General features: G+C 35.5%; 8 protein-coding genes across 8 annotated transcripts; 5 read left to right on the forward strand and 3 right to left on the reverse strand.

Annotated features, from left to right (window-relative positions):
• Positions 1-70849: 70849 nt before the first annotated feature.
• On the reverse strand, positions 70850-80007 carry LOC137926170 (zinc finger imprinted 3-like). Its single transcript, XM_068769731.1, has 6 exons — positions 79822-80007; positions 77960-78101; positions 77191-77196; positions 76575-76643; positions 74213-74347; positions 70850-72110 (listed from the first exon to the last, which is right to left on the reverse strand). Exons 1-6 carry the CDS (start codon positions 79948-79950, stop codon positions 70927-70929), a joined length of 1665 nt encoding a protein of 554 aa, XP_068625832.1. The 5' UTR covers positions 79951-80007; the 3' UTR covers positions 70850-70926.
• Positions 80008-81420: 1413 nt separating this feature from the next.
• On the forward strand, positions 81421-121489 carry LOC137926438 (uncharacterized). Its single transcript, XM_068770037.1, has 14 exons — positions 81421-81684; positions 84320-84458; positions 88014-88097; positions 88668-88787; positions 93614-94134; positions 94619-94694; positions 100405-101632; positions 106001-106026; positions 107950-109025; positions 109759-109765; positions 111397-112553; positions 114492-114516; positions 115755-116894; positions 120284-121489. Exons 1-14 carry the CDS (start codon positions 81544-81546, stop codon positions 121486-121488), a joined length of 6945 nt encoding a protein of 2314 aa, XP_068626138.1. The 5' UTR covers positions 81421-81543; the 3' UTR covers position 121489.
• A 1308-nt stretch (positions 121490-122797) lies between these two features.
• Positions 122798-124169, forward strand: LOC137926439 (zinc finger protein 501-like). Its single transcript, XM_068770038.1, has 2 exons — positions 122798-122807; positions 123028-124169. Exons 1-2 carry the CDS (start codon positions 122798-122800, stop codon positions 124167-124169), a joined length of 1152 nt encoding a protein of 383 aa, XP_068626139.1.
• Positions 124170-125359: 1190 nt separating this feature from the next.
• Positions 125360-126436, forward strand: LOC137926440 (zinc finger protein OZF-like). The gene has a single exon (XM_068770039.1). The coding sequence runs from the start codon at positions 125360-125362 to the stop codon at positions 126434-126436; it is 1077 nt and encodes a 358-aa protein (XP_068626140.1).
• A 1024-nt stretch (positions 126437-127460) lies between these two features.
• LOC137926441 (oocyte zinc finger protein XlCOF22-like) lies at positions 127461-132887 on the forward strand. The gene is made up of 3 exons (XM_068770040.1): positions 127461-127497; positions 128005-128607; positions 131971-132887. Exons 1-3 carry the CDS (start codon positions 127461-127463, stop codon positions 132885-132887), a joined length of 1557 nt encoding a protein of 518 aa, XP_068626141.1.
• An 8003-nt stretch (positions 132888-140890) lies between these two features.
• On the reverse strand, positions 140891-176432 carry Ranbp16 (Ran-binding protein 16). The gene is made up of 24 exons (XM_068769730.1): positions 176399-176432; positions 170513-170608; positions 166530-166633; positions 165118-165217; positions 164793-164900; positions 163669-163796; positions 162836-163031; positions 160157-160372; positions 159044-159190; positions 158213-158385; positions 157255-157433; positions 156262-156410; positions 154916-155082; positions 153744-153888; positions 153224-153374; positions 150522-150681; positions 148633-148823; positions 147592-147721; positions 146242-146323; positions 145016-145154; positions 143877-143954; positions 142664-142770; positions 141972-142186; positions 140891-141071 (listed from the first exon to the last, which is right to left on the reverse strand). Exons 1-24 carry the CDS (start codon positions 176411-176413, stop codon positions 140969-140971), a joined length of 3279 nt encoding a protein of 1092 aa, XP_068625831.1. The 5' UTR covers positions 176414-176432; the 3' UTR covers positions 140891-140968.
• A 3854-nt stretch (positions 176433-180286) lies between these two features.
• LOC137926442 (uncharacterized) lies at positions 180287-189360 on the forward strand. Its single transcript, XM_068770041.1, has 5 exons — positions 180287-180344; positions 181637-181915; positions 182172-182263; positions 182547-182787; positions 187436-189360. The coding sequence occupies exons 1-5, from the start codon at positions 180287-180289 to the stop codon at positions 189298-189300; spliced, it is 2535 nt and encodes an 844-aa protein (XP_068626142.1). The 3' UTR covers positions 189301-189360.
• A 2584-nt stretch (positions 189361-191944) lies between these two features.
• LOC137926158 (hemolin-like) lies at positions 191945-198207 on the reverse strand. Its single transcript, XM_068769713.1, has 4 exons — positions 198062-198207; positions 196756-197358; positions 193344-193546; positions 191945-192325 (listed from the first exon to the last, which is right to left on the reverse strand). The coding sequence occupies exons 1-4, from the start codon at positions 198199-198201 to the stop codon at positions 192030-192032; spliced, it is 1242 nt and encodes a 413-aa protein (XP_068625814.1). The 5' UTR covers positions 198202-198207; the 3' UTR covers positions 191945-192029.
• Between the last annotated feature and the right edge of the window lie 6711 nt (positions 198208-204918).

The following is a 204918-nucleotide window of genomic DNA, read 5'->3' on the forward strand; positions in this document are numbered from 1 at the left end:
TAGTTTTAATTTAAATTCAATTAATAAATGTATAAATTAACATGTTTTTTTTTACTTTAAGTTTTTAACACTAAACTTCACTACAGTTAGGAATTTACAGGAAATCAATATCAGGTAAGTAGGGGGTCTATCCAACACGGAAAAACATGGCAAGGGGTCTACGACACAAAAAAGTTTGGGAACTCTGATTTAGAGTCTAAATAACCATCGACTTTTACAAAAACATGTTTTGCATTTCTTACATTGCGTGGCTATCTAGTAGCAGTCTTTATATATAATATATGGACAACCTTTGGCTGAGACAGTGCTGATGATGATAATAAAAAGCTGTTTAGCTTTAACTTTAATAACAAAAATTATTGGATGTGGAAGAACGTACATAGAAACATTGACAAATTATAACCAGTTGTACATTGTTAAATAAATACGTAATAAATAATGAAAAAAAAATAGATTAAAAGAAGTTCTTTAACTTGGGTAGGAGCCAATACCTCCCGTGAGGCGAGTGTACATAAATGATTGCTCCAATTTCAAGGTCGCTTTTAAATTACAGAAGCAATCGACGATCACATCAAGGAAATGATGTCATATTCAAAATGTATATATACATGTTGATTCTTCATTAGTGTAATACCTTTAACACGTTCACTGCGGGTCCAATTTTGAAGAACTTTCAGCTGGTGCGGCTGAGGTCGAATCAGCCTCAAGCTGAACTTCCTAGTAGTGCGGTTGAGGCCTTTTCTGCCTCATGTTCATCAATATTTTTTTACAATATTCAGTCAATGCTTCGCAGACATAAAGAAAGCTATATTTGTCTTTGTCATACCTCATACGGTTGAGTGTAAACAGCCGCCGCACTAGAGAGAAAACACGAGTTTTACGCGCCGCACCAGTGCAAAGTCTACCATGAGGCTGAATCGACCTCAAGCCGCAGTGAACGTGTTAAAGGGGTGAATACATACTTAATGCTGTATGTTAAAGTGTAGTACACATAATCCAAAAAAATGTGATAGACAGACATCATAAAAACTGTAACAAATAAGTCAGTAAATGAATGCTCTCAATCCGGCATACGTCGAACTACATGACTCTGTGTTTGACACTAATTGGTGTAACATAACTCCTGAAGATGCCCCGTGGAGGAGTAAAACACGTGTTGAGTGATTTGACGGTGGCAGTTGTGTAATTCACATTGTTACCCGCATACGCATTTATCAGCGGGCTGACGGGCGGTGCACTTTGTTGCACAACTACCACTGCATGTGCGGAAGTGGCTAAATATTGGTCCTTTTCTTACTTAGGATGGACTTCCGTAAGGTAACGCCTGATTCCATTAAATACATGGCCACGCATAGCGGAACCAGAACCTACCAGGGCATGACCACGACCACTTTGACGGGCACGAATGAGAAGATCTCTCCCTGCAGATTTCATACTGCCAAAAGTTAATAGCCTGTCGCAATCCAATAGAAAATATAAATTAATGTAACATATTTCATAGCGATCACTTTAAACATGATAATTGGAAATATGTGAAAAAAATATTTTGAATCACCTTTTATATTGCAAAGGAATTGCCTCAAATCACTAACATTATTATGATAATTATAATCAACTAACAATAAAATAGTTTCGGAGAAATACGTTCGATTAACAACATAACAATGTATCTGCTAGCTGAAAGAAGAAGAAGTAAGAATGAAGAGCATCGCCAGATCATTCTGGATTACTGTAAAAAGTTTGTGAGAACAATCGTAAAAGGTAATAAATAAAAGTGATATTTTTTTTAACCTGTGATAAAATATAAAAATCGTTACAAACTTAATGTGTAAACATATTGTAATGGACGAAAGAAAAGCACAAAAGAATTTGTGACGCCAAAAAGGAAATTTAAAAATAAAAGTTTTTACTAAAAAAAAAATAACCTGAATATGTAACGTCCTAGCCCCGCACGGTAGGAGGTATTAAAATATAAACGGCTGCAGATGAACGTCTTAAAGATGGACGAAAGTCACCATGCAAATTTCATTTCACAAAGAACAGACTGTTCAGAGAATTAGCTGCCAGAATTCTAGATTAAATACACACTCAAAGAAGGTCTTATATTATTTTATTTCAAACACCAAAGCGGTCATTTATATAAACAATTAACATGCATACGTTTTGACGTTGGTAACACTTAAAGAACTGGCCAGTATAAAAATGATATTAAAAAATATTTAAAATTTTAAACGTAGAACTCCACTAATCTTTCCGCCTGTATTACATCATTCTGTCATTTATTTTCACAAAATGGCGGCTATTCACAAATTACGTTTCGAAAATATTATTGTACGGTTTTTTTTACAGTTTTATTTAACAACAAAGTTATGACAGACTTGGTGTCTGTTTATGTTTTTACAATAGGATCTTAAACATCTAAATTCTTCTGTAGTAGATTTAAAAATATATCAAAAATCGTTTATGTGCCATAGGTTAATATTCTAGAAATAACTATAGAAAATCTAGGCTATTTCAATGTATCAAATATGTGCTTTTAAATGTTTTAATAAATACATAGTACTACGAAAAATGCAGGCTGCTTTTAACCCTTTTATTTGAAAATCAATGAAGGAGACTTATCTAGAAGACATCATATCGCTGGAATGATGACGATTTTAATGTGCATTTTCTGGTATTAGTAAAGTCTAGCGAATTCACTGTTACTTAAGTGCCATTTGATTCTACTGGTTCAAAGTGGCAGCGCACATAGCGTGTCTACAACTTCTTTAAGGTAGCAAAGCTAGAGGTCCCTGCAAAGCCTTGGTTAGGGCCGCTATACACTACTATTTCACAGGAATGCCACCGTGTTGTCAGCTAAACCCATGTCACTTGAGTCTTGGGTAATCACTCGTCACCTTTTAGCATTCCAAGAATGCGCCCGAGATATCTTAACCTCTTGTTCCGTTGCTATTGTATGGTTAATAACATTATTGGAGGTCTTGTCTTGGGATAAAAAGTGGGGAAAGACCCTCCAATACACTTGTATCTAGTACGATCAGGGGTCATTTATTCCTATGTCCCCAAGATAGGGCAGAGGGTGTCCACAATACATCACCATCCCGAGCGGTCTTGAGCCTCGCGCTTTACTTCGCTCCGCGTCATTCCAACTGCCTTCTCTTCTGCAGTGATCGTCCGCCACCAGGTTTGCTTTGGGCGGCCACGTCTTCGCTTTTCTTGAGGGAACAATCAGGGGTAGACTTCCCTTAACGGATATCGTATATATAATGTGGCTTCGTACTTTCTATATGTTGGCTACGGTTCAGGACAGATATTGGCACATTTTTGTTTGTCGTATCATGTAGACAAGGTTTTTGCACCCAAAAGTATCAAGACGAGCAAATATTCTATTAAATTAACATACAAATCGCATCCTTATTTGCATAGAAAATGTTTTTAGGAATCCGGGTCATGGTTTCCTACATAAACATAACTGGAATACATTTAACTTAGAGATATGATTACGTAGTTTTGTTTGTTTTATTTAATTCGTTTTAATTTAAACTTTTCTTATTATATATGTAAGATTATTTGTTTGGAATAATTGATACCGTTTATACAAAGTTTTTTTTTTGTGTAAATTCTTCATTAATTATTTTAATTATATTGTTTCTGTTAGTCCAGATGCTTTTATAGCTTCATCGATTCTAAGTTCACGGAACGGAAGGGTTCGTGAACTTTTAACACGTTCACTGCGGCTTGAGGTCGATTCAGCCTCATGGTAAACTTTGCACTGGTGCGGCGCGTAAAACTCGTGTTTTCTTTCTAGTGCGGCGGCTGTTTACACTCAACCGTATGAGGTATGACAAAGACAAATATAGCTTTCTTTATGTCTGCGAAGCATTGACTCAATATTGTAAAAAAATATTGATGAACATGAGGCAGAAAAGGCCTCAACCGCACTACTAGGAAGTTCAGCTTGAGGCTGATTCGACCTCAGCCGCACCAGCTGAAAGTTCTTCAAAATTGGGCCCGCAGTGAACGTGTTAAAAAATAAAATTTACTAACCTCTCGCATTCTAGTAGCATGATGATGTTCGCACGTAGGAAACAGCTCTACCAGAGTAGAGGTGAGTGATGTGAAAGGTGAACCAAGGAAGAACGCTGATCCCGATATGGGGACGGAAGGCTGCCTCCCAATACGGATCGTGTGGTGTGATGAGTAATGATTTGTACTGTTATGAAGAACGCCGTGTCATGTGCGGTGTGTTACAGGTACAGTAAATATTGACGCTGTGTGATTTTTTTTTATGGCCCCGCTATTGGGAGCCTCTCGTACCCCCTATCTGGTGTGGGACAGGGACTTTTGTTTTCATTTATTTAATTTTTCACAATTTTTTTTTTATTTACGCTCTCTTTATTTATGCATCCTATGTTCTTTCATTCGGTGTTCATTCCACATTTCTTCTTTCATTCTCTTTCGCTCTGTAACCTTCCATTCCTCTCTCATTATACAATAGTAATTTATTTATTTTATTTCTGTTATTTACATACTTTTGTTTTGCATTTATTTCACTTAAACTGTATAATCCTATTTATTTACAATTTACTAAAAGTTGTTACCATTATTACTTATTTTCTATCTACATTTTTATTAATGTTATTTAGCTTTGGTTTTTTTTGAGTTGCTTTTTTAATTATTTCTCTACAGTAAGAGAGGAAGTCATATTTTGTCAATTTTTCTTTTATCAGGGAGGCTATGGTTTCCTCCGACGCTGTGTGATTAGCGCTAGCACTGTTATAGGAGCCCTAAGATTGGAACCGAAAGAAATTCTTTGGAGCGTCTCTTTCTGGTTTGGTCTATAAGGAGGCGTGGGGGAGTAATGAGAAGCACTCGTTATGAGGAGATTTGAGTGGAAAGCAGACTCAAAGTAAGTCTCTGAACAAGCCTTGATTAATTCTTGGACCGCAGGTAGGTTGAGATCGCTGTGTAGGTCGCCGTTGGAGCCATTCCACGCCGTTCCCTGAGTGTATTTTTATTACAATACACTTTAAGACATTAGTGATCGCTTAAGTAAGAAAAGGACCAATATTTAGCCACTTCCGCACATGCAGTGGTAGCTATGCAACAAAGTGCACCGCCCACCAGCCCGCTGATAAATGCGTATGCGGCAAACAATGCGAATTACACAACTGCCACCGTCAAATCACTCAACACGTGTTTCACCTCTCCACGGGGCATCTTCAGGAGTTATGTTACACCGATTAGTGCCAAACACAGAAGCACGGCTAAATATTGGTCCTTTTCTTACTTAGGATGGACTTCCGCAAGGTAACGCCTGATTCCATTAAATATTAGTGATCGGTTGTTTACGTCATTTTTACTATTACTAAAGTTATATTATTCTTGTCTTTCAGTGTAAATAATTAAACTAATTTTCGAATAATCGCCTTTTGTTTTTAAATCATATAATCAGTATATTAAATCCATCTGTAATGCGTTTTTAAGGCGTAGGATATGTCAAGCGAATTATTTTTCACGGTACAAAGTACAATTATTAAAAAAAAATCAGTTGGCATTTATTAACAAACGTAATAAACAGATTATAAAAATCGATTTAATTTTTATTTCGAAGAGTACAGATTACGCAAAGAAAAATCTAATGTCGAAAAAGAAATAAAAATTATTTTCTAAGTGTTCAATTTTATCACTCAAAATTAATTATCGTCGCTTCAGAAAAAATATCTATAGCAGGATGTACCATAATTGCCACGCTTGGCAGACGGGTTGGCTATGGTGCTGCCTAATCTATGAAACTTGTTTGTGAGCGGTGCCAATAATATACAATTAATGCACAAAGTGTTAATGATATAAGATTGTATCCTGAAATCGAAGCCGCGACATGCAATTGCAAATCTTAGTCCTCTACTGCTAAGCTATCGATGCTCAAAATTAATAAAATAAAAACTAAAAAGAAACAAAAGTTCTTTGTTCATTCTTAATTGTTGATTTCGACTTAAATAGACAACTGAATTCCCGCCATTCGTGACGCAGTTTTTTTTTCCTGAATATAATTAAAAATGGCCGCTGCGTAGTCGGCCGCTTTTAAAATGCAAATTGCTTCCACTCTTTATTCCACTGTTATTGTATTAACTGTATTAAATAAACTTAATTGATACTGTTATTTATGTTAATAAATGTGACAGTTTGAATTAAAATTGACAAATGAATTGTTTTTATCACACACGCACGTTCGCCCTCACGCAAGCACGCACGCGCACACATACATATATATACACATATAGTTCTGACCTCATCGGCTCACAACTCAAATCCATAGATTCTGAAAGAGCCATGGAAGAAGCCTGTGTTCGGGAATATTCTACAACATAACTAACATTCGAAATTGGAATTAGGAATATTTTTAGGCATATAAAGGTTGAGTGGATATACTTCCAAAGCAGCGTGTTTAAATAAATACATAATTTTTGATAGCGGTTGTAAAATATTTTTTCAGCGATAACAAAATATTTTTTTAATAAATATTCTCCGACGTAGCTCGAAGAATTGCTCGTCTGAATTGATAATGGGCGTGGCAAGTTGCTTCGTGCATCTTACGGCAGTGATATCTGATAGGTTCTGAAATGATGACCATGAACCGGCAGACGCTCCGCGGGTTGGCCAACGACAGTCAAGATCATGGGAAGTCGAAAGCAGCGCAAGACTGGACTGGTGGTCATCGTGACATTCTGAGTAGTTTGATTTCAGTTAGAATAGAAAATCAGTTCAAATCAGGTAAACGTAAGTTTCAATTAGGTTATATAGAACATTACATAAAAATCCGCAACAATTTATTTCTGAAATTATTATTATTTTAATTATTTACATCAATTGTTCAATAATATTTAAAAAAAAACGTTATGTATTAATTTTAAAATCTATTTTGCTTCATGTGCAGTATGCCTTTGCCTTAAAAAAACTATAAACTATTGTCAACGTATGCATTTTAATCTGTGGTACTCCCGCGTAAATGTGCGCCAAAACCGTATTCTGACAGCCAACCGCCATTTATGTAAAGCCACAACATATTTTGTAATTTTATTGTCAATACTACTAATTGAATTTATTATTTCTTTCTTTACATATTTTTATTATATAACATATACAAAAAAGAGATTTACATATGTACTGACTCATCATTATATCTTTAGAACTATACGGCTTATAGATTTCAAATTTGGTACGAATTTTCCTTTCGCTGAAAGAAAAAGGTTAGTTAAGATTAGGTTATGTTACTATCCCTGGAGTTTAGGGTAGGGGCCCTAAACTCCGACTAGCTTCGATGACTCTCAGGCGGACGATGGTTCGACGTGGTCTCCAACCAACGTGATAGCACCACGAGGGTTCCAGGAGTAGCGTGAATCATTCACACATACCCTGAAACGGTTATCTAGAATAGCACAGCGCGAGTGAAGACCGCGTGGCGATCTCTGACCGGGAAGATACAGCGCTCCCCTTATAGCGCAGAGGGCGATCACCGGGGGGGTTTTAGTGGGTAGGAATCCAACAAACCCCTGTGCTCCCCCCAGTTGCGGGGCATCTTGAACGTCCGGAAGATCCCCCCGAAACAAAAAAAGGGTTATGTTATTATATATAGGATATATAGAATTTCTGTTTACGTAGGGTGAATATAGATGAAGCTGAACAAAGCAATCGGCTAGCAGCGTGACTTTAAACTTTTCGATGTGGGCAGTTGATACCTTATATGTATATGGTAGCCTTGTAGTAGAGGATTGAGACTTGCGATTGTTGGTAGCGGATTCGGTCCCCGGAATAGTCTTATATGATTCACACTGTTTGAATTTAGTACACAGGATTGATTCAACTCTCACAATGAATTTTTTCAGACGACGGGCAGCGGCATTCTTTGAAAACCATAAAACCACACCGCGATCTTCAACCCGTCTGCCAAGTGTGGTGTTCGTATATCCTACCATAGATATCTTTGGAGAAGGCTTGCAGAAAAATGCCTTGCAAAAAGCATGTATGGGATGAAACGATAATTTACATATGTTGGCAATGCATAGATACGATGGATCAGCATATTTTTAAGCCGTATTCTCAACGTTTATTATGTTTAAATTTGTTCCTTTTTTCCAAATTCAAAATTTAAATATGTACATTTACGAAAAGCGTAAACTCGACTCTTCCCTTATTTAAGGAGTCAAGGACATCAAATTAATTTTCTTTACAGGCCATTTATATCCTGTGAGCATATATATTCGCATATCAACTGTATAAAACGCACAATGAGATAAATATATATATATATATATATATATATATATATATTTATATACATATATATAAATATATATATAAATATTTATATTTATATATATATATATATATATACATATACCCAAACCGAGTAGACCGTCCGAAAACAGGGGTAATATTTCTCTTAATTAAGATATAAAGTTAACAAATTCTCCAAAATCTGGACTTTGGACCAGAGTACAAGATTTTCAACTTTATTAAAATGCACAAAAGTCTATTCTTGCTTGATTCAAGTTTCGCTAAGTTAAATTCTATGCAAATAGTTTGTACAACGAATTTGTGTACCCACGGGTCTGTTGTAGCACGCTTAAAAATTTTGAATTCTATTCCAATGCGATAAGATTGATAATCGAGAAAACATTTTTATGATGGATTTATTTTCATACAATTTAAAACCTTATCCCTCACAAAACACAGTCAAATATTTATTAAGACAATTGTGATTTTAAAACTGCCGAAATGTTTAAGCAATTTTAAATCTTAAATTAAAGGTTATACGTCTTATTTCAGGAGGTTCCTGGAAGAGGAAACGTAAATAAAAATGAAAACCCTTTTCATACAATAGCACGAACAAATATTTGCTGACCATAAATTTTGAAAGCCAAATAATATATTTTCATCTTTTATAATTATGTTGTTTTATATTAACTTTTTTTGAAAACAGATATAGAGATATAATAGGAAGTGACTTCTTAGTGGACAACACATCGAAGAAAAAAAAATTAAATACGTAATAAATATAATCAACATCGTCTTGTCAGGTGATGGACGGTCTCCCACTGCAAGGCCTGCTATAAAGATTGCTGCAATGACCGGCCCTGTGCTGCCTGTATCCAGTGGATTCCCTAAACCTTATATATGTAGACCAGTGATTCCCAAAGTGGTCTATATTGTCCCCCAGTGGTCTATGACAACCTGCAAGGGGTCTACGTCAGCGAAAAAAAATTGGGGGTCCATGATATGAAAATCGGGGTCCACGATAGTGAATCTCAACACATACACTGATAGTACCTATTTACTTACATCATACTATCTTATAATATCAAAACATTTACATTATTTATAAAAGTACCTATGAAGAAAAAAAGAAACAGACTGGACATCATTAGCCGAGGAGATTTAAGATTAACCCTTACAAAATTGACGCCAAATGTTGATAATTTATTATTAAAGCATCAGGTTCATCCTTCTCACTAAAAATATTGACTTATTGCTTATGTTATTTTATTTATAGATTATTTTATGTTTATTTAATGTTACGTATATTTTACATAACAGATACAAAATTTTATTTTAAGTAGTTTTAATTTAAATTCAATTGATAAATGTATAAATTAACATGTGTTTTTACTTTAAGTTTTTAACACTAAACTTCACTACAGTTAGAAATTTACAGGATATCAATATCAGGTAAGTAGGGGGTCTACCCAACACGGAAAAACATGGCAAGGGGTCTACGACACAAAAAAGTTTGGGGAACTCTGGTGTAGACGGTCCACAAGCGTCTTACGTGGCCGCCACTTTAAAACGTTGCGGGCACATCAGCCATGGGCAGCACGAGTGATGTGCCACACGCACTGCCACTTGAGACAGTTCTTAGACCTACGTCGAACATCTATCCCTAAACAATAGAAATTCACATCAGTTACATCTAATATATAAAATTCTCGTGACAAGGTGTTCGAACTTGAACTCCTCTGAAACGGCTTGACCGATTTTTACCAAATTTTATATGCGTATTTAGTAGGTCTGAGAATCGGCTACTATCTATTTTTCATACCCCTAAGTGATAAGGGTGGTCCACCCCTAAATTTTATTTTTAATTTTTTAGACAATTTTTTTGGTTTTTATTTTATTATGATACAGCATTCAAAAATACACACAAACCTAAATTTTCACCCCTCTACGATCAACCCTTATCTTACATTTGTTAATTAAAAACTTTAATTTTTTTTGCAAAACAACGTTTGCGGGATCAGCTAGTTTAAATATAATATTTGTGATGTGATTGATTTTACCTAGTTCTTTTACCACGTAATGTCGCGTTGCATTGTAAGATTAGCGTTACGATGGGAAATCGCTGGCGGTATCCATCGGCGGTCGAGTGTGAATAATTTATTTACTATCGATCAACTTGCATATGTCGCTAACGAACTAGGCTTCGTAACGCGATATCCACGTTTATGGAGGCGCTTAATTAGTTGTAAATGTCACATGGTAACAGAATATCTTTTATATGTTTATTACGCAACTATTCGTACACAAACGCATGTAATTAAAACATTCCAGCAGATTGGTAAAGTCCAGGGCTTAAGGAGACCAGTGTTTGGCAACTGTTTCTCTATATTCCGAATGAAGTTGGTGTTGGTAGCAGTGTAAGGCTGTAACAACTACTTCTCTCTGAGTACCTTCACAAGTTCAAGCTCAAGGAGGAACCCTCGTGCTTCTGTGAACCGGGCGTGGGCTAGACCGTGGTCCACCATGTGGCCCACTGTCCGGCGTTCGGAAGACTGCGCGCAGATTCCGAATGCCGGATGGGCAAAAAGATAGAGGAAAGGAATATCTCGGCCATCATGCAAGACGAAGGGGAGAGAGAATGCTTCCTCAGCTACTGCAGAAAGGTGGTAATAAATGCAATAGGTAAAAATAAAACGAACACTAAAATATAGAAATAAAAGGAATATAGTAGTAGCAAAAATAGTGTAATAAATAGTATAATAAAAGATGATAAGTACAAAGAAAATACGTGTTAAATATTTAAACAATAAATAATGTTGCAAAACAAAATAGTAAGGAAACCTAGAATGTAGTGGTTGAGGATGGATGTATGGCTAATGGAATGAAAGAGAAAGACTGGGAAAATTGTAGAATGAAAGAAGAAACAGTACGACAGATAAGATGATATATGAAAGAGAAGAATGATAATAATAAAAAATGTCCCTGTCCCACACGAGATAGGGGAACGAGAGGTCCCCAACAGCGAGGACCATGAAAAGAAAAAAAAAGAAACAACTACTTCGAATTCATATATCTTATAATAATTATATATGATTGCCACTGCCCACATGAAAGTTTCTAGAAGATGCGAACAAGCGTCAAGTTTCTAGAAGATGTACAGCAGCGTTCTCTGCGTACCATAATACCACACGGCGATCGCTAACACGTCTGCCAAGCGTGGCGATTATGGTATATCTCCCCATAGATATCTCTGGAAGTCAATGCCTTGCAGGCTTCAATGGTAAAACGGCACATAATCTAAATTAAATGTGTTGCGCAACATTGCGTGGCGGTGTGGTGCGGTGTTCTTGTGCGACGCCTGTCTTCTTCACGAGCACTTCTTGTTTTTTCTCCTTCATTGTCTTCTGGGTTGTGAATATTTTTTCACTGCGGACCGTCAAGCCGTCAAGGAGGACCTTCGTCCACAATAGGTTGACAAATGACCTTGTTAAGGTAAATAGGGTAGAGGTCGGGCCTTCGGAGTCGCGGGAGTTTGGGGGGGGGGGGCTAAACTCCCACTAGCTTCGACGACTCTGAGGCGGACGATGGTTCGACGTGGTCTTGAAGCATCGTGATAGCACCACGAGGGTTTCGGGGGTAGAGTATACACGCATACCCCGGGACAGGCTATCAAAAAAATAGCACGGCGCGAGGGAAGACCGCGTGGCGATCCCTGACCGGGATATACCGCGGTCCCCCGTATAGCGCAAAGGGCGACCACCGGGGGGGTTTTAGTGGGTAGGAATCCCACATATCTCTGTCCTCCCCCCAGAGGCGGGGCATCTTAAACGTCCGGAAGATTCCCCCCCCCCCGCGAAACCAAAAAAAAAAGATAAGGTAGAGGTCAGAAGATGTAATACTACTGTATATTTGGGATTTATATACCCAGTAGTGGACTTTCTGTGGCTGGAATGATAATTATAATAGAAAACTTTAAACTAATATATATTTACAAGTAAAAGTTAGCATTTTGGTTTTGATGATAACGTGCTTTTTTACTTACAAAAAGCCACATTTTAATTTATACGTAATGGATAGTATGCTACATATTTTTAGTTCGATGTTACAACATGATTTCTGTACAAGTATAGAAACATAAAACATCTATATCTATATAAAGTTTCCAATTTGAACATGGAATATTGATAAATATTCAAACACGTTCGTTAATAACTGATTGGAAACCAATTCAGTTCATCCAGGTAAAATCAAATTTAATAGATTAGGCAGAGGGTAAAATGGCGCGTTTGACGGGCCACGGGTCAAGGCCCTTGTTATACATTTATAATATATTTATCACTTAATTATTTCCTTTTTTTTAGCCCACTGCAAGGCATATATCTTTACCAATATTTTAAACGGTTTTATTTAGTTCGACCCGTACGGAATTTATTTGGATCAAAATTAGAAATTGAAATTTAAGCACCTTCCCGTTGTCAGATTGATCTGAAATTTTGTACACACATTTAATTTAGATGAAAATACAATATAATAAAATCAATAACATTATAAATCTAAGATGGCCGCCGATACAAAATGGCGGATTACATATTTCTCCTTAACCTCCTCAATATGGGTATCAAATGAAAGGGCTACACTAGTAAAACACGATGATTATGTCAAAATTTAAAATTTAAGATGGACGCCGTTCCAATATGGCGGACTAGGTACATATTTTTTCACAACCACCACAATATGGGTATCAAAAAACCGTTTAACTTAAAAGTTTTTTAATTGTATTTATTTTTTATCTGTATCCGTTTCGCGGCAATTTAGATTGTAAATGACGACAGATAATGTAAAGAAGTAGTAATGGTTGTCAAAAAAGCGCGCGAACATTAAAAAAAAAACATTACGGTGAATAATAGAGGAAAAATTTAAAATATTGAATTTTACAAGAATTATACAGATTAATTTGTGTAAAAGCTTTAAAGGCGTCAATGTATAGCTTATGTGCAATTAGTCAATGTATGGTACACCCAGACTAAAAATTATTTGTTTATGAAATAATAAAAAACGTAATAACGATATAGTAACAAAAGCGTTTTCAAAATTCGTATTGATACATATAATAATTATTTTTATTTATTTAATTCATATTCTTTATTGAACACGTTAAGATAGATTTAATAAGTTTTACAATCATATACAAAAAAGTACAATGGGCGGTCTTATCACACAAGGCAATCTCTTACAGACAACCATAGTATGGAAAAGGTAAAACTACTAATAATGGGTAGTTTACGTGTACAAAAAATACATATTTACAAACAAACGAACATAAACATACATAGACATACAAAGACATACATACCTAGGTATATAACATATATACTTATAAAAAATATGGTTTAATACATATTATAAATATAAGACAATAATAAATAAAAACATCTATCTGACTTCGATCAGTATTGGTTCGATCTAACTTGCCTCAGAAAGAAACAGAAGAAGAAAAAGAAATGAATTTACAGATAGATAGTTATAGGTCTAGTAAATGGTTCTTGACCATTTTCTTGAAAATAGATAGTGAGTTAGCACGTCTTATATTCAGCGGTAAATCATTCCACAATCGAACGGCCTGCGTGGTGAAAGATTTGGCCAAGAACAAAGAAGAATGCGCTGGTATTTTTAATTTCAGATTCTCTAATGATCTCAAAGACCTTTCGTGTATATCGGGAAGCAATAGAAATCTTTAAGACGGAGTTAGTAGATTAAAAAGAATACAATAGAGTATATAAATGATGAAAGTCCTATGTGAACATTAATATGAATAAGTCATGCCCCGATTGGTTCTGGCGCCTCCGTCTTGGGATGCGTTTCTATGTAGCTCCGTGTTCGACGAAGTGGAGGAAGATTGCGCCGGTATTTTTAATTCCACATTCTCTGATGATCTCAAAGACCTCTCATGTGTATCCTGAAGAAATTGAAACCTTGATTTGAGATGAGAAGGAGTGAGTGGATTGAAAAGAATATTATAGAGTAGATAGTATGTGAGCATTCCGGCGAAACCTTATGGGTGACCAATTGAGCTTAGCGCGAAATTCCGAAACATGATCATATTTTCGGAGGCCAAATATGAAGCGAATATAAAAGTTTTGAAGGCGCTCAAGTTTATTTGGTAGGTTTTCAGTGAGGTCTAGATAACTGACATCTGCGTAATCAAGGTAAATAAATTATTGTATACTATCTGTTCCTTTAAGTTTTTTTTTTTATAAATGGTCCCCGCTGTTGGGGACCTCTCGTTCCTCTATCTCGTGTGGGACAGGGACTTTTTAATTCTAGTAATTTATTTTATTTTGCAACAGTATTTATTGTTCAAAGTGTTCGTTTTATTTTTACTTATTGCATTTATTACCACCTTCCTGCAGTAGCTGAGGAAGCATTCTCTCTCCCCTTCGTCTTGCATGATGGCCGAGACATTCCTTTCCTCTATCTTTCTGCCCATCCGGCATTCGGAATCTGCGCGCAGTCTTCCGAACGCCGGACAGTGGGCCACAAGGTGGACCACGGTCTGGCCCACGCCCGGTTCACAGAAGCACGAGGGGTCCTCCTTGAGCTTGAACCTGTGAAGGTACTCAGAGAACCACCCGTGACCCGTGATGTTCCTTTAGGTTATGTACAGGTAGAAGTTACTGGCTTGACGCATTACAAGTAAAAAAAAACTAATTATGGTAATATACTTCAAAGTGATATTTATACAAGATGGTTGTAAAATTTTATAGCTTTTTGCAGTCAAAAGAACTACACATTTATGGTGTATTGTAAACCATGGCTCTATAAACTAGGATTAGTAGGCTTTTGTAAATAATTTCATTCATTAACACCATACAACCACACTGGTGTAGTACCTATTAATGCGAACTCCATCGTGAAATAGGAACACGATCGCCCAGCTATTTTTATTTAATTCCCAGACCTCAGTTCCGTGAGTTCAATTTCGATGTTGCCCAACTTCCATAGAATCAATGCAATATAATAAGTGAACACGAGGAGAGTTAGAAATAATATAAATAAATTAAAAAAATACTATAAAAGACTGTCTGATTGACTGACTCTTTAATTCCGAGAAGGCAGAAGAACCAAGGTGATGGAGTACGAAGAATTGTTTTTTCAGACGACTGATGGTGCTCGTAGCTGGTGGTGCTCGTGAAACCGATGGCTCATGGGGCTGGAAGGTTCTGGAGTGGCGACTACTAGATGGTAGTCGCAGCTCGGGAGAAACCCACAATAGATGGACTGATGACGTAATTAAACCACCGGATTCTGGTCTAATACAAGGAGAATCACAAATGTCATCAATGGTGTCAGACGGAACATAGACATTTATTACTCTACATTGGTCGAAACCACAAGGGTCATTTACAAAGTCTGTAGTGCAAGTCAATGATATGAAATGCCTACACATATATCTATTTATTTTTAATTCCTTAAATGAAAATTGTAAATATAATCTTATTGGATTCAACACGTGTATAATCATATTTTAAATAATAAATATATAAATAAACCTTAAATATAAACATGGCAATAATTGAATATTTTTATATATACATTATAGGAGTGCGATCAGATATAAGGATATCCACAGAGGAGTTGGTTGGTTCTCCAGTGATGTGGGTAGCGCATACCGATCATTGTGGTGATCTTTGTGAAAGGCCTATGCGTTGTAATGGACGTCGATCGGCTGGTATGATGATCATATCATCATCATTATCATCAACTACTAGACATAGACTTCCCCTATAGATATCCATCCAGACAGAATGGAATTATACTGTATCTATTTTTTTTCAATGACCTTAAAAGAGAAGAAATATTCAAATCTAATAATACTAATGAAAACGTGTTTAACTTTATAAACAAATGTTTTATAATAAAGGTTTTATACGAATGTTATAATTTTAATTTAATGCTACATATTGTACACGCTAGATAATAATATTTACATAGTTACATAAGTTAAGAAAAAGTACAATGGGCGGTCTTATCACACGTGGCAATTTCTTACAGACAACCACGGAAATAGAAGACAAGTAATGAGTAGTCAACTTGTACATGTAGACCAGAGTTCCCTAAACTTTTTTGTGTCGTAGACCCCTTGCCATGTTTATCCGTGTTGGGTAGACCCCCTACTTACAAATATTGAATTCCTGTAAATTTCTAACTGTAGTGAAGTTTAGTGTTAAAAACTTAAAGTAAAAACATATGTTAATTTATACATTTATTAATTGAATTTAAATTAAAACTACTCAAAATAAAATTTTGTATCTGTTATGTAAAATATACGTAACATATTAATAATTTTTTACTTCATAGGTACTTTTATAAAGAATGTAAATGTTTTGATATTATAAGATAGTATGATGTAAGTAAATGGGTACTATTAGTGTATGTGTTGAGATCCACTATCGTGGACCCCCAAATTTTTTTTCGCTGACGTAGACCCCTTGCAGGTTGTCATAGACCCCTAGGGGTCGATATAGACCACTTTGGGAATCACTGATGTAGACGAAATATACTTATTCAAACATACTTACATAAACATATATATATGTATATATACATATGTAAGTACTTGTATATATACGTGTATATGTAATAATAAAAGAACAAAATGCTGAAAATGTCGTCTTTATTTTTGTTTTAATTTCCGTTTCTAAATTTCCAGTAGAGCACACAGAGAATCGAACACGATCGGAAACATTTGGAGCGTTTCCAATCGAGCTTTCATTCGATTATTTACTTGAAATAAAATGTTGGCGATGCCCGGACGAAATGTAACTCGTTCACCGAGAAATTTGATATTCACCCAAAAAGATAATCTACCTTTTTATAAGTAATACAACACTTTTAACTTGTACAAAGAAATATTAAATACAATATAAGATTTCTCTTGTTACGATTTGTCTCTAGGCGACTGATAAATCCCATTATAAGCGACCTCGATTCAAATCCACAATTCATCACCGGCAATATACACTCCTCAAAGGCCTTCGTCATCAGACATATTTTGGACGAGATATTACAAAACTTCCTGAACCCTGCCCATCCGCCAGCTGCCCTGCATTTGGACGATCCAGGATAACAGTAAGATCCCAGAAGATCGTTCCAAATTCTTGGTGCACTAAACTATATGTTCCATACCATGTGAAGCTATGGGCTGGTGTAGCAAGACTAATAGGATTATAATAAAACGTATATATTGGCAACACCAATAGTTTTATTTTTAATTTTGATCATGTAATTGGCACAACTGTAATTCCGACGATATATAATATTGCAATACCTGTACATGTGTGAAAAAAAAAACAGATTAATATGTAGTGCAAATACGTATGTTATTTAATCAGGAGTCCTAGATTAAATATTTATAGTATCTCTCTCTTCTCTTTTTTCAGCTTATCGGCCCCCTGTAAGGGATAGGCCTTCAAAGATATCTATGAGGGATATACCATCATCGCCACGTTTGGCAACTTTGTTGGCGATCGCAGTGTGGGATTATGGTACGCAGATAACGCTGCTGCCCATCCTCTGGAAACTTATCAGTGAGCAGTGGCAGTTCTTTGTAGTAAATGCACAATGTATAAATGAAAATTTTATCCCGGAAATTGAACCCACGACCTAAGATCGCAAATCTCAGTCCTCTACCACTGAGCAGCCACTACTCAACATTTACAGTGTTCGTGTAAACATTATCATCTCCTTGAATGACTGTGGGCGTGCCAATAAGGCTTGAGGAGAGAGACCATATTTATAAGGTAAATTCACCCATTATCTATATTCGATAACTAGCTGTGACTGTCTTTGCCCGCGTGGAATTTAATAAAAAAAAAATTGTTGGTTTAGTCTTTTTTACGTTTAAGATTTTTCTGAAATAAAACTAGCCAAGTTACAAGTTTCAGTATAAATTCTGTCAAAATCCGTCCAGTCTTTCAGGGAGGGAACAAACAGACGGACGAAAATCCGTACCGTTTCCAACTGGTTCTATTGGATATACCTGTATTAGGCCTATGTCCAGCTGTGGACATCTCACGGCTGAAATGATATTTTCTCTTAAAGAGAAAATACAAAAGAATTAAAAATTCTCCGAAATGTATTATAATTACGTTACGATCATCAAAACTATGTCGGTGATTTCATAAAAGTTGCAACGTACACTTATTCTTAAACTGTGGGGCTATATATTCGACATAGTTTGTTTTTTTTTTATTTCGATTTTTAAATATATTTTTTTTGTACAGATCTCTTAGAATGTATCACTGTAACAGTAAACAAATACTGGCCACTAACATTCTAATATAGTTTTGTAGCGCGTAAGTAATATACTTAACCAATTTGCGGGTGCTCTTGTGAGGTTTCTTCACGTCATAATTGGTGACTTCACGCAAGAGTGTAGATTACTTCGCGTCTGATGCTGAGAAGGTAATCAGGTTTTTAATATCTTAACCTCGTAGATGGACGCTTCATGATACGTCAACCCAGTGATTCCAAAAGTGGTCTATATCGACCCCTAGGGGTCTATGACAACCTGCAAGGGGTCTACGTCAACGAAAAAAATTTGGGGGTCTATGAAATGAAAATAGGAGTCCACGATAGTGGATCTCAACACATACACTGATAGTACCTATTTACTTACATCATACTATCTTATAATATCAAAACATTTACATTATTTATAAAAATAACTATGATGTAAAAATTTTATTATAAATGTTTATAAAATTGTGTAAGTTGTAGGATGTTGGTATTCGCTTTGTGGTCGCAATACATTTTGACCTTGTAAAAACCTGAGAGTCGCAGTCTCGTGTTTATTTAATGTTACGTATATTTTACATAACACATACAAAATTTTATTTTGTGTAGTTAATTAAAATTCAATTAATAAATGTATAAATTAACATGTGTTTTTACTTTAAGTTTTTAACACTAAACTTCACTACAGTTAGAAATTTACAGGAAATCAATATCAGGTAAGTGTAGGGGATCTTCCCAACACGGAAAAACATGGCAAGGGGTCTAAGACACAAAAAAGTTTGGGGATCTCTGCGTCAACCCATGATGATGATAATGGAATACATGTTTTTTAATGGCCTCGTATTCGGGACCTCACATTCGACCTCTATCATAGGTGGACAGGGTCTTTATTTACATAATATTTTTTCAAATAATTTTAATTAATTTCTATGCTCATTTTTCGTCCTTCTCCAATAATATCTCTCATAATTTTCCATGTTTTCCTTCCATACATGGCCTCACTCACATGGTTTAACAATCTATTAATTCTTAATTTCTGTTTACTTTCTTATCATCTATGGTATAAAGCACTTAAATATATTTTTAATATCACATTTTTCTCTCTTTTTAATTTGTTTATTTATTTATTGCTTTTTTATTACGTTTTGTAGAACTCTATAAAATACCTTTTGTAGCACTACACTGTTACGTGAGTTATCTTATTTTAGAATACAAATTTATTTGTAATACCATCTAACTGTAAAATTGACGGTAAAAATTTTAATGGGTAAATTCATCAATTATCTCCGCAATAAATCAAACTTATATCATAGCAGCAAAGGGTGTGTAACTACAAAGTGAAGAGACTTTATTATGGTCTTTTTTTTCTAGCCCCCGCTATTGGGGGCCTCTCGTACCCCCACTCTTTTGTGGGACAGGGACTTTACGGGCTAATTTATTTAATTATTCACATCTTTTTTATTTTCTTTCTCTTCATGTATACTTCTTAAAATCTTTCATTCAGTTTTCTTACACATTTCTCCTTTCATTCTCTTTCGCTCTGTGACCTTTCATTCCTCTCTCGTTTATTATGGTCTTTGGAAGACGCTGATACAGACCGTTTTCAATCGGTTCTATTTGGAAATGCTCTGGATGTCCAAGATAGTTTGCCTCTGGGGGGTGAATCCTACCCACTATACCCTAGACACTAGACCGCGGTATCTCAGAGATTACCACGCGATCTCCCCACACGCTTTGCTATTTTAGATAACACGTATGCCCAGGGTATGCGTAGTCAAAACTTCTCCCGAAACCCTCGTGCTATCACGATGGTTAGAGACCAGATCGATCCATCATGGGCCTCAGAGTCGATAAAGCTAAGCCAAGCAAGGTATGGAACAACCTACAAGCGTCGTTTTTACCAGCTGACTGTAACTTGGAAATCTTCAAGTCAAAAACGAGTAGGTCATCATATAAAATCAGGCAAAAGATGTGTTAAATCAGTGATTCCCAAAGTGGTCTTTATCAACCCCAAGGGGTCTATGACAACCTGCAAGGGGTCTACGTCAACGAAAAAAAAATTGGGGGTCCATGAAATGAAAATGGGGGTCCACGATAGTGGATCTCAACACATACATTGATAGTACCTATTTACTTACATCATACTATCTTATAACATCAAAACAGATTGAATTGACGCCAAATGTTGATAATTTAATATTAAAGCTTCAGGTTCATCCTTCTCACTAAAAATATTGACTTATTGCTTATGCTATTTTATTTATAGTTTATTTTATGTTTATTTAATGTTACGTATACGTTACGTAACAGATACAAAATTATATTTTGAGCAGTTTTAATTTAAATTCAATGAATAAATGTATAAATTAACATGTGTTTTTACTTTAAGTTTTTAACACTAAACTTCAGTACAGTTAGAAATTTACAGGAAATCAATATCAGGTAAGTAGGGGGTATACCCAACACGGAAAAACGTGGCTAGGGGTCTACGACACAAAAAAGTTTAGGGAACTCTGGTTTAAATTCTTTACGTATAGTCGATAAATAAAAATGATGACATGACATAAAAAAGAATTGACAGTAGTTTTTTTTTTTTTTTAATCGAACAAAGGTTATCTGTGCGGGCGTTGAGGCGTTCCCATATAAAAGACAAAGCATTTCGAAACAATTTCGCGCGGTTTTAATATCAACAGAGGTTTTGTGGCTTAAAGTGAAAATGTAACAACACGTATTCTTTTTTTTTTACTTTTTATTTACACACATACCGACTCAATGTTGCCTGTTGCAATTTTGTGACACGATGAAACAATAACATATTTTCGTTATTAACACTGTATTTTTTTACGTATGTTAATATTTGCAGAAATTGGTAGCATTTTGATTTTCATTCCAAATATTAAATCCAAATAGGATCCTATATAATCATCACAAATCCAAGAATCCAAATTGATTGAAACTAGAATCAGAATCCTCTAATGTAATGGCATCTTTTAAGTTAAATGTATCAGGGTTCCATACCCACCCTGATCTGTGGAAAGTTCCCCCAAAGATATCTATAGGGAGATATAGCATGATCGCCATGCTTGTCAGACGCGTTGGCGATCACACTGTGGTATTATAATACATAGGAGATAATGATGGGCGACGACAACCTTCGCCCATCATTCCTATCGTTTGCTCGTAGGGTGGTGAGTGACACTGTTAATAGAAACAAAACAGTGTAGATAAGTAGGTACCTAATAAACTGCACATAAAATAACTAGTCAATTAATAATAGGAAAAGTAGAATAAGAAAAGTGTAGTAATGTATTAAGAAAGCACAACCCAAAGAAACTGTGATAAAATAGAATATGTAAATAATAAAATAAAGAATCAAAAAATGTACCTAGCCACCTAAGAGTAATAAGATGATGGAAGGAAGGCGATGAAAGCAAGAAGGAATGAAAGAACAAAATGAAAGATATTGTGATGGAAATAAGGTAAGAATAAAAGAAATTGAGAAGTATAACAGTGAGTGAAGAATAAAGATGAAAATTCTGAAAAATTTATTTGTAAACAAAGACCCTGATCCCAATTAATTAGGGGTACGAGAGGCCTCCAATAGCGGGGGGCCATAAAAAAAATACATAGGGGACGCTGCTGTCCATCCTCTGGAAACTTCATACAAGTATAATAGGATTATTTAGTTTTTGTTTAATGAACTTCTCAAATATATTACATTATAATTTAGAAACATTATATAGGAATGTGTTATAACTGTACACAGATAATCAATTCTAAAATCAAAAGAAGTATTTTTTTTATTCAGTCGATTTTAAAAAGAAGAGTATATATAAACGTCAAGCGGTAATTTTATAGAAAAAAAAATTTCGAAATAAACAAAAGATTCTAAAAAAAATTTGGAGCGAAATTTAAATTTGGAACAAAAATTATTTGACTTCCATACGATTTTAAAATAAATTATATTTCGCCAGCAAACTATTCTCTTTCAACTTTTTTCACAAGATTTACGGATTATACTTCGTATTTTGTATCACTATCTACTGTTCTCCTAGCAGCTTTGCAAAATGACTTGAAGAATATAAACCAAAATGGCAGCCAAAGAGACAGGGTAATGCATACCAAGAACCATAGAAAATTAAAACTTTTGTTACCAGAAATTCAGCATCCGTTTTATATCAAAATCAGGGAAACGGTGAGAGTAAAAGGTATATTGTCGAAGCAAAAAATAGTAAGATATACTATAGTGACATTATACAGGGTGATCGGTTATGGATATAAATGCTTTGAATTACTGGATTTATAGCTCATTTCATGTCAATTAAAGCGTGGTTTACATTTACAAAAATCAGTGGTTTTAGAAAAAACTGCGTAATGATAATGCGTTTACAAAATTCGGATTATTAAGAAATAATTGCATGTTGCATTTCAATAAAAAATATAACATATATCACGTAACTCGAAGAATTGTTTGTTTCCAGTGACGGTGGTCATGGCGCATTCGGAGGCCGTTACGGTTGCAAGATTCTCGTGTGGTGATGATCACGAGACTGTAGATGCAGCGTGGGTACATCCCCCTTAAGGTGGACCGAAGATATGTGGTGGTGGCGACATCCTGACGATCTTTGGGCCCTTCGTATACCCTTCAGGGGGTGATTAGCTAATTTGATAAAGAACAGACTTCAAAAGTCAAAAGTTAAACGTCAAACATGACATTTCGAAATTGGGTTGCCATGTTTTATGCACACTTAAAAAAATAATTTCAATGCATTATAAAGTTGAATGCAAATTAAAAAAATGTAATCAGTGAGGTATTCACATTTTTTTAATGCGACCATCTTTTGGACAAAAGCGTACACGGCGCGGAGTCTATTCATGTGTTTTTTAAATTTTTAGCTCTGTTAACATTTGTTGCTTGTACTTTAAAGTGTAGCTTTTGTATCTGTGGCGCTCGTATATATATCTAGATTCAAACAATACTGTAGACACAACACTCGGAATATATTTTTATTTATAATGTTGAATACGTAATTTATACAGGTTGATTGATAGTAGATATATAACCTTCAAAATGGTGAATATATAGCTCATTTGACAGCACACATATTTTCAATCATCATATGTAAAATAATCACCCGATAGACGCCCACAGTAAAACAGATACCTCCCCTAAAAATCGCCACTTTTCTATCAGTCCACTAAAAACAGATCTACCCACGTTACCTCTCGTGAACCCTTCAGCCAAAACAGCCACTGGATGAACGAGCGATCTCCTTTCGCCACTGCCACCCCTGATGGGCAATTCTCGATTTATGGTGATTTTACTCTAAAATATGTTACAATAATATATTTTGTTTATTACAATGCGATAAGCCCATAACTTCTGGTAGTACAAAGTCTGTAGAGACATATAATACACCACAATCCGTAATATATCTAATTTTAAAACGATTTTTTAATATAGAAACATTACGTCTTTTACTATGTGGCGTGCATATCGCGCGCCACTCAAACGCCAAGCTCTTACCCACGTGACCGTCAATCGCATCGCGGCGGCGGCAGTGAAACAGATACATGACAGATGGCGCCACAGTAGACGCAACGAAAATCTGCATCGCGCTGTTGAGAGTCTCCGCGCTCATTATAAGGGCTAGCGGAGGTGCGGTCAACGCAGGAAGAAGCAACTGAAGATCAAGAAGCAACCGACGAACAAGAAGCAATCGACGAACGAAATACAACCGACGAACTACCGAAGCACAAGAAGCTACCGAAGAACAAGAAGCTACCGTACCACGACCACTCCTACACTGGTGACCCCGAGTAAGGACAACGAGAAGCACCTTCCGGACCCAGCTGATACCACACTCGGAAGACGCGCAGATAAACCACAATATGAGTCAGCCTAGTAACGACGACCGCAAAATCGCCGAAGTGTTACGCGTTGGCGTAAGAGTACCCCCATTTTGGCCTGAAGAGCCGGCCCTATGGTTTTCACAGCTGGAGTGCCAGTTCAGCCTGTCTGGCATCAGTACCGACGAAACCAAATTTAATTACTTGGTAGCACAACTAGACCACCAAGTCGCCGTCGAAGTGAAAGACGTAATTATTCGTCCTCCAGACAGAGAAAAATATGAAAAACTAAAAACGGAACTTATACGACGCCTGTCAGCTTCACAAGAGAAACGCGTGAAGCAATTACTAATGTTCGAAGAGCTCGGAGATAGGACACCCTCACGATTCCTACGCTACTTGGAGGATTTAGCAGGCCCATCAGTACCTTCGCATATAGTAAAATCAATATGGTCTAACGGTCTACCTCAAAACATACAAACAGTGATTGCTTCACAGACAGACCTTTCTTTAGAAAAGCTGGGGGAGCTGGCGGACAAAGTGTACGAAATCGTCCCTACCACACCGCAGATCTCCATGGCGACTACTTCTTCTGGCAGCGCTTCGTCTTCAACGCTGGAGGAGCTTACCAGACAAGTCAGTGAGCTAACTAGACAAGTAGCCGCCCTTACATCTCGAAACGGCAGAAATGGTGCTCGCTCAGAATCTAAATACGAGAGGAACCGCTTCCGAAGTCGTTCGACGCCACGACAACCACGGCCAGACCACCCATACTGTTTTTACCACTACACTTATGGCTCCAAAGCGATTAAATGCAAACAACCCTGCACATTCCAGGCGGGAAACGAACAGGGCGGTCGGAAGTAGCGGCCAACGACTGCCCGCCATCCGCAGGCCGCCTTTTCATTACCGATCGTGTGTCAAAAATGCAGTTCCTGGTAGACACTGGCTCAGACTTGTGTTTTTCCACGTTCAGCCGTCAAGACGCCCTGCACTCAATCCAAGTACGATCTCATCGCAGCCAACGGCAGTATTATTCACACTTACGGCCCTATTCACCTGCATCTCAACCTCGGTCTTCGTCGCGATTTTTCATGGAGTTTTACGGTAGCTGATGTGTCTAAGCCCATCATTGGCGTAGATTTTCTTAGCTACTACAACTTGCTAGTCGACTGCAGAAACCAGCGTCTGGTTGATGGTATCACTACTCTACATGTAGCCGCAATTTCAGAAAACGCAGAAACTATCGACGACATCTCTTCCGTCAAAGCCTTTAGCGGAGATACAGAGTTCCACGAGATTCTACGCGAGTTCCCCAAAATACGAGGCCTGCAGGCATGCGTGGTGCCTCGAAACATTCCACGATGCACTACATTAGAACCACTCCAGGTCAGCCGGTTTCTTGTAAGCCACGACGTCTAGATCCAGCTCGTTCTCAGGCAGCCAAGAAGGAGTTCGAGGAAATGTTGGCAGCTGGTACAGCTCGACGCTCAGAGAGTCCATGGTCTTCTGCTCTTCACCTGGTAAAAAAGAAAGATGACAGCTGGAGACCTTGCGGTGACTACAGAGCACTTAACGCCAGGACTATACCTGATCGATACCCTATCCGACATATTCAAGATTTTGCCCACCAGCTGTCAGGATGCTCCATCTTCTCTACGGTTGAAAAAAGTCTCGTGAAAGCGTACAATCAGATCGCTGTAAATCCCGAGGATATTCCAAAAACGGCGATCACGACGCCATTCGGAATGTTTGAGTTCCCGTTCATGACTTTCGGACTTCGAAACGCGGCTCAAACATTCCAACGCTTCATCGACGAAGTACTATCAGGCCTGGATTTCTGCTACGGATATGTTGATGACATTATCCTGTTCTCTCCTGACAGAGAAACACACAAACAGCACCTACCCCAGCTCTTCGATCGACTTAAACAATATGGCGTACTCATCAACACGTCAAAATGCGTATTTGGACAGGAGGTCGTCAAATTTTTGGGTTGAGGTATCTGGTGCTGGAAGTAAACCTTTGGATGAGAAAATACAAGCCATAAGAGAGTTCCCCGTTCCCCAAACTGTAAAAGAGCTGCGTCGTTTTCTAGGGACGCTAAATTTCTACCGCAGATTTATCCCTAAGGCTGCCCAACACCAAGCGCCTCTCAATTCAGTTCTACAGGGACCTAAAATTAAAGGCTCTCATCCAGTAGACATGACACCGGAGCTTCTAAAAGCTTTTGAAGACTGCAAAACTTCGCTTTCCAACGCTGCACTTCTTGCTCACCCAGATTACTTGGCAAAGTTAGCAATTGTCACCGACGCTTCAGACACGGCTATTGGAGCAGTGTTACAACAACTAAAAAACAACATCTGGCAGCCTCTAGCGTTCTTCTCCCGTAAACTATCGCCTACGCAGAAAAAGTACAGCCCTTACGACAGAGAACTTCTAGCGGTCTACGAGGCCATAAAATACTTCAGACACATGGTGGAAACCGCGTCATTCACGGATCTATACGGATCATAAACCGCTAACTTTTGCCTTTACTACCAGCAAACAGTATTGTTCGCCAAGACAGTTTCGATACTTAGATTTTATATCCCAATTCACGACAGACATTAAGTACATTCCCCCACCAGACAACGTAGTAGCGGACGCTCTTTCACGTGTGGAGTAACTCGCGGTGGCACTTGACTACGACAAACTTGCAATATCTCAGGACGATGATCCAGAACTGCAAAATATGCTTCTGCGTGGCTCGGCCTTGCAACTCGAAAAAAGGTCTACAGTACACAGCAACTTACCTATCTTCTGCGATACTTCCGTCCATTCACCGCGACCATACATCACGCCAAACTTCAGACGCCAAGCCTTCGACAAAGTCCACAACTGGAATCATCCTGGAATTTCAGCTACAGCACGGCTGGTCGCACAAAAATTTGTGTGGCCAGGGATACGCAAAGACTGTAGAGAGTGGTCTCGGCAATGCATGAAATGCCAAACAAGTAAAGTTACCCGTCACACCCGTGCTCCGCTCTCCTCCTTCCTTACCCCATCTGCAAGGTTCTCCCACATCCACATCGACCTCGTAGGACCCTTACCGCTATCTTCATCTTACAGATATTGCCTCACTGTCATTGACAGATTTACAAGATGGCCTGAGGCAATTCCACTACAAGACATCACTGCAGAAACCTGCGCAGCTGCACTCGTGTCCGGATGGATAGCCCGATTTGGGTGTCCCGCGCGAGTGACTACCGACCGTGGTCGCCAATTTGAGGGCCACCTCTTCAAGGCTCTTACTACCATGATTGGCGCCCGACATCTTCACACCACTGCTTATCACCCAGCTGCTAACGGCATGGTGGAGCGCCTGCACCGACAGCTGAAGGCAGCCATAATGTGCCACGACACATCGAGTTGGACTGAATCACTTCCACTCGTACTCATGGGGATCCGGAGTTCCTGGAAAGAAGATCTGCAAGCCAGCCCAGCAGAGCTCGTCTACGGCGAGCCACTTCAACTGCCTGGCCAGTTCCTCGCTCCGGTGGACGACTACACTACAGCTGACGTTACCCAGTACGCAACAAGACTTCGAGCACACATGGCGAACTTGTCCCCGAAACCCTCGTCTTGGCACACCAAAGTGCCATTTTACATACCACGTGATCTTAATACAACTTCTCACGTCTTTCTCCGTCAAGATCATGTACGTGGTGCTCTCGAACCCCCATATGCCGGTCCTTTCAAGGTCTTAGAAAGACACCCAAAATTCTTCACAATAGAATTACGGGGCAAGCCCTCTACTGTCTCAGTCGACAGACTGAAACCTGCCTATCTGGCTAGGGAAGTTCAAGTCCCTAATCAGGTCATCCCTCTAATCCCCAAGTCGACTAATTTAACCACTACCAATACTTCAACCGCTACAGCCACTTCAACCACTTCAACTGCTACTACCTCAGACGGAGACAAGAGGACCCGGAGCGGCAGAAGAGTAAGATTACCAAATTGTTATCGACCATAGTTACGGTCTGGGCGGGGGAGTGATGAGGCGTGCATATCGTGCGCCACTCAAACACCAAGCTCTTACCCACGTGACCGTCAATCGCATGGCGGCGGCGGCAGTGAAACAGATACATGACAGATGGTGCCACAGTAGACGCAACGAAAATCTGCATCGCGCTGTTGAGAGTCTCCGCGCTCATTATAAGGGCTAGCGGAGGTGCGGTCAACGCAGGAAGAAGCAACTGAAGATCAAGAAGCGACCGACGAACAAGAAGCAATCGACGAACGAAATACAACCGACGAACTACCGAAGCACAAGAAGCTACCGAAGAACAAGAAGCTACCGTACCACGACCACTCCTACAATTATTTTTTAAATCAATGATTTTTGGATATGTATACCATATTTGAATTAACAACAAATGCCCTATAAATCCACCGCTTTAAATCTTATATATCTATAACGGATCACCTGTATAAAGTGTTACTGTAGCATATTTTTAGTTATTTAAGCTTCGACAATATACCTGGAATATTTAACCGCAATGTATTTTTGATCAAAACCAATGTAGAAACAAGGCATCGCTTTTTCTTGTGTAGAATTGTAATGAAAGAATTTCTGATAAGATCTTGAATCTCCGGATTTGCTGAATAATTTAAACACGGACAGATTCGTTCTTTATTATGTATGTTCTAACAAAATTCATTCCCACAACAGTACTACTAGAAAATGCAACTAGGATGAACATCTAAATCAGTGATTCCCAAAGTGGTCTATATCGACCCCTAGGGGTCTATAACAACCTGCAAGAAGTCTACGTCCGCGAAAAAAAATTCGGAGGTTCATGAAATTAAATTTTATGTTTATTTAATGTTACGTATATTTTACATAACAGATACAAAATTTTATTTTGAGTAGTTTTAATTTAAATTCAATTAATAAATGTATAAATTAACATATGTTTTTACTTTAAGTTTTTAACACTAAACTTCACTACAGTTAGAAATTTAAAGGAAATCAATATCAGGTAAGTAGGGGGTCTATCCAACACGGAAAAACATGGCAAGGGGTCTACGACACAAAAAAGTTTTGGGAACTCTGATCTAACCAGTATTTTTAGATATAAATACTAGTTGTAATTTAAAAAGTACACTTAAAGTATTTATTTTAAAATTAAATCACAGACTATATACTAGTGTTTTTCATTTTATTATAATTATTGAAGAGTTCTTTATTGAAGTGAACATATATACGGGTGATGAAACTGGTTAAAACTAAAGTGTACCACTGAAGTGATCATTGACACATACATCTACGAATATTTCGAAGTGATCATTGACACATACATCTACGAATATTTCATCATCGTTTTAGCTCATAGACGCCGTCGACAACGCATATGGGGGATTCCCCGAAGATATCTACTGGGGGATATATCATCACAGCCATGCTTGGCAAGAAGGTTGGCGATTGCAGAGTGTTATTATGGTACGCAGATGACACTGCTATCCATCGTCTGAAAATTTATTTGTGAATAGTGGTATTCCTATATAATTAATTTATAAATTGTGAAATATATAAAACAATCTTGAGAATCGAATCCGCGACCAACTATCGCAAATCTCAGTACTCTAACGACTACCAGTGCATATAAGTACAAAGAGTAAAATATTACATATGTATTAGATAAGCCATTTATAACTCAAGAACGGTTATAGAAATTTTATTTCTTTTTTGGATTTATTTTCCTCTGGTATAGGATGTTAAGATTTAAAATAAGAATGTTTTACGCGTCATTTACAATTTAGATTCATATTCTTCTTAAAATGCCATCTTCTTACTGAGGTCTGTGAGCATTAGGGCAATTTTAATAACATCTATATAACCTTCTTTCATATCGCATCTAAAGAACGAACGGATGTTCTTTCTATACGACTGGCGTAAATTTTCAGCCAGAATATTTGTGTTCTACCAACACTTCGGTTTTCGTGAATCTAACCCTGTGTGTTATAAAATATAAAAGTATATATACGAAAAAAATATTAATATATTAATAAATTGACCAGGGGTGACCACTCTTGCGAGCTATATACGGCTCTTTGAAGAAATATTTGCAGCTTTTGGTACATTTTCTTCCAATTTTTGTGTTATATTTTCAATAAATCTTATTATAAAATTGAAACATAAAACATTATTAACTAACCAGCACGTGAAAAAATTATTGAGATGCAGAAAGAATTATAAGAGTGTTATTAAATGTGTTTATCATTTAAAATTTAATTTTAATATATATACTTTGTATTTTTTATTATAATAATATTTTTTCTGAAATAAAATAAATATCTTTTTGTGTATCTGTTGACTATTTATACTTTTTTTTATTGCGGCCCGCGAAAAATGATAAAATTTGAAAAATGACACAGACTATCAAAGAGTTTTACTTTTCCAAGTATATACACAGTATCACCGATTTTTCTAGAAACTGTAACATACACAATAAAAAATACTAGAAAAAAAAATATTATTGTTACCTATGTCTCGACTACACTGAGTTCGCAAAAATTTAAATAGGCGATGTGGCTTTTATTGAATTCCAGAAATTGTTCAGAAAGCTTCCATTTCTGGACTTAACCCTTAAATGCATGACTTTTATTTATATTTTAAATATACATATATCCTATAATGATAAGTACACTACAATGCAGGCAAAATTAAAAAAAAATACATACGAATAATATTTTTTATACTTATTAAAAAAAACCTTATGTTGCAGATATACAACACTATGCATTTACTGCTACTTATGGCGTTTAGGTAGTATAGTTGCAGTTTTTTATCATTATGCATTTAAGGGTTAAAATAAAATGTTAAAGAACACTTCTGTTCTTCGACCACGATGCTTGCTCACGTGACGCCACAGTACAGACTTTTCAAAACTTACTCAGACACTGTTCCCGATTTGAATCCAAAAGACGTAACCACGTGACCATGTGCAAAAATCTTGTTATACCGCCAGAAAGTGTTTAAAACTGAACATTGTTTGAACGTTGTGAACAAACGTACATACACCAATGATCAAAAATATAAAAAATAACTTTACTTCAATGTAGTTTTAGCAAAATAGTTTAAGATACTTAGTAAACAATATACATGCAGAAACGTGAGCAAAAAAAATTGAAAATTTTAAATATAATTGGAAAATAAAGGCACAGACAACAACGAAAAGCAACTGTTTTAAAAATATTCTAGAAGTTACGATAAAAAAAAAAAATATTTAATGGAATCAGGCGTTACCTCGCGGAAGTCCATCCTAAGTAAGAAAAGGACCAATATTTAGCCACTTCCGCACATGCAGTAATAGTCGTGCAACAAAGTGCACCGCCCGCTAGCCCGCTGATAAATGCGTATTCTGATAAGTGCGTTTCTGTCTTTGTTTTGGACTCCACTCAGATCAGGGCTTTAAGAATCCTCGTATATTTATGTTGAAGGATCCAATTACTTATAGGATCCAATCTGGCTCCAGTTTCTATACAAGTGTTCTCTCCTCGCGTTCCCTTAAAACTGTAAATTAGAGGTCTCGCACAAAACCTGATTTCAGGCTCCTATAAGTACCTTCAAAGACCTCAAACAAGCTTGTTTCATGGTCAATCTATTCAGTAAATCCTTTTAATGAAACAATATTAGCTTCACTGCCAACTTCCTCGTCTATAGTGTTCACTTTTAATGATATACGTATAGTAATGAAATTAAAAAAATTAACACTTTTTAAAATTAAATTTAAAATCTATTTACCCTCATTAATGAGAAAGGACCTCTCTTATCGGTCATCGGGGATCATTTACAATGTCCCGGCCGTGCCACACGACCCTCTGAATAAGGGGAAATCCCGAATTTCGAACACGTAGATAAGTATTAAAAATGTATATAAGTACTAGCTGATCCCGCAAACGTTGTTTTGCAAAAAAAAATTGATATTTTAATTTACAAATAAAAAATAAGGGTTGATCGTAGAGGGGTGAAAATTTATGGTTGCATGTATTCTTGTATGCTGTATCATAAAAAAATAAAAACAAAAAATTTCGTTAAAAAAATAAAAAACTTTTTTTAAGTGTGAACAACCTTTATCACTTAGGGGTATAGAAAATAGATAGTAGCCGATTCTCAGACCTACTGAATACGCATATTAAATTTGGTAAAACCAATCAAGCCGTTTCAGAGGAGTTCAAGTTCGAACACCGTGACACGAGAATTTTATATATTAGATATACATGGAGTTTGTTATAAAGGATGTTTGGTTACAGATGTAAAAGATATGAAGGGGTTAATTTATATCTCTCTTTCAACAAAAATCTTTATCGATTTTACATATATTTATAATCATCCTGTATAAAGCGATCACATTAAAATATGTTACTTTAATTTATTATTTTTGCAAGAATGCGAGGGGCCAATAACTTATGACAATACAAAGACGTCAAATTTGTAATAACAAAAATTTTGAAAACACTTTTTTTTTACTAAGTTATCATTATTTATTTATTATCAAGATGGATTGACGGCATTGTAAAAGGTCATCTGAAGACATTGGATATAAGCGTCTTACCAGTTCTATTGGAAATCTATAGTGGAGACCTATGTCCAACAGAGGGTGTCCTGTTGAAATAATGATCATTTATTATTCCCAAAACCATTGATTAAATAGGGTGTACATTTTTTTTATGGCCCCCGCTATTGGGGGCCTCTCGTACCCCTAACTTTTTGGGATCAGGGACTTGATTGTTTAATAATTTTTTCAGTCTTTTCTTTATTTATCACTCTCTTTCACGCGTCACAATATCTTACATTCTTTACTTTCGTCCTTCACAATATCTTTCGTTTTGCTCTTTTATACCTTCTTTCTTTCCTCGCCTTTCTTCTATCATCTTCTTACTCTAAGGTTGCTTGGTACATTTTATTTATTTTTATTCTTTAATTTTATCTTACATTTATTTTATCTTTATTTACACATTTATTTAACTTTCTTAATTCTTTATTACACATTTTTTTTCTATTTCTTATTATTAGTTAACAATTTATTTTGAGCGGAGTTTATTAAGTACCTTATTTTATACAGTTTTATTTCTTTCTAAGGGTGTACATTTTTTTATTTGTTCCCCTATTTATGGCGGGACAGGGACTTTATTTGCAATTTATTTTTTCTCATAGTTTTTTTATTTTCTTTCTCTTCTTTCGTACTTTATTGTCTCTTTCGGTCTATTATCTATATTTCATGCTACAGTTCTTCTATCTTTCTCTTTTGCTCTGTTCAATCTTTCATTCTTTCCTCTTTTGTTATTACATTTTTCATTTTACATTTTTTTTATTGTACATTTTTATTTTTCATTATTATTACTTATCCTATAATTATTCTCTATCACAGTTTTATGTATCACATGTAGGGTATACATTAACAGCAAATTAGTTATACATTCACCTCTTTAAATTCGACACATTTAAAAGATCATACTGTATAAGAAATACCACAACTTGGATTAGCATCTTTATACATGTGACGTGAGTAATAAAAAAAAATATTAGAAATAATGCTAGACTTGTAGAGTCAACATTTCAAATCTGACAGTAATATATTTAAAAAACAGCGGTAAAAATACTTTGTATATATCTATATATATAAGAATTTTGTATATATGTATGTGTGTATCTGATATATAAAATTCTCGTGTCACGGTGTTCGAACTTGAACTACTCTGAAACGGCTTGACTGATTTTTACCAAATTTAATATGCGTATTCAGTAGGTCTGAGAATCGGCTACTATCTATTTTTATACCCCTAAGTGTTAAAGGTTATTCACACTTAAAAAAAAAAATTTTTAACGAAATTTTTTGTTTTTATTTTTTTTATGATACAGCATACAAGAATACATACAACCATAAATTTTCACCCCTCTACGATCAACCCTTATTTTTTATTAGTAAATTAAAATATCAATTTTTTTTGCAAAACAACGTTTGCGGGATCAGCTAGTAGTAATATGTACTTGTATGTATGTACACCCTAAACTGCCATATCCTTCATGTCTCTCATTTCCATCCAAAGGTTATCTGGTAGAGATCGCATGGAGCCATAACACTATCTTGTATCTCTATATAAATTGTTTCTTCTTTTAGTTATTATCTATGGTGTACAATAAAGTGTAAATAAATAAATACTTTCCTTCTACTTGCGCCGTGTTTCTCCCTGTTGAGTTTAGTACTTTTTTGCAGTTCATCGTTCTATGTTACACCATCTGTGCAGTGTTGGTGGTGATCTAGATTCGACTTAATGGAGTAAATAAATCTTTCTTTTTACATTGTATACGCTTTTACAATGGGATCCCAGATAATTGTCAGAAAGCTATATGTAAAAGTAATAACGAAGAAGAGAGTAATATGCCACGGGAAGCTACATTGTAATGAAGTCATAGGACAGGGGTGGTTAACCTACGGGCCGCTTAAATATGTAAAAAATAGAAAGTAACGGATACTGTGGTAGTACGGATACGGTACTGTCTAAAATAACAAATCATGATAATCAAATAAAATGTGATAACGTAATAGCTGAAGAAACAGAAGCAGATGAAAATCAGAATCTTAACCTAATTTTTCGGAGGGAAAGAGAAGGAAGTGAGAAGATCTATGGAAGGAAATAAAGGATGAAAAGGAAGGGAATAGTTTGTGATGGATAAACGAGGAAGAATGTGTGACATTGGAGCACATAAAATATGTGAGTGAGAATTAAAATCTTATCTGAAAATTGTCAAAAAAAAAATTCCTTAACACCTCTGATTATGGAAGTATAAGAGGTCCCTATAAAAACAAAAAAAAACCTAAAACTCTCGAGTCACATGCGGCTCTTCGAAAGATTATTTATGGCTATATTAAATGTACTTGACTTCCCATTAATTTTATGTTTATATATCATGAACATTTGTTTATTTATCATATATGTATATATATAAAATCAAACACTGGCCAGTATTATTTACCCAAGGTTGGAAATAATCACTGACAAGTATATTCACCAATTATTCGTGAAATAAATATAAATATATACACTAGTTTTGCATCACCTAGTATACTTATCCAATAAATTGAATTTATGTAATATTTAAAATACTATTTTGAATACCTTAAGTATTTAAAATGTATGTAATTGCGAATCGATAAAATTATAATTTATAAAAAAATGGACCTCCCTATCAAGAAGCTTGGCCACCCTTGTCATGGAAGATAACACAGGACAATGATGAGAAAGCCTCCAGGCTTTTACATTATTTAAACCATGGTTGCACAGACTTATTAAGACTAGGGGCCACTCGGGCAAATCATGAACTGATGGCTGCCAGAAGTATAGGTAATTAAATTTTTTTGGTTTTATTCTGGAATAGAATTCAATATGTTTTCGAATGTACGAGAGTATTATTTTTGCTGTCGGCGGGCCACCAGTATTCGACCGGCGGGCCGCGGTCTGTGCATCCATGATTTAAACTACATATCTTAAGTACTTCATCTGAACATGAACACTTAACTTGACATCAACAAGACATGTGATCCTATGTTGATTTTTTTTAATTTATATTGTTTAGGCTTCTGTGGTATGGAGTGTGCTTCGAATCTGTCAAAACAGCGCATGGGTTTACGTCCGGGTTTTTTTTCTAATGGCGCCCGCTATGGGGACCCCTCGTACCCCTATTTATTTTGGGACAGGGACTTTGTTTTTATTTACTATTTTTTATTATGTAATATTTTTATTTTCGCGCTCTTCTATCGTTGCTCCTGTGATCTTTCATTCCTTTATTTTCTTTCTTTCTGCAATCCTTCTTTCTTTTCCTTTCATATTCATTTTTCCTTTTATTCGATACCATCGTTTCTTCTCCTATAGTCGAGGTATGACTATTACAATTTGTTTGTTTTTATTCTATATGACATATTTGATCTATTCTAGGTATACATTTTTATATGTATTATTTTATTTACTTATTTAATTGCCTATTCGTCACGTGGTTGCTGTTCGTCTACCTTTCCTGCAGTGAAAAGATTTTTTTTCGTGATATTTTATATAATTCACAGCATGTGCATTAATTATATAGGATTGCCATTACTTACAAAACTAGATTCCAAAGGATAGGCGGCAGCTTCTTCTGCGTACTATAGTACTTGCTAAGCGTGGCGATTAGGGTATATCAGCCTATGTATTATATCTTTATTGTAGGCCTATCAGTCATTGTCTTTCACAAAGCAAAGCCGATTGAAAAGCCTATTTGAAAGAATACATATTGGCTTGTTTTTTCGACTATTTTGATATTGTCCACACTTTGAAATCGTATATAGATAAGTTAACAATTAGGTTTAAATAGTTTTAATATATATATATATATATATATATATATATATATATATATATATATATATATATATATATATATATAATTCAAATACCAGAAGCAAGCAATGTTGTTAAGGGAGTAAGTTGTAAAATCTGACATAATTACGAAATAAACAATCTGGAGAAAGGTATAACAATATACGTGTATATACATACATATACATAAATATATATATGTATATATATATATATATACATATATATATATATATATATATATATAAATCTTTCATGGATGTTTAAAGGATATCAAGGAATTAATATGCTGACTAAGGTTTTACTTAAAATGGGCAGTCGGGAAGAAACGACGTACGAAACTAAAATTTAAATAATAATTACATGTTTACAATTATAATAAAACATTTCTCAACTGTCAGTCGTGCAGAATATATGGGAGGTCGACAAGCTGCTGTCAATTTCTATCTGTGCATATATTACACTGTAACTAACAATTATTCAAATTTTCTTTAGTCACGTCATAATTTGAGAACGACTTCATCGATTTCAATCATTTTCTTCAGGTTCTTACGTGAAAAACTTACAATTTCCATTGAGACTTTCTTTTGTAATGTATGAAGTCATTGCTTCTGGCATCAATTTAAATATATATGTTTTTTAATAACTTATTGTACACCGCCGCAACTTTATCTACTTCACATCAAAAATAGAAGCAATCATGTTCGATATCAAAAAGTATGTGCTTAATCTTGTCATAAATATTGTTACAAAGAAAAACAACCTTCTTTTATTGTTTAACATTTATTATTACAACGTATTAGTTCAATACATTAATATAAAACCATTAAAATATATAAAGTTTATTCGACATGGTCTCCATTGGCTGCAATAGCAGCGTGCACTCTTTCTATGGGAAAGTTCATTGCCAATCTTATGGGTTATTTTAGGGATTCCGAATTATCATGGCGTTTAGAGCAAGCCATATTCTATGAAACTGACCATAAATCATAATCCAGTGGATTAAGGTCAATACTAGATGTAAGACAGTCTTCAGTCCTGATGAAGTTCAGAGCAATAGTTTCTAATCAAGATTGGGTGGACCGAGGTTTATGACCCGGCGATTCTTGCTGAAAAAACCATTCTTGGTTATTAAACATGGTGTCGATGAGGCGCTTAACTAACTTCTCAAGAACTCCAAATCACGATGGAGTTTGAAGCAAGCCTTTACCCATTAAAAGAGCACAAATCATAATCTTATCTCTAGCTCTGATGAAGTATGGAACTTGAAAACCATTATTGGTTGGACGCTTTATCACCTTATGTTGAGTCTTGCTGGAAGAACCATTCTTGGTTATTGAACTATGTGTTGTCTATCTTAATACACTTGTGGCGATGTTTTGATACCTTTTTCACTCACTCCTTCATAGCTAACACCTCACCAAACCATCATCGAAATCGGATAAAGCCCACGTTGTACTCTTTTGACTAATTGGAAAGCTTTTTTAGAACTTTTAGCACAAACACAATCATTTTGTTTGTTAAAATATCGCTCGATTGTTAAAATTTTCTCCTACGTAAACAAAATTTTTCCACGACCTCTCTTTGCGTACTTAAGTAGTTGTTTTTAATTAGTAGTTGTGAAAAATGACCGGTGCGTCTCTTAAAGGCTGTTTCTCATCATCGCCCGAGAAATATCTTTTGCTTACGAACAGGATTTTCTTCATAATCTTTCACCTACAGCTTTGATCTCATTTTTCGCACGATCATATTTTCTAACACAAACAGAGAAAGTTTCATTGCACCTATCAATAGTCCGATACACAAACATTTGACTAATATCAAGCGTATGGAGAAATTTAAAAATTTAATTTGGCACTGTACCTTCCTTATGTAATGCAATAGCAATTTGGTTCTCTTTATCAGCACACTCCATTTTAAAGTCACAATTTTTTTTAAAATATATTTTCGCGAAAAATATATGCATACAGGCATACTTTAAAAATATTTATATATATACTTAGTCCGGCCATGAATACTGATACAATTAAAAATAAAGAAAACATTACTTTTGAATTTGGAATCTGTCATTGTTATGTGACACTTCATTGCGTTTTCATATTTACGCGCCAATATATTGTAAAATGTTTCGTGATATTAAAACGGAGTTGGGTAAAAAAGAGAACTAAATCGCTGTGGTTGTATTACACAAAGTAAGTATGGTGCCAAAACAATTTTTAAAATCCATACGCTTGGTGTTAGTCGAATGTATAATATATATATACACCTATCCCCCGATTTACACGGTAGATACGTTCCTGAGAAAAACGTGTAAATCGAAAATTATAAATCTTCAAGTCAAAACCGTGTTAATCGAAAAGCTTGCAGAAAATGCATAATTTTGCTATTTAACAGTTGTGATTTTTTTTTTCAATATTTTTAGGTGTACACAGAAATAAAAATAAAATGCATTGACAAGTTAAAATATTTAATATATTACGGAAACACTGTTTTTTTTTATTAATTTACAATACATTAAACGGGAGAACAAAAAATAAAACCAAAGGTGTTTTATTATCCTTTATCACTGTCAGAAATTACTCAAATTCTTTTTTTCGGAATCGGAAGTTCAAATTCACTTTCATCACTCGAACTTATTTGTGCCGATTCGATGTTTTAAGCAGAAATATTTACATTATGAGAGATGGGAACAAAATCGGTAATTAACAATTGCTTCAATTTTTTGTGAAAACCGTGTAAAAGCGAAAACGTGTAAAACAAGTACCGTGTAAATCGGGGGATAGGTGTATATATGAGGCTGAATTTTACTAGTTTCAACCAATTTTAATTCAATAGCTAAGAAAACGTCTGTCATGAATAATATATATATATACTCGTATATACATAATCATGTCAATGATCACATGTTACGAAGGGGAGAGAGAATGCTTCCTCAGCTACTGCAGGAAGGTGGTAATAAATGCAATAAAATAAAACAAACACTAAAATATAGAAATAAAAGGAATAATACGTGTTAAATATTTGAACAATAAATAATGTTGCAAAATAAAATAGTACTGAAACCTAAAATGTAGTGGTTGAGGATGAATGTATGGCTAATGGAATGAAAGAGAAAGACTGGGAAAATTGTAGAATGGAAGAAACAGTACGACAGATAAGATGATATATGAAAGAGAAGAATGATAATAATAATAAAAAAATAAAATGAATAAATTACTAGAATTAAAAAGTCCCTGTCCCACACGAGATAGGGGAACGAGAGGTCCCCAACAGCGGGGACCATTTAAAAAAAAATAAAAAAAAATGATCACATGTTTTTGTAATAACATCACGTTTTTAATAGCAATCGTTTACTAAACAAACGAAATAATGCCATTGAACTAACTCCTCGTTAAATCTTGTTAACTGTAATATCTACGGATTCTCTGTGTCACAAGAAATCTAAGGATATCTTACATCCATTCGTTCACTAAGTACGCTATATTCAGTACGCTATATATTTTTAGAGTAACAGAAGCTAAAATGTATCATTTATATAATCTGTTCATAAATAAGATGAAATTATAAATATAGCGGTTTTAAAATTTAACCACCACACAACTCTTATTTAAACATATTCCAAAAAAATCCTGCCTAAAATACAAGAGATATAGTAAATTTAGAGACAAATTTGACAATATTAAAAATCGTGTAAGATCTACCAAAAATATTTTTCCTAAAAACCTTGCAGAAGAGATTATAACGTAATGTTATATAAGTATTCATAAAACGAAAAATTAATTTTTATTACGAAAATCAATCTATACAAATATATTTTTGAAAATATTCATCGCTATGTAATAACAAGGGTGTTTTTTACAGGCTGGACCAAAAACATTGACTATGGTATTCCCCCAATTGTATTTTGGTGTAGCCAGCATGTCAAAAATTAAAATAATATTTTGTTTCTTATATTCTTATTGGTGAAGCGAGTTATTTCAAAATTGTGTAAAAGCAGGCCGTTTAAAAGATGGTTCGGTATGTTTACAATATTTAATTAAATAATATAGATATTATTAATTTTACGTTTTAATTTTTAATATATAACTACTGATGCAAGCTGAAAATAGTTTAAATAAAAATATTTATAAATGACTTACGCAATATATTTTTTTTAATTTAACACACAGTCCAAGTTAAATATGGCTTCCATAATGTAAAATGTATATCATAGAATGATTGCAATATTTTTTGAGTTGAATTATAAAAAAATAAATGATTTACTTACAGGCGTTACAGGCAGCTGTGTTGAATAAATAACAATTGAATTTACACTTGTCACATTTTCATATTAACTTTTTTTTAAATAGAAGAGGCAATATTAACTTCACTGTGAGGAATTTATATATTTTAATTAGGAATTTATTACTACAAGAGAAACGTTCAGACTATCCTTTTTACGCGCACCTTTCTCCCTCTAATAAGATCCTTGATGTAGTCCGGGATTTTGAACACACATATATCACTTTAAATTGCATTTATATAACAGGAATGGCGTATTCGAATGATGTTTATTCATGATGATGTTGAAGGAGACATTTTATGTGTCTCGCGTCGTTATATATTTGTTTAGAAACGGTGGCGGGGCGGATAATCAATAACTAAAACAACGCACAACCAACTCTGCCCAGGCACGGGCGGGCACTGAAAATATGTCTTCACGCGTTGGCCAAATACACGCCAACTGCGTTCTATATATGAATATCTGTTATTGGCGCATTTCGTCCAATGTTGGCGTATCCCGAATTCTTATTTTAAATTTAACGTATACACGGCATTTTTTAAAAAGAATAACAGATAATATAATACATTATAATTGTTATAATAAATATTTATATTTTATCTTTCGTACTGTTCTTATTTTACGACAAGTGTTGGTTTATTTATCAAATATTTGCAGTGGCGGCGATAAATTTGGAGACAGTGCTGCCGCCTGAATCCCTTTATCGACGACCGGGCTGTGACAACTAAACAAATGTTGCTACTAATAGGTTACATCCTCTTTAAAATGGGACTTTTTTAAAGTTCTCATTTGGTTACTCAGTCTTCTTCTTTTCAGCGGATGGTCACTGCAAGGCATAGGTGTACCCAAAACCAACATCCAGCGACATCCCGTGATCATAACCATGTCGTCGGTCGACCTAGTGGGAACCTATTCATGCCGCGTATACCGTCTCTCGGTCCAAATGGCCATCGGTTACACGAGCGATATGCCACTTTAGACAAGCAATTCTAGAAGCTACGTCGGTGATCTTAGTTCTTCTGCGGGACTCCACGTTTCTCATTCGATCTTCCAGTGAAACTTCGAGCATATCCCTATCCATTGCTTACTAATATATATGTAAATTGATCAATTTTACGCTTGAAGGAAATATTACAAATATATGAACCTTTCTAACACATAGTTTAACAAAATTTTAGGCTAAGTTTTTCATACTGTAAGAGGTGTTGTTTGAAAAATAAAATTTCAATGAACGCCACGCTTGCTAGTTGAATTTCTTAAATTTCTCTGAGCTTTTTGATTTGAAACAATAATGATCTATCGTATTGAGTGAGTACACACGTGGAATTTATATATATATATATATATTTAAATGTATACATATATTCTCCCAGCAGCAGCTTGTCGACCTCCCATATAGTCTGCACGACTAACAATTGAGAAATATCTTATTATAATTGTAAACATGATTCCAAACATATCGTGAGTAAGTACACACGTGAAACATATATATATATATATATATATATATATATATATATATATGTGTTTGTTCGGATTTTACGCGTTTCGAAAATCTGTAAATGCAGTTATGTTGCTTTTTAAAAATAAAAGAATATTTCCTTTGAGTAAAACTGCCCATCTCCAGTATGTACAATACTTTCCCTCCAGGTGGCGTTAAAAAAATCCACCTTGTATGTATGTGTCTCTAAATTATTTTGTAATAAATTTAGGAAGATATCATATTAAATAATCATATTTAATCCGATTATTGTGCAGGGAATGTTTTAATTGATAATAACACTTGCGAATGAATTGATCTACCACTGTATTAAATATATTCTAAAAGTGCCCACAACTAAAAAACCCGCCAGAGTTTGTTGTGGTCACTTCTATCAGTGCTCATTTGGAACTCACGTAGCACAATCTGATTCTAGTTTCCATCAAGTTGAACTCTATTGACATTCTTCTCACGACATATTATCTCTTTATTTATTCTTTTTGACACCCACTGTCATAGTTGCAAAGGGACTAAAAGATAAAAAAGATAAAATTGTTTTATTATATATTGGAACAGAACTCTTACTGATCGTCAACAATTTTTTTATTATTTTGACTCTAGTCTTTTGCAAGGTGTTACAGTGGAGACGAAGAAACGGGAAGAAACTCCACAACAACACATATTTTAATAAATTTTAACACAGATTTACAAATATACACTTTTTAGAGATAGCCTAAATGAAATCAAAATACTCGTAATTAGGCGACATCACTCCCAATAATTTTTGTCATTTAAATATTCGTTTATAATAAGCTTTTTCCTCGATTTATTTTCAATATGCATTTATGATTTTACAAAATATTTTCTCACAGATATCATTATTTGCGTATTATATTTTTAACTTCTTAATATCATTTATTTATTCAACTTTTATTTTTAAAAATTCTTTCGTTCATCACTTCACTTCCTTTAGACAACTACAGGTTTACATTTTGTTATATTTTTGATATATTTTCTAATAATATATTCAAGCGGTTACTGTAAAATGAAACCATGTACATAATAATGCGAATGAATTAATAACTTTACACGAAACCTACAAATGTTACGGGGTCCTTATAAATATTTTCAAAGCCCTCACCCAAGCCTATTTCGTATTCAATCTATTCAGTAGATCTTTAGAATTGAACAATACTTTACCCACGTCTATGTTGTATGTTATTTAAACTTAAAAAAATATATGTATAAATCGCACTTTGGTTGGAAATATTTTGTATTTTAAAGCTTGGGTAATATTATATTACATCATCATCATTACGTAAGCCAATAGATGATCTCTGTTAAAGATAGGCCACCAGCAAAGATTGCCAAGATGATCAGTCTCACGCTGCCTTCAAACACAAGCGCCCTGATCTTAACTATGTAGGTGCAAGATATTAAAATAAACAAAAAGTACATTGTACACTAAATTTAGTGTGGATAATGAGAGATTTAAAAAAACTGATATTGTAATGGTTGCTTCTCAATAATTAACTTTGTAATAAATTATACATACAGCCTTTCTTTAAAAACTTAACAGTATAGAACAATTACGAATCAGATTAATTATCTTGTGAACAAAAAGTTAAAATTAAAGTGTTATTCGAACTAAAATCAATTGTTTAATATGTGTGAAATACTTCCAATGATAGCCAAAGATGAATATAATGACATTAGCTCATAAGACATGATTATTTATCCAGATAGGACAAACAAGGAAAGTGTATGGCACCATCCGTAAGGAACCATGAGAGAACTCTAAAACATTTGACCCCTGTGATATTTAACAAAACAGATTCTTTATGAAATGTCACCAATTAGTGATACTTACATATATATATATATATATATATATATGTATGTATTATACTAATTGCGCGTGTGTGTGTGCGTGCGTGTGTGCGTTTGTGTGTGTGTGCGTGTGTGCGTGCGTGCCGGCGTTCGTGTGTGTGTGCGCGCGTGTGCGTGCGTGTTTACGTACGTGTGTGTGTGTGCGTTTGTGCGTGCGTGTGTGCGTGCGTTCGTGTGTGTGTGTGTGTGTGTTTTTTTTTTAATAGAGGTTTAAAAATACTTTTACGTATCATAGGGCCTGATGTTGGTGCCCCGTATGTCGGACTCGATCTAGATCAATACCGACTAAAAACAATCCTCTCTCTTCGGTATCCCTGATCCCCACGGCATGGCCGTTAGGCATTACTTCGCGGGGGGGATTTAGCCGCAGCTTTCTCTGATAGAGTGGCTGTTCAGGCCAACTTCCTCCGCCCCTGCTCTATTTTTCGCAACTCCTTCAGCACCGTCGTACAGTACGCGCTCGTAAGTTCCCAGGCCGAAGGCGAGGATAGCATTGTAGCTATCAGAGTTTCAGGATAGATTTTGCATCCTACACCTTCTTCCCAAGACCTCCTGGCTTCGTTAAATCGGGGGCAGACGAAAAAGACATGCTCTGCATCTTCAATCATTCCGACATAATTAGGACAGTCAGAGGAATCTTCGTATTTGAACCTATGGAGATACGCTCGGTAATAGCCGTGGCCGGGTATCATCTGAGTCAGGTAGTAGTTCAACTCTCCATGATCTCGGTTCACCCATGGCTCTAGGTTTGGTATTAGCTTACGCGTCCATTTTCCTTTCGTCGACTTATCCCAGGACGATTGCCACTGTTGCAAGCTTTTCAGTCTTCCCCGAATTCTAAGTTCAGCTGAAGTTGGGTCTGATTTGCTTTTTTTGCTACGGTACAGATCAGTTCTTTCGTCTGCAAGAAGCGCAACAGGAACCATACCTGCTATCACGCATGCCGCATCCTCCGATACTGTACGAAAGGCGCTAGCTACCCGTAGAGTGCTGACTCTATAAACAGTGGCGATTTTCCGTCGGGACTCCTGTTTGCTCAGTGCATCGGACCATATGGGTACTCCGTACATAAGCACTGACGTAGTCACCGACGCTAATAACTTCCTTCTGTTTTGCTTGGGACCTCCGACATTAGGCATGAGTCGGCAGAGTTTAGCTGTCACCAGAGACGCTTTCGCTGCTGCTCTCTCAGCCTGATCTTTAAAGTTTAGCCTATGGTCGATCATTACTCCAAGGTACCGTATAGCTGGTTGAGTTGCGATTTCACAGCTGCCGACATTGAGTGTGATGGTCTCCGCAACTCTCCTGCCAGTAATGAGCACTGCTTCCGTCTTCTGCTCAGCCAGTTCTAGTCCGACTGACCTCATCCATAGGGTGATTATTTGGAAGGATCTTTCAAATGCCCACTTCACTTCCTCCACGTGTTTCGCTACTATAACGACTGCTAGATCATCAGCGAATGCGACGAGTTTAGTTTCGCTGGGTAGATGTTTCTTTAGGAGTCCATCGTACATAGCGTTCCACAAAAGTGGCCCTAGTACTGACCCCTGTGGGACGCCTCCGGTGACTTTGTACTCCTCCGTCCCGATTTCCGTAGTGTATATGAGGACCCTATCAGAGAAGTAACTAGCGACTATTTTACGTAGGTATAGAGGTACATTCAGTGAGCTAAGTGCCCCCATGATGACCTCCCATTTTGCTGAGTTAAAGGCGTTTTTAATGTCCAAGGTGGCAACCAGGCAGTATTTTATCGAGCCTCTCTTCCATCTTTTCCCAGACACTGCTAGTTTTGCTATATTGACTACTTGCTCTATAGCGTCTAGCGTAGACCGGCCTTTTCTGAACCCATACTGTGAGTTAGCTAGGTGGGGTTCAACTGCTGCTTCGATCCTGCTGTGGATAATACGTTCTAGTATTTTCCCCGCAGTATCCAGCATACAGAGGGGCCGGTATGACGATGGCTCGTCTGGTGGCTTCTTACCTTTAGGGAGAAGTACCAGTCTCTGTCGTTTCCACGCAGTAGGAAAGGTGCCTTCCAGTAAGCAGCTATTGTAGGCCTCCACGAAGACTCCTGGTGTTGCTACAATAGCTTGCTTAAGAGCTACGTTGGGGATCTTATCCGGTCCCGGAGCTTTGTTGTTTCCAACCCTACCGCATGCTACCATTAGCTCCTTCTCGGTAATAGGGGGGATTTCATTCGGATCCACAATCCCTAGTTGAAAGGAGGATTTTGGTTGCGTGGGGAACAGAGCTCTTACAATTCTTCCTAGTAGAATAGGACAAGTGGGCGTTGTATTCTCATGTCTCAGTTGTTTAACCACAACCTGGTACGGCTTGCCCCATGGATTCTTTTCAACCTCTTCCAACAATATTTTCCACGCATTTCCCTTGCTCTCTTTAATGGATTTATTTAATTTTAATCGCGCTTCCTTATATTTGTCGTAGAGCTGCTCGAATTGTGGTGTTTTCCGAGCCCGTTGGGAGGTTCTACGCGCCTTAACACATATTTTCCTAAGCTCAGCAATGTTATCATTCCACCAGTACACCGGTGGGGTTCGGTTGTTGTTGCGTCGCCTTGGCATTGTTGCGTCGCAGGCCTCAGTCAGCCTCCTTATGATTTCAACCGCCTTTTCACTGGCACAAAGCAGTGGTCGATCCTCGAGTGCTATCTTGAACAGGCCGGGGTCATACATGCTAGTCCTCCAACCCACTAAACCAGTTCTTGTGTGTGGTACTCTATTTGTATTTGGCTTACATGATACCTCCCAGTATATGGCACAGTGGTCGCTAGCGGTGTAAGTATCCGAGATCTCCCAACTGCTATTTCCTCTAGCTAGTGTACTGCTGACGAAAGTGAGATCCACAATTGAGCTCGCCTCGCCTCTTGTGAACGTGGGTTTATCGCCTGTATTAAGTAAGGCGACGTCCAACAGTGACATCGCTTCCAGAAGCTGGCAACCTCTAGTATTAGTAGCTTTACTACCCCAGTCCACTGCCCAAGCGTTAAAATCTCCAGCTATAGCTACGGGGGAGTACATTCGGGCATCCTCCACTAATTTGGCCAGGAACCGGACGCACTCATCGTGTGTTAGGCTAGGTGGTGCATAGCAACTGTAGAAATGTATTCCATTAAATTTGGCTCTTACAAATCCAGAACAATTATTTTGATTACTCTGGAGAGGTTTTGTGCCACATGCCCAGATGACAGCTTTTCCTTCCTTATCGGTGATCCAGTTTAGGTCACTGATGTGCTTATAGGGTTCCGAAATTAGTACTATGTCTAATTTTAGCTCCCGTACAGTCTGCATGAGTAGGTCTTGGGCAACCTCACAATGATTAAGATTAATTTGTAGTACCTTGATCATTTTTGAGGCTGTCTTAACATCTGAAGTGCTTTTTTAAATACAGGGCAATGACCACATCCTGCAATGTGAGCACAGTCTTCGGAATTTCCATTATCAACACAGAGGATACATCGGGCTTCCTTACCGCACTCTTTGGCTTTGTGGCCTATTTCCCCACATTTGATGCAGCTCTTCGATCTGTCATGTTTGTTGCTGCATTTTTTTGCAACGTGACCATAGTGCCAGCACCTGAAGCATTTTATAGGCCTTTGAGTAGCTCTTATTCTACAATTGACCCAACCTATCTTGATGTTTTGCCGCTCTGTTAAGGTTCTGGCCAATTCTGCTGCTACTCTAATAGAAGCCGTAAGTGTTCCTCCGTATGCTTTGCGAAGGGACTTGACGCAGTGTTCAGAAATATGGCTTCCTCCGCCAGTTATTTTCTGCAGGGCTTCTACGATTTCAGGCACCGTCGTCGTTTCGTCTAGGTCCTTAATCTCTAATTCCTGTTCAGGTACTTTGCATACTACCGTAGCATCTTTTCCAAGAACTGTGGAAATGGTGTTTCTTATCTCCTGCGTTTTATCTTTTTGATTTTTCGCTAGGATAAGAAGCATATCGCCCGTAGCCGTCCTTCTAATTTTATCAACGCATTTGCCTATATGATCCGCGGAAGCATCTTTTTTGACCCGCTTAAGGATCTCGGCGTACTGATCCTTCTAGCTTGGGCGAATGATAAGAGCACTCGGACGCGTTACTACTTTTTTCTTGGGTTGCTTCTTCTTTTTTACCTCTTTCCACTCCGAGTGATCGTGTGGAAGTGGCGGCTTTGGCTTCAGCTCTGGCCTTACCGTAACTGCTAAGTTCGTTGTATTAGCTTTTCGCAGTTTCGGTGCCTGGCTGATCTCCAAGGGTGAAGAGCGTTCCGTCCTTTTGACTTTTCGCGTTTTTCGGCTCTTCGGTGTTGCCGATTTGCTTTCTTCTTCGGTTTCTTTTACAGTCGTGTCCGAATACATTCTGTAAAGAGACGGTGACGTTTGCACTTCTCCTACAGATGTGGTGGCGTTTGATTTTCCGACGCTTCGAATTTCCCTGGTGATCTTTGCAAACGATGTACCTAGCGCGGCCACATCTTTGCGGATCTCTTCATAAACGTTTAGTTTGCCCTTTATGTACTCCGCCAGGGCAGTGATTGTATTTTCGTGGAGCTGTAATGCCTTCTTCAGCTCCATATTACTTTCATTTTCGTTTGTTTTTTTGATTAATTTATCCATACTGTTCCCACGAGAACCTAGGGAAATATACAGTCCGCTTCGGCAGAGCCCTGGTTACCGAAGTAAGGCCACTTAAGTACGCCTGAGGTGGGACCTGGTACCCTCAGGGGAGCGCTTGCGACGACCATTCCCTGTCGCCTTCCAGTCCTGGGCACGCTAGACCACTGACATCGGGTTGTGTTTTGTCCGCGAGGGCTATTTTATTTCACCCCTACCCTGTTTCGCAAATTGCGACTCTCGGGCTTTCCCCTATCCGCAACCTTGGGGACGCGCCACGTAGCAGTACACCTCAGCCCGTGGTGTGTGTGTGTGTGTGTGTGTGTGCGCGCGTGTGCGTGTGCGTGTGTGCGCGCGCGTGTGTGTGTATAATAGGATTATAATTTTAAATGTACTGAATATTTATAGATGATGCTATCTTTCTTAACAACAATTTCTAATAAAAGTATCTTTTTTATTACGTACACTGCAAAACAACGAATGATATCTGGAAACAGATATTTTAATTCAATCCGCGATTTTGAAGGAAAAAGATAAATATTGTTTTTTTTACTGTTCCCACAATTTTTCCCATTTATTCCTCAAGCTTCGACTTACAGCCGTTACGAAAATATGAAACAAAAAATTAGAATATTCAAAAAAGCCATTTTATTTCTACACTACTAAATACAATTTAGATTTAACCTTTTGGGATGTGCACGATAATTAAAATTCCTTTAAATAAATAATAGGTAATGATAAGAAATAAAAAAAACATAAAGATATCATAAAAATAATCTGATATGTACTTACGCACTATATATACTTAACAATAATATAAACATATACAATATACAGGTTACTGGAAATATAAGTAAAGCTTTGAATTGGTTATTGTGTAGGTAATTTATTCATAAAAAGGCTATTCCTTTTATTTACACCCTGTGTAAAGTGATCACTTTGAAATATGTTACATTAATTTAGTGGTATAATTTAGCGGATACACTAATATATAACTTTATATATTAATTATAATGAATTGTTCTGTATAATGAATTGTCACTGTTCACAAACAAGTTTCCTGTACACTGGCAGCAGAGTCTTCTGCGTACCATAATACCACACTGCAATCGCCAACCAGCCTGCAAAGCATGGCGATTATGGTACATCCCCCCATAGATATCTCTGAAGAAGGTTTATACCATGCGATGGTAACAGGCCAATCACTTCTGACAGTATATCCTGCAAGGACAGACTGTAAAAAATAATTATATTCATTATCAATAGTCATCATTAATTATATAAGTTTCGTCGTAAAATTCTCGTAGTAATAATTATATTATTGATTAATAATAATCCACCATATAAAGCTTTTATACCTATTTCAAATCACCCTATATGTAACAAAAGTAAGAAACATAAGAATGCTTGTACTCTCGATATGATGCGGCTTTGAATCGTGGTGAATTAGCACAGGAGGATCGGGAAAGAATTGAAGTCTGTGAAATATAAATGTTAGAGGAAATAGCTCCGATGCACCAGCAGAATTCTCGACAAACTCAATATTAAGACTAAAGTTTCTACAATATATTACCTAAGTGTCATTTTGATGATATAGCCCGCACAATTTTAATGGCTTCCGCTATTTGGGACCACTCGTACAACTCCTCCCGTATGTATGCAGGGACATTATTTTTAATAAATTTCATCACAGACTATTTTATTTTCTTCATATTTTATCTTTCATGGCGTCTTTCACACATTTTTCTTTCATACGCCAAATTTTCTATAATTCCCTTTCCATATTTTATTTTACTCTCTTACGTAACCTTCTTTACTTCGCCAATGCCTTCAGAGTAGTACTTTAGCTTTTGTTTATGAAACTATTACATAATCCAATTTTAGGTTTACATTTCTCTCTTCCTTTATTAAATTTACTCTTCCTTTTTTTTGGTTTCGGGGGGCGGGGTAATCTTCTGGAAGTTCAAGATGCCCCTGCCTCTGGGGGAAGGACTGGGGTATGTGGGATTCCTACTCACTAAAAACCCCCCCGGTGATCGCCGTCTGCGCTATACGGGGGCCGCGGTATCTCCCGGTCAGGGATCGCCACGCGGTCTTCCCTCGCGCTATGTTCTAGATAATCCGTCTCAGGGTATGCGTTACTATTATACTACGCTACCCCCGAAACTCTCGTGACGCTATCACGATGGTTCGAGACCACGTCGAACAATCGTCCGCCTCAGAGTCGCCGAAGCTTCTTCTTCCTCTTACAGCCTGGCAATGTTTCCCCCCTCTATACTCTCCTGCAACCGAAACTGGTAGTCAAATATGGGACAGTCAGTGATCAGGTGCGTCGCGGTCTGGTTCACTGCAAGGTCATAAAGACTAAGGGTCTGTTCAAGTCAAATTAATAACTGGAATTAGTAAACAGTAGTAACTGCCCTGGAAAAAAGCAGAGGATATGATGGTATGGAAAAAGTACTTTTGTCGATTAAATTAAAACGCGTCTAGACGTGCAGGAACTTTATAAATAAATAGAGACTATTTAAAAGAAATAATATAAACCAATTTTTGCTATAATACGCATAAAAACCATCGTATTAAATATACAAAGATTTAAGGTCACATTGCATATTTAAAACAGATTCAAAATAACTTTATTCATGTAAGAATTCATGCACTTTTGAATCATCTACAAGCTCGGCAATGCTGCTGAGAGCCGGCCAAAAACTAAAAAAATGTTTTTTTTTAAACGAAATTTAAGAATGTTTGATGTTTGTATGAAAAATTATTAAGTGTAAGGATTTTATAAATAGTAGTAACACTGCCAAATAGTAAAGTAACAAAAGAAATGTAAATAAATAAAATAAATACACCAATACCTCGCTTTGCGTCTTTCGTTTTTTTTCAAATTTGCGTCGCTGCTTAATTAGTACTAATTTTCACTGTGCGTCGTTAGATTTTCGAGGTTGCGTTGTTTTGGGCTCGACTCTAATTTTCTTTCTAAATCTTCTTTTTTCCCAGAAGATTCCCTTTCTAACTAAAAATCAACGCAATTTTAATAGTTTTATTTCCACTTTGTTTTGCTAAGTTTGAGTTCAATTTCAATTACGTAGTGTGTTGTGCTTTTTTTTAAAAGAGAATAATAAATTTATATAAATTTTTACGTGTTGTTTCTGGTTACAAAAAGGTATATAATTTTCCAATTTATCTATTGGCAGAGTTATATTATTTTTGTTTTTTAAATGTTTACTTTGTCCAATTTTCTTTTTAATAAGTTGTATTTTCATAACTCTGGTACTTATCTTCGATCTTTACATGGTTTGCTATAGAAAATCTTAATTCACTTTGCGGTGTTTCAATTTGCGCCGTGTTTTTTTGGAACGTAAAAACGATGCAAAGTGAGGTATTGGTGTATAAAGATTTGGTAATAAAAAAAGAAAATAATCTGTGATAATTAATATAAAAAAAACTGTGAACTAGAAACGTAGACAAAGGAAGGAAGGAGATGCAAGAAAGAATATCTGCAATCGAAGAATGACAACTGAAGAAGGAAGGAATGATTAGAAGATAATTTGAAGAAAGAAAGAGAATATAGAATAGATCATGAAAAACTTATTTTAGTTCTTCTGGATCTTTATTACGTATGTGTACACACAGAACTATATCGGATTTGTTATTTCGAAGACGAAATTCAGGATTTACGGGCTTATTTTCATTTCTTACTAGCTGTGCTCGCGACTTCTTCCGCGAGAAATTTAACAAAAAAAATATTAAATTTGATTCATTTTTTCTTTTCTTTTACGAGTTTTTCTTAAATAAAAATAGCCTTAGTTAATCCTTATTTTAATAGTGCAAACAGACAAAACAATTTTATTTATTTTTATAGGTATTTATTATAAATCTGTCAATATTTTTATATAAATATTTCGAATTATGCGCATAAATTACATATAAAAAATATATAAAGAGAAGCAACCATCAAAATACCAATTTATTTAAAAACATCTCTATAGAATTGTCTTGTTTTTCAGTTATAGCCCGCACAGCTCTTTTTTGGAAGATAAATATAGAATTAATGCCGGCGGCACAGTCCCATAATAAAATACCATAAGACAAAATGCTGTGGAAACTAAAATATTGGTTTTTCATAATAAATTCAGTAGTAAGTCTAGTCAGGATATAGACATATACTGTATATTTCTAGAAGGGTCTGTTGGAAGCGGCTTCTTCCAGCGGTTTCCGATGATAACGGCGTCTGTCCACATTTTTCATGAAAATGCTACGATGCGTGTTTCAATAATAAATAGCGATTACTTAAAAAAAATGAGCAGCGGTAACCTATCTGTAGAGGACTAGAACTTGCGATCCTAGGTCGCGGGTTCAATTCCCGGGACACAGTATTATGTAAGTTATAATTTGTGCATTAATTATCTATACTTGCCACTGCTCACCAACAAATTTCAAGAGTATTTAATGGAATCAAGCTTTACCTTGCGGAAGTCCATCCTAAGTAAGAAAAGGACCAATATTTACCCCCTTCCGCACATGCAGTGGTAGTCGTGCAACAAAGTGCACCGCCGGCCAGCACGCTGATAAATGCGTAGCGGCAAACAATGCGAATTACACAACTGCCACCGTTAAATCACTCAACACTTGTTTTACCCTTCCACGGGGCATCTTTAGGAGTTATGTTACACCGATTAGTGCCAAACACAGAGTGATCTGTAATGAGTGTAACGGTTGGAGTGTGGATTTCGGAGAGTGTGTGGAGACAACACTTGCGTAAAATAAAACGGGTCTCAATTATTCCTACCTTCTTACTTTGAGATAACATTAAAAAAACCTATATCTTTAAGTGTATTATAAAGTTTACACATACGCCACATTGGCGAGTAATAACTATAGTAAATTCTCCGTGTTCTCATTTTGTTATTCAGAAGACAATTGGAACGGAACGCAGCAAAGTTAAGTTTCATTAGCAAATCAAAGCTGCCAATGTTAACTAACTTTTGTAGATATTTACGAAAGAATTAATTTGAAAACTATTATTTAGAAGTTATTTATTAATATCTCATTCATGCCAGTTGGTTGACTCCCACTGCAAGACAGGTCTTCCCCAAAGATCGCCACAAAAACCTGTCTTGGCATGCCCACGTTCAGCGACGCCTGGCAGGCGGTACTAGAGAACCATTCAGCCCCCACTGTCACTTCAGACAAACAAGTCAAAGTCTACTTCTACTTTAATAATATAACATCATAACAATCACATATAATTCAGCTTAATATTAACTTTATCTTAGTTTATAGCGCCATCTATTGAAAAGAACTAGCAACAAAATAAGTGTGGCTTTTTGTGTTGTGTTCGATGATTGTATTAACAATAAAAATGTTTTTCTTATAATTAAACTAATTAATTTCCAAACATAACTATCTTGAATATAGTAATATGCTTTTCGGCAGTGACTGTGCTTAAATTTCTTGAATAATAAGCTAAATTTACCGAGCTGTTTCCATTTTTAAATAAATCTCATAGAAGCTCCTAGCGTAGCTCTTCCCATTGATCTCTGGATGAAATTAAGCCTTCAAATTCCGTAGTCCACGTACCGAATTCGTATGTCATCACCCGCAACACATATTAGTCAAAGACCTTCGCCTTCAGAGCTTCCCCAACGCTGCCCATCCGGTTCATAATTTATCATATAATGTAACTATTGCGATAATTTCTTCAGTTATTATGTAACTCATATAACAATTATCAAATCACAAAAGTCTTTAACGTATATATATGTACAATTGTTGTACAATTAAGTTTTATAAAGACAAATTGTTTTTAATATAACATTATTTGACGATTATGCTTTAAAATTTTTTTATCACGTAGCACGGAATCTAAAGAATTCAGCGAGCCATTGTGCTCGCGAACTCATCCCCCCTCAAAAGTAGGGGGCATCGTAACTCCCCTTCGCGAGAGTAGGGGACAGCGTCCAACCCCCTCGGTCCTTGGACAATGACAACGTTACGTAAACAAGGGTAAGTGTGAGATAACAGGTGAATACAATGTGTTAGGTTAGATGGTGTGTATAAAGAAAAATTTTTCTGCAAATGCTTTGCAACAAGCCAATAACATATGCTAGTACAAACTCTGTACGAACAGATAGTAAATAATAATCAATTTTAACCCTTTTCTTGATAATATATCTGTAGAGATACATCAGAATTAAAAAAAAATAGTTGCATCAATTTTGAACGCAAAGTTATCATTTGTATGTGAATGTTTTGGTAATTTCTTAATTTTCGAACGCTTGTTCAGTTTTTTTCTGTTGGCATCCTTAGGTCTTAAAAGTCAAGTAGTATAAATATTAATGTAACATTAAATAAAATCTGACAAGTTAAGGGTTAATATGTTAATAAACTAATTTTAAAAACGACTTTTCTTGTTTTTAGTATTACTATTATGTTCTTAATTATTTTTTAACTAATATCTTCTAACCGTGTACCATACATGAATTGTCAGCAAATTAGCTATATATTCACCTTTCTAAACCTTTTACATCTATTACCAATCATCCTGTATAAAGACTATTATAAACAAAATAATTCTTAATTATTTATTACAGAAAACTAAAAGGAATATGCGTGTTTATAAAACAAAGCAATTTAACAAAACTTTATAAAAGTCTAAAGAAATTTTTTCTCTTATCGATACGTGTAAGACGTGAATTTATATAACCATAGATTTTATTCATATTTACGCATTTCTTCGTGACCTCCTCGCAGTATTGTAAGAATTTGTCACTGCATCCTGCAAGCCTTTTCGGAGCCCATTATTATTGTAATAATTGTAATTAAATGTAAATACTTCCATTATTGTAAATATTAGTAACATGTACATAAATAAATACCTGAGAAATGAGGTGGTGGATGAAAGGGATCGAAAAAGAGAGAAAATGTAATAAAAGGGTAAGACAGATGAAATGTAGGAAGTAAGTAAAAGAATGTAAGATCTTAAGACGCATGGTAGAAGAGCGCGAAAATAAAATAATACATGTGAAAAAATTAATTAAAAGAAAAATAAAAGTCCCTGTACCAAACTAGTTAGGGGTACAAAGACGTTACCAATCGGAGAGGCGATACTGCCACTCTCTACCTTCCTATCTCGATCTCTATATCTGTTTTGATAACACAGAATAAGGTGATCCTATCGCAGGGTTCCCACAATCCACTCACCACACACCGCACGCTTCAGACACTCTCTACACTGCAAGCGATAACTCACCAACTACAGCAACCACTCCACTGGCGACCGCTCACCGCACGAAAATACGCGTGCGATGCTCAAAGATCAATCACCACACTTCCTACCGTCCGTTACGTAAACGGCGTCGGCCTCCCAACGCCGCCGCTGCGAACAGCGTAGGCGATCCGAGGTAGGATCAGTATCCTTCCTTAGATTGCCGAGTGGTCCACGCTGCCGTCCAAACTTAACTCCTCACTCAGTACACTTTCAGTAACACTGACCAGACAGGCGCGCTAGCCGCAAGTTCTGCCGGCCGACTGGGTCGCGCTGGGTTTGTGTCCTCGAGGGCTGGCTGGGTGAGCCCCGCTGCTACTATCTCGCGGCCACTACCTGTGTGACTTCCTCGTGTCCCCGCCGAGTACTGATACGAGTTCGGAAACTCGAATCCTGTAATTTTATATAGTTCACGGACCCCTCCGTTCCGTGAACTCGTTTCCGATGAAGCTGTAAAAGCCGCAAGGCTAACAGCAAAACTTCACATGAGACAATAGACAATAGAATAAGGGACAGAAGTCAATTACGTGCACACGCAATTTCTGTTACAGCCTTAAAGAAAACATCGTTCACTAGTTAGGAGCTATCCTACGATCACTTCTGCAGGGAGTGGTACGAAATACCGTGACCAGATACCTAGTGCGTCTGACGGTATGGTCAGCATGCAGCCATTTTAATTTTTAAAAAATAAAATCCGAGTAAATATTACTTTTATTTTTTACTAATATAAATTTTTGTTGTAGTAGTTTACTTTTTATTTGAATTTAAAATTCGAATTCTGCTACCGGACACACATAATATAATTATATTACTTATATTATACATGCACGTTATAAGTTCTAACGAGTGGAGAGCCTGCGATAAGGCTTCTATGAAACGTAGCTCAGAACTATTCACAGCACTGTATTCATTAATTAATATATATATATATATATATATATATATATATATATATATATATATATATATATATATGTATATATATATGTATATACATATATAAATATATATATATACATATTGCAATCCGACACTGCTCACACACCAGTTTCCAGAGGATGGACAGCAGTGTGCTCTGTATACCATAATACCACACTGCTATCGCCAACCCGGCTGCCAAGCGTGGCGATTATGGTATATCTGGTCTATGCCTTGCAGTGGGCGTCTGTGGGCCTTAATGACCAGCCATATATTCACCCTATTTATGCTTTTACACCTATTTCCAATCAACCTATATAGAGATTAACACGTTCACTGCGGCTTGAGGCCGATTCAGCCTCATGGTAGACTTTGCACTGGTGCGGCGCGTAAAACTCGTGTTTTCTCTCTAGTGCGGCGGCTGTTTACACTCAACCGAAACATGAGGCAGAAAAGGCCTCAACCGCACTACTAGGAAGTTCAGCTTGAGGTTGATTCGACCTCAGCCGCACCAGCTGAAAGTTCTTCAAAATTGGGGCCGCAGTGAACGTGTTAAAAAACAAAACAAACCTCAAAAGTCATCGATCGCGCGAAAAACGTTTAGTGTTCTGCATTCAACCCTTCAACCAACTCGGGCAGCGTTTAAAACGAAATTCCTTAAAGTAAACTTTAAAATATCATTTCGCTAGGACTTTGAACGCTTATCGGGTTTTTAGTTTCAGCTGCTCGCGGCTTGAGGTATTTCACATTCAGATGTAGGGTGACAATGATTTCGTAGAAAATTTAATATCTTATTTTAGTCTTACCTTTTTTTGCTTAATATAATATAGTGAAATATTAGAATCCAAATCAGCTGGGCGGGATTCCGGAAATAACAAAACACCTTGTCCAATATCTCACTATGCCTCTAGACCAGTCTACGTCGAATATGTCTCTCATTTTGTGCCGTAATAGCAAGCTTGTTGCAATTCAACAAGCCATGGGGAGATTTATGTGAGATCGAATCCAGAATGAGATTCGTAGATGAACAAAAGTAAATGATATAGCCCAACGGAGCAAGTAAAATGCTAGAGGGAATATCACACAGCGCGCAGAACAGTTGATCACAGGGGCTTCAAGTTTTTGGAGTGAAGACAATGGTCCAGGGAGCACAGAGTAAGATGACAAACATCGAGATGGACAGACGAACCAGTCAAGGTTGTCTTCAATAGGCTGGCTTGCGACAGTGGTCGTCCTATAGCTAAAATGACAATGATCATGCCATAAATGTCATAAACTACTAAAAAGAGGATTACCCAATGTGGGGCATGGGAAGGTCAATTCAAAAATATTTTACTACACGAGTTTAACCCTTTCACTTTAATACGTTACACATAATCGCTTTAGAATTTAAAAAAATCCTGTCACCTTTTTAATCCTCATCTTTTGTCTTTTATATTCTCTTCCATTCCTTTTCATACTTTATTTTCTTTTCTTACGTCACCTTCCTTACTTCGCCTTGACGTCAAGAGTACTATTTTTACATTTTTTATTTTCATTTTATTTATCTACTTATGTTTATTAACATCATTTACATACCAGTCTTATCCGACCAGGATTTGTTGCTTTTAATTATTTAAATTGTTATCTTTTTACAATACTCCAAAAAGATGTAGCGCTTTTTTTCTTCTTCTAACAGCTTGGCAATGTTTTCCTCTCTCTATCCTCTGTATTCTCTCCTGCAACTGAAACTGGCTGTCCTTACGCTCCGTGCTAAGTGCGGGACTTCCGGTGATCAGTTCAATTTAATATCTCAAAATATTTTACAACATATTGGCGCGAAAGCTGCCCAGTTCCACTTTATGTGAAGTGAAGCTGGGCAGATCACGTGGCGAGGTTCGCTGATAACAAATGGACATAAAGGGTTTTAAAATGGACAGGACCACGAGGTACCAGAGCGAGAGGCAGACCTAATGCCAGATAGGCTGACGAGATCGTGGCTACAGCAGGTCACGGGTGGCTCCAAGTTGCCAAAGATAGAGAAAAATGGAAAACTTTGTAGGAGGCTTTTACCCTGAAGGAGTCCTTACAAATTTACTACAATATTATTTAAAATTATTTATTTTAAGTCATTTGTATGGAATGAAATAAAACTCTATTATTTTTACATAGGCACGAAAATAATAAAACATAATGAACATTCGTATTTAAAAATGAAAGATTCTAAATTTAAAAAAGTAATATTTTGTTTATCAGATTGAATATTAAAACAAACACCCCTAATAATATAAATGGCGATGTTCTAAATCAGTGATTCCCAAAGTGGTCTATATCGACCCCTAAGGGTCTATGTCTACCTGCAAGGGGTCTACGTCAGCGAAAAAAAATTTGGGGGTCCATGAAATGAAAATGGGGGTCCACGATAGTCGATCTCAACACATACACTGATAGTACCTATTTACTTACATCATACTATCTTATAATATCAAAAACATTTACATTATTTATACAAGAAGAAGAAAGGGGATTCAGCGCTGTTACCAATCTCCTAACGAAAAAAAGAAACAGACTGGACATCATTAGCCGAGGAGATTTAAGATTAACTCTTACAAAATTGACGCCAAATGTTGATAATTTATTATTAAAGCATCCGGTTCATCCTTCTCACTAAAAATATTGACTTATTGCTTATGTTATTTTATTTATAGTTTATTGTATGTTTATTTAATGTTACGTACGAGTATATTTTACATAACAGATACAAAATTTTATTTTGAGTAGTTTTAATTTAAATTCAATTAATAAATGTATAAATTAACATGTGTTTTTACTTTAAGTTTTTAACACTAAACTTCACTACAGTTAGAAATTTACAGGAAACCAATGTCAGGTAAGTAGGGGGTCTACCTAACATGGAAAAACATGGCAAGGGGTCTACGACACAAAAAAGTTTTGGGAACTCTGTTCTAAATTACGTAGACTACTGTTTTCTCGGGTGTCACAATCGATTGTAAGCTTCAATGGAGGCTTTATATCGAGTCTCTTGCGGTCAGGCTTATTGCTGCAGCTTATGCCGTTAAGAAGACAAAACACTACTTTGTTATTGATACTTCTATGATAGTATATTTTAGATATTTCAAGAGGCATATTGAAAACATATATGTTTTGCAAAAGAGAGCCATCAGAACAATTCACGGCGAAAATATCTCCTTGTGAAAATAATTTCATGAAGTCAGTATCCTTACAGTGGCTTTATAATATTTTTTACATTTACAACAATTAAAATAAATATGGAACGTCCATAGTTTATTTACAATGCACCGGAAAAAACTGTCTCTACCAAACTTCCAACTGCTAAAAACAGCTTATTTCTAATAAACGAAATAGAATTTTTTATTATTGGACTATCATTGATAAAATTCAAAAAGCATATTTAAAGTAAATTGACGAAAAAGCTTATTATTCAAAAAACAAATATTTAAATGACAACAATCCTAGACGATGATGTCGCTTTATTGTTTTGTTTTTATTAAACGGTTTTATTTAGTTCGTCCCGTACGGAATTTGTTTATTTGGGTCAAAATTAGAAATTGAAATTTAAGCACCTTCCCGTTGTCAGATTGATCTGAAATTTGGTACACACATTTGATTTAGATGACAATACAATAAAATAAAATCAATAACATTATAAATCTAAGATGGCCGCCGATACAAAATGGCGGATTACATATTTTCCCTTAACCACCTCAATATGGGTATCAAATGAAAAGGCTACACTAGCAAAACACGACGATTATGTCAAAATTTAAAATTCAAGAAGGACGCCGTTCCAATATGGCGGACTAGGTACATATTTTTCCACAACCACCACAATATGGGTATCAAAAAACCGTTTAACTTAAAAGTTTTTTAAATGTATTTATTATTTAGGCTGTATCAGATAGAAATTCTATGTGCATAAACCTGTATTGTTAAACTTTATTTAAAAATGTGTAATAGAGTTTCTTCTTGGTTCTTCTCCACAACTATAACACATTGCAAAGCAGAGAGTCAATAATAAAATAGATTTTAAAAAATACGTTGAAGATCAACAAGAATTCTATTAACAATTTTAATGTTGAATAAATGATTTTTATCTTTCACATTTATAACGCCACGAACTCTATCTCCTTCATATCTCCTCGCTGATAAGGACTTCGAAACGCACCATAAACTGCCGGCTTTTTCAGGACTCCTTATTAAATACCGCTGTCAGGAAATCTTTATAAATATTAATGAGGTTGGGGAGGTAAAGAAACAAAAAATCAACTGAAGAACGAGCTTCTATTGTAGCTTCCACTTTGTTTTTAAATAGTCTGCCAGCTGCAGTGAATGATGCAATATAGCAAGGGACGTGAAATAAAAAAAAATGACATTATTGCCTGCTCCTTATTGAAGTCGCATCGTTTTGGTATTTAGCTTATAAATACAAACAGAAAGAAGTTTTGTTTTACCTGATATAAACAAAAATGTTGTTTGCATCTATTAATATCGTAGTCAAGTTTCATTAACACGTTCACTGCGGCTTGAGGTCGATTCAGCCTCATTTCAGACTTTGCACTGGTGCGGCGCGTAAAACTCGTGTTTTCTCTCCAGTGCGGCGGTTGTTTACACTCAACCGAATGAGGTATGACAAAGACAAATATAGCTTTCTTTATGTCTGCGAAGCATTGACTCAATATTGTAAAAAAATATTGATGAACATGAGGCAGAAAAGGCCTCAACCGCACTACTAGGAAGTTCAGCTTGAGGCTGATTCGACCTCAGCCGCACCAGCTGAAAGTTCTTCAAAATTGGGCCCGCAGTGAACGTGTTAATCGCAGACTTGTTTTTTAAAAACTAAATTAAACACAAAGTGTTGAACTTATTAAGAGACAAGTATTAGATTTCATTTCTAATGGAGAACGATTCCGCTTGTGTTGAATTTGTGACTCTCCGAGTCTAAGCTAGAACTCTGGTGAACAGTGATTCCTTCGCGTCCTAAGTTATTATTGATTCTATGATCATCAGCCGATTCTGTCTAAGATAGTCCCGAACTCCTGACGCTGGTCGGAAGAGGAGTAGCTCCTGGTATACGTCCAGTCGCTCTGTTTTAACTACCTCACTTAGAGTTTGTGGAAGTCTTGAGCAGTGGACCCCTAATCCATCCGGATTTCTCTACCAAAACATCATTCCGTAGGAACTTTTCTTATCTGAACCTGGCACGTCTCACTCTTGTTAAAATATTTAAAAGTTTGTCTGTGTCTGATAGATATTCACATTAATGTAGACCAGTGATTCCCAAAGTGGTCTATATCGACCCCTTGGGGTCTATGACAGCAGTGGGTCTTTGTCAGCGAAAAAAAATTTGGGGATCCATGAAATGAAATTTTGTGTTTATTTAATGTTACGTATTTTTTACATAACAGATACAAAATTTTATTTTGAGTAGTTTTAATTTAAATTCAATTAATGAATGTATAAATAAACATGTGTTTTAACTTTAAGTTTTTAACACTAAACTTCACTACAGTTAGAAATTTACAGGAAATCAATATCAGATAAGTAGGGGGTCTACCCAACACGGAAAAACATGGCAAGGGGACTACGACACAAAAAAGTTTGGGGAACTCTGATGTAGACAATTCTCCAATTATAATAATACCATGCAGACATGCTCGCACATGATTTAATTTCTTCAAATCCGGCATCCTAGTCGCCATTTAATTATGTAATGAACTTGTTAAAGTAAAATGTATGTTGTTTACATTTTAATAATTTTTATTAGAATCAATAATCAATAGGACATACCGTTTCAAATTAATAATTAAATTATTATTAATTGAAAGGAAAAGAATAAAACACAAAAAAATACATAGCAGAAGTCATTTAACGCATTCTTTTATCTTTAGTGACAATTGCAATTCACGGGTTCAAAGTAACAGGATGCAGATGTCACTTGACATAAACCTCTTTTATAAGTTACAAAGTTCAAGCACGTAACCTTGACTTTGATCACTATATTCTACGGTATTACTGGAATGGGAAGCTGTCGAGTTATCAGAAAACTTAGGTGGACGCTACATGTTCTTGCGCAAGCGCCCCTAACTGCGCTGGCCTAGACTTAGTCGATTGTTATTGCCTGGCTAAGCCACTTCTGAAAGCTTTCATTTAGTCATATTAGACACTAGACGTCCCCTGTGGCCTATTGTCCCGCACATGCAAGGATGCGCAGTGCCCTGGAAACGAAGGTAAATTTCTTCTTCTTCTTCCTTCCCTTTTCCCGTTATTTGGGGTCGGGTCTCCTTATCAATTTGGGCCAGGCGACTCTATCCTGGGTTGTCTCTGCATCAAGTTGAAGGGTTTCCAGTTCCTTTCTGATATTAGACCACCACGTAGCTTTTGGACGCCCTCTCCCTCTTGGGAATTCGGGGAGGCTTAAGGCAGTTTTTACCACGTGGTCATCTGGTTTTCGTTGAATGTGGCCATACCATCGCAATCTATTTTCCTGTAATTTGCTGGGGATCGGAGCTACCTTAAACGAACCTCTGATATAGTCGTTCCGTATTTTGTCCATTCTGGTGACGCCACCCGACCATCTAAGTAACTCATCTAAGTAACGGAAGTAAAGATAGATTTAGAGAGCATCGCCTTAATGATGGGCGACGACAACCTTCGCCCATCATTCCTATCGTTTGCTCGTAGGGTGGTGAGTGACACTGTTAATAGAAACAAAACAGTAAAGATAAGTAGGTACCTAATAAACTGCACATAAAATAACTAGTCAATTAATAATAGGAAAAATAGAATAAGAAAAGTGTAGTAATGTATGTTATTAAGAAAGCACAACCCAAAGAAAACTGTGATAAAAATAATAGAATATGTAAATAATAAAATAAAGAATTAACAAATGTACCTAGCCACCTAAGAGTAATAAGATGATGGAAGGAAGGCGATGAAAGCAAGAAGGAATAAAAGATATTGTGATGGAAATAAGGTAAGAATAAAAGAAATTGTGAAGTATGCCAGTGAGTTAAGAATAAAGATGAAAAATCTGAAAAACTTATTTGTAAACAAAGACCCTGATCCCAACTAATGAGAGGTACGAGAGGCCTTTTTTTAAAAAAAAAAGACGTCCCCTGCAAGGCAAAGGCCTCTTCTTCAAATCACCATTATAACCTTCTAGCCCCAAAGACTGTGCAAGATCGATAAATGAAACGCGTTAGCTTTCGTAAGAAAACTGTCGGATGAAACTCCAGCAAGTCTTCTTACTTGATCGAGGGTTGGCGACCCCTGACTCCACCTCGTCTCCGTCAATACCCATAGATTTTAGAATTGCTACTAATTATTTTATTAATTAATTTAGGTACACCAGCAGTATACATAACTTAAAATTACATAAAAAATATTGTGTTATCGGTGACACAATATTAAAAATTTACTTCATACGACGTTACAAAAAGATCGTACCACGTCAAATCAAAATAAACTGATTGAAAAAAGATTGAAGAGAAAAGGTGATCGCACGTAAGAGAAAATATCTGCCTTATGATTTAAACACCAACAGAGTTCACAATTTGAAAATGTTTCCCATGGCGCGCAACCTTCCAGGCTATGTTGTTAAAAATACTGTTTTAAAAAAATAATTATTAAGGTTGTTTCTAAAGACTGTTAGAGTCTCTATAAGGTCAGCAAAAAAGATTAGGAAATCCACTATTATCAGGAGTTTCTTTATCAAATATCAATATGTAAAAACTATTTTCCTTTACGCTTACATCTTATAAATCGCCAAAATGTTTTAACACTCTTGCGCATATTTAATTGTAGGCTACATTCGGAATGTAGCTTGTTTCAATATAGTCAGGTTATTCAGAAGGTGTGGCCTTTAAAATTACCGTAACGGATAAACTATATCCTTATTAAACAAAGAATATATTCGTTAAATATTAATAATGAATAGGAATGTCCGGGGATATACATGGTCACCCTACAAGAAGTAGTCACGCAAGCTGACCGCAGTGAAAATGTTATCTTACATCTGGTAATGTATAGCGAGTTAGAACCAAGTTCAAGCGTGTTTACTCAGTTTAAAATCAAAAGTACTCTATTAAGTTTAACTTGAAAGTCATGTTGTGTTTAGGGGATAACGCCGAGGTAATTAATTGAACGGTGTTATTGCATGCAATGTTTTCGGTAAAATTATAATCACGAAAATTAATTGAAAAAATTTGTCATACGAAATTAGTTTTAAACTTTTTACTCGTGCATATAGTAATGACTTATATATCTTTATTTAAAAACTGGTGTAATGAAAAACAAAAGTAAAGTAATTAAATTTGGGATTTCTTTTAAATTTCGAAATAAAAAAAAACATTCAATTGAACATTTACATGCAATTATGAATCGTCAATTACTTTAACATTACAAGAAGTAAGATACCACCGGCTCAGAATGCCGATCTGCTAAGTAGAGCCGTTTCTAAAAGATTTTTAACCATGTATATAGGCTGTTATGTGTAAAATTTTGATAATAGAATAAAGACGAAAGAAGAAACAAGATGATATCCTTGATATAGAAGAAGATTTGCAAATGAAGAAAGATAGAACATGTGAAGGACAAAGAAAGTCATAAAAGATGCTGTGAAGGAAGGAGTATGTAAATAATAATTATAAAACCCAGCCTCAAAGCCTCACATATGGTAGAGGGAATGAGAGGTCTACAAAAACAGTGACCATTAAAAAAAAACATGTACACCAATACCTCACTTTGCGTCATATCGTTTTGCGTTTTCTTCGAAGTTGCGTCGCTGCAAAATTAGTACTAATTTTCACTGTGCGTCGTTACATTTTCGAAGTTGCGTTGTTTTGGGTTCGAGTCTTTAATTTTTTTTCCAAAAAATGGCAACACTTGTTTCTAATTGCACCGTGCCATCAAAACTGGGGGATTCCCTTTCTAACTAGATACAACGCAACTTGAACAGTTTCTTACAGTTTTATTTTCACTTTGTTTTACTAATTTTAGAGTAGTTTCAATTACGTAGTGTATTGTAATGAAGTGTGTTGTGCTTTTTTTAAAAGAGAATAATAAATTTATATAAATTTTTACGTGTTGTTTTTGATTACAAAAAAGGTATATATTTTTCCAATTTATTTATTAGCAGAGTAATATTACTTTTGTTTTTTAAATGTTTTAAAAATGTTGAAACGGCTATGTAAGCAGTCCGGTTTCAAACTAGGCTAATTTCTGTTTTGTTTCACGCAACAGAACTATATCGATGTTTCTCTTTCGCACTAATTGAATGTAGTGCTGAGAATGGTTCTGAACTATGTTTCATATCAGCACAACCGCTGCCTCTCCGCTGGTTAGAACTTATAAATATATATACGTGCAGATATAGATAATATTATTATACTACTTATGGCGGCAGAAGTTACAAAAATCATATTTATTGAAATTATTTAAACAAAAATTCTAAATACGTGTATTGAAGTTAGATATAATGGCACGCGTATGTAACAACACTTCCAATAATACTTAAGGTTCCGGTTAGTTAATCACGATTGGTGTTTGGATTTCGCTAACGTGATGGTGGAATAATAATAATTCTCACAGGTAATTTCTTTCGATATCCCAGGAGCTGACATAGGTTATATTATATATTTAAATATTGTAATAATTCGACAATCAATCGGAGCCAATAACAAACGTTCAAAGAGTCGCAGTTTGGCCACCCCTGATATATAATTATATAGGCATAGTAAAAGGCTGTCCGGTGGCAGAATTTTGATTTTAAAATCAACTAAAAAAGAAACTATTATTAATAAACGTATATTCCAGTAAAAAGAATACTTGTGAGGATTTTAATTTTTAAAAATTATATTGTTTAGTTGCTGATCATCACGTCGGAAACACTCTTGGAAACTGGCCTCCCGTATTTCGTGCCACTCGCTGCAACTTATCGAAGGATAGAACTAACCGCGGTAGCGATGCTTTCTTTAAACCAGAATCTTAAGGCCCCACATACTATTTATTCTATGCGCTACAATACATGCCAACTGCCACCAATTTCACTACCAACTCACTGGATTCGTTCGTCTACGAATAATTCCAAGTTCGATCTCGTAGAGAAATTCCGAGCAGCCAATGAGCATCTAAATATAGAACCACGTTTCATTATAAATTCAAGTGTGAGAAAATAAAAAACAAACATTTTTTAAAACATTTATTCATAACAAAAACATTTATTATACATTCCCTCAAAGAGATTCGACTACTCTGCAGTCGGCCACTCTTAGATTATATTTACTTCCCACTTGACACTTTATTACATACATACATTAGAAAACTTTATTCCCATTTAATCTAAAAATAAACAGTTCAAATCACACCAAAACTAGGTTACGGAATAATGTTCTTTTTATTGGACAGGATTTTCCCTTCCACAGGCACAGAGGGTGCCTAAGGCCTTTTCAATTTCGAGAGGAAATCCTAGATATTCAAGACACCCTGCCTCTGGGGGGTGGGGTTATGTAGGATTCCTACCCACTAAAATCTCTCCGGTGATCGCCTTTTGCGCTTTGGGAAAAACCACGATATGTCCCATGTATGCGTTGTTCACGCTACTCAAAAAACCCAACGCCATTTTGTTGGTTCAATACCACGTCACCAAACATTAGGCCAAGCTTAAGACCTCTTTTAAGTTAGCGAAGCTCGAGGGCTCCAAGCCTTGGAGGCTCCACGGAGTGACTACCCTCAACGACCTCAACCTCAACTTGAGCTGTCACTTGTCGAGTAATTATATCACGGCAAAATATTTTCAGACACAGAAGTACCGGAAAGTATATTCTCCTATTACCTCACATCGATTGCCCATCTAAAATTTTTCTTGTCAATTTACATTTTCCATAACTATTTATTAATTATATTCAGACATTTCGTTTTGGACTGGATCTGCACCCTGAAAGTGTTCTAAATTTGGAAACACAAAACAATTGACGGTACATCTCAATGTTTTTTGTATAAAATACTTCTGTTTTGTAAAAATATTGAAACGTAAATTATCAGCTATAACATATAGAAAAATGTTATATACATAGCTGGACTGTTGAACTAAAGGAAGACGCCGATATGGAGATACTTATCCTCTCTTGTGTTTAAACTCTACCTGCAAATGGCTAAGATCTATTAGAGTACAGTACCCGGCAATAAATATTGCACATCGACCTTTGGAAAGAGACAATCGGCTAAAAATTAAAAAATTATTACGTACACATAATGTGAACATATTTTTTTCGTTTTATTTTATCCCGATCTAAATCCGCAACTAATAGAAAAATTGGTGTATTTAATACAAAAAAAAAAATAATTATCAATAGAAGCAAATAATGGTTTTAACAGCTCCTAATAGATACCGGACTGTTTGTATTTCGTGCGACAGAGATAACGCTCTACGAAGCCGAAATTAGCCGATTGCCTCTTTCCAAGGTCGATGTGTAATATGTATCGCCGAGTACTGTAAATAACTCATCTCAAATCATCAACTGTCACCCCAACCCACCAAAATTATAATTTCACTCATAAAATTATTAAACATTAACAAAAATCATCAGGATGCAAGTTTATGTGTTAGCTAATTATGGAAACGACTTTTATATCTTAAATAAAAATGCATGTTTTCGGCTTTTTGTGAGTGAGAAAACAGTCTTATACACAGGGTGATTGATTAAAAATGTAAAAGCTCTAAGAAGGTAAACGCATAGCTCATAAGCTAACATACTATGGTATACTTTATCCTAAAATCAATGGTTTCAGAAATATTAATTTATGTAATGATTTATTATCTGTCCCTGCAAACTACTGCCAGAAATTATTAATCTGTCGCATTCTAATAGAAAAAAAAATTAACGTAAAATATTTCAGAGTATAAAATTACAAAATATACAGTAACAGATGTTAATACAGAAATAGAAGTTAAGCATTTTTAAAACTTTTATACCTAAAATAATAATATAAACCCCGTGTGTATAGATTTATAAGCTGTGAAAACATCACATGAAATGTTATCAAACAGTAACAAGTAAATTTAAAATTAAACAATAAATACTTCAATTACATCTTAAAATAATTATTATTTACTCTCTCTCCACATTAAATCTGTACTGCTAGAAGTAATAAGCCTGTCTAATTACAATAGACAAAAATAAATTAATGTAACATATTTCAGGTGATCACTTTATACACTAATAACTAAGGGTCTATACTATCACTCCCTTAAAACTTTTACACCTATATTCAATCACCCTGTATTAGTATTTTATTGAAAATTCTTTCAAAATCTTCGGCACAAAATATTACTTTCATATGAATATGCACCGTAAAACTGTGATTATATTAATAATAACTCAGTACCCACATATAAAATCACACCAGATTAATATATCGTTATGAAGAAGTTTTTAATCCAAAATATAATATGGAAGAACTTATGGCTATATATATACAACCCAAATTTGTATAAAATTTATATAAAAATTCAGTTCAAATTGAAAATATACATAGTACATCCTCTTTCATGATTATATCAGCTGATAGATGCCCACTGCTGGGCATAGGCCTGTCCCAAATCGACACGGTGACCGGTCATGAGCTGCCCGCATACAACGACTTCCTGTGATCTTAATTATGCTTTAGTCCACCTAGTGGGAGGCTTGCCCACGCCAGCCACAACAGCCATCGGTTGCACAAGCGATATGCCCAACCTACTGCCACTTCCAACGGGCAATTTTTCAAGCCACGTCGGTGATTTACGAAACTCTTCATTTCTTAGTTTTCTCTTTAGCTAACTTATTTTTGAATAATTGTTATTTAAACATACATTGCTAAAATGGGTCTTATTGTGTAAGCCATAAATTTCAAATTCCATTTAAATTCACTTCAACAAAAGTATGTCCATGTTAAAACCTTTTTTTAAGTTCTCTAAAAGTAAGGTAGTTAAAAAATATGTTATATATTTATTCATATACACTGACATATTTTTAGTCTGTGCAAAATTGTTTGTGTTTTTTTTTTATTAAGGAACTCCTTTTATAATCTGTTAGGAGCATTGGAACATTCCAAAACATCTGGACATACTATAATACAATATATGTGCGTATATTGTGATATGTATATTAAAACATACGCTAATACAAACATATATTCGTTGTACAACTGTTAAAGCTTTAAAACAATTTTTTGTTTAATCTGTTTTGAAATTTACAAATATTTGTATCGTATTTGTGTGTATTTTTATATCAACATACATATACGAACTTCTCATATGAAATCTCTTGTTAATAGGACGTGAATTGGCAATTATAATACTGTTTATTTAAATAGATTATATACAAGATGATTGGTTATAAGTGTAAAAGATTTAAGAAGAGTGAATGTTAAACATTTTTGTCAGCAACAAGCTTTAAAAGCCCATTTCTAATCATAATAACTTATGGCAGCCATACATACATATATATTCATACATACATATATATATATATATATATATATATGTTGTATAGTATACCATACAATAATTGACACAGAATGAGCTATACAACCACGCCTTTAAGGCTTTTACGCCTATAACCAATCACTCAATATTCACTATATTATTAATCACTTCTGTTATTTTCAAACTCTGTCAAAGTCACACCATGGTTGGATAACATATGGCCTTTCAAACTGCACTTCTGGACAAACGCCATACTACAAACTCCACATTTAAACCGCCTATCGTTATTATGTATCCGCATATGTTCTCGCAGTGTCTTCTTCCTCGCATAAGCTTTATTACAAACTGTACACTTAAACACTCTTTCACCTTTATGTTTCACCATATGCTCATCCAGACTCTGTTTGATGAAGAAACCTTGTCCGCATTCCTCACATATATGATTTCGTTCCATTAAATGCACCTTTTTGATATGAGACGTTAACTTTGACTTAAGTATGAACGATTTATCACATATATTACACTTATATGACGCTGCCACTGTATTATGGTCCTTAAACATATGACGGTTGCGTTGATAATAGCTTGTGAATGACTGGTCACACTGCGGACAGTTTGTTGTGTATCTGGCACTTGTATTATGTGTGTACTTCTCATGACACATCTTTCTAACACGTGTGCTGAAGATCTTCTCGCAGTAACTACACTTGAAGGTACCAACTTCATGTGTCCGTTTATGACTTTTCAATCTGTGCTGGTTTATGAAGCCCATATCGCATATATCACAAATATAGTTTCTGTAATGTCCATTCATGTGCTGTAGAAGCATTTTAAATGTTTCATACGTTGAATTACACAATGCACAGTTTAGTATTTGCGATGAGGTGAGTTTGAATTCCAATATATAATCTTTGACGTCCGAATAAAATTTAATATTGTGTTCGCTTGTAAGGTGTTTCTTTAAATTTGATATGAAATCCACAGTCGTGTTGCAAATTGTGCATTTAAGATCTGTTATATCCAATTTTATTGATAGATTGTTTTTATCCATCCGTTTATTGTCATTAAGATCACCATCTCTATGTACCTCCTGATTGTGGATTCTTAGATCCTGTGGGTCCTGGTAGACTTCCTTGCAATACGCACATGCGATCCCAGCGATGGTCTTATTAGAGAATGGGGTACAGTTTGAATACTTCAGAATATTCTCCAGGTTTATCTTATGTTTGTTGTTATCGCTAACAAATCTTACTCGAGAAGTTTTGACAGATTTCAATTTATCTATCTGCGAGAGAGTCCTGAAGGAGAGTTTTAGTGGGAGATTCTTCTGGGATGACTTTCGATCTGAAATTACAAAAAAAAAATTTAGTAACAATTTGTTGGAGATTTATACAAGTCATTTGTTACATCTCAATTAATCTTCCTTGCGCTGGAACTCACCACAGATACCACCATAATAATTATCCACATATATACAAGGACTATAGTACCATTTGATTTTAACCACCCGCTACATATCCCTCTAGTGTTTCTATGTTGTCTATACTATGCTTGTCTGAAAGAAATTGCCTCGTATGATAAGACCGCCTATTGTACTTTTGTCTTCACTATTATGCAACTATGTATATATTTTCTAGCGTGTACAAGAGAAATTATATTATTTGAAGCAAATAAATAAAACTTCTTTCTACTGACTGACTTGATAGACTTTGTTATGTTTTCATCATCATATCAGCTGATAGATGTATAATCCTCCCTCAAAGATCGCCATCCGAACCGTCTTATGCTCCCAGTATCCAGCCACATACCAGTTAGGTCATCTGGGAGTCATAAATCCAAAAGATAATTTTTATGTACATATCTCAACTAATACACGGAACTTTATTTAAAAAAAAAGTTATTGCCAAAACTGTATTAATTTACATATTTTAATTACACTTTATTGCAAAACCATAATGACAATGAAAAAATATATCTTATAGGATAAGCAACACAAAAAAGAAATAGATAATAGACAAAAGATAATTGATTTATATAGAGGTGATACAACTGGTGGTCTTGCCGCTCGAGGCTATCTCTACCAGACAACTTCTTAATGGAGATGAGAGACATGAAGTATTTAGCGTGTACGTCATAAATACACATATATTTGTATATATAAAGTTAAAGAGTATTTTTAATATTACCATAACCACTTTTACAAGCATGAATATATATGCGGTACATATACCAAAATCATATTTTTTTATTTTTGTCTACCTGTCAGCTAATCTCTGAAATGACTGGATCTGAAGGAGTAACTTAGGCTACTTTTCTATTAGAAAATTCATAAACAAAAAACACTAAATACCACAAAAAAATCTTTTTTTAATTGATGACATGAGATAAGCATTATATAAATAATAAATGTTACACAACATTGTTAGTTCCGGTGTTGTGGTACTATTAGGGCATTATTAATCTTGACGCTTTTCCAATAAGGGAAATGCCAATATACAATTGGCCATGTGAAAAAACAAGGATTTTCTAGATTAACAACACAAACACTGGTCACAAACAAGTGCTAGCCTTGCTGGAAATTATCTTCTTCAAGTATAATTTCTTTAAAGAAAAAAAAAACATTAATGAAACTGGTAAAGTTCGGTTAAGGTGACCACTCATGCATTTCATAAGAAATTTAACAGAAGAGCTCTCAATTTGCTAGAAACTCGAATTAGACTGATCTCCTCTGTAATGGTATATTTAAACTTAAACCTAAGATGGTTCCCAATGTACCCTTAGCCAACAACAAACTCAGACGGGTTTTTTGAGGTCACTTTCACAATATTTTCAATATGTTATGGTATAAACATGTAAAATTAGATATTCATTTTCACATACAGGGCGGTTGGTTAAAAATATTAAAGCATTAAGAAAGTGAATATATACCACATTTGCTGTAAATTAATGTACAACATACCTTATATAATACAATGATAAAAGAAATAATAATTAATAAAGTAAAAAAAGCACTTTCAAATTTTGAATTGCTACATATTAAAATGACTTATTATTTACTTTCGGTCGAATTCTTATAGGATAAATAAATTAATGTAACATTTTTCACTGTGATCACAGGATGATACGAAATAGGTGTACCCATCGACCTTTGGAAAGAGACAATCGGCTAATTTCGATTTCGTAGAGCGTTATCTCTGTCGCACGAAATACAACAACTGACAAAACGTCATGTAAGTAGTGTGAATGTATTATAGCTTTTACTGACAATTGTGCTATACATTCACTCCTTTAAAACTTCTACATCTATATAACCAATCATCCTGTATATAGATTTTAAAACTTGGAAAAACCAAATTAAATTTACCACACACTTAGTAACATAATCAAACAGTAAAAAGTAATGAAGTCATAATTGAAATAAAACAATCAAATGAGAACCAGCTTACCTTCTATAAGCATTTTCTTTCCATTTCTCTTTTCCATTTTCTTCTGTATCGACACGTCATCGAGACCAAGCATAGCAGCTAAGTCCGCATCCTCTTTGACCTTCAGTTCTTCATCCGAGAGTTCTTCTTTTAGTTCTGGAATTCAACATGTTTGTGCATGAGTTAAGAAGATACTTTTTAATAGCCCTTGCACTATTTACTTAAACGATTTAAGATATGTTTGAACGCTGTTACTTCACACAACGTCGCTAGATGGCGCTGTCAGTAGATTGTCACGCGGTATCGTTCATCATAGTCGTCGTTTCAGACCATAGACGCCCACTGCTAGGAATATGCCTCCACCAATGATATTTGTGGCGGGATATACCATAATCGCCACACTTGGAAGGTAGGTTGCCAATCCCAGTGTGGTATCAATGTACGCAGATGACGCTGCTGCCCATCCTATGAAACTTGTTCGTGGGCAGTGTTCATCTTATATAATTAATGCAAAAAGTGTGAATTATATAATATTATATCCCGGGAATTGAACCCTCGACCTACGATCGCGAGTCATAGTGCTCCACCGGTGGGTTACCATTGCTCGTTCGACGTTGGGTAGTCGAAAATAATGGCACCGTTCAATTGTGGTTCCCTCCCAACTCTGAAATATATTCAGCTGAAGGTCTACCGATATCAAATAGTTAATTAGTTTTGTAACTTCGACGAAGGTGTATAACCCAGAAAGGCTAGCAGCGTCCAATACAAATAAAACAACGTTGATCCAGGGGATGCTGAACGATCACAGTATGATATAACTTGCGAAAAAGTAATGTTACAGAAGGATGCTACGGAGAGGAGATCAGGTCTTTCTGGAATGGACTGTCAGAGTAGCATTGCGAGGATCCAGAGAGAATCCAAAGAGGCCTCTATAAACCTGCCACTCGGGTCGTGATACCTGGCTCTTTACCCATGGACGATGCACCTAATACCCACACTGTCAATCATAAAACATTATTAACACGTTGAATGCCCTGCCAATTCAGAGGAATTGTCCGCAGCGCCACGATGAATTTTCCAATATGCGATATATATCGAAATAATATTTGCATTTGGATAAGTTACAGTATACAACCATGTTTGGCATGTTAATTGCGACTGAGGTCACCGGTGACCCCCGTGGCGCTGGGGTGCAATTTCGCGCGACTTAAAAATTTATCTCAAAAATTGACAATTGAAAATATGCAATCGACATTAATCTCATATTGTTTCTTCGCGCTGTTGAGAAATAGTTTCACTGTTTTATTCTTTTCGAAAGTGTTAACAATCAGGCGTTTCGTATCTCCTATTTATTTTTTTAGTTAGCCCATAAAATAATGATTTCAAATGAAGATTCCACGTCAAGCAATTAACTGACGATATATGCGAATAAGAATAATAATAATAAGATAATACGAACGTGCGCGCATAATAAAACTATATTGCATTATACATTCATATTGCATTAATTTCTACACCACTACATCAACCATGATAATAATAAAAAAATATAAGTATTGTCATTTGTTTGTATAATATATATATATATATATATATATATATATATCAATCCGAGCGCACCGGTCACCGGTGACCCCCATGGCATTCAACGTATTAAAGAATGCTATATTAACTTTATTTCGCAAATAAAATATAAGAGGAGCCTATAAAACTTTATGAAAATTTACCAAAATTTACAATATTTTCTGTGACAAAAACTCCAAAACACTACTGAGAATATTTCTCCAAAAATACAGGATGATTGGTTATAGGTGTAAACGCTTCAAAGAGGTGAATGTATAGCTCATTTGCCAGCTTGTCAATTAATGTATAATACACCCCGTACAATACAATGATATTATAAATAATAAAAAAATGTAAAAAAACAATTTCCAAAATCAGCATTACTGAATATTAAAATTAATTATTGTTTACTATCCGTACCTGCAAACTGTACTGCTAGAATTTATTATAATTCAAATTAAAAAGTAAATTAATGAACCAAATTTCAGTGATGATTCTATACAGTGATCGGAAATAGGTGCTAAAGGTGTATAAACTACAAAAATGTGTAAAAAGCTTATGCCGCCAATTGAGTTATACATTTACTAAAAATCAAATTAGCCTCTTGTGGGTGTGGGCCCCACCTTGGGGAACATCGCATTAACCAATTTAAAGGTTTTACTTATGTAACCAATCATCCTGTATAATCGTCTCGATTGATCTCAAAGTACCCCCTATTTTGGCAACTGTGATATTTCACAACCATGACATAACTGTCTATTCATTAAGCAGTGGGAATCAAAAACCTTATAAACAAATAACAAATATAAAACCTTTTTACCAATAAAATAAACTCCGCTTTCGTCCTCTCCTTCCGATACCTCCAGTTTTACTTTAGTTGACAGTTCACCTGTAAAAGTAATTATTATTTTTAACTAGCTGTGCCTGTGACTTTGGCTGCATGAAATTTAACCAAAAAATATTTAGTTTATTCAGTTTGTTTTTTCATTTAATAATAACGCATAGTGAATTAACATTTTCTATAGCAAGCTATGTAAAGATGGGAAATAGGTTTCAGAGTTACTAAATATATGCACCCTACCAGAAATTTATTATACTACAAGCTGTACTTGCGACTATGTCCGCGTGAAATGAAAGAATGAAAAATTTATTTAGTTTTTTTTTTTTAATTCAATAATTTTTAAAATTTAGCCTTAGATACTCCTTATTACATCAGCTAGCTCCCTGTCAGTATAAACCCTGTCAAAATCGGTACAGCCATTTCAGAGACAAACCAAAAAAAAAATTAAAACTTGTAATTTTGATATATGTATCGTATACAAATTCATTTATTGTTACACACTTAAATTTATTTATATAAGTTAAATAAATCAATTAAGAATTACTAAAATTATATTTTTCTTTTCTCTTTAATAGCAAATCAATAATATGATTACTTTTCCCTTTTAGTTTAAATAATTTTTACATTATGAATTGAGTTGCTCTATTCTTTAGTTCATCTTTGTTCTGTGGATGTGGAACTAGCTTGAAAGATCTTCTTGTATTTATATAAATATATGTATGATAAAGTCAGGTACCTTCGACTTCACCTTGACCATGGCTAACATGACATCGTGTTACAACAAAGATGTAGGCTTTAAATAAAAAAGTATACTCTGGTTACAGATAAATAATAGCGAGATAGGTAAAAAGTTGCTAATATTAAAATTGTTACCAATGTCAGTATGGATGACCGGGATCTCTAGGGAATAGCCAGCAAGTCCAATAACTACATTATCCAATGCCTACCTCCCCTAACATCCCTTGGTACAACTCAGAGATCCATGTACACCTTATGATGAAATCTGAATCTCTATTTACTAAATCTTTCAAAAATGGGTAGCTGACAATCCACACCTATTATGCTGTTTAAATTCTCACTTTGACAAATTATACCAAACACCTTCTTTTCTTCAGGTGTTAAGGTCATATTTTTTGTATTTAGCTTGCACCTTACCACTAGAACTCACTAATGTGCTAAACTATGTCAGTTCATTAGTCTCCTCATTCCTGATTCAATCTAGAGAGATCTGAGTGTCCCTTTCCGTGTCTTGTCAAGTAACTGTGAGTTTGCCAATTATTTGTATATTTACCACATTTCTTACTATGTCCATTTGTGTTGTTAGTAAATATATTTAGCAAACTACACCAAAGTACCTTACTCACCTTTCACACTGAACCCTGAAAGAAGTTGTAGTTGAAATTCTTTCTGACAGCGGACAACCTGTTCTTTAAAGTCTGCCGCATCACGGAGTCTTGTCACACATGTATCACATACACCACCTTGCCCTTCTGCACCGAGTGTCAGCTGGAAGAATATTATATGTTCATTGAAACTACTAATTAGCATGTAAACATATTAAAATTAACATTTAAATGCATCTCAACATGAGGGTGTAGGCAGAAATATCTTGCAGGTCGGACATTACTTTTATAACAAATTTTTGGTTTTTGAATATGCCAGATTCATCACTTTATATTTATCATCATCATATCTGCTGATAAATGATCAATGCAAAGTTTAGTCCTCCTCCAAAGATTGCCACAATAACCTGCCCACATCCATTGACTTCCCGCAACTTTCACTATCAACAGTCCACCTAGTGGAAAACCAAGAACCTCTTCCCAATAACCAATGGTTGCACAAGTAATGTGTCCCACCCACTGGCACTTTTGACAAACAATTCTTTGAGTTACACTGGAGACCTTGGTTCTATTGTGGCGCTTCTCATTTCTGATTCAATCTCACAGCAAAACTAAACATAACCATCTGCATTGCTGATATCATTCATATCTGGGTGACCTTAAGTCAAAAGGCCTATTGTAAGCTACCACTTAATATATCATCACAGGCAACACACACTTATCATAAACTTTCCTTTTCAGATATTGCAGTATTTTGGTTGAGGAGATATATATTTAAAAATATATACATTTGTGTATATATATGTGTATATATATATATATATATACACATATATATACACAAAATAGTAAAAATAGTAAAAAATAAGTCTTAACACTATTATTTGGTATGGTGCCGATAGATGGCGCTAGTAGAGAATTGCCTAAAATTTTATACAAGTACTTGCATTTAAAGGTATGGAATGGAATCAATGAACACCTGACCTATTTAAGATAAGAAAAAAAAAGCTTCAGTATTGTTTTTAAGAATTATATCAGCATTGCCGACACAAAACTTCCAAAACAACTGTTGTGGGACAATCTTCTTATACAGAACTGACAACAATGTCTTGTGTGATTTGAATACGCTATTGGTTTAAGCCTCAACTCTCTTTTTTTCCACCACAAATTATTATCACATCAAGAACATATTTTTAACTATACATGGTAAGTAAATATGAAATTTAACCAACAATAATTATTTTTTATCAATCAAGTAATTTTACAACACCGTCGCAGAAATATATATGGGGATGATTGATAATTGATGTAAAAGCTTCATACAATTAAAAGTAGCTCATTTGTTTTTTAATTAATACACTTTACACAAAAATCAATTATTTAAATAATTCATAATATAGTAAGAATAAGCATTTTCAAAATTTGCATTATTTTATTTTAAAATTAATTATTGTTTACTATCAGTTCTACTGACTTTGTACTGCCAGAAGTTAGTGTCCAGTTGCATTCCAATAGAAAAAAATGTAACAATGTAATGTAAAATAATGTAATAATGTAACATATTTCAGAGTATGTACTTTATACATTTGCACAAATTTTAATTTTTTTTTAATCACCCTGTATACATTAAGTAGCGTCTGTTAAACAAGTCATACAAATTGTGCACGTGATAATAAAAGTAATACACGTCCAATGAGTTTAATATCATATGCTTTTTAATAATAATACTTGCTAAGAACCTCATTAATATCAAAATATTCATAATGTAACCATTATTAATACGTACTACATAATAATAGCTACTAGGTTACGTTCAGAACATATTATATTTTTAATGAAAGCAATTGAAATAATTATAAAAAAAAACAAATGACAATATTTACGTGAATTTCGAAGCACTCTTTTAGCATATCTCCGTATATTTCTGTTTTACCAAGACGCGTGTAAACCGTCTTTAGATCTTTATCAGGTGGTCTAGCGAGACAACACCGACAGAGATCGACAACGTCCATTATTAAATACAAATATTTAAAAACAATTAAAACAATTACAACTTCAATAACAACCAAGAAATTCTATCCAATGTCAAGTCATTTTGACAGACGGTGAGGACGTAGTGATGTTACTTAACAAACTTAATTATAACTAACACTAAATTATATTTACCTGAAATAGTAGATATAAAGGTTTTGCAAAAGCTGTATTAAAGACGGTCTTCAGTTGGAATTAAATGTCGCTATTTAATAAATTCATACAATAGAGGTGTAATCAGGCCAGTTTTTTCATACTTAAGCCTGTGCTTCATGCATACAAACTTGTGTGTCATTCATAGTCTCCAAGTCATATAAAAAAGGTTCATGCGCGCAGGTTATGTGCATAATTGAGACTTTTACGTAGATTTGGATCTGCCATAGATTGCCCCGATCTTAAAACGGGCATTGATCCTTTAATTTGACTCAATTATTTAAAAATGACAATAAACTCTTTGATTGTAGTTGTCGCCAAGTATAAAACAATTACACCCAGTATGTCCAGACTCCGTCCTTTCTTGAGACCGAGAATTGTGCTCAAACTTCGGATAACGCGACTACCTTAAGATAGGCATCATACAAAATAATTCACAATCTTTCGTAAACCAATCAATCTCAATGTAATCGTGGGTTGCTTTGTGTATCACAAGATACCCACACCCCTGATCATTCTAGATAGAAACATAGCTGGAGTTTCTTTAGCCACTTATTCTCTGTGCGTTCTTTCCGAAGTGGCAGTAATGTTATTCATCTAATGGCAACCGACCATATCGGGGTTCGGCCTTCTTGGGTGCACTTTAATTGGAATGCTTAACGGGCTTTTATCCACGAGTGACAGACCATACCTCTCGTGGGGCCCTGAGCTTTATCATTCCGTGTAGAGTCCATATAAGCGATCAATGAGCTTGACGGCATTCTAATCCGTTAAAATTGTTCTTTGTAGCCGTGGGTCCCTAAGGAGCTCACTAACTTCGCTATCTTAACGAAAGTTTTAGAATAAGCGCCTTGTGCCAACCCTCGCACCCCTAAATTCTGCAAATGTTTCTTGGGCAGCAGTGCAAGCCAGTTCGAAAAAATTAAAATAATTTTCGACAACAATCAAAAATAAATATAAAGATGCATTTACAAACGGTTACTTTCATAAAAGTTACGTAAGTATTAATTTATTTCTTAAAATTGTATTTACAAAGGAGTTTGAAATTAAGACAAAGATGATTATGGTATTAAACTAAAAATTTAAATAAATTGTCTTGAGCTGAGATTATTTCCATTTGTCTAATTTCACACATTTATTCTTAAAATTAATATTAATTTATAAGAAAAAACTACCCGCACTTACTTTCAGTAATTAAATGTAAAAACCATTTACGTCTTTTACATAATTCTCAATAATAATTAAAAATAAAAACGTTTAATGCTTTTTGAGCCGTGAAATATTTGTTTCAGAACGCCATGTTAGCTACGTTAGAAAATGGCCGAGTGCAGGTCGAAAAGCGTCGGTCCTTTAGTTTTGTAGTTTTAATGGAGAAAGTATTAGATTTAATTTAGTGTAAATGTTGACATAGTGCAATAAAAATGATGGAGACTGCAGTGAGCAGCGGCATGTGCCGGTGCTGTGCGTCCGAGGGTCTCTTTAAAGACGTGAACACAACATATCGATGGATGGGCAATGATGAAGTATATGCGGATATGTTACAATTTTGTTTTGATATAACAGTAAGTAAATATACATTAATTTATCCATAATTTGTTAAATATAATACTATCAGGTTGTTCTTACTTAAAAATATTGAAACTTTTAAAGTTCTTGCTGCGATTTGTAATTGATTAGTGTTTATTTTGTAATAGTTCCTTACGATTTATTATTTTTCATTTGTATGCAGACATTTGTGTATTGGTGTTATTTGTCGCAATATTTACCTTAAGTTTATCAATAAATAATTCTATTCTTCATAGCAATATGAAATTTTAGGAAAATTACTATAATTAGTCATAAAAATAAAAACATTGTTTTGAAATCCTGAAATCTTAGTTATTTGAAACATTAAATTAAATACAACTATCTTAAATTTAATTTACGGCAGTAGGCATAATACGCCTATCCCTCGATTTACACGGTACTTGTTTTACACGTTTTCGCTTTTACACTGTTGTCCAAATAAGTTTTTTTTTGTTTTTATTGCACTCTACTAAATGCTACTGTGATTGAACACGTGTGCTGTGTACACATTTCACGGAGAATCCCGAGCTTATGTGCTGACTTGCTGCACACTCATTCTGTGTCTGTATTTCTTCACATAAAATTAAAATTTTATCTACGGAAAAGTGTGTTTGAGTGAAAGTTTCAAAAAGATTATATTATCCATATTCGTAAATTACAAGTGAGTGCATAATTTAGATTATTATAAATTAACAGCTGTAATTAAAGTAAAATTCATAGGGAAATGAAATTCAATGCAGGAAATTTTGCAGAGAAATGATGGCAATTTACCAAAAAGGCATAATTCACATAAAATATATATATTCTTTGTTTTTTTTTTGTTTAATGTATTGTAATTAAATAAAAAAAACAGTGTTTCGGTAATATATTAAATATTTTAACTTGTCAATGCATTTTTTTTTATTTCTGTGTACACCTAAAAATATTGAAGAAAATCGCAACTGTTAAATAGCAATATTATGCATTTTCTGCAAGTTTTTCGATTTACACAGTTATGACTTGAAAATTTTTAATTTTCAGTTTACACGTTTTCCTTGGGAACGTATCTACCGTGTAAATCGGGGGATAAGTGTATTAATAAACAACTGTCTAACTGTATTTATTCAGTCTTCAGTAGTAACAGATGAACTAAAGTTTTGGCTCTTGGGTACACCTATGAATAAATGATTTTTAAGTGACAGGTATCACACTGTAGGATGTCTAACCATAAGGTGGATAGACAAACTAAGATGGTTGGAAATATTTGTATGCAAGCCCCTTCCAGCTGGTCCTTGTAGAAATCTATGGTGGACGCTTATGTCCAGCTGTGGACATCTTATGGCTGTAATGATGATGATGGTGCCACCAAGGAGTTCTTTTCAGTGGTCTAATAGCTTGGCATTGTAGAGATCCTGGAGGGCATAGTTTTATTTTATATCTCACATATCTCAACATTATTTATCTTTATTTTATAGTTTTTTAATTTAAAATTTTAGCTTAATTATCATAATATGCCCTATAAGTAAAATTGTACTGTTTGGTTACAATACATTTTCAAAGAGTCCATTATGAAATTTTACTAATAAACAGTATTAATTGAAATGGTGTATCCATCTTTGTCATATGATCCCGTTTATTCATTTATTCCTAGGATTATTTACAGTGAACACAAGAGTTTGTTATAACAAGAATGCTAGAAGCATAATTTGAAATATTCTAAAAACAGAACAAACTTCCCTATAATGACATCCTTCAATTTACAGCTACAAGTTTTCTAAATATACTCTTATTTATGTAGAGCCCAAAGCTAACTCAAGTAGGTTTTATTTGTGGGCACTTTTACAATATCCTCGATATAGTAGAGGTGATCAATTCCTTATTTATATTTTTTATTATCATTTGAACCATAGGATGTCTACCACTAGACATAGGCTTCCTCCATAGATTTCCAATAGGACTATTTAGAAGCAGTTAACATTCAGCATTTTATAACAACCTCAACAAGGTTCTAGGTATAGAAACATATAACATAGCACTTGCCAATCTATGGTTTCCCCTCCGGAACCTTAAGGCAGATGGCCAGTCAATTGTTCTGCATGCTATATAGTCTGCATACTGCCACTTAAACTTGCCAAACTGCAGGTCTGTCCCTGACTTTTATTCGCTCTATTACTACTAAAAAATCGTTTAGACAATAATAGGATTTTTTAATAAGTGTGAAGAGGTGCCATGGTCTTAGGTGCACAGCCGCTTTTACCATCTCATACTATAAATCCCTGATCCGGTGTTGCTCTGCCTGCATCCAGTGACATTCTGTAATTTAGGCTATGTGCTTGGTCCACCGAGTGGTTGTCACTTGATAACCTTACAACCCCAACAGCCTTCAATTGCATGACCGAGTTGGTTCGCACACTGCCACTTCAGACATGCTATTCTTCAAGCTATGACAATGACCTTAATTTTTCTGTGTTCCTTATTTTTAATTCAGTTTTTTAGCAAAACTCGCAGCTCTGCCCTCCATTGCTCACTGTCTGCCTTGATTCTTATATGAGGCTCATCATAAACAGCCATACTTCAGAGCTATAAATGATCACCAATGCCATGCAATTACACTATTATCAAATTCTATTTTTTACATGTGTACCTTTCCAGCTGTCAACAGCGGAAGAGGACAATGGTGGGATCTGCGAAGTTTGCATCACACAGCTGCGAAATGCTGCAAATTTTAAGAAACAAGTGCAGCATACAGAAGAACAATTTAAAAAGATCCAGGAAGAAAGGGCTTTCAAACGTAAGTATCTTTATTATATAAACAATGATTGATTAAAGATGTCATAGCTTAAAAGGTTGAAATGCTACAGGACTATAATTTCTCGCAGTCCAAAGTTCTCAAGAACAGATAGTAGATAATAATTAATTTATATTAGTAGTAATCTGAATTCTGAAAATGCATTTTCTCTCTATGTTATTGAGTAGTGATAGCTCATTGGTAGAGGATTGAGACTTGCGAATGTATGTCGCTGGTTCAAATCCTGCCGCCCTACAAGCTTAGATAATTCACACTTTGTGCATTAATTATATAGGATGGCCACTGCTCACAAACTGGTTTCCAGAGAATGGGCAGCCGCTTCTTCTGTGTGCCATAATACCAGACTGCAACTGCCAACCTGTGTATTCCCCTATAGATATCTTTGGGAGAGGTCTACGCCTAGCAGTGGGTGTCTGTTGGCTGTTATTATTAATTCTGAAGCCATTGATTTTTAGATAAGATCTACAATAGATTGATTGACAGTGTATATACTATATATTCACCCTTTTAAACCTATAACCAGTCAGTCCAAATTTAGTCTGGATCTGTTTGAAGGCTCTAAGAATTCTACACAATAGAAAACTTTTATGCAAGATATTTCAGTTCATTTTAAATGCTTTAAAAATAATAAAATTTAAAATACGTAAGAACTTTAGGTGCTTTTTCATGTTGGTTTCTGCAAAGGTTTACAAAATAAATTCTAAATTATTTTAGGGTAATGAGAAAGATAAATAATCCGTAAAAGGCTAGATTTCTGTGACTGCAAAAAGTATTTGTCCTTGACAAAAAAAAACTATGAGCTTTGAGTGTAACTTAATATGTTTAGTATTCCAAGTCATAGTTACCTGAAAGCGCACATTTTTATTAGTTGTTATGGTCATATTAGTTAATGTTTGTAATTAACAGTATATAACTTAGATTGGAATTTGGAACAATCAATGGGCAAATACAATAAATACTGACCCCTGCCAGTTGCAAGATTTCGTTCACTTATAAAATGTCCATATCCCACACAACTGAACTTTTTATTCTTATCATCTGGGGAATTTAAATAGGTTTATACTGTAAATGACAGTCATGGATTCATCACAATAATTGGATTTTATTACATTATACTTCAGCTCTCCGCATAAACTATATTGGCAGAAGTCACTGGCCTGGTGTATATCAATGGAAAAAATAAATTAATTTAAATATCACAGTGATCAACTTATTTATTGATTAAATGTCAGTATCATTTTTGATAAACGTATTTTGCGGTTGATAAATAATGACTGATTACCATTAAGGGTAAGAGTAAGCGCGCGAAGTTTAAGACGAAGTTCAAATTGAAATGTCAAACATGCGAAAGTCACAGCGAGCTGTCAAACATCCGAAATTCAAAGAACTGTCAATCGCGCGAAGTTTATACCGAACTGTCAAATGTTTAGTTTCAATGGTTATCACATTTTCTGAAATTGCTAGATTTTATAAATTATTTTTTGCATAATTGTCTAACCTTCTACAGAATATTAGGACAGTTAAAAACTAATGACTTGAGCAAAGTCCTTTTAAATTATGGCGCAAACAAGGGATGCCCACCATGAGCATTTTTGTGACCCAGACAATATATCCGACACAAAGTAAAAATGAAATGTAAAATAGAAACGAAACCAGCTAATTAAATAAATTTCTCTGTGAATAAAGTTTCTCACAAAATAACATTATATATGTTATTAAAGTATACTAGTTAAAATAAAAGTATTATTATTATATATATTGTTTATTTGGCCGATGTTAGCTTTTGAGTTTAAAACCCCTGTATTACAGTATAGTCCATTTTGTAAGCTCATTTGTTTCAGGTATTTTATCTGTATTATTTTTCGCTTTTGTTAAATGATTTGTCATTTATTTCACTTTATGTTATCTCTGCATCTCTGAAGGTTAACTGGAATGTCTTCGTAATTGAGTTTGTCTTTGCTTCAGTGTAATAAATGTGTAAATCAATAATCAAAAGATGGGTTAAATGGCGCCCACCCAGTATAGTGAATACTGTACACTCTGTTAAGCGGATTTAAAAAAATCATAAAAAAGATACTACAAAGCTGGGAAAGAATATTTTTTATTTATAATAAAGTAAATAGATAGGCACTGGTAGTACAGCGGTAAAGGACTGACATTTGTGATCATAAGTCACAGGTTCGAATCTCATGATGCAATCTTATAAATTCAGTTTATTTATTAACTATATATGATTGCTACTGCTCACAAAAAAGTTTTCAGAAGATGAGCAGTAGCGTCCTCTGCATACCATAATACCACACTACATTAGTCAATCCGTCTACCAAGCGTGGTGATTATGGTATATACCCCCATAGATATCATTAGACCTTTGCCTTGCAGTGCGCGTCTATGGGCTGAAATGACTGCGACTAACTATATGGATTTTTTTTAGTTACATCACTAAGATGTATGCCATCTTTGCGTTTCATCACTTCGTTCGTGGAATACCGAGCATTTAATCGCCAATGTTGTTTTCGTACTAGATAATCTTCGTTGGTTTATTGGTGTAAACATGAATCTTGAGGTACTGTTTGAAAAATAATTCAGTGATGTGAGATCTGGGCTCTGGGGAAGCCACAGAATGTCTCCTTGACGCGCCCTAGTTTTCCGCTAAACATTTTGTTTACAACTGTTAAAAAAAATTTGATGTATGTTATGTCAAACCATCCATCCTATTGGGACAAGGACTTGCTGGTGAATGCCTCAAAATTATGTAATTGTGAAAAGAAAATGTTATTTTGAAATTCTCATATTTTTCTGGCCCTACACTATATAAATAAGTAATTAAAATTCCTATAGTGTATAGACCTCTCCAAAGATATATATGATAACAATATGAAGATGTATAACAAAATCGCTATTTAATGGAATCAGGCGTTACCCCTCGGAAGTCCATCTTAAGTAAGAAAAACCACTATTTAGCCACTTCTGCACATGCAGTGGTAGTCGTGCAATGAAATGCACCGCCCGCCAGCCCGCTGATACATGCGTATGCGGCAAACAATGCGAATCATACAACCGCCACCGCTAAATTAGTCAACACGTGTTTCACTCCTTCACGGGGCATCCTCAGGAGTTATGTTACACCGATTAGTGCCAAACAAGGAGTCAAAAAAGGCACTAAAACACAGAGTCAAAAAGACTACCACTGCATGTGCAGAAGTGGCTAAATATTGGTCCTTTTCTAACTCAAAATCGCTATGCTTGGCAGACAGGTTGGTAATTGCATTGTGGTATTATGGTACTCGGATGACACTGCTGCCCATCCTATATAAACTTGTTTAAGAGCAATGGTAATCCTGTACAATTCATTCAGGAAGTACTAATTATATAAGATTGCATGCTGGGAATGGAATCCGTGATCTGTTTTGCAAGCAGCACTCTTCTACCGCTTGGCTACCACTGCTCTAAAAAAAATCTATGTATACAACAAGATATAATTTTATTTAAACCTAAATAGTATTTTCAATAAAATTTATTTTCTTTTTTTTTCAGCGGAACTTGTAAAAGTTGAAATGTCAATAGATGATGGACTAAACTCAGACAACAATTTATCAGAGGATTACCATTCTGGGGCAGGTGAGTGTCATTTAAATTTATGGGAGGTGGAAATGATGGAAAAGATAGGTTTGTTCTTGAGAGGCCTAAATAAAGCAAGTTATTATACAGGTGTTTGCTGATGTAAATCTCACTACTACCTTTATCAAACACAATTTCAGTATGAATTTATTCTCATATAATTATATCATTGATTAAGTTGTTGTACCTATTTTGTGTCACCTTCATCGTGTGGTATGCCATTACATGGGTTTTTGAACGAACCGTGAATTTATCAAGCGGCGGAGTTATGTTTAGTCTAGACAATCCAACTCTTCAAGAAATCCCAGCAGACCCTTGATGTCGCCTGTGATCTAGGTCACCCAGTGGACGGAAGTGGATGGCCTTGTAGGATGCTACCTTTGGACACTGGAGTAGTACCTGATCACCAGTCTTCTCTTTTAGAAATGTCCTGTACAGGATTGTCTGTAACACTTTAAGTAAACAGATGTTAACAAGAACATGGCCATGGTCTCTGCGACTAAAAAATGTTTGTATAAATGATAACTACTTTTGTATAAAAATTTTGAATATGCCTATAATTTCTTACAGAATTTGAAGTGCCTATCAAAGAAGAGAGCCCCGAGCCGAAGCCCAGGAAGAGGGCGGCTAAAGCCACCACCTCCAGGGCCAAGAAGACAAAGCTGGACTCTGGCGAGACTTCAACAAAACGTAAGTGGATAGTTTTGTTTGTTAAGTGACAGTGATTGTGTGTTCATACCATGGTGGGGTGAGAAAGGAAAGGGGGCGCGAGGAGATAATTGTTTTGTATTTTATTTAGGACTATATCCTGTGGGTATAGTACAACATAATGTTTCATCCCTCTCATTATCAGGTTTATTTCCAGACAAAGTTATTTTTTGTTAATATATTTCAAATATTTTATATTTGATGTATTATAAACAATCTCAATTATCTGGTACCATAAAAAATAAAATGAAAGGAAAACGTTTTTTGACAAAATTAAGTAAGATAATTGGGTATTTAGTTGACAAACCAGATGCCAAAAAGGCCAAAAAGTTTGGGAAACTTTTTTGGCCTTTTTGATTTGAAAATGACAATCAATCAATTAGCTACTCATAAAATCTAATATTAAAGTGGTCTTGACTAAGCTTCCTTCAAGCTCGGACACCACAAATACATTAGTTGAACATATAAATCCTAACATGCTTACAGTGCCCATAAATAACTTAGAAATATATTTTTAGTTAGAAATTTAATTATATAGCTAGGTATTGTTTGGTAGATTTTATAAATGATATATATTTTTTGTAATAGCTCTTGGTAAAACTACTATTGGCTATACTTTATACTATGAGGTACAAATGGTTTAGTACACTGAGAATTAAGTTGTAAACAAAGTTGTTTTACTGAAAACCATAGTCTGGAACACAATCATTGTTTCACTTTAGAAGTTATTAGAGAAGCTGCTGTTTATTTATAAACATGTTTAGGATTAAATTTTTATATTATTTATGCAGTTGATTTGATGCAATATAAATGAGAGTATTCCAACAATGATAATATACAATCTTTAATATTGCAGGATATCCCTGAAATATAGGGATACTCAATTATACATGTTAACCTTTTGGTTGAGATTTTTCATATGTTTATTATTATCATAAAATAAAACAATGACTAGCATAATAGGTCCAGTTCCGACAAGAAATACTTTGGTTTACTCTCTATTATACATTGTAGTACACTGAATTTTCTTTTTTTTTCCTGGAGTTTGATAGGCCATGCTTCAGAAGTTCAACTCTATCACACAGAGCATTGAGACCATAATCAATTAATACCAAAGGGATGAATTTTAATTAATTTATATTATGAATTTGAATTGAATGTAACTTATACATGTTTATGTGATGTTTGAGTTTAAGGATTGAATCAAATATATGTATATATATTATGATAAGACTAATGTTAATAATTCTTAAATATATCAAAAGGACTGCAAATAATTATAAATACATTTGTAATGTCATCCATAAAATAGTTTAAAATAGTCATTTTGTTAAGTAAGGAATAGTTAACTTAAAAAAAATTATTGACACGGTCTTGCCAGAACCGATTTCGATCAGCCGCGTACGATTTTTGCCTGTTCAGACCTGTTCATGTGTTTTATGTTTGTTGAGTAGTAAAGTGGGTGTTTATTTAATGTTTATTACAGTTTAAGATATTCGTACCACGGCTGGTACGTGTCGGTGTGAACGTGTTTATTATTACATACACATATGCATGTACATATATATATATACATGAATGTATTTGTGTATATATATGTATATGTATATACATATATATATATATATATACACACATATATATACACATATATATATATCGCTCTGAAATATGTAACACTAATATTTTTTATTATTTAATGCGATAGGCCAATAGCTTCTAGCAGTACAAAGTCTGCAGGGACAGATAGTAAACAATAATTAAATAATATTTATTTATACGAATATTTAGACGCTTTTTGAATTTCATTTTAAAAACGTACTAGTCTTAGTCAATACGTCTTTTTACCAACTGGTAGATTAAGTCAACAATCAACATATTTACTAGTTCATTAGAAAATCTAAATGTACAATGTACCATAACATAACGGCAGCTTTTCTAATAACTTTCAATTTGAATATTATCTTGTTGTTTACTTGTGTTTAAGCGATGGTGTTGCCAAATTAACGCAATTTTTATTTAATGTGTCAAATAATTTTAGTGTATTTAGGGATATATCCATGATTAGGTGATTTCTTTAGGATAAACACCATTATTACTAAATGTCTTACTATTGTGTGTAAATAGTTTGTTAAAGCCACTTTGGGTCATATAATGATCACCCGTGTAAAATAATTCCAATAGTGCCTAAATAAAGAACCTAGAATTAAATTGACCTCAATAAAGTAACTTTCATCTGAGAAGAACCTACAATAAATTAGGATGAATTTTATTTTAGTAATTACTTTTAGAATATCATTGCGGCTCCGTTGTCGTTTTACAGTGGCGCTTTTCACGTTGACATTTAGTGGACTGTAGCACGTGACACGCGGAAATGCAGGACGATGAAGTAAACCAATACGTTTATTGATAAGAAATTCACATACATGAAATAATATAACAACTAAGTATTTACACTACACGCATTACTACACCTAATTATTACAATCTAACTATACTTTTTTTTTTATTTCGGGGAGGAAATCTGATGCCCCTCCGATGCCCCGCCTCTGGGGAAGGACAGGGGGATGAGGTATTCCTACCCCCTCCCCATGATCGCTCTATGCGCTATACGGGGGACCGCGGTATCTCCCGGTCAGGGATCGCCTCGCGGTCTTTCTTCGCGCCGTGCTATTTTAGAAACTAACTATACTATGTCAAGAGGTACCGTGCACGAGAGAGAGTGTGGTTGCTTACAGTACCCCGGTGCTACTTTCATTTACTCTGGCCTGCGCGCTGGTGGGAGAGATATCGGAGCGTGGGAAAGGGGGTGGGGTTCCGCATATGCACGCTCGGCCCAGGCCCTCAAGGTGCGGGGCGCGGGGGAAGGGCTTTGCATATGTTCGCTCTGGGGAATGCCAGCCGTCCGCAACAAATATCTTTAACCACTTTGGCACGGCGCTTGTCTGCCACAAAACCATACACATTGCCGAGCGCCGACTATAGTCGTGAACTAAGAAATCTTAATCTATCCCTGCAATTTCAATTTATTATAATAACATTAGGTGAACGTAATGTGTATCTGTATCAGCTTGTAATGTGAAACACTTTCATCACAAGTGTTTCAAAGAGCAAGATGCGCTCAGGCCATGGGCCTTCACCTGTGCCCGTCGAATATAGACGACGGTCCGTGGTACCAAAGTGGTTAATATGGTAGAGAGATTCAACCCCAAGATTTATTATCATCTAAAAAATCCTTTGTATTATTATAGGATTTGTTTAGAATTATTGTGTAATAAACTTTTCGCATTGCACAGAAGTGTATTATATTACAATACACAGCTGCCCACCAAAAGGGTTACTAATTTTATAAAACCATGAATGGTATAAGGTTATATGTGTCACATATTATTTATACTGAATAACTTAAAGATTTAATGATTTTTTATATATATATATAGACATGGATGGGTAATATGGCGTTGTAAACGTTTCAAAATAAAAGCAGAAAAAAATTGTATGGAGCAGTTTGAAGTATTGTGGTTCTTGGGGAAAATCAGGATGAAGGTAGACTGCTCTTCGAAATTCAGACAAACAGAAACATAATTTTTGTGATATATGGCTATTTATTTTTTTAAGCATGTATTACAAGCAATACAGGGTGGTTTTAAAGATGACAAAACGTCGGTAAAACAGCACTTCGTCTATGAGGCTTACTAGCGCCATCTAGTTAGTTTTTAGAGAAAATATGATAAAACAGTTCTATATATTTATAAAATTCAAATTAGGAACATAGAATTCCGTCAACCGTCTTGTCTATTTTAACCGAAATGGAACAATTGACATGCATATACATAGCCAGTGTAACAGTAGGCTGTTTTAGCGGTAAGAGATATCTCCAGCCATAGGAAGGAATGGCTACAGCTTGAAGGTGGAAGAATAGATTCATTCCCGTTTTTATTTTATTTATGTGACAATCAGTTATCTAATGGTTGATTGTACATTTGGGAGTTTCCCTGTTCATGTAGCATCTAGATTTATATCAGTATCTACATCATAATTAAACAATCAACATCTTGTAATTACATATATCAAAACTAGACAGACAAATATATCGTATCAATTTGTCACATTTTGCAGGTTACATATTTTATGGATCTCTAAACACTTCATTGTTGATTAGAAAGTGGCATTTTATTATTGTCGCTAATTATGTTGCTATACAGATAAGTAATTTTTACAATAAGTTTTGGAGTGCACATGTTTTGTTTAATCACTCCTTTTAAAACTTTGATATCCATAATCAATCATCCTGTATAAAATTCGAAAAAAAGGAGGTATTATAAATTAATTTCTATATATATATACTTATTTATCGTAAAACGTGTCGAGAATGAAAGTAATTAAAATAATAATATATAATATATATATATATATATATATATATATATATATATATATATATATATATATATATATATATATAATAAAATAAACAAATTTAGCAACACCCTCGCTTATAATACAATTTTTATTTATTGGTTAACATTTTTTTCATATTTTATAGCTTGTATGTTAATCCCTCCTATAACGCCGTACGTTCAAAATCAGATTTCACATTTCTCAATGTGACGTTCCTCGTGTAACACGTGTTTTTGACGGGGATTTCCCGTGATGTATATACATTTAAATTTAAAATGAATCTTACAGTTGACTGTATTATCAGTTTAGTTCATTGTGTTGTGTTGTTAAATCAAATTTGTGTTTCTAGTTATTGAGTACGTAAGAAAATTACATATTTTATATGAAATAAAATATTTATTTCTCAGCTATGGCAAGAGAAAAGGAAAGAAAGCCAAAGTTAAAAAGAAAATATATATCACTGCAACAAAAAATGGATATTTTAGATCAGCTAAATGACGGTAAGAGATTAACTGTATTAGCTAAGGATATGGGACTCAACGAGTCCACGATACGTACAATTAAACAAAACGAAAGTAAAATAAGAAGCGCAGTGAAGACGAGATCGTATCAAACTCTAAGTAAATCTTCACGCATAAAAGATTCTTTAATAGGAAAAACAGAGAAATGTTTAATAAATTGGATAGAGAAATGCAACCAGAACATGATACCAGTAAATAGTTGTTCAATAAAAGAGAGAGCCCAAAAAATTTTTACTCTACTAAAGGAGTCGGAGAATGTATCTCCAGAAGAACCGAAATCAAAATTTGTCTGTAGCAATGGATGGTTTGAAAGGTTCCGTAAAAGGTTTTCATTGCGCGGTGTTCAAGTTCAAGGTGCAAATTCAGCTTATTATGAAACAACACGGACATTTAAAGAAGAACCACTTGAAGACTAACCAATAAACCATAGGTTAACAGGTTATAGGATTAACTGGTATGGGAAAAAAAAATGTAACCGAAGAACATGAGATCTGTGAAGTACAAGAAATATATGCATTCGGTGACAATATATCTGAAGCCAATGGAAGGAAAAGTTTACCTGAAAATTATTAATATCGATTCAAAGGCTTTAATAAAAGTGGAGCTCGAGGATTTGTAATATATGTTGATCATAAAAACTACATGTCATATAAAGTATACAAGTATCAAGAATTTATATCATGTGTCAAATCCAGGTATGAATATAAGATGTGAAATCTATCAATTTTAAAGTGACTTGAATTTAAATTAAAAATTACCCTGAAATCCATTTGGAAGAATTTTTTTAGGTTCTATAGTCATGGCCAGAGTTCTTGATCCTTTAGCATGAAGTTTGTCAAGTATCAAGTTGATTTGATCCAATTCTAGAATGAAACTTTAATACTCAAGTAGAAAGAAAGCTTGGTTTTGAGGAATGCAATCCACATGTCCAAGGATCCAGTGGAATACCAGAGATGGATGAGTCCAGGTAATTAAATCAATTTTGGGTTTGACGGGTATTAAAGATATTTCTGAAACAATGGGTAGAGGTATTGCTGTTATAGAAGGAGATACTTACATATTAATGTAATTAAATTTATTTATGCGGTAGAAGTAAAATATAAAAACAAACATTGCATTGAAATTGACCACTAAAACTGTGAACTGATCTGAACTTTAAGAAAGATTACTTATAAGCTGTTACAATGTTTTTTTTTTTAAATCAACAAGTGTATAATAGATGATGTTTTCTCTGATATCTATAATTTGTGTGGATTCTGTTTTGAATAAGAAAGAGTTCTCGGCTATTACACCGCACATTATAAATCAAAAGGAAAAGAAAGAAATTCCATCAAAGAGACACATATATATTATATACATACACGATGTACAACTTGTCTATATAGTTTATGTTATATACACACACATTGTAAATAACCTCAAAGATTTAGGTGAGGAAGAAATAGTACAAGAACCCATATATTACAAATAGTGGTGGAGAAAGCTAAGAGTAGATCAACGAAATATAAACAGAAAAACTGAATAAACTAAATATGGACAAACAGTTGGAACTTTTGAATTGAGATTCTTCTCTGGAATGATAGGTAAACATGATCATAATATGGAATAAATAAAGGAACAAGGAGTTACTCACTTAAATTAAAAAAAAAAATTGAAACTGACACATTTTATTGAAAAAGAAAAATATGACAGTGGAATGTTATTTCTAATGTGATAAAACTGTTTAAACAAGTAATTTATTTCAAATTATCTATTTTTTACTTAAATATAAGTTTTTTTATTCAAAACATTTGTTTCATTTCGATAAAAAAACACAATTTGTCATTAACATAAGTTAAGAACCTTTATAGATAAGAAATAAAAATGAAGGTATTTTATATATCGCTTTACACGAGCGTGTTATACGAGTATGCCGCGTTATAGAGGGGATTAAAATACAGCGAAATTGAAAAAAATCCTTTCAACTCTATTGAAACCATAGGTTCGTTCATTGGACCAAATTTCATTGAGTAATCTGAAAATTTTTTAAGAAATAAAATTTATCGCAACACCCTACATTTATGTAGAAAGATCAAATTCATTTCACAATTTATTACTGCACGTAAGATATATTACGAATTATAGATTCCTAATCTCAAACGGAAAATGAAACTAATTAAAACATGCAAAGTTATTGACTTTTAAAACATATACAGGGTGATTGTTTATCTATTGTGAATGTAATTTTTTCAATCATTTGAAGTGATCAATCTAAATTATGTTACATTAATTTGTTTTTGTATTTTAATTGGACATATGTAATTTCAAATACAGAGTCAACAATATAGATGGGTAGCTTGCGTGCTAAAGACAAGAAAGATATATATCTTTGTAAAAGATATATATCTTTGTAAAAGATATATATCTTTGTAAAAGATATAATCACTCTCTACCTGGCGTGTGTTGCAATTGTATCTCTATATCTTTGTACTTAAGACTCAATTTTCGTCATGAGTTACGACTCGTTCAGAGTAAGAGAGAAAGAGATGGGCTTATATAGCAATTTAGATGTAAAAGACAGAGACGGATAGCTGTTGCATGTTTATATTAAAAAGGTAAACTACGGCTTTTTTTTTGGGCTTTATGAGAGTGATATAAAATGCTTAATAGGAATATTACACACGTTTTATTTCGCCTTACTGAGTTCTAAGTCTGAGCAGGAGCCGAAGATATAAAAGATATATTTTTAGTGTTAGCTGCCTTATTCTCTCTCTGAACCGTGCTGAGCAAAATGAGTTAAAGATATAAAAAAGTGATATATATCCCATGATCGAAAATATATAAATAACTCTTTTTAAGGGATACATTTTGCTCATATCTAGTCAACAAGGACAGATAGTAAACAATAATGAACGAATTTATTAATCCTTTTCTTATTTTTTCTTAACCAATTGCTTTTGTATCGTCGTCGTCGTTGTCGTTTTTTCAACCTATAGACGCTCATTGTAATGTATAGGCCCTCGAAGATATCCATTTGGGATACATACCAGAATCGCCACCCTTAGTAGGCGGGTTGGCGATCGCAGTGTGGTATTATGTAAGGGTGTTCCGTATAATCATTGACAACAAAAGAGCTATACTTTCATTCTATAAAACTCTTTACTTCTATAAACAATCACTCTATATATGTTATAAACAAGTGTACAAAATATATTACCTTGGGATACCCCGCAATATATAAGCAAATTTTGGTTCCGAAAATAAATGTTTACATAGTTCGTGTGGGGTGTCTTGTGTTTTACAATTAGATATTACGAAGTTATAATTCAATGTATTAATTACTATTTATATAAGTTTGAAATAATTACGGATACAGTATACCATTGATTCTATTAAATAAGACAAGTAGATGACAGTTTAAGGAATTTAGTGTGGAAGTTCCTTGACAATAAGTGGAACGAGCTGGACTGGTGATCGACCAAGAGCTATGTGACTAGGTTCTGAATTCTTTTGATCTAGAAACCATCAGAGAAACTGTAATTCTGATGTTACCCAACAGCATCCAACGTGCAATGCTTTTTTTCCGGAATTGTCATTTGGGGATATTTATGCAAACATCTGGTTAGCATTCCTCCTGTCATCATCATTTATTCACGTCTACTGCTGAACATTCCAGAACAAGTGTATCAGCGTCCTTTGCGTACCATAATACCACACTGCGATAGCAAATTCACCTGCCAAGCGTGGCGATTATGGTATATTCTCCAATAGATAGATATCTTTGAGGGAGGTCCGTCTTTCAGGGAGCGTCTATGGGCTGAAACGACAAATTGTCTTCTGGACCTAGACCAGAGTTCCCCAAACTTTTTTGTGTCGTAGACCCCTTGCTATGTTTTTCCGTGTTGGGTAGACCCCCTACTTACCTGATATCGATTTCCTGTAAATTTCTAACTGTAGTGAAGTTTAGTGTATGTTCAAAACGTATTGCGACCACAAAGCGAATACCAACATCCTACAACTTACACAATTTTATAAACATATATAACAATTTTTTTACTTCATAGGTACTTTTATAAATAATGTAAATGTTTTGATATTATAAGGAGGTATGATGTAAGTAAATAGGTACTATCAGAGTATGTGTTGAGATCCACTATCGTGGACCCACATTTTCATTTCATGGACCCCCAAATTTTTTTTCGCTGACGTAGACCCCTTGCAGCTTGTCATAGATCCCCATCACTTTGGGAATCACTGAACTAGACCTTCCTAGAGAAGGAGCTGTCTGTTCTCGAATGTCTTGCGTGTGGCTTGTTAGTCTCGCTGGTGCCTTGACTGAACTCTCATTGCTGGCCGAAATGGCATTTGCGGATTGCGCGGGGATATGCGGATAGCTTTGGTGGACGCTCCAAGGCGTGACTTGGCTCAATGGCCCCACGAGTGGACGTGGGCTTGAGCTCGATGATATACATTAAATATAAGTACTATGTACTTTAACATTTTTAGGATAATACCTTTGTATATACACCAATACCTCGCTTTGCGTCGTTTCGTTTTGCGTTTTTTTCGAAGTTGCGTCGCTGCTTACTTAGTACTAATTTTCGCTGCTTTTCTTTAACTTTTTTAATAATTTCTTTTTTTTTTTAAGATGGCAACACTTGTTTCTAATTGCGCCATGCCATCAAAACTCGGGGATTCTCTTTCTAACTAAAAATCAACACAATTTGAATACATTTTGCTAATTTTAAGAGTTCAGTTTCAATTACGTAGTGTGTTGAAATGTAATGTGTTGTGCTTTTTTTAAAAAGAGAATAATAAATTTATATACATTTTTACGTGTTGTTTCTGGTTACAAAAAAGGTAAAACTTATTCCAATTTATTTATTATGAGTTATGTTATTTAAATGTTTAAATGTTTATTAGTTAGTTTTTTAAATGTTTACTCTGTTCAATTTTCTTTTCAAAAAGCAGTGTTTTCGTGACTCTTGAACCTATTTTCGATCTTTACATGATTTGCTATAGAAAATCTTAACTCACTGTGCGGCGTTTCAATTTGCGTCGTGTTTTTTTGGAACATAACCACGATGCAAAGTGAGCGAGTTTTATATATTGATTATCAAGCAAGCACATATAACTAACAGAAGTAATATAGTATTTCACTTAAATATATTTATACTTTACAACAATATCATAGACGATTTGTTTTTTATTTGTTCACGCTATGGTAAGTTCCATGCAAACACATATGTAAAGAGATATGAAGGAATCTGTATGATATGCAAGAGATATATGAGGTGAAACTTTCTTTTCAAATCTCCGAGTATGAACGAAAAGAGATTCATGGATTCTCCGTTCGAGCGTGGAAAGAGAGGCCGGGTACGGTGCTCGGAGTTGATGTCTCACACGACAGGTTTAAGGAGGCCTTCATGCAATTCGAAATTTAAAATATCTATATACAAGTAGGAAGGTCGAAGGTAGGTAGGTCGATTACTTAAACATTATAAGTAGTAAGCTACCACCGCCTAAAAATGCTGATCTGTTGAGAAGTCATAAACTTTGATATATACATTACAGTTTCAACCATGTAAATCAGTCAACAAAAGATCCACACGTTTCGATCAACTAAAAGCTTTTGGATGATATAATAAGATTTATTTGATAATACATTTTAAATATTAGGTTTAAAACTTCGTAACGTAAGATCCGAGATATCTTAAATTTTATTATATACGCTTACACCTAAACCCAGGAAGGGTTTTTTAACTTTTTGGAGGCGAAATTTATCATTTCTGTCACTGTTTTAAAATATGATTTTAAATTATGGCCGATAAATGTGTTTTCCGAAGAAACATCTTAAATATGCATTGAGTTTTACCTTTACCGATAAGACTACTCTTCCTAACCTAACCTAACCAAATTTTAAATGATCGTACCTATGCTGCTTTGGAAGCCCGTTTCAGAAATTACCAGTTCGCTCTTGGCAGGCCTAAGTTTTAAGCAAGATGTAAAGAGATTTGGATGTTACCTTGCCGAGAACTTTTCGCTCATACCTCCACCACAATATTGACTTTAAATTGATTACCTACTAGGTGTATTCGTTCACGCGTTGCTGTGATGCGTCTAATTAAAAACCTTAAAAAAATCTAGAACCTTCCCGGGGATATGTTTAATAATTTAGCTTATTATCGAATACAGGCAGACAGACAGACACACATTCATTTTTATATAGATGTGCAGGTATCATTAATTAGATCGTAATAAGAGTTCACATTCGTTATGTGGTCTTTGGGTTGGGTATATATGTTTTCTAGGGAACAGTAACGTTCTATTAGTATGTTTCAATGTTCTGGAGAAAGCCGGCATAGAAAAAGGCACCGTCATATCCTCGAGGGGTTCCATATTGTTACTTATCTTCTGCTACCTTGTATAATTATAGAATGAAATTTTGTTTAAGCGAAGAAGAAATAAAATTTAAATGAAATGGCAACGGTCTTTATTTCGTCATGTAAACACAAACCAATCCCTGAGGCAGTCTCGCATGAGATGAAAGAGCTTTCCGCAAGTTCAACGACGCTTTGGAAAGAATCGAAAGCGCTGTCGTCCGAAACGCCTACAAATCCCGACGAAGACAGATCCTAAAGATAAGAAGAGAATGAGAATGGATGGAGATAATTGAGATGTGCTCGTTTCTGTTATAGGAACGGATGGCGAGCTCCCCAAGCGCAGGAAAAGGAGAAAGAAATCCACGGAAAGCGCGACGCCAGAGCGCATAGAGCATAGAGTTAATTTAACGGCCATCCTACAGTACTCCAACGCGAGCCCGTTCAGAGACAAGACGATGCGAGGCTTCTCGTGTCTCTACTGCGCGAAGTACTTCCAGCACATCGACGAGCTGCGCCGCCACACCGCCCAGCAGTCGGAGAAGGATAAGATCAACACCATGATCGACTACAAGCTCAGCTACAACCCAATCAAGCTGGACATTACGAATCTCTGCTGCATCGTGTGCAACGCCCACATGCGGGACCTGAACGATCTCAAAGATCACCTCATCAATGTTCACAATAAGACCATTTACAAAAACATTAAAGACATTATATTGCCATTTCGGTTGGAAAACGGGCAAAACTTTACATGTGTAGTATGTTCAGTCGTTCACATATCTTTCAAGAATCTCTACCATCACATGAGCAGTCACTACAGGAACTATTGCTGTAAGAAATGCGGTGCGGGGTACATAACCATTGCAGCGTTGCGGAAACACGGCAAGACACATTACCAAGGAAATTTCCCGTGCGACTACTGCGACAAAACTTACACGTCACTCACGAAGAAGAGAAACCACGAAAAAGGCGTCCACACCGGAGGCTGGTTGAGGAACAAATGCCCTCACTGTCCCGAGATATTCGTAAGTTACTACGACAGAAGCGAACACCTTGTCAAAGTCCACAACGAGGCACCAGTCGTTTACCCGTGCAACGCCTGCAATAGGACCTATAAAAAGAAGTTTGAACTAAACCGGCACATAAAACACCATCATCTTCAGCAGAAGAACTACTTATGTGATAAATGCAATGCGAAGTTCTTCTCTAAGAGAGGACTGGTGGATCACATGCTTCGGCACACTGGTGCAGAGCTATGCGCATGCGATGTATGCGGTAGATCTTTCTCCCGTGCACGAACCTTAAGAGAACACATGCGAACGCATGACGACGACAAGAAGTTTCAGTGTGAGGTGTGCAAAAAGACATTTATGCAGAAATGCAGCTTGAAGAGCCACGTGCGACTCCACCAAGATGACCTGGACATCTTCAAGGAGTTCGATGACGTCAAACACCTGATAGACAACAGAGAGTTGACGTTGAAGCAAATAGCGGCTGAGAATAAGAAGAAAGCGGAACAGCAAAAGTTGCATGAGATGTCCTAGTTCTAGATTAGTAGGCTTTTAAGGTCTAAAGCTTTACGGTTACTTTCTAAGACGAAATGCTAGAGGGATAAATGAGTGAAAATTGATATTTGCACCGAAAGTCTTAACATGGATATGACGCATAGAACTTTAAAACATAACGTGAAATTTAAAAGTAAATATATTTCAGTTAATTTTAATTCTGGCTGGAAGTCAATCTTTATAATATTTTAAAACCAATTTTCAAGCTAATAAGAACATAGGTCAAATTTTACTTGAAATTGCGATGTTCCGGAGGCATGTCCATGTTTATATATACGTTTGACATTATTTTCTATACATCGCTTTTAACTTGTTCTGATTACTAATTCCTGGTTGAAAGTTAAAAATTGATTTTTAATTTATTTGAAATAAACCTTTTCGATTCCTCAAACATGAACATTTTAAATTGTTCGGAATATGAACGTTTATTCAAAAATACACATTCTTTTAAGTATTAATTTGTGTACAAAAAATGTGTAGAAAAATATGGCATTTATAAATATACTAAGTACCTGTATAAATCAGTGATAACTAATCTTTTTAGCATTACAAACGACTTAATATTAATAAAATTATATTTTTATATCGAAAACGTGGTAACAATAAATACAGAATATGAATTTAATAGTTGAGCCAGTTTTAAAAAGGTTTACGATCACTGATTTTGGGATGAAAGATTGAATTTTACATTTTGGTTTTGGAAAGTAACCGTCAAGTAGAAATTAGTGTTGGGTAATTGTTAATAGTTTGCGTCAAGTGAAATATATTTAGTAGATGACTTATAGATAGGTTTTCTATTCTAATTGAATGAAAAGAGGTGTGTTGAATTACATGAATGTTCCTTACGGAGTGTTTTTGAATATTTAATATATTTATTTGTCTTTTGGAACTTCAAGATCTTCAAGATCCATATGGATGATAAACAACGTTCATGTTGTAAACCTGTATAAAGAAATGTCTAATTATTATTAGGACTAGGTACAATGTGTGATATTTATATTACTTTTCCGAAACATCACAAAATGATACTCAAAATATTGAATATAGTTAATATTTAAGTAGTTGTAAGTTTGGTTGTTATTTTTAGTGTTGCCGATTTTGAATTTCGAATCAGAAATTACATTCGCAGAGGAAATAAACCGTCGACGTAGCTCGAAAGAAATATTAGCTACTTGCTTGTCAATCATCCTGTATAATTGATTATTGTATGTGTGTGAATTTTATTCTAATTTAGGGTGTCGGTCGGTGTGATAGCTTCTACTGTACAATAATCGGCGATAAGTATTGCACATCGACCTTTGGAAAGAGACAATCGTCTAATTTCGGCTTCGTAGAGCGTTATCTCTGTCGCACGACTGACAAAACGTCACAATGGTAGTGGTAGTGGTAGGTGGTAGTTTCACCTTCGTTTTCAAAAACCTTTTGCCATCTAGTATACAAATATTCAATGCCGGAGCGGTAAAAAACAACCGGGTTTTCTGTAAAATATGTCGACAGAATCGACCTTACTTTCCGGTTCCCCTAATATATTAGAAGTTATATCCGGCACTAATGACATCCTACGTTCATCGGAGAAAAGAAAACATTGTTTTATTCCTGACCATTAAAAAAGGTCTTCGAGATCTCTTAAGTAACGGTTGCCCGTAGAAATTGCAGGCAAGTTCCATAGAAATATAACTTCCAACCTCTGACAATAATAGATAAACATGATCGTCATTTTTTCATAAATAATCCTGCCTCCCTCCCCCTCTTACCTACTAAACACACCCCTACCTCCAAAAAAATCTGAAACGCACAATGATATACTTTTCAGACGATAATTTTTACTAATCTTAATTATTTTTATTGAACTATTACTTAAATCTATAGGTACATCACTAAAATATAATGATGTAAGTACGAACAACTGCCCAACACTTGTTTCGGATGATCTAGCCACTTAGATGTGATACTGTGATGGATAATAGTTATGTTCACCGGTGTATATCGCCATGTTAACTGACAGATGTACAAACTGTGATAAAGTATTTGTTATATACCAGGGGTGGTCAAACTGCGGCCCGCGAGTCACATGCGGCTCTGAATTTTTGGCTCTAATCAATTGTCGAATTATTTCAATATTTAAATTTATATTACCTATGTCAGATTGTGTGAAATCGAAACGAATTACTGGTGTGAATAATAATAATTATTTTTATTCCACCATAAAATTAGCGAAATCCAAACACCGATCATAATTAACTAACCGGCATTTTAAGTATTATTAGGAGTGCTGTTATACGTGTGCCATTATATCTAACTTCAATACAGATGTTTTGTGCTTTTGTTGAAATAATTTCAATAAATTTGTTTTTGCAAAAAAAAAAAACATTCTTTTGCGTGTTCAATTGCGGCTCGCAAAAAAATTCAATTTTTGAAAAATGGCTCACACTAGAACTTGACTTCCCCTGATATATACATATAAGATTAGTACACATGCGATCCACGAAAATTTACAATCCATTTCAAAATCATATGTAAATTAATTAGACGCATGTTTAAATGTAACAGTACCCCGTCCGCTTTGCAAAAAAAAAAATCTACATAAATAAATAAAATTGGAGTGTCTGTTTGTAATATTAAAATAATCGATTCTTTATAATAACCATCAAGACTTACAAATATCACCCTCTATATTTAGTTTTCAACAATCAATCAGATACATGTGTGTCGCTTTGAACAATATGATTCTATGGGTACCCGACGAGAAACAGCTCGTTGAAGCCATCTCCATAGTTTCTTAACCATAAAAATCTATCAATCTATACATTTGTTGATTTTTAGTTATACTTAGATCTCAGATAAAGTGATGGATACTTGCCTTAACTTATTTTTATGGTTTAGAAATTATGGAGGTACTTTCAACGCGTTACTATGTTTGGTTTAGTTTTTCGTCTCACTCGCACAAGAATATGTACTTATTCTCAAGTCGTTTTTACTTGAATTGCTTTTTTTTGAAGTCACCTAATTTTGGCAAGTTGCAAGTCAATATTTATTTTTGTACCCTCAAAACGCAGGGGGATAATTTTTTTTGGTTTAAAATACATGTTAAGCTATTAACAAGATAATATTTTTTTTGGATATTTAATTTTTTTGCAAGATTTGAAATTTTTCCGATGTTCTTGATATTTTCTTTGGTACAAGCAAGCTTATTCATATGTTTAATCAAAGCGCGAAATACTTTTCTGACAGAAAAATACTGATACAAAATTTGTTTCCATAGTAAGCCAACGCAAGTACAGGTGAAAATTGCACCCGAATATTTGGTCTGTAATTGTTAAATATGTTTTTGATTTTACACTATCTGTCGTTCCATTATATTGTTTCTTTTATAAAACCTCATGTAGGTTTTAATCGATATTTTGTATTTTGGTTTATCTGTGTGTGTATTATAAAAAAAACACGTGTCATCTGTCAGTTGATATGGCATAGAGCATTCTAGTTTTAGAGATATTTTCGGAGAGTTTAGTGAAAAGATGGACATTGTTGAAGTTTGGAAGGTGAGGTGTATGAAGTGGAATCGTGATTGTTTATTACAATACATTTTTACCACTGACATATGCATTTATTATTTCGAACCTTTTGACTGCGGGTAAAGTGAATGATTTAAAATGTATGGTTTTTTATGTGTTTTTTGGGCTGGTGACTAAAAATAGCCGTGCAACGTATACTTCATCGCTTAAGGTCAGGCGAGATAGAGGTCAAATGCTTCATCTATATAGGATAAAAAGAGGCCTTACCGGATCAACAACGCAATGCCACCAATGACGAGGATCTTGATGTAAGGAAATTGGGCAGGACTATTTTTGGCCAGTAACAGAAGTGCACTGGCAAAGTAAAGCGGATTGAAAATGCTGGTCTTCTGTGAGATCGTCATGGTGCAGAAGTAAGCCACCTAGATCGGAAGGTCACTGATCTTTTTTGTTTAATATTGGAGACGAGGCCGTAGCCGTACCAGACGCTTTAAATTGAAAATGTTTAGTCACGCAATTATTTGAACTTTATATATATATATATATATATATATATATATATATATATATATATATATATATATATATATATATATATATATATATATATATATATATATATATATAAATATATATTTATATTAAAATATAAAATTATTGATTAAATTATAAAAATATATTTATATATATAAATGATAATGAATTGTTCTATCCAAGAATACTATACTGATGTTAATGCGTGGAATCAAATGTTGATGCTCACTCAGGAACTAAATTATCAAGCATTCGTTATAAACTATATTTGTAAAAAGCAACTGTTGAGTTTCTCGACAGCTTGCAGCAGGACCTTCGAGCCGGTGGTATTTTCCTGTAGGAATAACAATGCTGTCATTTTATGTCGACTCGAAAGTGCTTGTAATTAATATATAATAATATAATAAGCTTATTCGAACAAAGAATGTTTTAATATATGCGAATATTATGTTACTGCTTACACGAAAATAAGGAATTTTTTTGATAGTCGGAGACATTTATCAAAATTTACATTTACATTCATTCAAAATTTACAGATATTATATTTATTAAAAACATGTAAATAAAAGTACAAAACATATGTACTAAAAATTCAAAATTAAATTTATTCGTTTTACTTAACTCACAATTTGTTATGAAATTTTGATGAGTTTTTTTTATCAGTAACAAAAATGTAATAATAGAAAAATAAAAAGCGAATTTATGTGGCTCGCGAGCCGCAAGTTGGTCACCTCTGTCAAAATGTGAATTCTCTTAAAGATGCACAGAGCTAGTGATATGGTAAAACAATGATAGACTTCACGTAAATAGTCTCTTTCGTCGCTTCCCAATAAGACCGGTTGGAAGTGGTCTCCGTCCAGTGTCTTCAGACTACATACGCCCTGGTCTGGTCCGTGGTCCCCACTCCAGAGCCTTATCTATTGTTTCTGAAGATGTTAGTGCTGTTAGCCCCAAGGCTTTTACAGCTTCATCGGCACTGAGTTCACGGAGCGGAAGGGTCCGTGAACTAGATTTAAAACTAGAAACTAAAAGCTGGTGGGGTGCCTTATCAGTTGCACGGGGACGCTCGCACGTTGTTAAGGCTCTTCGCGGTAGAGCTTTGATGGGGTGTGTTGCTGTAGTGTGCTTCCGGTTTAGGACGACAGCGTGGACCACAGGCGAGCCGAAGAGGGATCCGGATCCAACCACGGTTCGCTCACGATTTCAGAGCCTTATGGCCCAACGGCGATCTTTTATGTATTTTTATAATCTTTAATATTTATTCAATTTATTCTGCTAATTTTAACATTAGCTGCCTAGGATAAACCAAAGCGTCTATCTTTAATTAAATAATTAAACGTTGTTACATCAATGAACATAAATGAACATTAATGTCCTTTTTTATAATTCGAAACTAGTATCACAGGGAAAAAGCCGGATATCTTTTGCGGGAGTTTGGTCATCTTTAAAGCATCTAGATCTTCGCCAATGCAGCTTTAAAAGGTGTTCCGATTTTAATCCAAGTCTGATTTATTGGAATATTTGGAATTATCCGGCGTTTATATTGTATATTAGTATTCACTTCATATTTAATATACAAAAATTGAATTATTTTCATTTGCTTTTATTTATATATTCTAGACATAAAAATTCTTACGCCTTCCCTGTGTAACATTTAATTTTTATATTAAAAAGAAGGGGTTAAACTCGTGTCTAGTGCATTTTGAAAATGGGCAGTCTTAACAGTCGAATTGCCCGCGTGTGGGGCGTAGGCTCCATGTTGGGAAACACTGTCTTAGACACTAGCTATAGCGTTTTTAGTAAAAAGACAATTTTCTTGGGAACGGATAAAAAATAATGTCATATTCATTCTATAAAATATAATTTCAATTCACAATATGAATCATGCCAATTTGACAAAGTGTAATTTCGTAGTAGTATTTATTCAAAGGTTAGATGATGCGCATAATCATTGCGAAGTTTTCGATTCTTGACACAGCTAATTGTAAGTTTTAATCTCGTCAATAAGTAGATTAAGGTGTAAGAGAGATAATTTTGTGTTTAAATGCGGATTATTGTTAAAAACAACCAATCTATCAAGCGAAGAGACTAATGTGACTTCTATTATTTTGATGAAAGAAGTAATGCTTACATCAACAAGAGTGACGAACAGTCCCGCTGTTAAAGAAGCGTTGTCCCCGAAAAGTGTGATATTTTTTTGTAGATGATGTTAATGGCCGGCCTGTGAAAACTTGATTTTTCTTTTATAGGCCATACCGGAGCGAAAAGGACTCGAAGACAGTCCGTAAAGGAGGAAATCGAAGACGGGAACCTTCTTGATAACACGGTATACCGCGAAAAGCATCTGCCCGAGATGCAGAAGCAGTGGCACAACTTGACCACACTGCTAAAGTACTCCAACGCGACGCCGTTCAAAGACAGGAACGACGCCGGGTACATTTGCGCGTATTGTTTCAAAACCTACCCCGATCCTGGCGTATTGAGAAATCACACGCAGTACGACCACGTTAAAGAGAAACCCACGTACAAGGCGGGCTCAGGAATGAGCAGCTTCGTCGCATTCCTCGACGTCGTAGATCTCAAATGCACCGTCTGCGACCAGCCCATGGATAACCTCAAAACATTAATGGAGCATCTAGTCAACGTACACGAAAAGAAATACTACCTGGGCCTCACAGATTACTTCCAGCCGTTCAAGCTCACAAACGAACAACAAATCAACTGCTGTCTCTGTGACGATAGTTTTCACAACATGAAACTTCTGATGCAACACATGAACGTCCACTACAGGAACTTCATCTGCACTACCTGCGGTGCCGGCTTCGTCAATAGCTTCCGGTTGAACCGGCACGAGACAACCCATGGAAAGAAAAAGTCAAGCTTTCCCTGCCGACAGTGCGGACAAGTTTTCGCCGCCGAATCCAAAAAGAAAGCTCACGTCAACACCGAGCACAAGGGCATAGCCGGCGACAGCGTGTGTCAAATCTGCAAGGCGAGGTTCAAGAACTATTATCAGAAAACTCGACACATGATGCAGGTGCATAACGTCGAAGGTATAAAGTGCGACAAGTGTGAGAAGAAGTTCAACCTTAAATCAAACCTGATGCTTCACATGCGCAGCGTGCACTTGAAGGAGCGGCCGTACGAGTGCTCCGTGTGTAACATGGGTTTCTTCATAAAACGTCACATGCTGGGACACTACCTTGCGACGCATACCAACGAGAGGAAGTTCAAATGCGAGGTCTGCGGGAAGGCATACGCCACGCAGAACAGTAGGCGGAAACACATGAAGAAGAATCACGGCATCACAAAGAACTCTCTTATAGTCACGAATTTATCTAAGTGAACTTTGTATATAATCGTCGTATCGTGACTTTAGTAATATAATAATTGAAATGGTTACCGACTTTTGATTTATACCCACATTTAGGGAAGATGAATTAATTAAAGAAGATTTAATACATCTATGCCATGTATGACAAGGAAAATTAGCTAAAGAACTAATATTTTTATGTTATATTAGATTTAAAAACAGAGTTCCATTAGGCAAATTATTAACTGCGTATACGTACACGTTTTAAACTTATTTGTTATCTATATATAATAATTACAGACCTTGAAAAGTGCGAATTTACGCCCTCTGTGAATTTTAAAATTACTCGTACGTCATAAAAAACGCCTCAAAAGTGGACCATTCCTTGACAAATGCTTCCTAAATCAAAACGAACTGCGCTGATTTTTAAGAGGGTCCGCGTGACAAATCGATGCCTACAACAATCCGTTACAGAGGTCCATAAAATGGTATAGAAAACAAGCCTTGTTATTATATACTACGGTTATTAATAGTTAACATTCTACATAAAAAATATTACGAAGTAGAAAATTGGTGTTACCGAATTTCGGGAAAAAATTAGCAGTCCATCTAAGGAAATTGCAAGATAAGAAAAAAAACAAAACAAACTCCAAAGAAAATTGGGAAAAATCTGAAGTTCGAAAGCACTGAAAATATGTTATGACAGATGATGAAACTAAAAAGACTCGGTGCTTGGTGCCTTTAGGTGCCTGGTCGGTCTAACATCTCCTGAGGATGCCCGTGGAGGGGTGAAACACGTGTAGACTAGATTAACGTTGGTAGTTGTGTTTCGCATTGTTCACCGCACGTGCATTTATCAGCGGGCTGGCGGGCGGTGCCCTTCATTGCACGACTACTACTGCATAGCGGAAGTAGCTATATATTAGTCCCTTTCTTAGTTAAGATGAAGAAAAGATGGTAGAGTGATGGCAAGGAAAAAGACCGAGCGTGTTGTATCATTTCGTGATACTTTTGTATGGCAACCATTATAAATTAAGCGAATTTTTAATAAATTTCCTGAAATTACTTAAAATAGTGTTAATTATAAAGTTCTCATGTTACACGCTGCCAGCCACAAACGGCTGACGTGGCTTAAACGGAAAGTTTTTTAATAGCTGAAAAATGGATGTGATTTTTTGTTCAAGTTAGGTGTAGTATATTTTTTCGTGAAATTCCTTTTAAATAAACGTGGAATTTTTCACAAATTAACTTTTTATTTCTTTATAGGTGACGTTAAAAAATCAACCCGGACAAAAATACCACTGGGTATAAGCAAATTGTACAAGGATAATATTAAATATGTGATAATGATAAACAAATAAAATAACAGATATAGAACCGGATAAAAAATTTGATCGCAATAAAGAAAATCAAATAAACAAGTACACAAAAAAGTAGATAACTAATCAGATAAAGAAATACAGAAGTAGGTGAAAAATAGTATGAAGAAGAAGAAGTAGTAGTTGTTTTGTACCGGTTTAATAGAACCGGTACAAAAATTAAATTTAGAATATGTGTTGTTTCCTATTGGAAACTACTTCTACATTTAATTTTGCAAAGAAATGAAATTCATGTATATTTATTAAAATCGTTATCCAGAAAAATAGGTTTTACCCAATAGTACCAATACCCAACAGTGGTGCCACAATCTTTGCATAATTCACATTTTGTGCATTAATTACATAGAATCGTTGACCGCGGGTTCAATTTCCGGGTCAGTCTTTTTATTTATTTTCTTTTCTTGTTGCATATTCGTTTGATTATAAATCGTTTCAAAACTACTGTATGAATTATAAAAATAAAAGCAACATTTTGATGCTGTAAGATTACACTTTTGGAAAATATACTTTTTTATATACATATTCCGAGCTAATTCAGAAAAAATACTTTGTTTGTGTCTTTTGTAGGCTTGAGTCGATTTAGTTGCACGCGAATGTAGTAATTAGCCTAAGTTTCGTCATATAACTTTGTTCTTCCTTTTCTGAGTTTTTAATCTAAAATTAAAACTCAAAATGTCAATACATTTTTAAAACAAAATTTCATGTGCTTGTTGCACCGCTATGAATTGGTACAATGCAGCGAGCCTTCTTTAAACAAAACATCCAAAGAATTATTGACAAAACAAACAATAACATAAAAAAGTTTTATTGCTTTGTTATAGATTCACGTTTAGGTACACGGTTATGTTTTTCCAAACGTGGATCCACACACGGCACAATATATGTCTGTTAAAAGGCTTCACTTTCATCACTAAGTAACGAAATAACTTATATCGCGTGAACTATAAGTGCACCTAGATCCGGGGTTAACCGCAAATGTGAATAACCTGTACTTTTCTTTGTAGGTATACGTCGTACGATTAGCCTCAAAATCGAAAAAGAGCCGTCCGACTTAGATATAGAGCAGGGAGAGTTCGTAGCCGAAATGAAAACCCAAAAGGATAGGTACAGAGGTCGAGAGCTAGAGAAACATCGGGCTAATATCAGGGAGATACTGATCTGCTCCAACGCTACCCCGATCCGTTGTCACGCCGGCATCGGCTACGCCTGTTGCTTTTGTCCAAAACAGTTCCCGGACCCAAAGGATTTGAAGAAACACACCCTGGAAGACCACGACAGTAAAGCAAAGCGCAACTTCATGGAGGGTAAAATGATGTTCTCTTACATCGTGAAGCTGGACGTAACGTCTTTGGAGTGCAATTTGTGCGAATCTGAAATTTCAACCCTGGAGCTTTTAATCGGACATTTGATCAGTGTTCACGATCGGAAATTTTACTCCGATATCAACAATCATATCGTGCCTTTCAAGTTTGACAATGACACGCTACTGAAATGCGTTTATTGCACGAATACGTTCAACAAGTTCAAAGCATTACAGGAGCACATGAACGTCCACTACAGAAACTACGTCTGTGATGTCTGCGACGCTGGTTTTGTCAATAGGAACATACTGCTCAATCACGCGGAAGGTCACAAGAAGGGAACTTTCAAGTGCGATTTTTGCGACAAGATCTTCGACACGTACAGAAAGAAGAAGTCACACGAAAAATCAGTCCACATACATCTGAACATGCTTAACAGATGCGGCTACTGCAGCGAGAAGTTCAAAGACTATAGGAAGAAACTTGATCACCTGGTCAAAGTACACAACGTTAGACCCGCCACGTTGAAATGCAAGGCCTGCGACAAATCGTTCGAGACCCAAACTTCGCTAACGACCCATATTAAACGCGATCATCTTCTGGAAAGGAGGCACGAGTGTAAAATATGTGACATGAAGTTCTTCGTGACGCATGAGTTGAAGGAGCATATGGTGAAGCACACGGGCGTCAGGAATTTCGAGTGCGAGGTGTGTCACAAGGCGTACGCGCGAAGGAAAACTCTAAGGGAGCACATGCGGATCCACGCGGACGACAGGCGCTTCAAGTGCGAGCACTGCGGCCAGGGCTTCGTGCAGAAGTGCAGCTGGCGGGGACACATGCGAGCCAAGCACGGCGAACAAGTCTGAACTTTTCAAATTTGGAACGTTGGCCCATTAACATCCCAAGCAGTGAAACAGCGGTTCGGAGACGATTCCCGTCCACGTGTATAAATGCAAAATGTGGCAATAATTAATGTGAGATTTTATATTATTTATACTAATAAATTATTAACAATAACAGTTGATCAGTTCTTTTTTCAATTTTTCACAATTCCGTCTCTGAAGCTCTAAACTTCTTTCAGGACGAATAATATATGTATAGTGTTTCCACACGTGGGATCCCACACTCCATAGAATGGCAATATGATTGTTAAGGGGGCAATTAGAAAGTGGAATCTGAGACGAGTTTAATCTTTTCGCATTAATATAAAAGTTATGTAAGCCATGGCCCAAATAAGGTTGGAAAATACCGGTATAGAGTATTCAACATTTACTGCATAATTCCTGGCCCCCACCGAATAAACCCGTATTATACTATTCCGGGCTTGTTCCGTTTCTGTCAAATTCGGCATCTACAGGTAGTATTACACCTTGTGTTTTTTTTTTGAGATTTTCAAATGTTCGATAAGTTTCGAGTAATGGAAATTACTTGCTAACTTTGTCGTTTTTTACGAATATATTTACGGTCATCACCGTTACCGTTACACCGCTTATTATCATAATCTTTTTAAGGAATCGATCACAAACTAAGCAAATGCGACACCAGAAAAAAATCTGTAAAAACCTGTTGCGGTGAAGGAGTTGGTAGAAATGTACACATAAATAATATCGTATTGCAACCTTTTTTCAACCCAAATTTAATTCCAGAAATATATATTTTCGTAATAATTCAGATAATTTCCAGAATATATATACAGAAATTAACTCGTTCGCTACCAATCGTCACATATATGTGTCACCGCGTTTCTTTACCACAGCCCGGCGACACATATATGTGACAGATATTTTTGTATAATTTACAAAAGCATGTTTGAACATGTTGAGTATTGAACTAAATTGTTAAGTTCTAAAACTATAAAATGCATCAAATCTGTAGTTGGTCTGCTCTCGTATTAGATTATTTACAGTTTTTATAGTAGTTGAATAGGTCGGTTAAGCAAGGTTAGTGAAATTAGTAGGCAATAAATTAAAATTAAAAAGAAAAAGAATTTGTGAAGCCAAATTAATAAGATTTTTAACAGAAACATATCCCTCAACAAAATGTATAATTTTCGTAAGAAACCCCAAATGAAGAACAGATGCATAATATATTCCAGTGATGACATGGAATCTAATAAGAATATACCAGTACCAGATCCAACTGATAATTTTTCTATTACGGATTGTGAAGAAATGAGCAGCTCGTCAAATTCAATAATTAGAGTTAGATGCCATGTATGTGCCAAAAACAAACAGCGCAAAGCTACTTTCTACGCCTGTGAGATTTGCAAAACAAACAATGGACAACCGATTGGATTGTGCGTTGACAAATGTTTTAAAATTTATCATACAAAATAAAATGAATTTCATATCGATAAATTGTATTTATAATTTTTTTTTGTCTTATAATCAATTTCTTATAATTTAATGTGTCATATATATGTGACACGTGGGCTACAGGGTTTAGTTTTTATCTATAGCCCAGCGTCACATATTTCGGTCAGTTTAAAAGAATACTTATTTTACTTTTTTAGACTGTTCTAAATATACATACGTAAAATCTATTTCAATTCATTTAATATAACCACCAAAAAAATGTTGGGCTATTGTGGACGTTTTTCCCAGAAGACCCTGGTAGCGAACGAGTTAAATACGTGGATGCAGAAAAAAAAGCTTGCTTGCTTTGATTTGGTTATAAATTACCCTTGTAGGTTGAATATAATGAAAGTTATTTTAAAAAATCAGTTGTTTGTTTCTCCTGTTAAATTTGAATTTTGCAATTACGGGTTTATTCGGTGTTGATTGGTTTTGGAATTTTAGGTCTACAAGAGCTTGATGCAATCGAGTATTTTCAATATCTTCTTTATTTTTAGATGAAGATGTTTTAATTTTAATGGTTGGGACTCTGTATTTGTTCAATGTGGTCCCTGTTGGCTTTCACGTACTCACAAACTATACATTTTTCTCTACAAACTGTTCCATGTATAAAATATCAGATTTCCACTGACTCATCACGATATCTCCAGAACCATAATTCTTAGCGACTTGATATTTTGTAGAAATATTCCTTTCACCGAGTAGAAGTCAACTAAGAACAGATTTAAGAATTTTTTTTTTTTTGGAAAGCTAAAATTGATTTTACAAGTAAAAATGGATTTTATGAAATTACACCTGTAGTAGTTAGTGCTGGTTAGGTGAAGCGAGCTGGCAGTAGTAGTTACATAAAATAAACACTAAACATAAACACGTTCCGTGCCATGGCAATTTTTGGAAAATTTCCATTCTGTCCACGTGGGGCGTATACGACCCACACATAAAAAAATAAAAAAGTCGTTCAAGACGTATGCTTCACTCTTTTAATGCTGCAAAACTATAATAAGCGGGAAAAGTTATAAATTTCAATATGCATCACGTACGCGCATGCGTGATGTGAAATTATCTATATTCATCCCTACAATTCAATTGTTTAAGAATTTGTTTTCCAATGAGAACTGCAAATGGCCTGAACGGAAAGTGCAGCGGGGGTCGTATGCGCCCCACATGGCATGGGATGTGTAACGCAAATAAATGGAACTCTAAGAAACAAATGTTTAGTATAAACAAGACCGGGAAATTCCATTTTATTAGAAGGGCTATTAGATCACGCATATTAAAAAGAAGCGTGTAAGGAGTGATTATGAAATGTATTGGGAAGAAAAATTATTTCTCTAAAAGAAAAAGCGTTTGTGGATTAGTCGTTTTACGAGTAGACTGAATAAATGAATTTATTAAAGTGAGCCGATTAAATGATTGATTAATATTTCCTATACGATCGTTTTCAGCCATTAAAAACAACCTTTATCCACAATATAAACCTTGACATTAAATTTAGGATTTATGACAGTAAAAGTTTTTTTTTAATCTGACCAAGGCAGTTTTCAGCTAAAGATTGTTTTAAAAACAAAGCAAAGTTTATTAAAACAGGATTGGAAAAAATGCACGATGTTTGGAAGAAAATCGTCTCAAAATATATCAGATCCGAATATATTAAGAAAAGAAGAGCCGAATATATTAAAAATCACTAAAATGACCTTTTGTTTGTAGGTACTGCCCGTACCACGAAATCCGAAAGGAAATTTGAAAGAAATAACACAGATGAAATCGCACAAGATTCAGACGTGGAAAGAAACTCTAAACCTAGAAGAGGGCAAGAATTGTCCAAACATCGTAAGAATATGCGCGAAATTCTCGCAAATTCTAATGCCACTCCGATACGGTGTCATGGGGGAAAGGGATACGCTTGCAGTTTCTGCGACGAGCAATACCCAGACCCCGCCGACTTGAAACAGCACACCATAACCTCCCATCATAAAAACATCATCAAATTTATGAAAGGAAAAGACTTGTACAGGTTTCACGTGAAACTGGACATCACAGACTTGCGATGTCGTGTTTGTGACGTGAACATCGCCAGCTTAGAACAACTCATGGATCACCTTCGAAATGCCCACAAGAAAACCATATACATGGACATAAAGAACCAAATATTACCGTTTAAATTCGACAGCGATACATTACGTTGCTTCATGTGCTTGAATAAGTTCAACAAGTTTAAGACATTGCAAGAACATATGAACATCCACTACAGGAACTATATCTGTGAGGTCTGTGACGCCGGTTTCGTGAACCGCGGTATTATGATCCAGCACTCCGAGAGCCACAAGTATGGTACATTCACCTGCCAGCACTGTCCGAAAGTTTTCAACACTCTCCGCAAGAAGAAATCTCATGAGAAGTGCATTCATACACACTCCAACATGCTCAACAAATGCAACTACTGCACTGAGAAGTTCAAAGACTACCGCAAAAAGCAGATACACATGACAGAGGCTCATGGAGTACCATCTCAGACCCTCAAGTGTGAAGCCTGCGAGAAAACCTTCGTAGGACAGAAGCATCTGAATGTACACATAAAGAGGGTACACCTATTGGAAAGACGACACAAGTGTCCAGACTGCGAGATGACATTCTTCTCAGTATCGGAGATGAAAATACACATGCTAAAGCATACAGGAGCCAGAGACTTTAAGTGTTCGGTTTGCGGCAAGTGTTACGGAAGGAGGAGGACCTTGCAAGAGCACATGCGGATTCATGCGAACGACAGACGGTACAAGTGCGAGTTCTGCGGGCAGGCCTTCGTACAGAAGTTAACACTTCGTCTGCACATGAGAGGAAAACACCGGGAATAGATCATATTAGCGTACTGAATTAAATTGAACAAAGCTAATGAAATCTGTTATACACCTTTTGTATAAGTTAATAAAAATTATGCTAATGTTTAATGCCTTCAATTTATATATGAATATAATGCTGTACATATAGCACACCTTGCCTCTTATCCGTCACCGTTTCTCCTGGATGGCCACTTTACAATTTTGATTTATTTATTTATTTACGTAAGAAAAGGACCAATATTTAGCCACTTCCGTACATACAGTGGTAGTCGTGCAACAAAGAGCACCGCCCAAGAGACCGTGCAAAAGTCTGTGAGACTCTGTGTTTGGCACTAATCGGTATGACATAACTCCTGAAGATGCCCCGTGGAGGGGTGAAACACGTGTTAAGTGATTTGACGGTTACAGTTGTGTAGTTCGTATTGTTTGTCGCATGCGCATTTGTCAGCGGGCTGGCGGGCGGTGCACTTTGTTGCACGACTATCATTGCATGTGCGGAAGTGGCTAAATATTGGTCCTTTTCTTACTTAGGATGGACTTCCGCAAGGTAATGTCTGATTCCATTAAATAACTTAGACTACACTCCACAACCTTAAGACTAGCATCTGCAACAGCTTATCATCATCATCATCATTACTTTATCCATTAGAAGTTCAGTGTTGGACATAGTCCTCCCTCATAGATTTTGCAATAGAACCATTCGGAAGAGCTCTGCATTTAACGTCATCTAGGCATCCTAACTAGAAGGTGGACACTATATAAGTGGACTTTTGTTTGTCGATCGTTTAATAACCTTATTGCCTTACCGGACACTTGTAAAGTTTTTATAATTCGAAAATGATGAAACGGAATGATGGACTTTTTAAATCTTTATTTATTAGGTTTTAATTTTATTATGGCATTCTCATAGGACCATAACAAAGCATAAAATCGTAATATTTACATCTTGTTTTTGGATTGATGTTGCGTATAAATGCACTCCAATGGTATCCTTCTAATTCCAAATTCAAAATATCTCCAAGTACAAATTTATACATTTTTGAACATTTAATAATTTAAAACACTATAAAAAGGATAGTGGTCTGTGAGTTCAGAAATGTAAAATTTAGAACAGACGTATGTTTACTGTCTCGAAAATTAAATTAATTTTGATTTTATTACACGGCATCGCTGTTTCTTATGTTATTAAAACTATTTAAAGATTGACTTTGGATAGGTTTGGTTAGGTTCTATTTGCGGAATACAATCTTATATAATTCACACTTTGTACTTAGTTATATGGGATTGCCACTGCCATAAACAACTTTCCAGATGATGGTCAGTAGCGTCCTCTGCAAACAAAATGGCGGAGATTCGCGAAAGCAAACTTTCATCATCACAATAGACCTGGACACCAAGCATACTCCACAAGAAGTTTCATTTATCACAGATACCTCACCAATATCCTCACGAAGATATACATCACTTCTTCATAAAGTTCGAATTCATCTATCAAGATACCTCTGGCTTCGTAAAACCCATGTGACATTTACCACGAGTGGAACAAGGAAAAACATTAATACAAATGGAAATACACAAGAACGACAAGGTGTCTAAAGAGAGGCGCTTGGGCATATAGGTGGAAAGCATTGTTGAATATGACGAGAGTATCTATATACAGGATTGTTTGAAAAAGTAGTCCAGCTAAACCACTAGAAGACTACGGGAGATTCAATGGTGGTCTTCGTTGACGTGACATAAATTGGGAATTCATATTTCGTATGCGGGGATCCTCGAAAATTTGTCTGCTTTCTATAATGAAGAAAAAATATTGACTTCACATCACTTGAGGGAGGTGATATTTGAAGAAGACAGTTATTTAAAAACTTGTATATCTATATTTAGTACAACGCATAAAGAAATTAAATGAACGCACTGTTATATAAACATAAGTTGAAACAATAAAAATTAGAAATTTAACAAAATGTGAAATAAAGGGAATAAATAAATAAATCGAAAGTGTAAAATTGCAATCCAGAAAGAACTGTGAAGAATAAGAGGCAAGGTATGAAAGGAAAAGAAATGGAGAGGAATGGATGATAATGTGACGGATAAAAGAAGAATGAGTGTGATATATTAAGAAGGACGTAAGAAGGTTGTACGAGAGATCCCTAATAGCCATGAAAAAACGCTTGTTCAGACGTGCAAACGGACTAAATACTACTTGTGGTGTGTTTGACAAATTTTAATTGGTGCTTGGAATTTATTTGTAACCCAAGTTTCCATGGATCTTATCATTACATTTATCAAGAGTTGACAGTCAGTTAAATTTTAAAAGTGGTCTTTGAGAAATACGCATCGGTATCTCTGTTCTAAAGCAATCGGCTAAAACTCTCTAGTGTGGTAATTTTACTGGCAAAGGAATGTAAGAACTTTGACCACAGCTAAGGTCTTTAAAGTGATCATATCTCAATGATGATCATTGAGAGCGGAGGAAGAGTTTTTCTATTTTGATTGTCAGTTAAAATAAAATTTTATTTTACAACTGCTAGCAATAATTAAAATTACGTAGTTATGTGAAGGTATTATTGTCAGGTTACCACTACTTAAGTGGAGGGTGTAAAAAGAGATAATGTTGGAAAAATTATCAGTGTGGACATCGCCTATATATATATATATATATATATATATATATAGGCAAGTTTTTGCGTAAATAACGTATATTGAGTGTGTTATAGAACTTTATTAAAAGCTTGTTATAAAAAAAGAGTTTTTCTTTTGCATCGAAAATAGATGCTTGTCAACACTGAAAGGTCTTGTTCTAAATCTAAATTCATTTAAGGATTACTCATATGAATTCCTTATCATCGTCATCACCGTGACAGTCAATAAACGCCCACTACAAAGCATAGGCCACCCCAAAAGCTCGCCATGATGATCAGTTTTATGCTGCCCCCTTCCAGCGGCTTCTTGCGATCATGACTATCTCGTCGGTCTTCCTAGATGGGAGACTACCCAGGTCGCGTGCACCGACTGGTGATCATAGAGCCTTTTGGGCCCAATGCCTTCGGTTGCATGAGCGATGTGACTTCCATTGCCACTTCAAAGGCGCCACCTTACCATATTTCTTCCACGATCTTCTCAAGTCTGATTGGAAATCTCAGCAAAATACCGAGCATTGCTTCTCAACTGTTCTAATTAGACACAAGAGAAGATCTTGCAATAATTAAAACTGAACAAGTTGGAATAAAAGTATATAGTGGAATAAGTTTAGTGTTAATCTTATTTAGATTCCTGCCAGCTTAAGATAAATCCAAGCCACGATGTTTATCACAAACTAACTTGATACTATTTGATTATCTTTCTTTATTAATATTCACGGAGTTTTACGTTTTATTAAACCTATAATTTTCTTTGTAGGTTTAACGGAAAACCGAATCGTTAACTTGGAAAGAACGAGTGAATCCGAAACCAAACATGATATGGAGGAGGAGCTTGATAAATCTCCAGAGAGAGAAATATTAGATGCTACGGAGAGTTCTAGCACATTGGACGAAACTCCAATAAAACACGGAGAAGAATTAGAAAAGCATAGAACTAATGTGAGAGAAATATTACTGTGGTCTAACGCGACGCCTATTCGATGTAAAGGTGGCATCGGCTACGCCTGTGGCTTCTGTACCGAACAGTTTACAAACCCTAGTGATTTGAAGAAGCATTCTATGGAAGATCACAATAAATCAGACATATCTATATTTATGAAGGGCAGAGATATGCACGGCTACCTGGTGAAACTCGACATAACAGCTTTAACCTGCAAGATATGCAGTATACCTACACAGTCACTGGAACAGATGATGCGCCACTTGAAGACGGTTCACAGTAAAAGTATTGATTTGAATATAAAAAATCATATGATTCCGTTCAAATTTGATACGGAAAGCCTTCAGTGTTGCATCTGTTCGACTGTTTTTCACAAATTCCAAGCGCTTCAAGTGCATATGAATAATCACTATAGGAATTATGTTTGCGATGTCTGTGACGCTGGGTTTGTTAATCGGCACATGCTCCGCTGCCACGGTAACGGCCACAAGACCGGCAATTTTCCATGTGATCAGTGTTCCAAGGTGTTCAAGACACTTCGCATGAGGAAGCTTCACGAGCGCATTGTCCACGGCTGCAGCCTTCCCCACAAATGCGGCCATTGTAACCAGAGGTTCAAAGAGAATTGGAACAAGAATGAACATCTGGCTAAAGTCCACGGGATTCGAACGCCTGGGGTACAGTGCCAGGCGTGCGAGAAAGCCTTCGATTCCCAGCAGCGCTGGTTGCTGCACATGAAGAGGGATCACCTGATGCAAAGGCAACACCAGTGCACAAGATGCGACAAAGCGTTTTACGCAAAACGGGAGCTAACAGATCACATGGTCAAGCACACGGGACTCAGGGAGTTCGGATGCGAGGCATGTCCAAAGTCATACGGCCGCTTGAAGACCCTAAAAGAACACATACGAAGGTTACACCCGGATGACGACAGGTTCCGATGCAACTACTGCGGTTGGATCTTTGCCCAGAACGCCTTATTGAAACGACACGTCAATTCTAAACACCTTGATATTTTCTAAACAACAAAATAGGTTTTAAACAAATATATAATCTCTATATTAAAAATATTAGTATTTTTCCATTTATTTTTCTGATTACATTGACAGTGTTTATACAGGCTGAGTGTTTATAGGTGTAAGAGCTCTGAAGGGACGATGTATGGTTAGGATAAATTAGTGTTTTCAAAAGTGGGGATCATGTTCCACGGGAGGACAATTCGAAAGTGGACTCGACGCGAATATAACACTTTCGCTTTAATATATAAATATATATGTTACATAAGGGGGCGTAAGAATATTTGAAAGGCTAAAGTGGGGCATGGCACATAAAAGGTTGAACATACTGGGATGATTGTTTTCTGAAATAATAAATAACGTTATGTTGATATTAGTAAGAAAAAGCGTTCACGAAATTCGTATTACTACATATTAAAATTAATCATTGATTATTATATGTCCCTGCAGACTGTACTTTCTTCTACCAGAAGTTATTGGTTCGTCGCGTTCCAAAAGAAAAAAAGTAAATTATTGGAACATATATCACATCGATCTCTTTATATTCCGTGTTGATTTAAAATTGGTGTCAAAGCTTTGAAAAATTTTGTTGGTAAATATATATAGTACGGTATATATGTATAGCTATACATAGTACGGTATTTATTTCTGAAATTATTGATTTTTTGAAAAGCCGTACTATACACTAATTGACAGCAAATGAGCTTGCAATCACCCCTATAAAACTTTTACACCTTTTACCATCCATCCTGTATAAATGATGTTTATTACAACAGCTATTAACAGATCTATCGCTTGTATAGCTCACAAAATTTTTGACCGATGAACATCTTTTTAGACAAAAATTTCCCTAGTAAAAAGTTACGTAATAGATTTTAAAATATCATTAGGTTAAATATTAACTGAATATTTTATTTATTGTTATACATTTTAATTTACTAAATTAAAAAATAACAACAATTTTATTTTATTAATCTTTACGCGGACATGTCGTTGTTCTGGGGTCCACGAAATAAATTTTAACTTTATGCGGTTCTTTGATATATTTTTAGAAACACTTGTTGGTTGGTATAGGCACATCGGCTGCCTTTTATATTTATTAATATATTTAACATTGCCATTAAAGGAAATGTTCTTGGACAGTTTTATAAAAACAAAATTTATTAATCACCTTATTTCAATGGATGTAAAAGGTCTGCAGTCAGAAATAAGTACGCCATTTTTTTTAATAACCTAAAAGTTCTGATGGTAGAGACCTTTTATGTAGATTTAGGGTGGAATTAGCAATATTACCTGGTCTAATCCGCACAGTACCATGTTTAAAGGTAACAAAATTTAGAAAGTATCAATTACTACAGGAAAATCGTTATCCTTGACAATGTTATAAGAAAAAGGATCAAAATTATTTTTCCAGTATGTATAATTATTTGAAAATTTTCTTGACTGGATAATGAACAGAAAGCGAAGAAAGAAGTGATGCCACAACCTTCCAGAGAAGAATACGTACGTCTGTTTATAAACACTAATGAGAATTTCTCTTTGTAGGTGTGAGAGGAGTGATCAAAATAGAAACGAGACAGACAAAACCGGTGGAATTGAAGTTTATAACAAAACACAAGGGTAGGGACAGCGAGATGCTGTCCGAGGCGAAGAAGAACCAACACAATTTGAGCATCATATTGCTAAACTCAAACGCAAACCCGATCAGATGCAAAGACAGCTTGGGCTACGGCTGCGCTTTCTGCCCCAAGCAGTTCCCGCAACCGACAAAATTGAAAAAACACTTTCTCGACGAACACAACAACGACAGACTTATTAGGTTCATGTCGAGCAAGCTTTTCGAGAACGTCGTCAAATTGGACATCACTTACTTGTGCTGCGCGCTGTGTGACACGGACTTTCCGCAGCTCGATCAGTTCGTCACACATTTGAAGACTACCCACGATAAGGATCTGTATGTAGACACGAAGAGCCAGATACTGCCGTTCAGATTCGACACGCCCGAGCTGAAATGCGCTATCTGCTCTACTGAATACGCCACCTTTAAACTTCTGCAAGAGCACATGAACACGCACTTCAGGAACTATCCTTGTAAAATCTGTGGAGGATGTTACGTAACAGAGCGCCTTCTGCAAGGCCACATCAAGCGACACGGCGACGGCGAGTTCAAATGTGCACAGTGCGACAAAACCTTCACTAGCGTCCACAAGAGACGCGAGCACGTACATAGGACACACCTTGGCTTCAACAAGAGAAACAAATGTCAGTTCTGCGAGGAAAGATTCCTAGATTACTGGAAAAAAATAGATCATATGGTAAAAATTCACGGAGCGCCACCAGTTGTTCTAAAGTGTCAGGCGTGCGAGCGATCGTTTAACAATCAGAGAGCGCTCACGAGACACAAGAAGAAAGACCATCTTCTGGAAAGAAGACACAATTGTGGGGAGTGCGAGATGAAGTTCTTCAGTAGCAGTTGCTTGAGAAAGCACATGGCGAAGCATACAGGCTTGAGACAGTACACCTGCGATGTTTGTCACAAGTCGTACGGCAGGAAGAACACGTTGAGAGAGCACATGCGGATCCACGCGGACGACAGGCGCTTCAAGTGCGAGCACTGCGGCCAGGGCTTCGTGCAGAAGTGCAGCTGGCGGGGACACATGCGAAGCAAACACGGCGAAAATGTTTAATAATGTTAAATTATTAAAGAGTAAATATTGTTAAAAATAACCTCCACTTTTTTCTTTCTTTTCATCAATTCAATTTAAAATATCTTTACTTAAATAGACGAACGTTTTAAGTAGTAAGCTACTGTCAGTTTGCAAAACTTCTTTTAGCCACGAGGGCCATCGGTTGAATGTGCGATATGCCCTTCCGACTGAAATTTCAGACAAACTATTCTTCGAGCTACGTCGATCCCCTTGGTTTTTACTCCTGGACTATAAAATATAATTTCGACATAATTTTTATTTATAAGAGCCAGCCATAAACTCAACAGTTGCTATTGTTGTTTCATTGTTGTCTTGCTATCTCGTACATTGTAAATTCATTCGACCACTTTTTAAAATTTTTATCGACTAAGAATCATGTATAGTGGTCACTTACGTACCTCATGGTAATTCAATAAGAGTCCAGTTTAAGAGAAATGATAATCAGACTGACCTCCCCATTCCCCCATAGTGGTATCTTTCAACTTAAGCTAGTTCCTAAAGATACGTGATTTGAGAAGAGCTGACAACAAACTCGGATGGGTTTTTTGTTGTCACTCACCATATTTTTGATACAGTAATAGAGCAATACAGCGTCATATCAGCTGGTAGACGCCCACTGCGATGCAAAGGCCTTTCTCAAAGATTACACTGAAAGTCACCGGAGTCTCTGAATGTGAGAGAAGAGCAGTCATTGTAGCGATCTTTGGAAGCGGTTCATACCAAGCTATATTACTCATATAAATAATCCACACTATAATAGGATTTTTAAATAAGTTTTAGTCTGAGTAAATTTATATTTTATTGATACATAATATATGAAAGAATATCAAAATTTCTTATTCCACATTAGCGACTCGGAATTAGCAATACGGAACAAAAAAATATAATAATTTGATACTAAATTGTAAAAGTAACAAAAGAAATACAAGGATTATATCTAAAAAAATAGTACTATTGGCAAATATGATTTATTTTTAATCTATCGTCTGTTAGCAAACATAGTGCTTATTGTTATCAAATGGATCTAGTCAATGTGAATAATAAGAATTGATATCTCAAAGAAAAAGTTAATATAGAGTTGGAGACGACGTATCCGCGACTTGAAAGAATGATTGATTTTTTTCGTTCTAGGTGGACAGCGTCAGAAAACAAAAGAGGTAGTCGCTAGCATGGATAAAACTGTATCAGAAAAGAAACCGATAAGGGAATACAAAAAGCATCAGGAGAATCTTAAATGTATTTTGCAGTATTCCAACGCAAGCATGATACGAGGAAAGGACGCCGAAGGTTATGGATGCAATTTCTGCCCGAAACGGTTTCCAATACCGCACGATCTAAAATCACACTTCCTTCTAGAACACAACAAGGTGTCCCTTACGAAATTGCCAAAGTTTACCGACTACCTGCTAAAACTCGACATCACCCATTTGAAATGCCGACTTTGCGAAAAATTGTTCAGTAGCTTGGATTCATTCTGTACCCATCTCGGAAATGACCACAAGAAAATTCTACATACAGACATAAAAAACGAAATCATTCCGTTCAAATTCGAATCTGAAACGCTGCAATGTGCCGTGTGTAGTGCCATCTTCACAAACTTCAAGATACTTCAAGAGCACATGCATGTGCACTTCAGTAATTACCAGTGTGAAGTTTGTTGCGCTGGATTTATATCTAGACGTAGGTTAGTCGGACATCAGCGACGTCATGGCAACACCGCTGCTCCATGCTCTCACTGCGCCAAAGTCTTCAGCTGCGACCAAAAACGACGCGACCACGAACAAAGGATCCACCTCGGATTGAAGAAGAGAAACAAATGTAGATTCTGCGATGAAAAGTTCGCGGACTACTGGACGAAGGTTGACCACATGGTCAAAGAGCACGGACTACCACGGGTCGTATTGAAGTGCCAAGCCTGTGATAGAACGTTCGAGAACAAAAGAGCCTTAACTCGTCACGTAAAAAAGGATCATCTGATGGAAAGAAAACACGTCTGCAATGTTTGTGATATGAGGTTTTACCTCAAGCACCGTTTGAAAGATCACATGTTAGTACACTCTGGAGAGAAGCAGTTTCAATGTCACGTTTGTTCCCGGTGGTACGCGACTAAGAAGTCGGTGAGGCAGCATCTGAGGTCACACGCGGACGACCGGCGCCACGCGTGCACCCTCTGTGTGCAGGCTTTCGTGCAACAAAACACTTTGAAGAACCATATGAGGGCTAAACATGACGAGAAACTCTGTTGACGATTGAGGTACATCGATATGATACGCCTGAAAGGCCGAAATATTTTATGAAACTGTTTTTATTAAATGGAGATATCTGAATAGAACCTGATTGACAGAAATGTACTCTACAGAACAGGGTTTAAAATTCGGGTTGCTTAGGGTGGGTGTTTAAATTCTTCTTAAATGCATCACGACAGGCGAGGCTTTTGGCTGCAGCACGTATAGAAGATGCCATAGAACGAATCACAATTATTTTAAAATGACGTGAGGATTGCCGTGGTTTATTTTTCGTGTCCCGTGTCTTTAGATTGTGTTTAGGGAAAAGATATTCCACATGATCCTTTCTTCCTACCAAACGGCACAGTACCATTTGCTGGAAAGATTTCTTCCAACAAGTATTACTTCAACAATATCAATGAAATTGTGTTTTACAATCCAATTACTAGAAATACACTTTTTTATAGAACTCATTGAATCGCATCAGTCTTTTTTATCGTTATTATAAATACAGAGGTTGGTTAAAATGATGAATTGTGGTGATGAATTCGTAGGTAAATTTAGATGAATCTAAACACGGTGAATATTGCCTTTTAGAAATTTCTAGAATTCAGTTTTTCATCCGATATCATTATTGATTTATGATTAATTTACATAGATGCGTGTATTATTCATTTACGTTTAAACATATGTTCCCATCTTTATCTGTTTATTTTTTTTTCCACTTTATATTATTTATGGTAATGTTTTTTACATTTTAAATTACAATTTAATAGAAATTTGTTCATATTGAGCACCCAAATCCAGTAACTATGAAGGTTTTAAACGTACCTTAAAGTCTACAATACAATTAATCAAGTTTTTTTAGATATAACAATAATAAAAAAATATTCTCAAGCTTTATTATCACATAAAACCCTTAATTCTGTTTTAACGTTTTTTTCTAATTTTTGTTAAATGAACTTTAAAGAGCAGTGAACCTTGGGAGTAGAGAGAGATTGTTTATCTTAATTGAAATGAGAGACTGTTGTGTGATGTAAACCGCATGACTGTTCCATACGGAACATTGTTACAGAAAGCTGGTAATATATTATTAAAGTTACATAGCTATTTATATATGTTGTGTAAAGTAACCCGCATGACTGTTCCATACGGAACGTTGTCACTGAATACTAGTAATATATTGCCAAAGTTATATTGTTATTTAAATGTGTATTGTGAAGTAAACTACATGACTATTCCATACCGAACCTTGTTACAGATGCTAGTAACATTATTAAAGTAACACAGCTGTCAATTGCGGGAACTATATCATGAAGGTTTCCACAGTAGCGTGGCGTTTGAATTATCGTCTTGTAGTACTTTGATTGTTGCTCTCTCTTAGATTGAAATTTGTCTACAAACTCTTATCTTCTCTATCTGTCATATTATATTTATCATAATAACTCAATATTTCAACTTTATCACCAATCATCATTTACAATCTGATTTAAAAATTACAGTTCATATATCGTAACCTCAATCAAACCGTGGTTTTGTTTTCACTTCACATATTAAAACAATCATACCAACGTAAATTTTCATTCCAGATGCGAGCAATAATTCTTCGGAGAACAACTTCGACACACGAAATAAAATCACGTTAGACATAAAAAAGAATTTCACCGCATTTATAGCAATAAAGCCACAAAGGGGAATCCCGGATAGAGAGAAGAATGTAAGACATCGCGTAGCAAAGAGGGCAACGGAGTTAGACTTTCATTTCGATAATATAAAGTCCATCATTCGATATTCTAATGCGACGCCGATCAGATCTCGCGTTGGTTCGAAGTACGCATGCGGGTACTGCACAAACCATTATTCCTCACCATCGGAACTAAAGGAACACAGCTTGGAGACTCACAGGTCTGACAAACCCGAATGCCTTCGGACATTATCCCTCTCCAGATATGTAGTCTACCTTGACGTCACCAACTTACAATGCTTGCTGTGCAAGACCTCAGTTCCGAGTCTTAAAGATCTGATGCACCATCTTAAAACAGACCACAGTAAGGTAACCCACATGGATATTAAAAGCCACTTGATACCTTTTGACTTCTCCAAAGGATTGCAGTGTGTCGAGTGCTGCAATAAATTTCAGGTGTTCGAAGATCTGCTAGAGCACATGAGTTCGCATTACAGGAACTACACCTGTGAGTTGTGTGACGACGTGTGGTTTGTGAATAAAAGCCTGATGATGGATCATAAGAAGACTGTACATTTGATATGAGAGGCGTGTTTTAATAAAGTTTGTGAGGAGTACAATTTTTTTATTTTACCTCTTTTATGCTAGAATGTGTAAATCGAAATGTATCTCTTGTGATGAGCAAGTAAATGATACGTCCGTTGGACCTTCATCAGGTGGTCAATAAAGTCAAGGTTTCGGAAGTCGCTGGAGGCGGGCGGCGAAGGACTGGTCGTCATTGCGATCTTTGGGTTCCCCCAAATGCCTTTCTGTGAGGTTCTAAATCTGACATCATAATTTATGTAATATGCTTCGCTATATGTTCGATTTTAGTGTTATTGATTTGAACAAAAACCTACTTTTCGTGACTTTGTCGCCTTTGCTTTCGTCGGTAATAGGCCGCTGTGCTGTTAGATTGCTTCTGTGAACGCTCCATGGAGTGACTTAACTCAAGGGCCCCCTGGGGACTCCCGTAGGGACCTGGGCTAGGTCTGTCTTATCGATAACATGGACTTTACATACATAACTGCATATGCATGTAAATGTCATAACTTTAGAATCGTGTTATATATATATATATATCACCTATTGGATACACTTAAAGACTTGATATATTGTTTCTGAAGATGTTAATGCTGTTACCCCTAAGGCTTTTACAGCTTCATCGGTACTGAGTTCACGGAGCAGAAGGGTCCGTGAACTAGATTTTAAGACTATTTTTACAATAATTTATAGTACACTACAGTTTTTATTTGATTACATACTAACATACCTTTTTTTTGGTTTCGATTCTCGTCAAATGTTGGACAGTATCTAAGGTTTTGTATTGGAAAAGAAAATTGTTGTTTTTGCAACCTTCTTCGTCAATTCATTTTCTTTGTGTTATTGAAAAGAGTTCTTGTTATTTATGTTTAAGAAGACATTTGATATTTTCTTATTTCTGTAGATATGTTAGTATATATGTATAGATTGATTAGTATCAATTATATTTTCTAATAGAATAAAACTAAACATGTAATGACCCTGAATTGGAATATCGTAAAAGGGGTGAATGTATCGCTCATTTCTATCTATTAATGTATTGTACATTCTGTACAAAACTCAATGTTTTCTTAGTAACATATTGATATTAAGAAAAAGCGTTTATAAAATTCGGATTACTATATATTAAAAATAGTTAATGGTTACTGTCTGTCTGTGCAGACTTTGTACTACCAAATTGTTAGCATGTCGGATTCCAATAGAAAAATATTTAATGTAACATATTTCGCTGCGATTGTTTTATACATGGTGATTAGAAATAGGTGAAAAAGCCTAGTTTTTTGCGGAAAAATGACGATGCGTTCAACACTTTGAAACTATTATATTTATAACTTATCACCTGTATATACGTGTAAGTATAAAAGAAATATTTAATGGAATCAGGCGTTATTTTGAGGAAGTCAATTGTCCATGCGAATTACACAACTACCACCGTTAAATTTAACGAATTACACAACTACCACCGTTAAATTTAACGGTGGTAGTTGTGTAATTCGCATTGCTTGCCGCATGCGCATTTATCAGCGGGATGGCGGGCGGTGCACTTTGTTGCACGACTACAACTGCATGTGCGGAAGTGGCTAAATATTGGTCCTTTTCTTACTTATAAAAGAAATAATATTTATTCACAGGTTTCTATTAGTTATTTAAAAAAAAAAAACAGTACAATTATAAAACTACATCCATGCTTCGAAATTTGTTTCACATTGTTTTTGATAGCAGTTGTTATTATTATTATTATTGAGGTAAACGCAGCGATGGACAAGGCCGGCAAGGTAGACAAACTAATATGTGTAACCCGGGCACTTACCGCTTCCAAGCAGTCCTGTTGGAAATCTATTTCAAAATTTTTGAAACTTAAAATGAAAAGGATAATTCAAAAACAGTGTTTATAGATATTAATGCAACACATTTTTATTTCTATTTCCTGGTGCGTTAATAAATAATGTTTATGCTTTGACGTATGTTTTGTCTCGTGAGAAATTTTTCTCATTATTTATTTATCGACATTGCAAATGAAAACTGCATAGGTTATTGTATTAAGAAAAATAAGAGGGATCGGAAAGTAATGTGTAGACATATTTTACAGAAAAACCGACTGATTTGTTACAGCTCCAGCATTGATTTTGTATACTAGACGGCAAAAGGTTGTTGATAACGAAAGCGAATATATAGTTGATTGGAAAAAATTCGTTAAAAATGTAGTGGTGTGAATTTAACTTAAGAAAGCGACATTACTTTCCGGTCACTCTGATACATATAAAAATTAATCAAATCGGTAAAGTCGTTTTCAAGTAATGACGTGATTTAAGTGTTACCCTTTCATTTGTGTATCTATATGTATATGTTACGGTACATGAAATAATTTTATTATTATTTGATTGAAACAATTAATTTTTGCAAATATTAACAATGTTAATGATTATTAAAATTTATCAGACGAAACTAAAATTAAAAACGAGCAACCCCAAATGGGGCAGTGGCTGGTCGTAGGGCAGTTGTGCTATTGGCTTTTCTACGCACACACACACACACACTTATCTATATATATATATATATATATATATATATATATATATATATATATATATATATATACATATATATATATAGAAGCGCTAGATGACGGGTCATCGTTAAATTTTAGGTGTTAGTTCATTGCAAATTCAACCGAGAGGCGTTATTATATAACAGTTCAAGTGCTATACCATAGCGTTACACATTCGACTACTAGCGCCATCTATTGCCGCTGTCCGACATATAAACTAGAATTTGAAAAAAATCTGTCGAAACATCTTGTAACCATGTACAATGCGATTAAAATAAGAATAGGACCGGCCTAGCGCCATGTTGTGACGTCACAACGGGAACTTTGTATAGTGTGCAAAAAAAGCAATGTTAAAAAATAATACCAGCGGCTAAAGTCACTCGCTCGGTTACCTTCGAAGCAGTTTCCAAATGCTTAATGAAACTTCCAAATACATTACGCGATATATGAATATTGCCATCTGGCCCTGGTACAATTCTTGCTTGTTTTAACTGGTCCAACAACATAATGGCACGTTTTTTCTCTTCCTCGAAGTACTTATCAACATTGCTGATAATCTCTCGAGCTGGCCGATGTAAAACACTACCTCTTTTGCTCATTGTAGAACAAATTAAACAATCAACAAAAACAATTATTATTATTTTTTTATTTTATATATTTAATGCTGACCGTACTTATATGAGTGAAGTTAGCCGAGAGCCTGTCCTATTCTTATTTTAATCGCATTGTATTTATTTCTAGGTAAACGTTCATCCGGGATCAGAACGAAACAGAAGGTAGCGTACATAGAGATATCCGCAGAGCCCGTCAACAAGTCCAAGACACAAGAGACGTCAGACGTGCACGTCTTGCTGAAGAAGAAGAATGAATTAGATCTTCATTTGGACAACTTAAGAGTGATATTAGCCAATTCGAACGCAACGACTATACGCTGCCGTGGTGGCATTGGATACGTGTGCTGCTTCTGCGACGCCCAGTATCCGGAAGCTGCCGACCTAAAGCGACATACCTTGCAATCTCACGACGATCCATTCGAATCCAATTTCATGAAGAGTCAAGCGATGCCCACATTACTTATTAAACTAGACATCACGAATCTTAACTGCAAGCTATGCAATAAGTATATCTCGGAGCTGCAGGATCTACTCGACCATCTGAAGGATGACCACGGGATAGGCTACCACAAGGATATAAAGAGTCACATCGTGCCATTCAGATTTGAAGAGGAGGTGTTACGCTGCGTGGTATGTGAACACGTGTTCAACAACTTCAAAGTGCTTTTGGAACACATGAACAGGCACTTCCAGAACTACGTATGCGAATTTTGTCAGGCGGGGTTTGTTAACCGTCGGGCTTCACAAATGCACGGCTACCGGCACCGAACAGGCGAACATCATTGCGCATACTGCGGTAAATGTTTCGACAACCGTGTAAAGCAGCGTGCACATGTGCGAGCTGTATACGTGTGTCGGAACAAGCGCAGTCGCTGCGGTTACTGTGGGGAAAGGTTTACAGACTACGCCAAGAAGCATGAACACGAAGAACGCGTGCACGGGGCGCGGCGTACCCTGCCTTCCTGCCGCGCGTGTGAACGCACCTTTCGAAACCAGCGCGCGCTTTCGCTACATCTCAAGACTTACCATCTTATGCAACGTTAGCCCCTCGCCTATCTACTGGAACGCACAAAATATCTACCTTTCATCTCATGAATTTAAGTGTAAGTTACATATATATATATATATATACAGATATATTTATATCTGATCGACGATGCGCTGATGATTTTTCTGATCAAGTTCGAAATTGCTCAGCTGCAGTGACAGGGTGGGGAAGGGAAATGCACAACACTTCTGCAAATAACGGCTGTTGTACTCTTTTTCGTCTATCGTAGCACTTCTTACAATTGTTGTAGAATCTTGCAATATAGATGGCGCTGTGATAACTTAATCAGTTTAATAATATTCCGCGAAATACATTTCATTGTCATTATAATTATAAATAATAATTTATACAAAGAAATATTAGTTTTATTTCGCTTTTACATGTCATAATTGATATGAAAGTTTCAGGTTGAGCGAGCGCTACTAGATGGCGGTTGAATCAATGCTGCATTTTAAATACAGGAATACCCGCAATGTTTTACTACATGACGTCACCGTGACATAATGCCAACGAATAGTCCAGTTTATCGCTTGTTGGCACTACTTCTGAATTGGTCACGTATATCGTCCACCTGTGTACACACCGACGATTGAATTTATCAGGTGCCGGGTAGGTCTAATGATCTGTGACCTTTAATCTTACATCTCTTGTTGCATATGGGTGCCGATATAGTAAAATTTTCAGAAAGGCATAACTCCTGAAGATGCCCCGTGGATGGGAGAAACACGTCTTGAGTAATTTGGCGTTGGCGATTGTGTGATTCGCATTGTTTGCCACATACGCATTTATCAGCGGGCTGACGGGCGGTGCTCTTTGTTGCACGACTACCACTGCATGTCTTACTTAGGATGGACTTCCGCAAGGTAACGCCTGATTCCAATAAATACTGTACGAGTTACCAAAAATGACACAAACTTCGGACGGTCCCGACAGATGGCGCCAGTAGTCGATGGTCACGCGCTTTCGTTTCATACAGTTATTCCCACGAATAGACACCGCTTATTTTTATAAGGGTCAATAAGAATTCGCCATGAAGCGTCAGCATACGCTATTTAAGACCCAGATGAAATCCATATCTGGCAACGTAGTAGAACAGGGATGAGCAACCCGCGGCCCACGAGGCAAGTAAATTTTAATTTTTTTTGTATTTTAAAAAAAAAATGCTAGAATCAAGGCTTTAAATATAATAAAAGCGTCTAATTAGTTGTAAATCTATATCTATCTGTAAATCTATATCTATCTATATGATTACTAACATAAATTACGTTTAGAACATGGTTTGAACCTTGAATATATACTTTATTTTTTTTCATGGTCAACTGTTTTTGAAACTGCTGCCCTCCGACCAAAAAAGTTGCTCACCCCTGTAGTAAAACATAGCGACCCGAGCCAAGGCTTCTGAGAGAGTTTTAAGCTTTGTGCCCTTTGAAAGAGGTTCAGACCTAACGCCATCTAAACCCTGCACCTTAAATCCTGTGGACACTAAAAATGCCTATATGTCTAGATATTGATACTTTTAAAATAAAATACTAGAAAAGAATATATTGGATTTTTTATACATCACCATCTTCTCTGCTAACAGATTCCCACAGTAAGGCATAGGTATGTTCCAAAGATCGCCACCATGTCAGTCCGTCTAGTGGGGGCTGACCACTCCCACCAGCTCGTGGTTGCCAATAGAGAAACTTTTGGTGCCGACGGCCGTCAAATGAACTGGCAGTGTGCTCTCAACTGATACTTCAGACGTGCAAGTCTTCGAGCTACTTCGATGAACTTGGTTCTTCTTCAGATCTCTCCGCTGATTAATTGGATAATCTAAATCAAAGTTGTGTCGCAGACCCCATGCAATGTTTTTCCGTGTTGGGTAGACCCCCTACTCACCTGATATTGATTTCCTGTAAATTTCTAACTGTAGTAAAGTTTAGTGCTAAAAACTTAAAGTAACAACACATGTTAATTTACACATTTATTAATTGAATTTAAATTAAAACGACTCAAAATAAAATTTTGTATCTGTTATGTAAAATATACGTAACATTAAATAAACACGAGGCTGCGACTCTCAGGTTTTTACAAGTACAAAATGTATTGCGACCACAAAGCGCATACCAACATCCTACAACTTACACAATTTTATAATCATATATAATATTTTTTTTACTTCATAGGTACTTTTATAAATAATGTAAATGTTTTGATATTATAAGATATTATGATCTAAGTAAATAGGTACTATCAGTGTATGTGTTGAGATCCACTATCGTGGACCCCCATTTTCATTTCATGGACCCAAAAATTTTTTTTCGCTGACGTAGACCCTTTGCAGGTTGTCATAGACCCCTAGGGGTCGATATAGACCACTTTGGGAATCACTGATCTAAATACACTAAACACATCATACCAAAATATTAACTTATTTCGTAGGGTAGTTGTAAATAAAACGAGCGCATACTTTGTACAAATCACAATTTATTTAATCTATTTACACGGGACGCGACACGCCCTCACACTAACGATAACGTACAAATATATCTTCACAAATCGTTACGTGGGCGAAGTGGCGGCATGGTTTTGTGGTGGCTGTGCCAAGAGACCTCTCATTACCATCCCTAATACAATATCTCCAAGTTACGACATATTCATGCTATCGTCAAGTTTCAATCAGACCAATATCCTGTGTATTTTTTGAGAATTATGTTATTTATTTTGCTTAATATATATATATATATATATATATATATATATATATATATATATTAAGCAAAAAATATTTCGGATTTATATAAAGAAGAAATACAGAGAAAAAAATCCCTCAATTTACATTTAGTCTTACATATAAGTTGTAGTAATTTTTTGGAACACCTAAATACACCAAAACTAAAAAATCTCATTTCATATCAATTCTAGAATATACCTAAATTAGAAAATAAAATTGTAAAGAATGTAATACATTTTTAATATCATATTATTTATCCGCCATAATTTTAAAAGTCTTATGTTTAAGATGACAGACACATGATTAAGCATAAGTAATAAAAATAAAAGAAATAAATTCAAAGCCTTTTCTTCTTCAAAACTTAACAAATCCTTCATAGGTCTAATTGCACATATATATAATAAAGTTGCACAAGATATCTTACCTTTCGTTTATTTTTGTTTTAAATCTAAATTTAAATGTATATTATTAAATAAATCTTATAACAGCATTCAAGAGTTTTTAGTTGATCGAAATATGGAACTTGATTTGTTGACTCATTTACATCGTTGATATTATAATGTAATAAAACATTGTTAAATTTCATTTAAAACATTGTTGACCGGCGAATTTACTGAAAATTTGTCTTGTGTCTCGGTACAGTTTTTGCATAAATTTTATGTAACTCATTTGAGTATGATACAGATTTGTCTGCGTAACTTCTAAATCAAAAACATCACCATCACTAAATAAACTCTTCACCTACTGATGGTAGGAATGTTGCACTGGGAATATTTAAATAATTGTGTAAGTTTAGTGTAACATCATGTTCATTCAACTCTTCTTTCAAATCGTCGTCAATATCTGATGCTATGATATTTCTCATTTGATATTTTGGCGGCCTAATATCAGAGTAGCTTTCTTCTGATGCAGTATCATTGTCACAGTTATCACAATTTGATTCATAATCACTCGGACAGTCAGATAAAGCATCTGCATATAATATATTGAAAGATTCTTCTTTACGTTCCGTTGTCAAATATTTTTTACAACAAAAGATTTGGCAGCTCTTATAAGCGAGAGAAACAGCCTGTATTATACTGACCAACAAATGCACTGCATGGTCATCAACAGAGATAACAACAGTGATGCGAATAAAAAACCATCACCAGTTTACTAGTGACCGATCAACAATGTTTTGTAAAAAAAAAGCAACTGTTGAGTTTTTAGCCAGCGGTGGTAGCTTACTACTTATAATGTTAAAATAACTAATTATTGAACATCACATATAAATGCCTTTTTAAGTAAAGTTATTTAAAAATTAAATTTGCATGTAATGGTCTCTTAATCCATGGAAATAAGGTTAAGGCGTGGTAAAAGAAATCATGTTCTGAAAGGTCAACCTTTTGTTAAAGAATGATACATACTGTTTAATCTTTTGTACTTTTTTTTACATACTATTTTTTTTTCACATAGACATCGGTAGATAAATATATGAAATATGTTATTAATATTGCAAAATCAAAATACCCTCGATGTGGGTAGTCAAAGAAATGTTCCCAATTACCGATAAATTCCAAAAATTCCACCAAATTTCATCAAAACAACATACCAAATTTAAAATATATCTTGTTACAATACATATAAAAATCAAAAAGACATTTTGATAGTTAATGCTTCGTTTGTATATTAAAATTACTTCTACCCTTCATACAGCAGACTTTTCTTGTATTACTGCCAAACCGATATATTTATTTCTCTTAGGTGACAAGGTAATTTTATATATATATATATAGACAATAAACCTAAATATAATTAGACATTGATCTGATAACACGCACAGATATTTAATACAAAAAATATTAAATAAGTTTACGATATATATATATGTTATATATAACCAGAAGTTCATTTCATCATATATCGTATTACAGACATATATATCCATACCACAAGAGCACAGATCACAAAACCATATCGCCACACACCACACGTAGGAGCGATTTAAATAAAACATTCAAACAACAAGAGTTATTCCGGCATTTAACAGAAATATCGAGAAACAAGTAACGTATACCCGGGGATAGTTTAGTCCCCGCCGAGGTGCAAGTCACACGGAATTCGTATCTAAGTGTATTTGTATTAGAGTTGAAAATTTAATTAATCGTTTTGTAGATGTCGTCAATGTACAGTACACAGCGATAAATATTGCACATCGACCTTTGGAAAGAGACAATCGGCTAATTTCGGCTTCATAGAGCATCATCTCTGTCGCACGAAATACAAACAGTCCGGTATCTATAAGGAGCTGATAAAACAAGTATCATTTGCTTCTTTTGATAATTAAAAGCATAGGTAGTGAAATGGAAGTGACTGAGAGTTAGAATTATTATTATTTTTATTACAATGGCTCATTTTAACAATAGATATTATGGTGTTTATCATGTACAGTTGTAATTATCCTAAATAATAAAATACGTAAAAATAACGTGAACATATTTTTTTTTATTTTACCCCATCCTAAAGCCACCACTTGTAGAAAAATTGAGGTATTTTATACAAAGAAAAAATAATTTAACAGCTCCTAATAGATACCGAACTGTTTGTATTTCGTACGACAGAGATAACGCTCTACGAAATCGAAATTAGCCGATTCTTTTTCCAAAGGTCGATGTGTAATATTTATCGCCGGGTACTATATTTACTTTCAAATGTCTAAATACCCACAATTTTACTTTAGAGAGGAAACAACTTGCATAATGCTCTTATTTGCCTACTACGTCTGATCACATAGCGAAGGTCACAGGTGACCTTCCACCATAGTGACGACCTATGGTGGATAATGATAGATCACTGAGGTTATACGGATCAGAAAATTTAAAATGGAAAAGAAAAAGAAATTTTCTCAGCCCAAACCAAGATTCTCCATCCTCTGGTTCGTCCATCTACAGAACCTGAGATTAGTAGCCTTTCATAACTTTTTTTAGTGTAAACAAAGGTTCTAGTTACAGGTCCCTGCGGTACCCCACAAACTTAGACTTAATAGCTCTTAGTGTTCGAGATGTCTAAGTGCTTCACACATTCACACATTTTCACAGATCCGGTGATACAGTTAAAGCTAAACATTTATGTAACTAAACAAGCGTTTCCTCTCTTAAATATTGGAGTTTATTTACACTACTGACTGTACTTTGTTCGTACAAAGTGATAATGCTTCTCACATTACTATTGTTAGTTTTGATAGACGGATATTTTCTCCAGTCATTTCATTTCAATAACACTTTCCATTTATGCTTGCCCACCGTTGGGCAGTAATGCTGCCACTTTTACATTTCATATGCGATTTATGTACCATTGATTCAGAATTTAACATTAATATTCGTACTGTCGTTCTTAAATCTATTTCTGTGTTGCGCGATTTCATTTGTTTTGGTAACCTCATGACATTTGATTTTAAATTCATGAAAAAAATAATTATTTCATATATATGTACCTATATAAAGATTTACATTTATATAACGATGTACGAAAGTGTATTTGCTTCAAAATGAAAGTAAATAATAACTTAGTCTTAAAAAAACTTAATAAATCTTTCATGGGTCTGTGTATGTAACAAAGTTCCTTAAGATATCTTAGACTTTCCGATTCTTAGTTCCAAAACTAATTTTAAGTGTTTTAAATGTATCTTATAGCATTAGTTTTTAGTTGGTCTAAATGAATGAAACCAGGTTTGGTGTCAAATATGATTAAATATCTTTTAAAAATACACAACTCTTGAAGTGACTGTCTGGCTCTTCCGAGCAGATGAGCATGCCAAATCATTCCAGAGTTAAAATAATCTACGATTCAAAAGTGCGTATAAATGCCTATTTGAATAAAGATATTTTGAATCTGTATTCACATTTTTACGATTAAAATAAAAATTTATAAATCATAGATTTATTTTGTTGATATAATCTTGATTTTATGTGATCATAATTTCAACCAAAAGGCGTTTGAGTCTAGACATATACTTTCTATAGGTTTCCCATAGGTTCGATTAGAACACATGCATCTAGCATCTGACAATATCTATCACAAAGTCATCTATTAATTTTGATTTATAGAAATACCTTCATAAATTTATAAAATAAACAAATTAAATTATTAAAATTCTTTCGATCATTTTAAAATTTTGAAATAAATACATTTTCATACGTCGCCATTAAATATAAAGTCAATCAGGTCGTTTCAACTTTATTGCACCTGATGTCATGTTAGAAATAAACCAACCGCACAACCTTCAATTATAGCCTCGTGTATGACCAACTTTTCTACAAAACATTCAATGATCTAGATGAATGAGAACTAGATGAATCATATATTACAAGAGTAGAGAACGTAAATTAAAGATGGCGCCCAATTTCGTTTGCCTTCCGTGGCGGGAATGTTTGACAATTGGCGCGAAAATCAATAAACATGGCGCCGTTTTTTTTTTTAGTCCAAGGCGACGGAATTCGGCCAAACAGCAGAGTCGACAAAACGATCGCAATTTTAAAATATATATCGCACTTTGAAATTATTTTTTTAAAACAAAATTAATGATTTTTAAAAATAAAATTGTACACAGAACCACTGACAAGGAACGTCATAGACACCTTTAGAATTATTTTGTAAATTATATCTCTTTCGCACAAAACATCTTTGTTTTGCTGCCACCAGTTTTTACATTTTCTTTCACTGTATACAGGATGATGTAAAAGCTTTAAAAGTCTAAATGTATAGCTCATTTTCTGTAAATTTTCATATACACCCTTTCCGATACCAATGATTTCAGTAATAAGTAACATAATCTTAACATAGTAATAAAAAGCGTTTTCACAATTCGTATTATTACACATTAAAATTATTTATTGTTTACTATCCGTTGCTACAGACTTTGTACAGCCAGGAGTTACTGTCCAGTCAAATTGAAATAGAAAAAATATATTAAAACAACATGTTTTAGATCGATTACTGTAAACAGAGTGATTGGAAATAAGTGTATACGTAAAGCTGTTTTGACAAATGACCTATACATTCAAATAAGGCTTTTATACCTATAACCATGCTCTGGATATACAGCGTGTTTAAGATAACCTCGATTTATTAATGATATAGATTTATAAATGTTCTCTACTATTTTTGTCTATTACTCCATAGATCATCACTGTTAACGTTCCAATGTTGAAAGTAATATGTATAAATAATTTCAGTTTATTGTAACAGAGTAAAGTGTAACCTTGGGTAATCAGGGTCCTTGTGTGGTCCTTGTGTGTAATCAGGGTTCATTTGTGGCGTGAACTGTATCGATCGTCGACCTCGCTCCGGCGGTGTGGTGGTGGGGGTGATGACATCACGCGGTTACGACGTCATCATGTCGTTGCTGGGCGGCGGAGCGCTCACGCTGGCGCCCTTCAGCAGGTCGTTGATATCGCGTCGGAACATCGACAGGTTCTGGGTGAATCTGGAAACAGTTGTTATGCGATATAGAGTCCGGCTTCGAGGTACTTTTACGAGACAATTACTTTATGAAGGTAGATCACGTTTATTTTACAGGCATTAAGCCTGTGAGTTTGAAAGAATAGGACACAGATGGCGCTTATCCTTAAGCTCTGTCAAAGTCCACGTAAATTTTATTTATAGAAAGAAGCCTTTAGTAAAGTACCTATAGCAACGTAAATTGAAGTTTGGTGTGATGATAGATTAGTAGAAACATGGTATATATATATATATATACACATATGTATAAACGTTACAGTTCCGCGCTCTGGACTTATGTTACAAAATCTGACGATTTCTGCTTCTTTAAATATAGAATATAATAAATTTTAAGGTGTTAGTTCTTTCCAAAATAAGTCGTATCAGACATTGTATTTCGAAAAACCGCCTTACAGTATGTACATGGTATTATAGAGTTGTTAAAGCTGTTATTTATAAACTTTTTAGTGGATTACCTATCTACCAGTCGACCTGCATTAGAATTTGTACTTTAAAAACCGCATATGTATACTTAGTATTACAAACGAAAACTGTTATATATATTTAAGTAAGTTCACTTTCTACAGACTGACGGCGCTAGATTATTTTATTTAAAAAACTGCCTTATTATACGTGTATTTTTTTTGGTAAGTTTCCTATCTATATATTTTTGATAGGTTTTTTATTATATTTACTATATAATTTTAGTAGATTTACCATCTACATGCACTGAATACTTTTGGTAGGTTTACTATCTCCATGCACTTTGTACCTTTAGTGGTTTTACTATCTACATGTACTAGATATTTTTTGGTAGGTACACTGCCTATTGGCTGTTGAGTTAGATTTTTTATTTCAAAACCTGATGACATTTTCCATTACGCACCTGTCCCTATTCTTGGTGAGCAGATTAGGCTCGATGCCGGCCATAAGGCCGCCAAACCAATGCGCGAGCTGCGGCTGCTTGTCGCGCGGTTGTCGTGCGATCAGCTCGGCGCGCAGCCGCGCGAACTGTTCCTCGTTTAGTAGCACCAGCCCCAGCAGCGGCCGCGACATGGACCACTGGTTGCAGCACTCCTCGAACATTATCACATTCAGCACCTGCACGTAAAGCAACTAATGTAACTTTGTTTTGAACGAATTTAATATTTACAAAAAGAATAAATATTCAAAATTTATACATCATGCATGTTGTATAGTAGTTATTTTTATACATTTATATTGGGAAGTACCACAAATCAACGTCAGGATGTCACTCAACAAGATGTCTCATTATTTATTGAATGTCAGGATATCCCACAAGCCAACGTCAGGACAACAATTCAACGACATGATGTCCCACAAATCAACGTCAGGGTGTTACACATCAACAAGATGATGTCTTGTTATTTAACGTCAGGGTGTCCCAGAAATTAATGTCAGAATTTCTCGGCAATCTGCATCAGGACGACAATTCCACGTCAGATTGTCCCACAAATCAACGTCAGGGTGTAACACATCAACAAGGTGTCTTGTTATTCAATGTCATGATGTCCAATACGTGAACATCATAACCCAGTTCTGGACACGTGTACGTACGGTGGCTAGCAGCTGCTGCATGATCTCCGGCCTCCGCTGGAGCACCTCCACGAACATGTTGCTCGTCTCCGGGGGCGCCTGTCGCGGGTTTGGTACTTTGTTGCTGGCTGTAACGTGAAAATTTTTTTTAGAAATTAAATATATACTGAAATGGACAAGTAACTGCTTAAGTAATTTTTTAACAAGTGATTTTATGGGTTAGTTATGTTATAAATGAGAGATAGGCAAATTTCATGCCGTATTTTCTTAACTATGTCACGGTTCATTCTATCACACTCTTTTCCATATCACAGGCCACTAGTGTACGCACTACAGTCACAGCCCGAGGTATATTAGTAGCAAAATGGGGGGAGCGGTTGGCCGACTGTCTCATGTGCGTCTTGTTAATCGTACCCTTCCTTATATTGCAGGAGGTTGGTCACACTTCCGCACGCAATATATATTAATATAAAACATACTAATATACAGGCGACGTCTGTTCTTAAATATCCCGTGTGCATCTTGTTGTTTGTACCTTCCTCTGTATATATAGAGGGTGGGAAGATTGCTCTATGCGCCTCTACCAAAGAATTTTGTGATTCATTGGCCAGCTCACATTTGTGTTGGTCAAATTACAATAACCGAGGTAGTGCGTAGGCCAGATATTGCGAAGAACAGATTGCCACTTCTGATCGACAAGAGTAGTGGAGGAAGAAGGAGGAGAGGAAGTCCGCTCACAAGGCGGAGAGACGACGTTGGACAATGAATGCCACTTTCAACCAGTCCTTTTGGGCGAGGCCTATGTCCATCAGTGGACATCATTCGGCAACTTTTGACTTCAAGTAAACAGATTCTTGTTGTAAGCTGTCAAATGATGCTGTTTTAAGACACAATTTTAAACCTTTAGTTTTTTATTACTTTTGGAAAAGTGACATGGGTAAATCCATCACACCCAATTTTTATTGGTAAACTGCGGAATTATGAGGCCCGTTTTGCATTCAAGAGATTATTACACTGGCTGCCACTTCCAACCAGTCCTTTTGAGGCCTATGTTCATCAATGGACGTCATTCGGCTGAACTTGCGATCAATCATACACTCTACGCAACCTGTAAGTCACTTGGTGAAAAGTAAAATCGTCATCATTATTGAATTTCATCACCATGCTTAGAGTATACCGGTGTCCTAACACAAAAATAGGATATATAAATGTGTTAATGTAACTTCAGACTCACATTTCTGTACTAATTGCTTGAAGAGATACGTGACTATGTGGTCCAGAGTTGCACAGCATCCCGTACAAACGCTTGTATCTGTAATAAACAAAAATATTTATTGAAACACCCAGGTATTGTGTTACGTATATATATATAACATGGTATTTTAATAACTAATATTATGTCTTGGGAAATCCCCTTATATATCCTTCCTATAACAAGGGGACTTTATATTTCTACATTATACAACTTTATATTTCTACATTATCAAACTTAGCAATTTTGCGTCATGTGCGCATGGTTTTTGCGTCATGGCGCATCAATTGTGTTCTTGTAAAATTATAATTGAATTGTACATGTACATATATTCGTAAAGCATGTATTATCGTAGCATATATTCTTTTAAGTACAGTACAACAAATAATTATAAATAGAATAATAAACAAAAACATCAAACTGTCTTGCATGGCACTTGCCGCAAAAAGATCAAAGAAACAGAGAAAGTATAAAAATGACTTAATGAAAAATAATTATTTATCTAGTAAATATTTCTTAAAAAATATTTTTTAGTGTTTCCGTATAAAAATTACTTAATGAAAAATAATTATTGGTCTAGTAAATATTTTTTTAAATTTGGTTTTAGTATTACCATGAGTATTATTTCCTTAAACAATAGACAAATTCCTACTTCAAGGGCTTTCAAGTAGGAATTTTTGATATACAAGACATATCACTTGCATAGTATAAAACTGATCTATCAATATACAAGGTGATTTATTATATCGCCAGGCCCACGCTTCTTTAATATAAAAAGCCCATAAATTGGCAACAAATGAACTATACATTCACCATTTTGAAGCTTTTACATCTATTTCTAATAATCCTGTATAGGTCAAAATGTGTGAAGACTAGCTTCTGGTAACATCACCTACAGCAGTGTTTCCCAAAGTGGGGTTCATGCCCCCCTTAATATAAAAAATATATGTTACACAGGGGGTATAAGAATTTTAGAGAGGCTAAGGTATGACATGGCACATAAAAGGTTGAATAATACAGATTTAAAGTCAATCACATTTTGGAATACTGGAGAATTCTTCCTGGGGACAAAGCAGTCTGCATACAAGTTCAAAACACCAGTGAAGCCATTTGAAACTTACCCAATGCGGTCAGACCTTCGGAGATGGAGGAGAGGATATAGAGCGTCGCCTCCGGCTGCAGGGAGGACAGGAACGGCATGTGGTCCTGCGCTAGCCTCTCCAACAGCACGTAGTACGTCTGGGATAGCTTCGGATAGTCCTGCAATTTCAAAATCAAAACCATGTTTTAAAATACAAAACAATACCCACATCAAAGTATTATAAAGTAATGACTAGGTACGTGCATAGACTTAGACCAGGAGACGATGGGTTAAAATTATTTAATCTCTCGCAAACTTCATCAAAGACAGTCCCACAGCTGGACATGACCTCCTCTATAGATTATCAACAACACTAGCGGTATAGGGTCCGACGACCTAAACAATGTCGTTTATCTAGTAGTTTTTATTTGACCTGAATTTATTGTGGGCAAATTGCAAATTTTGAGGTCTTATATAGTTTTTCCTATAAAAATGTCACCAACTTTAAGAGCTTGTGATGGAGTTTAACAGGTGAGGTAGGCAATGATGGAGACATGACCTAACAAGCTGGAGCACAAAAATTAAAACGCTTGGATGAAAAATAGACAGACTTTATTTTAATAGTCCTCCGCCTACAACTTCAGATAAACCAACGCCGTAATATATTATTTGTCATGCGAATGAAATAATTTTTACATAAAACTTTCACCACTCATTTGTACATATTAAATATTGATTCAAAATTTATATAAAATAGTCTTTAATTCCATATTCCATCACAACACTAAAGATTTTATACAGATTCACAAACAACACATATGTCACTTGACGTAATTCGCCATTATTGTATTTCATAATATTTTTTGGCGTGAGACGCGGTTTTTGATAACCGCCTACAAATCATACGCCGCGCGTCCTTAGTTTTTGCGCATGCGTAGACCGATGGATTGACAGATAAGCGAATGCATTTTGGCAACTGTGATTATTTCGCTATAAGCCATAGAGAAAGATACAAATGGTTTAGTATAAAGTTAAAAATCACAAATAGTGTTAAATTAAATTCTCTTATGGACCTTATTTATAAGCTCAAAGTGGCCGAAATGACCCAGGCCTTAAGGATCTGGAAAAGACCTTCTCCCTCCCACAAGATATAACCTTGTTAAGTGTGTTAAAAGATGATGGCCGCTTCCAACCATTTCTACTATAAAGCCTATATCCAGCGATGGATATCCTCCGGCTGTAATTATGGTTATTTAAATCGCTCACCAACAAGTCGCTTTGCGGTATACTGAGCAATAACTTCACGAACATATTGAGAGCGTTGTCTAAGGCTTCGTCGCCGTATAGCCTGTAAAAAAATTGTTAAGATTAATTTTAAAACAAGGAAGGTTGTCCTGGAATGTTGGTATAAAGACTGACTTGATACATAGTGGTTTTCCTCTGTTTCCTTATTCCTTATTTGTGGTAAGTGCGATCCAAATTAATTTGAAGTTTTTATTTATTATTGTATTATATTTATAAAGTGTATTATACCTTAATTTTTACAAGTATATATGTTATATAGATATGTATGTTTGTATGTTCTGTACACATTAACTACCCATTATTTATACTTCTACTATTTCCATACTATGGTTGTCTGTAAGAGATTGCACTGTGTGATAAGATCCGCTCATTGTACTTTTGTTTATTATTATGAAACTATATATATATATATATATATATATATATATATATATATATATATTCTAGCTACAATAGAGAATATCAAATATCTCCTAACATCCTTATCCTAGCATCCCCGTTACTCCATAGACAGACCTAGTAAGTCTGTCCACTACAATCTTTAGGGTTTCCTTAAATCCCAGTCTGCCACAGCCCAAGTATGGAACGACCTGCTGGCTATTACCAGAGTCTAACCTTAATATCTTCAAGGTCCTACTAAATCTGCGAGCTTTATCTTTGACCACGAGTTGGTAGACAAAGGATTTTTATGACAAAGTATAATTGGATTTTTTTTCCTATGCAAATCACATAGGTTAATATCAGATACTTCCTGTTTGCTAAATATTTGATGAGAGTCAATCAAAAAATTAAAAGAGTGCTAGAATATAATGAAAAAACATTGTGTAGTGTGGTGTTTTAGTAAAAATTCTGAGATATGTGAATTAATTTATAAACTATAACAAAATTAAAGATAAATAAATAATAACAATTATTATTAACGTACACGACACAACAATACTTTTAAAAAATGTCGCATGTGAATTCATCTCTACAATTGTCAACGCTCACTACAACCATTCATACCTCATGCCTACCATCTGTATGTGAACCTTTATATTATATTATTTACAAATTTTAACGCCCACTATCATCTGTCCCTTTGACTTGCATAAAGAAGGAATAGAAATAGCATAAATAAAGTTATAAACAAATATCACAGTCGTTATTTACTTGCACGATACAGTAATATTAAAACAAAAAGATGTCGCATGTAAACGCATGTTTATAATCATTGACGTCCACTACAATTATCTGTTCCTTTTACTTATTTATGTATAATATATATGTGTATACTATGTTTTTTTTTTTAAATGCAGTTGTATGTTGTACCTGAAAACGCCGAAGTTAGCGTAGTTCCCACAGAGTGCCGCCTTCAGTATGGAGAAGCAGAGAGATATGCCCTTCAGTTTCATCGCGTACATCTGCTTCTTGCTCACGTCTATGGTGAGGATCCTGCTGCCTGAACGAGGGGATTTTTTAATTTAAAACCTTTTTTTATGCCTACATGAAACTACGGAAAATTAATGCCAAGAAACATTAAAAACCATGAAAAAAAATATGTATGTGTTTATGTATCTGTCCTTCTATTTCCACACTATGGTTGTCAAGAAGAAATTGCTCAAGACTTTATTTGAAAAAAAATTCATATCCTGGCAATACTGATCATTTTAACGATCTTTGGGAGAAGCCTATATCTTGCAGCATTACTGTTATAAATGTATAAATACAACATTCAACTTGTCCCATAAATTAACGTCAAGCCAAAATTGTGACTTCACTTACCACAGACTTATATAAAATAGTAGATTAATTTTACGCAATCTGACTTTTTTCTTTTTATTATTATTTCTACAAATATTAACTTTTTATTTTATATACTTTTAATTACCATTAGTATCCCACTATGTAAACGTCAGATAATTCATACTGTAATGGCTTGATTTTCAAATAAATTACAACTTTTACTATAAAATATACTTCAAATTATTACAAACGTTAATCAACTTATTTTAAAAATTATATGATACATGTTCTTATCAATTTTTATCTATTTCACGTGACGTTGACTTATGGGACAATCCATAAAGTTTCCATGATGCCGCAATTAAACGAAAGGACTCGGTATCTTTTATGACTATTTACATGTTTTTTTTTTTATTATTTGGTAAATACGTTTTGTCACGTCGATGCAACGTAAACGTATATAAGTGATTGTGAAAGAAGAAAAGATTTCACTTTGATTTATGGGACTACCTGTATATACTTTTTATTATCAAGACCAAACACTAATTTTAGATTTTATTTAAAATACGTTTTATCACATAGACGCAACGTAAGTGTAGTGTGTAAAAAGATAAATCGGCAGCCCACCGTAAGCGCATATGATCGCGGAGAGCTCCCGAAACAGCAGTATGCCGTTTGGCGAGGAGACGTCAAAATGAAGCCTCTGGTTTCTGTTCTGTGCCAGTTCAGCCGCCAGCTTCAGGACCGGGGTACTCAAAGCCGGCTCCGAGAACCAGACCTCCAACCCTCGTAGTAACACTTTCATATACACTGGGTATCTATGGAAACGTCAAAATTTTGTCAAAGTAATATTTGCTATGTTGACATTAACAGCTGCTCCGGTTCTATGTCGATGAAAAGTGAGATACAGAGAAAAAGAGCAAAATTCCTATTTTTTTTTGTAACAAAAGCTTGTTGGGAACCCGAGTGGCTCTAAATTTAGGATGCCATGACACGTCCATTGTTAGACAGCCCCCATATTTCCAATACGACCTGCATCTAGTTTGCTCTATAGAGACTGTCTCTTGGACTTAAAAAGTAAAAACTCTAGTGCAGAAAAGTCTGAATTTTATTTGCGGAGACCCTGTATTTATACTACCATTAACGAATCCTAGAACTAACTTTATTTATACAACCAATCCTTTCTTTAAAATCAATCATAAGCGTTGTTTTTGTGAGAGCGACATAATATGTGTAACAAAGAAAGATATATATAGGAATTTTTATTATCTAATTAGTATTTGACTCTACTGTGCTTCGCAGGGTATTATAATTGTGGAAAATAAGCATGAAGAAGCTTCACAACACAGATTTAATATAGTTTAACAATATAGATTTATAACATACATTTTATCAGATATAACTAAATGAAATCAAAATAGTCAAGCCACATATATCATTATATAGCCTTTTTCTTAATTTTATTTAAAAATGCGTTTCGAATTTTGTAAGTCCAATAATGGTGTGAGATATTTTAATATGATTCTATTTATTACATATGAATTAAAAACTTTTTAGAGTACAAACTTTGATACAGTCAGTTTTTCAGGGTGCCCTGTAAATACATTATGGATATACCATATTTCTTTGAATGGTAGTTAGTATATATAAAAATTTTATAGCAATCTACGCAGCCGCTTGTCGCTACAGACTTTAAAGAAACCGTTTTTTTATATAATAACATTGCTATATACGGAGAAGAATGTCTGAAGTTCCTCTGTGCTATCAAATCTCCATTCTCCATCATTCAAAAAGCGCTCAAATTTGAGTAGAGTCCACTGCATAATTGGGTTTTGTTTTGTGATCACTATAACAAAAAACCTTAATAAGGTAATTTAGATTAAATCCTTTCCCAGGGTTTATTACCATTGAAAAAAAATAATTCGAGTGATTACAAGAGGGTTTATTTATATACATCAAAAATGTAATTCAAATCGATCTTAGCTATAAAAATGTTTATTAAACAGTGGAGCTAGTTACGTGTTTAAAAATTCAGAACAATTAATTTTTAATCTATGTCTATTCTTACAGTTTCGGTTTTTGGGCGCCTCTAGACCCCCCTATCATGTTTTAGCATAGGGACTTTATTTTAACATGCATTTTCAATACGTTACTGTCAACAGTAACATATCAAAATCTGTTCATTAGCGCCATCTAGGGAACTTGTTAAATAATAATAATAATACACCCGCCACCTATGACGTATCTTTTTCATCTCTAGCTAGCTGCTAATAGGCAATCAATTTGTAATAGTTCTAACTTAAACCACGCAATTTATAGTGGCGCGCATGCGCTGCTGTTGAATTATTATGTAATCTAGAATTATTTTCTTTTCTCATATTGAACCAATAAACGCAATACACGCTCAACTATCTAATCTAAGTCATATTTTAGTCATCTTGTTTGCCACAGGTCTTCCATACACAATGGTGAAGTTTAAAATGTGTCATTATGATATGTTTAGTGTTAATACTTACATCCAGTCGAACAGCATCATGTACGTGGTCTTGGTGTTGAAGGCGAAAGCTAAACCGCGAAGGTCCCGAGCGAGACCTATGAGAGTTTTCTTTGCGTCCTCCGAAGCGAATAAAGGACTCTCCGGAGGTCCAAGAAGTCCTATTATACTCTCGAATGCCGCTGCAAAAAGATACATGAATTTGAAATGTGTTACAAATGATGAATATCATTAAAAGATAATTTTGACTTTTTAACAAACAATTCAATAACAAATTTCTTCATGGAGCTCTAATACATAAGCCGGAATTGTCCATCGGATTAGAAATTAGGTGGAAGTGGGCAGGAAATATAGCTCGCAGAACAAATGACCGCTAGGGCTTTAAGGTCTGGTATGGAGGCCACAGAACGGCATGTGTAGCTAAGGACCTCTATCCATTACTTGAACGGACAAACTTGATAATATCATTGGAAGATGCTTGATGTAGAGATGAAGAGGCTTTTGATCAACAGTTACGATGATGAATTTTGCAGGTAAAGATGTCTGAAGACGCTGGATGTAAAACCTTTTCCTACTGGTATAAGACAATCTATGAAGGAGGTTTACATCTAAATTTGTATATTCTAACGGCAGACTTGTTACTATAGTACCCCAGTGGTTATATTGCCCTATATTTATATTGCACATCGACATTTGGAAAGAGACAATCGGCTAATTTCGTCTTCGTAGAGCGTTATCTCTGTCCCACACTACCTATGTGACGTTTTGTCAGTCGTGTGACAGAGATAACGCTCAACGAAGCCGAAATGAGCCGACTGTCTCTTTCCAAAGGTTGATATGCAATATTTATTACTGGGTATTGTAGTTAATATTATGTTTTTTCTTAAGATAATCAGAACACATGCTTGAACAATTAATCAATATTGATCATTGATCATCTCAACATTCCACAGTTTTTTTGTTTTGTGTGTTTGTTTCCTTCCCAACTAAACAACCGAAGAGGGGTTATTTCAGATGAATCCAACTTAGGTTCAAAGATTTTTTTCTTATAAACCAAATAAATTTTTGCTAGCTCTGGTGAACTCCCACCAGTTTATCTTTTCCATATTCTCAAAACTAGAAATGTCAAGATTAAAAAAAAAATCTGAGATACGTCGCTTTTTAAGGTAAAAAAATTTGACAAGTCTCTGATATTCCTAAAATATTATCTACCTACATTGATAGGTTCAAGACGAAGTTTTAGTTCCTCATAACCAAAATTGGATCAATTTCGATGAGAGAGAGAAGGGGGGGGGGGGTATTGCTTTACGAATTGCAAAGTTTTATTTTTTCATGCACAATCTCATCGAGTCTTCCGTGGACCCCAAGGTGTCCATATAGTCCAATTAGATCTGTAGCTCAATTTTTTTAGTAATTCAAACAGGTCAATTTAAATAGGTATCCTCCACATCGCCACAGTGACCAGCCCTGCGCTGTCACCATTCAGCAAATTCCTACGATCGTAACTATGTCGTCGGTCAACCCAGGGGGGGGGGGGGCTGCCCACGTCGCGTCTACAGGCTCGTGTCGCCACTTAAGAACCTTTCAGCTCCAACGGCCAACAGTTACAATGCCACTTCAGACAATTCGATTCAATTCTTCGAGCTACATCCGTGACCTAGGTTATTCTGCAGATATCTTCATTTCTGATTCGATCTCGCAGTGAAACTCCTAGCATAGTCCTATAACATAATATCTTAATAGCCGCCAATAGAGACATCCACAGACACAATTGAAACAAGATGCTGAAAGTTTACCTAAATTTTAGTGACAGTCCAACCTGATGTTACCTATTTGGAAACCAATGGATGTTCACCCCAAGCAGTAGTTCTTCACTATCAAAAGGAGATTAATTTTCTGGAAGTCTGATTTTTTGTCACTTCTATGACCTCGACTAATCTTTCTTGGACCCCTAGGGATGGATCCACCTGCATCATTTTGTTAAACACTGGTCTAAACCAGTGATTTCCAAAGTGGTCTATATCGACCCCTAGGGTTCTATGACAACCTGCAAGGGGTCTACGTCAGCGAAAAACAATTTGGGAGTCCATGAAATGAAAATGGGGGTCCACGATAGTGGATCTCAACACATACACTGATAGTACCTATTTACTTACATCATACTATCTTATAATATCAAAACAGATTAAATTGACGCCAAATTTTGATAATTTATTATTAACATATAACATTAATAACATAATAGCATCAGGTTCATCCTTCTCACTAAAAATATTGACTTATTCCTTATGCTATTTTATTTATAGTTTATATAACATTACGTATATTTTACATAACACACACAAAATTTTATTTTTAGTAGTTTTAATTTAAATTCAATTAATAAATATATACATTAACATGTGTTTTTACTTTAAGTTTTCTAACACTAAACTTCACTACACTTAGAAATTTACAGGAAATCAATATCAGGTAAGTAGGGAAACGGAAAAACATGGCAAGGGGTCTACGACATAAAAAAGTTTGGGGAACTCTGGTCTAAACGATAGAAGAGTTTGGATGAGATATGGGGTCAGGATACTCTCTAGCCTTCGTCAGCCTACTCCTAAGATTGCCACGTCAGTATATCTATTTTTGGGGGAGGCCCATATCTAGATATGGTGATCAGTGGGTGATCAGCTGACATGATGATGATAACCACAGACCTGTGAGAAAACCACATACCTGTGAGTGGCATCATAAAGGCATGGAAACGTTCCTCGTCCTCGCCGAGCTCCACCATGAGGAGTCTACCCAGCGCCGTGTACAGCATGGTGCGACATCGCATCTCAGATGTACCAACGCCGGAGATGCCAAGGAACGGGAAGTGTTCCGCCTGGAAATTTGCATACCTTTGTTCATTGTTATAGGCAGAAGACAGATGTTCTTTCAAAAAACCTGATTTTTATTTCCTTTCATAAAATAATTATTATAAATATTATTTTAGACATTGCATAATTTATATTGTACATTATGAAAATGATAATTTAATGAGAACTAAAATTAAGTTCTAACTTTTTTATTATTATTATTTGGAAGCTTAGTAAAATAAAATTACTCAGGTACAAAATTTGTATATTTGTACGTGTATATATATCATTCCTATTCAAAAATAAATAAATCAATTCCAGATTAAGCATTCACTGCTTCGTGCTCTACTAGGCTGTCATTTATCTATCCAGAGAGCCAGTTTGAAAAAACTTACCGTATGATGAGTCAGCATAAACTGGACCTCCTCGAGCTTTACCAGCTTCCTCACACACGCGTATCCACCACTCAAGTCACTGAGTAGCCCCAGGGTTTTGGAGATTATCTGCTCCGACCCACCCCAGTATTTCAGATTTGTTATGCTGAAAAGAGATGACAAACTATTACGCTGAAAGGAGATAGCATACTGTAATTTTGAAAACATATAGCATACTGTTATGCTGAAAAGAAAGCCTGCTGTAATTTTGAAAAGATACAAACTATTAATCTTTACCATGCTGTCCATCTCTATGCAGTCTTGACACTCTTACATGAATTAGAAAATTTAGAAGACAAACTTCAGCACCAAATAGGCACTTGGAATGGTCACCGACAGATGGCGATAGTAGTCGATTGACACGCGATACTGTTTGAGGATAGTCATAGATCGATATTCTGTGAAACGGGTCAATGTAAATATTATACAATATGGTGCCTAATCATTAGTTTCATAATTAAGTTTTTGTATTAAATACTTTTACCAAATAATTCAAATACATTATAAATATTTTTTTAAAATTTATACTTTTGTGTAGTGTGACATGCTACGAGATTTGTTTTTTTTTTTTCAATTTTGACGCCTCGAGCTCAAAGGTTTCTCTATCAATAGATTAAAAAGAAGTCATTCATAAAGGTTAAAGAACATTATACTTGTAGCGAATCAATCACAATTGTCAAAATGCTTTCGCTTATCTGTCAATCCATCGATCTACGCATGCAAACTCTGTAGGCAGTTGTCAAAACCGCGTCTCACGCCTCAAAATATTGAACAATAAGAATATCGGCGGCTTCAAGTGACGTATGTGTTGTTGTATGTAAATTTGTACTAAATCTTTAGCGCTGTGATTGAATAAGGAATTAAAGACCATCTTACATCAATTCTGAATCAATGTTTAATGTGTACATCTGAGTGGTGAGAGTTTTGTGTAAAAATGATTTCATTTGCATGACTAATAAATTATTACGGCGTTGGTGTATCTGAAGTTTTAGGCATATGACTTGTAAAATAAACTGTCATCTAAGCGTTTAAATTTTTGTGCTTCAGCAGGTTAGGTGTTGTCTCTAAAATTGCCTAATAAACCGATTAAACACCCCACACACTTATTATCTTGGAATACAACAGTCACTCACATCTTGCGCATAAGCACGCTAAGCAGCTGGCTCTCGTCATTAAGTCCCAGGACCTCAGACAGCCGCCGGTAGACCTTGCTATTCTTCTGGACCTGCTCGCCCACGTAGATCTTACGGAACTGCTCGAAGAACGACATCATCGCCAGCTCCAGCTTCTCACAGCCACCCTGCAGACAGTAACCAAAAGTTCTGCGATTATCAAACTGGTTCATAAAAAAAAAACTTTTCAAGTAGTTAAATATCTCTTTATGATTGTTCTACAAGATCTCATAGGCCTTTGCTTTTTAGTCTTAAATCTAAAATTAAAATTATTTCACTAAACAAATTTTATGTAAGGAGTTTTTAGTTCGATTGAAATGTGTGCAACTTGTTTTGTTGACTCATTTACATGGTTGATATAATAATGTATATATGAAATAAACACATTTAAAAAACTTTTAAGTTAAACGGTTTTTTGATACTCATATTGTGGTGGTTGTGGAAAAATATGTACTGTAATGTACTGTATTGTAATCCGTAATGTACTGTAATCCGCCATAATGGAACGGCGTCCATCTTGAATTTTAAATTTTGACATAATCATCGTGTTTTACTAGTGTAGCCCTTTCATTTGATACCCATATTAAGGGGGTTAAGGAAAAATATGTAATCCGCGATTTTGTATCGGCGGCCATCTTAGATTTATAATGTTATTGATTTTATTATACTGTATTGTCATTTAAATTAAATGTGTGTACCAAATTTCAGATCAATCTGACAACGGGAAGGTGCTTAAATTTCAATTTCTAATTTTGACCCAAATTAACAAATTCCGTACAGGTCGAACTAAATAAAACCGTTTAAAATTGTTGAATTACATTAAAAAGAGCAATTGTTGAGTTTCTGGCAGGCTCTTCTCAACAACTCAGTTTTGTGAGAGAATAGTAGCTTACTACTTATGATGTCAAAATAATCCATGATTCAAATGTGCATGTAAAATATCTACTTGAATAAAAACATTTTGTTTATGTCAACCATACTAATTTTTTTAATTTAGCTTCTGTTCACAACACAACTGGTTTGTTCATAAAAAATACAAATACTTAACACATTTTAATAAATTTTATACTTAAAGCTTATTTAAATATTTTAACTGTCTGACATTTTCATTTTACAACTTAATAAACTTTTTAGAACGTAAAAATATTTTTAATATAATAGAGGGATTTCTTAACGACCACTAATTGTCTTTGGACCCTTGTTAGGTTCCGATGGAAATCAATGATTTGAAACCCATCCCTAAATTCACTTTTTTTGTTTTTGCAGCTGACTTCAAAAGCTCTTTTCACGTGAAACTCGATACGTACCCTGGACAACCTGGAGTCTGTGAGATCCATGAGCTGAAGCACCCTGCAGACCAGCTCGCCGTCCATGGCGTCGTTCTCATCACATGTGATGACGGATGCCCTGCCTCCAATAGCTGCTCCTATTATATACACCAGCCACGTCAATTGACCTGCGAGGAAAATTACATATTTAATATTTTTTCTTTTAGACATTAATTACACATTATACACAATATTAATAGTTATTTTTAGTATATATTTGGCGACTATACCATTGGGTGTATAAGTGTTCTTCGTTTATGGAAAAATCTTTCAACCGCACAGGCCGTTCCATTGTGAAATGATTTATCACTAAATATAAGACATGCTAACTCACTATCTATTTTCAAGAAAATGGTTAAGATCTATTTACTAGACCTATAGTTATTTATCCGTTAATTCATTTCTTTTTCTTCCTCTATTTTATTATTTTTTCTGTGGCAAGTGTGATCTAAATAGGAAGAATTTAATATAAAAATTGTAAATGTATAAAATATTATCATTTTTTGTGAAACCACAGTAACAATATTGATTAATTTGAACTGTTTCCTCAAGGAGATCCGCGGCTACAAGCCATAAATAATATTTAGTATTGAAATAGGACATATAGCGGGTAGTCAACATGTACATACAAACATACATACGCAGGGAGGAAATTTGATTGTAAATTAAATTCGAAAACCGTTTCGAATTGTGTGAAACCATTGTGCTTAAATATAAAAGTAATGTTTGTTACATAGGGGGCGCAAGAGTTTTAGTAAGTCTAAAGTAAAAATGTTTGGAAAATACCGGTACAGATGATATGAAACTGAAACCACTATTCTTTTACATAAAGTTATATATATATATATATATATATACATATGAATATATATGTATATATATATATGTATATGTATATATATATATATATATATATATATATATATGTGTGTGTGTGTGTAATATGACAGCAGGTGTAATTAGTGTACTAACCCTGAAGTACTAGGATCTGCTGAGGACGTTGCTCCACGCTGTACTCTGCAGCTGCACGGTCAAAGTGCGCCACGAGCAGCTGGCAGGTCTTGCCGTATTCGCATCGCCCGATCACAGACAGCTGCTCCAGCTGCTGCTGCACCGTGCCCGTGTCGTCCAGCGGATCCTCCAGACCCTCACTGGAAACCGGAAACTTAAATTTATTAATTCACATTTTCATTGACAAGTACAAGTGGCAACTTGTCGAGTTTGTAGTAAGCTCTTCTGAGCTAGTGCAGCGTTGGACGTCCATTTAAAAGGTGGATATATGGTCTTGTTAAGTTCATTAAAAGACACTTGGTACAGGCCACTTCGAATAAGTTCTTTTGTTGTGGATTAAAAATAAACGGTCAGGTAAAGCTCGACCACAAGTAAACAAAACGTAAATGGTAATAAAAAGGTTTACGTCAATTATTAATGTAATTATGAATGAAGACGAGGATATAAAGGCGTGTGAAAGAAGAACGGAACGAAAAGAATGAAAAGAGAGAATTTGTGAGAAAGATAAATAGAAATAAAAAAATATTTACACCCGCATTATAACATCCCTGCCCCAAATAAAGTGGGGGGGAACGAAAGAGAGGTCCCCAAAAACCTGGGCCATAAAAAATAGTTAATTTTGGAAAGATGAGGTTTATGTCCAGCAGTGGACCTCCTATGGCTAAAATATTGATGGCTAGTTATCCACTGTGAACTATCTAAAGCGAACAATTAAGTATGTCATGACAGAAATGTCGTAACAACCAATTTGATAGATACTAAAATGAAATGGAAGAACTGTATTAGTACATAGTAAAATATATCTCAGCTTGTCAGCAGTAGGTCCAAAAAAAGTTTGACAAAGAGGGCGTTAAAGTCAAAGTGATATGCTTTTTTTTAAATTGTATCTTAAGTTGTTGAGTGTAGGGTAGAAACTCGCCTGACGACGACCGCGACGGAGTCTAGTCGCGAGGCGATATAAGCGGCTGTGACGCCCGGAGCGTAAGTCTCCAGCTGGTGGGGCTCCGTGGCCTTCACATATGGCACCGAAGCCACCATACGCTGCCACAGAGACAGCAGGTAGTGCACAGAGTTTGGCGCAAATTGCCACATCTGCAACAAATGCTATCATATTAAAATCAAAGTTTAAGTATGATTACTACGTTAAATTGGTAGTTTTATTAAATTGGTACTTTATGTAAATTAACAATTTACAAGCTGCTATATAAATTTGGTAGTTTATCTAAGTTTGGGACGCACGGTATATTAGTAGTAAATGTAAGCTTGCAACACATACATAATAAATTAGTAGTTTTTGTCAACTGTCACCACACATGATGCTATATTAAATTGATAGTTTATGTAAATTGGTTACTTAAATGGGCGAATGAATGTGTAGTTAGCCAACACACCAACATTTTTTAACAAAAACGTTTAAAGCTTTAACACCCATTTTCAATCACCCTGTATAATGTGACCACTGTAATATGTTAGATTATTTTTTTTATTGGCAATCAAGCTAGTAACTCTTGGCAGTACAAATTCTGTGGTAATATTGAAAACACTCTTTAATGCTATTTTATCATTACATTATCATTAATTTTTAGATAGGTTATACCATACATTAGCTAGCTTTTATACTTATAACCAATCACCCTGTATATAAACTATGTATTATCAAAATTTTTAACCCATGAAAATTTACTTAAATAAGGCCTTTTAGGTCTCAAATTATGTCATTATCGCTGAATACTTTAAAATGTTGAAATACCTGGAGACTTTGAACGGTGAACTTGGCGACCAGCTCGATGAGGCGAGAGTAGTTGTCCACCATGACCAGCTCGCCCAACTGGTAGTTGGACTTGAGGCGTGCAAGCAGCCTGCAGAACTCGTGGTAATTTGTCGGATCTGATAGACCCTGGGAGAAGTAATATATTTTTTTTACATTACTATATGATAGTAGGCATATCCTTAACCTATTTACGTCATATTAAATTCTACAGCAAGGGTCAGCTCCGAATTGTTATTATTATTTGGGTTATTTTATTATTGAAACTATAAGAAAATGAGAGAGATGAAGGAGATGACTTACGTCTATCTTTACTTCTACAGAAGAGAAAGAGAAGGATAGGAGATGGAGAGAGAGAGAGAGAGAGAGAGAGAGCGAGAGAGAGTGAGAGATCAAACTTTCTCTATTTGTTCACGTGTGTGTTTTCACCTTTTTTGTGCCATACATCACCTTAGCTTTACTAAATAATAATTTTTTCCTGTAGTTTTTTTGCATTGCGAAACACTGATCAAAGCAAATAAATAAAATTGAAATTTCTGTAATATTAAAATAACTGCTATTTATTACATGCATATGAATATACATACGGTACATATACCAAAATGTTACATTTTATTTTTGTTTGTCTGTCTGTCTATTTGTTCCGGCTAATCTCTGAAATGGCTGGACCGATTTTGACGGGACTTATACTGAAAGGTAGCTAATTTAAAAAGGAGTAACTTGGGATACTTTAATATCAGAAAAATTTTAAACGCAAAAAAAAACTAAATATTTTTTGCCTATTTCTATGCGGGCACAACTAGTATATATATAAATATGAATGTTTATATGTACATATTGACTAACTGGTTTATGTCCTATTTACATATTAAATGTATCATACAATTTTTATATTCAAGCGAAAAAAAAGATTTAAACTAGTGTCTAGTCCACTTTCGAATTACCCCTTCTTTGGACGTGGGCCCCCCATTGGACCCACAGCTTGGACCTATTTTTATTACACGAGTTATTTTTTTACAAGAGTTCTTTAGCAGCTAAGAACGATGTAAGATAGACAAATAGTATTTGACAAACGTCTGGCATACACACACACACCTGCGTGTTGTCCAGGATCCGAAGTACGCCGGCTGCCAGCCGGTTGAGGAACTTGGCGCGCTCGTTGTTGCTGAACAGGCTGCGGCGTACAGACGCGAGCTGAACGAGGCAGGCGAGCGCCAGCCCCGCTAATGTCCCCACCAGCGTGTGATACAGCTCGAAGAACAGCTCCAAAGTCGACGGCTCCAGGAACGTCGGCCGCCAGGATGTGGGGATCTAGAGATCAGGATTTACATTTTTTTACTCAAGATTAGCGATATTCAAATTTCAGTTTTTATTTATTAGTTTCCCCAAGTCTTCTTCACATACATATAATATCAAAGTTTATCAAGCCTGCCTAATTAACCCCACTAACCCATTTTGGGCGTGGAATTTCGTAAAATACGTTCTTAGCTGACCTCTACTCGGCGAAAGGAACATTCTTATAAAATTTCAAGTCTTATGGCTCCTAAGATATGTGTGTGTGTGTGTGTGTGTGTATATATATATATAGTTACATATATTTGTATTGTTTTGATAGAAATTTGTGTTGTTAGCCCTAAGGCGGAAAGGTAAGTTAACAATATATATATATATATATATATATATATATATATATATATATATATATATGTGTGTGCGACTATTCGATATGAAACGACAACGCGAGGCAATCTACTACTAGCATCATCTATCGGAGCCGCGAATAAAGACTTACATTATTCATTTATTTATTTCTCACTCTTTTTTGTAAAATCTACCTTAATGCCTTTGGGCATTCTCACCAGCTAACTTAAAGTGGTGGAGAGATAATTAGTGGGAAGGTGTCCAAATATTAAAGTTAATTGGTTTCAGTTAATACAGGTCCGATGTGTTTGGATTAATGAAATGGAATCAATTAGATTAATAATTAATACCAAAATTATCGATTTTGCCGAATTGGTAAATCATTCTATAGTCAATGTACTCACTTTTGCAATTACATCTCAAATAATATTAGAAAACTTCCATTACTACATTTAAACAAATTGTTACAGAACGAGTTTCCAGAGGATGTTGGTAGCATTCTTTGCGTACACACACACACAAACACACACACAAACACACAAACACACACACACACACACACACACACTTCTCTGATAGGGTCCTCATATACACTACGGAAATCGGGACGGAGGAGTACAAAGTCACCGGAGGCGTCCCACAGGGGTCAGTACTAGGGCCACTTTTGTGGAACGCTATGTACGATGGACTCCTAAAGAAACATCTACCCAGCGAAACTAAACTCGTCGCATTCGCTGATGATCTAGCAGTCGTTATAGTAGCGAAACACGTGGAGGAAGTGAAGTGGGCATTTGAAAGATCCTTCCAAGTAATCACCCTGTGGATGAGGTCAGTCGGACTAGAACTGGCTGAGCAGAAGACGGAAGCAGTGCTCATTACTGGCAGGAGAGTTGCGGAGACCATCACACTCAATGTCGGCAGCTGTGAAATCGCAACTCAACCAGCTATACGGTACCTTGGAGTAATGATCGACCATAGGCTAAACTTTAAAGATCAGGCTGAGAGAGCAGCAGCGAAAGCGTCTCTGGTGACAGCTAAACTCTGCCGACTCATGCCTAATGTCGGAGGTCCCAAGCAAAACAGAAGGAAGTTATTAGCGTCGGTGACTACGTCAGTGCTTATGTACGGAGTACCCATATGGTCCGATGCACTGAGCAAACAGGAGTCCCGACGGAAAATCGCCTCTGTTTATAGAGTCAGCACTCTACGGGTAGCTAGCGCCTTTCGTACAGTATCGGAGGATGCAGCATGCGTGATAGCAGGTATGGTTCCTGTTGCGCTTCTTGCGGACGAAAGAACTGATCTGTACCGTAGCAAAAAAAGCAAATCAGACCCAACTTCAGCTGAACTTAGAATTCGGGGAGGACTGAAAAGCTTGCAACAGTGGCAATCGTCCTGGGATAAGTCGACGAAAGGAAAATGGACGCGTAAGCTTATACCAAACCTAGAGTCATGGGTGAACCGAGATCATGGAGAGTTGAACTACTACCTGACTCAGATGATATCCGGCCATGGCTGTTACCGAGCGTATCTCCATAGGTTCAAATACGAAGATTCCCCTGACTGTCCTAATTGTGTCGGAATGATTGAAGATGCAGAGCATGTCTTTTTCGTCTGCCCCCGATTTAACGAAGCCAGGAGGTCTTGGGAAGAAGGTGTAGGATGCAAAATCTATCCTGAAACTCTGATAGCTACAATGCTATCCTCGCCTTCGGCCTGGGAACTTACGAGCGCGTACTGTACGACGGTGCTAAAGGAGTTGCGTAAAATAGAGCAAGAGCGGAGGAAGTTGGCCTGAACAGCCACTCTATCAGAGAAAGCTGCGGCTAAATCCCCCCCGCGAAGTAATGCCTAACGGCCATGCCGTGGGGACCAGGGATACCGAAGAGAGAGGATTGTTTTTAGTCGGTATTGATCTAGATCGAGTCCGACATACGGGGCACCAACATCAGGCCCTATGATACGTAAAGGTATTTTTAAACCTCTATTAAAAAAACACACACACACACACACACACACACACACACACACACACACACACACACACACACACACACAAGACAGACGAATTACTCTAAAGCGACACTTGGAATAAGGCAAACAATTGACTTCTTCCAGAAGCACAGAACTGACCTGGACAGTGCAAAGGTCATCAGACGACTCATCGCTGGTGGTGCCTATGAAGTCGAAGGTGAGACAGCTGTGTGCCAGACGGAGTAGTGCTGCCAGCAACGCCTGCTGTCCACCATCGGCAAGCTCCAGAGGTTTACCACGCGCCGCCCCCAGCAGTGAACACGCCAGTCGGAACATCTCGAACAGCTGCGTATCTCTGTAACGATACATGATAATCTTTAGAACATATATAAAGTAACAATTGCATCTTAATATATTTATAACTAGCTGTGCCTGCGAGTTCGTCCGTGTAGTATTTTTTTTAATTCAAGAAGTTTTCTAAAAAAAGTAACCCTAGTTACTCCTCATTACCGTCAAAATCGGTCCAACCATTTTAGAGTTTAGCTAGAACAAACATACAGATAGACAGACTAAAAAATAAAACTTTAGTATATTGTAATATATATATATATGGTATTGATGAAAGGTGTTGAAAAATGGGGAAAATGGAATTGATGGGTAAGGCAGACGAAATGTACAAAGCAATAAAAAGAATGAAAGATCTTGAGATGCATGGAAGAAAAAATAAAATAAAATGTAAAAAAATTAATGAAAAGAAAATAAAAGTCCCTAACCCATAAATCAGTTAGGGGTACAAGAGGCACCTAATAGCGGGGGCCTTCAATAAAAACTATTTAAGGATTTGGAGTCTGTCCATTGCCAAGGTGGACAAGACTACCTAGTTCAGATAATATAAACACTCAGGACGCAGGCCGCTTCCAAGTGATCCTTTTTTAAATCTATGGGGGAGACATATATTCAGTAATGAACATTCATAAATAGTGATGACGAACCTAAACGAGGAGGCGATCTTTCTATGCTTGGCGAGTGAGCGGCTGGCATCTGCTTCCGACACCTGGTTCATTTCCATCACCAGCTGCGATAACAGCTGTACACCGATAGTGCACATTTCAGCTGGACCCTGTAATAGTGTGAATTATATATTATTAAACAAATTTACTTTTTCTTTTAATTATTATAATTATCAGTGATTATGATTAACTTTAGTATCATATATTTTATTAAAGTTTATTTACATACTTGTAGGTAGTGATGTAATGTTGGTACCGTTAAAAGTAGTTTTGGTACCTTTTTGACTACCTTACTGTCTTTAGTTCAAAAATTAATAGTTTGGCTAGAATGTGGTAATACATACTGTAGTCTTATCAAGGTTATATTGAAGTACATATACTATTACAACTATTTTATAAATAACACAAATTGTACTATAAAGCAATGCTGTTAAAAAAATTGTATGTTTGCAGGGCCAAATCGGACTGGTTATAGAATGCAATCAGGTCCGCTTATATTTTGTATCTGTTAAATTTTAAAATACCACCCATCATTTAGATTTCAATCTGTCTTAGTTGGACCTGACCATGGAGCATGATCGCTTGCTGTCCCCGTACAGATAAGAACTGATGAAGCAGAATTGAAGGGAAAATTATTATAGTATAGCTTCTCTTATGGAAGATAATGAAAGCCGTATCAATTTCTTCCAATTTTGCAAAAATAATTGAGGTTAGGTAAATAGAAGATAAATAATGTATAAATTCTTTGTCTACTGCAGACATAGGCTTCCCCCAAAGATATCTATGAAGGAATATACCATAATCACTATGTTTGGCAGAAGGGTTGGCATATGCATTGTGGTATTATAGTACTTAGAGAATATTGCTGCCAAATTTCTGGCAACTTTTTTGTGAGCAGTGGCAATCCTATATAATATCAAGTCCCAGTTCTCTACTGCTACACTACCATTGATCACAAAAAAATCTTCAAATTAATACTTATATCTGAACATGGAGATATAAACTGCCTTCCACGAGCTATTATACCTTGTGTTATAATATGTTCACAAAATAATGTTAACCCTTAATAAATAAAGTTTGACATTTGAATATAAAAAACGGTTCACCTGCAGAAAGCTGGATATGTCATTCATCACATTGTGGAACACGTATTCTTCTTTCACCATGTCGAACCATCCCAGCTTCGTGATGCGAGCGAACAAGGAGACCAGTGACTGGAAAACATATTTTTAATATATTGGTTATGTGTATAAAAGTTTTTAATAGGTGATTGTATAGCTTTGGGCGGTGCATTTTATTGCACGACTACTGCTGCATGGCGGAAGTAGCTATATATTGGTCCTTATCTTACTTAGGATGGACTTTAGCAAAATAACGCCTAAATCCATTAGGTATATATAAGCAGTAAATAAATATTAAATCTTTAAATACCTGCACAACAAAGTTCGCCAGCTTCGGTCGTGTTCCCAAATAATTGAGGACATAGTTTCTTATATCCAGACGCTGCTGAACCGATAGACTTGTGGTTGATCTGCAGAAACAATGAATATGTGTATATACATGTATACTTAATTTGACTTTTGAAATGTATATATTAGAACGCATATTTCAAACGGCTTCAATAGATGGCGCTAGTAGATTGGCTCCCGCTACAGTTTGACATGCAAAGCAGGCCTCCGTCATAGATATCTATGGAGAGATATATACTATAATCGCCATATTTGGCAAGTTTTGCGATCGCAATGTGGTAATATGGTACGCTGAAGACTCTCCTACTCATCCTCTAGAAACGTCTTAGCAGTGGAAAGCCTATGTAATTAATGCAGTGTAGATAATATAATACTGAATCTTAGGAATCGAAGGAGCATGGTCGTGTAAGCTTGCTGTTTGGCTCCAGGTCTGAAGTAAAAGACCACGTTTTAATGCAGTCATCACTGGTAACATATTGGCTTTAGATCTTATACTCAAGACTGAAAGATATTGTACGAGAAGATATTTCGTATATTTCTGAACGCTGCCCAACCGATTTTAAGTCCACAAACCTCTTTCTAAAGTTGGATTTAGCTAGTTTGATATTTTAAATATGCCTGCAACTGATTTTGCAATAGGCACGACATGTACATTTTAATGAACGTCATGCTAATTTCAACCATCGATTTTCTTTCGACCTCCTAGAGATATCTCTTATATATTACACCAATACCTCACTTTGCGTCTTGGTAACGTTCCAAAAAAATACGACGCAAATTGAAACGATGCAAAGTGAATTAAGATTTTCTATAGCAAACCATGTAAAGATCGAAGATAGGTTCCAGGGTTACGAAAATAATATTTTTTAGTAAGAAAATTGAACAAAGTATACAATTAAAAAAAAAACAAAAATAACTCTGCCAAAAAATAAATTAGAAAAATATTTACCTTCTTTGTAACCAGAAACAACACGTAAAAATGTATATAAATTTATTATTCTCTTTAAAAAAAAACACAACACACTACATTACAACAAACTGAACTCTAAAATTTGCAAAACAACGTGAAAATAAAACTGTATTCAAATTGCGTTGATTTTTAGTCAGAAAGGGAATCCCCGAGTTTTGATGGCATGGTGCAATTAGAAACAGAAGTGTTGCCATCTTTAAGAAAAAAAATAAAATTTCAAAAAAATAAAGATTTGAATCCAAAACAACACAACCTCGAAAATCTAACGACGCACAGTGAAAATTAGTACTAATTAAGCAGCGACGCAACTTCGAAAAAAAAAACGCAAAACGAAACGACGCAAAGCGAGGTATTGGTGTACTAATAAAAAAAATTAAAAAAAAATGTTAAATATGACAGCTTACCTGCTAAGCAATTTAGCTAATGTCGTAGCAGCCAAAAGCTGCGAGTAACTGGAATTTGCTCGCTCCAACAACGCCTGGCATTTGCTGAGGGTATCTGGTGACTCCTAGATGACAAATGCAAAGGTTTTTTTTTTTAATAATCACATTATATAATAATACATTGATGGTATAAAAAACAACATACGATGGATTACACGTTATTTAAGATCTGAGATTGGTGATATTGGTAATTTGGTCGACCTATTTTATCCTATTTTTGATAATACCTTTGAATTTGTACGATCAAATATTAGTATATCAGTCATTAATATATAAATTCGTACATTTTATCTTCCAGCACAAAAACTCACGAAAACCGAGACCTTGGGGGTCTTTTCGATCTCCTAAAGCAATTATCGTGTTACCTACCTACCTAATTATTTATTTTTGATTATCAATTTCCTCTATTTAGCCACTTCCGCACATACAGTGGTAGTCGTGCAACAAAGTGCACCGCCCGCCAGCCCGCTGATAAATGCGTATGCAGCAAACAATGCGAATCACACAACCGCCACCACCAAATTACTCAACACGTGTTTCACCCCTCCACGAGGAATCTTCAGGAGTTATGTTACACCGATTAGTGCCAAACACAGAGTCCTTTCGTAATAAATAGTGGTCCTTTTCTTACTTAGGATGGACTTCCGCAAGGTAACGCCTGATTCCATTAAATATCAATTTCCTTTTTTTACTGATTTCCTTGTAATTATTATAAAATACAGTCGTAATTAATATTAAAAATTGATTCTCTTGTTAATAAGTCAAGATCGCGGGAAGACGGTGTATGTGGGCAACCCAAGATCGTTCATCGATGCGATTTTTGGAGAAGACATATGCCTTGAAATGGGCACCTTTCTGCCGGCATGCTGATATTACTAACAAATGAACATATAAATTGATTGTCCCCAAGTATATCACTATAGTATATCAAAAATACTTTTATACAGGGTGACGATGGACTTGCGATCGTAAGTCGTCGGGTTCGATTTCAGATGTACAATTTTATTAATTTCCCACTGTGCATTAATTATTTAGGATTGCTACTGCTCACAAACATGTCTTCAAAGGCAGCAGCGTCCTCTGTGTACTATAATACCGCACTGCGATCGCCAACCAGCTTGCCATGGCGATTATGGTATATCCCCTATACGTATCGTGGGAGACATACGCCTGTGCATCTATTAGCTGTCGTGATGATGAATATATGTTTAATGGAATCAGGCGTTACCTTGCGAAGTCTAAGTAAGAAAAGGATCAATATTTAGCCACTTCCGCACATGCAGTGGTAGTCGTGCAACAAAGTGCACCGCCCGCCAGCCCGCTGATAAATGCGTAGGCGGCAAACAATGCAAATCACACAACCGCCACCGCCAAATTACTCAACACGTGTTTCACCCCTCCACGGGGCATCTTCAGGAGTTATGTTACACCGATTAGTGCCAAACACAGAGTATTCAAAGGCGACAGCGTCCTCTGTGTACTATAATACCACACTGCGATCGCCAACTCTCCTGCCATGGCGATTATGATATATCCCCCATAAGTATCGGCGGACACATATGCCTGGGCATCTATCAGCTGTCGTGATGATGAATATGTGTTGACTTATTATTGTAATGAATTGATTCTGATCATGTTTGTGATAATTGGCGAAAGCAGGGTGCGTCAGGCCTGGTCATGTGATGACAATAATAATAGTTGCTGTGTCTCTAACCATCAAAACTGATGAGAGATTATTTCACCTTTTTCTCCTTACATATCTTTAGGAGAGGCATACGAGGCCCTGCTGTAGGCGTGTACGGGCCGAAAAGACGACGAAGATCATGACCCTTTAAAGTTGTTTTTACTTTACAATATTTTTCTAATTATAAGCTTCAATCTAACTATAATTTAAAACTAATGATATCAAATATTACTTCCTTGATAGATTAAAAGTAAACATATTTGTAATATTATCTATAAAACAACAATCAAACTGTCATCCTATCGTATTTTTTTACATTCGATAATATACATAGGGACATCTGTTTACATTTAAAAAATATTTTATATTAAATTTAAATTTATTATAAGTCCTTATTGTCTTTTCGTATTATAAGGGATTTAATTAAATTTATCATTATTATTATATAAATAAAACGAATATTGTTATATAATTAAATAAATAACATATCTATAAAACCAGGGATGACCAACATGCGGTCCGTATACATGCTTACGCGGTCCGCCAAGTATTTCTAAAATTAAATTCATTTAATACATTTTCTCTAACATATGTTGTTATAAAATAAATTATAATAATATGGTAGTACATACTAAACCAAAACAATTAATCAAAAATGACCAAAGATCAAGACTGAGTGATCCTCGATCAAAAAGCTGCATCAATTACATCAGCTTGTATCAAAAAACAGTGCCAAAAATTTTCATTACAAATTTCAAATAATTTCGTTTTTATGTTCTTTTGATGTGTGTTTTTACATTTTGCATTAAAATTTATACTTGGAATATCTACTTTTATTTTAACTCTGATATTTATTTTTAATATACTATTGTAAATTATTAACATGTGTAACTTTTTGTGGCGCCAAAAAAATTAATTTGGCCTGTTGATTAAAAAGGTTGTTCACCCCTGTACTAAATAGTTGTTGTAAAATTAACATTAACCTGGCAACATTGTTATATTTTCTTCTTAATCCTATGATCGGTTTGTACCTATGTAATATTTTTATTATTAATTCAATTAATCTCAAAATATACAAACTTGTTTCTTGAAATGATATAATGGCGCAAACATTTCTATCTACATATATGTATTTTATACAAAATATTATTATTTTTTTAAAGTAAATAATTGGCTATCAATGGCCTCTCCATAGATTTTCAATAAGGCCTGTTCCGACTTGCCTCTAACGTCTTTGAATGCTCCATTAAATGACTTTAAAAAAAGTCAACTGTCTTATTGTTTAGAAGGACTATTCCTGTACATTCTTCTAGCGTCAAAGCCATAATATAAGCGCCATTTAAAGTACAGTTGTGTACATGTTATTTTAAATGTCGAATGTGGCTATCAATTGAACTACATCATCATTTCATGATCTTCACTTCTAGACACAGGTCTCTCCCATAGATTTCAGGAAACTATTGTCAAGGACTCTTTATTAAACTATATTTGTATAGTGCAACTGTTTAGTTCCTCTTAGCAGAACTGCCTTCCGAACCGGTGGTAGCTTCTTGAATAACTATGGCGACAATTTATGTTCATTGACAATTCCAAAACAGCTGGTGGCCTATTAGTATAAATAATATTTTGATTGATTGGCTGAAAGTGATCTGCACCCAACATCGTCACCGACAAGAACCTTAAAATGGTTGTCCACCTTGTTATATACATCCTGAAATAGTCAAGTAAATCCTGGATTAGCGAGGAAACGACTGGTTGGAACTGGCCCGCATCCAGCATCTCCTAAAGACCTCAACAAGGTCATCTGTCCACATCAGTGGACGTGCTACGCTGCGTTTGCTGGTCTGTGGTCTCCATTTCAAAACCTTAATGTTCCAGTGGAAGTCCATCATGCGCGCCATGTAGCTGTTGGTGTCTTGATGATCTCCTCATTCCTAAACCCTCAGTATAGCCCTCTCCATTGATCGTTGAGGGACTGTGAGCTTACCAAAGCAAGAGACTGGTCCCTGGTCTCAGAACCATGAAGCCCCACGATGGAATCAGACGAAAAGAATAAAAAAAAAGGTGTATCATGCAAGAGGAGAATTAAATATAAGAAGTAACTGAAATATAAAGTCCCTGTCCCTTGTGAAACAGGAGTGAATGAAAGGACTCCAATAACAGGAGCCATAACAAAATCATCGACCCAGAGAGATGACCTCATAAACCATTGTAATTTATTTACTATGTGTTCTATATAAATAAATAAAGTAAAATTTACCTGAAAAGCCACAACCGCTTTCTCCGCTTGATCCCTGACATTGGGATCCTGGGACTCGTACAACTGTTTGCACAGTATCTCTATCTGACACACCTCCTGCGAACATCAGGATTGTTAAAAAAAATTATCACACAAAGTCACATGAAATTATAATTCACCCCCTATGAATCTCCAAGTTATTTTGAATCTCACATTACAATTCAAATTACACAGATAATGAAAACTTTTATTTATTTATTTATTTTATTTATAATGTACACTCTAGAATACATTTAAAGTTTCATGATAATAAATAAAGAGTACAATGGGTGGTCTTATCACACGAGGCAATCTCTTACAGACGACCATAGTATGGAAAAGGCAGAAGTATAAATAACGATAGTTCATTATATATATATATATGTATATATATATATACATATATGTGTGTATATATATGTATATGTGTATATATGTATGTATATATATATATACATATAAATATTTAGCAGCCGAAAGTTTGGTACAGTCAATTTTTCACGATTCTTTTAAATACTCTTGCTTATAAATACTCAGAACGTCCCCAATTTTTTAGAATTTATAATAATTATTGTAAATGTACAAAATGTTATCATAAACATATTGTGGGACCTCTGTGTAGAATATTGACCTCTTTAAACCTTTTATATATTTGTATATATTTGTGTGTGGGTATGTATAAAAATTTGTACATTAATACAAATAAAAATTAATATTAAGTATAAAGCAAAATAAAATAATTACTTCATTTCTCACATTCCAATAATTTTACATTTATTAAATTAAAGATAAAGTAAATATTGAGGTCATTGTGAGATTAAATTATGGTATTATAATTATACTAAGAATTAGCATAAAACAAATTGCATTTATAACATGTCTATGAAATATGTGTTTTATAACTAGATTTTAGATAAGTGTCTATAAAAACTTAGATCTTGAATTTACTGTTTATAATATTTAGTTACAAAATACTGACAATATTAAAACAATTTTTTATAGATATTCAGCCTTTGTAGGGGTAGCATACTTGTTAACAATTGGTTCTTTTGTATGCGAGACACGGGTTATGTAACATATGACTCCACATGAAACATTCACGTACATTTAATTTAAAATTTATATGTACTTTTGAACGATATTCCATATTAATACCCTGTATTTTTCATTTATAAATAACTCTAATTTTGTAACTTTTTAAATTTCCATCAATGTCACCTAAATATTTATTATTAAAGATTATCATCTAATAAATTCACTAAACAAACACTTGTGAAAAAAATCAAATAGTATGAAGGATTTTGTGATAAAAAAGCGTGGAAATTAATTACTAGACCACTGAATTAAAGACCCATTCTCCACAAAAACCCGTCTGAGTTTGTTGTGAGCTCCTTTTAAATCATGGTGTGTTTGGAACCATCATAGCTTTAAGTTGAATGATACCATTATAGGTAGGATAAATTTTACCCTAGCTTCTTCATAATTGGGTTTCTCTGGAATTCTTCTCATAACAGCATATACCGTAAATAATCATATGTGGACAATGATGTAAATAAATGAACAGTTTTTTTCACTGCCCTCCTTTTTGGGGTCCTTTCTTTCTCCTTTCATCTATGACAGGGCTAACGAAGCATTCTTTCCAGTATTCTGTTCTTCAGTTTTTTTCTTCCATCCATTATAATCTCGCATTATCTCTTATTTCTTCCTTCACAGTATCTTTCACTCTATTATACTTTTATTTACATTCTATTCATACATTGACTTCTATCCACCACCAAATTCGTCCCACTATTATTTTTTTTTATTATTTACATTTTTAATATGAACAGTTTAAAAGCTGAAGCTAAGTTCCGAAGCTTACTACTAAATTTAATATTAATAATATACAGGATGATTAGTCATAGGTGTGAATGCTTTATATCGGTGAATATACAGTTTATTTGTTGCCAACTAATGTATAGGGTGTACCCTATACAAAAATTAACTGTTTCAAAAACAACAAATAATGTAATAATAATCTAGTAAAAACAAATTGAACCAGAAACAAAATGAATTATTGTTTACTATCTCTCCCTGCAGGCTTCATACTGCCAGAATTTTTTTGCTATCGCATTTGAATAAAGCATCAGTGATCACAATATACAGGCTGATTGGAAAAAGCTTTTTAGGATTTAAAGATTTTTACTGACATATGTGCTATACTATCATTTAAAGCCTTTAAACTTCTGACCAATTAACTTTGTCATCTGTGAATTTAATATAGTGTGACTTTTATTTTCAAATATATTTATTGAAGTAGAACTAGTAGTACAGGTTCCAATAATTAATATATATTATCAATTATGAATTACTAGATGTATCTGTTCAAGCGATGCTGTTTTGTGCATCTAAAAAAATCTGAACAGAGGAAGTTTTGATACTTCAAACATAAATTGATCAAAAAAAATCTTTCAAAAACCTTTCTGGGAAAATGCGTAATAATCAAATTTCAAGGGCTACTGTATATGTAGTAGCATTTGTTAAAAGCAGTTCAAAATGTATTTGTGATATTTGTTAACACCATTTTTTATTAAAAATAGAGCAGAACAAAATGAAAACATGAGGGAACACAAATATTTTTTTTAGTCAAGTATAGACGAAGCATTAACCTTTGTCTGGCTTGTTCTTAAGTGAAGATGTGGTCTACAATGCTACATGCTTGAAGACCCCTGTTGTTCCATACCTTAACTGTTTGCACAACATTATAAAAACAATATCAAAATGTATAGTGAAGGTTAAAGGAATTTCAACCTTGTATGGATGTCTTCAATCCATGACTCTTGTTGTATGTTAGAAGGAGATGGAGGAATGATTAAATGTAATTCCAACACACATTCTTCTAAATGCAGTCTGATAAACAGAAGAACACTGATAAACTGGCAACTTTTCCACAATTCTTCAAGCGCCCTAATGCATTGTTACCAGTGAAACTTTTGGCTTATCTTATTATAATATATAAGTATGCCATGCATTAAGGGTCCATAGTAAATAGAAAGACACCTCAATTATCTTGAAGAACTAAGGAATGTACTTTGTGAGTATTTACAATACCAATTTGCACCAATTTCTAAAAGAATGTGCAATGTAAGATTTGTATGATAACTAGACTTCATATAGATTCACCAACCATGGTTTTAGGGCATTTGTAGCTTCTACCATGAAATCCACTAGATGTTACATGAAATTACTTTTAACCACTCATGTATTTTTTTTCCATTTAAAATACATATATTAATAATCTAAAATTAAAATTCGTAACTTATTTCAAAGCTTAAAACTTAACTTTGTAAGTTATTGCACAACCGAGTTGAACTACTTATTTGACATAAATAAGATAAACGAAAATGTTGCAATACTAATACTGTGAGCATTTGCAAAGAAAAATGTAAAATTGAACTGATTATGAATGGAGAACAGGTGAGAAGATGACAAAGAAGATTTATACACATATTTACAATATTTAATTCTTATGTGATTCAATTATATGACTATTCAGGCAAGACCTGACCAGTCCTTTTCCCCACTGTTGGACAAATATGGTCTCATTGGTTTATGCACTTATCATTAAAACTTCATCCTAAAAAGCTTGAATGTTTGATACGTGTGGGCTATCAAGTCTACTGCATGGTTGCCAAACATGTATTTTTTTATGGTCCCCGCTATTGGAGGTCTCTCGTACCCCTATCTTTGGAAGGACAGGATCATATTTCATTTAATATATTTTTTTCACATTCCTTTCATTTGCACACTTTTCTTCCATTCTTCTTATAATCTTTTGTACTTCATGTTTCTTTCCACATTTCGTCTGCCTTTCTCTTTAAGTAATAGGATGTGTTACATGGTCTTATAATAAAGTGGGGATGTGCTGGGTGCATTGCACTATAGAGGCAAAATTTGAACACTGTTAATGAAATGGAATGAAACAGAGATTTATTTTTATATATAAAGTGCATCACACATAAAACAAGTCTTTCTCTAATTAAAGTTGATTCATGTAAACCTTAAAATTTGAGTTAAAGTTTAATAACAATTAAATAGATACTATTTTTATTTTAAAACATAATCACCATGTAAATAACATTAAATATTAGAGATTACAATAATAAGTTTACAAATACCATTAAATTAAAAAAATCCTATTATGTTTTGAAATAAGAAATTATAAGATTTTTAAATGATAACAGAGCTTGGGAATAAATTGTTCTACCGCTGTATAACAGATATTGTATAAATGTACACAAAAAATAAACTCATTTCAGTAAGTTCTCTTGGGGTCTTCTCAGATTTGGAAATGGAGTTCATACTGTTTCTAGTTTCAAATTGGAATCTTTTGGTATACTATGCTATTTAAGAAGAGTTCAATTTGATTCTAGTCAGTATCAATTTTGGCCCCTTATGGTATTCTTCTCATGTATTTTGTTTGTTTTAACAACTTTATTTATGCTATGCCCCACTTACGCCTTACTAAAATTCTTGCAAATTGCTATGTAACATATATAATTTTTATACTAAAGTGAAAGTTAAACCGGGGGGGTCCATTTTTGAATTGGTCCCCTGAACAATCAAATTGCCCACCTGTGGGGTATGGTCCCCACATTAGGGAGCTGCTGTAAATAACCCTATGTTATAAATATGAATAAATATCTAATAGTCAGAAAAGACTAACAAAAGAAAGACTAACAAAATATAGTCAGCTCTTTCTTATAGATAAATTTACAAAAGAAACTATTTTCAGTGTATATTGGTTCACATATATATATATATATGTATTTTGACGTCCCACTCAAACAAACACACCTATTTATTAATTTGCCATTCTAGGTTTTGTATATCAAGTCAAATCTTCAACTTTAAGGGCATTTATATTTAATTCTCAAAAACTATGGGATGAACGGATCTCGTACGCTCACAACTAAACATGCAGAGTTAAAAATATATTAAATAAAAACTAAGATTGCTTATTTCTTGTTTATGAATATGTTTAAATAATTGAAAAAATATAATAATGAAAGAGTTTGAAATATATTATGAAAAATATTAAAACGGAAACAGATTTAAAACATTTACATTATCACACGGGGGATTTAAATCTCTTATTATAATCTTAATTATAGTCAGTTCCAACTTATCTTTCTGTTCAAACAATATTTACAGTTATGATATTTTTTATCTAAGTAAAATATAATTTAGCTAGTACATATCTCAAATTATTAATGTAATATTTACTGAAATGACCCAAGTCATAAGCAACTCTAGTTACAGGAAATAACCAAATCACTTGTAAATATTATTTTAAATCTTCTTAGTGGATTGTCAAAAGTTATTGATTATATTTGAAAAAGATATATATGTTGATAAAGTTGAAATTATAATTAAAATATTAATAAATAATGAAAATGGACATTTTAAAATTATGTTTATATATGAGTATCTAAATAGAAAGTTCAATTGCGATGTGATTTATGTCGAAAATATTTCAGACATTTCAGATATTCTTTCAAGGGTATCTCTGTGTCAACAGTGTTTTGAAATATAACCAAAAAGCCGGTATATTTAACTGTTTTCATCGTACTGTTAAAATTGTGTTCAATAAATCATAGCTTCCAGCGGAAGTTAGCAGTAAAATATTATCGAAAAACTCGAATTAGGGGCTCCAATACGCGGTACAAAGTACCAAAATTTTATTATTGTCAAAACTTAAAAGGTATAAAAGTATAAACATTTATAATTCAGTATATTTATTATTATATAACTATGAATGTGTTTGTTTGTAAATTTTATTTTAATTCTGTTATATTCTCATAAAAAACGCAATATTTTGGTACTCACCTGTTCTTCAGCCATCTTTGTTATTTTCTCGCATTTGGAATGACGTTTCGTTCTAAAGTAAAACTGATTATCAATATTTGTTAAACAAAAAGTGAAACATTGCAAACTTTATTAAATATATTTATTTTCCTTTATCATTTAAAATATTTCATAACATAATCAAATATTGCCTAACCCTTTAACAATTTTTGTATTTTACATAAAATTTGGTAGAGACAATAAATGTCTACTGGAATTTATTTTATGCCATAACAGTTTAAGACAAATAATTTATGTTAAAATCATTTTAAAATTGTCAAACAAATTTAAATTTTTGCTTCATTAGACACGCTTTAATTGTATACACAGACGTGTTAATTACTCTAAAGATTTATAAATCATTGGAGTAATTAATTATATATTTTTGAGTTAATCTTTTTAACGACCTTAATAAATAATTAAATACAATAATGGAATGCATATTTGCCTAAAATTTTTATTAAATAAAAATGGAGGCGTAATGTTAATGTCGGAATAAAAGAAATATTAAGAATTTACTGCTAGCAGGGTATAAGTTATATACGTATCGGCTTTTGGCCATTCTTTAGACACTCCGGAATGAATATCTGTCAGTCAATAATGAACAAAAAAAGGTAGATAAATTAACAAAATGAATTATTTCAATGGCTTACCTTCATATATATGTATAAATTTTGTGGTTTCACTCGCCCTATCATATTTCCCTGAACGAAGGAGAGAAATCCCAGTTTTTTAATACAAAATTCTTGCAGTAATGAGCCAAGAAACCAAACTTTACTTATTACCTAATTCCATTATAATAAAATCTAACAAATTCTGTGCTATTTAGTCTATCATATTCCTGATAAAGACTAACCTAAAATACTGTGACTTCTCAAATATCCGACATAAAAGATACTGTTGATAGCAAAGGATGAATTGTAAAAGCATCCACCAGTGGATGTTGACTGCGTCATATTAAAAAATGGTAGGAAGGGTATTTCAGGCAATATAATCATTTGATCTCTATTGTGTGTCCTTCGTTTTATTCATCTTTTAGCTGGTAGGAGACTTGAAGCTCTGGACTCCACAAAGACAAAAGCCATGAGGTTGATTGGTAAAAATGTTGAGCTTCAAACTTGGAATATCGACCAGTTGCCATTTTATCGGTATTCTATATACTGTGTTATGAAGAATGTTCGCCAGAATTACACCAAATATATCCCCATCTCCTTTCTTCCATCGGATGACAAGATGCATAGATTTACGACACCCTTGCACGGTTTTTTTATATTTGTACCCCCTATTTTGTGTGGGACAGGGACTATTCAACATTATTTAATTTTTTCACATATTTTTTTTTTATTTTCATTATCGTCTTTCATACATCATATGATCTTTCGTTCTTTTCATTCTTGCCACAATTCTTCTGTCTTTCCCTTGCGCTCTGTAACGACTTTCATACATCCCTCATTACTCTTTAACATTTTTATTATTTTGATTTTTGTTGTTTAGTTTTTTATTAGCTTTTATTTCTATCTATTACTATACTTATTATTTTTCTACAGAGTAGGAGGAACTCTTCTTTGGTTTTTTCTTCTCTTATCAGGGAGGCTATTGATTCCTCCCTGATTTTCACACCAGACCGGCACTCGAAGTCGAACAACCCCTTGCACGGTTAAAATTCCTTCCACCCACATTAAGAATTTTGTTAATAGTTTTATAGTGCGAAAAGTCAAGGTATGGAGCAAACTACGTGGGTCGTTGTTTTCGGCCAATTATAACTCAGGAGTCTTCAAGACAAGACTGAATAGGTTTCTTCTAGGCTAGCATATACCATTGTATCTCGTCATCGCTTAAGATATGGCGATACAAAGGTCACACGCTTCGCCTATAAACAATAAAATAAAAAAAACTCTGACATACCCGGTTACGCGGGTGTACCTATTGTCAAGGATATTTGCCACTAAGCAGGAGTGTGTAAGGCATGAATACTGGTGGCCCGCCGACAGCAAAAATAATACATACTCTCGTACATTCGAAAAATATTGAATTCTATTCCTTTATTATTATCAATTCTTTATTGTCTTTAATTACCTATACTTCTGTCGGCCGGCGCGCCATCAGTTCATGATTTGCCCGAGTGGCCCCTAGTTTTAATAAGTCTGTGCAACCATGGTGTAAGGATTATTATGTTTTGGAGTGTCAACAAAAAGTTAGCAAATCCTTCATGCGTCTGGGTGTAATCTTGTTATAAAGTTCCACAAGATATCTTAGAACTTCCATTTCTTATTTTTAGTATGTAATTGAGTTTTATTATGTTATTAAGTTATGATGGTGGTCGATGCGTGGAACTTAACTTGACTTATTTACATGATTGATATTAAAATGTACACATGATAAATTGTTTAATTTTGTTTAAAATAGCAACTGTTGAGGTTCTGACCCGCTTTTATGAACAGATCAGCGTTCCGAGCTGGAGATAACTTACTACTTATGATGTTAAAATAATCCACGTTACAAAAGCGCATGTAAATGACTCCTTGAATAAAAACATTTTGAATTTGATTTATTATAGCTAGTGAAATTGTTCTTTTCGAATCTCATTATGATCTTGTGATGGTAGTATACTAGGCCGTGGCTTGGTGAAGATGTAAAGAACCTGTTGTTGCTATATTGGAAGTTCTAATGAAGTTATATCGCAACAACACAACCACCGAAGACAGCTGCGAAAACTCTCAACTCTAGATGTTCACGATGCTCTTGCAACTCTTTCAATGTCATCAAATCATCAGACCTTCATCTGCAGAGTCGGCCTCTTTTCCTTATCATATTGTCTCTAGGTGATGGACTGAGTTCACCTATTATTTAGTAGTTAGTAGTTTCAGCAAATAGAAATCCACTGCAAGGAGTAAACCTCTCTCAAAGATTTTGTAAAAGTTGGCGATCGCAGTGTGGTATGATTCGTAGAGGTCGCTGCTGCTCATCATCTGGAAACATTTTTGTGAACAGAGGTAATCCTATATAACCATTGCACAAAGTGTGAACTAAATAACATTGTATTTCGAGAAACGAATTGGCGACCTGCGAATGCAAGTCTAAGTCCTCTACAGCTGGGTTATAGCTGCTTCTATCATTTATATCTCTCAATATGTAACCGGCCTATGCCCATTTTACCTTTCTCTCTCGTGTTCAAAACGTGCCTGTTTCCATGTACCGTTGACAAGTTTTGTATTTATTCTTTTTATACAAATAATTAAAAAAATAATAATATATTAATTATTTTTATCTATCACAATAAATGCTATTTACGTATCTTACAAAAATTAACCCGTGGGCACATCGATGGGCACGTTTTAAGCGAAGTCCACTTCCTTTGAAGAACTGTCTTTTTTGACGTGTGACTAACCTTCAAGAACGATGCAACGGATAAGACACTGACTAACTTCGACACAATACGACGTGCCATTTGATATGCCGCACGACTGTCGACTGTGTTTGGTGGTTTATAAATATTAATTTCTTTAATATATATGAACAATTCGTATAGAACAGCTGAAAGAAAATTTTGAAGTTTATTTATTTTAATTCTCAATATATATGTAAGTATTTTTTTAAAAACCATAAATCATTTAATTGTGTATTCAAAACATTACTGGCAATTCATAAAATATCAGGTATAAAAAAATAAAAAAGAACGAACTCAACGATGATAGAGGAACAAAAGAAAAATTGACATATCAAAATGTTTAAAGCATAATTTGACATGATTTTTATATAAAAGTGAACATGTAGCCCTATATTTTAAAAATTTACAACAAAAAAAAACAAAGTACAAATTCATAAGTATAAGTAAACAGACAAATTCGAATATAAGTTGCATAGATAATTATGAGTTTACAGATATTGAAAAAAGACGTTGGGCGTGTGATCATCACGCTAGAGAAATGTGAGTAATATATAGCGATTTTATTTTGTATTTAATGATAAAACAGTAAATACATTTTCATCATCGTTTCACCAGTAGGAACGTTCACTAATAGACATAGGCTTTACTTGTAGATTTCCAATAAAACCTGGAGAAACCTTCCTGCATCCAGTGTCTTTATAGAACATGATATCATCAGTAAGAAAAGGACCAATATTTAGCCACTTCCGCACATGCAGTGGTAGTCGTGCAACAAATTGCACCGCCCGCCAGCCCGCTGATAAATGCATATGCAAACAATGCGAATTACACAACTGCCACCGTAAAATCACTCAACACGTGTTTCACCCCTCCACGGGGTATCTTCAGGAGTTATGTTACACTAATCGGTGTTATCACTTTGTTGCACGACTACCACTGCATATGCGGAAGTGGCTAAATTGGTCCTTTTCTTACTTAGGATGGACTTCCGCAAAATAACGCCTGATTCCATTAAATATTAGATATTTAATCTAATTAGAAATTAATATCATCAGCCCTGCGAATACCGATTCGTTGTTCTTTCCATAACTTCAACGGCCCAGCGGCATAAAAAAGTATAACGTAGTAGTAAGTAAACGTATTTCAGAGTAATTAAATTTATTACTTAAAAGATAGTGTCATTATTCGTCAACTTATTATCTATTTTTTGAATCTGTTTTATTTTTAACTCTACTCTGCTTCGCAAGGTCTTATATTTGCGGAGAAACTGGAAGAAACTCCACAACAACACATATTTTGATAAAATTCAACACAGATATATACATGTACATTTTATCAGATGTGCCTAAATGAAATCAAAGTAATCAGACTACACCACTGCCAAAGAATCTTATTATTTAAATATTCGTTTATTGAGTGAAAAGCTTTTTTTTGTCAATTTATATGTCAATACAGTAAAAAGCTCCTAATTCGCGGATTTAATAAATGCGACCCTATTCCTATATTCGCGGCTCTTAATGTCTTTATCGGCGGATCTAATAAGTACATACATAATAATAAAAGGATTCCAATAGATATCTAACCCAATGTCCTTTGTACACGGACTAATAAAAAAATTAAATAAGTCTTTTAACTTAGCCTAAAGTATATTGTTAAATGTCTTTAACATAAGCCGCCTTCCCCGCGATTGGTGTTTTTGGGAATGTAAACAAACAATAAAAGCAACCTTATTGTTCAGAGAATAAAGTAAAGTGTTAGGGTGTAATTAAAAGATGTTTGTAACACTTGATCAATTTATTTAACGCACGAACAAATATTTGTTAACACTTGAGGGCGAGTAAAAAGAACGTGCATTCGCCGTGGGATCCTGGGGCGCACTGAGCTCCGCGACCGAGCGACAGCGGGCAATAGAACAAAGCTGCGCCTTTGTTGTTTGAAACAAAAGGTCTGCGCCCGCGTCACCGGTGCGTGCGCGTGCCCACTGCACTACGTCGGCACACTAGGCTCGCCCGTCGGCTCCGCTCGCCCACAAAATCTTACACCAATTATTCATCCAGACATCACATTAGCGCATCTACGACTCCCACAGTACTCCCCCGCTGAGACCGAAGGTTACTGCGGTCGATAGTGGTCTGGAAAGCGGACAGTACGTCCCGATTTGGTTTTCCTTACTGGAACGGTTTCTTCTGTCAAAGTGGGGTTGATATTTTTAGGAACGGAATTGGCTAAAGTCGGAATCTGCTCGGTTCTGGTTTGTGGTGTCGTGTTGTCATCTCTGGTCATATATGCTGGTTTTAGTCGATCTATGGTAACGGTGGACTCTCTGTCGTTAACAACTATCTTAAAGGTTTTGCTTCCTCTTTCTAGAACTTTATAGGGACCTGTATATGGTGGTTCCAGTGAACGTTTGGCTGCATCTTGCCGAAGGAAGACGAACTCTGCTGTGGCAAGATCTTTCGGTACGTAAAATGTTTTCTTTCCATGTCTGCTTGCAGGTTCAGGAGACAGCCGAGCCATGTGGAGACGGAGTCGTGATACGAAGTCGGTGACGTCAGGAGAAGCCTTGTTAGGTACGAAGAACTCTCCTGGTAGTCGTAGTGTTTCGCCGTAGACGAGCTCAGCTGCTGAAGCTTTAATATCTTCTTGCCAGGCTGTGCGGATCCCCAAGAGTACTAACGGAAGCGCTTCGGTCCATCCAGTGTTTTGATGGCACATGATTGCAGCCTTCAATTGACGGTGTAGGCGTTCCACCATGCCATTGCACGCAGGATGATATGCTGTAGTAGGGCGATGCTGCGTACCCAAGATGGACGTCAGGTTGCGGAAGAGCTCACACTGGAACTGTGTACCCCGGTCAGTAGTGATGCGATGAGGTACACCAAAGCGAGACACCCAGCCAGCGATGAAGGCGCGGGCGCATGTCTCTGCCGTGATGTCTGGAAGTGGATATGCCTCAGGCCAACGAGTGTAGCGATCGATGACCGTAAGGCAGTACCTGTAACCGCACGAAATTGGTAAAGGGCCCACAATATCCATGTGGATGGCGGAAAAACGTTGAGAAGGAAGAGGGAAATCGGAAATAGGGGATTGGGTATGCCGGTATATCTTGCTTTTCTGGCAATCTGTGCATTCTTTGGCCCACTGCCGACAATCTTTTTGTGCTCCAGGCCATATAAATCTTTGAGTGACAAGTTTTGCTGTCGCTTTTGCGCCTGGATGGCTAAGTCGATGTAGAGCGTCAAAGACCAGTTTTCGGTAAGAAGGTGTTACATATGGACGTTGGTTTTGAGTAGAAACGTCGCAGAAGACAAACGTTTCGGAATCAGGAGCTTTAATCTTTTTTAAGTTGAGTGCGGAACCTCTCTGTATCAGTTCTTTGAGTTCTGGGTCTGTATCTTGTGCTTTGGCGAGTGCTTCATAATCCAGCGTTTGTGTTCCAATTTCTTCCATGCGTGAAAGCGCGTCCGCTACGACATTCTGGCTTCCTTTAATATATCGGATATCCGTTGTAAACTGGGATATGTAGTCAAGGTATCGGAACTGTCTGGGAGAACATTTTTCGCGGTTATGGGAAAAGACAAATGTCAACGGTTTATGATCTGTATAAACCGTGAATGGTCTTGCTTCTACCATATGTCGAAAGTGGCGGATGGCGTCCTATATAGCTAACAGCTCACGATCATAGGGGCTATATTTTTTCTGTGCTGAAGTTAAGCGTCGTGAGAAGAAAGCGAGTGGTTGCCAACTGTCATCAAATTTTTGCTGAAGTGCTGCTCCTATCGATGTATCCGATGCGTCTGTGAACACAGCCAACTGCGCGTCCGGCGTAGGGTGAGCAAGTAAAACTGCGTTTGAAAGACTGGTTTTGCAGGTGTTGAAGGCTTGTAACATCTCTGGGGTCATCGTAATGGTCTGCGATCCTTTTGTCTTAGGTCCTGATAGCACGATGTTGAGAGGGGCTTGAAATTCTGCTGCTCTAGGTATGAATCGGCGGTAGAAGTTGTACATGCCAAGAAATTTGCGCATTTCTTTCACTGTAGTTGGAGTTGGGTAGTCCTGGATAGCTTGCACTTTATCAGGAAGTGGTTTGATGCCCGTTGCACTGACTTCATGTCCAAGAAAAGTTATATGCGTCTTCCCAAACTCGCATTTACTGGTATTGATGAGCATACCATATTCTGCCAAGCGTTTGAATAATAGTCGCAAGTGTTGCAGGTGAAGGGCTTCGTCTTTAGAGGCGAGTAAAATGTCATCTAAGAATCCGTAGCAAAATGGAAGATCCTTGAGCATTTCATCCACAAACCTCTGAAAAGTTTGTGCCGCATTTCGTAAGCCGAAAGTCATGTACGGAAATTCGTATAACCCAAAAGGCGTAGTGATGGCAGCTTTCGGTATATCTGCTGCGTGTATAGGTATTTGATTGTAAGCCTTGACCAAGTCGATTTTTGAAAAAATTGTGGTACCTGCCAGCTGTTGCGAAAAGTCTTGAATGTGGCGTATCGGGTATTTATCAGGAATCGTACGTGCGTTGAGTGCCCTGTAGTCACCGCATGGACGCCAACCATTGTCCTTCTTCGGTACGAGGTGAAGTGGGGATGCCCATGCACTTTCAGATCTGCGCGCGGTACCATTCGCCAACATTTCATCGAATTCGTTCTTGGCTATTATCAGTCTATCCGGTGGGAGTCTTCTAGGTCGGCTAGACACAGGTGGACCTGGTGTCGTACGAATGTGGTGTTTCGTACCGTGTTTAACCTCCCTCTGCGTGCCAGCTGGACATGTGATAGCGGGGTACTCACGTAAAAGTTGGTGGTAGACGGTGTCTCCGCTAACGGCTTTGATTGATGAGATGACATCTTGTTGCTTGACAGGTGCACCGCTTGTTGAAAGTGTAGTCAGACCGTCAATTAAGCGATTATTTCTCACATCAACCAATAATCCATAAAATTTGAGGAAATCAGCGCCTATGATTGGTCTTGACACGTCCGCTATTACAAAACGCCAACTGTACGCTCGCCGCAATCCAAGGTCAAGTTTCAAGTGGATCCAGCCGTAGGTTGCTATTGAGAACCCATTTGCGGCATAGAGTTGATAGCTTGCTTTAGAACGTGCTTGATTCAATAGCGACCGTGGAAACGCGCACACTTCTGATCCCGAGTCTACAAGATATGGCGTTTTCGTTGACCGGTCTGTGACAAATAAGCGGACTGTTTTGTACGGGCAGCCGTTAGCCGCTATTTCCGGCTGCCACTTGCGTTTCCCTGCACGACGAATTTGCACGGAGTCGTACATCGAGTAGCCCGTTCACCAAATCTATTGTGGTACCAACAAAAATCTGGGTTCTGTTGTCTGGGGCGTGAGCGCGAGCGCGAGTTGCGGCTATGTTGCCTATTTTGTTGTCCATTATCACGCGAATTAGATCTGCCGTACTCACGTGATCTAGTCACTTGCCCTCGTAGTGATGCAACTTCTTTTGACAGTTCTGCTAGCTGATACATCACATCCGTCATTGATATGCTGTTGTCGGTAGACGCCACGATATGAACTGCGGGTGCTGGTACAATCTCGTACACCCGGTCCGCCAGGTCAGCCGCTGTTTCCAATGGCGTATCTGCCTGTGATGCAATAATTGCTTGCACGTTGTGTGGCAACCGACTACTCCATAAAGTGCGCAGGAACGAATCTGGTACAGCAGGGCCAGCCAGGGTCTGTAGGTGCCTCAAAAATTGAGAGGGCTTCCGGTCACCTAATTCCTCATGCATAAGCAGCTGCTTTAACTTCTTTTCCTGGGAGGCTGACAGCCGTTTAATCAGCTCCGTTTTCAACTTGAGGAATTTGTTTTCTTGCGGCGGGGCTATTATAATGTCTTTCACCTCAGCGGCATATTGCTGTTCCAGTTGGGATATCACATGGTAAAATTTTGTTGCATCAGATGTGATTCCAGAAACCTGGAATTGGCCTTCCACTTGTGCGAACCACAGTGTTGGTTCTTCGGGCCAAAATGGCGGTATTTTAACACCAACTTTAAAAATGCTGACCGCTCCGTCTGCATTGCGCTCTCGACTACCGCTTCTTGATTCCATCTTAATGCTTGTTGCGTTCACGTCGGGGTCACCAGTAAAGTGTTAGGGTGTAATTAAAAGATGTTTGTAACACTTTATCAATTTATTTAACGCACGAACAAATATTTGTTAACACTTGAGGGCGAGTAAAAAGAACGTGCATTCGCCGTGGGATCCTGGGGCGCACTGAGCTCCGCGACCGAGCGACAGCGGGCAATAGAACAAAGCTGCGCCTTTGTTGTTTGAAACAAAAGGTCTGCGCCCGCGTCACCGGTGCGTGCGCGTGCCCACTGCACTACGTCGGCACACTAGGCTCGCCCGTCGGCTCCGCTCGCCCACAAAATCTTACACCAATTATTCATCCAGACATCACATTAGCGCATCTACGACTCCCACAAAAGTATATTTTGGAAGATAAACGACATAGCAAAATTCATCGTAAACATAAAAGAGTTATTGGAAAAACTGAAGCCTCACACATTGAAGTCATGCTGGAAAAACTAGCCCGCTCTGACTGCGGAAGGTGACGAAGAATCTGCACGTTCAAACTATGACATGTAGACAAAGATTATCAAAATAAGTTTTATATTTCGTACATTGCAACACTTTAACAATCGAAGAACGTACACTAGCTGGTTATAGTCCTCTTCCATAGATGTACAATAATACTAATGGGAAGCGACCTGAATCTTATGTTTTCGGACGAAATCAACAAGGTTGTCTGTCCACCTAGTGAAATGAGTCAAGATATAAGAATGATTTTATCATGTTACCCATAAATATTATTTACGCTAGAGGTCTCTTCTTTTATTTTTTCTCCACAAAAATATAAATAAATCTGACTTATACTTGTCTCTCATTTCCATCCAAAGGCTGTTTGGTAGAGATACAAAAAGACCGCCTATTGTACCTCTACATGAATTTTCTTTTTTTTAGATATTACGTATGGTGCAAAATAAAGTGTAAATAGATAAATAAACTATTTACTAACTCACTAACACAAGGTGTTTGAGTTAGTACATAGTTGAAAAGGTATATGAAACACAAAGCAAATTAAGATTAAGGCAAAATTGAAAATGTAATTAAAGAAACAACAAATTGAAATAGAACACGCTGTATAAGTGATTCTCTGTATCAGCATTTGCGATAGTATGTAGAATATTATATACAGAACAGATTGCCTTTGGAGCAGCTGCTGAAGCAAGAGTTGCGTAGAAAGTCCACCTATCAAGTGGATAGGTGGCCAAGATCATCGGAAAATGCTGGGTTCAGTCAGCTTCCGGCTGGTCTTATTAGAAACCTTTGGGGGGGGGGTCTATGTCCAGCTGTCGACTTCCTATGGCTTTAATAATTACGATGATGAAGGGGTTAATAGGGTTAGTGTAAGGAATTGTATATAAACTTGCGAATCTAAATAAATAAGTATTGAACGGATTACTTCAAACTAATTAGCAAGTAGTTTAGTATGAATATAAAATAAATGTTTGTGGGTAAGATAAGATAGATAAATTAGGAGTCACAAAATAATTAAGAAAAATTTTAAAGGTCATTTAAATTTCTTGGTTTCAGTGCCTCTAAGTAACTTACGATACTTCGGAAGAAAGAAAAAAGGCGGCTCTAAAGACTCCAAAGTCGATGATGCCAAATGTGAAAAATGTAGAAAAATAATTGAACGAACGTTTGGTGCCAGCGATGGACCAGTACTATGCGCGGACACCGGCAAACGGGACGAGGAGAGGCTGGAGCAGAAGCTTGAAGCAATCGTAGAACAACCTCTGGTCGAAGATGAGCCAAAAGAGAAAGGTTTCAATGTTCAGCCGAGGCTGCTGGGGCAAAAGAAAGTCATGTCGCCATTCGACTATGGATTACAGAGAAATTTCGACGTCAACAACCTGACGAATTTCGACGACATCGCGTGCAAGCTGATGAACGTGCCTCCGAAGGAAATAGACAGCAAGGTATTGGAGACCCAACATCCCAAGCAGCCGGAACCGGAAGTGATCGAGCGGGTACAGGAGACCTTCCAATTCATGGACGCCGAGAATACCGAAATACTCGAAGACAACGTCGCTTCCGTATCCACGGAACTGGATGGTAAAACATTGGAAAAAGTATTATATTATGACAACGCTGCAGAAAATATATATTTTGATGAAAAGTTCTCCATGCTGCCGCAGACTTGCTTCAGGCATTACGAGTTGAACTTAGAAGACCAGACTTTGTCGAAAATCTTTCGCACTGAAGAAACCAAACCGATGATAATCGAGACAGAAACTCCGGCTCCAGACGAAAGACCCACCAGAGAAATGGTTGCAAGAAATTTTGACAACGAAAATGTACGCAATCAGTTCTTGGCGTACGAGCTGACGCTGGTGTCTCTGCCGCCAGCTGAAACCTCCATCTCAAGTAAAGTAGACATACCGCCACAAAACCCGAGAGGAGACAGCGCATTGAACGAATCGACCGCCATCTCCTACAGAACGTCTTCCAGAGCTAGAGAAGACGAATTGAGAAAACGCGAAGAATACAGAGCGAAGTTCGTACAAACCACCCCAGATTACTTTAATAAAAAATATATTTCTGCAGTTTTACCTCCATCGCCCCCTATACAAAACTTCCTTACGCACCCTGATGAATTATTGACTGCGATTGACCCAATGATCAAGGAGAATGTGAACGATGACAACGTTCCGCTGTCCGAAGTGCTGAAGAAGGTAAGACTGCGGAACAAGATCGAACAGGAGCTCCAAAAGAAACAGAAGAAGGTAGATCTCAACGCGTTCATGAGTAAATCTACGTGTCTTCCGCCGTTGGACCTCCGTCCTCGTACGAAAGTTCTCTCGAACCCTTGTCCCCCTGTCAGGAAGGATCCTTGCCCTAAGAAGAACCCATGCCCTCCAAAACCATGTCCTTGCCCACCGCCCAAGAAGGATCCCTGCAATCCTTGCAAACCGCCTCCTCCTTGTCCTCCACCCTGCCCTCCACCTTGCCCTCCGCCGTGCCCGCCCCCGTGCCCACCTAAAAAATGTGGAATGTACTCTGGGAACAAATTTAAAGACACCATAACCTTAATTTTGTGTGGTTTTAGCCAAGTTAATAGAAAGGGATATGAACAACCATTACTTCTGAATGTAAACGCGGTGATAAACGACGCTGACTTCAGAAATTTCGCAACCACAAACGGACCAAAACTTCACAGAAGCCCATCGGGGTTGAAGGAAGAACAGAAGGCAATGGAGAGGAGCGTGGAAGAGATGCACGCTAGGAGCTTTGAGCCGTGGTCGCCAATACCTTCCTGGCCGATGCCCAAAAAGGAAAAGGAGAAGCGCCTAGTCTGCCCGCAAGAAGGCTGCAAACTACCTAAAAAAAGTGACCCTCCTTGCAAAGAATTACCTTGTTCTCCCAATGCGGCTGACCGGAAACCTAAACCTTGATCTATGACATGAGCATTGTGACGACAAAACTTTATATCCTGTGCCTGAAATCAAACCATAATAGACGTGTTAAATAAAGACTTTTTGATCCATTTCGAAAAGACTTTTACTGTCACATTTTCCATTACTATACAAATTCTTGATTTGCAAAACGTTCACACCTATTTATAACATTAGACTGCTACAGAATTATTAACGAAACTACAAGATGAAACTAAAGAATTAATGTTGAAGAATCAATTTGGTTTTAATTTGCCGCAATCATTGAATATATTAAGTGAAAACAGATTCCAAATTCCTAAAATAGGTAGCTAGTAAATTTGCAGACTTTTCATAGTTGAATTTATACAAATGTTTATCCAAGACAACAATGAAATAAACTTAGATATGTTGATAAAATCTAACTCGCTGTCCAGAGCAAGTAAAGATCTGACCTCTTCAACTAGTTACGCCCAATTCTGTCCCACAGATAATGTGATCGCTTTTATGCCCACATCTGGCAGCCACATTGTCGATAATACCACGCGTCCCATAACTTTTAATTATATTCTAAAAAAAAAACGTAACGTTCATGCTCCATATTCCTGGCTACCACGGACATATTACTTTTTAGTGAAAATATTCATGTGCGTTCGAATTTCAATTGTTATATAGCGGCTGCCGTTTCTTAACCCTTAGTAGCCTGATTTACGAAAGTGATTTTTTTTTAAATATTACTGTGTTTGCTTGAGGGTCTAGATGAAGGGAAAAATAGATTTTTTTAAAAAAAAAGCCAACCTATGAAAAAAAACTAATAGTAATGTGAACATTCGGTTTAAAAGATTGGTATCAAAATTGAAACTCTAGGTTATTAAGGGTTAAGAGCCGTAAATGTAAATATCGCAACCTCGATCATTCCAACATCTTCCCCGTCATGGAGTTAAAACAGATACATGCTCTGGTGGTACCACACATCTACCTGGAAATTATACACACTAGTGACTTTTGCTTCAAAGAATTCAAACATTTGAATTAGAGGCCATCAGTTACGTAGCCGAGACCATTGCATTCTATTCTGAATTGTAAACAATCGCCAAACCTTCCTAAAATATTGCAGACAGCTTATAGCTAAGGTAATAAAAAATAAAACTAAATAATCTTTGGAACAGTAAAGAAAAATAGTTGCGTTACAAAATAAATGATCAAAATGTTTGATACAAAAATAAAAGAAAATAAAAACTATAAGCAAAATTATTACAATACAGATAAAAAATATAGCAAAATAAAAAATATAAAAAAGCAGTCCATGAGGAAATGATGAGAAAAAAGGTGATGCATGAAAGATAAGATAAAGGAAAAAAGAGTTACGTGTGAGAGATATTGAGACTGACAAAAAAAGAGTGATGAAATAATAAGAAAAAAAAAGTGTTTAAATTATTTAGTAAAAAAACTTTACTTAAGACCCCAAGACAGGTGTTGTACGAGAGGTTCCGCTATTGGACCATTTAATAAAATAATTGAAACAGTCTCTGTAAATATATAACATATGCAACTTTAATCACAAACAGCAATCATTTGCCTCGCTATCAAAAAGGAACAGATGCTCCGGTAGTAACTGCATATTGTGTTCAAATTAGTAAAAGTTGCCCCAGTGAACTACGTTCTACAATTGTTAACAGTGGATCCTGAGTGATGTGTCTATCTATGCGTTCGAAGAAGAAAGTAGGTCTAACCACTAATGCAGTTAGGTGTTTGATGAAATTTGCAGTTTCTTTTAGTTTTAGTGGACAGTGTGTAGATGGCGCTGTTTAAGCCTCTAATAGCAAAGTTCGAAGTATCCTTTGGGAGGCCTGGCTTACACCGCTAGCGTCCATATAAACGGTCTTGGCCGAGCTTAGATCGCTCCATGAAATGATCTATAGCAAGAGCTTCCGAGGTAACAACTTCGACTGTAACTGGAAACCCGTTAAGCGGAATAGAAGAAAAAGCAAAACATTAATGTGAAATAAATAAAACGAAAATAAACAAAATAGAAACTAATGTAAATAAGCAAAAATTGTTTAATTGTGAAATTAAATAAGTATTAATTTAGGATTTTATAAATTATAAATGAGATTGTATTGCCCTGTTTGAAGAGAGCGCGATGCCCCCAATAGCAAAGCTATAAAAGCAAAAAAAAAAACGAACCCCGTTTAGCATTCCTACTCAAGAGCGCCCAAGGTGCTAATAAATGTCCGACATTACTGCCACTTCGGAGAGTGTCAGTGGAAGAGATATAGAGTCTCATACGAGAAGATACGGAGAAGAATCAAGGCAGCTCGAAGAACCTCCCATCTTAAAAGATAGTGGACACATACAGTGGTGACATTGCTTATTACAATCGAAATTTTGTGCCGTTTAGCATTCCTACGCAGGAGCGCCCAAGGTGATATTAAATGTCCAACATTACTGCCACTTCGGAGAGTGTCGGCAGAAGTTACTGAAGCAAGGGCGGCTTAACTTAAAGTTCAGGGTGTGCAATGCACACGGGCGCCGCCGTCTCAGGTGGCGCCGCGGCGTTCTCTCGTCTCATCGCGTACATACGTGGTATAACTAAGTTTGAAGGTCATCAGGGAGGCTTATAGTATCATGATGATGGTGATGAAATATAATAAAACAGTAAGTATAAAAAAAAATATTTTTATTAATTTTAAATATATATAAATGATTTAAAAATAGATTACATAGTTACGATTAAATCAACAGTATGTTCATGCAACAGTCACGAGGGTTTCGGCATATGCATATCCGTGAGGGTTGATGACGGTGCATCCATAGTAACCACTATCAGACTTCTTCGCGCTGGTGATCTTGATATCAGACACCGTGCGGTTAGCGTTACTGGACTGTTCTATAACCAGGCCCTCGTTCTTGGAGATGGGAGTGCCGTTGTGACTCCAGGACGCGCTCGCTGAAGGTACAGCGAGGACCGAGCAAGGGATCTTAACCTCCTCTCCCTCCTTCACAGATAACTGAGTCGGTGGCTTCTTATCAAATACTGGAGCGCCTGTTGAAATTATAACATTAATTATTCTCTGTGACTAAACATGAACAAGATTAAGTAAGAGAAGGACTAATATAAATCTACTTCCGCTATATATCAGTCCTTTTCTTACTTACGATGGACTTCCCGCAAACGCCTGAATCTATTAGATATGAACAAGATTGAAATGTTAAACCTTTAATATATAAATAAATAACTTTATTTTGCGATAAATTTACAACAGCTCTGTTCGTAAGACGTAGGTTCTATCTTAAATTAGGTATTAGTATAGGTAATAAGGTGTATTATAATGTACAATATATCTTTAAAAATGCCAAAGAAGCCAGTTTACTCAGTTAGGTAATAAAATTGTGTTATACTATCTTTCATTGCGTCTTACAGTCCGAAAAAAACATGTTTATGTCTCTCTTATCGCTTCAGAAACTATTCGACTTTTATTACCTTTTAAAAATATTTTAAATGAAAATATGTAAGCAATAAATATTTTACACAAAGTCCACTGAGAATAATTGGCTCTAGCCATATTATATTCGTCGGAAAGAGTTAACATTGGAAAATGTATCATTTATCTAATTGGTTATTTACAGCGAGGTAAGAATGCGTTTACATCCATCTATTCTATTCGCACGTTGGAGATTACTAATTACTAGTAGTACCTCACTCTAAGCCTCATTCACCAGCTCGGAGTTATTCTACGTGATCTTATAAAAGATGAGATATATAGGCAAACGAAAATAATCGATATAGCATAGCAGATTAGCAAATTGATGAGGCAGTTGACAGATCACATCGGAGATCGGGTAATCGATGTGGCGTCAAGGTTCTGAAGTGCAGAATACGAATTTGCAAGCCCAGAGGTACTCAAAAGGTAAACCTTGTCAAGGTAGTCGGAAAACCCTGGATGCAAGCAGTTAAGTGGACGCTGTGATGGAATGATGATCACACCTTTTAAAAAAAGTAGTTCAGTGTAAACGCATCTTTATAACAACCATCAGCTGTCCCTTTCAAAGTGTATACTTACTGACAACAGTCAGGAACATGGAGTGGTGTTTGGGTTTCCCCATCTCGTTGTCAACGTTGCAAGTGTAAATTCCCTGATCGGTGAGCCAGGTCTCCCTGATGAGGAGACGCTTTCCTTTGCTCTTGTTGTAACGTGTGACGCGGTCTTTCGGGGAGTTGTTCACGTCCTGGCCGTCATGGAACCAGTCCGGGTGTCCAAGAGGGCTGTTGAATAAAAAAATCATAAGTTAACTTGCGGTGCAATTTACATGCAATTAACATTAACGTGTTACTGGCTACAACGGTAATATAACTCTTTTTTTTTAAACTTATCAAACATTTTCGAATTTAAATTCGAATGCTGATTTGAATTTGGAAGCCATCAGTTGTAGCTGCTGCTATTGCATCAGGTCTGTATTATAAATAGTCTTTGTAACTATATATACAACTTCGATCACCACAGGCCATCATTATCCTCGCTGTCAAGGAGGAAGTCACTCGTGGTTGATCGATAACTCACCTCCATCTACTAAACGCGTATATATTGCAAAAGAGAGCCAGATGAGCTATTTATGGCATATGGCTGCAAATATTCTTAACAAATTTATCTTTAAAATCGGTTAAAAGAGATCAATATTCTACACTGAGTTTCCACAATATGTTTATTGTGGGTTATGATAACATTTTGTACATTTGCAATATTTAAAATTCTAAAAGATTAGGAAAGCTCTTAGAGTATTTAAAAGCATCTTGAAAAATTGACTGTACCAAACATTAGACTGCAAATTAGATATATATATATATATATACAATAAATGAAAATTTAAATGATAAGAATCCTTAACAGTGATGTCGCCTGATTATTTTCATATAGGCTATATCTGAAAAAGTGTATATGAATAAATCTGCACAGTTAAACTTTATTAAAATACGTGTAGTTGTGGAGTTTCTTCCTGCTTCTCCACAACTGTATAACACCATGCGAAGCAGAGTGGAGTCAAAAATAAAATAGATTAGGGTTCCTATGTTGAAAAAACGTATTTTATCTGTATCTATATAACATGAAATATTCTCTTCGATGTTTTAGTATTGACGTACATCGAAACTTGCAAAGCTTGTCCCACTGACTGGATGTAGCCTGCTACTAGTTTGTACTAATTCTTCAACCATAATGATGACAGAGATACTCCGTGAATAAAAATAGCTCTCGTAATTGATCTGTGATTCATGATATATAAACAAAAGATAAATGTATAACAATTACTTGAGTTTCCATTAAATTTACATATTAAAAACATATTAACATATATTTAATAGTTACTTAAGGAAAATCGATTTTATTATTTCGATCGCGTAAAGATAGTCAAGGTCGTCGCTTATCGCCATTTTATTGTTTATGGCGACAAACAAAACAGAACCGCTTCATTTGAATTTATGTTAACTTGTTTTTATTTACATTTAATTATGACACGACTCAAGGTTACATATAGCATTGTAGAGCTTCGCTGTAAGATCGAGTCTCATAGGAGAAAATACGGAGAAGAATCTAGGTAACTGACGTAGCTCTAAGAACCGCTCATCTTAAAGGATAGTGGACATATATAGTGGTGACATTGCTATATCAATCGAAAGATTGTACCGTTTAGCATTCCTATTCAAGAACGGCCAAGGTGCTTTTAAATGTCCAACATTACTGCCACTTCGGAGATTGTCAGTAGAAGAGATATAGAGTCTCATACGAGAAGATACGGAGAAGAATCAAGGCAGCTCGAAGAACCGCCCATCTTAAAAGATAGTGGACAGATACAGTGGTGACATTGCTATTACAATTGAAAGATTGTATCGTTTAGCATTCCTACTCAAGAGCGCCTAAGGTGCTATTAAATATCCAATATTACTGCCACTTCGAAGAGTGTTGGCAGAAGTGACTGAAGCATGGGCGACTTAACCTATAGTGCAGGGTTTGGAATGCACACGGGCGCCGCGGCGTTCCCTGAGACAGCTAAGAGCATCGTCTTGGACCATCATGGTGCAACAAAGATATGACAGAAACGGCCAGCCAGCGCGGTGGTGGCAGTTATCAAACGCAAGCGCCCTATGGGCGGATTCTTTTTCGAATATTATTGCTTAGTTTCGCAACATAAATGTGATACAGGTATAAAAACAATGAGTGTTATTCTGTCGTAAGAAGAAAGGCTGTAACTGATACATAGAGAGATATAGAGTCTCATATCAGAAGATCAGGCAAAGAACCAAAGTAGCTCAAAGAACTGCTCATATTAAGGGATAGTGTACACATACAGTGGAGAGATTGCTATTACAATCGAAAGATTCTCGAGTGATGACCAGGAGTATACGGGAAGGCTTTCAAATCACTGGATACAGCCATACGTGACGCTCTTTGAGGGAGACCTAAGCGTAGAAGATGTCTATAGACTGATATATGAGGGCTATGTTCGGAGATTCGCTTCGAGATCGAAACAGAAATTAGGAGATTCATAGAGGAACCAAAGTTACATTTAGTTCAAAGAATCGCTCGTCTGAAGTTGGGAACAATGAACCAGTAGATGATGCGTGGGCAAGCCAATTTCGTGGACCGATGACGTAGCCAAGATCGTGGGAAGTTGGAGAATGCGGCCAGCGTAAGATGAGAAGTTCTATGCCTTTCAATTATTTCCAATTTACATTATTCTTGTATCGTATTAATAAATAATAATATTGTTTTATTTCGCGGTCATGTAGAACACAGAATGTCACCCATCAATGCGATAAATTTAATCTGTTGTAATATATTTTAACGCATATTTGCAACGATGTATTATGTAAATAATATTATGTACTATTTGTTTCGATGTGTTTAAAGGGAAATTATTATTATTTTTTTCTATAGTTTATAAGGGACATATGGAAATGTTATATATTAAAGAAATTTCAATTATTTATCTGTGGTAAAGTTTTTTTTTTGGAATTGTTAATGACATTAACAACGGTAAAATTAATAAAATCGATTTTTAAGTTGTGGTATAACCCTCACTTATTCTTTAATTATACTAACACCTTGTCATTAGTACAGTAAATTATCTCTAGCAGAGGTGTCAAACTCGCGGCCCGCAGGTCGATTGCCGACTGAGATGATATTTTTTTTAAAAGTATCTTAGGCAATAAAATTTCTATTGAAATGTGAGAGATATTAGAGAATAGGCGTCAAGTATCACAACGTAAGTAATAATTTAACTTGATAAAGTAGAAATATATGCTTCTATGAACATTGACCTTTTTGGGGGCCTGGCTAAGGTTAAGCATTGTTTATTTTTATTGGCCCAGGTCAGCTGGACAGTTTGAGTTCGACACCCCTGGTCTACAGCTTTAGAAGTGTAAGCCACGAGGTTTTGACAGAAATTTGTTGCTAAAAAATAAAAAAAATATATACTCACATTCCTCCAAAGATGCAGTAGAGAACAGTGACTTCACCCACTTTCACAGTCAAGTTGGGACTGGCATACTGCTCTACAACTTCGCTGTAGTCATGACCCTTATTAGGTTCCACACCCTCGAGGTAATGTTCTGCGAGTACCACTGGCTTGGTTGTGGCTGGTGACGAAGCTTGGCACACGTATTTGAAGTTATCGAAGGTGTCTGACTTGTCGATGCTGGAGAAATAGAGAGTGCCGTCGGGGGCAACTGTGTAGCGGGAGTTTGCTACTTCATTTGACACGCTGGGGTCGCTCTCGAACTGGAGTCTCCACTCGATCTTGGGCTGAGGGTAGGAGTCTGGTATTGGGCATTCCAATTTGAAGGGTTGTCCTTCGATCGGCTTGTGCCTCTGGACTGTTACTTTGGGAATGTTGATATAGGCTTTCTTGACTTCGATGAGACCGGTGCTGGCAACTCCGTAGTCGGAGATGGCAAAGCACTGGTAGTGACCAACGTCGCTGGCTTTCGGGGTTAGGAAGACAAGGCTACCTTCACCTTCGCGTTTGACCACGTTACCGTGGCCGCTCCAATCGAACGGCTTACCGTCCTTTTGCCACGTGTACCTGTAAAAGAATAAATATAAGGCTCTCTCGCTCTATATGCAATGCAATTCATTTTCAAACTTCATCACGATTTTAAAATCGTTTATACTGTAACTCGATTTTTGAACGGTTTCATTGATTAAACTTAACTTATTAAATTAAATATTTTCGTATAAATACAAACGTTAATTTATATTGCAAATGATATAATATAACTTATAAAGTGATACGTTACATACATAACAAAGTAGCGCTGACACAAGCGTTTGAAATACAAAATTCTGTATTTAACATTTGCGTTGCTGTTGATTTTAAAATTTATTTTTGTATTAAAATAATTTATAAAACCGTTATACGAATACAATGATTTTAAAAAATATATTAATATTGTGATTTTATATATTCGTGTAAATCTCCTGCAAATTAATATTATTATGAACGTTTTTATTAAATTTATGAAATAACGCTAACAATAGTATACAAAATTAAAAAAAAATTATGTTTATAAAATAACAAACGCAGATAAACTGAATTGAAATTTGTATTTATCTATAGTCTTATTATTGATTTATAAATAAATACACATAATATTACATAGAAAATTCGCTGACAGAAATATATATATACATAATCACCGAACCTATTGATCACTGACATTTAATTTATAGTGAAGATGTTTGTACATACATGAATATAACATGTTTATTATTACAGTAGTACTCACGTCACTTTTTGGGAGGGAGCGTTGGTACTGCATGGAAGGGTGAAAGGTTGAGGAGGATCCAGTACCGCGAAGAGGGCGGACGTTGGCGACTCGGCGAGGGTCGGTGCTTGTTCAGCTGGTAGACACGCTCCTGAATCCATCGAACAAATAAAATTTAATTAAAAAGAGTTAAACAAAAATTTAAGTACATTTCTCGCTTATACGAAATACAGGCCATGTAGGGTTGGCCATTAAAAGCGAATTTGTAAATGTACAGCGGAGATAAACGTGAATATTTATTTACAGAGTAATTTGTCAAAGGTGTCAAAGACGTGAATGTAATAATCGCTTGTATAAAATTATCCCTCTAAAATATGTTACGTTAATAATTTTTTTTATATTAATATGCCACTGGTTAATAACTTTTGCTTGTTAACAATGTTTACAGGTATAGGTAGTAAAATATAAATCATTTTATAATGTAATAAAACGATTCTAAAAACACTTTTTATTTCTGTGTTACTTTATGTATTATATCTGAAATCATTTTCATTCAACTTTGTTATGGGATGTACCAAACATTATTTTATATAAAATCAGCTATATATTCACACTTTTAAAACTTTTACACCTATGATAAATCATACTGTTTGCTCGTTTTAACTGAACTAATCCAGTTGATTCTAAGTAAACTCAAAGTATATAATGCATAGATAATATATAAACTTATATTTCTGACATCCATTCATGTCGAATAAATTTTAAAGAAAAATAATTAAAAGTAAATAAAATAAGTGCGATATGTGTCTGTCATGAATTATATATAAAAAAAAACTTACCCATAGCTGTCAAAGCTGCTAGAGCAGCAACGCTGCTTACGAAACCCATTTTGAATGTTCTGCAGATAAACATTGATACGTAAAATAAAATTGAATACATTTTTAAATAACAGAAAATGTTCATAAAAATATTTAAAATGTAATTTTATATTCAAATAATAATATAAAAGCATGGAAATTTAATTTAAAATATTAATACATCGTTTTCTATTTTATATGTGGTTAAATAATTTATTATAAATATAATAAAAAAATATTCTATTGACATTGAAAAATATAATTTAAAATATACAAAAGATTATAATTATAAATACGAATAGATCAAATAATAATTATTTTAATTTGAAAATGGAATAGATTGACATAAAAATTACAAATAGGATTCTATTAAGATAAAATATAATTTCACAGATTATTTAAATTAATTTATGTTATAAATTATCTATTAGATTTTATTAAAATAGAAAAAAAAATATATGTTTCGGTGCAACGTATATTACATAAATAAAAATAATTTAATAATATTAATATAAAGCAATAATACATAGCGTTTAAAAACGATCTGTTTCTGAACGTACCTCGCGTCTCTCGCGTTGGCGGGAAATGCACTGATGCAACGTTGGATGGGAACAGCAGTTTATATAATGGCGGCCGAGTCATCAGCGGGACGTCTTTGGTTTCGATGTAAAGTCCCTCGGCGTGAACATACGACCTTTACACATTTAATATTATCCTCACAAGGTATTGTCGATTAATGGCGTTAATAATTTGATGCGATGTATACAGAATACAAATATATGACAAAGTCAAAACACCAATTATTTTCGGTACGCATTTCTAGATTTTTATAGAATTATAATGATACTAGAGAGTATTTATCCTTATGGTACGTGATTGTGGCTATCTATAAAGTCTCATGATAGAGTTCCAGAAACTGTAGACGTGTGTATCATATATATGAAACAGCCATATCTCACAAACCCTGAGTAGATTTCTACCCGTACCTTCTAGAAGGAGGTTTTAGTCTTATTCAAAATATTTTTATTCAGGTAGGCATTTACACGTATTTTTGAATCGATTATCGAATTATTTAAATATTAAAAGCTACCACAGACTCGGAATGCTGATCTACCAAAAAACCGTCTAGAAACTCAACAGTTGTTTTTTTTAAATGAAAATTAAAAAATGTTTTGATGTATACACTATATAAGAATGTAAATAAATCAACAAACAAAATTCACACATTTCGATCAACTAAAAACTCTTGAACATTATTAAAGTATATTTCTAATAATATAATTTTAGCTATAGATTTAAAACTGTAGTAAAAGAAGGTCTAAAATATCTTGTGGAACTTTGTTATATATGCGAACATTCAGAACATAACCTTTGGATTCAACATTTTGAACATTATAGTGCTCATGTAATAAATTGTTGATGTTCCAGCCCATAGACGTTCTTTGCAAGGAATAGATCTTCTCCTAAAATATCTAAGGAGGACATACAATAATCGCTACGCTTGGCAGACAGGTTGGGGATCGCAGTGTGGTATTATGGTACGCAGATGATGCTGCTGCCCATCATCTAGAAACTTGTTAGTGAGCAGTGTCAATCCAATGTAATCGATGCACAAAGTGTGAATAATATTAGACTGTGTTACGAGAATCAAACCCGTGACCTACGTTCGCTGGTCTCAGTGCACTACCGCTGAGCTACCACTGTTCAATACATTGAAAAATGTTTTAAAAAATATATTAATAAAAAGACAGATTTATTTATTTATTTACTTTATTGGAGATAAACAGTAACAAAAAGTAGTAAGAAAGTACAAACTAGAAGTATAGACAAATAAAATTAGTTACAATTGCTACCTTATAACTATCTCACTGAAAATATTTAATGATTTATGGTCAATAATAATAATAATAATGCAATAATCTATTCTATATCTTATAAAAAAAATTAAAAGGTATATTATATAAAACTAAAAGGAAATATGGCAGTCAAATAGCGTATAAAAATAAAGCTAGAAATAAAAACAACAAAAAAATTTAAAAATTTAAATTAAATCGAAAAATTGAGTCTCAACTATGATAATGTAACAGACTGTGGTTTAGAAACGAAGATGAAGGAAGGAAGAAGATAGAGATTGTGAAGGAGAAAGTGAAATAAAAGAATCAAATTAAAAAAAATATTTTAATTTACCAGAACAGTAACCTCTCTGCCCCACACACGGCAGGGTGGAACGAGAGGTACACAAAAAAGTGGGGGGGGGGGCATAAAAACCCACCTGTCCTGGCGGTTATGGTATACCCCCATGGATGATTCACCAACAATCGGATCCTTAAAAATCCTCGTCTGAGATCTAGCTCCATTACCACCTTCCGATTTGACGAAAAGCTCTTGAAAATTTACAAGGAGCTGTTTGGAACAGGCCTATGCCGTGCAGTGACTATATGTTTTATATAATTACTTATAAACGTATACTTAAATAGGTGTATATACATAAATAACACATACATATACATGTTATATAAAACTTGCTATTATAGAGAGATATGACTACTCCTTCACTATTTTTTTTACTAATTCTAATTTGTATCGCTAGAGTGTTTTGTTTACAATTTCTATCATACTTCCAGCGGTTTTATCTATGTCGTAGGATCAACTAGGGTTTTCCCGCACATTTCTGTATTCTGGTTGTTGAATCTGTTGTTAGCCTTGTGGGGCTGTTACAACTTCGTCGGATTCAGGGCAAGCTAACAACATTACCTAAAGCTATACTATATTCGCCTCCCGGCGCGTTGGTGCGCTGTGTGGGACTTGATGTGTTGCTGGTGTCTTCGCTGCTGTTCTCCGTTGTTGGTGTTGGTGTCGGCGTCGGTGTGTCGTCTTCTATCTTCTACCTCCTGGTAGCTGCTATTCGGTGCGTCACTTCGTGTGTGACCTTCTTTTTGGGGGCCCCCCTTGATTTTTTTGGGGGGGCGTCTTTTGTTTCCCGCACCGCGACCCTTGCGTAGATCCTGTCCTGTCTCCCGTAGACCTTTAGACCACTTCGAAAACTAGGTCTATTATACAAATATATATTACATTATAATTTGTTTGAATGCAGAAATAGCACGAACTTTAAGACTGCTTTTCATCGTTAGATGGTAAACCAAAAGCGATCATTGATTCTTTTGTTATGGATTTTCCTCACATAAAAGTCGGTGGAATAATAAGCCAGCGTGAATATTTTACGCCTTTGCATGACGTAAACATTGAGAGATTCAAGACTAGTATAAAATCTGCTATTGCTATTTAGTCTTAACATAAATATTGTTAATAAGAAAAAAAAGCAATCATTTATTATACGTAACATTTATTACTATTGTAGTGTGATGGTTTAATACATTAATATAAAACCATTAAAAATATACAGTTTATTCGAAGTGATCTCCATTGGCTGCAATACAGTCCTTTTAACTTTGTGGTCAGTTACCAATAGCAGCGGGCACTCTTTCTATTGGAAAATTCTTCACTGCCAATCGTATAGCAAGCCATATTCTCTAAAACTGATGATAAATCATAGTCCAGTGGATTAGATGATGGTCTTCAGTCTTGACGAAGTCCGGAACGTTCGTTTCTAACCAAGGTTTTTCTGTATGGAAAATACCCCTACCGTGTTGGAGGGGGGGGAGGGAGTAATAGAGTGTACATTTATTATTGTATCTTAAGTTAATGTACTTATAGTTTAACTTTTTTTCGGTACAATTCTAAATTCAAATATAATTTAATTAGTATCAAATTTAGTAAATATTGTAATTTTAAAATTCGAACTACAATTAAAAAAAAACTTAAAAGGCCCCACACCGAAAAACATGTATCTAGAAATGGCCTCCTAAAAATGTAGTCGTGAATAACAAATCATCAAGCTGTATCTAAACTTGCATGTGACAGAGAAATTTTCTAAGTAAGCGGTTATTCCCCCACATGATAAATACAAGGTTAATAAGCATAGTCGAGAAGTATTGTAAGTAGTTACATGTTCCGTAGCCACATACTAAAAAAATATTTACCAGTGATATATCATGTAATACAACCTGAATTACATAAATATGTCTAGGGTGTATAATTATATGAATCTCGACTCTCACCCAACCGGTGGAATACACAGGGTGATCGAACTTTCCTGTGAAATCTTTAAAAGTAACACTGTTAATAGAAACAAAACAGTATAGTAAGTAGGTACCTAATAAACTGCACATAAAATAACTAGTCAATTAATAATAGGAAAGATACTATGTATTAAGAAAGCACAACCCAAAGAAAACTGATAAAAAAAAAACAATATGGAAACAATAAAAAAATGTACCTAGCCACCTAAGAGTAATAAGATGATGGAAGGAAGGCGATGAAAGCAAGAAGGAATGAAAGAACAAAATGAAAGATATTGTGATGGAAATAAGGCAAGAATAAAATAAATTGAGAAGTATGACAGTGAGTGAAGAATAAAGATGAAAAATCTGAAAAACTTATTTGTAAACAAAGACCCTGATCCCAACTAAAGGGTACGAAAGGCCTCCAATAGCCGGGGCCATAAAAAATCTTTAAAAGTATGAATATATATATAATTTGTGGTCAATTAATGTATAGAACATCCTTTCAAAAATAATTTGATTCAGAAATAATTATTGTTTGCTATATGTCTCTGTAGACTACACTGCAAGATAAAGGCTTGTTGTATTCTAATTAAAAAAACAAACTAATATAACAAATTTCAAATAAATGACATTATACTGTGTGATTGAAAATATGGGTAATGGCATCTAGACTTTTTCTGACTAATGGGTTACACATAGATATGTTGGTTGAAAAACTAATCATGCTATATAATGAAACTAATTGAAGGAAGAATTTTAATTTTAAAAACACTGTAACAAAAATATTGATTGTCATTTATTGGAACAATCAAAATAATTATGTAAAAATGTCTATATTTTTTTTTTCTCATTACATTATAACGCGAAAGTATATAACATATGAACAGTTTTTAGCCTGACCCAAGCGAATATCAAAACTAAATAAAAAGCAAGTTGTTCATAGTAAATTGTTTATTAATTGATTTATTTTCAATTATATTAATAAGTGATGTTTATTTCTCGTCGTATCAGCTCAAAGATACCCAACTGCAAGGCATAGGTCCTCCTCAAAGATATCGCCACAGTTGTCAGGCGGGTTGGCGATAGTAATATGGTATTATGGTACGCAGGGGACACTGTTGCCCTTCATCTGAAAACTTGTTTGTGAGCAGTGGTAATTATGTGTAATTAATTCACAAAATGAATTATATAATATTGTATCCTGAGAATCAAACCCGTGACCTACTATCGCGAGCCTTAGTCCTCTACCACCAAGCTACGACATCTCGGCAAACAACAAATAAGCGGCTCCAATCCCGTAATATAATACACAACACACTGTGTTTGGCACTAATCGGTGTAACATAACTCCTGAAGATGCCCCGTGGAGGGGTGAAACACGTGTTGAGTGATTTGGCGGTGGCGGTTGTGTGATTCGCATTGTTTGCCGCATGCGCATTTATCAGAGCCTGGCGGGCAGTGTAATTTGTTGCACGACTACCACAGCATGTGCGGAAGTGGCTAAATATTGGTCCTTTTCTTACTTAGGATGGACTTCCGCAAGGTAACGTCTGATTCCATTAAATATAATAGAATATAGCGGTCCAATCCGAAGTTCTTGAGCGGGTTCTCAAAGAAATTTAGGATTAGCGCCATCTTTCCTCAGGCTCCTTGTATCCGACTAAACTGTAAATGCCATTTTGGACGCAATGTGGTCCAATTAAACACACATACAAATTAACTGACGGCTTAGGCCTAAATATAAAGGCCCTGTATAGGTAAACATATTGAATTTAGAGAGAAGCGAAAATTTAAAAACAACCAAAAGAATATAACTCACACGTGAAGTAATAATTACATACAAACTCTTTTTTCGTCAACCTTTTTTCACAGGCATAGATACGTGCTGTCTAATCAA

The sequence above is a fragment of the Battus philenor genome, unplaced genomic scaffold (assembly GCF_028537555.1).
Source record: "Battus philenor isolate CCGP_79_NKW_IND1 unplaced genomic scaffold, ilBatPhil1.0.hap1 SCAF_29, whole genome shotgun sequence".
NCBI lineage: Eukaryota > Metazoa > Arthropoda > Insecta > Lepidoptera > Papilionidae > Battus > Battus philenor.

What these genes read in the sequence shown, in the direction of transcription:
- LOC137926170 (XM_068769731.1), bottom strand. Translation starts at nt 79,950, where the DNA reads ATGGACGTTGTCGATCTCTGTCGGTGTTGTCTCGCTAGACCACCTGAT. An exon ending in AAGAGTGCTTCGAAATTCAC is followed by an intron (nt 78,102 to 79,821) that starts GTAAATATTGTC and finishes ATATTCTTCCAG; the next exon opens with CTGACACTCGGTGCAGAAGG. An exon ending in AAAGAAAATGCTTATAGAAG is followed by an intron (nt 72,111 to 74,212) that starts GTAAGCTGGTTC and finishes TTGTAATTTCAG; the next exon opens with ATCGAAAGTCATCCCAGAAG.
- Ranbp16 (XM_068769730.1), bottom strand. An exon ending in ATGACCTTTGCACTGTCCAG is followed by an intron (nt 160,373 to 162,835) that starts GTCAGTTCTGTG and finishes CCTGATCTCTAG; the next exon opens with ATCCCCACATCCTGGCGGCC. An exon ending in TCACCGTTCAAAGTCTCCAG is followed by an intron (nt 158,386 to 159,043) that starts GTATTTCAACAT and finishes CATTTGTTGCAG; the next exon opens with ATGTGGCAATTTGCGCCAAA.
- LOC137926438 (XM_068770037.1), top strand. Translation starts at nt 81,544, where the DNA reads ATGATGGAGACTGCAGTGAGCAGCGGCATGTGCCGGTGCTGTGCGTCC. An exon ending in GGATTACCATTCTGGGGCAG is followed by an intron (nt 88,098 to 88,667) that starts GTGAGTGTCATT and finishes AATTTCTTACAG; the next exon opens with AATTTGAAGTGCCTATCAAA. An exon ending in GAGCCAAGCACGGCGAACAA is followed by an intron (nt 112,554 to 114,491) that starts GTCTGAACTTTT and finishes TTGGAATTTTAG; the next exon opens with GTCTACAAGAGCTTGATGCA.
- LOC137926440 (XM_068770039.1), top strand. Translation starts at nt 125,360, where the DNA reads ATGGATAAAACTGTATCAGAAAAGAAACCGATAAGGGAATACAAAAAG.
- LOC137926441 (XM_068770040.1), top strand. Translation starts at nt 127,461, where the DNA reads ATGACTGTTCCATACGGAACATTGTTACAGAAAGCTG. An exon ending in AACATTGTTACAGAAAGCTG is followed by an intron (nt 127,498 to 128,004) that starts GTAATATATTAT and finishes TTTTCATTCCAG; the next exon opens with ATGCGAGCAATAATTCTTCG. An exon ending in GCATTACAGGAACTACACCT is followed by an intron (nt 128,608 to 131,970) that starts GTGAGTTGTGTG and finishes ATTTATTTCTAG; the next exon opens with GTAAACGTTCATCCGGGATC.
- LOC137926158 (XM_068769713.1), bottom strand. Translation starts at nt 198,201, where the DNA reads ATGGATTCAGGAGCGTGTCTACCAGCTGAACAAGCACCGACCCTCGCC. An exon ending in GCTCCCTCCCAAAAAGTGAC is followed by an intron (nt 197,359 to 198,061) that starts GTGAGTACTACT and finishes ATTCTTTTACAG; the next exon opens with GTACACGTGGCAAAAGGACG. An exon ending in TACTGCATCTTTGGAGGAAT is followed by an intron (nt 193,547 to 196,755) that starts GTGAGTATATAT and finishes TTTATTCAACAG; the next exon opens with CCCTCTTGGACACCCGGACT.
- LOC137926442 (XM_068770041.1), top strand. Translation starts at nt 180,287, where the DNA reads ATGAGTTTACAGATATTGAAAAAAGACGTTGGGCGTGTGATCATCACG. An exon ending in GATCATCACGCTAGAGAAAT is followed by an intron (nt 180,345 to 181,636) that starts GTGAGTAATATA and finishes TTAACACTTGAG; the next exon opens with GGCGAGTAAAAAGAACGTGC. An exon ending in GAGTGTAGCGATCGATGACC is followed by an intron (nt 182,788 to 187,435) that starts GTAAGGCAGTAC and finishes TCTTGGTTTCAG; the next exon opens with TGCCTCTAAGTAACTTACGA.